This window comes from Ischnura elegans, chromosome X (assembly GCF_921293095.1).
Source record: "Ischnura elegans chromosome X, ioIscEleg1.1, whole genome shotgun sequence".
Taxonomy (NCBI): domain Eukaryota; kingdom Metazoa; phylum Arthropoda; class Insecta; order Odonata; family Coenagrionidae; genus Ischnura; species Ischnura elegans.
The window spans coordinates 54,411,723-54,700,080 of record NC_060259.1 but is presented as its reverse complement, the minus strand read 5'-3'; the positions used below and the strand labels follow the sequence as shown (position 1 = coordinate 54,700,080).

The window sequence follows — 288,358 nt, the reverse complement described above, 5'->3', positions numbered from 1 at the left end:
AAAAAAAAATCCTTGTCGGTTCAGCAAAAATTCATAACATCGAGAAATATTCAATAATTTAGTTGCCATCAAGTCATTCAGTGGGAGTTCCAATGATCATGGATTACATGTTGTATTCCACGTACGGCCGGAGTCTCCCCTATCAAATAGCCTACTCTTTTACCCTTGTTGCCCACGTAAGATAAGTACCGTCTCAGAATTATAGCTATTGATTTATCTCCTTGTATTTACCAACTCGAATCCGCTGAAACACAACGGAAACAAGCAATCTCTCGACCGAGGGAGCGTAAGACCACAGTTTTTCACCCCGAAAACTTAAAAAAAAAAAAAAAAAAGGGTACTCTTGGAGAGTGAGGGTAAGTGAGACGCGTACATACGCCGTTTACGCAGCGCACTTAGAGCACTCTTCCCGTCAGCCCCAAGGGTTTAGTTCGGCAATGCGCGCCCCTCTCCCCCCCCCCTCCCGACATCTCACCGTAGGAAAACACGGAGCCCTATTTGCCGCGCAAGGCAACCTTGCCGCTCCGCAAAGTCCCTTTCAACGTGAGCAATTTGGCCCGTCCATTATATTGGACCAGAATCTGCTCAAGTTATGTCGGCACCCCTGAGCGAAGTCCATTCCAGGCCTCTCCAAGCAACGGGAGAGAGACCCCTACCTTTCAGGCCACGGTTGCCTTGAGGACGGGCAAGTTCAGCGCGTGACGGAGGGGGGTTTCGAGGGGGGTTAAAAAATCGGGTGCAACCCGAGCGAACCCCTAGTGTTGTCGGGGAGACTCGGGCGGGTTACAAATGCACGCACGCACTAAGCTTCGAGACATAGCTGCACGGAGTAACACTCTTACCTACTGTCTGTAAAAAAAAGCAAGATACCCGAGTTTTGGGGAGGTCTATCGTCCAAACGAGGCAATCAATTTCAATGCAACAAAATGCATACGAAAGAGAATTTATTTCTACGTTGGATGCTTTATTTTAAAAAAATTTTGGCCCGATATTATTTCCTGTACTTCATTTTTTCTAAAAAGTACCCGATTTTTGCGCATCAAATCAAGTTGCCCAACTTTGAGCGCTAGGTATTTCCGTAGTTTTCGTTCCAATAACTTGGAATTTTGATATAAGAAAGCCAGATCTAATACTAACAGTTGACAGAAAAAAATTATTTATGTCACGAAAATTTATGGATTTGTTGTAAACAACACAAATCTCTGCTAACTTCGGAAGCAATGGACGAATTGAAAATTGATTGATCACCCCGAAAGGATGTAGGAAGGGACTTCCATACGGTTCATTGCAAAATCGAGCACCCACCGGGGCTCGAAGCAAGGAAATCTATCATTTCCCTCCGACATTCGATCAATTTTACAATCAAAACGGACCCAAATTGTACCTCAATGCAACGCCAAATTGGACTGATTTACTGGTACCAATTAAAACACACAGGAATCGTGGTAAGTTATTTGTGACTTGATATTGACCTGAAAAAGTCAAAAACGGTTGAGTTTTTTACAAATATTGTGTGGTAAGTATACATCAAAGTTTACTTCTTAATCAATCCATCACGTTCAACCTATTCAGACGTGATGTAATTCAAGTTTGATTTATTGACATAAAAGCTAGTTGCACTTTTTCACAATTGTTTAATGCGTGCGATGCGTTTCGGCTCACAATGTTATGGTACCAGATGATAGCTCTGTGAGCCGATTCGCGTCGTACTCATTAAATAATTGTGAAAACGTGCAACTACCTTTGTATCAATATTTCACTCGGAATTTTAATATTCTACTAAAATTCCACAAAGAACTGATTAGACACCAACCATGCATGGTCTTAAGATTAGTCAGCCCAAATAAGCACGAGGCGAAACACTCTTAGATCTTAGTTCGAGTCCAGATCAAGGTCCTCTAAGGAATTGTGTTTCTAATACTACATTGATTTCGGCAAACTTCTAATAATACATATGGCTTCTTTATATGAAAATTGCAAGTTAAAGGAACAAAAACTACGGGAATGCCAAGCGCTCAAGTTTAGGGAACTTGATTTTACGCCCAAAAAACAGGTACTTTTTTGAGACAAAATTATGTACAGGAAATACTGGATTGCGAATACTGTTGATCCGAAGATTTTTTAAAGTACATGATACAACGTAGAAATAAATTCGCTTTCCTATGCTTTTTGTTGCATTGAAATTGTTTGCTTCGTTTAGACGCTAGAGCTTCTCAAACTCGGGTACCTTGCTTTTTTACAGACAGTAAGTGCACGTGCGGTTGACATCTGGGGGTTCAACAGTAGTTAGTCCGTGGTTGCTTCTGGAATCATTCCGAGCCGGGTAAAATTAACTAAACTCATTTTTATCGTAGAGACAAGTCGAATGTTCAAGCTTCACTACATACCAACATATATGAAGGCCACTGATATAGTTCTTAATGGCAGTAAAATAGCGGCGACTATAATAGTCAATGTTAGAAAAGGTGACGGTACTCAAACAGGACATGACTCCTTGCTAAACGCAAAATAGTGCACCTTTAAATGTGCGCGAAAAACGAAAATAATAATTTTATCCAGCATTCATTGAAATTAACGATGAAACTGACTTACTGATTAATAAATTCGGACGAAAACACTGATATGTTCTAATTACCTGAAATTTCAAAATAGAAGAAGCCTTTTTCCAATTCTTTACTTACATTTTTTGAACTCTTTTCTTATCTCTTTTGGCTCGTACATAACTTTGATCCTGGATTGTGTCGAGCTAGGCCGGCATATTTTTGTTACTCTATTTTAGTCCCAACTCGCAATGAATAAAGAATTCTTTCCTTTCACAAAATTAAATTGAAATTTTCAGGGCCTATGCTGCAAGCACGTTTCATTTACTGATGAAATATTTTATCAAAACCTAAGTCAAGGAAAAAAACCTGAGGTAAAATTACGAATCATTTTCATCAAGATGAGCAATCCTAAAACTAAAATTGACTTCATTAAAACCAATTATAAACGTCATACAATAGTTATTTCGTTTAATGCAGTATTTTCTCAATATTTTAACACTCAATACTCAATTCATTAATTTACTATATTTCATGAGCTCTTATCCATGTTCAGCGTGGCTAAACAAATGTTCTGACTGCATAGAAAAAGCATCATCACCAGTCGATAAAATAATTATCCACCTTTACTCTTTCATCAAAGGAAATAATATTCACGTATATTCCAAGCTTCCTTACATAATTAAGATCAGATTTCCAGAAGATCAATAGCTCGCGGTGTATGCAAAGAACGAGCGTGATTTATAGTTTTTAAAGCCACTCTCCAAGGATATTCTGAATTAGTTATCACTATACTATAAAAATTACTTCCAACCACTAACTGATAACTACTACTTATAATTCATAATTTTCTATCTATAAAAGTGTTTCCAACTGCCTCTATGCCTCTACTTTTTGGGGACATAGGGGGGGGTCAATAATCGATGGTAATAAGGACTTCGATCATCGCGGAGAAGCTTGATAATAGCAGCAAAGCCATTGTGGCAGCCATAAGCCCACACCTTGTAACAGTCAGAATGCCAGGAAGGCAAGATCTATTTGGTATTCCAAGGATTCAATTTCTTAAACTATATCAGTAGGTTGAATATCACTGAAAAAAAATCGATCCTTATAAAGGAAAAAACGGCAGAAAAAAATTGTAAGAACAGTTATAGTTACCAGAAAATGCTACCGGCAAGTTATTACATAAAGGCGAGTGATAAGGAACAAAATCAGCCTCGTCCTCTAGTTAGTGTCCAATTCTGCAGAGAGGTTGTGCACAAAAGACGCATAGAAGCACATCACTTTACTTTTTAAAATTCTTATAAGGGGAGAGATTCTCAAAGTTATTACAAGGGAAAATTAAAATATTAGAGGTGAGGTTCTATCCATAGCTTCTATCGCAAAACACCACCCAAACAAGCATCTACTTTTCCATGGACGAGAGAGGATAAGCATTTCATTATAGATAAGAAATAAGGAAAATTATAACACAAATTAAAAAATCAACCAACTGGGGTAAATATAATTCATTTCCTACGGGCTACATAAGAAATAGAATATCACCCATTGCTTCAATTAATTAATAAGTTCGTTGTCCCATTCGACAACACGAAAAAGTTATTTTTCTAAATTGATAAAAAACAAAACACTTTTACTACAGGCGTAAAATAATATCGGGAATATATTGCAATGATAAAAACATTGTGATCCATAAATGTACATATCATAAATTCCTTACTAGTCAAAGAACTTTTACTGAGTAGTGCGATAATTTATTTCGACACTGCCGTAAATACTTGAATCAGAAACTTAATGAACTTAACGAAATGGACTTTTCAAAAAATAGTTGTTTAACGTTAAAGGTATTATTGTCTAAACTTAAATGCTCTTTTCAATGCTTAGAAATGAAAACCAAACGGACGTTATATCAATTGTGTTGGGGTGAGACTATTTTCACTATTAACTCACAAACGGCATCAATTAAGCACAAATACACACATTTGCAAACGAACGTAAATAATCAAAAATTCAATTTCCGGGGAATACTATTCCATTATTATATTTTGAAAGACCTATTATTATTAAGTTTTAAATATTTTATTAATTTCCATACTCATCCAGCAAAATAAAAGCAAACAACCAGGTCTCCGATGTTTATACTGAGTGCAATCTATTTACACATTACAAATTAAGGCTAAATAAGGAAATATAGCCTTAAATTATTCAGTTAAATTCAAATTCAAATATCAAGACCTATCTAGAGGCATATAAGTCATTATTAAACTCGCGTTTTATCCTCATACAACTATTCGCACATTATTTTAGATTCCTCATCATCCCAATTTAAACAACGAGATATTAACTTCCACGGAATAAAATCATCACCGATTTCGATCACTAAACTTCTAAATGGTCAGAATTAAAGCAACGAATAACACGAAAATTGATGATTAAAGATAACTAAATTAATCTCAGAATAAGGTAGTAAAGGAGCTATATGTCCATACTTTACTACATAACAGAATGTGCACGATATAATGGTAAATGGCTCGCAAGCTGAGGTAATCTAGTATATAAACATAATTACACTCGGCTGGTATTCTTCAAATTACCGCAAAAATAATTCAGTTCCTGGGAGCTAAATGAATAAAATATCATTCATTACTATAGGCAATAACTTTCTATCATTAGTTACTACGCCAATTTGACATCGCGTAAAAATAATTTACCTACATTTACTTAAAAACAAAACACACTACTAACGTACGTAATGTACTACTGACGAAACTTAATGTATGAATACATTGAAATGATAAAAATTCATTGTAATCCATTAATATACAATTGATACATTCCTTGCCAGTCAAAGGAATTTCACTATGTAGTTCGCTAATTTGCTTCACCATAGTTTTAAATTGATTTCGCGCCTTCGATATTTCCCAGAGAGCTTTACTAAGAGATCGTGTGTGGCCGCAGTCAGACAGATATTATCACTGAATGGGAAACTTTAAAATGGAGAACTTCTTTTTGGTCATATATAGGTTTATCTGTCTCATTACCCCGCGATATACTTCTGAAGGACAGCGAGTTTATATCCCAAGTACACTGTTTTTGCAATAAGCACATCAAATGGTACGCAAAGATATGCCACTGCCCACTTCATTTCAATTTCACAAACTCAATTACACGTGTTCCGATTTGCTTGCAATCATCATCAAGTACTGTACCACCCTGTTCCACTCTCTGGAATAAAATGACTTCAGCACATAGCATTATCTGACATTTCATCTGACTTTTAATTTTAGTTTTTGACTCTTTGGTGTAAAGTGAATCTTAGATATCGACTATTCATAGATTACTTAAGGGTCTATATTCACTAAACTGAGGAGAAATGTACTCGCGTCGGATGCCAATAACTACTAAGTTTCATGAATTCCCTTTCCTATATATGTTTTACAAGAGTACTTAGAACTACATTCCCAGCCATTAAGAAAAAAATAAATGTATCTACAATGATTAGGAGCTAAATACATATATTTTGACTTCATTTCAAGAAAATTGTACTTGTTAATAATCGTACAGCGACGCATCTAAGCCACCACGCCAAGCTGTACCGTAGGAAAATACTAGAATGATTGGGGCAGAACCGAATTATAAAAATTCGCGGAAAATTTTGAAATTTTAGCGAACTGTGGTATAAAATGCATAGCTCAGTGCATAGCGGATAAGAAATGAACTTTCAGGTAATTACAAAAACCTCTGAATTTTCAATGATTTCTAAGACAATTCTTTCTTATTTCTCACATGTTGCGGAATTCCTGTTTGACAAGTCTGTCACAAGCCTGACCCCATCAAAATACCCCCATGATCATTGATGAAATTAGCCGCATCCGTATATTATGGCGATATCAATATTATACTAAAAATCAGATTAAGAACTTTTACAATTTAAAAAATGTTAGAATAGTTATCTTGGAGTGCAAATGGACTAAAAAATGGAGGGTACAATTTGGACTATGTGATGTTGGTACCCAAGTCTTAAAAACTTTCGCTATGAGGCTCTGAGTTTATGAGGGAGAGTTTGAGAGCGATTGTTTTTAATTTACATTTTGAGTAATACATTTGCGCAGTCCTAAGGTAACAATAAACAATTTACGTATAAACACTATCTTGGGAAAATTTGTTCAATAGACTAAGTTTAAATAACGTCAGTTCGCCGTATATAACGTTAAGTACCGCATAATATTAAATAAAAATTCAGTTTCATAAAAAGATGGAGTCAAGTACTATTTAAAATTCTCAACAAGCATAGCAAACAATTGCCCCTCCAAATTACAATTCAATAACAGTTTCAAGATATTAAAACTCAAACTTCTACGGCATAAAGCAATTGTCCTTTTGAGATTGTTCCCTTAAAAAAGTTATTTATGACAGCACATCATTTCTAACATAAATTAAAATCCACTAACTGACCCCTTCATCTTTGAAACGTGAGTTAAACTGAACTGAAGAGCACCATCAGCGAATATCACTCTGGGAAACGTCTTTTTTCAGTCAAATCAATTATGTGCAAATTGAGAGACTTGATTACAACGCAGCCATTTTTCTGAATAAAATTCAGCCGGTACCATTGACTTGTCAAATCAGTTAAAAGGAATTTCGGGGTAAGCAACTTCGACAGAAAGATGACCGAGAAATTCAACTCACTTCTGTTCATTACTCAATGTAATGCGATTTTTGCATAGAAAAGCGTTTTAATCAGTTTTCATGTTACACCTTTTAAATATAAGTCAATTTTCACACGAAGCATAGTAGTGGTTAGTTTTTACGAATAAGAGAGGGATCGGAAAATTTTGATACTCCAATTTTCAATTAAATTTTATTTTAAAAAATTAAGAGAAAATAAAAACAAAATATAAGGTCGAGAAGGCAATGTCTCATGAAATAGTAGATTCCTACATTGTGGGATTAGAACTAACGAATATCGAAGATCTACCTGGACGTCATTCCAAAGTATAATGCATTAAGAATAATCAAAGCCTACGATTGGCCCCTCCATTAATTTAAGTATTCATTAAGAGCTAGGTGTGAAGATAAATTGTACTAAACGTAAGCAAATGTATTCTATGTATATTTTTAAATTAATCCTCAATGAATATCAGCACCTGACAATGCATTAACGCTTTGTGCATATAATCATTTTAAATCCCATTTGGTGAATACTTAAATGCCTTCGAGAACACATTTTTAGGAGCACACTAGTGTTACACTGTCCAAATACGATGTTCGGTATCCCTTAAGCGTTCGGTCTCCCTTACGCCAAATATTACAGTTTACATTTTCCAATAGTAAATTAAAGTTTTAATTCATGGAAGAAAAATTATAATTACTATAATTCATAAAAAGTTAGTCTAGATAAATATATTACGCTAAGATATTAGGTAGTTAAACTTCTTGTGATGAGACTTTAACCCGAAGGTAGAATCTTGTAGTATATAATAATTCGCAAAAAAGTCAAATGTACTATCTCAGTCTGAATTCCTGATTTTCACTTCGGAAATAAATAAATTCCAGAAGTCCAACTTGCTATGAGTCCTATTGTCATCGAACGAATTAATAGTTCGGCCATTATTTCTAACCTGAATCCACTACGAGAATCCCCAATCTTTCCCGCACAACTACCTCAATTGAAATATCTGCTAAAGCCTCTAATGTGGATGCTTCTTACACTACTCTCCCGAGGACATCAAGCTACCCTGGTAAAGGACAATTATCCGCGCGCAAAACGTTAGCGTATACAGCTTCTCCCTTATCGTCAAGAGAGGTCATTACGCACCGTAATCACGCCTTAACTTAAAGCGATTAAATCACTATCACCAACTCCATGCAAGGAACGGGATTCGAATCCCTTACCGTTCGGGTTATTTCTTGAGCGAACAAGCTACCATTTTAGCTCGCATGGCACTAATTATCCTGCTAATCGTTATGGTCGACGGCTATGGGAAAAGTTTGAGGCAGAGCGGAATGGGAAAGTGGAGAATAAGGTTGAAAAGGGTTTCAATGTACCTGGCTCAATGAAAAAAACCTTCGTGAGGGGGTGTTTTGGGGCTTGCATGGAGTAATCCTAGCTGACAAGCGAGTGATTGAAGACTTCTTCATTCCCATTTTCCCAGTCCCACAAGAAACTAAAATCGGAACGCGTTTTCGACTCCGGCAATATTTTTTAACATAAAACGCACGCGTAAGCACTTCGTATTTAAGTGAATTTTAAATCATTTTTTCAAAAAAATATAAGAGGCAATAACGAATCAAACATGCTTTCCATGTTGAGTAGTTTCCGATACTTGTAATTTTTCACAAACTCTGTTTTATTCCTCTTTTGATCATGATGCTTCAGTTTTTGTGGCCGCTACCACTACGGGTGACTTTAAAAAATATCATTATCGTCGTTTTTGTGCAATAAATCAATGCAAAACAACGCGCCACCCATCTGCACTGTACACTACGGCCTCACGTCACGTCGAGCGAACCTCCTCCCTTCCCCCTGCACCTTGCGCCCAGAATAAATTTCTGCACACACACATATACACACGAGTTTTAAATTTAAAAAAAAATCCATCCATTAGAATGGCGCAAAAAAATGTTTTGACTCTCAAAACTGCTATCCATCGGTATAACCTCTACCGAAAAGTGGGGACCAACATCTAAGCAACTAAATGAACGTGCCTGTAAGCCTCAGTGCCAGATAAATACTCATGTTAGACCAACAATACAATATCGTGTACTCCCACTCAAAAGAGGTTATCACACGGTAGGTACTTGGATTGTCAATAATAGTTCTCATTCATTCCACCAACCACGAGAATTTTCGACGGAAAAGTATTCAATCCATTATAATGACGCAAAAAATCTTCTGACTCACAAAACTGTCATCGATCAGAATAAGTTCAGCTGAAAAGAGGGGACGAACACCTAAACGACTAAATAAACGTGCCTTTAAGCCTCAATGCTAGCGAAATACTCATGTTTGACCAACAATACATCATAACACTGTTTACTCTCACTCAAAATAAGATTATTTATCTTTAACCCGATGTGACTTCTGATGAACATCAAATCTGAAGTCCAGTCAAAATAAATGGGTGCCTTATAAGCTCTACTAAAGATAGGGCTGAACTAAGAGTTATATTTTGTTGTAAAATTAGATGTTCAAATGTGTAGCTGCCATTACATTTATGATTGAGATGATAATGTCACATTTTAAAGAGTCAAATCTTCAAATTTGATTTTCCTAAGAAGAGGCACTGGGTAAAATAGGGATAAGTACATGGATTATTAATTATATTTCCCATTCATTCCACCAACCACGAATATTTTTCACGGACCAGCTAATCGGTTAACCAACTGCTATTGCGGCAAGAGAATTGTACGCATTCGGGAAGGCAGGAGAAACGATTTCGAGTCCAGAAAGGCTCCTTGGCGGGAGAAAACACTCCATAAAAGTCATGAAGAAAATGAGGAATTATGAATTAGTCCCATCCCTCGAGGAACGGATACCAATTAATTCCAATGTTTTTTTTGCTGGATGAGCGACCGCCAAGAGGAATTGGAGCTGAGGGAAGCGTGAAAGAATATGAAAATCTATGGAAGACACGGTGGGAATAAAAGGCAGTAAAAATCTGGAACAAAAAAAATAAGGCCGTTCATTTGGCCCCAAAGCGAAAAGAGCGAGTAACTCGAATCGACGGCACGAGCAGTTTACGGGCCCGACAAATAGTGATTACGGAATAAAGACGGGTTTCTTTGAGGCAGTTCCCCAAAATTCCACACCAAGGACCTGACATTGCAATGAACAGAGGAGCGAGTGAAAAGCTCAGTGTTATTAATTCTTTCACGTGACACGTTATTCGAGAAGGGGAGAGAATTGTGGAAAGAACTCACTTATTTCCACGGCTTTTCAAGACCCCCGCTACCCGGCTGATAAAAATAAATTGCTTTCATTGAAACAGAAATGTCCTTTTTCGCTTCAAGTTCCGAAATTTTAACTCTGTTTCGTAGCATGAAATTCTTTTCTTCTTTTGAGCCCGGGGGGCAATTGACCCCATGTGCTCACTGCGCGGCCCCCAATTGTCCCCCCAACTGAAAAGTAAGTGGGGGCAAGGGGGGGAGTTACAATGACTCTCTCTCGGAGAAATGAGGGTAAAGCGTCCATCATTGTCCCCTCCACGACCGTTCTCCTGGTTTTGGCATGTTAATTAGGATGGTGCTTCGGTACCAAGTTTCACTTTAGCGAGATTAGTCGAGCCGAACAACAAATATAAACTTCCCATTCCGTAGGAATTCACCGCTGCTAATTGAAATTTCACACTTCCGCAAAGAAGTTAGGCTTGATGAGCTCGGATGACATCATCTTTCCGAATGAACCCGTTTCCGATATCGACCAAAGGTATTGAAATACCAATAAATTCTTTTGCGACATATTTCCTTGACAGAAAAAAATATTGAAAATATCTTATCTGAATACGTCGAGATTGTTCCCGATACTGCTTAAACTTCGATTATTGAATACACTAGAAGCGAGATAATAAAAGGCTCGCATCACAAAACGATTCATTTCACCCAGAATTTCTTCGATGTTTCTTTTCAAGGTAGGTAACTTGAGCTACGGCAATTGACTACTAAATTTACTTCATTTGCGGTTGACTTGGGGTGAATTTAATAAACTATATTTATTCCATAATTTTAAACTTCCACAGTCCCTTTAATGTTCACGAGTCTTTTCCCATCAGCAAGTTGTATTTCAGTTAAACTGGAGACTGTTGAAGCAAACACAATCTCCATACTCCTTCGCTAACCATTCATCTTGACTGAAAATTTATTTGGTAATTTCACTGTTTTTAATCATTTTTTAAAGCTCTCAGGCTCTATCAAACGTTTTCCACTTGATATACAGGACCAAAGGTATTCCACATGACAAATAAATTCGTCCTCTTCATCCCTTCTACTTTTAAAAGGTGCACAGAATTGAACCGAATAATTAGGATTACAAATACGAAGAGACAGTAACCAATGACGCTTGAAGTTGAATAAAGAATGATAACTAGGCTTTATTGGTAGCGTAAATAAGGCATGTGCAAAGGGAGTCCGAGAAATGAAATGGATTGAAAAATTATAACAGAAAATCATTGGTTCATACCACGAAAACACGGAAGCTCAGCAAGCCTTAATGTTAACCAGTACCTATACTGAGACCCCAAATTTTAATTAATAGTTAATGGTGAACGAAAAACATAAGTTCGATGTTTTCTTTCAATATCAGTCCAATACGTCATGAATATTTTTTTGCCACCCTAATGAAAATTATTCTGAAATGAGATTTTTTCACAGACGCTGATTCATCAAGAAAGTATACACCTACATGAAGTGCATCAGTGCGATGGCCTGTTTTAATGGAAAATCCCCATACAAGTACATATGCATATGAAGTAAGCCACGATAAATGTTTTAAGGGGAATTAAATGAGATACATGCGCAAATATTTGGCCTATTAATTAGATCATGGAAAAGGCTGAATCTGGATAGCCAGTCACGTATCATTGCTAACGGGGTAGAAATTTTTAAAGTCACCACATAAGAGATTCGAGACATCCAGTCATCACATCATTCATTACAATGACTCGAAATCCCTTTGCAGCGTTAGACAAGAATAATACAAGCAAAAATGCGCGCCTTCCTAGGAAGGAGATACCGTCAACAGCACTTCACGTTCATAGTGCCTCGGAATCAGTCACGTCGATGTTACAAGTACATGGGTAGCATCAATTTAGGACCAGAAGTGCTACGAAATAATATAAGTATGGAGTGCCAACTGCACCAAAGAAATCACCACTGGCAGAGCAGTTCTAGCACCATGTTGCTCGACGCCTAACGACCAAAAACACTCCATGACGGACAGAGATCATGAGGGCGGTCAAAGCGTTGCCTGTGAGGTTTCATGAGAAATACGCGAACTTCTCCCTCCAAACAAGGAAACGCCACTCGATACTAGGACTTTAACCAATACTATTTCTCTTCACTCACATTTAAATACCCATCGGTATCCTTTGCAACGTGCAAATTATTTGCCTCCACTAAAGAAGCTACTATTTCACCCACATAAATCACATAGTCCTAGGCCTTGTTGTCCACGCATTTTTCACCTCTTGATAATGACCTGAAAAGGTCGAAGCCGATTAAGTTGCAATTAATACCGAGTGGAATACAGCAAAGGTTACTTTTCAATCTATCATGTCATAATTCCGCAGTGAACTCGCAAACCATTGATTCCAGGCCTACTTTTTGGACACTCAGATCCAACCACTAATCTCAAGTGTGGGCAAGGAAGGTGATTTTGGAAACGGCTACCCTCACACATCCACAAAAAGCTTGACTCGTGTTCGGGGGCACTTCATGGGTAAACGCAGACGAACGGAGGGATATGCGGGCGGCAAGAGACTGGAGTCCCAATAGAGTAAGCGAACAGGGTTGTTGGCTCGCCCGTGGATGTTTACCACCCACGAAATGGCAAAGGCAACACGGGCATCATCCACAACACAAGTCCCGCGCCCGCCGCGATCCACGCTCTCGAGAGACTCCGCTCTCACGAGTGGAGCTCCGTCGGCGAAGGAACCCGTTCTCTCCGGGGAGAAGTTTGACCCGCGGCCTCCCGAGGGAAGGCCGGGGGGAGTGGCCATATTGGATTTTCACCTGAAGTGCGAAGGGGGCACGAAGAGAGACCCTCGAGGAGCGAGGAGCCTTGCGAGGGGGCGTGTGAAGCAGACGTGTCTGCTGACGGACGCCCGACAACGCGCCCGCTTCGTCACCGAGTGACTCTCCCGCGCGTTCACACATCAAAACAATGCACTCACCGCCGTCGCACTTACTTACATTGGACTCGTGGAGTTCCAGTATATGTCCGGCAGCCGCATGCACGTGGCCTCCCGCGGAAAAGCCTCCATCACCGCGAGTAACAGCAGAAACAACATGAACCAAGGCATATTCACTGTTCAAACCGTGGGATCACTTGGGGGCGAAAATTTGGGAGTAGTAGTAGACACAATTATGCTTTTTCACGAGGCTCTAGCGCCTCGGATGACACCGTATTCGTAGCACTGATCGAGCTCACCTCCTCACAGAATGATATTCAAGACAGCACAGGGTAAATAATCCTTTATGACGGGGGGTGGGGGCTTTTTCTCCTTCACAACATACACGAAACAACACGAACTCGGGCGCACAGTTTACAGCCAGCCAGATGCTCAGCTGAGGTGTGAGAGCAGACGTCAAGGGAGAAGAGGATGGGCCGGAGACAGAGTCCTCTATTGCTCGGCAGCGGAACTCGCAAGGGGAGCGAGCGATGTGCATGCGGAGGCGGCGGCTCGTGGGGCCTGCGCGTCTGTCTGCTGCCCTCCTCACTACACCTGCCCCCCCTCTCGCCCCCTCCCGCTCCGCCCTCCCTCCAGCCCCACACCCCCCGCTCCCGATCCAGCCGACGTACCCCTCCCCTTTGCCATCCCTATTCCACGGAACAGAGCCACCCTCCACCGCCTGCCTGCTTCACTCCCGGCCCTTACCACCCCGTCCGCCGCACGCATATAAGTTTTGCGACCGATCTCCGATAGTTAGCCTCAGCTCCACGCTAAGGAGGTGCATTTGAGACCGCACACCGAAAGAAAATGGTACCGGCTCCACACATCACGCGGTCTTCCATTAAACGAGTGAATCTGCAAGCGTCGACATCATTCCGTGCCTCTTCCATGGGCTCTTTTCGAACTCGTTTTTCGAGGTTTGAATGCCATGAAGGGGCTTTGATAATGCTCGCGGGACCCATGGGCGCTGAGGCGTTGTTGTCACAAGCAAGCCGTGAGAACAAGTAATGGAATGAATTACGCGGCGCCAATGGACAGCTGTGTGAACGCCACCCCCCACAGCTGTGTGAACGAAATTAACCAATCATTGGGACTGATAACTGCCCATACGCACAGAAAACTGTCTTAAACAGTATGAAATGATTTCAGAAATTATTAATAAATATGATTGTTTATCCCCTTAAATTAAAACTGTTCTCGATAAACGATAACAATTAAGAGTTTCTAGAAATCAATAAACTCATAAAACCGTAATGAATTGAAAGTCATGGATTGCAATAATTAAGTGGACTTACGTGTGATAAAATGCAGATTCCCGGTAAAGCCCCCATGTATCTCCCCATATTGTGTCCTAGAAGCACTAATTATGGGTGTTAGATGACAAGTATAGAATTTGAACTCATAAATTATTAAGAAATATTTTTGTTCATAATTACATTTCATAATTGATAAAAACCATTAAACGGGGTTCTTAAAAAATTTACCTGTTAAACTTAGCTTTCGAACCCTTCATAAGATGTATACATGCAAACGAAAAAATACATTCACAAAAAAAACAAGAATTAAAATATCCCATTATACGCATAAAGGCTGATTTTTCACCTCGCCAATAGAATGCTCTTTTTCATCATTTTAGCAGCCAAAGACGCGGAACGCAGTGTAACAAAAACGAAGGGAAATTTTCAAAAGAACACCGTGGTTCACGGAAAAAAAGAAGTTCTCACGCAAAGAGTGGGCAGAATTACGAGCAGTTGGCTTCCTTGGATTATTTTAACGTCAATTTTCTACTCATTAACGGCGAGGCACTGTGCAAGAACATTGAATTACTTCCACCTCCTCCACGTCTGGCGAGGCAAGACTCCGAGCTAAATCCATAGCGGTCCCTTCCTATAAGCGTATAATTAGAGGCAGCTCTCGACACCGACGTAATTTGCGGTTACGCACCGAGATCACCTCGCACACATTTGCAATAATGTTGCCGGCATCACATTACGCGCTCCCCCGGAAACTTAGAGACTGGGAGCGAGGATTGTTGTCTGTTTGAACGCATCGACGGGAGAGAATTCGGAAGCTCTCATGCGATTTCAAGCGTCGAAGCGAACGAGAACTGGGGGAAGTCCTCGAATTTGTTATAAACACTGGATTTATCGACGAAAACAATCTTATGAGAGGGCAAAAGGGAAGAGAGTTGCAAGAGAGCCTTTCGTGCGACCTTTCGCGGACCAAACCGCCCGGGTCGCGGAACATCACATGAATTATTGCGTGAATCATTACGTGAACATTACGTGAATTACGTGACGATTATGAAGTGAGCGTTGGGGGGAGGGGGAAGAAGGGCGCTTTTTCGGTGGGGAAGGGGATGAAATATAAGGGGGTGCGAGCTGTGGAGGGGGGCGGAAGAGGCCTCTAACAACCTCTAAAATCGATCTGTCCAGCGGCTAGTACTCCGCTTGCTTCCCCATTCCACCCTTCCCCTTCCCTTTTCCCACCCTCTTTTAGCTTGTTCTCGCACGAAAGAATAGTCGGAGTGGCTGCTATGTGGGGCTGGAGGGAGAGGTTTACGAAGGGAGGGGAGGCATAGGTTGGCTTGCAGCGTTTTTGGAGATGGGGCCGTGCTGGTGGCCGCATGGAGTGGTGTGAGACGAAGGGGAGGTAGAGTGTGGAGATGAATTTCGGAGGGGGAGAGGGCTAGAGAGAGAGGGGGGAGGGTTTGAGAGAGTATGAGGGGGGTTCCCCCCGCCCCCCAAAGAGGAGCGGAACGTGAGGGTCGAGATAGAGCGCGAATGTGAGCATTTGCATTGGCGTGAGAAAAAGATCTCTCTCGGGTGAGGTGTGTGGGGTGTGAGTCGGATGAGATGGCGGGAAGAGCGGCCGGAGAGTCCGCGGCGGATATACACGGGAGGTACGGTGCCCACGGAGTTGAGACACCGACACGCGGTCGGGGAGGGCTTGTGTATATCCCTGAAGGGTTTTTTTTTCAGGATTCCGGGGTCGGGCAGGGACTTGGGGGAGCATGGCGACTCGGAAGTGGGATGAGCAAATGCGGAAGCGAAAATGTTGGCCACAAGAGTGAGGATGGAGACTATATTTTTTTTCCCTTCCCCTTGCGACCAAAACCTTCCCCAACCACCATATCCGATTGGACTCCATTTTATTCGACTCGCCTCTTGTTAAGACCGCTGTACACGGTGAATTATCACGCTGGATGATCATACGAATGAAATCATGCGCTCTGCCATCATTCACGGGATCATGCGAGAAAAAAAAGAACATGTTCTAACAGGGTTGTTTCCTTAATAAAAGAAAACGAAAGGCATTGATTGCGATTCCTTACCCACCAATAGTGTATTCATAATATATAAATTATTTGGTGTTAGGAATCCCAGTTTAGAGGAATGGATATGGTCAATTTTAACCGCATTTGAAAAAGGCCAATCTGGCGCTCATGCGATTCCACTCCAAGTGACGTCACAGGGACTTAGTTTCTATACGAGAAGATAGGAGTTTTACATTGTCTGAGATTATCAATGCATGCATGAGGCACAGACTTCAGGGAAACATCTCTTAATAATCACCTATTAAAACTGCCTACGGTCGGAAAGTTTCCTTCGCTTGATAAGGTATGAATAATCCTTATTTAAGCCAAGCGCTAGCTGCTAGCAGGGTACTCAGCTACCTGCTAGCATCGTGCGTCGTATCAGTGCTCAAAGCCTCGCCCCAAGGTCACCTCACCTGCGGCTGCGGGAACCAGAATGACGTCACACGGGCTTTTCCTATCATTCATACTTAGCCGTCGCGTTTTCGCGGTTAAATGAAAATTTTCACTTTTCATTTAACCGCGAAAAATAGATATCGTCATTTAAAAATCTAAAAGCGTGAAATACGTACTCCAGGAAAAATAATCTTTCGACTTAGGCAATGAAAAAAATAATAGGAAACCACCCTATTACACCTTATTTCCTCGTGGAACTCGGATCACTCTCTCCTTCAACAATGCGAGTGGCGATTTCTGTAAATCAGGCCCAATCCAGTGATATTTATTTATTTATTCAGAGCATATATTATTGCTGCAGAGATCTATTCAGAGTCTATATATTGTTAAGTTACCACCGTAATTTACCTTGGCACGTTGGTAACTAATATTTTTGAGTTTATTGTTTATAGTTTATTGAACCGTGGTAGCCTGACGGTGGTTTTACGGGTTTCCCACCTCCTTAGGACAAATGCCGAGCCAAAACCACTCCCGTACCAGTGATTCATTCCCAGTAACGCTGAAGAGGTGCAAGCCTATAGCAGCTTCACGAGTTTTTGTTATTGTTGTTGTTATTTCAAATTCTATGTATCTGTTTTTCTCGTGAATGAACGTATTTTGAACTTGAACTTGACAACACATTTAGAGGCGGTCTTGAGAATCCGATTGCGTGATATCAATAGCATCGGTTTTCAACCATGCCCGTGGCGCGGTGATGAGTATAATGTGATCAAATTTTTTCCATTAATTTGCATTTAAATGTTTGTAATTGCGCGAAATAGCACAGAAAAGTTATGAACTTCGTAGATCAAACCATCATGTATTTTATTTCGGTTAGCTACCCTAATTATACCTTATTTTCCGGTGAAACTAGGACCAATTTGCCCGGCAGCGACGCGAGCGGCGACTTCTGTAAACCCATTTGAATGCGCGGTGGTTAACAACGCATTCAGAGGCTGTCTTGAAGATCCTCTTTTGTAATATTCGTGAGTCCCACCCACGAATATTACAATAGAGGATTCTCATGTAAGCCTCTGAACGTGTTGTCGCACTCCGCGCATTGAAATGGGTTTCCAAAATCGCCACTCGCGTCGCTGACGGACAAATCGATCCGAGTTTCACGGGGAAATAAGGTATGATTAGGGGTGTTAACCGAAATTTATACACGCAATGATGTGATATGTCAAATTCATAACTTTTCAATGTTAATCCTTGCAATTTCAAACATTACACTGCAAAATTTAAGAAAAAGTGGATCGCATTGCACTCATCACCGCCCCGCGGACATTTTTGAAAGCTGATTAAAATGCTACCGAAGTGGCAACAAAAGTCAGCCTTCTTTGGGGTGGAATTGGGCCTCCTTTATGCATTCTCCTTGGTCCCACTGTAAAATGCAACGGTCGCTTCATTTTTTTTCGAATTCCCGCGCTTATAGGATGTGAGTTTCCAATTTGAAATCATCAGCGGTGGCCATCACTCCGAAGATTGGTTTGCTGCAAAATCTCCACTCTATTTTCTCATCTCCAAACCGTTTTATCCCTGCGTGAATCTTTTTTTTACATTCCGACCGCTCGGCATGGGGTTTTCCGTCCTAGATTTAATGCTCAATTGATTGATGTCCTTCTGTTTTGCCCAAAGAGGCTGTGATGTCGCAGAATGTGTCGAACGAGTTTTTTCCCTTGCCTCCAATATTGAACGAGCGTTGACCTTTCGACGCAGTTAAAATCACAAATTAAATTCGAAATAACATTTAGTGAGAGGAAAATATTATTCTTACGTCGCGTGCGAACATTGTTTTCGAGGAAAAAAACCTCCCACAAAAGTAAAATCTTTGCCATTCAAATGCCTTCCAGGAAGTTCAGTGACCACAATTAGAAAGCGCCATGGCATCTCATTTCTATGCTCATTAGTTAATTGTAATATAATTCTATGTAAACCGTGTAAAATAAACAGAAATGAGGTCACAGATATATCGCTTTTATTGATCGATAGTTTTTCTCCTACAAAATGTCTTGAGCGCGCACATATCTCACTTTTTACTGGCCCACATATATATCAAACCGACAGTTTGAGTCTGAAAAAAAATAAATAAAATGTGAATATGGACATCCGATTGACAATTCGACCTCCTTTTTCAGGAATGGGAGGAAGTGATTCTAAACTCAGAAAGAATTACGATAATTCTCACTAAGGTTCTAATAATATCATTACGCGTAATACCATTCTGATTCGTCCACGAAATATTGTACCGTTTAACAAAATTCCAGGTAAAGGATCTTGCGGTGTCCCTTGCGAGATAGTCCAGGGAAGGGAACTGGCCCCCCTACCCAGAATGTTTAAAATTCCCACGCTTATAGCTTAGTTCGGGGTGAGCTCTACCCACACCTATTCGTCCAAACCTTCGGGTTGAATCATTGAATGGGTGACTATTCCACAAGAATGACGATATATAAATATTGTTCGTGAATTTATGGCGTTTTTATGTCGTGAGAAAGAGCTGAACGGTTCCAATTCCTATTTCATGCGTGAAACACTGGGACAAATATTCCCTCCATTTTATATGTGGCTAGCACAAAAGAAGATTATCCCCACTGCGCTTACAAATGCCCTTCCAATTGCGCTCCCCAATCGTATCGCCACTCGCCAGAATACCCAAGGGAGCGGTGCAAGCAATGTGCCCATGTGTCATCATTAACCTCGCACTGCACTAACTTCACTGAGCTTCCATGGCCCACGACTTTGATCGCAATCGACTCCGTTATTTGTCATAAGTATAATATCGGCGTTCCAATTAGAAGGGCTATTACAGCGCGTAAGAATTACACCACTGTCGCATACGCCACGATTCACGGAAGCGGTAGGAAAACCACTGGGAATTCGAACCAATTTGAGCGTTTGGCATCCCAAGCCGCGAGGACGGATGGATTAAGGACAAGAGAATATCGAGGTGGATGAAACGCCTGTAGGTACAGTGAGGAGGAATAGCGTGCTACGTGAGATTTGGTATCCGATTACCTGCGCTGATGAGCAATGAAATCCTGCCAATGCGCTCAAGTTGATCAGCGAAATTATCAGACAATTCAGAAAAAGCTGAAGTACTTGGAAACCATACTCTACCCTGATATTTCATGGGCAAACATGAAACACTCTATGATCATCTTCATTGGTCAACAATCCTAAGATTGGGTTTACGCAGATCTTCACTCAATAGGGTAGTTTCCTTCATGAAAAAAAACGAAAGGCATTGATTGCGATTCGTTAACCACCATTAGTGTACTCATAATATACAAATTATTTGGTTTTAGAAATACCAGTTTAGACGAATGACAATGGTCAATTTTATACTCATTTGAAAAAAGGACAGATTGGCGCCCATGCGATTCCACCCCACGTGACGTCACAGGGACCTAGTTTCTATACGAGTAGATAGGAGTTTTACATCGTCTGAGATTACCAATGCATGCATGAGGCACAGACTCCAGGGAAACATCTCTTAATAATCACCTATTAAAACTGCCTACGGTCGGAAAGTTTCCTTCGCTTGATAAGGTATGAATAATCCTTATTTAAGCCAAGCGCTAGCTGCTAGGAGGTTACTCTGCTAGCTGCTAGCATCCTGCGTTGTATCAGTGATCAAAGCCTCGCTCCAAGGTCACCTCACTTGCGGCAGCAGGAACCAGAATGACGTCACACGGGCTTTTCCCATCATTCATACTTAGCCGTCGCGTTTTCGCGGTTAAATGAAAATTTTCACTTTTCATTTAATCGCGAAAAATAAACATCGTCATTTAAAAATCTAAAAGCGTGAAATACGTACTCCAGGAGTAATCTTTCGATTTAGGCAATAAAAAAATAATAGGAAACCTCCCTATTCTAAGATTGGGTTTACACAGATCTCCACTCAATTCTCCCATTAGCATCTTTTCACACCAATGTATTTCTTATATATCAAGTGTTCAAGCTTCACTTTGTGGAGCCACATATCTATAGGGCGAAGGACAAACGGTTAACCTGGAACGACCACATTAAATCTTCAATCAATAAGGCGAAAGGAATACACGCAGAACTGCGACCTCTTCTAAAATCTACCTCGCCGCTGAGCCTCAAAACAAAACTACTTCTATACAACAGTTGCATTAAGCCTCTCCTGTCTTACGCATCCCCGGCCCGGCTCCACGCTGCAGCGACGCACCTAAAAAGAATCCAATCTGCCGAAAATGTCACCATAAGAAGAATTTTTGGGGCGCCTTGGTTTGTTTCCAACAGAAATATCAGGAAAGACCTGAAGATAACTCCTTTTCTCACCATTCTCAAATCATACCTTCCCCGATTTGAAAAATCATTCGCGGCGACGCAAAACGAACTTTTGAAAACCCTTTGGGACTATACACCTTCCGAAACCGCATAGCACAAAGTCCCTAAAACTGCCCTTATCCCCTCCCATATTCCCTCCTCCACTTTAGCAAGTCGTAGATATGCCATGATCACAAAGAGAAATTAAACGCCAGAAACTACTAATTGCCAAGAAACTCTCAGTAGACAGCCATAACAGCTGGGAACTTGAGTTTAAATAAAAACCGCGAAAAATTAGCGTAGTGTAGCGTAACTCATTTTAAAATGTCCTATAAAACTTAATTATTACGACCCTGGGTTCCAACTGCTAGATAGAGATTAAATCTTGACATGACTATCTAGTAGTTGAAACCCAGCGTCAGAATAATAAAGTTTTGCGGAACAGTACACAATAGGGAACTTGCATATATTTCAGATATAATCAATAGCCCCAAAATTATATAAAAATATATGTTTGCATACCTCGGTGAAAGTTTTTTTATTATTTTATGACGTGGTTTGCGATATTTAATGCATCAAAGTTCACGAGAATTTTCAAATTCAAGTGAGAAGCGAAAACGCCCGATGATTGGCTGGTAGAAAAGTGACGTCATAGTTCAGTACGAGGCACGGCGGCACGGCCATAGTATAGGTTGCATACTTGAATACATGCGACGGCGTGGTTATGATTCATTTATTGAAGTGCAGACGTATCGGAGTTGTTCATTGTGACTTCAGGGCTATTATTTGATCTATTTCTCCTCCATTGAAAGCGATAGATTGCGTAAAGATGAAGGCATATGGTTATTCTTAGGCTGATCCTAGCAAGCTTCCTGTTACTGATTCCATCATGATAACAGGGTATTTTAGTGAAACTGTAGACTTCGTCGGCTCGGAAAGTCGATGCCGGGAAATGGAAAGGTAGCTGATGAGCATCTGTAATGTTTTATAGTTCATAACAAAGTGAGACTTGCGTATAATATTGGCGAAAGCGTATACTCATGTGAGATGTGTATTCTTTTGGCAGTCCGGTAGAGAGTGAATGGTGAACATATTTCCACCTCGAAGCTGTCGATGATACTTTCAACTTAAAAATACCTTGCCTGGAGGGCTACAGGAAGCTCTGAGGAAGCCAGACTATCAATGTTTCAATTTAGTAGCGATAATATAGACGAACTTCCAACACAATCTACCATCGCTTGTGACTCAAAAACCCCGAAGCCACTTCCTACTCTGCAGAAAGAATCGGTCAATCGCACTTCGATCAATATAATAAACACAACGTCTTCAGGTGTTAAGAAGTTACTTTTGTAATGAAAGCCTTCCTAAAGTAGCATTAAAATGTGAATATTTTCCAAACAGAGTCTTTAATACATTTTGGGAGCTTTTCTCACGATATATCTGAAACCTAATCTAAAGGCGAGCTCATCGTCATTGCGATCGGTTGTCACTTAAAAATTCCGTATCGGAAATCCTAGAGGGATGACCTTCGACGATGACCGTGATCACCTCCTCTCCCACTATCACTTTAACCCGTGGTGAAAATATCATCCCAATCCAATTTCTATTTGGTTTTAACTGGGGAAAGAGCAACATATAGAACTGCACATTCTTTGGGCAACTTTGAGTTTGACTTTCCCTCAAACACCCCATTTCCCCTGTGGTGCACATCAGTCCTATTTTTATACGATGGCCTGACAACCTTTAAATGGATCCTTGGTTTATCCTGACAACCAACTAAATGGAAATTGCTGATCCACACGTCTTCCTCTATCTCCACAGTTTCCAAATTAAGGGCCGCGGAACATTTCTCTTGTGACTCAACTTTTTCTGAAAAGCAAGCAACGGCGTAGAATAAAATCAAAGAATGCTGCGATTAATTTTTTTTGACCACCTCTGGATTCCATTCTTTTTCCATCTACAACTTCCTTTATCTTTCGGGATAAACTATGGGACCAGATAATGTTTAAATATTTTCATTAATTTATAACAAAATATAAGTTCTAAAAATACCCAAAAGTCATTTTATTAATCCGCACTAATGAGTGTAAATTAATGTGGAAGATGAATGCTGTAGACGTAGTAGTTTTCCCTAGGTTGACTTGCAAAGTTCATGAAGTTGACAAAACGGCTAATTTTTCGGTGCGCAGAGTCATTTATTGCACTGGCCGTGTCTACATTTTTGAAATTTTTTTTAATAAAATAAATCAGAATTTAGGATAAAATTTCTTTAAAATGACGAATAGTTCATTATTATAGCATGCAGTGAAGCCAGGATATAAATTTGCAAAGTACAGCGGCACATCATTTTGACGCCGAGAGTAGAAGAAAACGCTGTCTTCTTGGCTGGCACTCGAATGCATGAGGATCAACGTTGCTCTATATTTTCATATTTCCTCCCTTGATTTTAAACATCATGGAATTTTCTATGTCCTTCCGTAACTGAAATTGAACAAGTGCCTTAATAATCACTAAGGCACTTTAATTTGAGTCCATCGTAACGATCGTAACCATCGAGAAACACCTATCTCGATTTTTGTTCGGAAGTTGAGTTTTTATTCTACGGCGGCCGAATTATCGAAAAATCTCAGTTTCAAGTTATTCAGTCAATTAAATATGGAAATATTATTTATATTAAAGTTATCTTCGCTCACATAGCACACGGGTTTATCATTCCGTTTATTATACTCTTATTTTTCCGCAACGCTCATCCCGACAGACGGCATGCATCGAGGCTTTTCTTCTAATTTCCTCCGTGGGAATGCAGACGAAAATTTTTTCTGGGGTGTTATTGCACAGAGTAACAATGCACCACTTGTAATTTTTCCTTATTTCACCCGTGTTCTCCTTTAAACGCAACGTGGCTCTTCCAAACCTGCAGTTGCTGGGCTTGGATCTTGGACTCGTACTGAACTATGACGTCACAGCCAAAGATTAGTGGGGGCGGTATTTTTTAGCCCGCGAAACTCGGGCGACTTTTGGGAGTCATTTTCTAGGGTATAAACTGAATTTTAAGCGGAAAAAAGTATATTGCGGTACTAAGTATTTACTGTAGTACATCAGCATACTGTTTATAAAAAGTATGCAATTTCCCTATTAGTAATTTCGCACCATGAAACATTTTATAATCCTAGGAATTGTTTGACGCAGCTCTCCACTAAATTCTCCTACCATCATCTCTTTTCACATGTTCAATATCTTTCACACCTTCATCAATTCCTATCTTTCATCCTTCTTCACTTGTTCCATATATTTCATTTGAGGTCTTCCTTCTCCAGATGCCAGATGCCAGCTTTTCAAATTGTAAGCGAATCAAATAGATCAGATTATTAGCTAATGAAATATGTCAGTATTGCTGTCATTCAAGTAGGTAGCTCATTGAAAATGCCACTCTTAAAGTACGTGACGTCATTAGTGATTTTGTAAGATACGTATTTCGCTGCCATAGAAGAAGGGAGCTCTGCGTTACACCTGTTATGATCAAGCGGTAGCGGCGTGCGTCAATGTATTTCTTCAGAGAGACTAATAAATAGGAAAGCAGAGGTACTTGCAATATATACTATACCCTGATATTCCATGGGCAAACCTGAAACACTTTATCATCACCATCACTGGTGAACAATCCAACGATTGGTTTGACGCAGCTCTCCACAAAATTCTCCTATCTGCTAATCTTTTCACACCTACATATTTCTTATCTTTCACATCCTTCTTTACTTGTTCCGCATATTTCAATCGAGATCTTCCTTTACCGTTATTCCCATCTACTAGTTCATCGACGATTGTCTTCATCAGGCCACCATGTGTCAAGATATGACCTATAAGATTGTCCCGTCTGCTTTTCAAGGTTTTCATTGACTCAAAATCACAAGGCTTTCTTGAAATTTATGAGGAGAAATGTTACGATAGAGGATGCATTTGCGGTGAGGGACGTCAATTTATTTCCTCCTCCTTTGCGTGAAACGGTTAAGTAATCAGATGATTGCCTGGGACTGCTCGGATCACACTGCCCCAAAAACAAAGTGTTACGGACTGATTTTATATTTTTTAATGTATAGAGTAAACGGCCAAATTTGGGCCAACAATTCCGTTGTGGCAGTTAGCTGGTGGAATGGCGCTCTTCCTCGAAAAACTCACTTACTCAGTGATTCAAGTCGAAATTTGGATTGGATGGGTGAGGATACAGTTCACCCCAGGTGTGTAAATATCATACATGTAGGGGAATGAAGCAAGTTTCTTTCCCACCTAACACTTCGACGGTTATATTTGGGGTTTGTCCGAAGGTTTCACCCGAGATTGGAGCCCGGTACCCTTTAGTCAGACGACAAGTGCTCTACCCACTAGGTTACTACGATCCCCTTATGTTAAATTGGAAATTAAAAATTCTTGACGAGTAAGGTTCGAGTTTGTGCTTCATTTGCGTTCGTGTGGAACGAGGTTTATAAAGAGCTATAATCCTTTTCAAATGTCTTAGGTACTGGCTCAGTCGTGCAAGCTCGGAATATTTCGAGTGGCGTCGTGGCAGGTGGGATCTGCGGTACCAAGGGTGTGGGATGGGGAGGGAGAGAGGCGGACGTTGCCACGTTTTCTCAAAAGACTTCGTCAGTGCATGGAGACAGAAGACTGTTTCAAAAACCCTCTCCCCATTTTGCAACACAGCTAACTTACTCACGAAACGTACACCATGGAGGTCTGAAAGCGACTGAATTTCCCAGAGACTAGGCTCCGCCTAACGCATTTTGTTTTTTTTTCAGTAAGTCACTTGCCCTACGCTCTCATCCCCCAAAAAAACCTTGGACCTGCATCTCAGTCGCAAAGATATTTGAAATGAACTCTAGTCGAGTGTAAATTCAGGATGCGAGCGCATCGCTAAATCCGGTGACCTTTAATTGTTCAAAACGCTGCCGCTGTAAAAAAAAAAACTTGTGAGGCACATCCCGTTGCGGTGGCACATAATCAGTGAGATCGATGATAAAAAAGGGCCACTTTCACCAAAAAGTTTTTCAATCGCGACCGAGAGATCTCTCCCCCCACAAGCAGGGTGAGAATCGCAGAGTTTGGGGAGGGGGAACTGGGGGAATTCCGCTAAGGACTGGGAAAAAAATTTAAGAAAAAAATCGGGCAATAAAACGAGATTGATTAAAACGAAATGACTGTCTGCACACAACCAGATTCGTCGGGAAGCGGCAGCAACGCGCAAATGCCGATATTTCGACCCGAAAAGAGGGAAGCCCTCTCTCTCTCTTTCTCTGCCTACATTTCTTTCTCTTTCCTCAGTACGTCTAAGAGGATAAAAAAAAACTCCTTGCATCCCCGAAGTTGAAGTACGAGTCATTTGGCTGACATTTTTATGAATCTAAAAATGGGAATTTCCCTCAGTGTCGTAAAACCCTCCTTTTCTTCGCTCCAATCAGATAGCTGTGATCGAGAAATCAGTGGACGTAGAATAATTCCGCCTCCAAAATGGCATGCCCTTTTCCGCGGGAGCCGATTAATACGTGAACGCCCGAACGCTCGCATTCTCCATGTCAAGCACGTGTGACGAAGCTACTATTAACATGTGTATTCCATTCCTGTAAATAATGAGGCACGGCATCGAATCAGTTGTATTATTAGCGAAGGCACACTTCAGAATAACGAGCTACTGTAGCACAATTCCTAAGTTTCATTAGTCTGAATGTAATATGTAGCATGTATGATTCACATAATAGACCAATGATAAAGATGAAATACTGGAAAAATATTTTAACGCCCTTCCAAGGTAGGACTTCTCAACTGCGCGACCTCATCAACACAACTAACGGGAAATTTTTCAAGCAATGCAATGGACAGTATTTTGTTAGCTATGTTTCCCGGAATCGAAGGTGTGGTGCCAGAATTTTTGCCGAGCAATTTGGCTCTAATTGGTGATGAAGCAATACTTGTAAATGTATGAATTAGTGGTTCCTCATGAAATGAAAAAAAGTTGAGCGTTCTTTTGGTGGGATGACGTCGTAGGTAATTGAGGATAAATTTACTAATTGTGGCTTACTCAATTTCTGTTGATAATTGAACTTTCGGCTGATGTGTACCTTGGAGGATCTTTTGAGAGCTGGAACCGATGGAAATTTTCCAATCAATTTAATCAGTCAATTTTGTTGGTCAAATGCATATATTCATTATGACACTTCTTTGGCAAAAACCGCATGATCGACCTATTTGTTCTCAAACCCTGGTGTTGGAAACATCTCAGTCTTTACAGTACTTTTCCCCTCAATTAATAATTGTCTTCAATATACATTGTTATGCCGATTCCAAAACCTTTCTAGCACAGTATTGCAAATTATTGTGAGGAGGTAGAATGCATGAATTAAAACCATAGTCATAAACTAATATTAGGTTCTTCATTCATATTCTTATTCGAAATAACGAGAAAGTAGATAAGTTGAATTTGAAAATATTACCTCATTTTATGTTTCATTTTATAAAGTCAAAATAATTTGATTCCTAGGTGTTGTCGGAATATCTGTGAGAAAAAAAACACTATTTAGGGAAAACATGTTGTTGGACTTAAAGTTAAATAGGAAATCAGAGATGGAGATACATTGATTTAAATATTTATCAGTAAGATTTAATCATCATCCAGGTGCTTTGTCTTCAAAGTTCCCAAGTAGGCTTCCGCGGAAATTATGAAGGTAGGCAGCGATTCTTCCGGGTTGCTTCCGCGTTTATCCATTTTACTGGACAATATTTCGCAATTTTATGGAAACTTTCCTGATGACCGGCTTCCGGCGAGAAAACATCCTGAAGATGATCCACAAGATGGAACGAAAGCAGCAGCTGATGGCCCCGAAAAGGACCGACAAAGAGAGCCCTAACACAGAAAAATCGAGAGCACACGCAATCCTTCCCTGCGTCGCTGGTACCACGGAAAAGATCTCGAGAGCCCTCCAGAAACACAACACCATGACCAGGTTCAAATTCGTCACCAAAATGGCGAATATCCTCGTCAACACGAAAGACCACCACCCTAAAGACGTATGGAGGAGTATACCAGATTAAATGCAGCTGCGGTGATTCCTACATCGGCCAGACTTCAAGAGCACTGAAATGAAGAGACCAAGAACACAGAAGGGCCGAAAAAATAGACAATTCAGCCAGTCAGCGGTGGCGGAACACCAATGGAGTGGACCGACCCACAATATTGACTTCAAAAATGTATCTCTATTGAATAAAGAAGGCCGCTAGGCCCAAGGCCCAAGGAGGCATTTGAAAATCGCCGAAACACCCAAGAACTTCAACCGTGTAGACCACTACAATCTCTTCAGCGCATGGAAACGGGCCTTCAAAGATCTCGACCAATCAGAGCACACCTCCACAAAATAGGCGCCAAACAGGGTGTGTATAAAGACGACCAAATTTCTGTATCGACACTTCAGTGGACCTGAGGAAGCCAACTGAAACGTTGGCGAAATATTATCTGTAAAATGAATAAACGCGGAAGACTGAGCACTGATAATTTTACCAAAAATATAAACATTTTACACCTCAATTTTTTTTACAAAAATGTGTTTAAGTTAACAATTGGATGAGGCAAGAAAAATTATTGCTTAAAACTCTCTTGCTGATGTCGAGGGATGAGTCGCAGTCAGGAGGAAAGATCCATGAGAATAAACTAAAATGGTAACCTTCCACACAATTTTATTTACTTAAGTATCGACCCGGTTTCGACACGTACTGTCATTATCAAGGTACAAATTTGGCTTTCCTAGTTCTATATATACCGTCCAGCAAGAGAAGGGTGGGGTGGAAAGGATAGCAAGGGAGGGGGGAGACAGTTTGACTAAAAAGATGGGCAATAGGGAATGGAAAGCCAAATTTGTACCTTGATATTGACACTACAGATCGAAACCAGGTCGGTACTTTAGTAAACAAAATTGTGTGGAAGGTTACTATTTTAGTTTATTCTCATGGATATAAAATATTTCCACCAGATATCGCCGGACACTGTGAATTAAGGAGAAAAGATACTGAACGCAGCACTTTCACGGAAGGAGAGAGGTTTGGTAATCGAAGTCCACTCCACCACTGCGTCACTGCACAAGTGGAAAATTAGTAGCATACATATCTCACAAAGTCAGTGTGATTAAGGCGATTGTTTGATCTCTCGCGATTAATGTACTCTAATCATCGTCGTCAACATCATAGATCCAGTGCAAAACCTCATTATTCACGCAAGACGGCTCATCCCAAGACATCAATGGAGATGAATTCCGGGGGCTATTGGCAACCACGTTATCTTTCATCCAAAGCAGAGTTGGTAGCTCCGTGAGATGAAAATGCAGAGAGAGCTCATATTAGTTTAATTGCAAAAATAAATACACAAGACCGATAGATTCTGGACAAAGAAAGCACCACGTGCAGTTACAAATTAAATACGTGTGGCAGTATTAAAGTGTCTGTGGACAATGAAATATCTACAGATAAAGTCTCCACATCCATTGCTATCTTTTAAGTGAATACTAATTCTGCTCTTCTTCCAAAAGGAGAATAGGACACAGTGATAGCAAAGAAAGACTTGATGACCATGCATTTAATCGAGTGCAGTTCATAAGAGGATGATATGAGATTAAGTTCAGGGCATAGAGGATTTATTTATTTGAATATTCGGATTCCATATTACCTAGTAGATGACTCTTCGCCTGTGTCCGAAAATCGCCACTGTTCTTCAATCCAACGGCGGATTTGGATTTTTATTCTTTAGCCCATGAATATTACAAAAGGAGGATCCTTATTTCGACGTCTAAATGTGTTGTCACCCACCGCGCATTTCAATGCGTGTACAAAAGGCGTCACTCGTGTCGCTGATGCACAAATTGATCCGAGTTTCTCGGGGAAATAAAGCATATTTAGTGGTAATAACCGAAATGTATAGACATTGGACATGATCTATCAAATTCAATACTATTTTATGCTATTCATTCCAATGACAAACATTATTCGGCAATATATTGAAAAAAAAGTGGATCGCATTGCACTCATCACCGCGCCGCGGACATTTTTGAAAACCGATTAAAATGCGATGAAGTGGTAACAAAAATCAACCTTCTTTGGGATGGAATTGGTCCTTATCAATACATACCTCTTGCTTTAGCCTTAGGCCATCGGCTTAAAAACCCTTGAAATGAAATATTTACCTCAATTGAAAATTGAATTGGCGTTTATATTCACAGCAATTATGCACTCGTTTTTAAACGTATCTTCTCTCTACTTTTAGCATATATTACGTCTTCCATTTATATGGGCTATGGTAATAATATTTTTACTTCAATAGCTATCCCCGAAATCAGTAAACTAATATGGATTACATTTTGCTAAGATAATTTTCCTCCTATATACTGCTTGTGGCAGTCATTTGGAATGATTGCCGGAGTTGGTGATGCAACAGCTAAAAAAAGAATGGGAAAAGCCGGACTATCATGAAATAAATAAGGAAAAACGCCTCACCTGAGCCGTGTATACTTCCTACAGTTCCACGTTCTTCACGACGATGAACTTATTTCTTGATTGGCTTGGGTATGGGGAGTAATATACTCATGCACAATTCCCCTTCCTATGCATGTTTTATAATGCACAATATCATAATGAACATGAACATGCACTTTGATCAACGGGTGAGCATGCACGAATCTGGGTTGAGCTTTATCCTCACCAACCAAATCCAATTTTCAACTTGAATCACTGAGTGAGTTTCTCAAAGAAGAGGATTTGAAAAGGATTATAGCTCTTTATAAACCTTGTTCCACACGAACGTAAATGAAGAACAAACTCGAACCTTACTCCTCAAGATTTTTTTATTTCCAATTTAACATAAGGGGAGCGTAGTAACCTAGTGGGTAGAGCACTTGCCGTCTGGCTAAAGGGTACCGGGCTCCAATCTTGGGTGAAACCTTCGGACACACCCCAAATATAATCGTCGAAGTTTTAGGTGGCCCAGGGAAAGAAACTTGCCTCATTCCCCTGCATGCATGATATTTACACGCCTGGGGTGAGCTGTATCCTCACCTATCCAATCCAAATTTCAACTTGAATCACTGAGTTTTTCGAAGAAGAAAAACTACCTGCCACAATAGAATTGTTAGTCAAAATTGTGGCCGTAAACTCTATAGATTTCAAAATATAAAATCAGTCCGTAACACTTTGTTTTTGGGGGAGTTTGATCCGAGCAATCCCAGGCAATCATCTGATTACTTAACCGTTTCACGCAAAGGAGGAGGAAATAAATTGACGTCCCTCACCGCAAATGCATCCTCTATCGTAACATTTTCCCTCATAATTTTCAAGAAAACCTTGTTATTTGGAGTCAATGAAAACCTTGAAAAGAAGACGGGACAACCTTATAGGTCATATCTTGACACATGATGGCCTGATGAAGACCATCGTCGATGAACTAGTAGATGGGAATAACGGTAAAGGAAGATCTCGATTGAAATATGCGGAACAAGTAAAGGAGGATGTGAAAGATAAGAAATATGTAGGTGTGAAAAGATTAGCAGATAGGAGAATTTTGTGGAGAGCTGCGTCAAACCAATCATTGGATTGTTCACCAGTGATGGTGATGATAAAGTGTTTCAGGTTTGCCCATGGAATATCAGGGTATAGTATATATTGCAAGTACCTCTGCTTTCCTATTTATTAGTCTCTCTGAGGAAATACATTGACGCACGCCGCTACCGTTTGATCATAACAGGTGTAACGCAGAGCTCCCTTCTTCTATGGCAGCGAAATACGTATCTAACAAAATCACTAATGACGTCACGTACTTTATGATTGGCATTTTCAATGAGCTACCTACTTGAATGACAGCAATACTGACATATTTCATTAGCTAATAATCTGATCTATTTGATTCGCTTACAATTTGAAAAGCTGGCATCTGATTAACTGGATGGGATTCAAATGGATTACCGAAAACAAGTTTGAATATTAGTTAATCAAATATATCAGAACTCATCTCATTTAAGGCGAAATCGTTAAAAATTGATTTCTTAAATCCTAATCTTAAATCCTCAAAGTAAGTAAATATACATTAAATTGCCCGTTACGGTGTTTCAATCGGCTTTGATGATAGTCTACTGGGAAGATCATTGTGCGATGCTAAGACTTGCGCTCAAATTAAAGAACGGTAGGTAGCTTTTTAATTTGTACTGTTGAGCTTCAAGCCACGTTTTGCTTTACTGAAATGCGTATTTTAATGGCCTCTTTGACATGCAATAAAAATTATGATAAATTAAACTCACTTCCAGTACCACCCTCCACACTGAGATAAAGGCTACCAGATGTTTACCGCGACCGAAGACACTCTGCAAGCCGGAATCCTATTGGTCGTAGGTTAAAATGCCCAAGTGCCAACTTAAGACGGTCATAGCATATAAAATTCGAGGAATCAAGCGAGATGGAGTGGAATTGATTCATAATGAAACACTGACTTGCAATTTTCCACAAAAATAAAATTTAATTCGGCTTGAGTTTCGATGTTACTACACCATTTTTTTTACTAATCCTCACGGCAGCCTACGGGCACAGAAGACGTCTTTCCCCCCCCCCCCCCCTTCCACACCATTCACCGATGGCCCTCGGAAACAACACCCGAAGATAAGAAGACCGCCACATGTATTCAACTGCTGCTTTCATTTCTATGTTCAAAGTTTGTTAACCCTGGAAAAAACCCTTCAATTTTCAACCTTTTTACCTCCTCTGGTTTTTCCACTCTCCCCTCCCCCACCCCCCACGCCTTGCACTTCTACCCATTCCAGCCACCTCCTTGAGGACCTTCCACCCCATTTCTCCTCTCTCAGTTGTACCTTGAAAATGATGTAGTAACATCGAAACTCGAGTCGAATTAAATTTTATTTTTGTGGAAAATTGCAAGTCAGTGGTTCATACCATACCCCCCCACCAAAACCATTGAGGTGGCCCGCAGGAGATTGTATATATGTAGGTAGCTATTTCAGATATCCATCAAAGCAGAAAACTAAACACTTAGATGACGCAAGGGCTACAGAGAGAAATAAATAAAAGCTGTCAAAAGTGGTAAAGCGGCATGGTGAACGTCGCAATGAGCAGGAAATCTTACCAAATAAGCGAATTGAAATTGCTCCGTTCAAATCAAAATCTATTATTGCTGCCGCCCAACTTCAAGCCCTCCATTCAATCGCTTTCACAATCCTCTTCTACGCATTCCCAACCCGAGCTTTTCGTTCGACTCACCAAAATAAAATAAGAGGGGAATCAGGTTGGTGTGGTGGCTTGAGTGTCGGCTTCCCATCCCGTAGGCTCGAGTTTAAATCCAGGCGGTGGCAGAGAATTTTCAGAAATTTCCCTATCCCTGCTTGAAAGTTGTGTGGAGGAAATTTCCAGCGCAGCACTCCGCCCGTCGGATGGGACGTTAAAATATGGTCCCCTTGACACCGTTCGTTAAGAGCAGGCTAATGCCGACGCTGGGTTTCTCTCCACCCTTCCTTCCACACCGTTCCCTCATGGCGCAAATTATCTTAGCTGTCGGTCGCCACATCTAAATACCATGCAAAACAAGAGGACGTCTGTATAACAAAATAATGCATTAAGCAATGTTATCCTAGTTCACACGTGATACGACAATCAGAAAGGACCTATACTTATTCAGGGGCGGTTAGGGGGAATTACAGGGGTCATCAACCCCGTCCCCCAAATTTTATCAAATATTTTAAATTGTTATTCCTTTAATAGTTTTTGTATCTTTGGAAAGGAGTATAAGGTAGTGTATTTACAAATGCATGGCTACAATTCCCAAACGTGAGAGAAGTTTGAGTTTTATTTATCGTAGAGAGTAACACTCCCTTCTGTAAAAACGCCCCTCTTTCCCGGGGGGTACTCCATACTCCACGAAGCCTGGTTCGGACCCTCCCCCCAAATTTGAAACTGAATCCGCCCCAGCACTTATCAACCTTCACTGAACCTCTAATGAATTCTTTCAACACTCCACTGAACGATTCAAAGACCCCTGTCCAAAACCCGCAATCATATTCTTACACATCTATGATGAAATTCTTATTGTTCCCCCGTCCCAAAGGTTTATTACACGACCACAATGTAAAACACCCCATCTGGGTAGCGTGTACGAGACTCGTATAACTGCCCTAATGTGTCCTTATTTCAGAAAGAAACCACGTGTCAGGAACCCAGGGCCCGGAAACCGAGAAGAAAAGCTGAAGTGCAGAATGCACAATCGTTCGGTTGATTTCTTAATCAATATTCAGCTAAGATATTTACTGACAGAGCACACCGGGTGGTAAGAAAAATTAATTGGTGTTTTTTTATTCTTTATAGCTAAACCATTTCAGAAAAAATTAAATTGTAAAATATTAATCTTTGTTGCAGGACTAGAAGCTAATTTAAAGTTTGATTGAATTTACTAATATTCAAAAATATAATGCATAAAAGTTCGATGTATCATACAACAGATTAATTGTAGCCAATTAGTTAGTTGGGATTCATAATTTTTTTCTAAATTTTATTACATGCATAAAGACTAATACATCAAAATAGTATCAATAATGAGAAATTGTGTAATTATTAACGCATGCAAGGATAATTGTCTTCTAAAACTACATTACCCATTATTTATGTTTGAATACTGCCAATTATAACATCCAAATTGCGTACTAATTATGATACTACACAGCGATTTTCAAGTAATTTTAAACAATTATATTCTTCGATCGCTATTTATTACTATCCCATCATCCTTTCATAACTTCTGCCGAAAAATAATAGAGTAAACTACAGAAGGTAAGTCACGGCTTGTGATAATATCATTCAATGAGATTACTGTATTGTTGAGATTAAAAATAATGTAATAAAAATTGATAAAATAAAAATTTCAGGCAATTACCCACAACCGAACGAATATCACGACCGAATTCGAAAGAACTTGTATCATTTTCAGGGGATTGGTAGCACTGGTAGTGCACAAACAAGAGAATTGAGTTTATTTCGCAGTTGATCATTTATCATAATTAACATACTTCCACAATTTCCGCGAAGTTAAATAATGAAGACCAATAAAAATTTTAATTAACATTTACTCAAAAAAAATCACTGTGGACAGAATCATTATCGCTAATTACACCTTTTTACGGCCACTGATACCGTAAAATGTTGAAAATAAGCCAATTCGTGACAGCAACTGTCGTAAAAAAGTTAAGCATCAACAAAAAAGTTCACATTAGCTAATGCACCAGAGCCTAGCGCTCAGTGGAATGAAATAAAACAAAAATCACCAAATGTTATGAAAATTATATTATCAATTAACAAGATGAAAATCAAATGAGTGAAAGTGAAATGGAATAAGGTCATCACAATCGCAACGGCATGGAGAGAGATTTAAACTATAATAGAAAATCTATATGATACAAACTCTACGTCTATACGAAAAATTTTCTATTCTCTCGTCTGCTTTTCATAATGCCGGCCATGGTGGCGGCGCGCCGCGGCGGGATAAAGTCCTCGAATGCCAAATAAGAGGTCGCGGGTTCGAGTCCCGCCTGGGTACTTTGCTCCTATACAGGAGGTTGGTTGCTTGTGCACGTGTATTGGCTCAATATAAACTGTTTTCTGTGCATAGAAATAAACAAATAATTAATGCAATATAAAGAAATATATAATCAACGGAAACTATAACATTTGAGATATCGTGGAATAACAAATAGAACGATATAACAAGTCTTGAAAACGTATTAAATATGTTGCCACCGCAAGAGTGTAGTCAATAGGAACTAATTCTTGAGTTCATTATTATTAAGAAATAAAAATAGGTTATTCAAATCTCAAGCTCTGCTCAAACTCGTGCAAGGTCAACAGTAATGAGTCACTTCAAAAGCATGAAGATTCATCAACTAAATGTTTTCGTAATTCCGAAATGGAACTTCACAAGGTTGGGAATGTAAGAGAAGTCCAACAGAAGTTCTTAAAGTATTTCTCATTTCAACAATATAATCCTATTTAGCCACAATTTATCGAATAATAGCTCATTACTTCATAACTACACTCAGCACTTCTTTCTGTGTATTATGCGCTCACATGAATGGATCAACAATAGAACTACGTTTCAGAATACCCAGGCAAATATGCGGGCATATTCCACTATCTTCTTCATTTCTTTCACCAAGACAATTCTCTCGAGTTCCGACTGCAATTGAAAGACTGAAGAAATTAGTTTTTATTCGCATAAATGCAAATTTTCTTAGTTTAAAAAATGAAAAAAGATAAACTTCCACGGCGGATGGACCGAGTAAAAAAACATCACGGCGAGAACGCTATGGACAATTATGAGCGTAGGGCTTCTTTTATTCGAATGTACATGGACGAGTTTTCTTTACCGGAATGAAGATTAAATGAGGACAATAGTTGGCACCTAAAAAGAAAGGGATGAATTTCATCACAGGCGTAAGGCCATAATCAACACCAAAGTAACTTCTAGGCTAATCCAAAGGTGGATTCGGACTCCACTTGGGCTTTGGATGAGAGTTTAATGACGTTAATAAAATTAAGTCGTGCTATGGGTACGAAGCAACCTTCCCAGCCGAGACACGAAGAGAATTACATTATTCCGCTGGAGTGCAATATTACGCTCAAGGGCTAGGTTTAACTCTCTTGCCGGGTACAAATGTATTCTGTTTTTATCTCTTTCCGCATCTTGAGTCAAAACTAAATTATTCTAGTATCTATTCCAGAGTACCCTATTCTACTAATTTCTAGTTTCGTTGTTAACAAAAATATTGAAAAAAACATCAAAGCCACAAATAGAGAAACATTTCTTTATTATAATTAAAGTATTCCACCGATTAAAATAGGTTATCATGGAGTACTGAATAAGCATTCTGGCAGCCTCCCCTCTCTTCGTGTACATCCCTCTTCAATTCACAATAAGGCCTACTCCCTTTTATTCTATCTAAAAATCCTATTCTCTTCCTTCCTCTCCCTCGTTTGCCTAACATTTTGCCCTCTAACACTGTTTTCAACCTCCCCTCCCCGCTAAGTACTCCCTACATCCATAATTTCTGTCTCCTCCGTATCTCATCCAAAAGCTGCCTCTCCTCACCCACTATGTTCACCATTTCGTCCTTCCTCCCCCTTTCCGTCCACTTCACTTTCTCCATTCTTCTCCAGACCCACATCTGGAATGCCTCCAGTCTTCTCTCGTCCTCCCTCTGTCCACGTTACCGCACCGTTAAGCGCCTCACTCCGGCGAAAAAACAATTTGCAGAACAATAAGTACAACCGCCGCATGCGTAAACTATAATGTTTCAGACCCGAAATCCTAACCATGCCATGAGAAGCATAATGGTATTTATGCTGTTATAGGGAAACCAAATTCTTCGCTGCTGATCAGTACCTAGTCCGCCATTTATGCTGTAGGAGCTGTGGAAATTACGAGCGGCAAGGAACATTCAAACTTTTGGCGATCACTTTGTAGAGTAACGGCTGAAATCATGATCAACTTCATGAGATACGGCCAACAAAACATGTATGATACCTCAAAATATGGAGATAGGGTCGGTATGGTATTTAGAGTGCTGACTTCCCTCCCAGTCGGTCAGGGTTCATATTCCGGTGGCGGCAGATATTTATCAGAGGCTGCCCGATCCTTGCTATAATGCCTTGTGGAGGGCACTTAAAGTGCAACGCTTCGTCCATCGAATGGGGCGTTACACCATAATCCCCTTGATTCCTTTCGTTAAGAGCAGGTTAATGCCGATGCTGGGTTTCTCTCCACCCTTCCTTCCCTAACCTTCCTACATGGTGACTTCAGCTGTCGGTCGCCTCCTCCAAATACCGTACCATACATCAAAATATTAATTCTGGGGAATAATTTTAAAAATTTTGACGCGAATGCCAAGATTTTTCACAACCTTCATTTTCGTAAATTTAGTTAAGTAAATTTATCCTGTTTTTCATTTACCTTAGTTTCTATTGAACTCGCCGGAACCCTTTCATTCAATTTCACCAATTCCTAAATAAAACATTCACTTTTACTTTAAAACTTGCTGATAGAACCTTCATCATTAAATTTGAAATTAGGAAGACTTTTAATTGAAATCAAGAAGACTCTGATGAATTGTAAGCCAATTTTCATACACTGAAGTGCTAAACGGAATTATGGAATGGAGAATGAAATGTAATAAAAAAAACTCACTTTTCACTATATGGACAAATAGCAAAAGTATATAACTCAAGGTACTAAGATTGGTATGGTGGAGCTGTTCTGTCATGTACTGTTGAATAAATTGAAATATTCTACGTTTTCAAAAGTTTGATGAGACGAATAGATTAGATATACTGGAAAATTACGTAGTTTATGAAACTACTTAACCGTCACACTACATTGCTTAAAAAAATGGAAAATTGCAATGCATTCAACATAACATGGGTAGAAATATAATTTGGAGACAGAAAGAGTAAATTTCAATATAGAGTTTAGCAATATGCAATCCCCGTCGCTATGCCCTATTGGAGACCGTAAGGTAAGCGTTCACTTGAACGCATATCTCACCAAACTCTACATGGTAATTTTCAAATGACAAAAATTGCTCGAAGCAATCCGTATATTGAATGAAATTTTACTCGATGCGAGAAATTGGTGAAAAATTAACTTTCCTTACCTCTAAAGCAACTTTTTAAATAATTCTTCACAGGTATTTTCTATGAGGGGCGATTTCTATGCCGCTAAATATGAGATTGTTATTCAGAGAAATTTAAAGAACGTCCATGATTTTTCCCGAACAATGATGTTGCGTTTCTGGTAGTTGCAATTTCAACTGAGCTATTCTACTGTGCTGTTCTGACACTTCAGAAGCAATGGTATATGAAATCCCGTCAATGAATCATGAAAACTAATAAATATTTTTTCCACATGAATTTGAGACTATGACGTTGGTGGTTTGAGGCGTCACTTTGTGGAATTTACCCATGATGAATGAAAATGAACTTTGTTTTCCACATAAATATTTATTTAATCACCTATTAAATAAATATTTATGTGGAAAAACAAAGTTAATTTTCATTCATCACGACTATGACGTCTTTTTCCATCAATATCAATGTGGTTTTTCCCAATTCGAAAATAAAGCCAGATCAAAATAATGAAATAATCCAAACATAATTAGCATAAAAATATGCTGAAAAATAAAAAGATATGAGAATTTAAGTACAACAGTTATTTCTTGGATAACAAATTTTCAAGAATTCATAGCTGCGAAGAACACTACACGGAGCAGAGGAGGCCAAAATAATGAAGAGGTCAGCGCACTCGAAGGCCAAGCAAGCGATCAAGTTTCGACTCAAAGTGGGTATCGGTTCTCCGAGCCTGATCTAGAAAGGTACGTGAACACAATTGGCACCTCATCCATCGTACGGGAGGCGAAGCGGAGAGTCAGCGTTGACGTTTTCGGTTATAGCAAAGCCTCGGAGTCTTAGGTTTATAGCAAGGGTTTTTACCCTCCTCTTATCCTCGAGTTTTAGGAGTAATTACCATAGTGGACCTGATCCATCTTAGCTCTCGGGTGGCTCTCCAGAAAACATAGCTCTTATGAAAGTACAGTGTCTCCTCTAGAGGCGTAGCCAGGAATTTCGTTCAGGGGGGGATCAAAATCAGGGGGTCCGGGGGAAAATAAAAAAAAACAGTGTACTAAAGAGAGGGTTTTAAACTAATTATAACCCTTTTCATGATAGAAAAAACTTAATTTTTCCAAGAAATCTTTTTTTTTAACTATGATTTTTCAATCTTTTGTTTACTTTTATGATGAAGCGAAGTAATTGTGTTTTTATGTTTCGTGGGGGGGAGAGGACCCCCCTCAATAGGCCCTGGTCTCCTCTTCGTCTACTTCTTCCCATCCCACTACTCCAGAATCATCATCTTCTTCATCTTGCGAGCGGAAAAATATACAAATAATCAGCATTACAACTGTGTGTAAAACCATAATACTTGAGAAGATTCATGCTTTACAGCGTGTAATCAACATATTTATTGGCACATAAGGTAGTGGAATGCGGCGTACACTGACGGTATTATTCTTTCCTGTAAGACAAATTTGCAACCTTGATGACAACGTTTTCCATCTCAAGTACAATCTCTGTAATCCGGCATTGCGGCAATGAGACACCTCCAGTAATCCGGCGTGCAGAGCTGGCGACCTCCCTCCGGCAAATATAATTCCATCGGTTTTAAATAAAAAATAGTTTTCAATGCATAGTAAGTATTTATTTTATTGATATGTACGTAGGTGTTCGTCAGATCATAATTTTGATGAAGTTTTAGTTTTGTGCTCCACTAAATCGGGAAAAGAAGCGTTCTTTGCTGAGTCACAATGGCGTCCAAGGTTTATATTGTCTTTATCCACCATAATCGTTATTATAAACCGATTATAACCGCATTTTGCTTCCAAGTATTTAATTCTTACTTTAACTTTAAACTTCCATTAAAAATTCATACATTTGTACCTCTATTTAGGAAAGATTTAAACTACGTGTTCTTTTGTGCTGTGAATTTTAATGTTGAAATATGTAGCTGCCGCAATGATAAATGGGTTGGAAAGATTTAATTTGGTTATCTACCTTTACTCACACTGTAAGCAGTAGGGAGCGTTGGCGTCGCTATGCGAATTTAATTGCAAATTTATACCTTAAATAAGGTTTTTGTGCAGTGTGCTTGTTTCCTGTACGCTTCCCATAATCCGGCGTTTTCGATAATTCGGCAATGCATATGTGTCGGATCGAACGAGATCGCGCTGTATTCCGTGAATCAAAGACGGAAAAATAATGTACAATGAGCTACGGAGAGGTGAGGAAACACATTTTGAACACTTCGCGAGTCGAGAGCTCTCTCGTGGAGCTTCACCTCGTATCGGCTGTGCATCGGCTGATCTCCCCCTGAGGATATCCGCTTGCGCGAGAGAAGTGCTATGAGATGATCCCACTCCAGCCCCGCTCCTCAACCACCCCGACAACATCATAACTCTGTGACACAAGGCGCGAGCATCGTATTACTACTCAAACACTTTCGGAGACGGCACGTTATGGCTCATATGAAGTTCCCGTTTATGCGCAGGGGCCCATTTTCCTCCTCCAGGAAGGATGGCTATTACCGTGGGAAACGTGAGCCTTTCAAGTATGATTCGGCAAATAAAAACTATAAAGTTTGTAGATACGCAGAGAGGAAAAGAAAAGTACATAGCACTTCGTGGGAAACGGTCTTACGGCTTGAGTAGGAAAAAAATCAAAGATTGTTATCAAAGTCTACCGATTAAGGTCAGTGACGTCATGGCATAATTAGCTGTGCTGGAACGCACTTTCCTTAACTTTTTTAGAAAAGAGTGGGTTTTTATTACTGTTCAGCTTAGTTAAACCACTTGTCTGTTTCCACACACTTTCATTTAAACCGACCATGGATTCGGCAACTTGTGCCATTATCATGGCACAAGTTGTCTTGATAATGGCACAAGTTGCCGAAACCATGGTCGGTTTAAGTAATAGTGTGTGGAAACAGACAAGTGATTTTACTAAGCTGAATATCGAAAATTTCCACCGTATCACGCCGGACACTGTATCTTTTTTAGTTCTAGTTATTATTTACGTTTTACTACATTTTTTATGTTTTGATTACGAATGTATATATTAAAAATCTTTAGGCACCAAAACTGATAAACGGTTTACCGGCACTGGTTAAGAAAGGACATAATACTCTGGTACGCGTTCTGGCACAATGACGCCACTGATTAAGGTAGGTTCCATGGAGTATTTAAGAAGTATTCTGCCAGTCTCCACTCCCTTCAAGGACTTAGATTCAAAATTTCATGTAATTCATCTACTATCCACGCAAAGTATGAGGAGCGATGAGAGAAATAATTCCTCTTTTCCGCAGGAAGTATTCGCGACGCGACAAAACGACTGTATGCTTTTCAATTTGAAATTCAATGAAACAGACGTATTCGTCAAAGATGGAATAATTTAAAGCAAAAGAGAAATTGGTGAGAATGTAGGGGTTAGTAGCACCGAATAACCACGCTCACTATAGTTTATAACTTTTGGAAGCTTACAAAAAATGCCATAGCCATGTCTTTCTTTGGCTAAAAGTAATGGTTACCGAAATCACTCTTCAATCAAACTCTTGCGAAAATTATAAATAAGTAACTATTAACTTTGGTCCAGCCACACAATGTAGCCAACTTAACTGGCTTCAAATGATTTAGTTTTTGAAAGAGTGGTTTTAAAAACATGCGGGGTTGGTATTCACGCATACCTGCAAGCAGTGGCGCCGACTCCATCGGGCCTTAGGGGGCCCCAGCCCCATCAAAAATTCGTTATGGGTGTGAGAAAAAAATGTGTCAGGCTTGTCGATTTTCCCCGGAGTGTCTAGATATCGAGATTCGAGTTATCAGGGTTCTAATGTTGATCACATGACTCTTCCAAAATTCTTAAAAAAACTTAAAACTCACTACTTATAAAATTTCCCGGGTCAAGATCCTCGGTTTGGGCCCCCCCAATATTTTTTGTAAGTCGGCATCCCTGCCTGCAAGCAACTACTTGGAGCACTATAGCGTGCTTCTCAGAAGAGCCAAGTGAAAGATGAGAACAGGCATGCTCCAAAGAGGGATGATAATCATTGTAGCGCATATCACATAAGCTATGCAATAGCTTATTGACGAGCCAGGCGGAAAGTGTTTTTGAGGGCAACAAATATCGATTAGTAGATACAGTTTGTGAGGAATATACCTTCATTTTGAAATCACTGATAGTTTTTTAGCATTTTTATATATCTCTTTGACGTTATTATGAATGCTTTCGCGGGGCTTATAGATGAAAAAACCCTCTTAAAACTTCGATGTGAACATTTCAGAAAGAATTTTCGAGCACATTCTCTTTCTCCATCACCAAATTAATCTATTCGCTTGGTCACATCAAATATTTTTGTGGCCAACGGAGCCTATCATTCACTGCGGAAGGTCACGTAAACTAGGAGCACACGCTTGTGTTATGTTTCCTGAAACAATGCGGCATAAAATGTAAGTTGGTGACTCTAATTTCCTACTGAGTACACTAATCTCCTTTACAGCAGCCTAGATTTAAATCCTTAACGCCCTTACTGATTCAACCCAAAGGTTGGTTTGGTTAGGTGAGGATACTACTCACCCCGTAGTAGGCCACAGGCGTGTGAATTTCAGGCTAGGGAGGCCATACCTTTCCCTGGGCCACCTCACATTCTGCCGATTAAGGTAGGTTTGCATGGAGTATTTGAGAAGTATTATGGAAATTTTCCTCCATGGACTTCCCTCTTCAATTCATAATGAGGCCAACTTCCTTTCATTCTTTCTAAAAATCCTATTCTCCTCCTTACTCTCCCTCGTTCACCCAAAATTCTATCCTCCAACACTGTTTTTAACATCCACTCCCCACTAAGTACTATCTCCATCCATACCTTTTGCATAACCTTTGATAGCAGAATTAATATGCGGTAGACCACAAGCGATCGTTTTCCACTTCAGCAGGCGCCATGATTATTTTCACCGCGTTTCTTGTAAAAAGAAAGGCAAGTCGACCAACAAAAGGTCAACAAAAATCCTTAGTGAAAAGTTTAAATACCTTCGTCTCAAGTCCACCGTCATAATTAGAGAGTTTCGCGCGGTGTTATTTTTGCCACCGGCATTTTTCTCTGTGATACTCGTCGATGGGTCGATTGGAAGGATAGAAATGTTATTCCTATTAGCTTCACTTTCGCAAAATAACTCCCTTTGAAGTCAATTCGCAGGCAATGGAGGCTTCGCGGGAGACGGAAAGTCACACGTGGATTCCCCACCGCAAAGTAAAAAAAAATTCTCACCTCTTGACGAGGCGTCCACGGCGGTGATGTCGCTAACGATTTCCATTGAATATTACAACGCGTTACTCCCCATATCGCCCTTCAAGAGGAAAATCGAAACTTTTTGACGTTTGATCCGAGAGGAAGGGGTGACATATTTTCATCTCGCGATGAAATACGCCAAATGGAACGATATAAAAAATAACATCCCGCGTGACAAGCCTGACGGCGTAATTTTAACTTGACTTGTGACGCACTGGGGATTGCGTTGGCGCATCCAATCCACTCAACTTCCTCACACAATCTCATAAGTCCGCGGTTAAGGAGGAGGACGCCAGAACATGATCCTGCTATTGGTCAGTCTTCCCACCACACCCACCGTTTACCTGTCATACGCCAGTTCACATTGGTTGGGGGGACTATTTTTTTATGCGATTACGTCTAACGGTAGATTCGGCATTTTTCTTCTTCTGGGAGTTCGATATAATGGTCACATCCATCAACTCATAGCAAAGTCCTTTAAAAGTGGGTGACACACCTCATACAATCGCCCCTATCGACGATCGCTTCTGATCACGTCAAATAAAAGACCTTCCGGCAATTTGTTTTGAGGGAAAATAATGTGTCCCTTATTTTTCCCCGAGAAAATACTACACCCCACCCTGTCTTGCCTCTGAATCGATATTTATTCTCGAGGAATAAATGGCAATTGATAAAATGCTTTTCCAACAATTCGTGTAGGGTTTTTCAAGCTTATTCAGGAGAGCTAAATATAAAATTACTGCATAAACTAAATAATTTTAGGGAAAGGAAGCAACTACGTTTATTACGATAAGATTTGCAGGTATATTCAAAGCATTTTAAGAGTAATTTCTCCCGCTATAATACTCTTTCTGGGTTCATTACCGCAAATTACTACATAATACAATCTCACTCAAGTTTTCAAAGTCAATCTAAGGGTGGATTAGAAACTTAAAATTGGAAAAAAAGCACATTTATCTCTTTCTCGTAAAAAATTGATTTTCAATGAATAAGAGACTTTTCGCGCCTTTTATAGTGAAAAACTGTTTCTTTTACTTCGCCGATACATCCGTGTGTCACTGAGTTGACGGAAACAACGAGTGCAAATGATAAAATCCAATAAAACGCAATCTAAGAAATGCTTTTTCAGATAACGGTGAATGGATCTTCAAATTTCCTAATGGCGGACATTGTTATTTCTCCAAGATGAGAGACACAAAACTGAATTCAAATCCGTCTTTAACATAATTAGACGGATGAAATCATCTTTCAAGGGAACGTAAGTTCAGTAATCTTCGTGATGTTAGAGATCCTCTTATCCCATCTGAAACAACACTACAAATACTATTTATAGCGAAAATGTATGATATTAATTTAAACAGCATCCTTTTCCGTATTTTGAAACTCTGGGAGAACAAAATCAGCGTAAATTCCGAAATATGGTCACATGTCAATCTTTTAACCCGAGGGATTTGTTCGGTAGTTTAGTATACAACTAAGATCGCATCTCTTTTTATACAAGGATACTAATCAATTATGAAACAAAATACTTTCTGTCATTTTACATTGAGGAAAATTCTCCATTGTTATTCAGTAGACACATGCACGTCTACAAAGAATAAAATTTCATTCCAAGCTGTTTCGTGAACAGACGGTATTTGAGCATTTTAAACACCTAGTAGTTGATTGAATATAAAATGGCTGAAAAAGCTAATAAGTACATACCTACTTTCCCGGTGAAACACCACAGGACAAATTAATACACCCGAGATTTTTCGCTTGAGTGCAAAATTATTTTAAGAATTTATGCCACTCTCAATCGGAATATAAAAATATTTTATATTCATTCAATATTACAAGAGTTTACAACCTTAAGATTAATATATTAATGTAAAATTAGCGAAATATTTATACCACTTTATTGTTAAATATGTGGCTAAATATAAATTTAGGAAGAATCATTTATCAAAAAAGGTTATTAACATTAGTTTTAAACTTCCACACCTCATTTAACTGAGCGTCTAAAAAATATACAAAGCCAGATCAAAAGATGAATGCCAACAGGCAACAGTCCGGAAACTGGGAACAAACGGATGTTAAGATTACACGTAGTTTTCATTCTGATATGATACTCAACATGTTCAAGAAACATCGTATACTTCATTAAAAAATGTGCTTGAAAAGCGGTCGGTCTAAATATCGGTATCATAGCAATCTGTCATCCTAACGTAATATATGAGAGCAGGTTCATCGGTCGTAGAAGAAATCAGCAGCAAAAAATAGTATTTCCAATTTTGAGATAGCTTAGCTGCAGCGGAAATTCGGGCACCCGATTAAATGGCTTTTTGCTCACGGAAAAAAATTTCTCTCGAGTGTAAGCAAACTCGTCCACGGGCGCACTCAAATGAGAAATTCCTAGGCAGAAACTTGGGAATATGGCGGTTAGAGAGTAGTTCGAATGCAGCATCAAGAATTGATGCTGCACCAAGCACCACACTGTGTCCTGTATGCCGCCAGTTCGTGGTATGGTTGGCAGGAAAACTTGCAATCCGATTACGAGGCCGGTTTTTTTCTTCTCGTTCTAAGGATGACACTATGGAAGCGTAACTGTATACAGAAAACGAGGTCCTAATAAAAAATGTTCCCATCAGATCGAATTCGAAAAAGGGCCATGATGATTTATATCAAAAGAGCGCGATGGAGTGCGATATTGGTAAACCAACACATATGCAGCCGTAGCATAACTGGATAGTCGAAAATGCCGGATTATTGGAAACGTACAGGAAACGAACCAATGCACACAAAAAGTTTAAGGAATAATTTTGCATACATAATTATTTTGCATAATTCAATACATATAGTGACGTCAACTCTCCCTTCTACTTAGGGCGTGTAAGTCAAGGTAGATTAATATTTAATACCAAATTCATAATGACGATTACGGTCGATAAGGCAGAGTAAACCCTAGACACCATTGTGACTCTTCAAAGAACAGTTGCACTCCTCTCGCATCCATTACGGGGAAGTTATAAGGGATATAGGTGCATGCATAATAATAAAACGTATACTTCCTACGTGTCGGATTACCGCAAGGCCGGATCACAGAGATTGAACTGCACTTCATTCATTCAACGAGGAAATAAAAACACAATCCATACCAGTGTCATCCATAGTTTCAGCTAAATAAAAGATAACGTATTCTCTTTAAAATATTATTATTAGGTTCTAATAGCAACGCAAACCAACCTTCGGGTTAAGACAGGGAGCAAATGCATGCCAAGGCAACAATCACAAGTTATTTTTAAGGCAAGTTTAAAGAAGTAGGTACCAAGTTTAAGGAAGTAGCGAACCAAAAAATGTTATGAAGACCACGATAATCCATAGTTAGCTCTTGGCGCGAAAACAAATTGATGGGTAAAACTAGAAAATGAATTTTTCTAATGAAAGAAATATCTCTATCTACGATGAACGCTTCGTTAAAATGCGCTCATTTCAATGAAAATGAAAACAATATAATATGAACAACCCTTTCTTTACTTTATCATATGAATATCAGAAATCGCTGTTTATGGTCCTTTGGGCAACTCGAACACAAATTACGGCTTTCTACTCCCACTTGAGAGTATATACGCATTTAAGATTAGTGTGCTATATGCGTAATTAAGAATAGTCAATAGATGGCAGATAAAGTTGATTCCCCAAATGGCTATGGGGCATAGGCCATTTATAATCTTGAAAATATTACATAATATTCGGCATAGTATGAACTTACACTTGGGTGGGGGTATTCACCGAAGACGATGATTTCAGAATAACGATATGAGGTAACGCAACCCACTAACAATGGAAAATGGAGAATGAGTGCATCAAATTTAATCATTTTCATTTTTCGGTTACTTTAACCTAGAACACGAAAATCACGATAGTCTTTCTACATAAACTTGATAAGGGAAAGCAAATTTTAGAACAAGGAGTCTTTGTGTATCAGGCTAGAGAATTGCGCTGAATAGCATACGCCAAAACCCTCAAAGTCATTTATATTTTTTATACTAAAAACTAAGGATATTCCTAAAGCAAGGCGAATTTTAAGTAAGTTTCACCAAATAAAAAGGATACATGAAGATTTTATCTCCAAATATTCTCGTTTTACTTCCTAGCCTGTTAAGGGAATTTTAGACTCAGAACATAGAAAATACAGTTTTGTTTCCCAAGCCAACCCGAATGTTCAATATCTCAACTCATGCTCTTAGATGATATGACATAACCAAGTTTCATCTGTCAATGAACGGAGGCATTAAAAAGAGCGTTATTAACTTGAACAGGGAACACTTAGGGGAAGAACTCTCGATGAAAATTGTCTTGATGCAAAAAGAAGTAGGGAAACTGCTCCAGTTGTTAGGAATATTTGCGCAGAGGAGAAATGGATAGCAAATACTCTTGCGGTAAGACATCAAGGAAAGATTAATGGAGACAGCGTTAATGATCGCAGGGTGGATGATCTAAAAAATTATGACTTTCAGGAAAAGGCTGAATGAAGATAAGAATATTGCAGGAGGGATATAGGATGATTGTATTTGGGGACAAGAAGTTTGAAGTGGAGATTGAGAAACGTAACTTTAAAAATAACTTCGGAATATTATGTGATAATTTGAAAACCTGAAGACGAATGTGAGAGTGAATAGAAGATTTCTGTTGGGTTACTCTACTAATATAAAGCACTTAAAAATTGATAAATCGAGTTTTAAGGGTCCAAAAATGAGATAGCATGCAATAAATCAGCGAATAAAAGGAATGGTAAGTAAAACACTTCAAATAGTATCTAGAATAGTAAAAATATTGAGCATATCAGACGGGGTACGGAATCGAGCCGTAAAAAGAAATGGCATAAAATTAAAGGAGAAAAAACAGTTCCGTGATTTTGTTACCTGTTGACCAAATACCAACCATGTCATGGCTAGCCATAGCCATTACCATTGCGTAAAACACTGATTTTTGACGGCACCTAAGTTTTCAAGAACAATCGAAATATCTGTTTCACGTATTGATCAACATTTAATGTTCAAAAATAAATTTGAGTTTAGAAAATTGATTAAAAACTAATTCCTCATTTCCGGCGGATAAGTAAATTACAAGAGCAAAGGCCGCTTGGAGTGCACAAATAATTATATATTCAAAGGAATAAATGACGTTCACTCGTACGTCGACGTTCGAGCGTAATTAATTGGAATTTCCTAAATCCAAAATCCCGACAAATAATAACATACCGCTCCCTGATATGATTAATAGTCTCTACTACGTATTTTCCTCCGCAGTACAAAGAGATCCAAAAGGAGCACAAAAAAATCTCATTCGTGTGGTTGATTCACCGGGAAAGCCTAAAGTATTTTGGCATCTCATTATTGGATTTCGAAGGTAATTAAATACTGGAATGAAATGATTACAGCTTGCTTCCTATGACCGTCAAGGAACAATATCATTGACACTAGATGACGACGGCTTCGCCCTCCAAAACTTCAATCCACATTGTTATCAGAGCAATGAGATTCCGATCAAAATTTACTATATAAATTAATTAATTGACGTATCATTTAATCATTGCTCGTCACAATCCATGCCATCGTTCCACAAGATAACGGCCGAGGTCTTTTCAATGAGGAAAAATTAGTCGTTATGCCTAATTTTTTCCAAATATCACAGAGAACAAGCATGTCATACTACCCAACATAATAAAATGCACTTAAAATTTGATAAAATGAGTTTTTTCCTTCTCTTGATCTCGACATTTAACGTTGATTAGTGTCTTGTAGTTTGGGCCATTAAGAATTATATGCAAAAAATATTTTGGCCATTGTTTCAGTACAGAGGCGGATCTATTAAGGAGGCTATAGCCCCCCTTGGGTATCCAATTTCCACTTAATATAATGATAATTTTTTCCGACCCCCACTTAGTCCCCCAATTGTCCCTATCTCAGATCCGCCTCTGTTTCGGTATATTTTTATACCTTCATTATGGATTTTTTTAAATTAATATTATTTTTTATTAAACGATCAAATCACGTTCATTGCTAAAACGTCCTGATTAAGGTATAGAAAGGAACCGAAACAATGGCAAAATAAAATTGTATTGAATTATTAAAGACCTAGTTAAGACATTAGACATTAATGAAGACTCCAAGCCATTAACGAACGTTAAAAATTAATACCACAAACACGAACTATTTTCAATAAACTCGATTGTTTCTGGCTTTACCTTGTGAAAATACATTCTGAACGATAAAAATTTATGGTAAAGTAATGGTTGGAGATTAGGAAGCACATCAAGAATGGAATTTTAGCGAATGAAAATATTTTTATCAACTATTCCCCCCTCTTGGAAATTCCCCTGAAGCTGAGTAACGCTCCAACCCCAACGCAACCCTCCCTTACCAACGCGTAATAGCAACCAGATAAACAACAACAAATTAACTGTAAATATAACGATTTCTATACCTGATAATGTCACCTCTGCGACGAAACCGGTCGTATTGAATAAATCTTGTGAAAAGGTACCATAACTTTTTATTGTTACGAACTATTTTGAATATTTTTTTCAATTTAAGAGAATTTACAGCATTAGACACAGCTGCGTTACAAAAAAATTAGTGAGATTTCAGATCTTGCCCCCTTCAACGGAATAACTGGAGCTAGCAAAATGGTGGGAATGAGGGACAGAACTTCATCGAAGTTGTGTTACGGAGTTCGGCTTTTCCAAAAGAGGAACAAAAACGTCAAAAGGGTTTCATTATCGCTTCCCGGTGCACCATTTGTCTTCCGATGCAAAAAGCCGAACTGGATGAGCCTTGCCGCGAGTAGGATGAGTGGGTGCAAATTGATGCACTTCTGTCCCTATAGTATAAGAGCACAGCGGCCAGCACAGCAGAGACAGCAGTGCCCACCACAGACTCGGCACGGGAGGAACGAATTTCAAGCGCAAAGCATACTTGTGTGCACGGTGACACACCGACTGGAGACCCAGAGGCTGTTTTTTCACTACGTTCTTCTTTGGTCCGCTAACTCCCCTCTTGCAGTGGCATTGATTATTGCACAGGATAACTGATTTTCAACGGGACAGTACGAATTACGGCATAATTGAAAGAGATTTTCCCGGACTTACAAATAGATTTCTGACCCGTGCTAGTCACTGAGTGAGAGAAAGAGGCGTAGTGGAAGTCATTCGATATTGGCGTAGTTTTTTAACAAGCACAAATTGTAAAATATCGGAAAAATGTATTCAAAGAAACAAAAAAAAAGAATGCTCGTGAATAGAAGAAGTGGGAAATAGGCGATAGAACAAGATGCAGAACTTAAATTACGCGGGCATTATTGCTTCTATCAAATGCAATTATAATGCTGATCTTTAACCTGATCATCAGAGATATACCGCATGGCTCATTGGGAGTATAAATTATGCGAGGGACATGGTCTCCATGAGATGCCCAAGGAAGAAATTCCAAATCACGGAAGCTTATTGGGACGGAGATTATCGACAAGCTATATGCCATAGGAAACCGCATTGTAATAATATGACTAGAACGGCTGTTCCTCTCACTGGCTCCAAGAAAAAAATTACTTTTCATTTTGGTAAGTTACATACAGTACGTAAGCAGTATACAACTCTTTTAACAATGCTCTCTATTCCTCCATTCCATACGCATGGCATTCTCGATTATTCATGAAAATATTAAGTTTCGTCACATCATGCCGAGCTGCAATCAAATACAAGCACCAATTTCAACTAAGAACATGCAATACTAAGTACTGCTTATGCTTAGTACTTAGGGCCCTTGGGGCACGGGTTGCCGTTATTTTAAAGTAACCAAATTTTAACACGTGAATATGGACACCATTTGGATCATTTTGAGACCAGGAAAACATAACTTTTCGCAAATCTGAAAAATAAGGGCCGGCCTAACATGCATGCATAGACATTAGAATACACATACATTTTCGGATTTCTAAGCGCAATTACCTAATAATATTACGTGGAAAGTTCATCCATGATAAAATATAAATGTTAATTTTCACACTCTAATATAATAACTTCACTACCGACAATGGTGTCGACAGTCTTTCAGTGTGGAAATCACCATGTGGATTTTATATTAAAGTGTGGTGATTTCCTATAAAATCCATTACCATAATAAATTAATTTGCACATTATATTTTATCATGGATATAGGTATCGTACATCCACCAAGTCAAGCCTGAAACGATTTCATACGTTGGAAAGCCCGTTTACGAAAGTCGATAGAAAAAAAGCCAGAAGGGAATACTTTGAAATTTTCACGATAGTACCATATCCTTTGTTTCAAGCTGAAGCCCCTTGAACTGCATCATTCTAATATTCTCCTGGACTAAACGGTCGCCACTATCAATATATCTTATAAATGGGTTACATAATAGTACTTCTTCTAGTTTACATCCCTATTTTCCATAGTATCCCAAACTATCCCCGCGTTTACTTGGCATCTCCCCTCCCTTTCACTCCAACGCGATGGCGAGAACGGAAGCAAGGAAGTCATAAAGCTTGCCTGCGCGCCGCCATAACTCGAGTACACAAAGCTGAAACGCTCGAACGGGATCGTTTAGGGCTCCACCCCAGCACAGCATCGTCTCCAGAGGAGAGGCCCACAGCATAGAATAAACGCGTCGGAAGTGGACCAACTACAGATCCTATTTCCACTCATATCAGTGAGTTAAGACTGACACCAAGTTCACCGATCTCATTACGATCCCATCAATTTAACCGGCTCAATGTAGTGTTCACGTGTTGCTGAAACAGAGACTCGGTTGGCGGGGCGAAAAAGCGATTTATGACCCGAGATTTTCTTTTTAACATCAGGGTCGCAAGAAAGATAAATCCGGGAAGGACAAAAAAGGAACCCACGTCTGACTTGATACCGCGAGCAAAACACCAGATACTGGGATTGTAGGGTTACCGTCCACAAAAACTAATCCGGGGAAGTTTTTTTACACGGACACGAGACATTATTTAATGGATGAGATACAATTTAAGGTGGATTAAGGAGGATATCAAAGAGGATGGCAATCCTTTACCCTCAAATTCCGACCATCATTTGCTGCGACATTTGAAATCAAATCAAACTCACGGGTGTGTATAAAATGGATCGTCCAGGATTGGACTTGTAAATAATTCTTGACAGGATTATTTTAATTTCAGTCCATGAAACCGTAAATACAGAATGAAGTATTTTTTAATCTCCAGGTCTGCCTTTTCTCGATTAATATTCATGTCAATTATTTCTGAAAATTATTTTGCAACGATTTATTTTGATGCGCTGAATTGTTGAGGCCTTTACTTGAAACTTGGTACTAGTCTTGAAAATGGTACAGTGTAACCGAAACTAGTCGGCAATAAAGGGTGTGTTTTTGTAGAAAAGCTAAGAAATTTCCTTCCAAACATTAGATTTATTCTGAAAATTTTATAGTGAATGATCCTGAGGGCCTAAAAGTTTTAGTAGTTAAAACACGGCCTTGGCCGTAAGATCGATATTTTTTAGTAGAGCACCCTTCCAAATACATTATAATTTCTAAAAAAAACATGAATAGCAAATCTAGCGTTCAAAATTAATGATTGAGAGAAATTTATCCCTTAACTCACGGGTTGCCAAGAAATTTATCCCTCAGTTAGGCCTTTTCAGGACATCTTGGCGGTAATACCTTGGAGTCTGGGGTGTTTGGTGGTTTGGATTACCCCAAAGCACAGCGGGAAACATTGTCCTACGTCAGAAAACATTGGCCCAAATGGCGGCTTATGAAGCTTTCCTGATAAAATAGGTTCTTTTTCAGGCAATAAATTTACTCAAAGGTAAAAATTTAAGAACCTGAATTTTCACCTGACATTTAGCACCATAAAGTACCACAAGTACCTACATGGCTTACAGAAGATAAGCTTCGTGTCAAGATCGCAGGGCAGTAAGCCTAGGCTCTTGCACTTATTACTAGTGTTAGTGCAGGTTTGAAATATATGAGACCAATAGTCAGTAGTGTACTTACATTTAAAAGTTAGGGGTTCTAATAAATGACGGGGTGTCTGGAACCCTCCAGAGAAAATCTGGTTCTGAAAGAGATACTAAAAAATGTTAATTAGGGTAAAACCTGAGGAATTAAAATTGTTTTAAGAGTGCTTTCAGCAAAAAATAATAAAATAGATTTCCTAGCTGCCCTCAGTTGCGGTTCTAGAAACTTATCGAGGGGGGCTAAAGGGCGTTCCACGGCGTAGTATTTAGTAATACAGTACGGATACAGTAGTAAATACGCCAGGAAGAGTATTGCCTTGCCTTAACAAAGGAGGAATTTATGAATAAGAAAGTGTTGATTTGGACGATATTTACGTAAGAGTGTAAAGCAAAGGTGGGAATGGGAATTCGTTTTCCCCCCGAACCACAAAGGACTTAAATAAATGCCATTCGTAATTTCCTTATAGCACTTCCTTTTTATTTGTAAACGGCTGGTGCCCTAAAACCCCCTGCCACACGCCTTTTAGGCGGCTTGCGGGGTATTCTGTAGATATAGTTGTAGATGAAAGGCTAGTGAAGAGTCTGTTATGGAGAAACCGCTTCATGGTGCGGAAACGTGAAAGTTGAGGAAGGAGGACGAGAAGAGACTAGAAGTGTTCGAAATGTTTGTACGGAGGAGGATGGAGGAGGTGAAGTGGACGGAGAGGAAGAGGGATGACGAAGTGGGAACTAGATATAGTGGGCGAAGAGAGAAAGCAGCTAGATGAGGTAAGAAGGAGAAAGAGGCTTTGTATGGAGCGAGTACTGACCGGAGTGGGAATGTTAAAAGCCCTACAAGAGGATATAGTTATTGGTACGCGGGGTATGAGAAGGAGGAGGAAAGGATTTATGGACAGAGTGAAAGGGAATAGGTTATCTTGAGCTCCATGATGGGAGGAGAGATGGTTGAAATAATTCGCTAGTGCTCCTTGAAAATCTACCTTAGCTTTAAGAATACCTTAATCATTATGAAAATAATCGATATAATATCCTTATTTAAAACTAATTAAATTAAATGCTCATTTAACCTACCAAAGACCTCCTGAGACCATCTTGGTGAAGGAGATCGACGTCACCGACCGCGTCCCAAAAATTCACGTCACTACCCATTACTATTTGGATGAATAAGATGGAGAAATATAAAACAAACTAACACACTCAATTTTACAGTTTAAATTATTTCGAAAAGCTACAGAGACAAGTTCACCAAAACTGTGTAATTCGTCAAATAGGATTATCCTACGTTCGATTCAAACAAACTTGAGTGCAAAGTTATGGCAGCAACAGCATTCCGAATCCCATCCCATTTTCAAAATAGGCAATAGTAATCTACAATTTTTCTCAGGGTAAAGCCGCGTCACTACTAATGTGGACACTTTGGGGCACTTTCACCCAGATGACGTAACCCCACCCCTAGCCATGGGTGTGACCCAACCCAACCCTTGTGGGACTGTTTGGGGCACCCACCCCCACCCCTACCGCCCCCACCCCCTCCATACCACCCCCTCCCGCCCTAAACCACCCCCTCCCACCTTAAACCACCCCCACCCATAGGTGTGTCGTCAACCCAACCTCTTGGGACGGTTCAGGGCACCCACCCGGAATGGACACCTTGGGGCATATACCCACCCCCACCCATAGGTAAGTCATTGACCTAACCAGCGTGGGACGGTTCAGAGCAATTCGGATATGCCCCCTAATTGATTATGCCTTTGTGGAACTTGTAGCAGTCCTGCGACTGAGATGGCACCTGTGGCAAATTCATCCTTTGGAGGTTCGGCAACCCCTGCTGTTGGTTGAGTGCAAACTAGCCACTGTTGCCTACATAAGTGATATTTAATGGAGGAATAGATAATTAAGGATACTTTGGTTTTCTTTCTCACGCACAGCTTGCCTCTTCGTGGTCGGAGTTGGGGGTACATTGACTCTCGTGCAATAGTTTCTGATAGGCTCTAGCGAGGGTCGGTTATTACCAGTTCGTGCCATTAATAATAGTGAAAGGTGTTCTTTTGCGTTCACGTACGCATTGTGTTTCGCACGTGATGTGAATTTTGCAACCTCTGCCCAAGAAGAGTTGGAATTTGATTTTGAAAAGGATCGGGCATTGAAATTAAATTGGTTATGAGGTGCGAAAAGTGGAATCAATAATTTGTGGTTATTAAATGATCGATAATGAAGGGGTACGCTTGTGAGGCTAAATCCGTTGATATAAGCATGCAATATTTCTCTAATTAAGGCTCGATGACAATGATTAAATATAAAGAATGCATGTAAATTTTAAAAATTATTTTATTTACTGAGTGGATGAATAACACAGTTCAATTTGGGATAAAGTATTAAACAAGATAGCAGAGCAGCGGCTACAAAGGCAAAGCATATCTTCCAATGCGTGTGGCCACACATCGAAAGAAGGCCATTCATCAGGCAAACTTGGAGCAATGCTGGCTTCTGAAATGTCTGAATAAACTGTTTGCTCGTGGTTTAATATTACAGTCTCTGCTTGTGAATCCACGTCACTGTCTTCTTGGAAACTATTGTCCGTACTCGCAAAGTTATTTGGCACAGTAATAAGGCTAGCGTCTTCATCCATTTCCAGCTTCTTGGGCGACCAAAAGTGTTCCGGGAAATGATGCTCTTGGATAGGTGTTGAGGTTTGCAACTCCCGCGACGTATCCGTTTCTATATTGGTCTCCCACGCCAGGTAATTCTCCCAGAATGAATCTTGAGAAGAATAATCGTATCCGTAGTCGTAATTCTGTATGGAAACGAAGCACATGAACATAAAAATTTCACATTCGCATATGAGTATCATCATTGGTTATATTAGTAGTAATTACAATTTTATAACAAATATATTTGAATATTGTATGATAAAATACCAACCGAAATATCATCCTCGCAATGTGTAATTTCTTCATTTCCACGCTGCACTTGTCCTCTTGCATCGGGAGAGGGTCGTGGCGACATCGCTTCCTTGATAGTTATACTAATAATGAGGGGTGTTATTGTGGAGGTTGTGTTCCGAGTTGTCGCAAAGGGTTGAAGGCGTCACGCCCCGCTCTAGCCAATCCGGCCGGTGAAAGTGCGTTTGAAGAGGGGTGGGGGGTTTCGTGCCTCTCACGTTCTCAACAATTCCTAGCGTTGTCATTATTTGCGAAAAGAGGGATGGTAGTGGAGGCCGGGTCAATGAATTTAGAAGACGAATGAGGAAGAGTGGCTATTTCCCTAGGGGTATTTCCACGTTTGTATTTTCCGAATGCTATTTTCTGAATACCCAATATTTCATAAATTAGTGCCTACAATTCTCAGGAGAATGTATCCAAGAAGCCTCCCACGGTCATTATGCGACGTAAGAGAAATATGTTGCGGAAATTTTTAAAACTTACGAGGTGGTATATTAAGAATGCTGCAAATGATTGCTAATGTCCTCTTGGTCGAAGTAGCCCGTACCATCAGGAAAACTATTCAGAGATCAACACCCTTAATATTTCCCCCCGCCACCATCTTGAAAATTTTCGGCGTGGTTATTAGTTATAAAAGGACTCGTCCCTGTGGTTACTCTGTCATTCTCCAGACTACAATCGTTGTTCTGCAGTCCGATTCTTCACCGTGGTGGAAACTTCAAACAATATCTCTCTGGCTCTAAGTGTACGAATTTATTGTTGAGAAGAAGAGGAAGTGCGACGGAGGAGCAAATTCACCTAGAACTTCCAGAGTACCTGTCTCAGCGTTCTCTCATCTCGAGTTCTACATCATCCTTCGAGCATCTGAGCACCCGCCGAGGAGGAAGCAAGCAGTTTTGAGTCGCCCGTCCGGAAACGCATCCAGAGGTTCCGCCCGGATTCAAGTTAAGTCTGAAAATCGATTTATTCATCTTGGATTCTTGTGAACTGAGTTTAGGACGCTTCCATTGTCTTTCATCGTGATGGATTCAATTTTCAAACTTGTACCGGGTGTTGAAATTGTACGCGCTCATCGCCTGGGAGCGTATAACACATTAACGCTGTTGCAAAGCGCACTCGACGGGTTAGTCCACCGTATGACCGAGTTATCTGAAAAAGTCCCCATGTCGGATTTTATTAATTTAATTCAAGATGTGAAGAACGCTCAAAATGCTTCTGCTTTGAAATCTTCCAATATTCCGGTTGATACTGACCCCAAAGTTGTGGAGGGAGCAACTCTTTTGCCGGAAGTAGCGAGTGTCGAGCTGCCATCGTCTCAGATTCTAAACAATTTAAGTCAATCATTGTTTCCCGCTGCTAATTTCCCCTTACCTGAGCTTACAAGGGATGTACTTTCTACTCAATTTGCTGGAGTCCGCTCGCAACCAAACTCACCCGAAATTTTTTCTTCTTCGGTTATTCGACCGCCGCCTGGATTCGAGATGTTTCAACCGCTCGTTGTTTCACCGCTGTCTACGGTGGGTGAGATAGGTGATGGTGAGCGAGAAAAAAATGATTACAAGATTAGCGTGTGTGAGTCACTCACGGATGATCATGTTCTTGCCGAAATTACAAGTTTAGAAAATTTATCGGGTGAGCTTTTCACTGAATTCGGAGAGAGCTCGCAAGTCCACGAACATTGCAACTCAGGCGTTGAGGCGAGAGACTACGATTTGATTGATTTTAACGAAGATGGGAAGTGTTTACCTTTAGCGGTCAACGTAGAGGTGTTGGAAGTGCAGCCATCGTTGTTAGATGAACCTTTTGACATTAACTCTCTACCAGTTCCAATGCTACCATGTGCTGAAAACTTGCAAATCGGGGGCGGGGAGACTGATGACATGTATTTCACCATATTGTCCGAAAATAGGAGTTATTTGAAAAATTTCAAGCTATGGGGGCGCGAAATTTCCATTGTTATTCGCTCCGTTCCCGCGGGGGAGAATCCTATGCGCTGGTTTGAGCGCTGCATGTTGAAATTGTTAGATGTGCTAAAACGGGATATACCTCAGTCCAGCAAGGCTGGAATGACGATTAAGAGTGGTAGTTGTCCAGACAGACCAATCCACGTATCATACCGGAGGGTAGATCAATTTGACGTTGAAGTAATACTGCAGAGAATTGAAAAAGTCATTCAATCGAATGAGAACTTCCTCTTGGGTGGAATAATGAGCATTTCATTCACGCATGTGGAGCAGGCTGAGGGCGGCTGGAAGAGACGGGATCTGATCTCATCCTTTCACAATTTTTGCAGTGCAAAGAAAGCAATAATTGTAATAGACAATAACGACAACTTGTGCCTCGCGAGAGCTATATGTGTCGCCATTTCCAGACATACTGATTCAGCAGGGGTTTATATGGATATGCGGAAGGGGCGAAGAATTCAAACTCAGAGGGCCATCGCATTGTGTGAAGAGGCAGGTGTAAATCTGGAAAGTGGCGGGGGAATAAATGAGGTTAGAACATTCCAAAACCACGTTGATTTCTATCGTATAACAGTTTTTGGTGATCGCCAAGGGAAGGAAGTGTTATATGAAGGCCCATCGACGCCCGCTCCCGATGGTTCAATTCGGAAGGATGTGAATCTGATTTATGGTGAACATCATTTTAATGTCATTACTTCACTCACGGGGGCCTTTAACTGTAGATACTATTGTAGACCTTGTAGGCATCCATTCAAGACAATGTTTCGTCATAAGTGCCGTAGCGAGTGCTCCAGATGTATCAACTCCCCACCATGTGAACCAACCGAGCAGACGATTGCATGCCATTCATGCAACAGAAATTTTTACGGGGATGTTTGCTATCAAAGGCACTTGAAGCCGAAGGGTAAGGCAAGAGCGCCATGCGAAATTTTTAAATACTGCAAACAATGTTGTAGAGTTTACAGTACGCTCATTCAGCGGAAAAAACACGTATGCGGCGAAATCTATTGTCAGACCTGCAAGAGTCGCCACAGTGGCGAAAATAAATGCTTTATGAAGCAGATCGTCGAAAAGAAAATTCCCCATGAAAAGTTTGTGTTTGTGTTCTACGATATAGAATCACGGCAGGATGAAGCGGTGCTAGGGAAAACAGACACATTTCTACACAGGGCAAATCTCCTGGTGGCGCAAAGATGTTGTAGTGTTTGTTGCAGAGATGAATCACTTGAAGACTGCGAGAAATGTGGGGAGCGGCAGTGCATATTTGATGGTTCAGACCCAGTGTACTCGTTTGTAAAAAGTCTTGTCTCCCTGCGACGAAGAGGGTTTGATCAGATAATATGCATTGCCCACAATTCAAAGGGGTATGACTGTCACTTCATTCTAAAGGTTTTGATTGAAAAAATGAAGTGGGCCCCCAAGCTTATAGCGAACGGGGCGAAACTGATGAGCGTCGAGTTTGGCAACTTAAAATTTATTGATTCTCTAAACTTTCTGCCCATGCCCCTCGCCAAGCTACCATCGGCACTTGGACTAGATACCTCGTTGGTGAAGGGATATTTTCCCCACTTTTTCAATACAGAGGCAAATTGGAAATATGAGGGCCCCCTGCCTCCGGAGGAGACCTATGGAACCGCTGATATGTCAACCACTGAACTTTCAAAATTTAAAAAATGGCATTCGGAACTGCGGCGTGAACATTACGTTTTCCAGATGGAAAGAGAAATTAAGAAATACTGCGTGCAGGATGTGAACATTTTGAGACTTGCGTGTTTAAAATTTAGAGGGGAATTTCTCGCACTAAGTGGCGTTGACCCCTTTAGGGAGTGCCTTACCATCGCGAGTACGTGCATGCGAGTCTTTCGAAAAAAATATTTGAAGGCTGAGACGATTGCTATTATGCCCCCAGGTGGATATCGATGGGCAGACAGGCAGTCGCAGAAGGCCATCCAATGGTTGTTGGCGGAAGAGAGGAGGAGGGGTGAAAAAATCCGTCACGCTCAAAATGGCCGGGAGATTAGAATTTTGGGTAGAAAAGTAGACGGGTACGTGAGAAACGAACAGGAGGAAGTTATTTTTGAATTTTACGGGTGCTTTTTCCATGGCTGCCCCAAGTGTTTTCCCCAGAGACATGTTCCGGTTTCGAACAGTAAGAGCGAAACGATGCAAACGCGTTTCGAAAGCACCGAGAATAGGAAGAAGATGCTCACATGTGCCGGATATAAAGTGATAGAAATGTGGGAATGCCAATTTGAGAGGGAGATTGAGCGCGACTATGCATTGGCAAAGTTCTTGAAAGAACAACCAATACATAAGGAAATCCCACTGAATCCTCGCGATGCATTCTACGGAGGGAGGACAAATGCTTTGCGTCTTTACCACAAAGCTTGTGGGGCAACAGGAGAGAAAATAAAATACACAGACATTTGTTCACTATACCCATATGTCAACAAATATGGCGCATATCCAGTCGGCCATCCAACCATCTACGTCGGCGCCGAGTGTCCCCCTCTTAATGATTTGGAGGGAGTTGTAAAATGTGATGTTCTTCCTCCAACAGAGCTATATCACCCGGTGCTTCCTATGAAGGGTAACGGGAAGCTATTATTTCCACTCTGTAGGACCTGCGCGCTGGAAGAAAATCAAGGGGACTGCAGACACGAAGAGGCGGAGCGAACGTTGACGGGTACATGGGTGACCTGTGAGTTGAAGAAGGCAGTGTCTCTTGGCTACATCATCGTAAAAATGCACGAAGCTTGGAGTTATGAAGTGACCCAGTATAATCGCGAAACCGGAGAGGGTGGGTTATTCGCTGAGTATATAAATGCTTTCCTTAAGCTCAAGCAGGAGGCAAGCGGGTGGCCCAGCTGGTGTGTGACGGAGGAGAAGAAAGAGGAATACCTAAGAAAGTTTAGAGAGAGGGAAGGAGTGGATCTTGACAAGATCTCAATCAGCCACAACCCTGGAAAACGATCACTAGCGAAATTGTTGCTAAACAGTTTTTGGGGGAAACTGGGACAGCGCGATAATTTAACGCAAACCACCGTCATAAAACAGAGTGACGCATTGAATTCTCTTCTCACGGATCCAAACGTTGACGTTCAACGTCTTGTTGAAGTGAATGAAGACACCATATACGCACATTGGACGGAAAAGGAAGAATCTGTGTCACCATCCAGCTCTAGTGGTATTATCATGGCCTGTTACACAACAGCGCAAGCCAGATTGGAGCTCTATAAATACCTTGAAAATCTTCAAAGGCGGGTGTTATATCACGACACAGATAGCATTATCTTCACTGAAAAACCAGGGGAATGGTCTCCACCAATCGGTGATTACCTCGGTGATATGACCGATGAGGTTGCTCCAATGGGACCGGACTGCTACATTAGTGAATTTGTATCGGGCGGTCCTAAAAATTACGCTTATGTGGTTCGATCTTCAAGCAATTCGAAGTTTAAGAAAAGCGTCTGCAAAGTGCGAGGAATCACAATTAATTCCTCAAATGATGGAGTTGTGTGTTTTGAGACGCTGAAAGCCATGTTGCTGAATGATGAGCCTGGGAGAACGGTAGAATATAGCCACAAAATAGCACGCATGAAAAACCATGACATTGTGTCCAAGCCTGAAAGCAAGCTCTTCCGCATTGTATATACCAAAAGGAAACGTCTGGAGAACTTCGACACACTTCCGTATGGTTACAAAAAACGACGTCTCCTTTAGAAAAAGGAAAATTTATAACTACAGAGGAGAAGAAGCATAGTCCCGTCCACATTTTCCATTCCTAATTTTTCCAATCCATATTTTCCCTTTTCTTCTTTGAATTTCAATTTTATTTTATTTTCATTTAGTTTTGTTTTATTTCCATTTTATTTTATTTTTTCTTTGATTTGTTTAACTTTCATTTGTTCTACTTTAAAACCATATAACCATTCACTTTTCAAATAACTTCATTTTTTATTTTATTTATTTTTATTTTATTAACTTCCAACTCCCCACAGTTTCGTTATGTTTTATTTTATAAATTGATGTTCCAAAGTTTTTCAAATAACTTTATTATTTTATTTTATTTTATTTCAGTCCCCAAATTTTTATTATGATTTTATGATTTATGTAAATTATTATTTTTCCCTTCCGAGGACTACCGCCTTGTCGTGGCGGAAGGGCTTATGGTTTCCAACGTACCATGCACGCGGTGTACATAGTATGCAGTGTTCAATGGATGCGTAAATTATGTAAATGGGAATCCAACCGAGAGTAGTCCACGGTATTTTATATTGGTATTAATTTCTTTGTTTCTTTTGGATACAATTAAGGTATAAAACTCAGGAGTTGTCGCGTTATAGTAATGCAAAACTAGTTAAATAGCTAGAGCGGACATGAATCTGTTCAGTTGTTGGGATGGACTTTCGGCTAAAACACCCGTTTGCTGCGTTAGTGGCTGGACCTAGCGCTTGCGGTAAGACATTTTTCACAAATCGTTTGATACAATTTCAGAGGGAGATGTTTGATGTAACCTTCCTTGAAATTATTTGGTGTTATTCGGAGTGGCAGCATTTCTACGAAGGTTTAAAGACATTAGGCGTCTCTTTCCATGAAGGTTTGCCTGATTTAAAAAACACTTCCCACGTAACTGGTGCGAAACTAGTGATCCTGGACGATCTTATGGTGGAAAGTTGTGATAAAGTAGTCGTAGATCTGTTCTCTAGGGGTAGCCACCATAAGAATATCAGTGTTATTCACCTGACGCAAAACTTGTTTCATCAGGGAAAGGGTGCGCGCGATATTTCTCTTAACACCCACTACATTGTCTACTTCAAAAACCCGAGAGATAGAAGTCAGATATTGAGTTTAGCGAGGCAGATATACCCGAAAAATATCCGTTTTCTTCAGGACGCTTACGATGATGCGACAAACAAGGCGCATGGTTATTTATTTATCGATCTAAAGCAGACAACTCCCGACATCTTCCGATTTCGCACCGAAATATTTCCGGACGATGAAACTCCTTATTTTTACCAACCGAAAAAATAAATTCCGGCTGACAGAGAAATGAAATGAAAATGAGAAATCTATCGTCCGAAAAAGTGAAATACTATTTTTAAGAAATTCACGCATATATATATAATATAAGTTCAATTCTGATTTCTCACAGTTACAAAGATGCATCGAATAGCAAAACACGCCGACGTTCTACGTTATTTCGTTCGTTGCAAACCGGCTATACGCACCGCGATACTCAAAGCTGCAGACCCTGATCTCATTCGCGCCCTCTGCGAAATCGTAGATAATACTCTGGAAGGGTGTGTAAGCGTGACCCAGGCACAGAAAAAGCGTCTGTCGCGGCACAAGGGCGTTTTACGTAAAATTGCCAAAGGAAAAGGTTGTTGGAAGAAAAAGAAAAAGATAATCTTGCAATCAGGCGGGGGTTTTATACCTTTACTTATACCACTGATCGGCAGTGTACTATCTAAATTTCTCTAAAAATGGAACACGCGAGGAAAATGGTACTCGTTCCTCATGAAACAGCACAGAGAATGACGAATACGACAGTTCCGATGACGAGTACACAGCAGACACTCACGGATTTGGATCGTGAGATGGAGAAAATTCTTCGCACGCCGATGAATTCAGACCATGAAAAGTGGGCGTTGTACAAAAACTGTCTTCATCGGTTTCTACATTTCGCAGGGGAGGAAAGGAAACCCCTATCTTTTCCTATAGTATCCGCGGTGAGTAGAGAACATGCAAATAATCCGGCAGATGGCGAAGGGGCAGTGGGTGAATCACCTGATCCTCTCCGCTCTGAAGTTCTATCTTCATTGCCTCTTAAATTCCGTAAGAAAGCTGAGCTTCTGATCGACCGACTAGTGGCGTCTGGTAAAGTAAACTGGAACGTCGATGGAATTGTGTCCATTAAAGGTGCTGAGATTCCAGGATCGAATATTGTAGATCTCGTCGGAGACGCTATGAGAGCCAGGAAGAATGTCAACCCCGCAGGTGCCCAAGCTTTCATGTCCCTTCTATCGGAAATTAACGTCCCGAATGAATTTATTGGAAATCAAGAGCGTCTTAACGCCATTCAGCGGCGCGCTTCCACAGAGAGTATGTCTTCTAGCGAAGAGCGTTCAGACCGAGGAAGTAAAATAAAAGCGGTGACGAAAACCCCCGGATCGGTTAAGAGGAAAACTATAAAACGTTGGGTGCCATATCGCTTTAAAATATGAAGAGGCGCGTAAGCACTATTCTCTCAAATACTTATTACGATCCGTCACATCCCGCATCCTATTCTGGAGTAGAGAGGCTGTGGAAGGCAACTCCACCGACTGTTTCAAAAAATGACGTCCGCGAATGGCTTCGGGAGCAAGATACCTACACTCTTCATAAGCCACTGCGTAGAAAATTCCCTAGGAATAGATACTTGGTTGATAACATTGATGATCTCTGGCAGGCCGACCTAAACGATGTTAAACATATTAAGAAGCAAAACGACGGATACAATTACATCCTTACGGTAATAGACGTATTCAGTAAATTCGCCTGGGCGGTTCCACTAAGATCGAAAAAGGGCGACGACGTAACACACGCATTCTCTAGAATACTGAAAAAGTGGAAGCGAAAACCATACAAACTGATGACTGATAAAGGAACTGAGTTTATAAATAAAACGTTTCAAAATTTTTTGAAAAAGAATTCGATCGGATACTATCACTCAAATAATCCAGATACCAAGGCGGCGGTAGTGGAGCGTTTGAATCGGACATTAAAGACAAAAATGTGGCGGTACTTTACCCGTTACACCACTAATAGATACACGGACGTGCTTCAAAAAATCGTTGATTCTTACAATACGGCAATTCATAGTACTATAAAGATGGCGCCGAAAGACGTTAACGCCCACAATATTCTTCAAGTGTGGAAAAACACGTACAGAGACGTAGACGTAAAGATTAGGAAAACCAACTTAAAAGTGGGAGACCACGTAAGAATTAGCAGAGAAAAAGTTTCATTCAGAAAAGGTTACAAATCCAATTGGAGTGAAGAAATATTCTTAATTGCAAAAGTTATTCAGCGGAAGCCATTGGTCTATGAATTAAAAGATTTACAAGGCGAAATAATAGAAGGCGTATTCTACGAACAGGAATTACAGAAGATTTTAATGAGGGAATCCCGAAATTTTAAAATTGATAAAATAATCGAAACGAGAGGACGCGGGGTTAGAAAAGAAGTGTTCGTTAAGTGGAAAGGTTATCCTTCCAAGTTTAATAGTTGGATACCGGCAATATCGATAAAGAATTTATAATGGATAAGGAATTTTACCTGACACTCCCCAGTAATAGTTCCATGTCAAGTCACGGAAGTAATACTACGACTAATTTCACGACACTCTTACCGAAAAACTATACTCTGGAGGGACAGTGGGAGGTAGCCTTGGTTGAAATTCATTTTCCAATGACATTCTGTAATGCTCATGGAAAGCAACGTGAATTTGTTGTTATTGATGTTGAATCGAACGATCAAGTATACCACAGAAAGTTACCTACGGGATATTATGGGAGCGTAGGCGAATTTATCACTTCCCTGAATCACGATCTTTCAAAAATTCCTCTTCCGCACGCCGTGACACTAACTCTCGACGAGTCCAAGAAAGTTAATATTGCTACTGAAGGAAAAGTATCCATATTTACATCTGAAATCATGGCAATGCAACTAGGATTCGAACCGGGAATTGATTTAGTTTCACAGGTTCACTCAAGCCGCACACCTGAAATTAAGATCGGATTCCCGAATCAGATTTATGTGTACTGCGACGTTGTCGAACCGCAAATTATCGGTGATTCCGTGTCACCACTCTTACGAATCGTCAGCTCTGCGGCCGAAAGGAACAAATTCGGTTCCAATGTAAATCACGTTTTCACTAGACCGTTTTACTTGCCAGTGATGAGAAGAGAATTTGAAACCGTCGAGATAGATTTAAGAACGCACTCGGGGCGACCATTACCATTTCTTTATGGAACGTCGGTGGTAGTGCTTCATTTTCGCAAGCGACAAGCCCATGGTGAACCTAAATAATTCTTCCGACCCGTATACCCGTTACTATCTACAGCAGGTAGGAAACGGAGTGGGAACGGTATATCGCGGAGCTAGTTTTCAAAAGGGGCACGGGATCGGGAGTTTTCTCGGGGGTCTATTTAGAACGGTTTTACCTCTACTCAAAAGTGGCGCCAAGGCGGTAGGCCGGGAGGCGCTTCATGCAGGTATGGACGTCTTAAGCGAGCTATCAGCGAACGACCGCCGGCCAGTCAAGAAGGTCATTCGCAAGCGAGTTCTAGAAGCAGGGGAAAACCTGATGCGAAAAGCGGAAACTAAAATTCAGAAAATGACCGGCGATGGATATCCTTTCGTAACGCGAACAGGAGTCCGTCAATTGAAGGCCGGCTCTCGTAGGAGTAAGACGCTCACTTCAAAAAAGAAGAAGAAGAAGAAAAAGCCTTTGAGAGCAACTTCTAAATATAAGAAAGTAAGTGTGAAAGATATATTTGCCTAAAATGTCTTTCTTACACAATCAGTCCTGCGAATGTATGAAGTCGGAATTAGATTTGTTCGCAGTCCCGCCAACGCAGACTTCACTAGAGGAAGGACAATGGATACAGTATAAACCAATCAGCACCTTGGGCGATGAGTCCCCCATTGAATATGTCATTCCGGGGGACGGCGATCAGTATGTTGATTTATCGCATACGTTATTATACATAACAGCGAATATTGAACGTCCTGCGCAGATAGCTGGAGACGAATTACTGATCGGACCTGTAAATTTGTGGCTTCATTCCTTATTCTCGCAGGTAGATATTTTTCTGAATCAAAAACTTGTCACTCCTCCAAGTCACACATATGGGTATAGGGCATATCTTGAAACTCTTCTCAATTACGGACCTGCGGCAAAATCATCGCATCTAACGTCGGCGTTATGGTATGATGACGTGGCTGGAAAGATGGAGAATTGTGTGGAGAATACTGGAGCTGTCAAAAGACGCGCGTACACGCAAGATGGGAAGACGGTAGAAATGATGGGTCACCTACACTGCGATCTCTTCAATCAAGAAAAATATCTTTTGAACGGGGTAGAAATGCGCATCAAACTCGTAAGATCCAAAAGTGGATTCAGTTTAATGGCAAATAGGGATTACGATAATGTCAATGTGAAAATATTGGACGCTGTGCTCTTAGTGAGGAAAGTAAAAATAAATCCTGCCATTCTATTAGCTCATAGCAAAACTTTGGAAAAATCAACGGCAAAGTACCCGATCACACGCGTGGATATTAAAACCATTACCATTTCTCGCGATGTGCAGAGTAAAACAATGGAAAATATTTTCATGGGACAGCTTCCAAAACGGGTGATTGTTGGATTCGTTTCAAACGCAGCGTTTAATGGAGACTTGAAAAAGAACCCGTTTAATTTCCAAAATTTCGATTTGACGTTTCTGTCTCTGTATCTGGATGGGAAACAAATACCTTCCAGGCCATTACAACCCGATATTTCGGGAGCAGGTCTTTTCCTACAGGCCTATCACACTCTCTTTTCCGGCACTGGAATCCACTTCCAAGACGATGGCAACGGAATTCCTCGAGAAAACTATACAAACGGATATTTCCTTACGGCGTTTGATCTAACTCCTGATTTGGAAGCAAACTCCCACCACTGGAGTCTCCAGCGGCACGGAAGCCTACGGCTAGAGGTCGGGTTTAAAAATGCGCTGTTAGAAACTATAAATTGCCTCGTGTACGCTGAATTTAACAACATTCTCGAAATCGATAGATATCGTAATGTTGGGGTCGATTATAGCAGCTAAGAACGTCGGTGCAAATTTCAAACATGTGGAGAGGATGGTCATATTGGTGAAGGGAGAAGATGTAGGGTAGGGGGAGGGAGGAGAATAGGGAGGGAGGGAGGGAGAATATATTACAGCTGTTGCACTCGTACCTTTGCAGTATGGTTTGAATTCTCCAAGGCGATGGCATCAGCGGTCGTGGACATACAATACTTCGAAGGCACCGTTGGAGGTGAGCTTGTGGTGAAAGAACTCTCCATAGGCACCACAGAGTCTTCCAAAGTTAAAACGTGGCTTTTCAGACCCCCATACTCCATGAAGGAAAGATCTGAGAAGACTCGGTTCCAAGATCGCTGGCTGCGCGAAAATTATCACGGTTTATCATGGGATGATGGAGAAAGCGAATATAAGGACATGCACTACATTATTCACTCACGAACGTCAGCATGCACGTTTGTTTTCGCGAAAGGATTGGAAAAGTGTAATTTCCTGGAAAAGATTCTGAAATACAGGGAAGTGATAGATATGGCGGTTTTAGGGTGCCCATCATTAAGAAAGTTAAACTTTGCTTCGCTCGAAATTTGCCAAATAAAACCTCACAGACAGGGTAAATTTGAATGTGCCTCCAGAAATTGCTCTAATCTACTTGCCTGGTTTATAAAAGAGGGTAGGGAGAAGTTAACATCATCCGCGTTCCATCTTGATTCATACAGAGGCGCTGAGCAAAAATTTTCCTTGAGTACCGAGCGCCTGGCAAAGGGCGGGTTTTTCTACGCGGGCAGGCGTGACGTAGCGGTTTGTTGCATATGCGGTATTTCAATTGGCGCGTGGGAGCCCTTTGACAATCCGGATAGAGAACATCATCGTTGGAATCCCTACTGCCCCCTAGTCAGATCAACTCCTAACTATGATTCGCATTACATATATAGGAATCAGATAAGATGGAATTCTTATTCCGAAAAATATTGTCCATCCGACGATGAATTCTCTTCAGTTGACGCGTGCACTCAGCGGCTGCAACGAAACCCGTAATTTTTTCAGGGGTGTATTTGCGGCTGACAATCTTCCACTAAAGTGTCATCATCCATCAGCCATAATAGTTAACACCGATCCAGCGAGAAAATCTGGGTCGCATTGGGTCGGAATATTTATCGATAAAAACGGAAAGGGGGAATTTTTCGATAGCTACGGAATACCACCGTACGTCAAAGAACACATAGAGTTCCTGAATAGGGCATGCCTTTCTTGGCGGTGCAATAATAAGAAACTACAGGGCTGGACGTCAACCACGTGTGGTAACTATGCTTCCGCATTCCTAGCCTTTCGATGCAGAGGACTTCCACTAGCCACATTTTTAAAAATATTTAATGGGAAAAATTCTGAGAAAAACGACATAATTATTCTAAATCTTTACAATAAATTATTCGGGAGGTGCTGTAAATCATGCATTGGGGGAAATAACGTCTTAGGCGTTCAAACGGGCAGGGCAAATTTTATAGAACGTGAAGCAATCGCGATCTCACCAAGTAGCCATCTTGTACGCCCCTTTCACCTCTCCTCTCACCCCCCATCCACCTTTTGGGAAAGCATTTAAAAGCGCTCTTCTTCACGCCACCAGTACCATATCAACAGCCATGGAAGTGAAAGGAAAGGATTTTCGGACCTCGAGGAGAACCGACAAAAGGACCGGCGGCAAGTCAGCCGCGACACGGCCGTATTCACCCCGACCGCCGACCAGTGGGAGATATCGTCGCCCGGCATACGAACCCTCCGTCGAACGCACCGCTGAAGAAGAAGACAAACCTACGGCCCAACCATCGCATGGATCTCACCCTGGTCCCCTTGCCATCGTTGAATGCATATTCAAAGTGAACCCCAGTAACACGAAAAGAATTACAGTCGGAGTGGATGTGAGAAATAGTTGTCTCCCTTTCATCACAATTGGCAAGGTCGGTGGGTCATGTGTGAAACTGGAATACGTAGATTGGTGCGAACTAGTGAAAAGTGAAAAACTGATTTCATCATATTTTTGGAACGACGTCGTACCACATAGCATCCCCATTGGCAAGTGCATTCTTAAATTCAAAACTATATACGGCGTCAAGTCAGTGATGCTGGAGGAAGTGAATCATAAAAGTGACCCACCCTGCGTGTATCTAGCTGAATCTTCGTGGTTCGGACTTTTGAACTATGCCGAATGCATTCGTCTCCGCTGGGAAGAGCGAAGTGAGTGGTCCTCGTGTGCGCGAAAACTTTTGAATCTCTACCTGAATTCTGTGATCCTTGCATACGAACGTGAATGTGAAGCTGGTGAAATTGAATGTGTACCGTGGGAACATGTAAACAGTGCCCTAATAGACCTCAGGGAGCTTGGCAGTACGCCACCTTCCTTGAATGTGCAAGCACTCTCGGAAGAAATTAAATCTATCCTAAATAGTCGAGACGGAAAGGATATTCTTCAAGAGACAATAAGACAAAATAGTGACTCTGTAAACGAAAAATCAATGTGAAAAGTGGCAAAGACATAAATATTAAGTATATTATTTTCATTGAGTGAATCAATATTGGTTAATTACTGAAAAAGATAATGTTTAGAATAATCGTGGTGAAGAGCGATGAAGACTTGATTGTTATGTATATTAAATTCAAAGAGTGATTCATTATTTATTTCTGTATTCGTGAACAGGATATATATATATAATTGTATCGGTGATAGCTGCAATAAAATAATTTATAAAAGGAAATAAACCGCCTTCTTTATTTCCAGTGTCATACCTGTAATCCTCTGTGTGTGTGTGTGACGGCACGTTTGTATTAATTGTCGCATTGTCACAATATCCAATATCATCAACCCGCCCAACCAACGAAATCATCCCTTTTAAAGCCTTTAATAAATTAATACGGGAGACGCTGGTTAGGTCAATGACTTACCTATGGGTGGGGGTGGGTATATGCCCCAAGGTGTCCATTCCGGGTGGGTGCCCTGAACCGTCCCGCGCGGGTTGGGTTGACGACACACCTATGGGTGGGGGTGGTTTAAGGTGGGAGGGGGATGGTTTAGGGCGGGAGGGGGTGGTATGGAGGGGGTGGGGCGGAAGGGGTGGGGGTGGGTGCCCCAAACAGTCCCACGAGGGTTGGGTTGGGTCACACCCATGGCTAGGGGTGGGGTTACGTCATCTGGGTAAAAGTGCCCCAAAGTGTCCACATTAGTAGTCGCGTCTCACGCGATAGAATTCAATAATAATATGATTTCCTGCGGAAATTTTCCAGCCTGTATTTTTATCGGATTGGTGTGGCGTTTATTCGTGCGCAAAACTTGCGAAGCTGTTTTGCGCACGAATGTATAAATGAAGGGAAAAGCGGCAAAGAGGCGTTAATATGATGAATTCCTAGGCGAGTTACTAGGCCATACGTACAGGTAGGTACGCATTGATAGACCATAAGTACAGGTAGGGAAATCAATTTTTTTTTAAATATATTAGCGAGATATTTACTGAAAAAAAGCTATGAATAAATATATGAAATGAAAGTCATGAACCGTCTTGGGACTACCTGCTCCATGGTCCCACCAAACGCATCTTAACCTACAAGCTCTCTAATGGCAGACCAGACACAAGTTTGTACCTACCCAACGCCAGAACATCCGATTAAAATGCTACATTTAGAAGCTAATTTAACAATGGCCGGGAGCGTTCAATTTATTCATTGGTGCACTTCTATCACATAAAATTGAATGAAACCACCTCGTGGATTCGAAAAAAGATAATGAGTGGCCATCCACCGCGGTAAGACTGCCACACATAATGCAGGTTTAACACCTTAAACTATGTCTGAGCTAGTAAACACCAATTAAAAATATAATACCAATGACTGTGTTCGCCGGAAGTATCGATAAAAGCCATCAACTACTGAAATTTATTCCATAAACTAATATTTTTCTAGTATATATAAAATATTTTTATTACATTTCACACAACGAGTCCTTCATTAATATTCACTCACCATCTTTGACCATCGATATACGCAGACTGTCGTTCAGCTGCCAGACGAGTGATGCTTGCAATCGGCACCGTGGGCTATCGATTATTTTAAGCCACTGAATCTGCATTGCCAAATTCGCACAGCGATAAATCACAAAAGACACGAGCTCATCTTCCGGTGCAACACCAAGTGGTAGCGATCTTTGGTTGCAAGCTGCACTGTATATAGATGGTCGACTATTTTTAATCCGGCTCTGATAGTGAGTACCGCCGATTGATATTCTCCGAACAGCAGCCAAAGGAAAGAAAAACGTGGCTACGAGCAATACAAAGTCACTCGCGCTTTTTGTCGAAGTAAAAACATCATGACTGAGAAATATTGATTCTCGAAAGATCAAACGTCTTCAAGCTATGCGAAATATGAAAAATACAAAATTGAAAAAAATTTGTAAAAGTTCACTACTTGTACCAATTAAAATGACACAAGAAATAACTATTCCATCGCAGTTTGTACAATTTTTCAATTATTTTTCGAAGTGTATTAATAATAGCCAGGATCTCACGAAATTCAGTAAAGTATTGCGTTTAGTATGCAAGAAACATACACTCCGATGAGCAAACGTGACATTAGATCCGCCCTCATACACAGCACTGCCGAACTCGTGCCGTGCGCGTGAAAAATTCACTTACGCCAACGGTTACCATTCCTATTAATTATTTTCCAGGTTTTCATCTGCGCGTGCCATAAGCCGTGTGTACATAGCCGAGCACCAATATAAAAACGCATTTGTAGGCAGATAACTTATCATAAAACTCAAGCGTATCAGCAAGGTTCTAAGCTCCATATTTTTTCGTATGTTAATAGCATAAAACATGAACGTGGTCTCATTCTAACTAATATCCTCCGAGAAGTGCATTCTGAAATCACGTAATATAAAAGCAACGTATTCATCACCACTGTAGGCGAATATCCTTAAAAATTTCGCGTAAAATTTTACAAAATATATAGGTACCTAGATATATGCCCCATTTATGTTTTCAGCCAGATAACGCATTGAATGGATGATTTTTTCCTATAAATATATTTTTTATTTATGCAGCGTCACATACATTATTGTGAACTCTCTTTATTTTCCCGCGGAATACGTTTTTCCAAGAAAGATAAATGTCACATACACTCATCCATTAACTTTTCGCGGCTTATAGAAGTAGCTATTAGAATTAAATATGTTCTAAGGTGAAAGAATACTTAAAGCATGATAGTAACTAACTTGGACTTCAAACCGCTATTTAATCGAAATATATAATCTATCTCACTCAGACTTGACCAAAAAATCCGTCCCCACGCAGTCTCGAACCCAGGTTTCCTTCACTGTACGTACATATCATACCGACATGGCGTGCAGCAGACACATTCTCCACATTCACCAACCACCAGGCATCATAACATTGAGGTAAAACGTATAGATTCAAAGAGGACGCGAGAAATTTTAACTCGCGCTAAAGCATATTATTACTCAACTTGAATTCCAGACGAGACATATTTTCCTTGGACACAATGCGTTTCGATCCTGGGCTCGAGCCAAAAAGGAGAGAAACAAGCGAGTGTCGCAGTTTCGAGCATGGTATTTTTTGTATGCACCGGCACGCACGGGAGAAAAAGTGTGATGGGGAGGAGGTAAGAGGAAACTGACTGGGTGAAGTTATCCAACCTGGTCAGAAAGGAAAAGCAGCAGCATGAGGGATTTTTAAGCATTTTTATGCGCCGCCGTAATGGCTTGCGGGAGTGGGAGCGGCTCGTCGGAAGCGCCGTGGAGGGTGCGGCGGCGAGACGACGACAAATTCACTCGACGAATTTGTATTCCTTCAACATACACACGCCCTTCAACAAAATTAATTTTCGCCCTCTTTTTACTAGGGAGGAAATGACAGCGCCTCCCCCACACACCTCATCTCGAGCGGTGGTACATGCATTGCCGCACGCCAGACCGTGTGAACCATTTCTACGCGAAATAAAGGAGGAGCCCCAGCCAGTGGGGTTAGGCACGGAAGTTTTTGCACCTCTCGCATGCCATTTCCAACGTTGCCATGACGCGTTGCGTTGACTACTTATTAAAAATGTGCTCGTTTATTCTAAGGAGTTGCACTTTGAAGAAAGGGAATAATAGTTAGACAAAATACAAGGATATGACGGAGATACACCCTCACAGTAAAAATCAAATACCAGGAAGCAGAGTTAAGCGACGAGATATAGAAATCAAATGAAGGATTTAATTTCCTACGGTAACTACTGGAGAAAACACGAATTTGATTACGCTCTGCAAGGCACAAATTTAACATGAGTGAAAATAAAAGACAAGTTATCAGACTCGACAGTTTACCTCAATTAACAGAAAAATAACTTTCAAGAACATAAAAATGAGTAGATATAGCTTCTATTGGTCTCCACAGCCTCGTCGAGAAAAAATTCATTCTCGTCGGTCCCATGAGAGTGTGCACCTTATTTATTGGATAAAGCAGAAATCGCAAATGTGATACCGCGATTACGCGGGCGAATTATTTTTATTCTTTTTACATAAATTGTTACAATTCGACCATAAAGTCGAGTGGTAACATAAAATCAGGAAGTATATAAATACAAAAATATAAAATCCATAGTACCAGCTTGGTTGATAGGTTTTATCACACACAAAAATATTTAAAAAAAAACAAAACATTAATTACTAAGTACAAAAAAATTCGAAAAGGCCCTCAAAAACCATTTTTTACGCAATCCATACCCCCATGTACATAGCACCAAATCGGCACAAAAGCAATACATGCCTACATTTACATAGCCCTCAAAATCCATTTCACACAATAATATATGAAAACCAAAGGAAAAAAAATGAAACACCAAATTCACAAAATAAACGTTTAGCAAAGCCCTCAGTATTCAATTTTATTTAACCTAGTCATAAATATCTTAGCGTTAGTTGGGAAGGGCTCAAAAAAATTTCCTCCGGTAAACCATTCCAATCCTCTGTCCCCCGATGTAGGAAGGAACATTTTAGTCTATTTGACAGCTGCCTCGGAGCCTTAATCTTATAATTATGATCCTTCTTCGCCAGATAACTTGGTCCATTTAACCGCATTTTTAGGTCCCTCCACGCGGGATCACCACTGTTAGCTTTAAATATACACTTCAAACGTGATTTCTTCCTCCTTGACTCTAAAGATTTCCAGCCCAGCGTTTCTAACATCTCCGTGACGATTGCCTTCCTTATAAAATTTCACAAAACAAATCTAGCTGCTAATCGCTGAACTTTTGATAGTTGCTTGATCTCCTCATTCAGATGAGGATCCCAAACTGACAAACTGTATTCTAGATTTAGGCCTAAAAAACGTTTTATACGTGAATTCTTTTGATTTTTTACAGCTTTGTACCAACGGTCCTCATCAAAAAATGTAATGCCCTGAAAGCTTTGGTCGCAGTTCTTTCGATAAGTGGTCCCAATTGCAAATCCCAGCTTAATTTATGTGATTTCGCATGTAAATTATAACTCCCGCAGCACTTTAAAGGATGCCAACTTGTAATATGTTTATTCAATTCACGATTTTGCTGGCTTTGTAATATTTCCAACCCTGCCGCGTGAACGGCGGTGAAATATACAAGAATTGCCATGAGAAAAAATTCCCCTGGACCGGGAATCGAACCACGGACCTTTGACTTTCCGAGCCAATGCGCAGACTACTACGCTATCCAGGTTCTTTAATTTCCATGGTAATTATACCGAGGCTGATGGTACTAGGTGTTAGGCCCTCGCGGTCCATCAAGGATGGCAACGCGAGAGAGAAAGGACTTCCAAGAAGCCACAACCGGTTCACACCTAGTACCATGAGCCTCGGTATAATTGCCATGGGAATTAAAGAACCTGTATCGCGTAGCGGTCTGCGCATTGGCCTGGAAATCCAAAGGTCCGTGGTTCGATTCCCGGTCCAGGGGAATTTTTTCTCATGGCAATTCTGGTATATTTGCTTGCTATATTTGGCATGTGCTGACGCGGTCAGTTCTCTCGGATGCGTGTATGTTGTAAGCGTTGAACTAAGTCGATATATCATGGCAGTACGTATACTTCTGACGACACCACACCCAGGCAAAGCCTCATCATCAATACGGATTTACTTTTCTATACCGTACGATATTTTCCATCATCCCACTCTTCGAAGAGCCCTTCTATCTCCCTCCTTTATCCACACTGTCGTGGACTGTGGCAGTCCTTGCTTCAGATTCCTACCTATCCGTAGCCCCGAGGCCTATCTGCACCCGCTTCTTCTGTCTCCCGCCTCTCTTTTAAAATCCGATATTTCATGGCAATAGCGAGAGTTCTCATTTTCTTGCAAACCTCTCTTCCTGATACTTTTACCACAACCAGTCCTCCACCTACAATTCAACGTGTTTTAATTGATAATGGGAACCGTCTGAGTTCGTCTTCTACATAGTATGACTGAGAGTGGGAATTGAAAAACAATATACAGGTTGGGTTAGGACATTCAGTATAACCATGACAGTTTTCAAATATCTTAGCGACTGGTCCAGTCGTGCAAGCTCGGAATGTTTCGGGAGACGTCGCGGCAGGAGGTGGGAGCTACGGCACTAGGGATGTGGGATGGGGAGAGAGAGGCGGGCGTTGCCATGTTTTCTCAAAAGACTAAAACCCTCTTCCCACTTGGCAACACAGCTAACTTACTCATGAAGCGTACACCATGGGATTTGAAAGTGAGTGAATTTCCAGGAGGCTAGGCACTGCCTATCGCACTTTGGTTGGTTTTCCGGAAGTCACGTGCCCTTTGCCCTCACCGCCCAAAAAACTTGGGCCTCCCTCTCAGTCGTAAAGGTATTTGAAATGAACTCTTAACGGTATTTGAAAAAAAAATAAATACCAATATTAACATCATGTTTACAAAAATTAGGATACCAAAAAGGCCTTTAAAATTATGATAAAAAATGTGGAATTCCTCCATAGCATTCGAACTATTAAAGATCGCCGATGAGTACTTTGCTCGGAAGGTCAGGGGCCGTATTCTGTAACTCCAAACCGATCGGTGCGGCACCGATTCGTCGGGTGCGACGTCACACCGACTCCCGGTAAGAAGTCGTGCGATTCTGTACGAACCCGGTCGGTGCGGCACCGACGAGAGGACGGGAGATCGTCGGTAGCCGTACCGACAGCAAAAAGGTGTCGGTACGGCCACCGACTAGTGGGTTTCATGAACTCCCCGGTGCGCATTGTACGTTTTATTTTGTTTTTACCTCATCACCGAGTAAATAATGAGGTTTTCTGCAATGTTATCTTTTTCTGCCCCTTCGAATACGCCTCTATAATTCACTGTGTCATCATCTATATTAATTACCTTGACAGAAATATAAGATAATGGTTAATAAAAATGAGGTTTGCTAACATATAATGACTTTCTCTCATTCATGTTACCACTTTCACTCGCTTGTAATAGGCTTTATTTCTCTCTATCATCATTTATTTGCTCCTTTGACATAAAAAAGATATTTTTGATTAAATATGAGTTTTGCCGCAATGTTATCACTTTATATCACTCTGAATAGGCGACTGTTATTTCACTCAATCATCAGTTTGGCGTTTCTCTCGGCATAGAAATAAGATCTTTTTATTTAAGTATGAAGTTTGCCACAACGGTATCAGTTTCTTTCATTTGTAACGGGCAACTATATTTCATTTCATCGTCAGCCATTGATTCCCTTGACGATAAAAGAAGATATTTGTTAATAAGTATGAGGTTTACCGCAATATTATCATTTTCTCTCACTTGGAATGCGCAACTTATACATATGTATTTCACCCAATCACAATTTATTTACTTCCTCGTCATTACACTTCTTTTAATTACACCCAGCTCCATATTTTTATCACAATTTCCTAACTTGTTCCTCTAATATGACATTTGCATTTGAATCCTACGTTCACGTTCCATGGTATGCTATTTTCGTCTGCTACGGTGCCAATGGCATAACCTTCCGTTGATAACATTTATACGGAACTTACTTAATGACAACTATATTACCAAATCATGAATAAATAGCATTATACGGAACCAATATTTAAAAAAAGAAACTACGATCTCAAGGATAGTTTCAATAATTCATTCCAGCAACAACAATCTCCATCACATACAAACTTTATTGTGATGTTGTAATATTGTTTCCTTCGATTCTGTAGGTACAGCATTACTACCACACATTATATAAGCATTGTTAACAACTTATCCAATATCGTTTATCTTAATCTAGCAATAAGTCGTAATTTCCGCAAATAAAAAGATTGAGAATGACGACAACAAACTGTGCCAATGAGTCTTCTCTTGTTTTTACCCTTCTTTCATTGGTGGAGACACGTGAGACTTCGGATATAGTCGGATTTTCCCTGTTTGGGAAGGAGAGGGAATCTTACCGACTGGTTTGAAACCGACGACCTTACAGAATCGCTGAAAGTGTCGTCGTCGGTGCGGAATCCGTTGTCGGTACGGTTTGATGTCCAGTCGGTGGGCTTGAAAGGGAAACCGACCGGTGCGGCACCGACGAAATACAGAATACGGCCCCAGTTTGGAATGGGATCATTGACGGAGAAAATTGTCCCATTATAACATTTAGTTATTTTGGAATTAAATGGAAATGAATCGTGACTTTTCAGATAAAACTACGAAAGAGTCAAAGATATCGCAGAGACTTACTTCTTAACTTGTGAAATCAAGTACTAAAAATACTTAAAAAGTAGATACATAAGGTTCGACTACAACTCAAAGTAAGGCTTAAAGCACGTAAGACGTAAGGTGCGTATAAGCTGTTTTTTTTTCATTTTAACGAGATAAAAATTCACTTGAACCATTTTTAGCGATTGAGAAAAAATCCAATTTTATAATATGAACAAAGCTATGCGCGAGTAGATTCCTAGTGAAGGGCATAGCTCATTTGTTACCTAAGTACATTTTCTCCGTTGCATAGTAAGACAAAAATCAGGACTGGAAATTTAATATACACCCTAACAAAGGATTAAAATTCGAGGATAGGAAAAAATTCTAAAAACGACCATGACATGATACGAAAATTGAATAACTGTGCTTACATATGATTTTCAAGATATTCCCCTCCTTTATTAATCCATTATCAAGTTATAATATTATGTCAAAAGTGCCATACCAAAGCAAAAATTCAACATAAGTAAGTGAGGGAGTACGTTTATGGAAGCTTAAAAAATTCTATGAAATATTTTTCACCTCGCTTCACAATATTTCCCATGGGTTTGTCACCGGAATATATTGCCATCTAACTTATGTGTTCTCTTCCAAGACACCATGGCAACTTAAAGTCAAAGTATTCTAACTGTTAAAATGTATTTCACTCAAAGAATTAGGTATTCATATTATTATACAACATACACCCCAATGAACCAGGACCAGGAAGACCAGAACGCTCGTTGTTCTTCGAGTTAATTCAACGTCGCACTGCTAACGAGAGCTTGATTAACCCTACTAAAAATAGCCTGGAATCGTCAGGGAAATCAAGGGATATTATATAACGTTCACCTTCGACCGGTTAGCTTATGGCACACACCCTATGGAATATATGGAAATACCTAAATTGGCCTGAACGTATCGCCAAAAGAGTTCACTAGGCAAAACGCATTGATTCCTACCTACCCAAGAAAATCTATATCAACAGATAATAGTGAGAGGTATAGTATACGCGCAAAGCGTCATTTACAACAGTCCTCAAACTATTAGCATGGTCCACGATTGAACATAGGATTCAGTACACGAAAATTTTATTCCAAATGCTGGTAGATTATGTATACCCTGCAAATATTAAATTCCGCGGTCAAAATGATCGACTCCATTATTACATGTACGTGAGTGGTAATAGTATTCCATTGACATGCGTTGAAGTGCTGCATATATATGTCCAACTACCAAATCTGCAAGTGATACTGACTCCTATACGCGCGTGGCTTAAAATTATACTTCATGGAAATGAGTCGATTCCCCGATTATAGGCTTCAATCCTCGCTTCTTCGTGTATCCATGGCAACCTACTGAGACACGTGTACCTATCGGAAGATCAAAATCATTTCGAAGGAAATTCCCCATCCCTGCGCCTCCCATAATACCTCACCAACATAATCTCAAAAATGAGAATGAACCCAAATCTAAGGTGGAGTGAGATGAGAGCAAAAGCGATCCATAAAACCTGGGAGGCACGTTTCGACATTATCAAGTCCTTAAAAAATGACTCACAAAGAGAACTGGGTCGAGAGCAAAGCAACCACATTCATTTCCTCGTAAGTACATAAAAATACTGAAAAAACTTATTTACTATTTTTCGCATATTTTACTATTTTAATTCTTAAATTACATTCAAATTCTGGAGCCCTCACGAGGAGGAAATCCCGAAGGGATAGTCACGAAGATTAAGCAGTGGATATCACACCTCATTATACTACGTGAATACGACGTAGATGAAAATCATACTGATGTACCATGCGAAATATTTTTAACAACGTTTGATGCGAAAACACAATTTTTTACGCCAACTACCCATGGTTAAGTAAACCGTGTTATCTACACTACTTTCACGAAGGCTGAAAAAGATACCAATTTCTAGAGCAGTTTTCAAACTCAAATCACTTCTTATTTCGAAACTCCCCATCAAGGGGACTGCATAGAGAAGGCCCAATCCCACCCCACAGAAGACTGATTTCTGTTGCCGCTTCGGTCGCATTTTAATCGGTTTTCAAAAATGGCCGCGGCGCGGTGATGAGTGCGATGCGATCCACTTTGCTCCAATATTTTGCAGTAAAATGTTTGTAATTGCGAGGAATAGCATAAAATATTATTTAATTTGATAGATCACTTCCATTTGTGAATACATTTTGGTTAATACCCCTAATTATTCCTTATTTCCCCGTGAAACTCGGATCAATTTGTCCGTCAGCGATCGGAAAGGCGACTTTTGTGAACCCATTTAAATGCGCGGTGAGTGACGGACCGGCCGACTTGAGGATCCTCTTTTATAATATTCGTGCTCCCCAGGTTGCTCCTTTTCACGATTAATGTGAATCACATAGCTGTGGGTGAAGATATAATGGGGATGATGAGGAAAATTTTTGGCGCTCGAGGTCTACCGCCCGCCGCTGTGAGCTACTGAAGAAGTTTGTATCAATCTACTAGTACTATCGAGATTTTAAATTTCATTTTAATAATTCGCACTTATTTCTTCCATAAATCGCGATGTCATTATTCACTGATTCATCCACTGATCAACGCAGAGCCCAAACCACGGGCGGATACGTGAGGGGGAGGAGGATAGCAAAAAAAGGTTTTTGGATCTAATACGCAGGATCTATGAGGAGGGATGTTGACCGGAAGATTTCGTGAAGACGGTTTTAATTCCGCTACCGAAAAAGAAGAAAGTTGTGGAATGCGGAGATTACAGGACTATTAGTCTAATATCGCACGCGACGAAAGTGGAACTGAGGATATTGAACAGACGAATGGAGGCGAGGGCGAACGAGTATTTGGGCGAAGATCAGTTGGGTTTTAGAAAAGGGAAGTCAACTCGTGATGCAAATGCAATAATGAGGTCCCTCGTGGAGAGGAACCTAGAATATGAGCAGGGCGTATATGCCTGTTTCGTGGATTTTGAAAATGCGTTTGATAGGTTGAACTGGGTAAAGTTAATGGATATCTTCAAGAGAGTAGGTGTATATTGGAGGGATAAACGACTGATCCGTAATCTGTATATGGCCCAGACTGCGCAAGTGAGGGTAGCGGAAGGAGAATCTGGGTGGGCAAGCATTGGCCGAGGTGTGAGGCAAGGCTGTCCTCTATTGCCGCTGCTTTTTAACGTATACGCTGAGGAGATGGTAAGAGAAGCGTGGGACGAGTTGGAACTTGGAGTGAAAGTGGGAGGAATGATGTTTAAATCGGTAAGGTTCGCGGATGATCAGGCGCTGATTAGCTAGTCAGCGAGGAGACTGCAGGCTATAGTGGATGCGTTAAACGAGCGGTGCAAGGAGTATGGGATGAGGATTAATCACAAGAAGACTAAGGTAATGCGGTTTTGTAAAGCATCGCGAGCGAGGAATGTGAGACTCAAGATTAAAGTGGGTGGGGAAAAACTTGAGCAGGTAGAGCAATTCAACTATTTAGGCAGCGCATTAGAGGAAAACGGACACAATAGCAAGGGCATCAGGAAGCGAATTGCACTAGCAAAGGAGGCGTTCATGAACAGGAAGGAGCTTCTGAGAGGATCGCTATGTAAGAGTTTAAAGAAAAGGTTAGTGAAGAGTTTGATCTGGAGTGTAGCTCTCAACGGTGCGGAAACGTGGACACTGAGGAAAGAAGACGAGAGAGGATTGGAGGCATTCGAGATGTGGGTATGAAGAAGAATGGAGAAGGTGAAATGGACGGAGAGAAAAAGGAACGACGAAGTGCTGGATGTGGTTGGCGAGGAGAGGCAGCTTTTAGATGAGATACGGAGGAAACAGAAGGTATGGATGGAAGGATTATTTAGTGGGGAGGGAATGTCGAAAATGGTGTTAGAGGGTAGAGTGTTAAGGAAACGAGGGAGGGGAAGGAAAAGAATAGGAATTCTAGACAGATTGAAAAGGAGTACAAAGTTTATCTACTCCCTTTACAGTGAATTGAAGAAGGCAGTGCTGGATGGAAAGGCAGGCTCCCAGATTACTCCTTTAGTACTCCATGGAAGCCTACCTTAATCGGTAGAATATAATCATAATAATAATAATAATCTATTAGCCACTTGGTATCAAAGCCGACTTATTGTCGCTGAGGAGTATTGCCTACGACCATGGAGCTAAGGAAAGGTAAGTAGTAAGCTCCGCCTAAAAACAGCGACCTTTCTAACCCACTTAAAATTTACTTTTATTTGATGCAAGAAATGGAATAAAATTCTCCAGAACGAACTCGTACTAGTTTTCTCGAAAATGTAACAACAGACTGAGATGATAAAATTCAACGGCAGAGAAGGGTAAATGTTGAGCTGTTTCCAGACTTTTCTCTTTTTCCACAATTTTTCGGTGACATTAAGCTAATAATTTTTTAACTGTGAAAACGTCAAAGCAAGAGAGATGATTGATGATTGATTGATCATGATATGATTTTACACGATTGATGATATTGATGATATTTTGTAAAATTATTATTATTTCTAGCTGAGCGTTTTTGACGAAATTCTAAAAAATAACTCATTATTACTCTCTTGCTAGTAGTTTATCTACTCTTCAACTGGTAGTTTAAAGTTAATATTGATAATGAATCTAAAAACCATGCATTAAACCAAAAAACACTTTTCAAGGAATTTATTTAAGTGCCTTGAATTAGCTTTTGCGCGTATTCCATGCCGTAATTGCAAAATCATTTGACATATTCACAAGTATTTCATCCAAGGCATTGCGTCTTGCCGGTCGGCCACGAAGGAACACTGAGAGTACACAAATGAAACGAAGAGTATTTGTCGGGTATTTAAATGCTGTGTTGTTTTTGATAATATTATTATTCTCTGGTTAACAGTGATTACTATATTTGGTGTGCCTTATGAATAACAATGTGTAGTTGTGTTCATAATGACGTCGTATATTATTGAAGGAAGAATAGCTACTCATTAACTCTACATCTACCTAATACCCTGCGAGCCACCTCTAGGGTGTTTGGCAGGGGGTGATCAAATACCAGCATGCAGCATGCAATTGGACTCCCACACGCACACCACACAGTCCAAAATACGTCACGCTAACGAATTATACTAGCGAATACTAACGAATTATACTAGCATATGCTATTAGAAATAATAATAAAATTAAGAAACATGCATAAAGTTTTACAAAGGTTAGTGGGCTACACTACAAGTCATTTAATATATTTATGAGTTTTATCGCTGCCGTTATAATCTCTTATTGATCGTGGAAAAAAAGACATTCTGAATCTGTCTGTTCAACAGTCTATCTCTCTTATTTTATTTATATGATCTGATCTTCCGAAGTATGTTGGCGTCCGTAAGACATTGCTAACTTCGTTAGAAAAGACACTGCTCTTGAATTTATCTAAAAGGTTTAGTCCATTTATCAATCTACGGTCTGACAGAGATTCCCATCCAAGTTTATCTAAGAGGTCAGTTACACTGACTAGACTATCGTAACGACCTTCCACATACCTGGCAGCTCTTCTTTGCACGCGTTCTCTGTTATCAAGCCTTTTTCATGAGGGTCCCAAACACTGGCAGCGTATTCTAAATGGGGTCTAACGAGGGAGAAGTAACTAATTTCTCTCACTTTGTCGTCGCACTTTCCTAATATTCTTTTAACAAAACCCATTTTACGATTAGCTTGACCGGTTATTTCTCGAATATGTTTATTCCACGATAGATCATTATTGAAATATTGAGTCTAACTCCTAGCTATTTCACGGATTCAACTGCCTTTAATTGGGTGCCCCAAATGATATAACTAGTAGGGAGTTATTCTTCTTCCATAAATTCATTACTACGCATTTTTCAAATTTAATTCTAATTACCATGCATCGCACCACGCTTGGATAGCAGCAAGGTCATTCGTTAGTTCATCTCTATCTTTGCTGGAACGGATTTCTCTGTAAACTACAGCGTCGTCTGCAAATAATCGTAACTTACTGTGTACTACTTCGCCAATATCGTTTATATAAAGAAGGAATGGGAGTGGGCATATGACACTACCCTGAGGGACGCCAGAAGTGACTCTAACGTCGTTGGAGACTGCACCGTCTAATACTACTCTGGACGCGGTCGCTCAAAAGTACTCTTATCCAGGAAATGACATCTTCATCTAGACGATAAGATTTCAGTTTTATTATTATCCTTCCGTAGGATACTTTATCAAATGCCTTTTTGAAATCAAGAAAAATCGCGTTTACTGGAACGTTGTCTTCTCCGGAGACTAAAATATCATGGGCGAAAAGCGCTAACTGGGTTTCGCATGATCTACTTTTCCTGAATCCATGTTGAGTTCTCATTAACAAGTTTTGCACGTCTAGATGTTTTATTACCGAGCTGACTACGATGTGTTCAAGGACTTTGCATGAGATGGACGTTAAAGATATCGGTCTGTAATTAGACGGCTGTTCCTTGTCTCCATTTTTTAATATTGGCGTTACATTAGTAATTTTCCAGTCATTAGGTACTTCGTGTTGCATGATTGATTTACTGAATATTATTTTCAAGTAGGGGGCAATTTCTGAGGCAGGTTCTCTATATACTCGAGAAGGGATGTCGCCTGAACCAGGTGATTTATTTGGACTGAGCGATTTCAATATCTTTTCTATTCCGTGCGCACTAATGCCAATAGGCGGCATCTTTCTTACGCAGAGATTGTCAACTGTCTCGGATGAGTTCTCAGAAGGCTCGGTGAACACGCTCTTGAAGTAGGAATTTAATAAATTGGCTTTATCGGAACTGTATGTCAACAAATCTCCATTATCGTTTCTCAGCGAACATACGGTAGATCGTTTACCTTGAGCTTCCCTAACATAAGACCAAAATGCTTTTGGGTTATCCCGTAACTGCTCTACTAGTGTTTTTCTTTAAAATTTGTGAATGCATTCCTGAACGCTTTCTTCGTGGCGGCTTTAGACAACCTATATTTTTTAAATATTAACTCGCGTTCATTAGCGGATAACTCCGTGCTGACATTTCTCATTTTACATTACACGCTCTCTGTCGCCTCAATGATTTTCTCTATTCATCTATTAATGTTTCTTAATACTGATGTTATTCATATTTTCCAAACAAATCTTTAATGCACAACTTTTTTCTGTGATCAGCGAAACTATTTTTATTCATGCAACTTTCCATTGTTTTCATTTAAGGTGCCCAAGCGTTGTTGTGTGCCATATTGCAGAAGCAACTACCTATCCACCAAGAACAAGGGGTATGTGACCGTGTTCCAGGTCACCAAAGATGAACGCAGTAAACAGAAGTGGCTGAAGAATATCCCTCGGAAGGATTGGAATCCTTCTTAAAGCGCAGTAGTTTGCGTCAAGCATTTTGTTGAGCGGGATATTTTACGCCGTGTAACTTACACAGATAAGATCGGCGAAGTGAGAATTTACGAGTTAGATCGCCCAAAGTTGTCCCTTGGTGCTACTTCCACAGTGTTTCAGCCCCTCCCTTCTTCTTAAAACTTCTTATTGTGGTCAGTGAACCATGAAAATCTGTGTACATAAGTAGATGAGTTATACTTCTAAGAAATGAGGTCAAAAAATGTTGTATGTATTGTAGTGGAACATGAAAGGACTGCTGATGAAATGACAATATATGTCCTTATTTCCGAAAAACATGCTAATTTGACATCTGGCCGCCTTCCAATACTGAAGGCACATTGGAAAATCCATTGCTACTAAGTGATATGGAATATATAAGTGGTATTTTGAACTAATTCATCTTTCCCTTGCAGGTAAAACTTCTTATTATGATCCGTGAGCTATGAAAATCTGTGAACATAAGCAGATATGTTATAATTCTAACAAATGAGATCAACTAATATGGTATGCATCGGTGGAAAATCAAAGAACTGCTGATGAAAATAAAAGTCCTTATTTGCGAAAGACATCCAAAATTGACATCAAGCCGCCTTCCAATACTGTAGGTACATTGGAAAATCCAGGGGTGTTGAGTGATCATATCTGTGTTTGGTGTTTCGAACTAATTCATCTTTCTCTTGCAGGTACAACTTCTTATTGTGATCAGTGAACTATGAAAACCTGTGAACATAAGTAGATATGATGTACATCTTGGAAATAAGATCAACAAATATTGTATGACTCAGTGGAACATGAAAGAACATCTGATGAAATATCAATATTTGTTCTCATATCGATAAGGCTACCTAAATAGAAATTTATCCGCCTTACAATACTGTAGGTATATCGAAAATCCAAGGGTATTGAGTGATGTAGTATCTGTACGTGGTATTTTTGAACTAATCCATCTCTCTCTTGCAGGTAAAACTTCTTATTGTGATCAGTGAAGCATGAAAATCTGTGGAAATAATTAAAGATGAAGTATTTCTTGGAAATGAAATGAACTGATATTGTATGAATTAGTAGAACATGAAAGAACTGCTAAGGAAATAGCGATATAAGTTCTCATAGTAAATTGACGTCTAGCCGCCTTCCAATACAGTAGGTATATTGGAAAATCCACGAGTACTGAGTGAAATCATATCTATGTTTGGGACAATATAATAATTTTCTATGCAGCTAAAACTTCTTTTTGAGATTAGTGAACCTTGAAAATTTGTTCATATAATTAATTATGAAATATCTGCTTTGGCCACCATTATCGAGATTAATTCAATAATTTCCTCTCGTTTGTAAAATTTGGTTTTCTTTTTTACAGTCTTGAGTGATTGTATAATGTTATTTGTTGAGACATTCATCCAATTCGGAAGTCATTATTATTTCATTACACTGATCTTGTTGTTTAAAAATATAATATTGATAATGTATTTATCTTCCTTATGGCTTCATATTTTTTAAACGCTGTTGTCTAATTTATAGAATGTTAAGACTATTTTTTGTAACATCTCATAATTTTTTCTTATTAGCCCTTGCATTTGTACTGATCATGTTTTTTTTCAATTAACTTTTCCATCAGATAATGTGTTGCCTGTGAAACTCTGAAAGCTGTTGCTGGTGACGGTTCGTCAGTGAACTTCAAATGGCAAGATCTATGGAGGTTGTTTCCGGCTGTAATTGAAATGAAGAACCTATAGCAGCTTTTATTTATTCCACTTTCTGGAGCAATATTTACACTTTGATGGCATTTTATTGTGGCATTGTGAAGTTATTTGATAAATTTTGTGGAATTTGAGCTCTTCAATATGGAACATTTGCCGGAACATATTTTTATCTGATTTTAAATAAATTTTGTTAAACTTCGAAAAATGTTTCTCTCCTGAAATGCCGCGGCGAAATTTACTAGTAAATAACGCAATAATTTTTAATAAGTTAATTTTTTATGTTTTTCACGGAAGTGCATTCAGGGAGTTGAAATGATGTTTATTTTAAAGCCGCTCTTTATTTCTAATTGTAAGTCAATGAATTTTATAGGGTGCTCTTCTGTATAAACAACCAATAGCTTAAGTAGTAAACTATACGGTATTTCCTTCTTGGTCTGAACTTCTGGATCGTCGATCTATATACTTATATAATATATTTCCGTGCATAACCTCTCGTATCCCTTGCCTTGTTATTAGTTCTCACAATTACTTCCAATAAATAGCTATTATAATAGGAAATATATCCACTCGAATAACTCAACCCTACCGTAGTTTTTTAGCTTAACTTTAGGGTATGGAGATCCATCCGTCTTAACATCACGCAACTTTAACAGCTGAGAGGCCGATCCACTGGATCCCAGGCTGCCAAAGCGATGTGTAGTAGGACCACTGACGTCACGTAAAGCGCTATCGCCAAATTGTATATTCCGGCCTGTATTACAGGCGGCCATGTTTCGACCCATTACGTTTGACATACGTGTAGAGGGGTTAAAATATTGAGCTTAAAAATCGAAATGTCCAGTTTGCGTTCACCGTTCTCCTGTTAGTGGTAAAAAAAAGAGTGCCCAATGCATCTAATGACAGTAGGCCGAACCTCTACTTCATTCAACCATACTTCGTACTCGGGGTGTGGGTCTAAACTAAACCGTTCGAAGGTGAAGCACGTGGTCCCTCCGGTGCGAAACATTGGGTACTTTCCAATCGCGTATCTGCGCTGATCTGTTTTGAATTGTTTAGCTTAGAGCGAGTTCCAATAGGGTAGTTTCCTTCATCAAAGAAAACGAAAGGTATTGTTTGCGATTCGTTACCCACCATTAGTGTATTCATAATATACAAATTATTTTGTTTTAGAAATCCCAGTTCAGACGAATGGCTATGGTCAATTTTAACCGCATTTGAAAAAGGCCAGTTTGGCTCGCATGCCATGCCACTCCACGTGACGTCACAGGGACCTAGTTTCTATACGAGTAGATAGGAGTTTTACATCGTCTGAGATTACCAATGCATGCATGAGGCACAGAGCTCAGGGAAACATGTGTTAATAATCACCTATTAAAACTGGCTAAGGTCGGAAAGTTTTCTTCGTTTGATAAGGTATTAATAATCCTTATTTAAGCCAAGCGCTACCTGCTAGCTGGGTACTCAGCTACCTGCTAGCAGGCAGCATCGCAGCGGCGCACAATATCCTCGCCCTAAGGTCACCTCACACGGCGAAAGTGGGATCCAGAATGACATCAGATGGGCTTTTCCCAGCATTCATACTAAGCCGTCGCGTTTTCGCGCTCTTTAAAATTTTCACTTTTCAATTAATCGCGAAAAATAGATATCGTCATTTAAATATCTGAAAGCGTGAAATGCGTACTCCAGGAGTAATAATCTTTCGATTTAGGCAATGAAAAAATAATAGGAAACCACCACCAAAAATAATAGGAAAATGTGACGTCATCTACGCTAAACGGATGGAAACACGTCCTGCACAGTTGTTCGTCTGCGCTAGCAGACAAAACTTGTGATGGCGGGAAAATATATTGCTGACGGAAAATGAATTCCGCTATCTGAAAGATAAATATGATGATCATTTGAGAATAATAAAAAATAATTTGGTCGTCGATAAGTTTAATTAACGTTTTGACTCCGATATCGTTTCGACCCTGAATTTAGCTCCCCGGGTTTAAATCCATTTCGTTTCATTTACTCCTTTCATTTACTACATTTCGCTCCCGGGAACGAAACTATTGAAAGTTTTTTGGTTTTGACTTTCGTTTAGTTTCTATTGCCATCCCTGGTTTTAAATGATATTCGTAATGATACCCTTCGAAATTAATAAATGCGTTCAGAGCAAGAGAATTTTTATAAAACATACATCTGAATCACCCATTTGAACACGATACTCATGACGGTCTGTTTAAAATTTCCTAATGTCACAAATTAAACAGTCATGCAATAAGAATAAAATAATTCAGACAGATGGACCAATAGATATCATTGCAACATTTTTCGTTATTCATCCAGATTCCTTGAGTGACTGTAAAAAAATGCCGATGCTCTTTTGAAGGGAAAAAATTTGGATGTTCCCAGAAATAAGCCAACAGCATAAGTTGAATTTCATATCAAAAAAGTGTGGTAGAGAGCTCTCGTTTTCTTGTAATTTCTTTCCTATTTAAGCACATAAAATATTAACCTTTTTTTCTGTTTTCGATTTATTTTAAACTCTTTGCTCTCTGCATTCCGCCTATTACACAAGTTCCACTCCAAACACTGCTTCTAACGTGAGCCCACTCGTAATTAAGATTCTGACACATGAAATAAGGAGTGAGTTCAAATTTTAATTCTCCGATAATCTCTAACTTGCACCTCAAACAAAAAGCGGTTGGTATCAACTATGATCTCATTAAAAACTCATGCTCCCTCTCTTAACGCCCCAGACTGCTCATTACACTGGCCACCGTTACGATGTTTTTTTCCAGTTTCACCACGCGTCTGATAAAATTCTCCGTGACGCCCAAGGCCATGCAGCCTGTTTTGATAATTAAACGGATTTTGTCCCGCACCATTCCGTTTATTTTAGTCATTTCTCCGCACTTTCCACCGTAGACTAAAAAGTACATAAATATTTGCGATTTAATATTGAAAATCTGGGTTTTCTAGAAAAAATGTCTTACATAAGGCAAGTATTTAATCACTATCGGTTCTTTAATTTCTTTTTAGCACCCTAAAAGCCATTTGTGGGCAAATCAAATCTAAGAAAACCCGAATCCTAAAATTTAATTTTTCTTTCTTGACTTTCATGCCCACTTAACATTTTCAAATGAGTCATTCATTTTTTTCAAAAAGTGCTTTCGGCATAACATTATTTAACATCGTAGGATAAATTTGATCGTACTTATCTATAACACGTGCTAAAAATCATTTAAAAATTCACAGAGAATAAACAAGAAAATAAATAAAGAGAAATATTTAGTTTACTCATATGTTGTCATAAATATGTAGTTCTTGCTTACACTCAAATGTTAACTTTAAGTGTCTGCTAACACAAACAAAACACAACATACGTAACACAGAAAAATGTGCCCAATAATTATTGTATTGTTAACTTGCTGGTTGTGGTGAACATGGTTAGAAACGCATATAATATCGGTCACATGAAGTCCGCAAGTCCGCGGTCCCTCGCCATTTAACTAGGGTAAATCGGGGAGATACAGCACATACGGGATAGACTGCGCACTCCCCTTAGTTTCAGCGTTTCCTGACAGATTTCGGGAAGATGCGCAATGCAGAGTAGATGCCAGAGGGTAAGTGAGTATGTCCCGTTTGTTTTTAATTGGTTTTACAGATTTTAAAGCGCAAATACTGAGATAAGTCTGGCATTTTATCTTACAAAATTGTTCTCGCCATGCACTAAATGTACGTATCAGACGTTGAACTACTGCTATATACGATTGTTTGAGGTTTGCAGCAACAGTAAGTTCTGCAAGGAATGTTTTCAGTCTGGTTACGCCATATTGGCCTTAAAGGCCATAGAGCCACCAAGTGCGGCGTCTCACCCGTAGAGAAAGGGAGGGACGCCGCACTGAACTTCGGTACATATGAGCCGCACCGAATGAAAAATGATTTCAAATTAATTATAACACGTTTTTAGCAACGTTATACTGTTTTAGAGTGCATACTTAAACCAAAAATTGTCCTCGTTTTGCGCAGTATTTAATTATTTGTACGCGTATTTTGAACATTAGTATGTTAATTTTGTAGGCTACAGCGAGTTTCGACTTAGCATGGTATCTTTATAAATTAATTGCCTTAATTTATTTTTTAACTCGAATTTTGAAATTCTAACAAAACTCCTAAATTAAGGCTCCGTTAACTGAACTTCTTCGGTCCAATTTATATTTTTCAATAAAAATTGTATAAATATAGCTCATGTTAGTTAATTTCTTGTTTTTACATGTATATGTTTATAATAGAGTGACATAAACATAGCTCTGGTTTTACAACCCACATTTTAGTTGCATTAAAATCGTACAAATATACTGTTAATTAGAAAAATAGTAAAAATATACCAAAAGTATTTGCAAATTTTATTTTCCTCAGCATTTCAATAATGCGACAATTTTTCTTTTTTAATTGGGCTGCAGAATACAGAAATCAGTTTTACTCGGTTTAAATAACATGCGGCGTATCACCCTTATGGGTGCGGTGTGTCACTCGCAACATACGGGATAGACGTCGCGAGGTAATGTTTTACAAAAATAAATCTTACAGCTAAGAGAAGAATTATATAAGTATAAATTTTGTACGTACGTCAGGAACAAGTCTATTCACCATATTTATTACTTGGTTTAATCGAAAAAGCAAGCTAGGGTAAAATATAATTATTTTACAAAATATGCGACATCTCTCCCTGATTTACCCCCCAAAAAAAGGGAAGCACAATGCGAGTGAGAGCCCATGAGCTGCAACCATTCCTTCCTATGATGGCTCCTTCCACTAGTTCCTCCCAGAAGATGAAAATGCGAGAAAGAGAAGTCTAGGTATCAGGCGGCACTGAGGTGCGAGAGATCTTTCTGCCCAACATTTTCATTTGGAATACCCACGATACTTCCCACTCTAACCACAGACACTTTCACGAAACCAATATTTTGCTGACTCCGACGTGAATGTCACGAAGACTTAATTGTAAGATTGTTATCAAATTTTCGCTCGATCCGGGGATTGGGCAACGAATTTCTCACTAACGAAATCGTTAACAAGACACGACGATGGCACCCAAACGAATTTCCAACGCCCGAAAACAGACCCATCGCAGTGACTAGTAATGAAGGCGACTCCACATCACTCAATTCCCTTTGATCAACAAACGTTTACCATGAAATATTAATTGTGAAACTGCATTTTTTTAAATCTTTCATTCATTGTTACCCTAACAAGAATGGTTGATGCTGAATGTGAGTACATGTTTACACGAACGAATGCTTAGACCGTGTGAGTCATATTAACCCGTAACTGCATGAATTTCTAAATACGTGAAGAAAAAAATTTCCTTATAAAGTACATCCAGAAAGGCTTCAATAGCAACATTTAATTAAAATTTACGGCAATTTTTTATTTTTAAGGAAAATTTGAATACCTATGTATCACATATTATACATATAATTTTTACGCGTAACGCTAATACATATGCATCAATAAATACGATATTTTTTCTCAGGTTATTATTTAAGGTTTATGTTACAATAAAATATTATTCTTCCCTTGTTTTTGGAATCAATTCACTAATATCGCTCGGGTAAGTACTCTCACTTGTTTGTGATGCGGAGAGCTGGCCTCCTTCTACATAATGAGAAGATGATCACCTATAACATTTACCTACTATTTCGAGAACCACATAGTATAGCGACGGGGTGCATCATATCTGATACACCATGGGTTAGAGAGGAAGAATTGTGCCCTACAGAGATAACCGGCACTGTGTGTAATGTATCATATATGGTACAAAATGCAGTGAAGAGGTAAAAGCCCAAACAGTTGAAATAACTAGGTACGCGGCTCAGCTCAAATCTGCCGTCATATCAAAACATTTTTCCTTTCTAACTTATTTGTTTCATACCAAGATATTGAATATGACCCCCCCCCCCCTCCCGAACTGAAAACGCATTTCAACAACTCACCCATAGGCTGCTCTTAATCCTCCTCACTCTTTCTCTCACTACAGCAAACTTCGGAACTTAACAAAACGGTACTTTTCTGAAATTATCCAGACAAGCTGGCATTACTTTTACGGCAGCGTGTCCTACAATGATAACTCGACAGAACATGTATTGCCGAAGGCATCTCTAATCCTACTTTACGGGGTTCAACCAATGCTCTTCCTCTTCACCGCGTGGGTACTTGCATTCCTCAATAGATGCAGGCCACAGCCGTATACACTGTATTATACCATGCTATAACTTCATTTTCTTGAGATGCCTTAAAGCTGTGAAGTTTCAGACCGATCCACCACAAAGCATTTTTTGAGCTATTCAAGACGTGAGCAGGCGATGAAGCTGTAGTTGAACTAATGCGTGGATGCGAGACGGCAAAATAGCCCGTTCTAATTTCGTTCATGCATTCGCGCAATTCCGCGCCATTTTAGAAATTAATGCAGCTCTAACCTGCGCAATTCCGTGCCCCGTGTAAAACGGCCTTTAAGTTGAGCGGTGCACCGCTCCGCTGAGGGCGGCTGACCGGCGCGGCGGCCGGCGAAAGACCGAATGGCATTATCTCTCCAATATTCCTGTATCGGTGGTCGAACTTGCATGGTGTATACTTAGCATAATTCTACATCCTGTGAGATTACATACATAAAGTGTTTCACGTCTATCGTATGCACACTTTTCGTTTGTGCACTCACCTTCAAATATTCATGAAACCAATGAAGGACGGTTGTCATGCTCTTAATGAGAAAAATTATGAGTGATCAAGAGCGACTACATAAGTCACTATGCGAGAAACTTACAGTAACCACTAGATGCTTTTCTCTGCAAAACTTTCCTCATATTTTTATTGATAAAATATCCCTTGCATGCTGTACAGCATTGTCAGCACGTTACTCCGCAATAAGGTCTTGGCGCTAAGAGAAATAAATGCTCCCTAACCCCTTTGCCGCCAAGAATTGTTCACAGGATCACTTCAACAGCCCGTAGACGTGTAGGCCGTGTCCCAACCCAGAAGGGTGCACCCTGCGCCCTGTGCCCTACCCGCCCTTGGGGTATCTTGCGCCCTTCATGCTCTTCGAACCGACGGCAGCGCCAAAGATGGAATTGGTCATTTTGCGAATCATAAACAAATGAGCTACGGTTTCCGAAAATTCTGATTTTATGCTAACACAACCATAATAAATTGTTTTTATTGTAATAATTGTTACAAAATGGTTCTTATCAATGTAAGAAGATAGTGATTAAATAAAAAATAGCAAGAAGCCTGCATATGCTGCTTCAGTAGTTTTTAGAATAAGTCGTATATATAAAATATTTACCAATGTTTATCACGTGAAAAGAATTCCTCAGTGTAATAAAAAGATTGTTTATGTGTCGTTAAGGTCATATACATATGATTTTTAGGACCATGGTGAGGTTAAAGGGTACTGGTACTACCACTTAATTACGGCTAGACGGGAATTCTGTGATATAATAACTTTTCATGAACCAGTATCTACCACAGTCGTTGTACCACTACCTCCAGAAACCACTCCACTTGATTGAAGTAGTTTTAATATAATGATCAGCTGATTACAAAAAGTAATCTTGATCGTTAGCTAGGCATACTCAAGTACCTACTAATACCATGCCAATGCCTTGTGCCACAAACCCCGCATCGACACAAGCTGATGTGTTATGGAACAAAATGAGAATTCACGCAACGGAGGGATTAGGTGAATGCATGCTTCATCCACATTCACGAAAAACTTGTTTAAACATATCCACACACACTTACGATTACAATATTAGCTTACGATTCTTTTTATTACGATAAATAGTTTAATCTAGGTCGACTTGAATGAAGAGAGAACACGTTTCGGAGGTACTGAAAGATAACCTACAGAAATATCGAATTTGTGGAATTAATTCCTTCTGGTAACAATTTCTTTGAGCTGCAATTGCCAACAGACTAAAAATAAAAATCTTTATAACCTTCCCGTTCACAAAATGGATGCATATGATACGGAAGAACTAATATTACCTGCACCTACGTAGGTAACCTAAGCAACATTATGCAAAAAATCCTAATGTCAATACCGAGGTTGATGCTAAATTGAGTCGGACAAACAATTACAATGTGATAGCAAATGGTGATGGATATAAGTAACGGGAAATAATATGATGTTGAGGTTGCACTTCACATCATGCCGATAAATATTGCTTATTTTTGCCAAATACGTACCTTATATACAGCGGCGGGTAACCTATGCTTTGAAGTAATAAAACAGCAACCTAACCTTCAATAGCACGAAAGCGAGAGCACATGGGACGTAAGACACATTTAAGGATTGTAGCTTCATTTATTATTTGTGCAGCTCATGCTACGAATTACAATTATCCCTTTAAATTATGCAACAGCATTATTTAGTTAAGATGACATGAATGAACAAACCATTCCCTTGACGCCAACCTTTATGGAACTGACACTTGTCCACATATTTCGCTTTCATCCACATAATTATCACGAAAACTTCCGTTCATTTGTTTAAACAACATTCACTTAAACAGTCATGAACAATCTTAAGTGGTTAATCCATTCAGCCGGCGTGGTTATCTCCGATCCTTCCGTCGCGTCGACCGCTGAAGGGCACGTAGGTACCTTTCTCGTACCCTTCGTGCCCTTCACTCCATACGCCCTTCAAACCCTTGCACTGCGCGTATTGGGACGACCCTTACCTGACGTCACTTCCTGAACGTGACGTCAGCAAGGGCACGAAGGGCGCATAACGGTGGATTGGGACACGGCCGTAGATAGGATGGAATGCGGAGGGAAATATTCGTCTAAACCCACCAAGGGTGCGTGCGTCTTGCAAGTGCATTTTTTAATAATAACGGAATGAGGATGACGGCCTCCCTCACTATGACCACTGCATGGATGTGGTGAATATTTCCCACTCAGTTTTATTTTATGATTTTCTTAGTGAACAAGTGCTTTGCTCCTGTGTTAACACTGCTAACTCGAGAAACTTCTCCTGTCCAGATAATTAAAGCTATTGGTTTGCCTGTGTTTGGCAAATTTCAGGATACGCCAGACTCAGAGGCAAGTTTGTGTAGGCTTTTATATCTATTATTTAATGTCAACCTAAAATTTCCGATTTTTGATTGGTTAAAAATAGTCAACATTTTGAAATCACATTCATCGTTTCAGCCGTATATACTCCTGTTAAATTTGAATTATGGATACCGCAAATTTATCGTACCTTGCGGTGCACAATGAAATATAGAGAGAAATGAGTATTCATAAGCGAAGAAGGAATATGTCGTGGAATATTTGGAAACAAGATTTCGACTGAATGAAATCAAGCATGCCAAAAATATTCTGACGCGCTTTATGTGAAGAATTTTTTTCCCGAAATACCTGAGAAAGTGGAATCAAAGCTCGAGGACAGATGAGCATTTCAAAAGGACGTTCAAAAGCTGGTTGGAGAAGGAATTGAAATTCCCTCCATAAGTATATCAATCTCCCTCTCACATCTACTGAGTGCAAATGATTACCGTGCATGCATGCGAATATAAGCAGTATGTAAAAATGATCATTCATTAGTCTCAATCATCATGCATTTAACGGTGGCGTTTTAATTCAGTATTTCATTCCAGACTAGATGAAATTACGTAAGTTTAAAATTATAATAAATTAGTAAGAAATATCAGGCGTTTTTTCGGACCATAATTTTCAAAAATCTACGAACAGATGCTTTAGATGCATGAAATGCAATTATTAATGTGATTTGCAATTTTCATTACAGGTATCGATGAAAGACTTATCCTTTGACTTTCTGTGATATTTAAATCCCTTTCCTGCGGCTACGAGATGTATAATGAAGCCTTCAGCCAATATAGCATGGAAATAGCTGAGCTGTACATCGAGCTTCATGGTTGTATTATAAGCTTCCCATGGTACATAAAGTGCTGATACATGGAACAGCAATAGGGTGGTTTCCTATTACTTTTTTATTGCCTCAATCGAAAGATAATTACTCCTGGAGTACGCATATCACGCTTTTAGATTTTTAAATGACGATATCTATTTTTCGCGATTAAATGAAAAGTGAAAATTTTCTAGCGCGCGAAAACGCGACGCGTAAGTATGAATGTCGGGAAATTTCTCCGTGTGACGTATTTCTGGTTTCCGATGCCGCAAGTGAGGTGACCTTGGGGCGAGGCTTTGAGCGCTGATACGACGCAAGATGCTAGCAGGTAGCAGAGTACCATGCTAGCAGCTAGCGCTTGGCTTAAATAAGGATTATTCATACCTTATCAAACGAGGAAAACTTTCCGACCTTAGCCAGTTTTAATAGGTGATTATTAAACCATGTTTCCCTGAGCTCTGTACCTCATGCATGCATTGGTAACCTCAGGCGATGTAAAACTCCTATCCTCTCGTGTAGAAACTAGGTCCCTGTGACGTCACGTGGAGTGGCATTACATGGGCGCCAATCTGGACTTTTTCAAATGCGGTTAAAATTGACCATTGCCATTCGTCTAAACTGGGATTTCTAAAACTAAATAATTTGTGTATTATGAATACAATAATGGTGGATAACGAATCGCAATCGATACCTTTCGATTTCTTTGATGAAGAAAACTACCCTATGGAAGTGATACCAGTCATTACCACACATCTTTTTTGGCAGATTGTGAAAAAGGATTATATTTCGCTCTCATCCTACGTAGCAACTAAATTTTAAAAAATTGTATATAGATAGATAGATGACTAGTTCTTTTGTAAACTTTTGACTGTTCTTTATCCATTTGGCTAACTTGAACCTTTGCTCTCTTGCAGTCTTAATCGCTGAATTGAGTTCAATAATTTAAGGAAAACATTAATGGAGGGTGATCACATGTTAATAGGAATGAGTTACTCTTGGGTAAGAGCTCGTTATGATTACTCTTAATAATTTTCCATTAGACTTATCACTGCGAAGTTTAAGGGAACACAATATCAATCAAAAATAAGCAGGCAAGACGGTGCAACAGAGACTATGTCTGGGGAGTTCAATAAATCCAAGGAATTGTTTCTGGGAAGGTTGAAGGCATCAAAGATCATATTGTACAGGCACTTGTAAATGTTGGGAGATTAAAAGGACATCGTCTTTTTAACAAATCAGGCAAGTCTGACACAACCTTGATGGGAAGGGTCATACCACGTGAGGGCCTTCCCAGTTAATATGCCACAATATAAGTAAAGGTATAACTCAACCAATACCCCTGATTACCTGTACCATCTCCTCATCAACAGCCAGGGACCAAGCCTCAGTGCAGTATAAAATAATTACACTTGAGTCACGTAGATGCCTTTAGTTAGTTTCTACAATTATGGATTCTAACTTAGGTCCTATAACTTTATAAGGTTTCAGGCCGTGAAATTTGCATTTCCATTCAATTGCATCCAGTTCTTTAAAGCTTAAAACCAGCTTTTTAAGTTCACCGATAATTTTGGTAACTCATGTTTAAAGATAACCTATTTAAGAACTACTCATGTCAGCTTCGCAGTCACTTTTAACTTTAGTTGATAATTTGACAACTTTGAAATCTTTTCATGAATATCAGTAGTGTGGAAGCGGCAAGTTAAATAATCTCTCACCTTCATATTTCTAAGGGCTAACATCATTGTCCGCAATCTTTCACAGAACTACCCAAACAGTATTTCATATCAAGTGTTTAGTGTTTACGGCTCCTATTTCCAATATTAATCAAATGAAATCATTATACTTTAAACCTTTATTAAAAGATCCAATTCAAATACTTCCAATGACTTAAGCAGCATGTGTATCTCCTTTACTTCTCTTTCCATCAAAATTCAGCCATTTCCATCTTAGGAGAGGTTATTCACAAGCTTAATTGCCCATGGGAAAATTCATTCAGCAACCAAAATAATGGGACATGGCAATCTGTAATTAAATCCAAGTAGATTTAATGCAGCCATTCACAAAACTAGTTAAATCAAATATTAAGAAATGATATGGCCTGAATTTTATCAAGTTGCAACATATACCTACAAGAGTAATCAAGTATCAAATGAAGACATAGAAAAGGAATAGAATATATTTCAAGTGACAGATGAATTTTCATCCAATGTTTAACCATAAGCACAATTGTAAATTCTTAGATCAAAAAAATAATGTATTAAAAAATACCTATACATAATATTATCATCCTCCACAGCAGTACATGAAATCCTTTGACAACTCTCCTCAATGACTTACCTCGGGAACACCAGCAAAGAGTGACTGCAGAAGAAGCTTGGATAGAAAGAGGAAGGTCACTGAAGATGCCTACGAAGTCCCCAAATCCATCGATTCATGCTCAATAGAAAACCTCAAAAACGAAGGACAATAATCCCCAAAACAATCCACACTGAAAATATCTGCACCAATTGCCCTTGTACCTGAATACTTATCAGCTATAAAAAACTAATAGAAACTATTGAGACACACGACCTAATGAAATAAAAAGCTTGCTCGCTCAAAAACCAATGCCACCAAAACCACCCGTCAGTTGTGCTTCAGATACACACTTAGTTTACAGAGGACAAAACTGATTTTGTAACTTTCAACTACAGGTGTAAATGTGTTCAAAAACTATTTTACCATCCACTATAGATAACCAATCAGTCTTTTCATAAAAGCCAATCAATGTCCCTAGCAAATACAGAGTCGGGAGATTCCATTTAAAAAAAGTGAATTGAAAAAAAAATTCTCTGCAATTATCTAAATAAAAGCTTCTAAAACCATTCATATGTAATACAAGACAACTTATGAGTCATCCTAGTGGTTATAATAACCACTTACGAAGCTTTATTGAATTACCAGTCGCAAGAGAAGAACTTCGAAATCAGTGAGAGATCTACCACCAGTCATAACTGACAGCTATTAGTCCATATAAGTGAGACATGTGATCATCTACACACAACAAAATTAAAAGAAAAGTACACCATATTTAGTGAGAAAACAATGGAAACCACAAAAGCGAAAAATTTGAAGAATCATTGAGAACTACCTAACTCACATCTGTGTCATCCCTTTTAGATGAGGGCTGACGACAAAAGAAAATAACAGCCACTTCAGTGTTTTAAGCCAGCTCTTGTATTCAACTCCCTTCTCCTTAGGATAAAGTCAACACAAAATTCATGTTATAACACAGAATGGCAAGGAGAGTTCTTGTCAGTGCAGGATGATCAAATATGACGCACACAAGAGGATTAAGGTTATGAGGAACAAGGTAATCATACCACATTACATTAGAAATTTTTTCTGGAAAGGCACAAAAGGGATTCAACACTTTTCAAGGTAGTGCACCACCAGGAGAGGCAAGAAAAGGGACTTCAAGGTTCTGGAAGATCCAGGGAGGGAATAGCATTGGTTAACTAGGAGAGATAAGGGGAGGAAAAAGTTAAGGAAATAGCAATAAAACTAATTATTCCTTTCAAATAATTTATTCAGAAAATATGATGAAAAATGATAAGATGCACAACCATTCATTTAAACTTACTCGGAACATGAAATGTGATACATGTGAAACAAACGTATCAGTGGCTTAAAATCATGACTTGTGGAGGCTGCCAGGTAGGAGATAAATTTGAACTATATTGACCCAGGTACAAGGGTTTTCCATAATGAAACATCACATGATAATTATTTTACCTACCAAAGAACCAGTTCAATGTGTTAACGTCAAAATATAAAATAAGTTGGAACTTTACAAACCCCCCACTGGAAAGTCAAGAAATGAGTATACAACATCGAAACACATCATTCAAATGTTACTAGGAAGCTGCTTGTTTCACCCAACCTTGAAAAAAGCAGCCCTTTATTTTAAATGCTTGCACGTCTGCTCAATTTTCCCAGTACAGTACCACTTGTTGGACTTCCAGTCATTTAGGTTCATCCAAGAAGGAACAACAATCACGCTTACACTCATTCTAAAGCACTAACATTTGTGCCCATGTTTCAGGCATCTCCTTAAATCATGATTCTGATTCTCAATCATATGTTACTACATTTCCAATGTGAGATATCAAAGAACGTGATTCAGTAATGTATAATCAAGAGGGCAACAAGGTAGAAGATTGGAAATATTCACGCCCTGAGACAGGACCCCATCATTCACCTATGATGGTCCCTGTAATCGGGTAACAGATAATACATTCTGTTAAAATTCATTAGGGTCCATCAAAATGACACATAAAATAAAAAAGGGTGGGATAAATTCCTGCACTGCAGGATTTGATCTAAAATAATCATTTACAAACACAAACCATTCACTTAAAAAAGACCCTAAGCTCAAGGAACTAACTGAATCATTTACTCCCAATCCCTCCCTGTTGATGTTGATCCTCTGATTAAAATGTCATTTCTCTCCCACAGCACACTATAAATGAAGTCGTAGACAAGTAGTACTGCAGAGGAGAGGGAGAGAAATACTCAGTGGAAAAGTTCTATGTGGCAAGCACATTACACCACTGACACCTGGGTCCTCATCAAAAATCACACGCTGACGCTTCACTCATCACCACCTTCTTCGTCGCCCTCACCCTCACCATCACCATCTCCTTCCCCCTCTGCTTCACCCTCACCATCCGCCTCACACTCACCATCACCCTCTGCGTCCCCTTCCTCGCCTTCATCGGCTTGAAACAGACAAATAACTGTAGATATAAAAGCCACACACCAAAGGTTCGATCATTATGGTTAGGACTCTCTTAAAACTAGAACACACACACGGGACGAACAACATACACACACCACCAAAAAATCAATTTTATATCTCACCCTAACACTTAGCTTTTAAATCAATCCACAATTCATAAGGCTATGGACACACAAAATCTTGAAAATTTCCAGATTACAGAATGGCATTAAGGAGAAAGACATTGGTGGAAAACCTCGAGGACTAGAGGTACATCTGCCCCTTATGTAAGATCTCTATTCACACATTTTTCACATTTCTGAACTTAAAAATCCAAAGTTAAGTCCCTAAGGCCCCCCATGGTACACAAAAAATTATGTATGTACTCATTTATTCAGAGAATATGGCATCTATCTTTCAGACACAGAAAAGATGAATGGCCAAGATAAAACAACTTCTATCAAGCATATTGCCAATCCAGTGTCAACTTAGGAATCCAGTGATTCCAGGCTATAGCAAAGGGATATCATGAAATAACTAGCAACTCAAAATAAATACCTTCAAACACCACGATCAATAAGCAAGGCCAGTATGACCACAAGTAGAGCATCCCATAAGATGGGAGAATCATTAAACCAAGTCTCCACTACTGATTTGTATTTCAAATTTGTGGATTTTATATGGATTTCTTTGATATGAAAATAATTTTTTCTCCTTAAGGGCATAGACGATGACTAGAATGGTATAACGCTGATGCAACTCCAAAATAGGTCTGGCATTCTGAGGGCTCTCAAGTCACCCTCACATCAGGTAAAGTAAAAAAAGTCAATTTGTTATCCTCCATGTTCAAATATCATGAAGAAGAGGTGTTGCTGCTAACATGAACGACCTCCCATGACAGTGAAAAAAATAACTTCCCAACATATGGTGATGACAAACTACAGAGATTTATTCTTATTATGCTCCCTGAGTGAGCAATGTTGGCAATAGAATTCCAGAAGGTTAGCTATTTCATTCATTGCATCTGAAGTCATTGAATTAAATGAGACGTACAGGATGCATAAGACATGAACTGTATTATAAACAAAATAACAGATAATGATGAACTTGTTCCAAATTGAGAATTGGCTCCTTGACATCTTAAGTAGGACCCCATATTATCTGCCTATTTAACTTAATAATTAATAATCAGAATATGTTGTGACTCAGAAGTGAAGATTTACACAATAGAATTCAATACAAAAGAATAGGTAGAAACCTAGTTAAGAACTGACACACTCAACTACAGAAAAAGCTTTGATAAAAATTTCGGCCAACAATCCAAATGAGGCCTCATAAACAAAAAGTAAACAAAATCAAGAAAAAGCAGAAATTTTTATTTAAGACCACGATTGTATCCAATACCAAATCTACTAACAGCTCTTTCCTTATGGACGCAATTAAATTTACAGAAGTACAGCCCAAAAAGGCCTACTGCTGAGAACTGCTTATCATCAAAATCTACAAAGAATTCTTCTAGATACACAGCATGCTATTTTATGAGCGAATTAACAAAATGGCTCACATGAGTAACCAATCCGGGCTAAAATTAAAACGTTAACATTACTCATCAATTTTTTTAGTAACTTAAAGCATGGCTCACAAGAAATCCCAACCTTTCTGAGAGAGAAATACTTCAGTTTGATTCGAGAAAAGGCCTTTTAAATGCTTCTACATTCAAGTATCCTACAATGGAAATTATATGGGGATTCTATTTCTCTTAGGAGCTGCAAAAAATTTAATTGAGCATAAAACTAAGGCTCCTTGATTTTCATGAACACTAATACTTACGATATTAAGCATTATTTCTGTTGATGGGGCCTTTGGCAGCTACAATAACTTTTTCCACTATTTTGAAGGTTTTTCGAACATGTTGCCACTCTATAAATTTCTAAAAAATAAGCATCGTTTATACCAATTCCAGGATGTACATTTGACAACTGATTAAAACACTTAATTCTTGATGTTGCCATACTACATCACCCAAAAATTCCCCATCAAATGATGCACCAGAAGCTATCGCACGCCACCAACAATAGATTCGGCACTCACTCGGAATACTTAGGAGCAGACACATTCAGGGCGTAACTAAGCAGCTACTACTGCAGCTCATTCATTCAAGCAAGGTGGCATGTTAGAACAGATAAGGTGAACATGAAATAAACGACCTTGAAGACCGGGTATTTGCTTTGGTCCATGTCTTTATTATATGTTTTTGAAATATTATCCACCATAATTAAGCCAGTCCATCTACCCCTCAGGGTACAACCCTACACCCCCAAGATATAACTTAATCATCCTACTTGTGCTTCTAGCAACTTCTCTGCAATTGGAATTGCATATGGATCATTTAAAATTTCATTTTGTTCTCGGAAAATGTTTTCTTTACAGATTTTATCTTCTGCTTTTATAGCAAATTGGATCTTTACAAAAACTTTTGATTCTGCTTCTTGGCTATTTTTATACTGCTGTGTGAAGTTTTCAATTACCATAATCTAGAAACCCTACACATAATTCACAATGATCAAATATCCTTCAGGAGATTACAAGCAGTACGAACAGTGCAGTGAATTGTAGCCCCTACAGAATCTACTAATGAAAATATATTTTTAGTCACAACTACTTTCCAGAAATAGGATTTTTATACAAAAAGAGTTCATCATTCTTTAATGCAAGAGAAAAACTAAATAGGCCATTACAGTACGGTAAATTCCATATCCGAACCAAAATATGCTTCTTAGCCAAATTTTATTTTTGGCATTGTGATTCCTCTAATCAGATACGTAACATTTAAATCTGAATAACTGCCATGATTTGCTCATAATTATAATACTTAGCGTGTACCAGCGAAAAGAGGAATGTGATGCTAGTCTTTTTAATATAATTTAACATATTTTAACATTAATTAGATATGCCAAAAATCACCAAATAAGTTCACCTAAAAAAAGTTCTCCCCCCCCTTTCATGAATCCCTTCTGATATTATTTGTGGGATGGGTATGCTGTTTACCAAACTTTTTCCAGGAGTAAACATCTAATTTCATTTTTGAAGAATTAATATAATGCTGCTACTTCATTGTTATAAAATTCAACCTCTGACAAAACTATAACACATTGCTCAGATATTTCTCAATTTAGTAACTGACAACAGAAAAATCAGCTCATCATTCCTCAAACACATTTCAACAGAGTAAAAATGTAGTTAAATAAAATTCCTGTACCATGTTAAGTTGTTACTAATAATTTTAATGCATTCCCCTTAATCCGAGACTTGGATGAGAGTAAGAACCTAAATCTATGCTCACACTTGTCTTGTACAACACCCAAATGATTTCTTGAGACAAACCGACAAAAAATGGGTCTCTCATTACTCGTCACACTCACAGGGTGTCCAGCCAACCAAAGCAGAAAAATTCATACAATTCCATTCCCAGTTTTCCAGGGAAGTTTAACACATTTCCAGGTTAACATTATGTGACTATAGCGATAGATAAGGATTTTAAAAGACACAAAATTACTTCCATACTTTCAAATAATATTATATATTTGTATTTACAAGGAGAAAGAATAGGTCAGTTAGCACACATTGTATTTAAAATTTAAATTTATTCAATTCAAGCCAGAACCCTGCTTCGACCTCATAAGTAGATATCGCCTTCACCTGGAATTCTATTCTTAGTTTTTTGAATCTTACCTGGGAGTGCTATAAATTTCGATTCTTACTTCTTGTCCGACATTCCACATTTCGATGCTCGATGAAAAATTCTACTAAGTTACTGCACTTATAATTACAACAAACATATTTTAGACCAGATAATGGATGTCGAAAATTTTATGTGAAATGAATTTGAAATAAAAGATTTTGATATTCCCGGTTGGAGCTAAACTTCATGAAAAATACATGCGTAACACCATGGATTAAAAATTCACGCACAATTCCAGATTTTCCTGGTCACTGGACACCCGGACTCACCATTGCCGATGAATTCCTCTATTTAAGGACAACCTTTTATTTAACCTATAACAACTCCAATACTGTAGACTGCCCCTAAGTATGACCATTAAAAATATGTTGGGAGAGCTAATTCCACCTCCATTTATAAAAAGACATTATTTAACCATCTCCTAAGTTATTTGCAACAGTGTCAGACCTCCACTTCATTCCTCCCAAAGACTTCTGCTGCAGCAGGTAATGTGAAATTTAAGTGATTAAGTGAACGACTTGCATCACTAGAGACATCTTTTACTATTGATATAATGCATAACCACTGTAAGATGTACTGTACATTAGCCATACCAGATAAACAACAACACGTCCACCTAAATTTAAAGAATATAATGCAGGTATTTTTTTCATGGCCAACTTCATCCTTCGTGTATGTAATGCTGGTAATGCTCAAGCAAACTAGAATTTTTCCCCATAGCAACCATCCATACTATCCTGAGGCTGTCCATATTTTTTCAGCTAACAGGATGCAGAGATTAAAATCCATGCTTACCCCTTAAAATCTCTCAATATATATCCACAAAAAAGGCAATGAATACTTCCTGGCAATATGAAAATTGACAATACTAGGAGATACACAATGATACTGTTTCACATTCCCACCTTAACGGTACTGCGCTTCCAATCAATATGCCTAATAAGACTGGAGTACCTCAAGTTCCTCAACTAGGCTAGGCTAGCAACTATGCTAGGGCCTAATTTGTGATGAAAGAATTTTTTTGCTGTAAATTCAAGAACAATTTTTGTTTTACTCAGCAGATCAAATAAGAAAGCTTATCATGAGAATCCTAGTGAATTTATTTAAGGAATTCCCTATGAGACGGCGTCTGCTAAATTGATTGTAGCAATTCCTAAAAGTGACACCATATAGCATACACCCAAATGTCACAGCAACACAATCATACACAAGATTTGAAACACAATCCATCAGATGAACAACACTTCAACAGACCCTCACTCCTGCAGAAGAATGGATTGGCAGCATTTAAGCAAGATGAACTTGGAATATGCATAAAACCACAATATAATGGCAATAGTGAAAACAAATATACATAAACCACTCCTTCAGATGTCTATCTAATTTTAGCACACTAATTTAAGTCTTTTGAACTGTTAAGGTGAGCTTAACTAGTTCTTTATCAGTGTAATAATCAGTCTTCAATCCGTAACTCAGCATGAGTAACTTGAACACAGCTCACCAGAGACTACGCCAAATCCACTCATCCACAGCGGGACAGTAATTTCCCAAGGGCTGCACAAGATTCCAATACACCTCACAAACAACCAAAATGGTTCATGCGAAACAGTTCTTTAAACTTTCCTGTCACTTTCCTATTAATGAAAACTGGCCACTTATATTTGCTCTTACTACCACCAATCAAGGGTTTCAATTGATCAGGGTAGATCCTCCATAGCTATGATTTTTGGTGATGTGTGACATCCACTGACATTCAGGGAGTGAGGGTAATTGGAGAGTGAATAAGATGCTTATAGCTCACCATCATCATCGCCTTCACCCTCCTCCATTCCATCTTCACCCTCTTCCTCATCATCTTCACCAATCACCTCTTCATCTTCCGCATCTTCCCCTTCAACCTCTTCCTCTTCATCTACTTCGTCCTCACCAACTGCTCCAGAATCATCAGCTTCTTCTTCTTCCGAGCTGAAAAATAAATAAATAATCATCAATACAGATATAAAATCATGGGAAAGCATAACACAGTAAGTCCTCGACGTAACAACAAGATGCGTTCCGAGACCTTGATAAGTTGAATGTTTGTAAGTTTGTAAGGCAGAAGGCAACACTGCATTACAATTTCGTATTAGCTCACGATATGAAGAACTGATCTTGCTGTCCGTGTGATACAGATGGAGCCGAAAAAATTTCACTGCCCACGGGAAGGAAAAGCACAGTTTCTGACTTCACTACGGCTCAATTGATATTATGTTTAGACTGTGTCCAAAGTGCAAGTTCCTCCACACCACACTACAAAAACCTCAAAGGCTGCGAATTTAAAATTTTGGGCACGCTTCAATTTTTGGAATTTTGTACCTCTAGAAGTTTGGAAGTCAAATATACCCATGCCTTGCTTAGCGCAAGGGATGCGTTTCATCGGGTCTTTGCAATAACCAAATTTTCGTTATTCGAGACCATTTTAACATGCGGGAGAGAGTGATGCGTTCCCAATAGCTTAGTTGTAGGGTATCAAATTACCTATACACCATATACATTCCTATTATTAACCTTAGAAAACCTAATGCAAACATTTTTAGTTTAAAATATCTTAAAGATTGTAGATACGGATTCAAAGGCACTTTTTTCCCATTAAAAACATTCATACGTGCTTTTGAAATTCCCTCCTTGTGTGCGGCTGGGCTAACATCTAGGAAAAAAAAATGCTAGCTCAGGGGTTTGCAATGCATTGCACTACACGAAGTATGGCAAGTAGATGATTTAATGTACTCAGAGGATTATGATTCACGGCATGTAATCAAGATACTAATTTGCAATTAAGGTAGCAGAATGTGGCGCACACTGACGGCATTATTTCTGCCTGTACAACAAATGTATAGCCTAGGATGACAAGCTAACAAAATTGTGACAATAAAGTTTATTAGCAACTTTACTCAAACCCCATCAAAGGATGAATAAAAATTGTTGAAAATAGACCCCACAAAAGTATGATAAAGAAATCAAAATATTGGTGCAGACTAGTAATAAAAAGTAGCGACTCCATAGAATTACAGTTTTTAATTCTAACCTATGACGATCAATTTAAAAAACTCAAAGAAGCAATAGCTTACTTCATGAAGAAGACCCTAATAAATGAAATTTCAGCAGACGAACTAATGTTTCACAGAAAATACAGAATTTATCTGAATGTGGCTACTATACCACTTTGGGCCTTCATCATTAGAAAATTTTCTAATCTTACAGCAGGCCTCAAAGCATTGGTGCTGTATTTAATTAATAAAATTTATCCTCATGTTAACTACTTCAGTGCCTTACTGGTGAAAAATTACAGAACATACATTTACACTATTGAACTAGTAGCTTTCAAAATTAGGCATTCTATTTTTTATTAGGTTTAATTAAGAAGTGAGATGAAAAGAGCACCAACTATTTTTCGATTGCATCATGCTATCTCCTTTGACAGCCTTCTAAACTGAAGACAAATTGCTACAACAACAACAATAATGCACAGTAGAAGATCGATAATCCGGTAATATAAATAACGGAATGATCTAAACAACCAGGAAGTTTTACCAGTTTTTCAAAATTTCTATTTTTTAAAGTCTATTGATGTAATTGGTTTAATTGTTGTCTCAGAGCATGTCTTCACACTAATCCTGCAAGAGCTAGTTGATTAATTTGCAGTTTTGTTCAGTAAAATAATTCATTGCATGACTTAGGACAACCAGATGTGGTGATTTCACACAGCAGAATTGACGGCACCAATGCATGATGCATATCCCTCGACCTGTCCGGACTTACTTGTGAGAGGAATGGAACTGGGCTGAAGGTTACATTGAGCACACAGCACACCCAAATTTTTTACAATTAATCCAAGGAGATTTGCAGTTCTGTGAAAAATGTTTGGTTCAGGAACAATGTTTATTTTACTCCTTGAAATGCGATTGCTTTATCTTTCATTCATTGAGCTACAACCGTCACGAAGATAAATTCTATCAAGGTCTAAATTTACTTATTTGCAGCTGTGAGAAAAACATTGTTAAAAAAAGTTTCTTTAAATGCTGTTTTCCCAGGAAAACAACTCTTTTTCAGATCAGAAGTTTCTTTTTGAAAATCTACTACTGTAATATGTTGCTTAAGTACAAGAGCCTTACAGTAGTTTTTGGTATCAGTTATTTTGATTCCTTACCAAAAGTAGATGTTCTCAAAATAACAGTAACTGGGTATTTGAAACCTGGGATTGAGAAAAGCAGTTCTATGACAGGAGTGAAATGCCACCTTCCATTATGCTCTCAAGTTGGCCAATGGGCAGGCAACCCCCGGCACAAAGCCTGCAGCCTGAAAGGCCTCTCTCCACATTAATCATGCAGACACTTCAAAGACTGCTTATGAAGTTAATGCCAAGTAGTTTAAAAAATGCCCACTTTCTCCGCAGATTAGCTAAGACTACAAATATTAAATTTAATAATAAAAAGTCACTATCTTTTATCAATTATGGAAGCATATTCAAGACAGGATTACCTTCAATGAGAAGATTTCATAATTACAGGTAAGATGCTGGTAATCTTGTACATAAGAATTTGCTGCTCATTGAAAAACAGAGGCAAAATATTGATGTTCGAGTCGGATTACAAAAAAATTTTGTGCCATTTTTTCTACTTACAGAGAGTCTCATCAAGATTAATAACTTCCTGATTTACAAAGGAAGAACTTTTTCAAATGTTATGAATCTTTAATAATCATGTATTTTATGAATTTGTTTAGTTTTTTCTCTTCACTTCACCCTTTACTCATCAATGCATCATTACTGCTGATGGCAAGGCATGTTCCAAAGAAATTTTTTTTTTATAGCCCCTGTTGCAGTGTTGCCTACATACAGATAACTGATCTATTAACCAGAGATATACCGTATATGTCTGAATATAGTGCCCCTTTTCTTTTCAAAAATGCCCGTGATAAAAGTTAAGGGGGGGACTATATTCAAACGCATTTTTTAAATTTTTTCCCGAAACTCAAGCCTCAAAATAAGGGGGGCGGGACTATATTCAGAGGGGGACTATATTCGGAGGAATACGGTAGTTAATGCAGAATGCACCAGGTCCCAAGCATTCTGGATAATCAATCTTCGATTGCATATCCCTAACTAGATTGAGCTCCCATCCCAAGAGATTGTGATGACAAATTCCAAAGCTTGAATTCAACATGAGCAAGTATGGGAGCAACTCCTTAAATAAATAAAATACCTTGATAGAATGTTGACTGAAGACACATCTTGACATAACCTGACATACTTAATGAACATCAGTCAACACCATGAGGTAATTTTGTCTCATCAAGGCAAGATTACAGAAATGTGCTCCTCATTTGTATCCTCACTATGCTCAATTTGTAACAAGCATTAAGACAACAGTGTTTGTCAGTTTTTAAATTAGCATTTTTCAGGGAAACAAAGAGGAACTATCAATATTTGTGGTAGAGTCATTTTGATCAAAGAGGTGTCTCAAAAGAAGAACTATATCAGTGAGACTAAAATTGTAAGTGTACAATTGAGATATTTGCTCAGGCAATTATTACAGTGCACTTGTTAATACGGACAACATTATTACAAAGTTCTCATTTTTATGGAGTACATCGTTGGTGCTGATGAAAAAGCTAATCCAATCTATGGCAAAAAAATGTAATCACGAAATTTCTGTTATCACAAAATTACGAACCTCAGCCCCAGTGGATTATAAAATGAACTTTATTGCTAAATTTCACAGATAAGCAACCGCATTTAGGAGGATATACACCAACCTAGGTCTTAACAATAGCGCTATGTTTAAGTTCTCCTCGAGCTCTGTGCAAGCTTCAATTATGATTCTTTCTTCCGTAGGAAATTCTTCCACATCCATCATATGATAAGCTTCTTCCCTGTGGAATCATGGTGTAGCACTCATAAAATATCGTAAATTGAAGGTATGATAAGTCCTCTTTTGTCAAACACTTGACTTTCAGAGATACGAACATTTGAAAAATTCAAGCGATCCCGAAATTACGAATTTGGCACCTATGGAGTTGGTCGATGTGACGCAGTGTGGCATAGAGAAACTCACACTTTGGGGAGAGACTAAACAAAGTATCAATAAATCCATCGTAAAGTCAGAAACAGTTCAACGTTTCTCCCGTTCTTTCTTCCCACAGACAGCTATTTTTTTCGGCTCCAGCTGCATTGCACGCACAGCTAGATCAGTTCGTCACAAACTTGAGTTGTGCCCAATTGTAATGCAGTATTGCAATCCGCAGGATAACATCACTTTTTGATGCATTGCATAGGTTTATCGACTTCTGAACTAAGTCTCCGAATGCATCTCTTTTGTGTATCGAGTATTTACTGTATTTGATCCTACTTTAATCATGCATATCACACACATGACTCTGAAGCTACTCCGCAGAGCAACTTTAACTACGGGAGATTGATAAAACAAGGAAATTTGGCAAGGGATGTTTTTCTGCAATGATTCCTAAAAGAAACAATCTTACAAAGTTCAGTATTATGAACTTCCGGTTTTTCAGTCCCGTGAACTTAGTATTAATGAGAGTTTACTGCTGCTATCTTGTGAATCAATAGCCTGAATGTATGAACAATCAGCATCAACTTTGTAACAAATTATATTTCAACCATAGTTTGTTCACTCCACAAAGCTGACAAGAAATGTCTTTGCTATGGCCACAAGCTTCGATTGTTTAACATTAACTATGCTTTACTTGACCAAATACAAATAATGCTTAAATTTAAGTCACTTCAATGCCTATGAACTCAAACTGAAATCGAGGCTAATGACACCCAGCAAGACTCTCTATAAAACCTCAACCCAAACCCCAATTTATAATGGTCATAGTACAATAACAATGTAAAAAATTCTGATATTAAATAATATGATACAAATGACAAAAAATCCACATCACATCAGTGCCATATTCATAGCTTGAAGTAACATTTTTTTCGTCCAAGAAGCTTCAGCATCCAATAAGAGCAAAATTGGACCCCAAAAATGACTGATTTGGAATTAAGGATTTCCACTCAAAGGCTAGATCCTCTCTCGGAATTAAAATTCCAGCAGATCATTTGGTCCTCAATAACAGAGGACTCTTCAAAAATATTTTGAACAGCAAAAACAAGTCACCTGGCTTTTCTCCTTTCCAGCTTCCAGTGCTCCTTTGAGCACGACGAAGTCAAATGACCTATTCCATCGTTTCACCCCCACATTTTCAATTCTCTTATAGGTACTTTCATAGTCAGACTACCTACAACCATTTACTCCTAATCAAAGTGAGTTCCAAATTGTGTTCATTTTTTCATCCCCACCTTTCTTTGGTTTTCATTCGATAATACTGATGAATATTTTGTTCGTTGCTGTTTACGTTTTATTAACTATTTCCTCAATGTTTTCTTTGTTATTGCGAGTTATATGTAATTGGCCATACGCTATTTTTGGACTGCATTTAATAAATAAATAATTAATTAGGGATGGTCGGATACCTACAATCCAAATATCCGTGGATATTGCCATTCATCGGATACATCAAAACCAAAGTCGCGAAAGACATCGGATCTGGATCAGAAATTTTAAATAATAGCTTCAGTGAATGCAACGCGAAAATTTGAATTCAGTCGATGGCATTGGGGTATCCAGGAATTTTGTTGGGGGGTCCAATACCGGGGGAAAATTTTTAAACAACAGGGTACAAAATAGGAGGTTTCAAACTAATTTTAACACCCTTCATAATAAAAAAAACTTCATTTTTCAAAGTAATCTAATGTAAATTCATGATTTTTCAATATTTTGTTTCCTTTTATGAGGAAAAGTAATTGGGGTTTTATATTTCCGGGCTCCGGATTCCCCGGACTTCCCCCTCTCGCTACGCCACTGGTCAGTGGTTTATCCGAAGATTTGTCCTATTTTCATTTCCAAACCCATGCGTAACAGTTTAGGTCCTGAGCATGTAAAGATGTATTTAAAAAAAACTTGAGAGCCTATAAAAATGATTTTTAATTCATAAAAATATTAAAATGATTGTGAAAATCTAAAAAGCATTCCTTTGATTGTAAGTACCCAGAAACTTATATGTATAAACTTCGTTTAATAGCAGGAATTCAAAAATGCATTTGGATACAATAATATCCGATCCGAAAGATCCAGCTCCAAAAATCAAGGATCCAATCCGAATCCGGATCCGAAAAAATCCTGGATCCGTCCATCCCTATAATTAACGATTAAACATTTCTCATGGGACATAAATAGGTGTCCAATTGTTTTGATTTCAAAACCATTTTTCAGCTAATTAACATATTCCATTCATGAAATAAATTATAACCGCTTCTACAGAGGAAATCGCTAATCAGAAATGTGCCATTTCCAAATTTAACCTGTGTCCTTCACGTATAAGATACAGGAAACTCTTACGAGACCAAATTTAGGAAAAAAAGTGCATCTTATATGCCGTCAAACACAGTAAATAAATAATGTATACCTTTGGTCATCATCATCACCACCTTCGGCCCCATCTCCTCCTTGAACACCATTTTCCACCTCAATATCTGGTACCAGGTAGTATTGAAGAGGATTTGGCCACATATCATCTTTAATCACCTGAAAACAAGTGAAAACTTGAGAAGTCTGCTAATGAAAACAATTAAGAGCACACAGATCAATTAAACCTACAATTTTGGCAGAAATAATGGCATTCGCACTATTCAAGCAGAAGTCGGTAGGAAAATGCAATAAATTCCTCACCACAAGAGCACAAGTTGCATGCATATGAACCAGGGCATAAGCAAGCACATGACCCCACCATCAATTAACAACGAAATTATACATGACAGCCTAACAAGAAATAATAAAAAGAAGACAGTCAAGTGGGCTTGATAACCATCTGAACTAAATTCAGAACAATTCAATTCAGGCAATATTTCATTCTAAGATTTAGTAATACACTTTTATCCATATGCCCAAAATTGTTTTATAACTATTTGTCTCCTTAAATCACTTTCAAAAGTTTGAAATTACATTTCACTATCCAGCATACAATGGACAAAGTACACCACATTGGCCTCACAACCACCAAATCCATCCAGTAGAGTAACTTCACTAAATTTAAATTTTGGTCTTAAATCCACGTTCTTAGGAAATACACAAAATCATCGACCCATAATATTTTTCTGAGATCTTTCTCAAATATCTTTATTCACAATGATAATTGACTTCAATGGATGTGGCTAAAACTGCATTATAACAAAAACATTGCAGGATGTCCAACTGTAAAAAAAACACATGAGAACACAAGCAAAGGAAGAAATGTTTGTGATGATATTAGAACCAAAAACAATTTTAGGAAGACGGTCAAGGAAGAAGAAGAACAATCTGAATCAACCAATGAGCATTAACGGTATTCTCATAAGAGATTTCAGGATGCACACAATTTCAAGGAAACTATATTCTTGTCCATATCAAGGAATGCTTCCAAAAATCCAGCTAAATGAAATTATAATTATAACCCATCAAGTGGCAAACCAAATGACTGATAATCAAGGTTCTACTGTATCTCATATCACTTGAAACCATATCAAAGATCAGAAAATCATACGCTATAAACTCAGGAACATCATCACATGACCCATATGGTAGTTACTCACGGTCAGCTGTCCTAAGCAATAGCTCACAATTGAAAATTCTGCTCATCCCTACCATACGAATACAAAAATTTGCTTACAAACATCAGATTCCATCAATACACCTCCAAACTATTCTCCACAACCATACACATTCACCATAAATACAACTTACATCTACATGCACAAGGAAGTAGAATGTTCAATAGTTGTTACCTCACCGAGTAGTAAGATAAAAAATAAAATATACCTCCACAATGCAGGAAATATAAATCAAACTAGACAAATTGACACCCATGGGTAACAGACAAAAAATGACTGACAACAATAAAAATTACACAGTAAACTGCAACTTTCACAACAATTTGACTCGCAAAAAAATAATATTGAAGGTCTACATTACTGCATTCAGTGGCTCCTCCATCCAAACCCAACTGGTAGGGGAACTAAAGAGCACAGTAACAAACCTTCAAATTGCACTGCAGAAAAACTGGCAGGAGGTATTTTCTCGAACAATTATTAAAGCTAACACCAGTTACATATGTAAGCTAACATGTACAACATAAAGCCATAATAATAGGCAGTTAATAATCGAAGTTCACAATTTCGTCCAAAGGGAATTGAATAAACTTACAAAGTGTTCATAAAAAATCAAATTAAAATAAATATCCCCTGTAAGCCATAACATCATCAATACACCTGGGTGAACCAGTACGCCACCTCACAGAAGAAAGCACTCCAAATATACAAATGAGCTTTTCCAACCGAAACATCCAGGAACAAGGCCACTCCCACTCTTTAATTTTGATTGATAAAAACTAACTAGAAGGACCAATTCTGAGTTAATATGCTGCCCTGGAAGACGAGAAATCAAAGAATGCTCTTCAGTTACAACTTTCCATTCATACAAATCTACTTCCCTGTCTTCTTAAATGCAAGATCTATTTCCTCTCCTTTAATTCAACACAAAAGTCATCGCACACAGAAAATATGGGATAGCAATTTGCTTCTAGACATCCCTAATATTAGGAACGGCTTACCATTTTCAATAAGCAACAATATTTTAATTCCATAAGCCAGAATTGTGGATATATATGTCTGCCATCATTTCCCAACTTTCATCTTCCTTCATCAGATGAAAACCTTTTCAAGTATCATTGCACAAATTGATAAACGTGATTGAAACAAGAATTAAAGGCAATGCAGGATGACATTCAAAGAAGACATGATCACTTTGATAAATATAACACATTGTGACAAAGCACAGGAGCATGATACAATAATACAGAAATTCACAAAAATATTCTGACATTGAACAATGTATTTTAGTAAATTAATCAGGGGGTCCCTGACTTTCGCACACATTGCGTTCCTGAAAACATGAATGAAAGTCAATCCATTGAGTACCATACTAATTATGGGTTATGTTCCAAAAGAGGTATCAAAACCTTATTTTTATACAGATATTTTTACTAACTAATTTATAATAATAAATTAATAAAATTCCTCCCATTACATAATTTCTTTTGAAAATATGCAGAAAATGTAAATAAGTTAAACGAGAATTTCATACCGTACCGAGTGAAACTTCCTTTCGGTGTATAAGTTGACATTCTACTTATAATGTTCACTATCAATAAAAAGACATCAAGAAGCATAACAAAACGCAACATTTGAAGCCTCATTCTTGAAACCTAAAAATTTTTACGTTAAATTCCTAGGCAGGTGACATCTTGTCACAGCATCTCTCGTGATCACGTATCTTTTGCATGCTATTAAAAAAAACATAATACATACAGAATTTGGATGATATTATGTGCAATTACGATGCTGCTGGTGAAAATGTCTAACATGAATTAAACAGCACTAAATCAGGGAAACACAGAAAGAAGCAAATTTATTTATTAATTAAATTGAAACTATTTGATAGTCTAGTCAACATTTTTGAAAAATCTCTACATTGAAGGCTGAACTACAGCTTTCTTTTTCTCTTGATACAGGAGGCTATAATAAGCAGTCTCTCTCAAAAAATCACCTTGATATCAGTCATCACTGCACTCAATCATACATGTTCGTATTGTCAGCATGTACTGCCAAATGAAACGGACAAATGTTTGTATGTACAGTAAATATTGCGGGAATTTCAAAAAATTACTTAGAGAAACTTTCGAACGTCCGCATTTAGTGTACTGAAGTAAAAGGTGTCAATTTCGAATGTACGAAAGTGTGAATTGTACTTAAGTCGAGTGTACGAAAGTCAAGGTCTGCCTGTACTTAAATAAGAAACATTTAATGAAAATATTTCATATATGCATGCACATAGAACATATAAAATACCCTCTTCAACAAGGTACAATAAGCTGAGCTTACAAATACAGTCACAATGCATTACCTAGTATTTAAAAAGCAAAATTGATTTCCTGTAAAAATTTGCAATCATAATTATAAAAATATCAAAGAAAACTCTCCATTGCTACCTTCCCGAATATCAAAGTATTCAACAATTTAAAGCACAGGAACTGAGTGTCAGTAGTCTAAATGAAGATAATGTACAAGTATTGGAATCGAAACAAATATTTCAACAAAAATTAAGGCATACATCAGCAAATATTTAGATAATAAAGGAAAGTACAAAGAAGTGAAAGAAGGGAGGACTTTCATCATTCAAGCTTCACAAATAAAACCAGTAGATATTACCTATAACTTAAAAAAACTGCTGGAATAATACCAAAAGTAATTAATGACTACAAAAAAAAAACAAAAAGGAAAAATGGCATAGCTTTATGAAAAACCAAAGACGGCAGTTACATTAAGAGAGCTTTACGTAATGATTGGTCACACAAGTAGAGAACTGCATCAAACCTATCTCAGGATAGCAGATGATACTGATACATACACAACTGACAGATCACTTGGATACATGCAAATGTACATACCAAACAAAGCAAAATTAAACAATGGTAACGAAGGCAACTAAATGCATGTTCATCATCAATACAGCATAATAACCATAACAATTACCTGCAGCATAAATTCATACAAAACTGTCATGACCATGTAGTTCCCTGTTCTATGCTTGCTACATGGCATGCTTTAGTACAATTAATACAGGCCCATAAAAAAAAGAGGCCTCAGGAAAGTAACATGATACTTCTGTAAGTCAAATGAAACATCTCATAGCTTAAATAAAACAGAAGAAACCATTCTTTGCACAATGATAAAAACCATACAAACTCTTAGGTTTAATTTGCACAAGATTTACCTGGATATGCTAAGTCTTCGGACAATGAAATGGGATTTTTTTTAAACTTGCTCATAAATAGCCCACAATGAAGCAGTCACTTTAATTCTTTTAAAAATTCAATAGATGATTCACCCACAAGAACAACACCTACGAATCTCATTGATCCATTGATCTAAAGAGATTAGTTTCCTCATTCATCTTACTGCATATTCCATAAGTTTCAACCATTGCATACTAATTTTTAACTAGTAAAATATACATATGGTCCTTAATTAAAGTTTTAGGTCACAAAAATGGGAAAGAATGAATAAGAATAGGACATCCTTGCCAACAATCAGGAGAGCACAGAAGGACAAAGAGCCAAAAACTGAACATCTCTAATTTATGGCCAGGGTTGAAAAAAATGAAAGCAGGTACTTGAACATGTTTAGTACTAAAAACTGACCACAAAACATTACAGTACAAAAAAAACAAAATATAGTTAGAGGGAATTGGCAAAATCTGCTGAAAAATATGATAAACCAGTACACTAGACATAACCTGTAACACTACACCACAAACCCATCAATCAAATAAGTAGAATTACTAAAAAAAAATAGCTATGCATGGAATGCTGAAATAAGAAATTCATTCTTAACAACTGGGTGGCAAGATTTCCCAACCCGATCTGTGGTACTGGCTTCTCTTCTGCTACAAGGAACAATGAACACCATACTAAGAAACTACACACATTTAGAGTAAAAGCACTGGAAAACAGCTAACCTGAGTACCAATTCGCTACATCAAATACTGCATAACAGTTGATCACAGGAATGAAAACCATTATTACATATCACAGTAACCTCTGAAGTTAAAAAAATGTCTACCAAGTACCAGAAAAATGAATAGGCCTTAATTAATTGACACTGATGTAGCAACACAGCTGAGCCCTGCCCACATGCAGGGCACCCGCTGTTAAGCAAAGACATTGCAAGCCTTAGGCAAGTAAGAGAAGGACCCAATAGAAAACTTCGGCAGCATGGGGATTATTTCCAAAAGAAAGTGACAACATTTCTGGATTTTGACACCTAGAACTATTCCTTTTTCATGTAACACATATACCATGCTTGCTGTAACATCAGCGAAGTTATTAATACATACATGACTTTATATAATTATTTCCCATCATCAATTCCTGTAAGAGTTCCTATTATTGCCATAAATCACTAAAATATTAGGACTTCAACAAATCTAAAATTAGTTTATATTTGTATAGAGAAAAATGGACTAATCAAACTCACTACTAATTACTTAGGGAAGCCATTATCACCTTGAACGGAAGTGAATCACATGAAGTTACAATGAGATTAAGGGGTATGGAGATTTTTTTTCCACATCTCATCTTAAAAATGTACACCAAGGTTTTCCTCTAAGTATTGCATGATATACTTTCACTTGCGAAAATTCTTCTGCCTCTCCCAGACGGTAAATGAAGGTATCCACTCCACCAATCCTATGAGTGAGAGCCCCAAAATATACCTTTCTACACTCTCATTTACAGAAATGAGCCCCTCGACACATTCTGTCATCCACTTGCTTAACTCTTGAGTGTCATCCCCTTTGGAAAATCCTGAAGTCTTTGCAGAATATGGTGAGAGAAGTTTTCCTCGACTCATCTTCAACCAACAATGGCCACTCTTAGACAATAATGACTTGGAACATTCAAATTCTGTGGATAAAACAGGAAGGACCAATTCTCCTTGGGTCTACCTCTGATGTAAAGGTTTCATTTCTAAGGAGTATTTCAGCTCTACTATGGTGTTTTATAAGGCAATGACAAAAATGACTAATCAATAAGTGGAAAACCTCAATTAATTAAATAGACAAAATCTTCAAAATTAATTCTGAAACACACATGACAACAGACAAGGGCCGATGCAGGATTTGTTTTCATTGGGGGGATTCGAGGGGGCCACAAGGGTCTGACAGGCAAACGATCTTCTCATATTTGAGATTAAAAGCAACACTCCCACTACTATTTCTGTAAAAAATATTCTCTTTATTTTAATATGGAAAGTTATTAATATGAAAATAAATGATTGAAGCTCCATAATACATTAAACCAAACGAACGTAATGATAACAGTCTTAAAAATTTTGCGTATTTTTTTCATTTACAATGCCCCCCCCTCCCTCTTAATGACAACACAAGTCCCTTTCAGCTTTTTATGAAGTTAGAAGAGACTATTAACTGCTGCATTTTGTAAATGTTTAGAACTCTGTCTTAAACTATCATACCCTGCCACAATAATTAGCAAAAAAATATTTTAGTCTACATCCCTACAATGAGAACAGCTAGTGATGATCATACCCTACAGAAATTTGCAGAACTGAAGCAGAAACCAGCAGTACTTTCATGACGGCAGTGATATTAACTGCCTTTATAAGTAGAGATACTACCTAGGAAACAGCATAAGTAAACCTAAATCACAGAAGTGCTTTTCCAACAGTATATTATAGCATTCTCACACAATGAGAAATTTCAATCCTGGTGAATGAAATCAATCATTTGTGTGATAAGCCATGAATTGGTGTAATTTTACCTAAACAGTTTTAACTAATGCAGCATTCTTGGCAGTAATTTAATCAGAAAAAGCCTCCTGAAACACACCCAGTAAAGATCTTGAGAGCTATGTTGTGTGACAAAATTTATTAACCCAATATGGCTTCAGAACTTGAGAAACACTCCACCCTTCCCTTGTAAATAATCCCTTCATGTTCCTAAAACTTTCAACCTCTCCCACATTTGTCTATAGCTCGCAAAGCCCATGCCACTATTTACAATGAGCCCTGGAAGGGGACAGGGCTCACCTGCATAGTGGCATTAACACCAACACTTAGAAACATTTCAGCAAAAGGCTGTCAACCATTATGAGAACATGTAATTAGAAATGTAACACAAGAACATGCAAATGCAAAGCCTAGTAATCCTAGCTCAGCTCAAAGCATTCCAAAAAGCATTTTCCAATCACAATACAACAAACTTACTACACTTAATGGTACAACGTACATTTTATGACCAAAATCATATTTGCTCTGGTACTCATAAATGTCCCCGAAAGAATTAAAAAAAAGTAGCATGAATAGCCAGCCATTTCCAACTGCCAAAACTTTCAGTCAAAGAAATTACGACACTATTTAAAAAAAGCAATAGAAACTCAATGGAAGAACTAAATCACATAAATGATAGAATGAAAGAACTGATTTAAGCTTACTATATTACAACACAATAAGGATTAAGAAATAATTTATCCATGTACACGTAGGTGAATAAAACTGCCCATATGTCGCCACCAGTTCGAACAGCAAAAAATAGCACATATTTGCTGTAAAGTGGTCACATGAGTTTCCATTTTTCTTCAATTTGTAGCAGTCTCCATTTTACGAATTGAGAAGTCAGAAAAAAATATTTTTTGTGTCAACACCATACATTGTAACTGTTGTGGTGCAGCCAGAAGGTAAGTGTGACCCACCGATGGGTCACACACAATAGATGTAGAACTCATTCATTCAGTGCATTACTTGACACCACTCCATGATTCCACTTCAAATTGGAGTAACAAAATTGAAGATGGAAAAAATGAAATTAGCATCATCTGGGAGGAGGCACCACCTAAAATTGACCGCAGTTTCACACCCGGGTGGTGCTTAAAGGCCACCAAAGCAGTTCCTAGGTTTAGTATTCCAAAACAGCTGCCCCATGTTCCTCCAATTTCCCTGTACCCAAAACCCATAGCGGAATGCCAGATTGTGGCACAAACTGATCAGGGGCTAGATCCTATGTGTGACCCACCGGTGGGCTTCACCAGTTTCCACTCAGGGAGCAAAATTCAGCTATACAACAAACATGTAAAGTACACAAACATTAAAAAAATAATCATTAAAAATAGTAACCTCTGCAATATCATCGGCAGATGGATCCCCATGGTCTGTGAACCAACTGAAAAATGTCTTTTGTTCAACTGCACGCTTCCTTCCTTTGTTGGCATTCCTTTCTTTGGGCTTTTTCGTAAGATCATTTCCTTCTTTCCATCTAATTGGGGTGCTTTGAGAGGCTGGGTTTCCTGCAACAATTACACTTGTTAGATTAGCTCATTGATATCAAATAATAAATGTTAAGATACATAGAGAAAAAAGTTAATACCAGTCGATCCCAGGTGGAACTCTTTAGTTAGGACGTCATTCTCAAAGTATGGGTTGTCTTCAAAGTGGAAATTAATCCTAAAAAAAAAAAAAATAAATAAAAATCAAAATTAAGAATTTCATTCGGCAAGTAAATGAGGTAAGGAATATACTTAACAACTAATCAATAATTCAATTACTGGGATGAGTTTAACAGGTACACGGGTATTAATCAGGTGTTTAATAGCATATGACCATATTCTACAAGATAGAAGTTTGTAACAAATGCACACAATAACTAAACAACTTGCCATTACAGCCACATAGTATATATACTGAGCTTAAGCAATTACTCAGTTACTTAAAACAAAAAAACGGAAATTTGAACAATAGCACACCATAAAACTGCTCTCCAGGATGCAATAACAGAAAAAAATTACAACAAACCTGTATCCAGACTTAATATCATCAAATTCTTCAACTTCCAGTTTACTGAGGAAATGAAGACAATCTTCTTCGTCATCCTCCAGGATAGCCATTATTTGTGGATGATTGACGAACTAAACCATTGTTAAGGAACCTTAAGAATGTTTTGCCATTTTTAATTGTGCTCTCCAATAACCCATAAAAAATAAAACAATTAATGGTAAGGGGAAGGTACAGAAGTGGGAATCATTCACAGAAGGAGCTACAGAAATTGATGTGATGTGTAATAGCCAGGTTACAATTCCTGAAGCTCCTTACATAGTAAAAATATGCTGATGACAATAATATTACAGCCTAAAATTCAAATATACTAACATAATTTATCCCATTATAAGAAATTCTACCTAAATTATCAAATACATTTCACAATATCTCAGCTTTTTTTGCAGAAAAAAGTCATTCTTAGATGACTACCTAAAAAGAATGGAATTTAACTGTGCATACTGATTAAGAAGCTTTTAAGATATGGCCTCAGAAGTTATGAATGCCAAAAAGTATGATACACCTTTAGTTTTGGTATTTTATACGGATCCTTCAAGGATATTTGTACCTACAAAAATGACATTTGAACATAACAAATTGAAAAATACCCTGTATTACCAGATATAAATTAGTTATTCATTGGATGAAAGATATAATGCCATAACTTTGAGGCTCTGCTAAGTCAAATCCATAAGATAGTCACAGCTTTCTTTTGCAAACAAAAGCTTGAAAAGCAGGCTGTTAAGTGAAAAAATTTTCAGTATCCCTTTCAAGGTCATAATTAATACATATGAAAATGTTTCTGAATAAACTACACAGTTTAGGTAGGCTAAAGGGTGTGATCATATGTTTAAGTGTTCGATGAAAGTGTGCAAAGAAACCCTCAAATACATACTTTCCTGTTTATGTGGCACAATATTAAGTATATTATACACGAGTATGATCTACAAATATCAAAAACAACAAAAAATAGCCCATACTATGGAAAATTAGAGGAAAAATGCCCTACTCCGAAATGCTGTGGTTGGCTTGCCCAGTCCAGACATGCATCATAAAAAATCATATTACCTTTCACATTAGCTTAAGTTGGAAATGTACACTAAAGGCTGTTTTACACAGGGCACAGAATTGCGCAGGTTAGAGCTGCATTAATTTCTAAAATGGCGTGGAATTGCGCGAATGCATTGCACAAAATTAGAACAGGGGCTATTTTGCAGTCTCACACCCACACATTCTCGTATGTGTTCTAGCAATTCACTGCTTTTCATGACGCAATTTTGATTGTGCCTTCGCACATACCTCAGATTGTGCAATCCGTGTACCGTGTAACACGGCCTTAATAACAAAATTATCATAATTTGTACTCATTTTAAAGATATAAAGTTGAGATTAAATCCATTATGCAACACAATTACTGTACACCATTGTGAAATCTGCAAATTTAGACAAATGGAATAAAATTTTGGCACTGAAAAATGGTATAAAACCCAATCAAAATTACTTCTTTCAACGTTAAACACATTCAGTGCCGAGCATACCAATTGATGTGGTCCCGTCGAAGCAGAGATACGGAGCTCTGCCAGTCAGGCTCGGAGCCCTTTCACCGCCAGTATTTGACTGATATCCACTTCAGTGTCTTCCGATCACGTGTATGGCCTTCAGCAAGCTTCCCTCTTTCAAACCGTGTGCGCCATTTGTAAAAAGCAGTATTTGGACGGAAGTTATGGTACGGGAACCGCTCTATATTTTTCTTTCCTATCTTAACGGTCGATTTTGAAGACTTTCATGAAAATCGGGTCCGCACCGAATGTGTTAATATCCTTGAATACATAGTATGTATAAGTAATTTTTTAAGGGAAAATAGATAAAAACTCAAAACCGTTCTACTGGCATTGCTCTCACACGCTTTGATGCAGTTAATGACACATGCGCTGACGCTAATAAACAAGGCAGCAAACTAATTTGTAAGGACATCTAAATCCACACCACAAGAAGGAGAGCAAAGTTAAAGACACTCTGTTATGGAGAGAGGTATCTTGAGCATGTCTACAATTGTCAGCCCAGACAACAATCTAGATAGGGATTTTGATCATGGACATCATGTAACCAAATGTTACAGTGAATAAACAGTCTAATATAATAATATTTATACTACTCTTTAGTATTTATAACTAATATTAAGTATTTGCCGGCCTGGAATTGGTCTACAGTCATACGTATAAAATTCTGAGCATCCATTGTCAGCAGGCTTTATGCCAGCGGCAAAATTGTGATGTATTCCTGATTATACATCTAGAACGAGATTTCTTGATATTGTGAGGCATGACATCATGAAAATGAAACAAAAATGGAGGAAAACTTGTATTGATTAACTAAGTCTCCCAATAAGGCCAAGCCTGGAAATCATCAAGTACTACAGAGATCTCAAACCACCTCAACCTTGTCTCAAGAGACTTTTCAAGTATATTGATCTCAGAATTTCTGAAATCGAGACTCCCACAGCCCTTAATCCCCAAGTTAACCAAAGTTAAGTTAAATTAAGTTAATCCCTTAGTAAACCAAAACAATTTTTGGGTTACGGCATTGAATGCTACAGCACTCATGTCCCCAAAAAGCGTGCAGCACGGATCCAAGATTTACGTGACAAATTAGGGGAAGCATTGAAAGAAAAATTACAGGTAATGCAATTAATGCAGGCAGCTGTGTCCTATCATCCTCATGAAAATCTATCCCATAATAAGCACACCTCAGTAACACAATGGGAAAAGACGTTGCACTTAAGATACCCAGGTGGAGTTACGAAGTTATGAAAAGTTGAGGGATAGCATATGAAGCTTTGAATAAAAAAGGGGCAAGGACATCCACTAAGCCATAATTGTATCAAATTTGAAGACTGTACCTCATTTAGAAGTAGTATAAAGATACTTCACAATCACGCATGTCCGGTTGCATACCCACAGGAGCCTAAAGATCACCACAATCGCGCATGTCCGGTTGCATACCCACAGGAGCATAAAGATCACCCATTGAAGTCTCCAGCACAACACTTGGGGCAAAGTTTTAAATTAAACTGAATTTTGAAGTCACAATTTGGAATCCATAGAAATTAAAACCACAAGGTATTCATAATACATACTTAGCACTTTTAACATAACAAATACAATAACCCCAAATATTGCATCTATTTGTGTATTTTCCCCCAGGCTGCAAAGGTGTAACACTTTAGAGAGAAAAGATAGCTCAGAAAACAAGACATTTCGGTTGCATGCCACCAGCATACTTTGGTCACCCACATCTCTTTTCTCTAGTAAAAAAATTGACACATCTTAAAAGGTTTCTTCAGGAGGCATCACGGGATGCACAAAAATGAATGCCTAAACATATTCAAAGGCTTTTCAAGTAAAGAATAACATTACCAGATTCTTCAACATTCTACGACCAACAGATAACCAACAAGTGATGGCATGTAAAAAACAGCACAATGATAGGATACAAAGTTGGTAATTTCATTTCACTTATATCATATGAATCAATGTGATGATAAGAACTTGAACCAAGGATTATGTAACAAAACAACAGCAAAATCTCATTTAAATCGCCCAATTGGGCAAGTCATTATAAAGGTGTCACAGGTTGCAAAGACTATAAAAGCACATCTAACCCACAGTATACCCATTGGATGCCTTCATCCAGGCTGGTGATGTCGAAGCTAACACAGCTACTAGGGATTGACCACTCCACTACCAAGTTCCCTACCACCAGCGGATGCCATTTCCAACAGCAAAACTTTCCCATGCTTGCCAACATAGATGCCTGATTGGCTATGGTGTGCACATCATATTCTGCATCTAAACCTTACACAATTTTCAAACATGCAGAGTATTACGTCGTTCCGTTAGTAACAGCATTCACCCAAACCTAGCATGAATATATCAGCACTGCTCACTTTGCTAGCTCAGCTTTCGCTAGGAGGAATGCACTAATTACCCATTCCTTTATTAATCAAATTTTCTTTTCTTAAGAGCCCACCAAGTGCCAGCATGGAAGGGAAAAAAGGTAAATACCCAAATTTTCAATGCAGCTGGGGGGAAGGGTTAAGCAGGTGGGGTTGGGGTATGAAGATTTTTAACTTGAATTGGGTTGCAGAGCCACAGGAGAATCCAGGTCACCCATTTAAGTCTCCGAAAAACACTTGTGGCAAAGTTTCAAATTTAACTGAATTTTGGAATGCATTTAAAACCACATAGAATTAATAATGCCTCCATAGCTATGTAAACATAATAAAAATCACAATCCCAAACACTAAGTCCATTTACCCAATTTCTTCCAGATATCAAAGCCCTATATACAGTAGATCCTCAGATATATGACCCTCAGTTATACGATTACCTCACTTATACACAGATCTTTTTGGTCCCGTGCTGATTTTTTTCTTCACACGAGCAGGCATGCTGCACACACATTACACAGAGATGCAAATAAAGAATAATAAATTTTCAATAATTAGCAATGCTATTTGTTAGATATTATGTATTAGTAATTAAAGTAGATGAATGTTCATACAGAATATCTATCTCAAACGGAAGATTTTCTAGAAATTTCCCAACTTTATACTTTCTGTCACCCCCGCGACAACGCCCAGATGAACCGTTAAAAATTTCCTGCTCCAAAATGTTCGCATCCAAGGATATAAAAAATGATAATCGTACTTCTAATAAGCACATACTTCAATGGTGAATCAACACGATGGTAATAGCAGCTTGCCTTATCTCATTCCGCAGGCTAATCCCTCCTCCGGAGATGAATGGAGCTGGGGGGAAAGCTGCTTACGCAGCACGCTGATCAAAACTGTCTCAACTTATACTTCAGTGGGTTTAAATGAAACATGGTTGGACCTTGAATAGCTACTAGCTTAACTCAGCAAGATGGAAAGATTTTATTTTTAACAGAGCGGGAACATCCTCGGAGAACAACTAGCGTTGTCAGTTGTCACGTAATCATTGAAGGCAAATTCAAGATGTGAAAGATAAGTTCCTTTTGACTCACTGAATGTCTTAGCACCATAAGATCAAATTTCATACAAAAAATTCCGGTTTTGTTGTCAGAAACGGGAAAGTAAAACATTATGCCTAAAGGTCCCAGCATGGTATACGCAGAAGGATGCCGAGAGAGAGCCACTACCCATTTGATTCCATCAACTCTTGCTAAAATTTTATCTGCAAATTCCTTTTTTAACAAGAAGACATACAAAGAAGGGAGGCTACAAGGAGCATATTTTCATATCCTCCATCATCATATCCCATCCAGCAAAATGAAGCATTTGAAATATGAAAATTCATACAGTGAGTTCTCGTTCTACGTCACCCCGTTTAACGCCATTTCGCGATAACGTCACGAAAATTTTGAGACCGTCATTCGTTTATCGCACTTAGGCTTTGCAATAACGTCAAGTATTTTAAATTTCGCTTGAAAAAAAGGCGAAGCGGCAGGCGTTGCATGTTGTTCGTTTTGTGGGCGGTAATACAGTCAGTCTATACAAAGTGTAAAACGGTGTTTTTTATTGATAATAGGGTAGTTTCCTTCATCAAAGAAACCAAAAGGCATTGATTGCGATTTGTTACCCACAATTACTGTATTCATAATATACAAATTATTTCGTTTTAGAAATACCGGTTTAGACAAATGGCAATGGTCCATTATTATCCTCATTTGAAAAGGGCCAGATTGGCGCCCATGCAATGCCACTCCACGTGACGTCACAGGGACCTAGTTTCTATAGGAGAAGATAGGAGTTATACATCGTCTGAGATTACCAATGCATGCATGAGGCGCAGAGCTCAGGGAAACATGTCTTAATAATCACCTATTAAAACTGGCTAAGGTTGGAAAGTTTTCTTCGTTTGATAAGGTATTAATAAACCTTTTTTAAGCCAAGCACTACCAGACAGCAAGGTACTCAGCTACCCTCTAGCATCCTGCGTCCTATCAGCGCTCAGAGCCTCGATCAAGGTCACCTCACAAGGCGGGAGGGGGAACCAGAAATACGTCACACGGAGAGATTTCCTTACCCGTCGCGCGTTCGCGCGCTTGAAAATTTTCACTCTTCATTTAATCGCGAAAAATAGATATCGTCATTTAAAAATCTAAAAGCGTGAAATACGTACTCCAGGAGTAATAATCTTCCAATGTAGGCAATAAAAAAATAATAGGAAACCACCCAATTGCGATTATGGTTTTACCAAAAATTTCTGCAAAATGAATTCTTGCATAGGTGCGCAAGGTTTTACTTGACATAATGGTTTTCAGGAACCTTAACAGTGATTTCAAGGCATTTTTCCGTGTAGATCTCGGAGCTTTTGTCGCCACTTTTTTCGCAGAGTTCCCAATAATTTTGGTTCCTGTAACTGCGACGATGTTACAGTGATGATGATGCCCAGGCGGCCACCATAGCGAAGCCAAAAAGCAAATGCTGGAAGATGCAAAAATGGAGAAGGATTTATGTCACTACTGCTATTGTTGTCGACGTAGACAGGAACTCGTATTTCTGCGATAGTTGGCATTCCCATCGTAAAAAATGCCCCAGATATGATACGCTAACATTTTTTTCGTGTAGGAATTGTGAGGTCTAGGAGCCGATATTCACTTTTTACATTGTTTCTTATGGGATATTATGCTTCGATTAACGTCATTTCGTTTAGCGTCACATTTTTCAGGAACGGTAACTGACGTTAAACGAGGACTCACTGTATTACGTGATTAAAATGAACTATTTCTAACAAATGTGATAACTTTTCAGAAGAAAGCAAAATGGCGGATTAGATGTCAGTAAATATAATACAGCGTGCTGGTTGAGGCATTAACAATAGTTTCATGCAATTAATACATTAAGTGAATACATCAGTCATTTATATTTGCCGGCCTCGGTGGCGGCGGGGTAAGTCCTAATCCCAGCCAATCAGTAAGTTGCAGGTTCCAGTCCCACCAGGGTAAGTTACCCCTATCCAGGGCATGGTTGTTTGTGTACGTTAAAATGTAAACATTTTATAACCCCAGTGTAAAAGGTCGTATAGAGCTGTTTTTGGTGGTATGGAATTAAATAAATTATATGCAGAGCCCACATCCACAGAAAGCAATGCATATTGTTTGTGCATCGAAAGCAAACACGTTACCTTACTTCATCTCCAAGATACACACAGACTGTATACTAGCATAGGCACTATCATAGATCAAATTCAAAAATAACAAAGAAAACAAAAAGTAAACAGTCATCATATCATGGGTTTCTAGTAGTACTTATGCGAAATAATAATGAAATCTAATTCACATAAAGCAAACAGACTTTTTCCAACCACAGAACATTAATCTCTGACCACACTTCATGTACCCAGCAACATACAAACTCAAAAGAAGTTCAGCAGGATGAGAAGCCTGCACAGATAATCTGAGTGACGATAACATTAGATGACTGGACAATCCCTCAGGTCTCTCACCCTTAACTCAAGCACAATTGTTAATGGCGGTTCATTTAGGCACTGAGCCTTACTCTTTGAACACTCAATTACATTGGCGGGCAATGACTAAGCTGGACAATCTTAACCAACGGCTTCTCCTTCATAATTGTTTAAAGAACGAAAAGTAGTCTTTACCAAAAATACATTAAATTACATGCACCTATGCATGCTAACTTTTAGTCAAATGCTATAACTTCAAAATAGCACGACTGGTAAACCCACCACCACCCCTAAGTACCGGCATTGACTCATATGAGAGTACTGCCATTGCTTAGGGCAATGAATCCCAACTATTGTATAAAGAATAATATTTATGGCAAATAGGTGAGTCAGAGAGGAAAATTGTCATCTCATTTCGCAAAATAGCACGACTGGTAAACCCACCACCACCCCTAAGTACCGGCATTGACTCATATGAGAGTACTGCCATTGCTTAGGGCAATGAATCCCAACTATTGTATAAAGAATAATATTTATGGCAAATAGGTGAGTCAGAGAGGAAAATTGTCATCTCATTTCGCAAAAGATTTAAGCATGAGAAGATGCCAAAATAGCTGTGTTGTGCCATGAAGCAATACAACGTGGTTTCCCAAAACATCAATCAAATAGCTACATGCAGGAATACAAATTACAGCTTATAAATTGAGTCAATACACATTGGCAAAATACATACACAGCAGTTAACTTTTAGATACAATGACATACAACAATATCATGAGGCGGGAGTGATGGCGCCTCAACAGTCTTTTGTTAAATGTACTAAGACTTCACGTGCATGATCTACGTATATATACTACACAATTCCATGCCATGTGCGAGCAAAATTATGATTCTGAATGAGGATCCTGGGCCACTAACATCGACCACGAATACTTAAGTACGGACAACAACATTAATTCATAACATACTAAAAGACCCGCGTGTAAACCAAAATGGCGGCGAAAGCAAAACACGTTCCCGCACAAATGCAAATTACTGATTCATTTTAAAGTAAAAGTACTAAAGGATACAGTTGTCACCCAAAAGTTTGGAATCCGCTTGATTATGTCGTTCCGTTTCTCGAAGAAGGGTTTCCGCAGTTTGTTGTACTTCTGCTCAACTTTGAGGATCTCTTCGCTGGCCCTTTCATTCAACGCATCGATCTCGTTTTGGCATGCGTCAATTTCCTCTAAGGCATTTTGCGTTTCGGCATCGTAGTCTCTGCCCTCCTCCCCATCGCCGGATCCTTCGAGCTTCTTCAGTTTTCGCGGTGTCGCACCCGACGCAGACATTTTTGGTATATTATATCGAAACGTAGTTCACACGTCTATGTCGCCTCAACAACTCTACCTTTTCAAACCGGCCTGATGAGGGACACTCTGCCTCTCGGAATTTCACTTGAATTCATTTTTCTGATTCGTCTCTGGTGAGAGGCATCGACCAATTGTAGAGAAACGCGGCTGACTGCAGCCAATGAAATGCCTGGACACAACAAAGTTAAGCAGGAGACATCCGGGCTTCTTACAAAGTAATTCAACATGGAATCCGAGAGCATGAGAAGTTCCATACAAAGTAATCCTCACGATGTACGTGATGTGCTTAATGTAAATTTGGAAGTTTCCAATGGCGGAAGCAATGGTTCTAAATATGCAACGTTTATTGGTATCTCGCAAAAAATATTGGAAAAACGCGAGATGAACAGTTATCGCAATCTTTCTGGATTATTGTCAACGGCGTCATCCGATGCTGCGTTAGGTCTGCGGAAGATAGATATTAATGACGAAGTTGTTATGGACTGTGGCAGTATTTTGAGAGTCGATGATGTTGGAAACTCAGACCCTGGGAAGAGGAAAAGACTTCAGCACGACTACAGGAAACTGTCTAATTCTGGCTATGTTGATGACACCATTGGAAGGTTGTATACATCTAATACTTCCAGTGAAAGTGATAACACGTCTCCCAAAACATGTCATGTGAAACCGAGTTCAGTTCATCCCGTCAGTGGCTCGTGTGATGTTTTACCCTCAAAAGTTGCGCTGATAAATGGTGGTGCCAGTGTCGACGGAAAATATTTTAGTAAGTACATACGCATTTTTTAAAGATAATAATACGTGGAAGTTGTAAATTCACCGTATGTATGGCCCCATCAAAAGTGTACCATACTCCTCCATACTTCGATGTCTATTACTTGGCATTTCAATGTAAAGCATTCATATAGCGACGTATGTGTTGTATTCATCTGATGTATTAGTCATTGCTGAAGATGACCAAATGGTGCGTAACTGTGAGTTTAATGTTTTCCTTGTGTATACGTTTTTGTTGATTTTTATTTTCCTCGCATCATATCATGTTCACTTATTTTGGTGTGAGACTTATTCTTACCTAGCCTATTGTCGTGATAATTAAATAATGTTTTAGGTAAAGTTGTTTTTACAAGTTATGTGGATGTCTATTTCAATTGCTTCCTCACTGCATAAATTATATCACTATGTTTTGTTATAACTGATTAAATAAACGTGTTGTTAGTTCACTTGTCATAACGCCATCTAGTAGCAGCTGATATATCTTGCGGATTTACCATGTGTTTTGATTACTTTGTATCCACACGATTCTACCTTTTACCCGAGTGACTGATCCGTTACAGTTATTTCATGTAGCTGCTACGTCTTTAAAACTAATCGTGTGGCTTTGTGTGATATCATTTGCATTTTCTTAATTTAGAATTACTAGTCAACAATATATTTACTGCAAATAAGCCCGATGTTATGCAGGAGATCAGATTAAATGTTGTTCATTATACCTAGGAGCTCCCTGGACCTCTACTATCGTATTGCATAAGGGGGGAGATGTGCTGCCCGTATGGTATGTTATGCTTTGATGTTCAGTGTCCTATTTGGTACTCCCTATAATGATCACATGGCTTCACTCTTCTGCTGTAAAATGGAAATATATATTGGCCGATTAGTGTAAGAGAAACTTGCCTCATCTACATACCCTGCTAGCCACCTCTAGGTTGTTTGGCACGGGGCCTTCAGGTTCTGTTGACGACGCACAGATTTGTTTGAGGCAATGTGAAACATACATGATTTTCGGATTACAACCACAGTACAAATTATTCGACGATTAACATGGAAGGTTAGAAAGAAGACCTTAGGCGATTTTTTGGCGAATTGTTAGTCTTACATTTTGGCTGACTATTGGTTCATTGTAAGCCTTTGTTTTCCGTTCCTTCACATTATTCTCTTCGCTGCAATCGATTCCCTTATCAATTCTAGTGGCGTTATGAGTACTGCAGTATTTTACTGCCCCTTCCAGTAATATTCAGCTTGGTTCTACTTTATCAAATTGCCAATTTGTCCGCTTTCTAAAATTTCCGTGTAGTTACCCTGCAGATACTTTAATATGCTATTTCGGCGCAATGAAATTTTGTGTAGTAAAGCCTTACCGTGGGCTTGCCAATGTTTATATTTTAACTCAACTCGTTTAATATTCCACGCAAATTGGCATCATGCTGTAATCGCTGAACTCTTTGCTACCTTTCATAATAAATAATTGTCAATCCTTAGTACTTCTTTTGCTCTGTTTTTTTGTTCATTTTCGGATTCCTTATTCTCACAGCCTTTTGTTGGCATTTTAATTTCTTATAGCCTCGATCATTGCCTTTGAACATTCAAAATATTCATCAAATATCTTCTTTGGCATGAGCAATAAATATTTCCCATATTATATTTTAGGTACTTCTTTTTTAATCGTATGCCACTGCCATAGAGTTTTATATTACTTTACAATATTATAGCCACTGCTTTACTTTCTCGAAAAGATGCCGTAAGGGAATGTTTCTTAGGGAACCTTCACTTTTTTGCTTTGGGATTTGATGAGTATCAATTGTCGGCCCGGTTTGGATTTGTTGCCGGTTAAGAAAACTATTTTGCTACATTGTATAATATCGTCGTGCTTACCTCGTCGAGACGTGTTTACGCTCCACGTGAACTTGTGCGAATGTAGGAGGAAACGGAGTAGATCTTTAATGGACATGTAATCATTCACTGTTTCAATCTGCAGTATTTGCATAAATAGTAGGTAAACATTGTAGTATATTCACTCTAGCCCATGTATCTACGCCCGGTTTATCATCGTGGTATAGAGATAGGAGCGGCCATCGCTCTCTTTGTTTTGCTATGTGCTAATGGCCCTGATCGTGTGAAGCAACTGGACCTCACTGCTGGCTCTATACCACCGACTATAACCTTTTCGAAAGTATCGTCGAAAATTTTTCTGTTACATGTTTTCGTAGTTCAAATTTATACTTCATTTATGAAAGTAATTTATGAAGCTCATACGCAATTCATTCGTTCGCAAAGTGCTTCGCGGACGTGTAATGACTTTACTCAGAGATTTCCGTTGCAGTTCGGGGGCTTCCATAAAAATAGATTGTGCCCGTCTTGTTTGTATTTCCTTTTTCCATTTATATATTACTGTTACGAAGTGGAATCTATTCCATTCTCGACAGTTATGCAGGCAATGTTTAGTGATTGTTTGCAATTCTAACTAGTGCGTTCCTCATTGTTGATAGAGTAGTATAGCTGGATCATGGCTTCGAAGACTATTTATCTTGCTTAACTATTCAATCTCCATAGGAAAGGATTATGTTGTGTCATCGGCCATTCTGTGATGGAGAATATAAGACTGGTTTTGCGTTTGTTTTCAAAATTCAGCCCTTAACACTCTCGCGATGCTGTGCACCACTTTGTAAAACAACTTGCGTGTGCCGTGAGTCGCGTGGAAATTATAGCTGTATGTATACATGCGTCGTCTTTATCCGACGTATTTTGAATGTTTTAATTTTGGGATTGCACACGCTGTGGCATATCCGAGAAGGTAGCTGAATACAAGGTAGTCAGGGGTATTACCGATAGAGCTCCTTATGTACAATGCACACCAATATTTCATTATCCATTGTTTTATTGGATATACTGAGATACTTTGTTTTCGTTATTCCATGTTGCGTATAATACCCATCACTTTTGCCCCCACCCAACTGATAGTTACGAAGATCTTTCAGCATTGAAAACAATTAGGTGGGTCTAAAATATGGCTTATGTGTTTCACACTGGGACGATGGCTCCTTATTCGCCTACTTTTATGTTGGTCTCCGCTTTCGGCACCGAAACTGCGGCGAAATGGCGCCATTAACCCGGTGTGAAACCCGAGAAAAGTTTATGCTCTCAGTATATTAGGCTTAAAATTTGATAACAGTTTGATTTTCTGAGAAAAATGTAATTGTTACAGATACATTAATGCGCACTGGATGGTCTGAACTCCGCAGTTTTGGCCTCTTGTTAGTTCCATGCACGTTGTGGCGTTAATAGCAACTTGCCAAGTAATGTCCATTTGGTAATCCAGAAAGAAAAGTAAAAAGTGAAGACATACCGCCTGTGGCTGCGGAAGGCTTCACCCGCTTTTCGAAATTGCGTGCTGTTTAGTACTGATCATTGGATTCAACTTTACATAAGTAGGACGTTCAAGCAAACTTACGCATTCTTTTCTAATGTTGTCTTACGGGGCGACCCTTTTCGTCCCCTGTGGTTATTTTCTTCGTGAACGGGTCATGAAACTTTATGATAATATATCCTTCAATTATCATCAGGTAATGCAGGCGTCCACCCAACAATAATCGTAGTAATTATTTCAATCAACTCTTCAGAAATCATAATTTCAGTTGCGAACTTCATTTAGAAATCTGTCCGACACCTTCGCCACCGAAGGTGTCGGACTGGGTTTATTTACGTTGACTAATATACCATTTATTTACTCGATTTGAGGTTTTTGTTTTTCCGCTTCCACGTCATCTCTGCTGTTTGTTATAGGATGTCATATTCTTACCTAGGCTCATTAGATTATATATAATCCTCAGCCTTCAAATTTATTTTGCCTACCCTGCATATGCCATGTCTATGGCGGGCCTTACAAGACTGAAAGTTATGAAATAGAGTTTATTTATGGTAATTGTAGTTTATTTACGCGTCAGAGTATTTGTTTATTTTTTGTATTAGTAGTTCATTTCCACTAGTTCGTCGTACAGTTGTGCGATATATTTCACATCGAAGAAGTACTTCTCTAGCTCTCCACCTAGGCAAATGAGTTGTGCCCGACGTTTCGATGCTCGGCTAAGCCAATGCATTCGGGTAAGTTAGTGAAACGTTTCATTAATCGGTTGATCAGGTGGGGAACCCAAGAGGAATTTCTTCTGCCAGTTTGCATAGATAGCCTACAATTTCATTTTTATTTTGAAAAGTATAAGAATTTCTATTATGAGCATCAGTGTTTGGATAGAGAACCGTTTTTATCGTATTGGAACTCATTCTGCGTTATAATATCGAGTGCAATTTCAATTAGGTCTAGTAAAAGCTGTTGCAGTATTTGCTGGGCAATGTTGCCTCTGCCAGATGAAATTATGATTTTTCACACTCAATTTTCAGTTATCTGGGTTGCCCTCACCTATGCCAATTCAACTCCTAGGACATCTTCAGTATCAACGTCTGTACTAAAGTTATTACCGCTGATTTTATTTTTGCCCGTGCCGTCCATATTAACCTGCGGTTATCTTTGTTGATGTGATTTTGATGCAAACCAGAGCACGTATGTAATGGTAGTGACATCTTTGGCATTTGGCAAGAAATGATCTATGTCTTAGATATGTTAGTATCATACATAATGAGGCTGGTTACTTTACCTGAGCCACTTTGCACATTAAGGATTTTTGATGTGGATATTCAAAGGTTTTACCAAGGTTGATCCCTAATATTTGGTGTTCGCCTACCTCCTTTGGAGTTGTAATGGAATTTTATTTTTCTAAACTGGAAGTGGTGGGTATGAATTGTATCTTTCATACCTTCCTATTAATTATATTTTGCAATTTCTATTTTGTCTTATTGTTTTCTGTGTAAATTTATACTAGTATATGAGCTTAATTCCCTGATGTTTATTTTTATGTTTTTTTTTTGACACAGATTCTTCTAGAAATGGAGAAGACGAGTCATTCCAAAAGCAACACAAGAAGAAAAAATATAAAGATCGTCCAAAGGATGAAAAAGGAGAGTCTTGGTGTAGTGCAGAAAGCAAGAGGCGTGGGAAGTTCTGGATAACCCAGGTAATATTGGGTTTCCTTATGTTTGTAATTTAGATGTTAAGTGTATGCATAGGCCTCCTTGCATACCCCAGATGTTATATTGCAGCAAAGTTAATAGGTTGCTTGCATCTTACTAATTTGTATGCACATCCCCATTTTTTATTGGTGCATTCAAAAAAGTTCCTTCTACTTATCCGAATTAATAAAGTTAAATTTTATGGTGTTCAATGGCTATTTGAATAATAGTATTAGTTATATCAAAGGACTTCCTTGAACTATTTGCGAACTTCAGTGTATGTCTTCTTTTATGAAATAGATAACAGGGTGGTTTCCTATTATTTTTTATTGCCTAAATCGAAAGATTATTAAGTACACATTTTACGCTTTTAGATTTTTAAATGACGATATCTATTTTTCACGATTAAATAGAAAGTAAAAATTTTCAACCGCACGAAAATGCTACGGCTCAGAATGAATGCTGGGAAAAGCCCATGTGACATCATTCTGGTTCCCGCTGTCGCCGTGTGAGGTGACCTTGGGGCGAGGGTATGTGCGCCGCTGAGGTAGCAGAGTATCCTGCTAGCAGGTAGCACTTGGCTTAAATAAGGATTATTAATGCCTTATCAAACGAAGGAAACTTTCCGACTATAGATATTTTTAATAGGTGATTATTAAGAAATGTTTCCCTGAGCTCTGTGCCTCATGCATGCATTGGTAATGTCAGACGATGTAAAACTCCTATCTACTCGTATAGAAACTAGGTCCCTTAGACATCACGTGGAGTGGCATCGCATGGGCGCCAATCTGGCCTTTTTCAAATGTGGTTAAAATTCACCATTGCCATTCATCTATGCTGGGATTTTTAAAACCAAATAATTTGTAGATTATGAATACACTAATGATTGATAACGAATCGCAATGAAGGCCCATGCTGTCATTTAGGAAGTCAGGTGTATGGTATAAATGAACTAAGGCAGAGGTTAGCTTCCTTCTCATGTCTGTGGGCCTCATATTATAACTTGTGTGTTCCTGTAGGCCTGCACTTTTAAGTTGGTGGGGCTAACTTGGTTGCTTTAATTAATATTACAGTCTCGGTGGCAGTGGGGGAAAGCCTCTGCCTGCCATGCAGGAGATCATAGGTTTGAGTCCTGCCTGTGTAGGTTTCTCCTATCCAGGATATGGACGTTTGTGCATGTTTGATTGTTTAGCTAAAAACCGCCAATGTAGAGGTCAATGGAGCTGTTGTTAGTGGTATAAGAATAAATAAATTAAATCATAGTTGCTGAACTTCAGTTACATATACAGTGAACGTGTTATATCCGTCTTTAAATGCATTAAAAACGTATGATTTCCATGTTGTTTTTTGTTTATAGCCGAGGTCAGCCAGTTTATGTTAGATCCACGCAATGGTCTAATGCAGATAATGTAGCACAGTTACATAATAATTCTGGTTAATAGGTATGGTTATTCATGATGGACTATCATGGCCCCTGGCATTATATATTTCAGCACCCCTGCAAATTTTTAATGAAATGGTTAAAAAATGTATGAGCTGTTGATTGTTGCTTGTTTTGCTGTAATGGCTTTTCTATATGCAGCCATGGAGTTAGAGCACTAGCTACTGATTTATCCCACTGTGTAGGAAGACATTCTCTGATAACAATGTAGAAACAACACCACAGAAAAGGATATCTGGTAACCTGTTTGAAACTGGCCACAGTGCATGACAGCAATTAGGTACATTGTTGATGAATTCCCCTCGGGTTCTCCACCAGGTAAACTCAGTCGTATAGGCCGTCTTTTCGGAAGATGACTTAACTTTTATTTTTTGATTTTCGGAGTTAACCTGGTTGAGAATCCGAGAATAATTCATCAATATAATTCACCAGGAGAAGTGAAAATCGTGTAGGTACAAAGTTGTTATACAACAAACTCCCAATTATCCGGGGTAATGGTGGGGATGAGCAGGAAACACGAATAATCCAAATTTTTACTTTAATTTCTTGTAATTTTCATAATTTACCTAAATCAAACAATTGATAATTATTTACGAACATTTTCTGTTATTTTAGATTGCTTTCCGGAATCATTAGGAGCTTTCTTTACCCGACCTCGATCGTTTCAGGGTCGACAACGTTATTGTACTCTTATTCCTACAGCTCTGTGTAATACCTGGTTTCCAAAAGCCATGTATCCGTGGCTGCAAGGTCACGGATTCAGAAAAGTGGTTCATGCGAATGCTTCGAAACCACTGCGCGGCGCCCGGGATGCTGCGAGTCGCGGATCCGTGGTCACTGAGCACGATCACACACAGCAATGCTTCTAAAAAAGGAGCCCGGAAATCCCGTAAAGGCAACAAGTGATCACGCAGCAGCAGTTATGAATTCTAATAGATATAATTATCTCAGTCTTTGCATTTAAAAGCAAATATCCTGATGCTTTTGTGCCCAATTTTATTTTTTATAAAAATCGTGGAAATCGTCGAAGGCACATGAACTCATGCACGGATAATCTACAAACCAGATAAACTGCAGCCGGATAATTAGAAGTGGCTGTATTTTATTGATCTGTATTATTTCAACGAAGTAATGAGAAAAATTTAATGAAATACATGTTTTAAATGAGAGTCCCTAAGCAATGTTTTCCCAAATTATTTTTAGCTCTACATATCCATCAAAAAGATATCAATGCTCCCAATGAGACCATGGAAAATGAATCAGGGGTAATGTTTCCTTGGGAAAAGTGGACCTATGAAAGTGAAAGTTCTTTATTAAAGTATGTAAAGTAAAGTTATGGCAGTGAAAAAATGGCTTTGCACTGCCAGGGTTTTCTGTCATGTTTGGTTTACTTCAGTTTATGGCTGAAGAAAATTGTCTTTCAGCAAAATAACTCCTTGATTGGTCTCCAATTGATCTTATCCTCTATTGTGTTATTCTGATTGTATATGTTTTATTACGGTTTATGGGAGTTGTAAATGTAATGTTCTCTTCGTTATCCCAAGAAATATTTTCATTCCTGAAATTATTACAGATCGGTCTTTGCTTTTTAACGTAACGGAAGTACGCATTGATATCGTAGGTGACGATAGGCATCATTATAGTCTTCTCTAATGGAGCATTTTTGACTACTTGAAATCGCCGCTTTAGCAGTCATATACATTCATCATATGTTCAACGGAAGTGAATGCAAAGATTATGCGGATACAGGAGTAATGTTTCGAAATCCTCGGATAACCGCCTTCTCTCCTTGAAGGGTGGTTGACTATTGTTGTGGCAAGGCTGTTGACAAAATGCAGAGGTAAGGTAGCCGAGCGCCAGAATGAAGATGCGTCCCCTTGTTGATACGTGCCGTCGCTCACGTTGACGAAGAGCCAGGCGGTAAAAACGCTGAGATCTTTATATCCTTGCCGTCTTTGAAGCTTTAATCGTGAATTTATTTTAATGTTATGTCGCTAGTGTATCACTGTTTCAATTTCGACGCAAATTTTATTTCATTGTCCGAGTTATTGCGTCCATAGTAACTGTGTCGGAGAAAATCATTGCGATCCGTTTAAGTTTCTCTATAGAATTCTCAGCTCAGTGGAATTTGTTACCGTGAGATTTTGGTAGACTGATTAGAACCATTCGTTTAATCTTGGTTCTTTAGAAAATATTTTTCTCCTTTACGAATGGTATTAGTATATATTGAGAAGTACTAGAGAGTAAGTCCGTTATACGTACCTATGTTTGCAACTCGTACTAACTAGTCTTATGGCTTATTTAACCTGAAAATTTTCGTAGGATCGTACTTTATAACGGTGTTTTAATACCTTATTTCCTTATGGACAGGGTTATTTGTGTGCCAATTAATTCTCCTATATGGCATTTAGTCAGCATCGTATTCATAAATGAAATCTTCGGTGAAAAAATTTACCCTTGTATTTCGGACGCCGAGCGTATTTAAGACCTTAAACACCTGTACAAGGCCACAATTCAACACTCAAAGAGAGTTGAGATGTAAACGATGTGAAGATATGAGGACTTGTTACATGGAGCAATATTTTATTGACGTTATCATGCCGAAGTTCGTCGTGGCACTCACGCGCGATTTTGAATGGACGAAATAAGTAGCCTTGAAAATCCAAACGATCTTGTAATGTAAAAAATATTAATTCTAATGCTGAAAATCTAATATTAGAAAGACGCAAAGCTATACCTTCTTATCTAAAATTTGGAACTCAACTCCCTAATGATAATTTAACCCCCTCGTTATTCGCCGAGGTTTTTTGGGTAACTACTTATTGATGCGCGACCTCCGTTTTCCTCTGCCGGGTGTGGATTTATTATTCATCTTGCTTCATCGTCCTATCCGTCGCTGATAAGAATTTAGTCGCATAGTGGCATATTTCGTAGTGATATCGGACTCAAATTGTTAACTGTGTGCAGCTCGTGGAGACTTTAATAGCAAGTATCACGTAATTTGTTTCCCGCAATAAACAGTGTAAACTTGCGATCTTAGTTATAATAAATAAAAATAACGGAAAACAAATTGTTTTTTTTTAATTATCCAACGCGATGAAGCATTGGTTAACGTATTCACGCTGAAAATATTCATTTTGAAGTATCACGCGTGGGATTAGAGGGAGGAAGTCGACCCATACCTCACGATATTTCACTTAGCTGGGGGAAGTAAAAATATCCATAATCACCTCACGTAATTAATGGACAACCCTTCCCGCTCCATCTACATGATACCCTGCGAGCCACCTCTAGGGTGTTTGGCAGGGGGTGACAAATCACCTACATGCAGCATGCAAGAGGACCGCCACATGCACACCGCACGGTCATAGAAATATTACGCATACTAGCAAAGTACATATGCTTATTCACAGTGGCACCGACTCTAATGTTAATCATATGACACTTCTAAAATGCTCGAAAGACTTAAAACTCACTACTTATAAAATTTCCCGGGGCAAAATTCCCGGTTTGGGCCCCCTCAATATTTTTTTTAAGTCGGCATCCCTGCTTATTCATGAAAAAAACTTATTAATTTTTAGTAATTCCTAAAGCAAATGCAACAAAGGTTTTTTCATAGTTCTAACTTTGCAATACATGTAAAGTTAGAACTATGAAAAAAGAAAACATGCAATGAGTGATCCTAGCGAGCGACACCATTAATCGTATCCATTGAGACAACTTTGCTATCCTTAATAGTACAAGGGAAGAATGACACTTTAAATGTCTCTGTTTTGCAGTCTATTTATTTTATTTCATTCTCATGATCGCGTCTACTATAGTACGATGGTAAACGAAGGATGTGATTCACGTCGTCTGAGAAAATATCTTCTTCGAATTTCCTAAGTAAGTTAGGCGTATACTTCGATCTACGTTCCTGTAAAGATTCCCATCCTAACTCGTGTAACATACAGGAAACGCTGCACTTTTTGTCGTAACAACTCATCACAAATCTGGCCGCCCTGCGCTGTACTCAATTGATTTCAGCTATTAGTCCTACTTCGTATACGCAAGCAGCATATTCTAAGTGAGGCCTCACTAGAGTCAGGTAGCTTATTTCTTTCACCTTTTTTTTGGCATTTACCGAGAATTCTTTTTACAAATCCCAGTTTACGGTAAGCTTTCCCGCATACTTGACGTATGTGTTTATCCCACGAAAGATCCCGGGCAATAGTGACCCCCAAGTATTTAACGAATTCGGCATTTGATAGTGGAATCCCGTTAGTGGTGTAGCCTTCTTGAAGATATATCCTTTTCCCAAAACTTCATCACCATACACTTTTCAAGATTTAATTCTAACTCCCAAGTACTGCACCAGTCATTTATGGCAACGAGGTCCTTTTCTAATGCTAATTTATCGCTATGGTCGTAACCTTCTCTGTATACAACTACATGATTTGCGAAGAGGCGGATTTTGCTCGTGAACACTGTGGTAATATCATTAATGTAAAGAAGGAACAAAAGAGGGCCGATAACACTTCCTTGGAGTACTCCTGAGGTAACTTGAATTTTATCCGAGCTCACTCCATCCAAAACAACCCTCTGTTCGCGATCAGTTTGGGAATCTTTGATCAAACCAATTACGTGTGTATTTATGCCGTATGCTTCCAACTTTGGAATCAACTTTAAATGCGGAACCTTATCAAATGCCTTTCTGGAGTCTAAAAATATGGCGTCGACTTTAACATGTCTGTCACCCGCGGATAAGATATCGTGAACGAAGAGAGCAAGTTGAGTTTCACAAGACCTCCCTTTTCTAAACCCGTGCTGTTCTTTTGCTAACAGATTTTGGCTATCTAGATGACCCATTATCGAACTGAAAATAATATGTTCCAATATTTTGCAAGAAATGGAAGTAAGTGAAATCGGACGGTAATTACTATGCTTTTCCCTATCCACATCTTTAAATATAGGCGTGACGTTCGCTGTTTTCCAATCTTTAGGGACTGTGTGTTCTGCTAGAGATTTTTCAAACACTATCTTCAAGTAAGGCGCTATCCCTCTACCATGTAGCGACATTGTAGCGTTTATGTATTCATTCACTTTCGAACATCGTTTGACCCTTCCCAAGTTCTCCAATGCAGCTCCTGGCGACAAGTCCCCCCCCCCCCCCCTCCATGAAATAATGACCCGAAACACGAACGCGCCAATCGTTCGCAGAAAATGCAGGGACGGTTTAGCTAGGCCGGCTGGTCGTCGATCGCCGAGGGCCCCATAACGCTCGCGTTTGTCCTTTAGCGGCCAACAAGCGCTGGGGCCCTGGTCGCGTCTCTGCACTCTCTCCCTCTCCTGTCCTACGCTTAGGCAAAATACGACGAGTTGGTGTGAATCTCCCTCGTGAGGTGAGACCATTGTGGAAACCGCAAGTGTGACCGTGTATATATCACAACATACATTTGAGTCAGTGATCAGTATATATTGGGGACTCCGAATCATGTGACATGCCATTTTTTCCCTCGTCCACTTTTCCCTAAGAGTCCAGTTCCCTAACGAAACCCGATATACCCGCAGGTGTTTCTGGATAGTTGATACCCCAATTCATTCATCGAGCAAAAATATCAAATGACAGTGTATGGGTATAGTTACGCATCTCACTTGTTTGTCTTTGACAAAGGGTTATCATTTACCATGGTACTCTTTAGAGTGTTGATATGAAACGTGTTTAAAAAAGCGGTGCGCAGAAAAGAAATGAGAAGAAGATAAAACTGTGTTAATATCATCTCAAATAACTCGAGTGCCTGGCTGAACAATATCAGTGGTACCTTTACCGGTACCTTTAGTGGTACCGATTCACTACACAACGAGAGTTAAGATGCAGATTCAGGTACGTTGGAATATTCGTATTTTCAATATATTGCGCCAAACGCAAACGCATAAAAGAAACGATCTAATATTGCAAAAGCTGCAGTGATACGCCTGATACCAGAGGTGGGTCTAGGTTTGACCAAAGGGGAGAGGGCAATCCGGGGGTCTGGTGAGAGAGAGAGCGAGGTTTCCCTCGAACGACTTATTGAACATGAACGGTTTGATATGGGCGTAATTTCAATTAAAAGAAAAAGTTGTGGCATTAAATATGCTGGGTTAGTAGGAGTAGCGCTGTTTGATAAGTCAGCAAGAGACGCTCTACATCCCCGAACAGGGAAAAATAAAATGACTGTGCGAACTCTAACTCAATATCGAATGATATGACTCACGTTTTGACAGTTTATCTAATCCAAATGTGACCAAACAGTTTACATATGATTCCAGTCACGAATTCAATACAAATGCAAAGGGAATAGCCCTAGGGTAATAGGGTAGTTTCCTTCATCAAAGAAAACGAAAGGCATTCATTGCGATTCGTTACGCACCATTAGTGTATTCATAATATACAAATTATTTCGTTTTAGAAATACCGGTTTAGACGAATGGCAATGGTCAATTTTTATCCTCATTTGAAAAAGACCAGATTGTCGCCCACGCGATGCCACTCCACGTGGCGTCACAGGGACCTAGTTTCTATACGAGTGGATATATAGCAGTATACATATACTATTGGAGTTTTACATCGTCTGAGATTACCAATGCATGCATGAGGCACAGAGCTTCGGGAAACATTTCTTAATAACCACGTATTAAAATTGCCTATAGTCGTAAAGTTTTCATTCGTTTGATAGGCTATTAATAATCCTTATTTAAGCCAAGCGCTACCTGATAGCAGGGTACTCTACGCTACCGCCATGCTCGGCAGCAAGCAGCCTGCAGCCTGTTTCGTTGCGGCGTTCATAGCATCGCACCCAGGTGGCCTCACAAAGCGGATGCGAGACGTCACACGGGCTTTTCCCGGCATTCATTTATCCGTTGCGTTTTCGCGCTTGAAATTTTTCACTTAACATTTACTCGCGAAAAATAGATATCGTCATTTAAAAGTCTGTAGGCATGAAATATGCACTCCAGGATTAATAATCTTTCGATTTAGGCAATAAAAAATAATAGGAGACCACCCTATTCTCCCTGCTGAAAGGGTTAGGGGATACTGAAAATTTGGGATTTTCAAGACTCAATAACGGCGGTTTTTGGCTAATTGTTTGATTAATAAAGACACTGCTGTGAACATGTTCTAGGTCGTGGTTTATGGTGATCATCTACTTCTACATACTACCCCGCAAGCCCCCTCCCCCCCTCACTTTTCACAGCATTTTTTCCTGCGAAATTTTATTTTTTAAAGTTTTTCCGGTTTATAAGAGCCAGAATAGCGTAAAAATTCATTTCTGGGCCTGCAATTTCCTATAATTTTCTGCGAGAGGCGAAGCCGGTGAGGGAGGGGGGCCTCTTCATGAGCCCCAGCCGAGGCCCCCAAACACCCCAGACCGCCCCTGAGAAAATGTATGTTGCATTAAGTGCCTGCAAGTCAACGTCATGGCACGAGCTGTTTCATATGCATAAACTGCTTTATTTCTCGTCGAAATCGTGCAATTTTGTGCTGTTTATGTTCCGCTGAACACAGCTTAACGTGTAGCATATTTAGAAAGTATCCCGATAATTATGTCTTTCCGCTCATACCCAGAGAATCACTTTTTAAGTGTGAAAATACAGCGATAGCGTATATTTACTGTTTTTACAAGCTCGTCGAAGTAAAGTAATTGAGACTGCATCTGATCTTTGATTTAATTTTTAATTTACTTTGCTGGAATTACGATGAGTGTCACGTTTCAGGTAATCGAGTGTAATTTATTTTCACGATAATTTTGTTGAGTAAAATAATTCTGAAAGGTCCTCCAAACTCTATATATCTTGTGCGAATAATTTTTTGGCTGTGAATTCTACTTTCGTGTGTATTGCATTTCCTTGCGCTTACGGAATTAAGTACGGGAATCTGTTTCCGCCGTACTTATGATTCTTAAAACTTTTTGCTGTGTATTGTTATCCAGAATATCGTAGTAAATGTATTTACCGTAAACATATTTATCGTCACTCATCTTTTTGGTTCACTAATTTTATTCCTACTTCACTGTTAGAGTTCTTGTTGATTCGCCGGCCGGAAGTGTTGTGCGATACCTTTTCCAAATCACCTTAAAAAAAAAACATTGATCTGAAAACGGAGCGCCATGACCTGTTATTCACTATAAAAGACACGGGCTCGAGAATGCTTTGTCAACTATAATTGAAGCATGATTTAGCAAGAGCACGTATCCATAGTTTTGGTATTAATACTACGCGTTTCAACCAATTAAGACGCCCTTTAGCTACTGAAACCGTGGACCATTTATGGAAGACGAATACGAAGTAGGGACATTACGCGGATTGGCTAATATTCTATGGGTGTATCGCCAAAAAATCCTTCGGTGCATAATATGCAGTAGAACTGTGGTAACTTCCGTTAACTTTTCCTCTTAAATTCTGTACCAAATCCTGACATTTTTAGTATGGAAGCTAAAGTTTTTAATAAAAGTAATTAGTTAGAAAATAGACAGACCAGAAATTATTTGTCCTATAATATGTTATTTCTTCGGAAATGATTAGCGTAGGGAGGAAAACTGCCTTTCAATTTGGTGTTTACGTCAGGTGTCACGTATTTCCATTGTGGAAAAAACCCCTCGAAAGCGGAAAGTATAATATGTTGAAATCAAAATCATACATTTTATCTGTTATAGTGTACTTCACTGATGCATTAATATACAGTTAGTTACAGCTATTATTCGATCGCATTTTCATTTGTGACTTTGTGGAATGTGGCAAGTATCAACAAGGATTTGAAGAACTGTTTTATTTTTGTGTTTGCTTTGATCCTGTTTGAATTACGGGATTTTTTACGTGATCTATAACCAAGAAATTTATACATTTATATCACGGGCGCCGGAAAGGTGGCGTAAGGGAGTGCACTTGCATCTCAGAGAGCTCATGAATAATTTTGAGAGGTGTATTTGGAAAATAAAAACGTTTCAAATAAGAACTGAAAAAGTCTTTTATCTCAGCCATGCACTCACTTCTATTGTTTTACTGCTTAAACTAAAGCTTCATCGCCGGAGTTGGCGTCATAACGTCCCATGGTGGAGTGGATGAACCCCTTCTCACTTTTTCTAAACGCGCCCACCAATTATATGTAATTGTCAGTTTATTCAAACGGTTGTTTAAACAGGTTTATGTTTGTTTCCCTTTATTGACGTTGGGGTGCTTTTTTATCTATGACTTAAATGCCTGGAAAATTCACAATGTATATATAAGTTTTAAAGATCGGTTTTGTGTTGTATTTCAATCGCATTTTTTATCAAAGACCCACTGCTTGCAACTTAATACTTTAACCATAATATGGTATTCTACAAATAATATGCAGAAAGAAAATATATTTTGTCGTATTACAAGAGCGAAAGAGGGCTTGGTTGTTTTCTACCAGTCGGTTTAGCTGTGGAATCATTGGATTGAGAATGGGCTAACTTTTATGGAATATCTCGTAAAATCTACGATCTGGTAAAAATAAGAGTACGTAGTAAATTAAATAAACATAAGCCTCTATGGATCAAGGACGAACCCAGAGATGCCGAAGCGCTATTATTCTGAACTTATCCCATTAAATTGTTCGCCGTAATTAAGTTGAGTAAAATGTATGAAGAAGAATTATTTTAGAGGTTCTCTCGTGAATTAACGTTTAACATAACACACATGTTCCAGCGAAGATAAAATGCTTGAAATTCACCGCGCGGAAGATGTATTCAAGGTGTTCATTTTCACAGCTCAAGGAAATGGTTGTCGTATGTTCGTTCGGTGGCGTTCAGGCGTTTCCGACCGGGTATGGCCCACTGGTCTCATGAAAATCGCAGACACCATTTTATCTGCGCCGATAACATGAGAAGCCTTTCTCCGGTGAAGGCCTTGGCCGTTGTCTGACGGAAGTGCTCGTTCAGTTGATAGTTACGTTTGAATCCAATGCTGAATGGGTTTTCACTTTCTGGTCGTGTTGTACCTGCTCCCTAAGGAAAAAAAACATCGTGATTTGTGATGAGTCCGAGGTTGATAACGCATTTAGATGCTTGGTTTTAAGATTGATATTATAGAGACAGCAATTTGTCTCCCCGAGGTAAGAGACATTCTTATAGGATAATAATATAGTTATCATTAGCTACTATATCGTCTGCCGAACTCCGTTACGAAGTAGAATCTCGGTCGATTTCATTCATATTACAGTTACGACTGTTACGCGACTGTGACAGTATTTCAATTTTTGGCGTCAAAGATTTTTCTACTAGCTCTTAGTTATCTACCGAAGCGTAATTTGTCAAGAGCTTAGGCTCTGTAATCAAGGGAGTTTTCAATCAACGCGTGGGAGACGGTCTTGATAGTGTTTCAGTGAGTCAGTTCCGATAGCATCGAGTTAAGAAAAAGAAAAAAAAACGACTGTAAGAAGCGGTAGGCCGTAACAAAGTAGGCGGGGATAGATAGCAACCGGGAAATGGATTGTAGCTAAAGAAATGGATGGTTATAACATTTCTTCTCACGATTATAACACATAGTGATATCAGTGTCATATGTCCTGCAAATTTATTTCTTTATTATGCAGATTATTATTCACGATAGAATACCATGTTAGGACAATTATTTTGGAGAAAGAGTATTATTCGGCACTCCCGTCTTCACGGGAGATTAGCGCTCTCATATTTCCTTACGAGACTTTTTTGGTTACTCGCTCGCCATGTTTATGTTATTGATTATTTACCAATGAGAATTAGTTAAAACCGAAGTTACTGAGAATTCGCAGCTTTTGCATATTCACTCTGTTTAGGCTTCCGGATTTTTTTATCCTTATTTACGCGATGCTTGATTGCGCGCGTGTTTAGGCGTGAACGGCAGCTCTGAATGAGACCGGATTTATGTATTTGTACTTGTTTATGTACATGCGCGCTAGTCGTGGTGTTTATGCGATGATATTTGAGAATAATTATTTTCACGCTTATGCTCGTGTAATGGCCCCGTGTAGTTCTTGAAACCTGGTTTTGTTTGACAGCTACGGGAATGCGATCCTGTGCGATTTTATGGTTCTACTTATCTGTTGATCTAATTTATTGTCAATAACCCCATTATAAATTCCATGTAATCATAAATGGTCTTGTTATTCATTGATATTTGCCATGTTAAATAAATCCTCAACCTCTTTCCATTTATGTAAATTTTGTTTGGACTAAGTGAAGATTACTTAAATTAGATTTTACCCCAATAATTCAATGTTAAAATACAGATGGAAGTTTCAATTGCAAATACATTACCTGATGATTATTTGGTCTCATGTAAGTTAATTTTTTCAGTTGCCATTGGGTCCAGATATTTTAAAGGATGCATCGAACGAAGCTACCACTTCTTGTGATTTTATGGAAGAAGCAGATCGTGTTGAAGAATTAAAAATGCCGGTTCTTAATACTTCTGGACAAGTGATACGTTCATCATTAGAGGGCTCCCACGAAATTTTGTCTGAGTCCAGTTCCTTCTTAGAGCAAAGGACAATGCTCAGAGAACAGCTTGTAAGCCCAGAATTGTCTAAGTGCAGTGGTATGGAAATATTATGTGATACCGTCATGAAGAGTGATAATGGAAAAGGGCCTCTGTTATCGAGTAGCAGTGGTGTGTTACATTCAAGTGTTGTTGGTGACACAAACTCAAATATTAGTATGTGTGAGGACAACTCAACCTTTGAAGAAGTGTGTGAGGTGGAGGAAAAAAATGGCTCATCTGAGAACAATCAATCCACTTCTTTAAATGAAGTAGGATGCACTTATCCTGTGACTCTATTTGAACAAATTGAAGTCGTTATTGGTAATGATTCAGATAGCGAAAAGCCTTCAGATTTGGATGCTAATACTAAGAACAGTTTGTCAAATTCGCCTGTTGGAATCAACAGCTGTGAACTTTTTTCCGCAAATGATAAAGTTGTTAAAGTCAGTGATCCTTTTCCTGTAACGTGCGTTTCAAAGTGTTCTTCAGTGAGAGAAGTACAAAAGAACTGCCATAAAACTTATGAAAAGGAGAACTCATCACTTGCAAAACTTGCATGTAAAATGTCAAGTGTTCAAGGTAGTCGTCCATCTGGGAAGGTTGTGTCTCAGGAGAAGTCATACCCCTTGGAGCCGGAAGTCAAGGCTGAAGAGCAGTTCATTGAAAGCCCAGGCACTCCTTTAATGGATGAATCTCCTTATTCGCCCTCTGTTGTGATTGATTCGAAAGCTGAATCAAGTAACTGTGACTCTGTTTCCAATAAATCAAAGGTATCTGCAAGCCTTGGCAAGCCATCCAAATCAGAAGATACCTTTAAAACAGATAATAATGCTCCATCTCATGGTCTTCATGATGAAGCATCCAATTCTGTAACTAAGCCACCACTGCACTTAGAGAGTTGTAGACTGCTCAAGGTTGCTGGAAGTGTAAGTAAAGACCTCCCTAATGATTTGTGTGACTGTACCAAAAGTGTTATTATTGTTAAAGGGGAAAGTTTAATCAAGGAGGAGATAACTGAAGATACATCAGAATTGAATGACAATAAACAGTTAGTGAGTGAAGTTGTTGGTTTGAATGATGAAATTACTGGTGTGAATGGAAAAACATTGGAGGATTCAAGCCGCGTCTTAGTTCAGACTTTATCAGTACCTGAAGAAGGCATTGTGCCAGAAAAACAAAAAAATAATTCTGGGAGTGAGAGTTTCAGAAACTCATCAAAAGAAGTTGTGAAAGAAAGAACTTATTTATCGGGGGAGAAATTGTCATCTTCTCAAGTGGTTTCTTTGGAACCATTAGAGAAGAAGGCAGTGAGTTGTGCTGCTCATTCCTCCAGTACTAATACTGGTCTGCCGAAGAATAACTATATGAAAGCAATACCTGTGGATGCTGAAATGATAGATCCATCAAAAGTTGCCTTGTCTACCGAAATTAATGTTAATTTATCAACAAATGATGAAACATCTGTGCGTGAAAATCCTAAAATTCCTCACATTTCTGAAAATTGTGTAAAGAAAAAATCACCTTGGTTAAGTAATATTGATAGACCATTAGTGGTATCTCCTGCACCAGTGGCAATGTCGAATGAAAAATTTGACCTCTCAAAGCAGTCTTTTGGCAAGGAGCCAATGGATGGAAGAACAGCTCCACCTATTTCTTCTATTGGGATTACTGCTCCGAAAGAATTTGCTGAAAGTAAAGTTTTAGCACGTTCTTCTGCGGAGATAACAGCCTTGCCTATGGAACTAAATAATTGTGTTGTGATAAAGAATGAAGTCCCTATGGAGGGAGTTGAGCTGACTCAATTGGAAGAAACTGATCACAAAGGGCTCGCAATCAAACACCATAAGGCTGATTCACATGCTTGTGAATTAGATGTTGCAAAAGTGGAGGGGTCTGGAAATGCATCTGATACCAGTGCTACATTGAGAAGAAATAGTGATACACTTTCTAATACAATCTCGGATAGAATGAAACATGATTGCCTTGGAAGTGGGAAAAAGTGTGTGGACTCGAGTGAAGTTCGTAAGGAGAGTCATTCGTCAGGTTATAAATCGAAGGACAAAAAAAGTGGGGCGGATAGGAAGGAGTCATCGGACAGAAAAGAAAGGTGTAGAAGCTCATCAACATCCGAGAAGAAGTATTTCTGTTCAAAATGTTATGCACGCTCCAAGATCAAGCGTGCAAGTATAGGTGTTCAGTGCCGTCGAGACAAAACATTGGAAAAGTATGTTTCCTTACCTTCAAATTCCTCGGGAACAAAAACACACTCCGAGACAAAACATTTGCCTCTGCCAAAACCTCTGTGCTTTTCATCCAGTGGCCTGGAGCACTTGAAGTATGGCCGTTTCATTCATATTGAAACCTACCCTAATGGAGGTGCCAGTGTTGTTCATATGTACCAGGAAGAAATCGATTTTTTAAATAAGGAGCAGATGGCAGAGTTGGCTGAGGAATACTTTAAGGTTAGTATTATTTGCTTATTTTATCTAACCTTGTGCCATTTTGTTCTTGGTGGGCAAATGGCTACTTTCCTCTAGATTAAGATAAAAATATAAGGTATCCAGAACCTACATATTTGTGATTTAGGGAACTCTGTTGGAAGGCCACTAGTGAAGGACCTTGTTTGAGAGGAGAATTTTTAATGAATATTTTTTTTTTAGTTATCAGCATGTTCTTTTATAATGCATCAATTTTTTTTACAATTTGAACCCAAACAAAGAGCTGTAAATTGAGGTTGTCTTTAATTTGTAATCTTATGCTCATTTTAATTCGGCTTTAAATTGGCTGTTATTAGTAAAAGTTTCCCCCCTCATAATTTTTGTCCCTACCTTTTAACAAAATATCAGTGTTTTTAGTTGGATAAGAATAATTATTTGTGATGTTAGCAATTTTTTTCAGTTTCCATATTACTTACTGCTTTTTGTTAGATACTGGGTTAGGATCAATTCTTGGATTTGCAATGAGGTTCTCATTTTTCACAATAGTGTATTTTATTGAAAAATCTTATTTGATGCTAAAAGTAAGCCATTAGTGAAAACAGATTAAGCCAAGATTGAATTATCCTTGTTAATAAGGAGTATGGCATAAGTGAATGGCAATAATTATGGTTGGGATGCTGATCCTAGGATTTTAAGCAGTGCTACCAGTTCCATCTTACACATTAAGAATTTTTATCTGTCTACATTTCCGTTTTGTGTTGGTTTCCAGTCTTCATATTGGTGGCCACTCAACATGATAATGTGATTACTTCTCTTTTTGACTGAGTATCCTGTTGTTTTGAGTGTTGATCTGGGTGTTTTCATTATTTATGATTAATGGCAATCATAATTTGGAGGTAATTGATACATAAGAAATCCTTTCAAGGATAAAGCTAAGAGTTATGAATAGGTATTCGCATGTACAAATATTTTTTTCTGCTGCAAGTGCCTCAAGATAGCCACTTTGAAATCTTCAAAATTGTACTGATATCAATTATTTACTCTAATACAAGCATTGGAAATAAGTAAGTCCTTTGATTTTATCAGGATATTCATAATCGCTGGCTTTAAAGTTTGTGTCATTATTGTCACTCTTCCAATTATGAATCAGAGTTGATAATCCAGTATTGTGAGTCAGTTTTGTGAAATTTCAGGGGAAGTCATGTTCGTTATGGTGGATGGCTTGGTCAAATTTTTATATGAAGTCGTGGGGAGAATTGAATTTTACCTTTTGGATCTTATTTATGATGGCCAGCGAGTCGTTGCACGGGTATGAAAATAATGATGTTTGGAAAGAAAATGATGATGATGAAAGTCTGATGGTCTACCTACCATAGTAAAACTTCACTTTGAGTGTGTGGTGGCCCATTATTCATGATCCAATTTAGCAATTTTTTTAATGCCATAATTTCCTTTTTATTCTAGCCCCTGAAGTTTTTTTTTCATTTGCATTCTTCATGGTAATTTTTAATCCCACTGCAACATGCAGCGTTCATGTTAACACACACTTGATGTTCAATAGAGTGAACTGGATGATTTATTTCTGATTTTCTTAATGGTACAGGTTGTCCATCAACTCTGTGTGAATTTATTTCCTTACTGATGTCTATCCTCTTAAATGGTGGTGGGTCTTTTCCTTCATGCTTTGCATCAAATTAGTATTATGCAACATCATGGCACATGAAGATTAATCTTCTAACATCAATGGCATTTATCTTCATGGTACCTCTTGAGCATTTGTGTTAGAAGTGTTGTTTGAGTTCATCATTTTCAGGGGCTGACTGGTAATCATTCTGTATATAACAGCATTAAAGTAGACCATGATCTCTGAGTTCCAGTTGAAGCTTGATGAAAAATTGATGATGATGATTGTGTGTGTAATGTGAAAGTATAGTTATGGTCTAAGATATGGTTAAATATCTTCCTGCTGGAAGAAATGTCTTTTTCTTCTGTTGGTTTAGTCTTTCTTATTTAGCTATGTGTGCATTCATTGGATGTGATTAAGTTTTGATTCATCACATTATTTTTTTGAGGTCAATTCAGTAATTGTTTATAGGACTCTATCCCCTTGTTATTTGGGTATTCTTTCAAAGGATAAGGTTTCTTTGCCAATTGTTGTTAGTTTGATTTCCTAGAAGATCTTGGTGGTCACTATTTCCTCTGTATTATCTTCACTGTCACAAGTGGTGTCAACTAAGGTGTGATCCTCCTGCTTGCATTCCATCATCTTTCAGCTCATCTAATTTCAACTTGAGCTAAGAGGTCACTTTTTAATGCCCTATCTGCAGTAATAGATCAGTTGGTTTTAGAGCCCAAAGCTAGCAAGTTTATTTCATTATTAGATATTCTATCAAGTGGTAGAAAATGAAAACTTTTTTTCTGAACAAGTTTGTGCTAGCTGATGGTATACTGGCATTAAATGTTAAGCTTCAACTGCACTATTACCATGGATAGTGAGTAGTAGGAGTGGAATTAGAGTCAGTAAGATTCATGCTGTGTTATGAAAAAGTATTTTTACTTGGAAAAAACTCATTTATTGTTCTTGTCTAACGAAATCTTGTCTTTTTGGAGGTTTAACCATACTGCTGAGACTGAAAAGCTTTTCAGAAGGTGTTGGTGATGCAGTTTACTGATGTCCTTCACATATTATTTCTTCACTGCGGGATGAAATAGAAGGCACTCCAAATGATGTTGCTTCATCTTCCAAGAATAGAAGATGTCGTGAATGGTTTTAATTGCATTTTTGTTAGTCTTTTGGACTGAAGAAAGTATATCATCATTCACTTTCTCAGAAATTATATGATTTTTCATCAGCCTTGATTCATTCTCATGGTTTTAAAAGTATAATTTTGATATACATATTTTATTTCTGACTCTATTCCATGAGTCCTTTGGAGAAACACTGGTTCTTGTCATATGCTCTATTTAAGTTATTTATCTCAGGTGGCAGCTGATGGTACACGCTTATTGAAGCTTTTTCCAACAACTATGCAGGTATCCAAATAAAGTCAGTATTTGAAAGTGGATTCCATAAGACCTGGACCAGCTTGTCATCTGGGATCCAAGGGCAAAGTCATTGGGATCTAATTTATTTAATCAAATTGAAATTCATTGCATGATATTAGATGTATTAATAGGGACTGGCACTTTATTTTCTATTCCATTTTAATTGTTGCATGATTATTTTTTGTGTATACTGGTTGGTTTCAGAATAATACTGTGTTCTGTCAAGGAGCGAGAGGGATCCCTAAGTTTTGGTTCCTGACTTTATTGGTTTCCCCTAGGTTAGGGATGGTAAACGTATTTTCTGAAGTACTACTCTTGTCAATAGATTTTGACCCTAAATGAGGTGATGCCTTTTTTGCATGCCTAAGTGATGAATGCTATTCAACCAAACTGCTCAAAATTATCTCAGACTGAAACGGGGTAAATGTTGCAAGCATAAATGCCTTTACCTCCAAGTTCCAGGAAAGTTAGTGATTCCAGTGAAAATGTAGTACTTATATCTTTTGGAAAATTTGAAAGAATGTACTATTTTCATCCTATTTTCCATTAGAATAATGTATTGTGGTTTTCATAATTCACATCCTTTTATTGTCTAATTATTCATGGGATGGGGAAGTAATCGTTTCTATAGTGTCTTTATTCTCAGACAGTAGCATTTTTAGTGTCCGCATGTTGCAGCTTAAGTGTTCTATTTTGCATTCAAAATACTTTTTGTTCTATGTGGTGAGTCTGTAACTTATGAATATGAATTCTAGCTTTCATTTTTATAATATTACAAAGGCATTGAGAATAATGTTCTCACAAGTCCCCTTTTGTTAGCACTGCTGAACCTTCATGATGAATCTTTTCAAGAGTATGGCTAAAGTACATTCAGGTATTTTTGTAGGGTATTTTTCTGATACGTGTACCACATGTATTTATCTTAATTTGGTATCTTAGTATGGAATGTAATTTGAAGACTTGTCAAGGGAGGAGGGGAAGGGGAACAACTCTTGGAAGAAGGGATGTGCTAGTAGTACTTTTTGATCTCAAGTTGAGTATCAAGTCGAGTTGAAAACTACTCGAGAGTATTGAGTCGAGTCGAGTATGGCAATTCCTAAACTAGGCAGTACATCAATGCATGCTCCAACATATTCTCATTTTTTAAATTCCCTTGTGAATTTTCTCTGAATGCTTAGCGTGATCTAAAATGGAAAAATAATGAGGAACTTTGATGGTAATTGTGTCAGAATTAGGAGATGAATGAAAACTTATGTGTGTTAAATAGTTAAAAATGAATTTACCTCTAGTAATGTGACGGAAATTTAATTAATGTGTGTATCCAAACTGCTAAAAGAGCCCTCAGTTATGGCATTTGTACAATTGCAATAAAGATTATATACATGAAGGAATCATGTAATATTTGATCCTTTCAAAGTCTCATGCAGAAAAACTAATTGTTCTACACGCTATGGCAGCAGGTTTTGATGTCTCAATGTTACAGTATTATTTCCTGCTGAAAATTGTCTTGCGCAAAGAACCTGTGTGGCTGGACAAGTAAAATTTTTTCCTAAGTAGCAAGATTTGGGAACCTTAGGTACTTAAATAAAATTTATATAAACGATTTTTATGGATCTTGAATCTTCATGGAATTTAACTGGGCGAAGCGGATGTACAATAGAACTTAGCTTTAGCTTTACAGACCAAAATATTTTTTCTTTTTATCTTAATTTGTTTAATCAACCATATGAGGTTTTCTGCATAGTAAACCTTTTTTTTTTGTTCAAGAAGGAAACTTAACGCAACAAGGAATAAACTAAAATCGTCGTTGGACATGCGTAGAACTCAAAAAGGCTGAAAGACAGCATTGTCCTCTAGAACATAAAAGTTACATTTTCTCCGTAGAAATAGAAGCAATTTTTACGTCTTCTCTCGGAGTTTGAGTAAAGAAAGTATGGTAGGGTATAAAAGTAACACATAATTAAACCATGCTATGGTCCACTGCGATTACACCGCCAGGGTTGGAAGACGGTCTGCCGCCGCATTTGACAAATAGGTATTTGGCGCCCACGTTGACTACTATAGTGGTTAACTGCTGCATGTATAGAGCAAGCTGAAACTCCCAGGACAAGGAAAAAAGCAATATATTTACTTTACAAGCGATATTCCCACATGATTTTCATGATAGCGCCTCCTGTCGGCATATTTCTGAACTCACTGGCCTTGACAGCTCCGTAACGGAAACGACTCAACTCAACTTGACATTCGTATTCGATACCTCCGCTGCAAAAATGCTCAACAATGGCCCACTGAGTCAAATCCGCTCAGAGCAACACAACAAAACGAATCTGCTCAGCTAGCAGTGTCCGGAGCATAAACGCTCATCTCCTATTCTCCAAGCTTGGAGGTGAGCGTTTATGCTCCGGACACTGCCAGCTGAGCAGGTTCACATTGCTGTGCTACTAGATGAGTGGATTTGATTTGGTGGGCGATTGTTGAGTGGTTTTGCACTGGAGGTATCATATTGCTACTCGAATCACTCGAGTTGAGTACCAACTACTCGACTCAATTTTTCGAGTACTCGCACATCCCTACTTAGAAGAGAACATTTTCAATTCATTCTTGCTTATGTCAATTCTTGGAAAATGGGGCATGTGGTGTTCTTACATGAAACCTGAGAAATAGTTATTGCGGAGGTGAAAATATTTTCTATCCTGATTCATTCTCTGATTTCCTGTCTTGGACGGTCTCAAAATGGGAAATACTCATCTCATGCTCACGCTCATCTCTTGTCATTATTTATCCCAATTTTTTTTCTGAGCTGCACTTTGTCATGTTTGTTAACTGTTTGTCTGTCGTACCATTATCCTCTTAACTGGCCTCATGTTTATGGTGATTGTGCTTTGATGTCTGTGTAATGGGTGTGATTTTGTAATTAGTATGGCTACTCCCTTATATTTATTTCTTCCTCCTTTCACAAGTTTACTGTCATAAATTTCCTCTTCCTTACTACTTCTATAGTGGCCTAATTAAATTTATGCTGCTATAATTCCTGCAATTGTTCATCATTTATGTCTTCCCTTTAATTCCATTTGTGGCTGTTGAGTTTTTTTTTTTTTTGTGACATTTTAAGTTACTGTATCTGGTGGAGTACAGTTTTCAATTGGTTCCCTTTACTTTTTAGATAAATTTCTTATCAATCTTGTTTATGCTAAGATGCTTATGCTGAACTTCAGGTGACCTGAAATTTTGTAATATTTTTTGTTTTAACTGCGGTGATTTTGTTTACTTGGCAATCTTGTGGAACTTATTAGGCCGGCTAATTTCACTCTGAGTCATGGTTCTTATGTGTCTCAGAAGTTGGGATTGAAAGATACTAATTATGATAATTTGGTGATTTGTGGTTTGAATTTGAAACTGTCATAAATTGATAACACTTCAAAAATAATAAGAGAGTGGTAATATATGTGTCAGCTGTGAAAATGGGAAATCCATAGAATGCTAAGTGTAAGAAAGAATAGGATAGAGATCAGACTTGTGGTAGTGATTGTTGTGGTTGTGTGTGCATCCATCAGCAAAGTTAATTATGAAGGGGTGGACAAGTTTCTGTCTGGAGTGTCTTTTCTTTCTATCAATTCCATATTTTTTATTTTGACTTTCATCCCTTAGACCCCAAATTGTTGAATTTCATTTTTCATGATTTAACAGAACTCGTGCTGTTTATTAGTGAAAATGTGGTAGAGTACTATCAGACAGTTCTGAAATAAGACATGAAGGGTTAAACTTTTTTGTGTTGTTTTTTCACCCCCTCACCATTCCCATTAGTGTTATCTTCTGTAGATCTCTCTCCTCTGCTGGTATGTATTATGAACCATTCTCAACCAAAATTTGAGTTAAACCCCAGCTTTATGGTCATGCATTGTCGGAATGCCAATCATAGTTATAAATTGAGGCGATTGGCCTCTAGTGATATTATATTAAGTCTGAATAAATCTGTTCCACAATATTGTAAACTATACCAAAGAAGACTTTGAAAGGATTTTCCTCGATTTAGTTTTGTTCTGATATCAATTGAGAGAATACATTTATGAGCAATTATTTTGTCAATGACAGTAATCAAATTTTTATTTCGCTTGGATCTGAGTTTTGAGCACTTTCATCAAAACACTGGTCTTGGGAATGATTTCTATGTTGACTTATATGGCACTGCTTTTGCACTATTTCCATTTTTATTTTATAATTTGGGACTACCATTAGTAATATTTTCATGCATTAGTGCAATTTTTAATTGAATGAGTTTTTAGCTCATTATATGCTGTATAATTTCCTAGATATGTAAAAAAATTAATATTATTCTTGTACAACTCAGTAACAAGAACTTGCAGAATGTAGTGGTAGCAAAATGAGTATTATCACCATTAGTGTGAATTTATTACATCACAATTTCTTGTTTATCATCTAGCTGATTTAAGAGGTGCTCTCATATACCCTGCCCGCTCCACATTTTGGATGGCCTCTAAGAGGGTTTTAAAAAAATTGGTTTTTATACCGTGTAGCATCTCACTCTCTTCATAATCCAAAAATATGTAGTCTTATTAAAAATTTCGGATTTGACACTTTGCCTTCCCACATGATTGAGATTTGAAGGCCTTTCTTTTTCTCCTTATTCGTTCAAAATTTTTTATTGGTTTCCTAATTTTAATTTCACAAATTATTTGTTCATTGGTATTTTAATTTGGACTTAAGTTGTAGCTCCTATGCTGCTGAATATATCTATATTTATCAAAATTACAGTGATAGGGCTTTAATGATTAACATTCAGCAATAATGTTAGGTCAAGTACGTATGTTCATTCTCTTGTTTATTGTTATAAAATGAATCTTGCTCAGCCAGTGTGTCGTAAGAAGTGAGGCAGTGTTTATAATATTTTGAAGTTGCTTGAATGATTTAGGAATGAAATAATTGCTCAAATTTCATCGTCCTATCTCATGTTATATTCTTCATACTGAAAGTGTAACAGTTCTTTGCATTGGCTGGAAATTGTTAATGGACTCTCCTCTAGGAACCATAAATTCTGGGTGTAAATTATTCTATCAGTACTCTTGTTTTCTAAAACAATTCTGTGATTTAATGATGAATGAAATTTTGCATGCTATCCCTATGGATACTTTTTATTTATGCCTAAATTTGCAGGTTGTGTTTGGGGAGGATGAGAATGGAGATGCTCACCATGTGATGGGAATTGTGCATAATTCGGCTTCGTATTTGCCAGATTTGTTAGATTACATGGCTGAAAATTATCCCTCACTTACCGTGAAGAATGGAGTTCTTGGGAGGAGTTCTGACATAGAAACCACGACCATGACAAAGTATCGGGAACAGGTAAGTTCATCTTACGAGGTATGTTTGGAAAGTAAGTTCCGCTTTGAAAGTAGAAAAGAGCAAGTACAGATACTTCAAAGAAATTCATTGCACACATCTCTACCACTCTTGCACTATTTTTGACATAGATCCCGGTATTTTCAAGGTGGTTGTCATAGCATGGCACAAGTTTTTGTACACCCTCTTTGTAGAATGTTCCCGCCAGTGTAGTCATCTATGAGGTAACATGTTTTTTCAGCTCTTCTTTACTGTTTGTTGATGGTTTTGACCGTCCTCCGTACAGCCCTGACCTCGCTCCAAGCAAAATTCACTTGTTTCTGCATCTGAAGTCTTTTCTTGGTGGTCAGCAACACAACCGACAAAGAGCTGAAAGAACATGTTACCTCATGCACGACTACACTGGCAGCAGTAATCTATGGAGAGGGTGTACAAAAGTTTGTGACATGCTATGACAAATACTTGTAAAATCATAGGATCTACGTCGAAAAATAGTGTAAGAGTGGTATAGGTGTGCTATACATTTCTTCTGTACTTGTTCTTAATTTTATTTCAAAATGCAACTTACTTTCCGAACGTACCTCGTATTTCCAATCATCTTATTGTTTCACTTAGAAATGATTCTCAAAAGTTCTTTTTGATACTAATACATATGTGTCCTAGAATATGAAAACATGATCTCCTGAAAAAATTGTATCTATCAACTTGAGATAACTTATTTCTCACGTGCTTATATGTGAACATACAGAGTAATAATTTAATTCACATGTAACATTAATCTTTTTGAATGGGGAATGGGACATGCAAGCTTTTTATCGTTCCTACTTTTTAAGTAGCAAGATTTTCTTATATCTTTGATCCCAAGTTCTTCTCACATATATATATAATATATATATACATATAAATTCAGAGGCAAGGAAAGAAAGGGATAGGAACATGGAATAGAAAAAGGACGAGGACAACGGTGCTGTAGTAGGTGGAAAAAAGCCAGAAATCAGAGGGTAAAAAATGCGGCCTGACTGGGACTCGAACCCAGAACCTCCTGGTTGCCGGCCAGGTGCTCTACCAGTTGCGCTACCAGGACGCTTAGATTTACCATGATTTCGGCGGGGGTTTATACACAGAAAACTCCCTTTGCTGTGGCCCACGAGAGTAACCAATACATGGCACTGGGGCAACTCACCAAGAGAAGGAATGGACGAGGACACAAGGATGAAAGGAAAGGTACACACTCACACGATAGTAGGAAAGAGACAGGAACATGCGTTTCGGGGCACGCAGAGCCCAAGTGAAATAAGCCAATATGTGTTCCTATCCCTTTCTTTCCTTACCTCTGAATTTATATGTATGTTTGCGCTTAAGGCGCCGTGTGAATGAATGAAGTATTATATATATATATTTATACAAAGTCTTGTGGAAAGCGCACTAAGCGATAGTATAAGTATGTGGCCGATCGAAGAGAGCGGACAAAAATAACACTAATAAAAACATAGAAAGACATAAAAAAGGACACTCACAAAGAATCAACCAGATGTTTCAGCGGGTTGACCCGCTATCCTCAGTGCTGAAGGCGAACTGCTGCCTGAGGCGGATTCCTCCAGTAGCCCTCATTGGTGAAGTAGTGGGGGTGGAAGAAGGGGAAGGGGAGAGGGGGGAACATACACACACGTGTGTGTGTGCTTGTTTTCATGGTAATATTTGGTGTTCTCTGGTTTTGATGTTTTAAACAAACTTACTCATAGCTATAAATGTATGTAGCCTGGAGAATATATATGAAGGTCTTGAAGGTCTTATTTTTTTGTCATTTCAGGTGTACAAACATTATGCCCATGGCACCGTTAGGTATGGTCCACTCCATCAAATAAGTTTAGTTGGAACTGTGCACGAAGAAGTTGGTGGATATTTTCCTGAGATTCTCAACAGGTTGGAGGAAAACATATTTCTTAAAATGGTAAGTTTATTTTTATTTTATTTTATTCTCAAACCACCGGATACAGCTCATATTGGCCATTTTACACCGGGGTGTTCAACAAATTTAACAAGTAAACGTACACAAACAACCATGCCCTGGACCAGGGAAACCTACCCAGGCGGGACTCGAACCCGCGACCTCTTGTTTGGCAGGCGAGAACGTTACCCCGCCGCCACCGAGGCCGGCAAAAGTTAACCCCATATGCGAGGAACGGGGATGTTTCCAAAGTTAAATGTCACTTTGTAAAGGAGTAGGCCAAATATAGCAGTCTTAGAATACAAATTATGATTATTTGCTTTTGGATTGACAGAGTCAATGGCCTATTGCATCCACAATGTCATTGGCTGTTTGGACTTTAAATGTTTGCTGCAGAGCTGAATCTCCCTTCATAGGTTCAAACTCTTGTGGGATCCACCGGGTATGCATAGGGTCATCTTTTACCCCCTGCCTTGAGTTGGTGAGGCACACGGGAGCTTCCACCAAGCCAGTTTAGGGAAAGTGGAGGAACATGGAGCAGCCACCATTTGGGCCCAATGCACGTAGGGCCTCAAGAATGTGGCGTGGGCCCACTGGCAGGAATTGTGGCTGCTAATTTCATGGTTTTTGTAACCTGGGCGTTTGATTTAGGTCAATGTCAGACGAAGCCACCTGGGAGTGCCACCAAGGTGGCACCAATCCTTTTTTTCCAAGTTCAGTTGTCAAACTCGATTCTGAAGTGACATCTGAGAGTTTGGTCAGCTAACATACAAAATGTGTTTGTGTTACACAAAATTGCTCTGTGAAAGGTTTCTCGGATCGAAAATGGTAGGCCAAGTTGCCTGAGGTCCACTGTGTTTGATGCTTCCCAGTCCAGTAAGAGAGTGACCAATCATTGGATCACACTTAACTACAGGTCACAGCACGTAAGTGTGTTGACTGGGAGAGGGTTTGGATGGAGGGAGTAGTAAGCAAAGAGGGAATTCTGAAAACTTGAGCTAGAGGGATGATTCTTGGAAAACCAGGGAAGAAAATAAGGTTTATGGAGAGAATGAAAAGGAATGTTGGGTAACATGGTTGCATAGTGCATAGAGCACGTCATTATGCTGTCCCAAAAAGAAAAACATCTTTTTTTATTTCAAAATCGTCAACCGGATATCGATGACCCTCGGGTATACAAGGATAGGCCAAAAAAATGTTCAAAAATTTTGAAAAAATTAGTCAGTGAGAGGCGCCTAAATACCAACACCCGTATTTGTCGTATGAATTCGCGAAAACTGCCTATATAGGGGTAATCAGGGTAAGTTATGTTACATAGGACAAAATTTTCGTCAGTTTTTGCGTACCATTTAGGCTTTGGGGCCGGCTCAGCCTGGCGCCTAGAGTGGCACTAAGCTATGCGACATGGTGCAATAGACGGCTGAGGCCGTCCCACTCCCCTTCTCTCCCTCTCTTCCTCACCTGCGGTCACCCGCCACAGAATTTAATAGCAGTATTACTAATGACAAAGAACAAGACAGGTTAACAAGAGGGAGGGGGACGGCCTTAACCGTCTGTTGTGCAGCACTGCTCGAGTCTTATCACTTAGCGCCACTCTTGGCACCAGGCTGCGTGGGCCGCAAAGCCTAAATGGTGAAAGATACGCAAAAACCGACGAAAATTTTGCCCTATGGGTCATAACTTACCCCGATTACCCCTATATAGGCAGTTTTCGCGAAATCGTATGACAAATTGCGGGTGTTGGTATTTAGGCGCCTCTCGCTAAGTAATTATTTGAAATTTTTCGAACATCTTATTTGCTTATCCTTGTATACCCGAGGGCCATTGAAATCTGGTTGAAGATTTTGAAATTTAAAAAAATGTTTTTTTTGGGACAGCCTTGCACGTCGTTGCTGACTGATGGGCAGCGTTGGCAAGTGAAATGAAACATTTTCGTTTCGATCGGGAAGGAAACAAAAATAAGAGGCCTACGTTTAGTTTCATTCCCGTACAAAATTAAAATTACCAAGGATTTTAGTTTCGACCCGGGATGAAACTATACTCCTGGGAACTAAACTAAATTAATTGAAACTGCTGCTCATGGTTAAGTTTCGATCCCAGAAGTTGAGTGTAGGGGGATAAGGGGAAATAGTTTGGACCCATTATGTTTGGCGTATGTGTAGAGATGTTAAAACATTGACCTTAAAAATCGAATGGCCAGTTTGCGTTCACGGTTCTCCTGTTAGTGGTAAAAATATGAGTGCCCCGTGCATCTAATATCGGTAGGCCGACCTCTGCTTCATTCAACCATACTTCATACTCGGCGTGTGGGTTGAAGCTAAAATGTTCAAAAGTGAAGGATGTGGTCCCTCCGATGAGAAACATTATCTGCGTTTTGTTTTGTCCCAGAGTTTTAAGTTTAGTTTCAACCCAAAGTAGTTTTGACTCCGATTTCTTTTCGACCCCGAGTTTAGCACCCCATGTTTAAATCTATTTTGTTTTGTTTCTGCATTCCACTCCCTGGAAAGAAACTATTGAAATTTTACTGGTTTTGATTTTTGTTTTGTTTCACTTGCCAACCCTGCTGAGGGGTCCCCATTTCAAATCCTGGGTGAAGCTCTCAGGCACTCCATTTCAGTATGTTCCAAGTGTTAGGTGTCTCAGGGAAAGTAATTGGCCCCCTAATCCTGAATGTGATATCAGCATGCTTGTGGCTTAGTGTGGGATTAGTTCTACCCTCATATGTCCAAAATTACCCATGGGTTGAATCAAATGATTGAGTGGAAAGGAATAGCATTTTTGTGAACTTAAAAAGGAAGTTTAATGTGGGAAGGGAAATGGTCCTGTTAGATTCTCAATATGCTACATTAAGAGTTGTTTTATATTTTATATGGGTAATTATTTCAAGCGCCTGTATAAGCAATATGGATACGAATATCTGTGAATTTTATTTGTATCACTTAAATCATGCTCCAGCTTTGAAAGTATGTCTATCCAATGGAGATTATTATGTATCGTTTCTCTGTAACGGTTATCACGTTTGTCAGAATAAATTAATCTACAAATATTTAATTTTATAAACAGACAATGCCTTGGGGTCCGCTATCGGCTGTAAAAATGGAAACTGCACAGGAGTCTAATGATGGACCAATTCTTTGGATAAGACCTGGAGAGCAGTTGATTCCTACCGCAGAAATGTCAAAATCTCCACACAAAAGAAGAAGGTATGGCATTTATTTCTTTAAATTTGTTTTTAGGTAGTGGATGGAATTATTCTTATTTATTTTGATGTGTCCTAAACTTAGCCAAATCCAAACTAGAGGATATCCTGAATTTCAAGATTGGTAAGGTCTTACTTGGATTGTTACATTGGGAAGTATTTATTGTGATTTCAATTTTCAATGGTGAAATGTATTACAATAATGATTCATTTAACGCTTCTTTGATTAGTGCTATTTAGCTGAAGCCCTTAAAATATTTCTCCGAATAGCATTGCCAAAATGTGGCTAGGCTGATTGCCTGAGCCTCCTAGCACAAAGAAAAATTCACCTTATGTTTACTAATATAGTGAACTAATTTTATTATCTTTGATAATTTAAACTAACCCTGCTATTATTGGTTTTTCCATCAGAATTAAGACATTTGTTTTCTGTGAAATGAGGTGCTGTATTTCTATATCACTGTAATCTACTCTTGCCATAAGGTGAAAGTTTTTTTTATGCTCTTGTTGGGTATTTCCCCCCTCCCCCGCAGCGAGTGTCGTCGCCCTCGGGATTTTCCAAGGCCCGGCGAAGTCCCTTTCGGCCCCCTTTCTCTTGGTCTCCGCCAAGGGGACTCGGCTCACACCCTTTTGGAGTGAGGGAGTGCCGTTACTGAGGGTCAGTAACCCTGAGACCCTAGCATCCATGCCCTCGCCGACGGCGTGGGTTTCAAGTCAGCGTTCACTGAAAATCGGGAGCGTGTGGACGCGGAGTTTTGTTGTGTGATTATTCGCGAGTTACGCGCGAAATAAACCTAATTCGATTGAAGGTGTCCTCGCCTTTCATTTCATCATAACCTGGGGCACACGTCCCCGCGCGCACTTCTTCTGAGCCACCTTCGGGCCGATTGCGCGAACAGCTCTGATAAAATGTACTTACTGGTTTTCTCTAGGGTCAAAGTTCTCTTTTGCTCAACCCTTTATAGCATACTGGTTGCTTGAACTAGCAATCCTGACTGTCTCCATGTTTTTTATGAGTGTTATCCTTTTCATTGATTATCGCTTGATGTCAGTTTTCCCTTCTACACATTTGAGGCACTCATTCTCATAAAATGGGAGCTCATTCATCACCTGAGTATGAGAGACCTGAATATCGGGGTGGGATATTTTATAGCTTTACTCTTACAACTATTTTCTTCTTAATTATATCTTCAATCCTATTTTGTGAATTATTTGTGCTATTTTATTGTGGGTAACTTCTTGTAGGTGTTTCCTTTAATAGGTAAATGTTCAGTTAGCCCTTGAGTGCATAGTGTGCTGTGTAATTCTACAGGGTGAAAGCTAATTTTGCATTATTTTATGTTCATGAAAATGCAGCCATTTTCATTGCCTACTCAGTAGCTTCTAGCACTTATTCAAACGAACTCTTTTCATGCTTCAAATTATCCTTAAGATATAAGTTGTGATGCATTGATTTTACAGTGGTTGATTAGGCAACCACCTATTTAAATTATAAACAAGTATAGTCATTGTAATTTATTTGCATAAATAATATTGATTGCGTATCTTAGTGACATCTGCATTAAAAAGGCTTAAGAGATTATGTAGTTTACTTAATGTTGGAATCTCCTATTGTTTTTCTGATATTTGGAATCCTGTGGTAGAACTACCTCGTAGTAATACGAATAATTTCATTGTCTATCATAAGCTGTTCACTAACTTTGGTAGGTTAAACGTTTTCCACAAATAGCCATACATTTGGTAATGCTGATGTCTATGACATGACCTTATCAAAATTTCAATTTATGCTGGCATTTAGGATTATTTATTCAATAAGACCTAAAACTACAATTTGAAGTAAGGAAATCCATTTAAGTAATAGGGGATGACAGGTTAAGTTTTCCACTCAACTTCCCCTCTTCAGCCCCCCTACCACTTTTACCATCTACCTATATGCAGTCAGCTGCCGTTACCCCTCTATTACCAGCAGGGGGCAGAATTAGCATGAAATTTGGGGGGGTGTCATTACCTGGGTCCAGGGAGTCTGGAATACTCTGTGGGAGAGAGAGGGGCATTCTGTCATGTTAATTTTTTAATGCCTATTTTTTTACCTATTTTGGTGCTTAAAACTTAAGTTTTATTTTTATCAACAGATGAAATTGAACAATTGTAGACATTTAAGGGTACAACAACTATTTAAGATTTTAAAAATTTGAAAAATATTCGGGGAGGGTGGGGAGTTGTGACCCCCTACTAATCCACCCCTGATTCCCACCCATATACTTCTTCCCCTTCCCCTATTAGTATTACTTAAACCTTGTGTTTAAATGATGTTTTAACTCACCTGACATTCAAAGGGGTTGCATAGTAATGCACAGTTGCATAGTAATGCACCTTAATATCCAATGTTTACGTCATAAATTGAATGTTTTAGAACTATTTTTATTTGACCATCAGCCTGATGTTGTTTGTATTTCCGAACATTGGCTAAACATGGATGAAATTCAATTTATTAGCATCGAGGGCTATAAACTAGCCTCATACTTTTGTAGATCGCAACACAGAAGTGGTGGTGTACTGATTTTTGTTAAAGCTGTTCTCTATTTTCGTAACTTTAATTTAAATAATCGTACTTTGGAGATGGACTTTGAAGGTTGTGTGACGTTGCTGACATATGGAGATATGGTCATATCAATAATGTGCATCTACAGGTCGCCGGGAGGTGATTTTTCTGTCTTCATGGATCGCCTTCTTCAAGTCTTGCCTGCTCTAATTAAAATTGCAACTTATGCCATTGTTTGTGGTGATTTTAATATTGATATGAACTGTGATTCTACAAACAAGAAATATCTGGTAGATAGCTTACTGACTTTTAACCTAACACCCACAATAAGTGAACCCACTAGAGTTACTAGTTCCTCTTCAACAATCATTGATAACATTTTTTCCACTATACCTCCTTCCAGATGTTCTAATGTGGACGTAGACTTCTCAGATCACAGAGCTCAGTTTTCCATGTACCATGTCCGTGGCGACCCCAATTGTAATCACAATGTGATTCAATATAAAAGGTGCTATTCACATCAAGCTCAAATTGAATTTCAAAATTTACTCAAGGAGCAATCCTGGGACTGTGTTTTTACTGATGTCGCTTTTGATGTAAAATTTAGTAATTTTCTTGACACATTTTTGTACTGTTTTAATGTCTGCTTCCCTAAGAAAGCTATGAAATCCCCTGGGCCTCAAAAAACAAAGTGCAAGTGGGTTACTCATGAAATCAGGACTTCATCTGAAAAATTGAAACGAGTATTCCATGAGCTAAAAGCAAACAACTCGGAGTCCCAAAGGAAATACTATAAATCCATTAAGAAGATGCATATTGACCTAATTAGTGAGACCAAAAGAAAGTATAATATATCCATTATCAATTCGTCTAATCAGAAAAGTAGATCTGCTTGGGCACTAATTAAGAATGCCACCTCTTGCACAGACAGTGATAGGTCTAAAATCAAGGCCATTCATCATGACGACGCCATGGTCTCTGATTATAATGATATTGCAAATCTATTTAATCATAACTTCCTGACTTCCATCTGTGAACTTTTTAAGAATGTTAGCCAACAACAGACCAACAAGTCTTCGTCATTGCATCGGTCACATTATGACCATACAATCTTTCTTCAGCCCACTGATGTAAAAGAAATTGATACCATAATAGAAAAGATAAATAAAAAACACTCCGCAGGTTATGATGATATTCCATGCTCCTTATTAAAAGGCAATGCCAAATTGTCTGTGATCCATCCACTTGTGCATCTAATTAATGAATCTCTGTCACTTGGAATATTTCCCAATAGATTGAAAGTTGCTAAAGTCATCCCAGTATTGAAGGGTGGTGACCCACACAACATGAACAATTATAGACCTATATCTGTTCCCTCCCTGTTTTCTAAAATATTTGAACAAGTGATGTACAATAGATTACTCTCTTTCTTTAATAAATTTAAGATTCTAACGGATTCCCAGTTTGGTTTTATAAAAAATAGATCTACTGAAACAGCAATATATAAACTCCTGCATGATATCATCTTAGAACTTGATAAGCAGAATCATATAACAGGGGTGTTCTTTGACTTAAGGAAAGCATTTGATTCTGTTGATCATGAAATACTGCTGAGGAAACTTCAGATGTATGGAGTCTCTGGAATTGCCAATCAGTGGTTAAAATCCTTTTTAAGTGAAAGATCACAAGTGGTACAGATTTACTCTACTGAGTCATATACTAATATAACTTCTACTCCCTTAGCAATTTTCAGAGGTGTTCCCCAAGGATCTATTTTGGGCCCCCTCCTTTTTCTAGTCTACATAAATGACCTTCCAAAGTACTTCGACTGTGGTTCAGTGTACATATATGCTGATGACACAACCCACCTTACCTCTAATAAGCACTTAGACTCTACGGTAGTCCAAAGAAACATAAATTCTATGAGTGACTGGTGCAATGATAATAGGGTATTTATAAATAATGATAAATCAACTTTCATTCAATTTCATACCTATCAAAGAAAGATCACTTCTTCTCCTCTCCTAAGGTTAAATGGATCCTCCCTTATTTCCTCTTCTGTGACTAAATTTTTAGGTTTATATATTCATGAGTCACTATCTTGGGAATTTCATGTTGATAAACTGTCTACAAAGGTGTCCAGTGGCTGTTACCTACTTAGAAGAATTGTCCCTCTGGTTGATACTGCTACTGCACTCTCAGTCTATTATGCATATATCCATAGTCGATTGATGTATGGGATTGCAGTATGGGGCCATTCCCACCATTCTACTCGTCTTTTTAGGCTCCAGAAATGGGCCATTAGAATAATAAAAAACATTCCTAGGCGAAGCAGCTGCAAGCCCTATTTCAAATCCTTAAGGATTCTTACGCTACCTTGCCTATACATTTTTTCTGCAATTACCTTTGTTCAACAAAATAAGCAGTTTTACAGTCTCAAAACCAATGCTGATATCCACAACTATAACACAAGGGGTTGTAGTGATTTAAGAGTTACTGTACATAAATCAACCATGTTCAGCAAAAACCCCATATATGCTGGGTCAAAATATTTCAAATGTTTACCTCTAAAGATTAAACAGCTAGATTCATTCTCCAAATTCAAAGGTCAACTTTATCAGTATTTATGTGACAATCCCTGTTATTCAGTGGATGAATTTATGTCTTTATAACCTGTCTTTTGAAAATGTTACTTTTATGTTTATGTCTGTACCTATCCTTCTCGCCTTAAATATTATTTTTTAATGCCTCATGTATGTACTATTCTTGTGACTTGTTCCATACGTGGCTCAGACACGTCTCTGGGAACCAATAAAAATATTATTATTATTATTATTATTATATTCTGTAATTGGTACCCTGACAACTCTAGATTTAAACAAGGTTCTCCCAGAGTTGAGCCCACTGACCTTTGTCACATTCTTTCTTCCTAATAGTGCATTTTTTGATGAATATATTTTGAGGTTAATAAATCTAAATTGTAAGATACTTTGTAAACTGATGTATTGTTTGTGGATGATTTTTTAAAATTAATTATAAACTTTTTCTCGTTATAGAACTGGCATAAATGAATTGCGAAACTTGCAGTATCTGCCTAGATTATCAGAAGCAAGAGAGATCATGTTTGAGGACAGGACAAAAGCCCATGCTGATCATGTGGGCCATGGTCTTGATAGATTGACCACAGCTGCTGTCGGTATGTTGAAGGAGTTCTTTCTTTTCATTGTATATTTTATTGGTATGATGATGGTACTTGTAGATTTTCTTTCCAATTTTGAGGACATGTTTGATGTATGGTGCTATAAAAAAATCTTGAAATCCTACTGAAAGTGATAGATTTTTGTAAAAAATTTGGCGAAATGTTTGAAGTTGTATTTGATGGCATTTTCTGGGGTTGTCAGCTGGGTGAGAAGGTCCATTTTAGCTGAATTTTCCAAGTCTGACATTTTCGTTAGTACCAAGGGCAGTGGGTGACACTGGCTCTGATGGACGATCTAATCCCATTGGCAGACTGAGAAAATTTCACTGTGAGAGAGCATCTGGTCTGTGAAATTGGGTTGTACAGATATAGTTTTGTGAATAAAGTCATGGTTCGTTAATTTTATTGTGCAGTAACACTTATTGATAATTAATTAGCTTGGCTCAGAAAATTGATATACAGACAACTGACATGGTCTGAAGTACTGAGTTAGTGTGTGGGTGTCATTATCGCAAGAGCCAAGGGCATACCAAGGATCAAAAATAGGGGGACAAGCTATGGTTGTTAAAGTTGCAACATTTTAACACAGAAAAGGTGAATGAAACTAACATTTTAAGAAAATAATAACAGCGCTTTATTAGTTTTTGAAAATATTTGCTCGAAAAAAATTAATTTAGTTACCGTATAAGCGCGTGTAAGGGGCGCACCTTTTTTCCCAGAAAATGCAGCCGAAAATGGGGGTGTGCCTCTTGCACAAACTTCTTATCTTCCCCCCTCCCCTTCACCGGTCGCAAGTCCAAGGAGAACTGAGTGGCCTTGGTTTTCAGCGTGAGTCAGTCGTCTGAAACCCTGGGTCAAAATCAAGCGGCAGGCAGGGGAGCTTCTCCCTTGGTGACGTACTTATAAAATGCTCCTGTTTGAATTTCTTGTAAGCATTGCACCGTCACGTTGGTACCCTAGAGGTGAACATGGAAAAGATCGCGTGGGGTGATTGGCACCAGAGCGCACGCTAAATTTACTGGCACGAGTGGGCATCCCACGGCATTTATACTGCATATAGTAATTGCTTATCAAACGTAGAGAAACACTTAGTTTTGAAGGACGTACCAGGTTAATAGTCAACATCTGTCTTGCCGAGCAATTTCCATTACGCTGAGCACCTGATTTTTCAAAAATCATCTTCAGGTGCTAATATGAGGATTTTTGCAGCTAAAACTTGTATTGGTATCAAAACCAGCAGTTTAAAAAATTCAAACGAGTGTGTTCATTGTTGGACTAAATGGTGGATAGAAGAAATCGGAAATGCTTATAAGTGAAGAGCGCTGAAGGGGAGGTCGAGGGGAAGGAACGCGCTCCCACCCCTCTGTATTTCAAGCTACGAGGCTACGAGCAAGGGAAGAACACGTCCGATCTTACATGTGATGTCGTTGCCTTTAAAGGGAAGGGGTGAAGGTGCAGCAATGTGATATACGCAGTTTGCGTTGCCTGAAGTTTCCAGTCCATCTCGTCTTGCTTGAATGCGCTTATGTTATGCTTTTTTCTTCCGAAATTGTGCTGTTTGGACTATGTTGAATGTTAGTAGCCTTGTTTTCACTATAAATCTTTGTGTCAATAAATTAGAGCTCAAAAAACTTAGATGCTGTCAGATGTACGTCGCGTTAGGTCTCATTCTTTTTAAAACCTCGAGCGTGTCATATAATTGCTGAAAGATATCGAGATATCTTTGAGCTCAGTAGGTGACTCACCTAGCATTTGACCTCCAGAAACTCTGAGAATTGAACCTGGTAGACTGAAAAGGTCAGTTGGTGAGATGGGGTAGGGATGAAACATGTTTCCACTGTTCCCCTGCTTATTAATTTTATTGAAAGTTTTTTAACATTACCCAGTCAACTTTTTTGAAAGATCTGTCTCAGGGGTTAGTAATGCATTGCCGGCAGTTGATGATTTTTCAAATCTGTCTAAAAACAATTGTTGTGTCACTCAGGCCCTTTTGTTGCTCATTCAAATGACAGGCAAATGCTACTTTGAATATCATTTCATTATCCTATCTTTTGTCATTGTTCACTTGGTTTTTACTCCATATGGGTCTATCAAAATCACCTCCTACTGCTGAACAACTGCCGCAATGTATTCCTGAGACGCAGAGGGCCTACGACTGCTTGGAAGGAATAACGTCAATGTGCTTGAGACTCTCCTCAGACCCTTTTACGTGTTAATGGTATTCATACGCAACTCGGCCACTGCTCCCCCGTGATATCCAATGGCCTTGAAGGCTTTAGGGTGGACCGTGTATGCAGAAGTCAATTTGTCCGATAACCTATGTTAGCAAATATGACATCTCAAACCATATTGCTTTAAAAAAACAAATTACCTCTAGCCCAAACTCAATTGTGTAAATTAACTAATGCTAATTTATCTCGTATCCTAAACATTCAGTTAAGGAGACGAAATAAATTGCTTCAGTAGGTCGGCTATCCAGACGCATGACTAGTAAGGTATTTGGCCATTGTGCTGAAATGGATTTCGACGAATATGCAAACAAAGAATAAGATTGAGCATTTTAATATGCGTATACCAATTAATAATACTATTATTATGCTTAAAATGAGAGTAATTTCGTGTGTAGTTGTCACAATTTCATGTTTTATCATGAAAATTTCAAGGTAATTTGATCAGGCTATGTAGCATTGGGATGTTTTCCCGAGGAGCGAATTTGTGATGTATCGAAATTGCGCTAAGCAAGGTGTGGATGTATTCTGTTTATTTGTCTTTGTGGGCGATCTGGTGTGGCTTAAGCAAGTGGGGTTGAGGGGAGGGAAAGTTTCTTGACACGTGACTTTCCCTTGGCTAATCGGCAGACAGTAGGCGTCGCCTCAGTCCCTCTCAGACCTCTGTCAAGTTTACATCATGAATCCTTCCTTAATGGGAGAGCGAAATTTTTTCGGCTCCAGCCAGGTGGCACTCTCAGCAAGACCATCATGAGGTGACACAACATTGTAATGCAGTGTTGCATTCTCAAGGATAACTACACTTTTCATTGTGATGCTTAGGTTTTACAACATACGAACAAATTCAACTTACTAACTAGGTCTTGGAAAACATCTTGTCTGTTTGCAGGGACGCCGACTTACAAAAAATATTGGGGGGGCCCAAACCGGGGATCTTGCCCCGGGAAATTTTATAAGTAGTGAGTTTTAAGTTTTTTAAGCATTTTAGAAGAGTCATACGATCAACATTAGATCCCTGATAACTCTAATCTCGATATCTGGACACTCAAGGGAAAATCGACGAGCCTGACAGTTTTCCTCACACCCATAACGAATATCTGAGGGGGCTCGGGCCCCCTCAGGCCCCATGGAGTCGGCGCCACTGTCTGTTTGTCAAGGGCTTACTGTAATGCCATTCTCTCCTCGTGCCATACTCAGTGTAACAGCTTTCTACTGTATTTTGCTCATTTTTTGACTATGATATTAGATGCACAACTATTTGATGAACTCAGGGACTCATGAAGTGTCATGGTTACGTCTTAACTACACAATATTTCTGTTGTCCAGTTTTCTTAAGCCATGTTTTTGTCATTTCAATGCTTAACTAATTGTGCAAATTCAATATTTCAGGTATACTGAAGTCCGTGCATGGTGGTCAGCCATCTGAATACAACAGGATTGCCAAAGATGTCGTGGCATTTAATGCTGGAGATTTCCAGGAATTGGTAGAAAAGCTTCAACTTGACCTACATGAGCCACCAATCTCCCAAGTATGCAGTTGTTTTTCTTTCTCCTGACACATTTTACATTTTGTAAGAAGCATTTATAATTATATGCATTCTCTTTTTGCATTCTTTCAGTGTGTGCAATGGATTGAAGATGCCAAGCTGAATCAACTTCGACGGGAAGGAATTCGATATGCAAGAATTCAGCTTCTGGACAATGACATCTACTTCTTACCACGAAACATCATTCATCAATTCCGAACAATAACTGCAGTTACCAGTATTGGTGAGTTTGCGTGGCCCCATCTAGTACTAAATTTGTGAGAAAATTTCAATATTGTCCATGGCATACTACCGTATAAGCGCGTGTAAGGGGTGCACCTTTTTTCCCAGAAATTGCAGCCAAAAATGGGGGTGCGCCTCTTACACAAACTTTTTATCTTCCCCTCCTCCCTTTCCCCGATCGCTAGCGCAGGAGGAACTGAGTGGCCTTGGTTTTGTGCGTGAGTCAGTCATCTAAAAACCAAAGTCAAAAACAAGCGGGAGACGGGAGTTTCTCCTTTGGTAACGTATTTTTAAAATGCTCCTGTTTGCGTTTCTTACTCGTAAGAATAGTGCCGTCACATTGCGTACCTCAGATGTGAACATTGAAAAGATCACGCAGGGTATTTCGCTCCGGAGGGCACGCTAAATTTACTGCTACGAGTGGGCATACTGTGGCATTTATACTGCATACAGTACTCGCTTATCAAACGTAGAGAAAAGCGCCGTTTTGAAGGGCAAATCCTGTTCATTAGTCAACATCTGCCTTGCCGAGTAATTTCCACTATGCTAAGGGCCTGCTTTTTCAAAAAATCATCTTCAGACGCTATTATAAGGGTTATTGCGATTGAAAATTATATTGGTGTCAAAAATGCTGTTAAAAAAATTCAAACGAGTGCGTACATAGTTTGATTGAATGGCGGATAGAAGAAATCGGAATTGCTTACAAGAGAAGAGCACTGAAGGAGAGCTAGAGGGGAAGGAGCTCGCTCCCTCTGTCTATCCTCCGCAACGAGGCTGAGGGCGAAGGAGAATGGGAAGAACATATCCGATCTTGCATGTGATGTCGTTGTCTTCAAAGCGAAGGGGCGTAGGCGCAGTAATGTGATGTACGCAGTTTGAGTTGCCTGAAGTTTCCAGTCCATCTTGTCTTGTTTGAATGCGCTCATGCTAAGCTTGTTTCTTCCGAAATTGTGCTGTTTGGACTATTTTGAATATTAGTAGCCTAATTGTAACTATAAATCTTTGTGTCAATCAATTAGAGCTTAAAAAACTTTCAATTCTGTCAGATATGCGTTGTGCTAGATCTTTCTTTTTCTGAACCTCGTGCGTATCATACAATTATTGAAAGCTATCGAGATATCTTCGGGCTCAGTAGGTGACTCACCTAGTATTTGGCCTCCAGAAACTGGGAGATCGACCAAGGTCAGTTGGTGATACAGGGTAGGTATGAAACAAGTTTCGATTGTTCCCGTGTAACTTGATATTTTCCTTTGAGGCAAGTGATTTATGATCCGTGGGGTCCCGGAAAGGAAAAAAAAAACGTCATAGGCATAGGCCGGGGGTATTTTGTGAAATCTACGCCGTGGTTTTTCTCTAACGGCGCTAAGATTCCCCCGATTGTTGTCCAATCTCTTGGGAAGATTCACTCTATGTGCCTGTCGTGTTTTGCTTTAAAATTTTCCACGGCTGAAATTCTATTGCAATACTCCTACGAGAGCTTTTAAAAAAAATTGCACGTGAGTAGGACAAACATCGTAGTGCAACGGCACATGTGAAGAGAGGATTGGAACTCTTTCTATTCCCTCTTATGGGTCATTGCATTCACGAAAACAATGATTGAAAATTTTGGATACAGATTCAATTTCTTCGACGAATTTGGATCCGAAGTACATTAAGGTAAAGGGCATTATTCGTGGATATTTGGATCTGAGGTATCCGATCCGACCGTCCCTAGTAAGCATCATAAGGTTAAGGCTACAAGTGAATACCTACTAATCTCCGAGTGCCATACATATCGTGTAAATTTAGCTGAAAAATGCCACATGAATTATAAGTATTGAAAATGGAAAATTTGATAACTGTCGAAAGTCCAGGCTTCAGTCTGCAACGCCGCGATAGGATAAAAAATGCCGAAAGGTTTTTTTTTTTTCTTTGCCTCCGATGCTCGAAATAGGGGTGCGCCTCTTACACACGCTTATACGGTATTTCAAGTAATCTTTAGCTCCATTATAACATTTTAAGCATTTGTTTCTGGGATTTTGAAAAGAGGTTTCAAGTAGGCGAGAGAAGGTATAAAAGTGAGAATGAATGACTTCCTTTGCAAATTAGCCTTATTCTAAACTAAAATGCTTACATACTTTCGAAAAAGTACAGTTTTACATTACAGTGATGGTTACTAGTGGTCAGTTTACATCTATATTCGAGATGATGAAGTACATGATGTACGTATAATCCATGAATGTAAGAATTCTCCCAGCATTTGTTTTGTATGTATACACACTGTGTCATATTTTGCTGTAATTGTCTGCCAGTGTTTGTAAATATATGTGCCATATACATTATAACTATGGTTCCATGAGTTTGGAAAACGTGAATTAATGCATAATTTCAGTGTTTACTTGGTTTGAGAGTTTTTTTATTTTTTACTTTTCTGTGCTTTGGGAAGTTTTTTTTTATGAATTTGTTACTTTACATTGAAAACCGGTAATAAGCTTTGATTTTACCTATTCCATACTCAAAGTTCTAACCACAAATTAAAACACTGAATGCTGATGTTGCCACATCATGTCATCCTGAAATTTCCCCATCTCTATCACTATGCCACCAATAATAACAGTTTAACAGTTCTTGTCTGTCTCAACCAACTTAACCAATGCAAGAAGTACTTCAAGAAATGACTGCACTCACTGTTGCTACTTTGGAGTGGATGCCGTCAGGGCATAGCCCCACTGCTACTTCTGTGGTGCTCCAGGAGCACACTCCCCTTAAGTGTGGAGGAACCAGGTGACATGTTTTGAATCAAATTTAAAGATGTTGCACCCTTTTTAGATGGTTTTACAGTTTCTAAATCATTATTCTTTATGAAGTTAGCTCTAAGGTTTTGCCTGAGCATCAAATCGTGAAGTTTGAGTTTTTGCCAAACAGAAACCCAAAAATCGTTAACATTTTAACTTGAGTTGGCAAGCATGCTGGCAGTGGGTTGTAAGTGTTTGACTGGTAAGACCTAGATAGTTATGTGTAAATTCTGCGATACTAGGGTTGACCAAATTGGTAAAATTTTCTACCTGAATCACTTAGCCACAGCTCTACACAAGGAAGAAAGATACTTAAGGAGCTACACTTTTCATTCACGGGGGCAGATTAAGGTCATTGCTCTGGGGGGTGTTATTCATTACTTACATGGTTCCTTGTAAGTATGAAATACCTCACAGTGATTATGCATCAGAGGTCTGATATGTATTAAATTATTCATCAATATTTGATTTAGATATTCATTAATTATTTTTAAATGTTTTTCATTATGCTTGCTTGCTTTGGAGATCCACCTTAAACATTATCACCTCTACAATTTTTCGAGAAATTACAGGGTGGGGTGATGGGTTGGTACCCCCTCTATTAGTGATCCACTGCCCACGCAACATTTTGCTGCTGGTTCCTTTGTATAAGTAAAAAATCAAACTGGATAAGGAGCAGTTTAACTACAACATAACATAAGCATTTACCATGGCCCATTGACCTTTTGAAAAAAAATATAAACCTTACTTTGATAGGCTTTTTCAAGAAATATCGTTCAGGAGGCCAGCATTTAATATTCATATTGAATTACATTACAAAGGGGGTGCATAGTAGCACAGTGGGTTGAGTGCATGGTTGCTGATCAAGGAATTGTGGATTAAAAGCCCAAGTGAATCATTGGGATATCCCGAATAAAAATCCTTCAAGTATCTGAGATGGCCAAATTGCCCCTCCCCTTTCAAACCTGATTAAGTGAAATTCACTGGGAAGCTCTGAAATTCAGTCTGAGAAGCTCCACTCTCATCTATCCAAACCAAGCTTTGCATTGATGATGGAGTGATGTTTTCTTTGTCCAAAATGAAGTTAATATTCACTTACTAAAATTTGGTCATTTTAATACACTGGGAGCCCTTGTCCTATGGGTGGAAGTCAAAAGGCAAAAGGTGGGGTTATTTATGATCAAAAGTGGTGTTATTTAACCCTGAAATCTGTGTTATTTTCATGACAATGTTTTTGATACAATTGAGTGCCATATTACCTCTGCATTCCACAAACTATTGAATAGGGTAAATTTAAGTAAAAAAGCCTGCATTGAAGACAGAATGTGTGCCATATAATTGTCAAGGAAAAAACATGAATGTTAGTCAGCCACTGAGTTTAATTGATGTAAACATTTTGATGGGAAATTAATCCTACTATGTCATGCAAAGAAATTGCTGCATTCAAAAATTGATCACCGTTCATGGAAACCAATTTTGGTTTCTTGTATAATGGAATTGCTCTGTAAACAAATACAGCAGACTCCCGATTATCCGGCTGCGGTTTATCCGGGATGCGGATTCTCCGTGCATGATTTTTTACTCTCGCTCGATTTTTTCCACGATCTTTATTTTTAAAGAATAAAATCGGACGCAAAATCATCGGAATTACTACATTGATGCTAGGATAAACCGGGCTTATTATTTCCGTTAGAATCCCCTTCGTAAAAGAGACAGACTGTAGAACAGACAGATTCAGAATTTCGTTTTTCCGCTGCATTCAATGTTCCTATTTTTCCAAGCCTCGCAGTGCGCGACCACGCTCCGCTAAAAAGATCGCAAACTGGCGAAGAAAGCTCTCTTTGAGTCCGGGAAGCGCTCTAAAATAACGGAATAACTGCATTAATAATAATATATTGTTTGTTTTATGTAAATTATGAACATTGCAAGACATTTAAGTGAACGTTTGGGTTATCCGTGTTTTCCGATTATTCGTGCCGTCTCTCCCCATCATTAGCCCGGATAATCGGGAGTGTACTGTAATATAAAAATTGCTTAATCCAAGGAAATAACAATGAACAAACAAAAGTGGCCTATCCTTATGGAGTCACGCACAAGTATAAGTTAAGTGTGAAAATTCGACTGTGGCGAAATCATTTGTCCTGACTGGGATTGGAACCCTGATCTCCTGAATTGAATGCCAGGTGTTCCATCACTTGAGCTACCAAGGCATCCACTACTTTGGCAGAGTTTTGATTTAAATAATATGATAAAAATTAATAAACTTTTTCTCATTATTGGGCTTTTGTAGATGTGGAATTTCATAATTTCAAAAAACCTTCAACATATTTATGTAACCAAAGTTTGATGTTTGGATTTTTCATCTCCTTTTCCAGCAGCTTTTAAATAACTTTTGAGGCAAAATCATGAGCATTAGAATGAATTATGTTGAAAATCGCAATAAAAATGAAATTTCCAATTTTGCTGGAAAAACTCTGAATCAGCATTTATAGCCGCATTATTGCATTTGCAAATTTTTTATGTTCCCCATGTAATCACTGTGACCCATGGGTCCCAAGAACTTACGGCCCGGAATGGTTTTTTTTTCTGGTAGAAACGGTTGTGTGCCTTCAAATAGCATGTAATTGATGGTTTGGGGACTTGAATTTTTTAATTGTTTTCACCTATCTCTATATGATTATGAGATATGATCAATCACTATCTTTTTCACCCCCCCCCCCCCCCCCCCCAACTATCAGGAAATGGTCAAATGTATTTACTCCTGCTGCTACAGACTTTTCTCTCGTCCATTAAGAGTGCATTTGCTTCCTTATCGTTTAGATTTTAAATGGAAAAGGTATCATTTTAACGATTTTTCATATCACCTTTATCACATATGGGATCTTTATATGGACTATTTGTACCAAAAATTTGGCTTTACCTTTTTTATGTATCTTTGAGCCAAGTTTCATCGGAGTGAGAAGCCCATTTTCCACGATTCTCCCATAGCTGTGCGCTTGACACATTTGATGGCTTTTTGCAGCATGGCATGTTCGACTGAGGCAGTACTACCCGGATCCCACGCCAGAGCAGGAGGCAGGAAGCCGGAGGCAGGTACCCAAGGACAGCACTGCCGAGACAAAGGAGCGGGAGATGGGGAGCAGTGAGAAAGTAAACTGTGTGAGTGGGGAGAAGGAGAGGCGGAATGAGGCGGACAAGGTGCGGCGCAGTAAGGACGAGAGGAGGAGAAAGGAGGAGAGGAGGGGAGGTGAGGAGGAGGAGGGCCACAGCAGGAAGGAGCACAAGGACAGTGGGCGAGGTCGGGTCAAGGGGGAGGGCAAAGAGCATAAGACGAAGAGGGCGGACCGAGAGGCGCCCAGTGGCGAGCGGGAGTGCAAGAGGCCCAAGCTGAGCAGTGACTGTAAGAGCCACAAAGACTCGTGTGCCGAGGGGAGAAAGGGTGACGAAGGGAGTGGAAGGCATAAAGACAGGGATGACAGCCTAAAGAGGAAAGAGGACGACGCAAAGAGGAAGGAGAGTAGGAAGGAGTCGAGTCAGGCGACGGATTCTAAACAGCAACGATCGAGCGAAAGTGCTAGATACGATAGCAAGAGGGAGAAGAAGAGCACCAAAGAAAGGAGGGATGATAAAGGAATAAGAAAGGAAAGTAGTTCTTGTACAAAGTCTTTACATAGCACGGTGAAAGTTGGTGGTGGGTGTAGTGTAGATTCCAAATCAGTATCTCCTGTGAAGGTGGAAGGTGGACAGGTTGAAAGTGCATTGAAATCGCCGGCAAAGGTAGAAATTCCTCACAAATGTCATATTTATCAATCAAAGAAAGATTCTCATAGTAGTGAAGTGAGCTCTGTAAGGTCAGTTTCGGTGACAAATATCAAGAAGGAGACTTCACTTGTTTCGCCGGTGAAGAAAGAAAGCAAAAGTATTGACAGCACGAAACAACCCATACCTGTGCTTAAAAAAGAAACTCTGAGCAAATTAGAAACACCAAAACTGCACGTAAGTCCAAAGTTGCCACAAAGCAAACCATCTGTTGACTTGGTTAGTCAAATATTGTCCAGTATGAACAATCCTTCAAAAGTACGAGAGGAAACAGATGATTTCATGTGAACACACCCGCCTTCAGGAAAATGTATGTATTAAAATTGTCTCTGCATATTGATTCACTATGCTGCAGCTAAGAAAATGCCTTTGTATTTTTTAAAAATGTTATGAATTCAGGGATAAGATTTTCTATTTAAATGAAACCATTAAAGTTATTTTAGGTGATTTTGCATTGCTGACACTTTCCTCTCATTAGCTGCCATCTAAAGAAAATATATATGTATAGAATTATATGTATATCAATGCATATAAATCTATATGTATAATAGATATATGTACACGTATGTATATATATAGTACAAAGAAAGAGGTATTCCCAAACTGGTCAGAAAAAACTGTTAAAGGTTTGGTGCTACATAATACTTAATTTTTGGAAAGCTAAAAAGTGTCCCATCAAATGTCTTTGGCAGAGAACAAATTGGAAGGCTGTGTTGCCTCAACCATTCTATTTCTGTTTTTTTTAAATCATGTTTCCTTTTTTTGGGATTTTTAAATACTACATTGTATTCGAAAAATGTTTTTGTTGAAAGATGATTGACACAATCTTATTTTGCCAACAATAGTTCATGGTGAAGATTAAGAATGTTAAACTTAAGAATAATTTCCTTAGTTCGTCATAATCATATTATCATAATATTAATTTAAAATTCCTAATTTTTGTTAGTTTATATAAAGATTCTTTATAGCCCTGTTCTGTGTTAGGTGGTAAAATTTGTTCTTGTACTGTTGTTGACTCTAAAATTCAAGGATTTTTACTTCCAAAATCCCTATACCCAAAGATCTCTCCCATTCTTCATTATGACCTTTGACTATTTACTCTGTTGACTGTCTATGGTCTACACCTTCTCTTCTTGTACTCTTCCTGTGAATTTTAATTAGAATTATGGCTTAATTCAGTACATAATGTTGGAATAGTTAATGCCAGTGGTCCTAGTCATCTGCTCTCTCTTTTACCGATAGATATTGAAGTGTTTATGGTTGTGCTTGGATCACTGTCCTACTATTAATGAAATGTTCTATTTATTGTATTTTATTTTGACATTTACGGCTCTATGCATACTTAGGTATTCATTTCATGCATATTCTATGAATTTAGAAGCTTTTATTTATAATGGTTACTGGGTCAATTAATTTCCATACTAAACCATATCATTACACTCCAATGTAAACTTTTTGGTATTGATTTTTTTTAGAAGCCCATAATTTCTGTTGTTGGCTTTTGATTGCTTATTTAACAGTTCAAGATTGAACTGATTTTGTCATGAGCCTTTTGACGGTTCTTTTGGTTTATTACTAGTCATTAAAGAGAGATGTATATTTTGTTTCTGAAAAACCAACATCAAGCAATATTTAGGTTAAACACAAATATTCAATTATGCTCTTTCAAAAGGTCTAAATTTTTATTTGGCTGCTTCATGTTGTTTTCCTTCAAATGTTTTAACGTGTGTTTTCACAGTAGTTACTCATGTTTGTTTCTACAAAATATTCTTTAGTTGAAGTTGAGACATAGAAATAGAGTGAGATTTAAGCTTGTAAACACCAAATATTAATTTAATCATGGTTCAAACTGACATTTATCAACTGTAAAGTGTTTTATAATGTATGCCTGGTAATGGTACTTTGTCTAAAATGCAAATGTTTAAATTTATATTAAAAGTCTTTGAAAGCATTTGGACATACTTTGTCTTTAGTGCTTATATTAGTTTTATCATGTGTATTATTTATTTTAGATTTGATTAATACCTGTAGCATCTCCTAATCATGAAACATGTGTCATAGTTTTGATAATCATGTCCTCGAACTTCCTGGATTTACATTAATTCAGCACTCCTAGCTTCTTCTACTCAATTGCTTGCTCCAATGCGCTCCAAGTAGTTACAAAATTTTCTATCGCATTTGTTCAAATGCTGCAAAATTTTTGTTATTGCTTGTTGTCTTACTCAGTTTTCTACAGGGGTTTCAGTGTTCGGAAATTGCTTTTCGTTGTGAATGTGTGGTCAGATATGCTTGTTTTCCTGGGTGTATTTATAGATATCTAAAATGAAGTGACTATAAATTTTACGATATGTCTTGTCATCGTGATCCAGAGTTTGCTGTTATTGAATTTTTTTAAGACCCATACAAATGTTCCATCTGTTCATTTTGTTAAAATGAGTAAGCTGCCAGGAGTTTTACAAAAACAGTCAGGTAAATAGCTTCTAATATTGAGTTATTCTGAAAACTGCGAGAAGCGTTGATAAGTTACGAGCAAATTAATTTCACTTGTATCCTTCATATTTTCATCATTTTTTCCGTAAATAACCCTACATCCTCAACAGTGGGTTAGTCACCAGTGCATTCAAAATAGCATTTCTTTAGTCTTTATCTTAATGTCCAGGATTTTTTCTCTCTTTGCTTGCATAATGTCCTGTGATGGATAATTTGGGATGGTTTTGAATGGATTATAAAATTAATTGAAGTGTGATGGTATGTGTAAGTGAAAGTTTTATTCATTTACCTTGTGATGTTTACAAAAAATAGTTGATTTTGCCCCTTACTAAGGACAAGTCAATCTCAGGGATTTTATGGCAATAACATCAATCATGGCAAGTAGTAGCTTGATCTCCATTGAGTATTATTTCATGCATAATTTATCCTCACTTGCAGACAGAATTTAGGTCATTCTTGAGAATTTGGATTATTTTGTAGCCTGCTGAAACTCGTATCTATGTCCCTCTGTTCCTCCCTCCACAAGTTTGAATTTCCTGGTAGATGAGTCTACACATGTGATCTTTGGTCATGATTTTTGTTACCAGGGATGAATGATTCCAAAATATTTGCCTTATCCCATTCATATTTCAACACCAGGCTGATAGCACCAATTCTGATACTATGTAAATAAATTTATTAGTATCTATCTTGTTTAAAACAGTGCAATTGGTCTTCTTGGTGCTATGCTATTTAAGTTGTTGAGAATGTCACAGAATGAAGAATCATGTGCCATCATTGATTATGTTGTTCATAAAATTATAGCATAGGTTAGACGTTGTTTACCATCTCCTTAATATTACTCTGTGAATTGATGGATTGTTCCTTAGCATCATGAGCATCTTATATTCTCTTCAGTTCCATTATTTAATTTATAGTGTAACGTAATGCTTGTTCTTTGTGGCTTTTATTCTTCAGCATGGTGTGTGTTTATGTCAGTGTCAGTGCTCCCTAAATATTATTTCAACCTAAAGTTTTCATGGGAAGTACTCTTGGGAAGGGCATTACAATATGGAGAAATATTTATGTTATATAACCTCTGAGACTGCATAGATTCTGTTTTCATATTTCACCATTTTCCAATGCCATATTGTGCATAAACAATATGTTGAAATATCACATAGAAAGCATATTAAATGAGATACTATCAGAGTGCAAGTTTACAAAACTCCCATTACCTGCATATTTTATGGCACTTAAGAAATATTTGCAGTGCAATAAAAATGTTAAAATATCGCCAGTAAAGTATATGAAAGAGATACTATCAGGGTGCATGGTTAAGAAGTGGTCTTCACATGCATATTTTCTTGCATGTTGGTAATATTTGCAGGGCAATTTTGTTAATTACGCACCTATTTAAGGACGCCAAATTTAGGCAATGCATGAAAGAACATTGAATGAACTATTTCTAGGGTAAGAAACCTATATAATGGTGAAAGATGTATGTCGTAACTATTATTATCTTGAAGGAAACAAATCATTGTTTAAATCTTGTGTGGGACCAACCACAGAAATACAGGGAAGTATATGATGCTTATAATTGTATCCCTCGTATAATTCAGCTTGACGATTCACTTGCTATATTTCATATCTCCTCTTGATATACTCATGAGAATCCTCATATTCATCTGTTTATCCTCAATTTAAAGCCTATTTGTTGCTGGCACCATGATTAATATAGTGCTAGAATTAAATGTTTTCAATTTTGTCTTTAATTCAGTTCTTTCCATGTCTCATATTCTGTTTTAAAACCACTGCAAAATTTTCCATGATGAATTAAATATCTTCATCTTATCCTAAATTATTTTAGGTTAGGAATTTCAATGTGATCTTCTATTGTTTAACTGACTGTTTCTCATTCGGGAAGCCCAGTTATTTTGGGTTCATTTTAAATTCATCATTATGTTAAGATCTGTTAAAACTCGTATTCTTCAGAATCTTTGTGAAAGTATGGAAATGCGTTAAGATGAGAATAAAATTCAGTTTTGGATAAGTATGTATTTGAAATTTTTTTAGTGAGAAGTAAGTTAATGAAACTTATCTTTGGAAAAATATGAAGGCAACATGAATCTTAGAGATGTGCTGTGTGGCAATAAATAAGTCTAATTCAGGAAATTTGCAGTGCTGGGGAAGCAGAAAAGATTTTTTTGTCAAAAATTCTTGAGGTATTGATTGGAATGTTGGTAAAAAAAATCAGCCACCTGAGAGTTTTTTTAGTGATAACTCACTCAGCAATCATTGTGGATTTCACTTAGGCACACAAAAAACATTGCAGATTTTTTGTTATTTATTCTAGGAAAACTTTCCTAGGTTATTGAATCAAGTGGACCTATTCTCTGTGACACCAAGTAATAAATGGAAAACTTAGCTTTTAGAAATTGGGCATCGAAAAATTTTCCCTGTAATTCTGGGTGGTTGTTATTTACAAATCGTGATTCTGAAAAAAGTGTTAGTAGTGATACTCATTATTTCACAATACAACTGTTTCACTACATCTACATACTACCACACGAGCAACCTTAAAGGCGTGTGGAAGGGGGTGTTAGGACACCAGCTGTATAATGTGTTGACTTTAGGAAAACCAATCATGGTATGGAGGGTTCTACTGTGCTTTAAAAATTGAGATGCTTCCTTAAAAGGGTTTCCTCTGTTTTAGTATCAATTTGAATAAGCTTGTGGTGGAAATTATCAGATGATTCTTAATTTTGGGATTAATGCGCCTCTTTTTTGAACCTTCAGATTTCCAAAGTTTCAATAGTGTATATCCTCCTTTCAATCCAAATTATTTTGCACTTTTTGGCATTGTTGTGTTTCTGTTTAGCATGCATTTACAAGCTGTTTTTATGGCAATAAATTCCCCTTGAAGTTATCCTGTTTTTGTCGTATAAACTGTGTTGATGACTGTTACAGTCCTTATTAGTAAATTCTTGTCATTGATTTACCGCACCAGCATATCCAAATATGTTCATGCGTCATATTTGGATGAAGAACACCTTTTATTTAAAATGATTGTGACAATAAATGTCTAAGTACGATTGATATGGTTCTTAATTATGGATTATTTTTCATTCATTGCATTGAATAACACTGAAAGCTTAACAAATGTAATACTTTCATGCTCCAGCTTACTTGTATGGAAGGAAACTGCATAAAATTTTAATGTACACGCATGTTATTCTTTAAATTCTTGCTTAATTTAGGCTTTATTATTTTGGGAAGTTTTTGTATCTAACGATGTGGTGTTAAATTTTTATGGATAATTCCTTCAGTTGAGTCTGAAAATATTGTGTATGCAAATATCATCTTCATATTTTTGACCTTTCTTAATTGTTAAAGGTTTTAATTAGAAATTTCGTTGGCACCAGAAGGTGTCCTGAACAGTATGTAGTGTATCTTGAATACATAATGAGGATAATATATGTGGATATATTATCATAATTATGTATTCAATATTTCTGAATCCCACAGCTAAGCCTAGCTAGGTAGTTATCAAGACAGGAAGCTTGTAAGTTGCACATAGTAAGCCTGACTAAAAAGGGACCTCAATAAGATGTCATATGGATTTTACTCACCATTAAGTTGATAAGGGATAGATTTAACCCCACCAATGAAATAAATCTGTAATCTATTATTGTGTCTCATATGCTTTAGTGCCACTGCATTTTCCCGTTCACAACGAGGAATCTTGTTCCTATGTGGTCATACATTTTAATTTTTTCTCTTTTTGCGTATTTTTTGAGTCCTGTTATAATTGAATTCTCCTACATTTTACACCCACCCCATTTGGGGTCTGTAGAGAAAGTCTGCAGTTCATGTCTGGTCAACTGAAGCTTTTCCAGTCACCCTACTGCCTTCTTCATGCATCAAGTGCCGTATTTCAGGCAAGAAGAAGTTACTTGGATGGCTTTAGAAGCTGTTGTACCAGACATAAACAAAACCTAAGGAAATGCTGTGGCTGAATTTTCCATTGTCTTGACTAGATGTGAATGAGAAAGATGCCCAGCAGAGGCTATCCCCCAGTCTACATTTTCACATGAGGGTTCACCTATCAGAACATTTTCATCAATTAGATCAATAATAATGTGCATGCAGTTAATGCATAATTTGCGAGCTCTTAAGTAGTTTTTTTCCATTTTATAGTGTTAAATTCTGATTGGTTTGCCAGCCAGTACATTAATGGAGCATCCTTTCTAAAATAATTCCGAAAAGTAAAAAAGATGAAAAAGTGTCTTTTAAAGATGATGCTGAAGAATAAAACATTTCATGGACAAGGATTGACTCACGTTTGCATACTTCTGTGAAGAGCAGCCATAATGACTAAGATCCCACTGAAAATATACTTCTAAAGCTAATTTTTATGATAATTTTATTTACAGCAATAATGTATTAGTTAGTTGAAATGGGTGTATTGTAAGGCCCTAAATTTTAAGCTGTAACCCTTCCCCAAGCTAGTTTTAATTTGAGACTTCTCCTCCATTGGAGTCATCTTGGGACTGATAAAATTTTTGCCTTCAAATTTAGTGCAATGCCATGTGGTAGTCATTACCTCAATTATGTTTTTTGGCATGTGCTGATGTTATTTGGACAATATTTTGTATAAATAATAGCTAAAGCTGTAATTGTGATATAATTCTGTACCAAATCAATATGGTCATCTGTAAGTAAAACCATATGGGTATTGATTTGCTCAGCTATCTGTTAGACTTTCGACGGAGTCTTTCAGTCAGATCTGTCATTATTTGCTCAGAGGCTCTGGTTTCCTTCATCTTTTAGTGTATTTACATTTTATTTTACCCTCAGTGATGCAAAGTTGAAATCTGGACATTCATAGAAAGGTTAAAGTTCTATTCTTATTGTTCATTAACACAGTTTGGCATTCTCTGTCTCATAGTAGGAATTTATTATTTATTCATTGTGGGGAAATTTTTATTATAACTTCCTGTAGTTAATATCTATTTAGGTGTATTAAAGCTTATTTGTACGTACCCAATGTCTAATTGGCAGTGATATTCTGCTGAGGAGTAGTGTTATGTCAGTTTTATCTCTCAGAATGCCCCAGGAGTATTACATCTTGAAGTTGGAATGGCAACTCCACTGAAAGTGCAGTCTTTGATAGTTGGATGTTTCCCTATTCTTATTCATTCATTCATTCATTGTCTTTAAATCATTGGTTGAAGTTTGAAACTCAAAGTAAGTGGTTAATTTTCTGGCATTCACCATCCTTTTAGCATTGAGCTTATTAACCAAGTTTTTTTATTGTTTATTCCAATAGTTTTAGAGATTTAGACAATTTTCATCCCTGCTTGCTTGTCTCAGTCGACGTTCCAGTGTACAAAATGCCCCTAGTCACAGCCATGTACATCAATTGGTAAAAATAGTCCTGATGGGTGCTAGATGACATTCCTTTTCTCGTGCTTTCCCTGTGAGGAAATTGGGCACTAAGCTACATTTCTGATGATATCAATTTCTTTTCCTGTGGGTAACAATGTTCAGAAATTTCTGTTTAACCTAATTTACTCATAAGTAGTCCATAAGAGGAAAAAAACACTGCTCAAAATATCGTTTCCTATTTTTTTATTGAACTCCTTGAGGAAATTGCAGTTCTGCATCGACGTAAAGACCCTTCTATTTTTTATTGGATAGGCAAAATCTTATAAAGTTGCAAGTTCTATCTATAAGGTTCCCATGTAATTATTAGCCACCATTGTTTAGCAATATCTTATTATGTTAGTTTAAACTGTTGCTTCAATTTGTGGGAGCGTGATAAAGTTGATTGTTAAATAAGCTATTTCCACCAATTTTTCATTATGATGGGCAACTTCGTATTTAAATTGTTTTGCTTAAAAAAATGCTTCATACTGAACTTGTTAATATATGACACTCTTCATTTTTTTGTATTGTCATCCGTGCAATTTTCCTTCTCGTATTTCATCTTTGTGTCATCTTTTGTGTATCAGATACCTATCATCCATCCTAATTTGTGGGCTTGTTTTCAAATCAGTGGGCATTAATCTACCTCATCTGTGCCTTTTGCGGCCTAAGACACCACAGACAAAGAGGCAAGTTTTGAGCTTTGGATTGATGTATGATTATTGTGTGCTTGAATCATCATGCCTATGCTCTCGGTTCAGTAATGGTAAAACAAATGTTTTTGAGCTCTTGGTGCTTCTCTCAGTACTCATCAGGAATGAGAATGAGCTCTGTTTCCCATAGATATGCTAAAAACGCATATCCTGTTAGTGCAATAAACTTTATTTCATAAGGTTATATGTTATGTTAGACATATTAATTACCTCAAATGATTTTTAATAACTTCTCAAGACTAAAGTTTGCCTTCTATCTCATATTATCCACATAAGCTCCTGCTGATTCACTTTTTATTTTTTCGTGTGGGTTTTTATTCATTATCTCTCCAAAGTGTGGCAACCGTGCCTTCCATATAGTGTTTCATTAGTACATCTGTTAATGTGTTTTAATGTTGAAGTTAGTTACATGTATTGGTATAATTCGTGGCTTCATTCTTCTTATTATTGTTTTCTACCTCATCTCCTTGTTGCTATTTAGTAATACACACACACTATACATTTGTGTTCAAGTTCTAAAGTAATTGGCATATTTACTGTCATCCATCCTCTCCAATAATCCATTTTGAGTCCTTAAGTTTCATTGGTAGAGAGTCCTTAGCAAATTGAAATAACCCTCACTAATTTTTTTATGGATTTCAATTATTTGATTTGGCATGTGAAGCTGTAAGTTTCAAAAAGAATAGTTCAGTGATATACTTTGTGTTTGTTAAATTCTAATTTTACCTTGTCTTTAATTTAGGAATTTTTCCTTTAGCATTATGCAACTTAATTTTTTTATTTCTTGCTCTTCATTCTTGCTCATTAAAATGCTATTGCTAGTTGGCAGTTTTAACCCATGACGAAGTTTTTTCTGAAAAGAAATTCAAATTAAATTGATACTTCATTATGTTGAAACCGCACATTATATTCCCTGAATTTTCAAACTTACCCAAAATATTTCGTTTTTCCTAGCCCTCTCTGCTTAGGAGCATATTATATCCTCCAATGTACTGTGTTTTTGGAATGTCCATCACAGTATTCATTAATTTTCTCCAGAAAAAATGAGCATTAACAAATGATTCTTTTGATATCATGTACACTACTCAAATTTGTTTTTCAATATTGATATGTCTATGGATTAGATTCATTGGGATTGCCAAAAGTAAATTCAGACGGTACAACTCTCTTTCTCCCTGAAGTGTAGTATTCTGACTCATTACAACATTCTTATTCCGAATGTGAAGTTACAATTCCATTTTTTACTAAAGGCCACTATACACGGTGAATGATCATGCCTTGCCATGGTTATGCGAGCAGAATAGAACATGTTCTAATTTTCACTGAATGATCATGCACATGACGGTTCATTCGCAAATTTTTCCGTTATACATGGCCAATGATTTCATTCGCATGATCATTCACCTTTTATAGTGGCCTTAAGTTTCTATTGTTCAAAAAGTTGGCAATTTTTTCAATCCTGTTCTAACAAGTAATGTGCTTTTTTTATCCCGTTTTCATATTATCACCTTATTACTGTATTACTCACATATTTATATATATTATTTACGCAATATTTTATTTTATCCCAGTGATGAAATTTTTTTTCACTCCCTGTGTTGATGCCTAGCTGGCTTAATCTTTGTAGAAAGTTATGATATAATTTAATCAAAGCCAAAATGTGAACCAGTACAATTGTTGTTCCAGAGTGTGAATTAAAAAAAGAAACTGCTTGCTACTCACGGGGTTCGATTTTTGTTAGCTTAAAAATTTAAAGACTTGTATGTCATGATGGCTCATGCTCTCAACAGATGTGTGGTTGAACTCAAAGAAACTAAGTAAAACAGAAGGACTAAGAATTGATATAGGTGAAATCAGTGTGAGGCATGTAAAATATCTGTACATAGTCATGATAATGGCTTATTTATTCGTCATTGCATTGGCGTGCTCAATGGTTTTACATCAATTTAGGCGATGAAAATTTCTAATGACATACCTATTTAAGATTTCAGTTACTTCATTCCATCCATCATTCAAATGGTGGATTTTTGAGGAGGACTTGTATTTCCTGCATGGTAGCAATGTACATCTTATTATTCATTGTGCATGTGTGCACTTTGCATGTATTTAAATAGAAATACACCATTTGGACTCTTCTACTGCTTGCAGTATAAAAATAGTCCCCAATTTCGGCATTGCTTTTGTTCGCAGTCGGTGTAGTACTGAGAATTTTATGTGGGAATAGTGTCTTATTCAGTATGTGCATTTGATAACCATTAAGGTTAAACACAATAAAGGAGGTGTCACAATTTTAATTGTGTTGTTTGCACGAGGTGAAATGGTTCCATTTACTATGATCATCCATGTTGATACATGTTTCATGATGAGCATATCAATGTACAGTGTACAGAGAGTTAAGTACAAAACTGGGGAATGTTTCCCATCTTTGTGTTTTCAACTTTTGTGTGGCAGCTAAAAATAACTTTGATGAGAATGATTTGTCTTCTAATGACAAAGAGTGCTAGATAAGTTATAGATTGCTACAATAGAGTAATATGTGAGTGGGAATCTGTTTAAATTCTTACCAATTGAAGAGTGTAGGATCAAAATGTAGTTTTTTTCCAAAAATTCAAAGTCTCTTGCTTTGTGATGCTCATTCAAAGTTCCAGAGATAATGGCTTGAATCAGAATAGATTATTTCCAAGCTATTTCATTATTTGATAAATGTAGCCTGCATTCACATCAATATCTATTAGTTTTTGTCTGTTGCTCAAAAGTTAATATTAGGACTACAATTAATACAGCAAAACTGCATTTTGATCCTACATCCATATAATGTTTCCTCAAACAGCTTATGACAGTGGTTTCTTAGCTTTGGCAGCCTACAGACCACTCTGCTTGAAATTAAATCATTTGCTTGAGTACCCTTCTACTACATACACATATATCAGTTACAACTCCTCATAACTACTTTGACCATAGCCAAATTGAAAGAGAGATTGTGTAAAACAGTTTTGTAGAACTGTTTAAGAGTGTATGAAGACACAATTGCGTAATCTCATAAAAATGTACATCACTTTCATCATCCCCATTTATTGGCCAAGTATATATTTGCTTTGCCCTTGTGTTTTTCCTGAAGACGACTCCGGAGACACTCATGGAGCATGGTCGGGAACCATTAGCTTGTAGGAACATAAGAATTATAATTTATTGGAAATTTTGGAAGACATAGTTGTTTGTAAATGATATAAATATAACTCGCGATTTTTCCATGAAGCTGAAAGTGATGACATTCTGGCAAATATTTATGGTACAAAGGTAATACCTCTGAGAGAGCATTTTTAATACTGCTATGGTTCCTTTCCTTGGTTTCCCCTTTGGAATGCATTTTTTCCTCTTGGAGGTTTGTAAGTGAAATTTTCCTTTTGAGACCACCCTGTTCAGTAACTTTCTGGGAATAATCTTTAACCACCAAAAATTCTTTGATGGCTATCAATCCATTTATGTTTTTTCATGGAGCTGCAATTTGAAGCTATTATACTGCTTTTGTCCTGGTTTTAGTAAACTAATGATCCATGATTTCATGCTTGGGTAATTAAATAGGAGTGCAATATTTAGTCGAATTGTGGTTGGCACCACTGCTATTTGTTTTGATTTTCTGTGTCCTATTTCTATATTATAGTAATTTTAAGTGGCTAAGTATGTAGTTGAAGTGTTTATTGTGGTCAGATAGCAGTGCTTGTCTCCTCCCTTTGCTGTACTTGTGAAACGAAATAATAATTCAATGTTAAAATTCAGCCAAAATATTGAGTACAAAAATAACTATTTTGATGAGGTGATATCACTGTTTGAATAATACTTGCTGAGTGAAAGTACAAAGAGTTGAAGTATTTTATGGTATTCAATTTAGAGGATGTGAATCTACTGCAGATAGTGCTGTTATTTTTTTTACAGATTTCTATGACCATTCCATGGAAATTAAATGTAATAAAAAATGAGTAAAACAAAAAAATAATGATGGTAAATGAAGAATAAATATGAAAAAAAAATCTTAGGTACCTATATGATAAATTCCTACAAGGGACATGACATGCACTCTATAGAATACACATGAAGTTTTAACATGTGTGGGCTCTTCAACCTTCCATATCCTAACTAGATGAGTGACTTAAGTATTTTATCAATGAAAGTAATGAACTTGGAAAGGGTTATGATGACTCTTTTTGATGTGTTGGAATTAATACCCTTCATTTTTTCCTAACCAAAATCCAAAAAGTTTTGTTTTTAATTTTTACATTGTGGTTTAAGTTATTACCTCAAGTTCCAATATAATTGTTCATGATATGCATGCATTTTATAAATAAACCTGGATCACTTCAGATTTAATGCTTTTTGGGAATCTTTAAATTTGCATTCTGTTAAAATAATTGACTGCTATTTCTAAAGAAATAGATGGCTATATGATATTTTTTACTAAGAGTGAGTGATTTTGATTCTGAGGCAAAAGTTAAGGGCACACTCGTTAATTGAATATCTAAGTTTATTATATCCATGTGTATATATGAAATCCGTTGCATTACACTTACGGTCTTTTTATCGAAATACTTAAAATAGTATTGACTTGGCCAGCGACAGATTAAGGTTGTAGTTCTTAGGGGGTTGCTCACCCTTTTCCAGGTTGCCTGGATAATTAGTAATAAGTACCTCTCTACCAAATGGAGAATCTCATTATAAAAATTAATAGAAATTTAAAGCACGCATAAAACATTTAAAGAACATGTATTGAACTAGTAAAATGACAGTTTGCATTGGGAAACTAAATCTTTGTTAATTATTTTTCTTTTTTTCTGGAAATATACTGAGGTATTTACTCCCCCACAACCCCCTTAATCTGCCGCTGTGCCAAAGACGTTCTTTTGAGTGCATGCATGAAACAAAATGTTAATTTTTACATGATGAAAAATTCCATGAAACTGATTTGATGAGGATGTTCAAATATTACTAGAGCTATGAAACACCAATTGAGAAGTTGAGTTTTAGTTGCACTTTTTTATGTAAGTATTCTTAAATTATGAAAAGTTATGCCTGGTAGGGGGACAGTGAACATTATTTTTGTATATCTGCCTAGAATGATAATTTAATTTCAGCATAGTGTGATTCACGATGTAAAACATCTTCAGAGGTTATTTTATCATTACCTGTAGTATATATTTGATGCTCCCAATAAATCTCGGGTGATTTAATTTATCAAAATTGCCTAATAATCAATGAAATGTTTTCCAAGAAATCATGAGAACTATGTAGGGAATGTGTATGACCTCGATACCTAGGTCTCAATTCTTATGATATTTCTTAATATAAATGTGCTTGTGTTATGATGAATTGAAAAATTCACCAAAGATGAGACTAAACTTATTGGCATGATTCAGCATTTAAATGCTGCCACATAATAATTGCCTTCTCACTCACCTCTCAAGATAGGTACCTCAGCAACACACCACTGTAAATCCTGGGGAGAGAGAAAGATGGCTCCCCAAAAATCACTGTTAAGTGTGAAATTCCAAAACTGTAGGAGTCAGAAAGATTTCACTTTTTAGTTTTGGGATCTTTTTCATGTTCATAATTTTGATACTTTGGTCACCAGTAAAATGTGGATATTTATTTGTCATTGCCGATGGAAAGGAAAGTGAAGGTTCATCATTTATTTTTTATTTCAATCAATCAGCTGAAGAATAAATGCCCCATTATTGAAGTACATTTGAGTTTTTCTTAATTATTATTTGTTTCTTACTTTATTTATAAAATATAATTTCTAATGTAGTTACTTTTATGTACTTTATCCACGGTTGTTGAAAAATATATAACTTTAAAAGTTCCAGCTGTACATTGTTATAGCCAAAAGAATAATGTATTTTTGTTAGGAAGTGTGATTTTACATGAAATGTAGTTGGGTGGAGCCTGTCAGAACTGTGCCTCTCATGGTGTATCTTCTTATAATACATTTAATAATTGTATTTATAATAAAAGAGGGTTGTAGTGAAGGTTTGCATTTTTGCTAAGTACTAGTGCTCCAAAGTTTTGCTAAGTAATAGTGCAAAAGATTTCGGACTGTTGAATGTATTAATGTAAATTTGAATATTATATTTCTTATACTTTCTTAATCATATGTGTATTTAAAGTATGGGATTACATATTTGATGCAGCTATCTGTATTTACAAAGCTTTATCATAAAGTAATATTTATACCCATTTATTTTGTGGCCCATGCTGTTTTTCTGCACTGTTGATCAAAATTGTTAATCAATGGATGGCAATTTATTCGAAGAGCAACTCTACCCTTCCTTGGAAGTAGGGTGCATTGTAGTTGTTAATATGAGAAGCTTGTTGTGCTCCAGAAGATGAAAGCGATTGATATGTATTTTCATTAAAACAACTGCGCCAACATGGAAATATTTCTTAGTATTGTACAACTGGAAATATCAGCCCATTGATTTCTCAAAGTGATCAATGTCAGCACATGTTAAATATGCATAGTGAGCGATGTGCTACTGAGGTTATTAATGCTTTATTCATTTGAAATAATACTTAAGTTTCAATTGCATAAACAGCAGCCTGCTGAGTATCAGGTTCTAAGAATCATAGCTTCTGTAGGCAATATTGAAAATTTCCATTAATAGTGCTCTGTATGCATGTAATAAACTGAATTGTACAAATAGTTGTAAAACCATGGGAAAAATTAGCCTTGAAATGATGCGAATAAAGCAGTACTGTTTATATTAAGTGTATCTTTATTTTTCTCAAGAGGATGGAGATATCTACCCTGCTATGAGTGTAACTCTCCATTTGTAGTGCTCAGCTTCATGTGTTTGAAGCCACTCTCCATGTGACTGCTATTTGACCGATAACTGTAGCTGATATAACTCGGAGCACCATACCCCTTTCGTGGAAAAAAGGTTATTAAATTTTTAGTTTCCCCATAGGTGACCACTTTCATTTTCAGTGTTACGATTTCTACACCACCTTGATTTTCAATGATTCCTGTCTTCTTTAAATAGATTCCCTATCAAAAAGAGACTTGTTCTTGGAGCATATAGTATTGTCTAGCCAAAAGGAAACAAAGGGGTCACCCTTAGGCAGTGGTGGATCAAAGGGTGTGTGGGAAAGATGGCTCCTGATAGTTCCTAGAAAAATTGAAAAGATATTAAGTTTTAAGTTGGCTCTCCAATGAAAGTTTTTATTTTGCCGGCTGAGCAGTAAAATATGTTTGAAAATAATTTATGAATGTCTAAAAACCTCAAAATTTCATGCAAATCAGATCTTGGATGCAATATTGCTTGCAAAATTTCATGGATTGTCATCTTTTGCATCTTCCACGGATTTGGATGGATTTGCATCTTTTGCCTTGGACTGTACTCAAGTGAAGGTTCCCAAAGTCCTTCCAAGAGCTTGAAACAATTTAATCACCAAGGCCTTCAATCAATAGTCTCAATAGAAGAATTGATGATGTTCATGGTGGAAATTCAGACGCTCATAGTTCAGGTCCAGTGTAGTTGAGTCAGGTCAAGAACAAGGTTAGTGATAGAGTAATATAGAACTTCTAAGGATAAGGAATGGGTGAAGCAGAAGCAATAAATTCATATTTAGGTTTCCACAGTGATGTTCATGATGACTGCCAAATTCCGGGTTCTCCAACCGTGTTGGTCGTTTTTGATTGACAGCTACCAAATTCTTAGTTCTCCAGCAGCATATGTCGTTTTTGATCAACAAGTTTCAAAAGCCATCCTGCTATCGTCTTCAGGTCGAAGGTGATAAGTCTTGGTTTTTTGCTGCCTTATATCCTCTTTCTCTTCTACATATTGCTGATTGGGTTGCCGTTGTCCTTGTAATCCCAATCAGCAACTTAAGGAGGAGAGTACTGACCAATCAGCACTCAGGGGAAGGATGGCCAGTGCTATATAAGGTAGCAAAAAACCAAGACTTCTCACCTTCGTCCTGAAAATGAAAGCAGGATGGCTTTTGAAACTTGTCAAACAAAAATGACAAATGCTGCTGGAGGACCTGGAATTTGGCAGTCGTCAGGATCATTTTTGCGAATGGAGGATAGCCCTCTTACCCATAAAAGTGTATTATTTCCTCTTCACTATGGAGAGTAGGTCATTCACAGAGGGTGGTAATGTGTCATCAGCAGCATTTTGTGACAGTTTCAGTAAGTGGAGCAGAGGCCCAATGGTGTGCATATTGGGAGAGTAATGAGGAGGGAGGGGAAGGGGCAACTGACGAGTGGAGACTACCGAGCAAAACCCAGTTGGGAATGGCATTGGTTTCCCTTGATACATGTCATTTTCACATTGTTCTCAACGCACTCCCTCTCTCTCTACCTTTATGGAATGGGATGCAGCAACCTTGGGTGCAACTGAGTTCTTGGGAAGGATAAAAAACAACAAAATAATGGTAAATTGGTAGAACAAAATGGTTGAGTCATCTGAGTGATATTGGGGGAAATGTTAACACATCTCTTAAAGTGGCCGCTGGACTGGAATTGTCATTCCTTTTAGATTACTCTCTAGAAGCAGAGTCTAAGTAAATGACAATGGATATTAGTGCCCTGCAGTTCTAAAGGGGTTTGAATGATGGGATAGTTTAGGGGTCTCAAAATGATAAGCACAACCCTCCCCTCCCTTTCCAGACTTCCGTAAAAGGATTGACATCAGCAGTTAGCGAACTCTCTACAGTTGGAGCGCCAAATGTAGTGGCTATTTGGGTTATATGTGAGCACCATGAACATCAAAAAATGAGTCCCTATCGTGGGGTTGCCGCAGACTCAGCTAAAAATAAGATTGTTACTCCCAGAATATACTCTCAGGGATCTTGGAATTTTTTTCAAAATGTGGAAATTAATAATACATAATTAATTAGATTCATACACTGTGTAGCATAGTGGGGCATGGTTCTTTCCTCCTATATTTCTACATTCTCTTTTCCCAGTATGACAAAGAAGAGTTTTATATCAGCCATCTCTGCAAGATCGAATGAAGGTTAAACTGATGCCATGAGGAATCATATCCTAAGTGGAGCACTTAATGCACCCAAATGCCATACCTCTGCTAAGTATGCAAACTGAAATAATTTGTTGTTCGCTGTTAAATCTTCGTCTCGCGCACTCTCCCTCATTGGAATAAGACACAATGGTTTTCTTATCATAGCAGAAACACTGTAGAATAATCTCACAGTTGGGCATTTCACCCGACTAAGTGCCATGCCCTTGCAAATTAAGCAAACTTTTTATTTGTTTTGGAAAGTACGCGCCTATTTGTTTTGGAAAGTACGCGCCTTCTAAACTTTGTCCAGTTGAGCCCTCCTTGAGAGCTTCTTCTGGTGAAACTTCATTTCTTTGCTATAATAGTGTCATCTTTAGAGCCATTCCCCAAAGCTGATCAGATGCTGAGTCTTCTCATTTCTTCTTGGTGACATTGAGGATCATTTCCAAGATTTGCTGGGCTAATTTGTGAAGCTAAAACAGACTTCCTGCAGGACAATATTGATGTTGATGATTTTTTGAATGGTTTTAAACTATCCCAAATCAATAGTCATGTGGGGGCAACCATTGGTATCTGTGATGCAAGAGTAAAGAACATCAAAGAGTATACATATATAGGTTGGAATGCAAGGAGTGTTTGTTATCTATTGTAAAGAAAATGGTCAAGAGAAGCCTAACAAGTCTAAATTTACCAAAAAAAGCATCATATCTGGATCCCAATAAAATTCTTAAAAATCTGAGCTGTGTAAAATGGGCATGAATTCATATCTGCAAACCTAATGACTATACGCCGGCAGCCTTGCTGTGCATTGCATATGGTGAGGAAATTTTAAGGGAGACATAGAAGACAAGACGTATGGACTGACATAAAGACTGAGGATATTTGACTCCTTAGTGGTATTCAGAGCCGGAGATCAGATAATATTTTCAAATGTCAAGAAATTTCATGACTTTCCAGTTAAATGTCAAGGTAATGACTTACATATATACGGTTGCTCACCTAAGGTGCAATCTTTATTTCATCCTTAAAAGTTGGAGGGGTCATATTGACCCATTCTATGAAACAATTATGAGCAATATCTAATGCAGAGGAGGGTTAACGGGGAGGGGGGGAAGGTGGTAACCCCCATTATATTTGGAAAAATAGAAAAGATAGCGATCATTAAGGTGGCTCTCCAATTTAAGTTTTTAATCTTTATTTTATTTATTTATTTGCCCAGAGATTGATAACTGCATTGTGCATCAATATATAAGGCACGTCAATGAATTACACAAAGTGCATGTACAAGATAATAAAAAATGCGTGGTAAAGTACATCTTAAAAAATGGTATATATAACTGAAATTAATCACTCATTCCACTCCTTTAAAAATTTGAATCAAAGAATTCTTTTAAAGAGTAAAACATTCTCTCCAGCTTAATGAAAAGAAATGAAGAATATCTAATATCTGATTGTCTAAGCAGATGAATTTTTGCCAAGAGGCATTGCAGAGTGCCAGAGAGGCATTGCAGAGTGCTTCTATAGAGTGCCAAGGAAAGTAACAAAAAATAACCTTAATTTTATCCCTATTCATTCCACTGATAATATTCAGAATTTGTCCATTATCCTCACTTTAAATCACTCTCCTCAAAACTCAATGCATGGTCGCAAATATATATGTTCTGGTCTTTTCTTTTGAAGAAGCTTGCCCACAGCTGTCTTCTATCATCTATTTCATCATTTTCTATCCCTGACACAATACAAACCTTTATGTGCTGTATCTTCTCACTCACTCTTTAGTTAAAAGAAATGCTTATTTTTATTTGCTTTATTCAAAAATGTTAATAAAATGGATTGATTCATTCACTTGATGCAGAGTCATTCATCAAAATATTGTGCTCTTCCAATAGAAAGAAAGTCTTCGCCAAGCAACTTTTTTCATGAGCAGAAAGCTACAGTGTGTAATTAAATATTTCAGTAGTAAAATGATGCAGAATTTGACAGCCCATTGTAATTCTCTTTCTGTCATGAATCAGACTAATGAGCAGTGAATGAAGGGATATTTGTTTTTAAACTGACAAACAGCTCAAATTTAAGTGTGATCGGAGATATGAATAATTTTTATAGAGGGAAAGGTGATAAATTACTCTTTTGTCACATCAATGCACTATCGTGAGAGAATTAGGTAGTCTGGCTCACTCATCTATAGAGTCAAGGGGATTTTCCTGGAGGATGTAAGAACTGGGGCTTTGGGTGCTGGATAAAGGCACACAATGCTTTAATGCCTATCATTGGATGATGTTTCCATAAAAGGATAATATATAATTACTACTATGCAGAGAGAAATAAACGGTGATGAGTGCACTTCATCTTTCTTTATATCAGAAGGAATGACAACTCAAATCAGGCTTTCTACCTTCGCATCAGTGTACATCACCTTAAGGCCGAAGCTATCTATAGGAAGGGGGGGAGTTGTTAAAAATCCTTCATAATTATTTGGAGGACATGGTCTCTTTCCAAATCAGCCTCTCTTAAAAATACCTCTGTCAATGGACTGGAATCTGCCTCCAATCTTTACACCCAAGAATGGACTGGAAAACTATAATCATGAAAGAATCAATGGGCATACTAGTGGATGGTGCTAGCCATACAGAGAGCACTCAAAAGAGCTTAGTAAACCAGTCATGTGGGTAGATGCAGACTATAGCAATTTATGGCATGAGGGCTGAAGCTAGGAAAAATATTTGGAGATCTTTTCAAGAGATGTTACCTTTTGTGGGAGGTAGGTAATTTAAAGGAGGTGGACTCACAACCACATCCAACCATTTCCACCGAACATTTTGAGGGAAAATTTGAACCCCCTTCTCCTCCCACTCACTTTGGCCTTGAGCGACACCATGTTTAGATGCACAAAAAATATGCCGGGCTAGTTACTAATGCCAACTAGACCTTAACAGAACAGTTGGCCATCATATCGGCCATGACAGATGACCTCCAATAAATTTAAATGCAACTACCCTATATGCAGGAATTCGACAGGGTCAGTTGGGTAGAAAGCCATTAAAAACTTGTAAGTAGAGCGATTGAAAAAATTCTAAAAACTAATTGTTCCATTCATCTCCAGAAATCCATTCAAAGAAACCTTATTTATGCCCAATGCGAGTCTCCCGAAACCGATGTTCAAACCAAACATATAATATAAAAATAACCAATTTCTTCAACCATAATATAAACATAAAAAAATACTTTCACCATTCACTAATATGTACATTTTGAGTAATCTAGGGCGATATTAACAGTGATATGGAAAACACGTATCGAGATTATTTGCGTGGAAATCCTTCAAGAGAGGGTTTTCTATGTAGCTACGCATGACATTTAAATACAGTTATTCGACACCATTAAGACTTGACAAAAACTGCTAACTCCTCGCGGAGCGTTTGAGATATCATCCAATGTTCGCGTAAATGTGTGATGATTTCTTAAATGGCTCAAGTCACAGCCATCAACCTACTGTATATGCTTTCTATTATCTAAATTTCCCAAGGTCCCTTCCCATCAACAATAGCCAAGGCAACCTCAAGGAACGCAAGGAATTGCGCTGCTCGTTGCGCTGCACATGTGAAGTTTGGTTTGGCAGCTGTGTTAGTAACCAATTTGATTATGGTGTATCGCATAGCCATTCCTATGGTATGTTTTTCTGTAGTAAGGTAATTAAAAGAGGTGTTAACTTCGCTTATCGAGTGATTATGTCTCGACGAACCTCGGAATGGCTTCTGTCAGTGTTGTGAGTGGTGGTGATAAAGGTGAAGATAGCGGAAGTACTGAAAACATACGTTCATCTGCTGTCCTGCCTTGGGACAGGTTTTCAACATGGGCTCATTGCATATGTATTGTAACATTTGATTTAGAATTAGGCCAAGCAATAGAGGTAAGCAATGGACTACAGTTGTTAAACGCAGTGTTTTTGTTATAAATCAGTGGCTTGCATTTAAACATAGGTTGTCATTTTTCACTCGGCAGACGATGGAGTTAATATAGGAATTATGCTATCCCTATGAAGTGCATTATTTTCATGTGATACGTCTACGTTTTAGGTAATATATCCCGGCCATGTGAAGCTCTCGGAACAAGAGAAGTCTAACATTTGTTACCTAGCTTTCCCAGATTCGAACTCGGGATGTATGGGAGACACTCAGTTCCATGTCCGTATCAGACAAGCACCAGGACATAGAGGTCTTTTATTAGAGCATAGGCTATACAATCAAAAATGCCCCATATACCTTCAAGCGGACCCTGGTCACTATTGTGGCTACGTTTATTTTCGTCAAGTGAAGGACAAGACTTTACCACGGGGATATTTTCAAAAGGTTGGGTTTCTAAAATATATATAGACATATGTCTTAGAAGCAGTTATTGCCGTGCATTCTTCTTGGTTTACTTATATTTATTCATGTAATGGGATCTGAGGTAATTAATGATAGTGCTTTTTTTCAGAGCGTTGTCCTAATATCGAGATTTCCCTTCGTTAATTTATTCACGGAAGTCTGTGCTCTAATTGCCCCGGAATACTTCGATAATGGGGAACCGAGCATAGAAGCTGCATGCCATGACATAGATCAGTGGCCAGCACCAGTGCCTGGGGAACTGGTGAATCTACCTTTGCTTGGGACTGTGATACAGGTGAGTGTCATGCGTTTGATGCGAGAAAATGTTTTGGAAAGTAAAAATATATAGAATCCACAACTCAAAGAATTTTATTGATTATTCTTTTTTCCCTTTCTGTTTTTGCCAGGCGTACATTCCAAGTCAAAATAATAAAGTTGGGTTGTCCTCTCCAACTTCTCCTTTGAAAGTTAACTCATCTTTGACACCAACAGTCATACCTTCAGTCCATGAAATTAACATTTTTAGGTGCTTTTATCCTATTCTATCTCACATTCATATGCTATGGGAGTTAGTATTGACAGCTGAACCAATAGTTGTAATGGCATCTTCGCCTTCAACATGCTCTGAAATGGTTCAGGCTCTTGTTAGGTAAGTTTGAATTGTGTGTTGTATACGCCACTGTGTTTAGAATAAAATAGAGCGCTTAGCAGTATTGGATGTTGATGTGTGTGGGCTTTGAATCAGAATCAATAGTTCCTCAAAATATATGCTCTCATGACTAAGCGAAGGTTGTATGAAAAATTGGACCAATCCTTTAGTCATGAGGACAATGTATATATTCAATGATCGTTGTTGGTTTTTCAGTTTTTCAAGTAAATTATTTGTCATTAGCAATCTAAATGTATTCTATTCGCATCAATTTGTGTCCGTTGCTCACAATTTTTGCTGATTGTTCTCTTCAGGTCTGATTTGGATTGTGGTTGAAATAATTTTTTTCTTTTCATTCATTAGCATGATTGCCCCCCTGATGTTTTGTGCCGATTATAGGCCATTTTTTACAATACATGACAGTGAGTTTAAGGAGTACACTACTAAATCGCATGCACCGCCACCAGTTATACTTGGAGTTACCAACCCATTCTTTGCCAAAACACTTCAGCATTGGCCTCATATAATAAGAGTATGCGAATCACCAAATTTAGGTGAGTATGTATGAGTATATTGAAATAAATTTAAATGTATTTCCATGGTAATAATTGGGAAGCCCACCAAGAAGTTGGTATTTTGTGAAAAATAGAAAATGACAAATCATTTGCATGGATCAAAATTCACTCGGGGATCTAATAATTTCTTTACATTCTTGACCTCTTACTTAAGGGGAGATGAACTCTTGTCAGTCCAGGTCATGATTTTTTACTGATAATGCTCCATACATGAACTGTGTGGATCAACCTACTTTAATCTGACCCTACAATTTTGAGACAGTAAAATTCGTCATCTCAGTGGTTGGCTCAGCCAGCCTCAAATTTCTTCTACTCTTTGAGCTAAACTTGAAGTGGTATCATATACATTAATTTTTTGACTGATTAGTTGGTTATGCCACCATTTTAGCAGAGAATTCTGTATTGCATTATTAATGGTTAAAGCCATGGAGCATTACTACTGTCTGGTTGCCAAGAGTTGTCTGATGACAGGTAAAAGGGTGTAGTTCAGGGTAGGGGGTGAGGTTACCAGGTCAGGCAGGGAAACGCCCACGTCAACTGTAAACAAAAGGCTTCCGTGAAGAAAGAAGTCAGAAGGGACAATGAGTGTGAAGGTCCAATAGAAGAATACAGTCGGATCCGGATTTAAGGTTTTCACATTCAATGTTCTTCTGTATTTAGTGTTTATTTTTTGGGGTCCTTATTTATTCCCTATGTGAGCTTGTAAAAATTTTGTGTTTCCGCATTCTGCATTTTTCTGCATTTAAGGTCGTAAAAAATTTTCCCGTACAAGATATTTTTGCCCGATTTAATGTTTCTTCATTAGGGCTGATTCAAATGATTATCGAAATCTTTGAATTTCTGCTCAGCAACTATAAAATTATCATGAAATTTTAGCAAGAGTTGATTGAATATACCTGGGAATGCTTCTTCATCAGCCTTCTCTCGTGAATGTGGCACTGGGACCTTCAACTTGCAAGCCGGGTTATTTGTCTTCACGTGATGTTTCACTCCCCTTCTCATCCAAACACTTTTTGTTTCAAATTCAATGTAATGGAGTTAATTCATCCCTTAAAAACCTGTAAGGACCTTATCTTTCACTTCTTGAACTTGACTTCGATGATTAGGTGATGACTGATGACACTAGTTATTCTCCGAGGGCTGCTACTATGATGGTTTTCTGGGAATTTTTTTCATTGATGGCTTACGTGCCTTTCAACTATCATCTCTAATCTCTACAGGAAGTGCATTGTTAGGTCAATATTTATCCAGTCCACTGTTTTCCCTTCAAAAGAGGAGGCCCAATATTATTACCGCAGTTGACCCGAAGATTCTTTCTATAATCCATTCCAAGGTCAGTTTCTATGATTGAACCATAAAATAACCGAGGAAGTGTTTCCCCTGACATGGTGGTGGGTGAGAGCATTCTTTCTCTGTGGAAAAACATCATATTACATCGTATTTAGATATCCCAGAGCCCATTCATGACATGCGGATGGCTATCATCGATGTGGATTCAAAGATCTGCTGCTATTCATATGTCAAAAGAGAATGGCAATCCGAGTTTTGACTACTGTATCACAGTCCATGACTCTACATAAATCACTCACACTGGAAAAAACACTGCATAATTATGGTAAAATTGATGAGCACGGAAAAATACAAAAATCCAGCAGGAATTCCTTGGTGGTTGACTTCGACATCGTAACTCTGACGAAATTGCCAAACTCCAGAGGCAGTGAGAATTTTTCATATTAGCTCAAGTTCTGTTGAAGATTAAATCTTTTCACTGTGCAGAGTTAGCTAATTGTTACTCAAGGTCCAACCATGTTTTATTAATAACTGGCGATGAACAAGGTGATCAGTGTGCTGCATAAGCAACTTCTCCTGGCTTCATTCAACCTACATGAGGCTGTGGATATAGGAAAATAAATCTGGCGTTACCATCGAGTTCAATCTCCTTTGACTTGTATGCATACTCGAAATAATATAAGAAGAAGAAGAAAATCCGGTGGAGAAGCGCGTGTATTTTGCATTATGCCTCGGATTGTCTGCTATGCACTTGACAGTAGGAGTGAGGGTAAAGAAGGCTACCTGTTGAAAATAAGAAGTTGGATGAAGCAGAGGATCAGATGGGCGTGCTGCTGAAATGGCATTTGGTAGATATGAATGTATACATCAGACAGAAATACATCGTAGCAGTGTAAATGGTGTGTCCCGTTGTGATGTTTGAAAGAGATGTTAGTTGAATCAGCTATATGCCCAAATTGTTTCCATAAAAATAAATATTCCATTAATCAGCTAAATTCCTGTTTGAATCCTTTCAAGGAAATCACAATTATTCGCAAAAATATTGGGTTTCCTGCTGCTTTGGCAACCTAGTCAAACATTCCCGCATTCATCGTTTTTTTCGTCCCCCCTGAAAAACGATAGATCGAGGTTCCACTGTATACCTTTTTATTTATACATTCATCAAGGGAAATAGAAGAAGAAACGAACGTTTAATAGGCTTTGCACAATTCTAGTATTCAAGGTATTCGAATATTCGAGCAATGATTTAACATTCGAATTCGATATTCGAGTTCGAGAAATCTGCTATTCGACCCATCTCTAATAATTAGAGTATCATATTTGATATAACTTATAAAGTTCGTCTCATTTCTTCCAGCATATCAAAAACATAAGTTAAAAAAAGGAGGAAACCTAAAGATGCTGGACTCCAAACCTGGGGTGTACACATATTACAGGCCATTTTTACATAAAGATAAAACTATATTAAAGAAGTTATTGAAAGGTGTACAAACTAAAAGACCATCTGAGGTTCAAACTGCTTTGCTCCGAAGACATTTACTTGAACTCACACAGAGTTTTATGATACCTCTTGAGAGATATATGGCAAGTCTAATGCCGTTACAAAAAAACATATCCCCTTATAAAGTAAGTATTGTTGATGTAAATGCTGAGGTCTGAGGAGAGAGAACTTTTGATCGACCTTTATCATTTTGCATTTCAGGCTGCTCCAACCCCTAGACCTTTTAATCCTGATGATTTTATTGCCACATTAGGAACATCAGGTCCTCAGCTGACGTCAGGGACAAAAGGTGACTGGGTTGGATTGTACAGGCGGTTTTTCCGCTCGGCAAATTTCAGTGGTTGGTTTAATACTAGGTACCGTGAAGTCAGTCAAAAACTCCAAGTTCTTCAGCTAGAAGCTTTATCTGATGCTGTGAGTATGTCTTGTACTCTGCACAGTACTATGGTTAAGATATCAATAGTTTCTGTTTTTTTTTTCACTTTAATTTGTGGTTTTTTAAGGAATCTTTGGAAGCCATAAAAAACAGCTTTGAAATGTTGGTACATATCTTACTATTTTGAGGCCAATGTTTCTTCTCCTTTCCTGGGCACCTCATGAGTGGTAATTCATAATACATATTCACATCATAAATATTTATGCATTTGCAGGGGGGGGGGGAAACCATTCAAAAAGCAATCAAAAGTGCCTTTATTATGTTTATAATTATTTAAAAGTCTCAAATCACTTCTCTTCTGCCTTATGTCGCTTTGGATATCATTATTTTCTTGAATGTGAGGTCTCCTTAAGTTTTCTTATTTAAATTTGTGTCTTTATTAGTATTTTAGCATTATCAATGTCGAGTACAGAGTCTATGCAGGTATATTTTGGATTTCTTGGTGACTAAATTTTAGCTTGACAATTCCCATTCTTTACTTGTTGACAATTTTTAAAAGCAGTCATTCCCAAAACTGGGGATAAAACTCAAACGTTCGTTTTCCCAAATTATAATGGTGGGTGGATGCCCCTGAGGAAGTAGCCAAAGAGTGGTTTAACCTTTTCCTACTTAATTCTAGGAGACATTTGTGTTTTTGGCTGCATAGCATTGTCAGTTGCAAAGTAAACTAGGCATTTTGGATGTCTAGTGGGCATATGGAACTTTATTGAACAGTTAAAGAGATTCTTAAATCCCCCTCTAATTTATTCCATACCAATGTCCTGGTAATGCCTAGAAATGTGAATGATATACCATTTAATTTGAGGTCAGCTGCCATATGGTGGGAAATGGGTATAAAAGGACAATGAAAATTTCATTAATTTGATGAAGCACTAATTACCATAAATGATTCCCAGTGAATTAAATTAAAATAATGGTGGTGGAGAAGTAGGTAGGCAAATTTTTGTTGAAGGAACCAGGCTTCAACTTAAGTACTGTGGGATGCAACTCATGGGATTGTTGTAATTTAGACAGAGCATCTCTGTGATTTATCTTCTAGTGATGGGTTCTCGATTTTTGTGCTATCCCATGATTCTGTAGTTCTTTTCATGACTATAGCTCTTTAGACCTGCATGCAAACATGAGGCATGGTTGTACTCTGTCCAGGTAGAAATATGCAGAAGAGAGCGAGAGAGACTCAGTTCCCATCATTATTTAGAGAACTTTGGCCTTCAATTTGTGGGGTTCTGGTTGTTGTGGTGGCTAGTGTGTTGGCTTTCCACCCAGTGGGCCAGGGTTCAAATACCATGATGGTTGGTCGTGGTCAAATTTCATGATGGTTGATTGTGGATCGTCAACGGGTGGTCGTGGTTGAGTATCCTCCTCATGTGGATGGATGCGGTCATGGGCAAGAAACAGAGATGGAAGGGTAAGGTTTGGTTCTTTGACTGCCTGTAGTTTAGGGATGTGGGGCCTGGATTTGAAACTTGGCTGCTGATGTATGGTCAGGGTGTCAGCACATTTTAGGGAAGCTAAGTGCGGGTATAGAATCTGGGTGCAGGAATGTGAAAATAATGTTAGTTTGTTATGTATATATGGAGCTTAAGTCTGGAACTTGAGCTCAGGTGGATATTGAGTTTGAGAGTACAGTTTGGTTATGTGACTGATATTTGTTTTTTGTGTATTTTTTCCAAAAATTCTTTATTCTTCCAAGTTTGATGGGGTTTGTTTCTATAATGTAACTATAAAGATTCTTCATACTGAGTAGTTGTTTTGTTCTAATGTGTATCTCATATTTGCTTAATTTTCAGAATTTGAAGCTCTGGGTTAGAGGCAAACAAGAAGTTGAAGTAGTAGACATGATTTTGAGAATTAGGCATAAATTAGAGCAGTCCGAGTCTGAAGATGTTCCTTTAAATAAAAGCACCCGGCAGCAGTTGAAATTAAGAATGGATGACATAATATGCACTCTTCCTGAGGACCTCAAAACTGTGTTGAAGTCTAGCTGATGATTTGACGTATATTAAGCTATTGGTCTTCTTTTGTAAGTATCACAAATTTCACGTTCTGTAAAATTTTTCCTATTATGCTCATGCAATCATTCTTGACCATTTTGAGTTCATACTGGGCATTTTAGGAGGAATTGTTCTTATTTCAAGAGTCCATAGTTAGGGAATACAATTTTTGGCATTTTTTCACCTTGATGGATAGGGTTGAAACTCCATTGTTTCCAAGCTGTGGAAATTTAAACATTTATTGAGATACATGATGCAGTTGCCTTGGAAATGCCATGGCATATATGAAATTCAGTAAGAAATGAAATTAAACATTTCTATTCTAAAAATTTGATAATTCTCTGGTCAAGTGTCAACCATTTGGTGCATTCAAGTGGTATTTGCTCCATGATCAGTCGATCAAATGTGATCTCTTGTCTTTGCCCATTTTGTTAGTTTTTTCAAGAATATTCAGCTTATCAGTAGAATGGGTATTGCATCTTAACTGTTCTACGTATGCCCCATTCCCATTAATGTCATGCTTACGATCCTCCATAATAATAATAATAGTTAGGGAAGGGTTGATTTAATTCTTCAGTTCTCAGTTCCTCCAGTTCTTGAGGTCAGAAAGAATCAGTACTGAAATAATTGGCGCAAAAACAAATTTTAACCATGATAATTTTTTTAAATCTAGGAATCTCTACAAAGCCATTATATAAAAAACCTTGGCACCTCAAAGTTTTGTCTAATAAGTCAAAATGAGTCCTTGAATATGGCTAATTAATGATTGCTAAGGACAAATCTTTTGCCTGAATGCTCATCTTGTCTACAATAACATCAATTTCAATCTGTGAAAAGTGTTCAGGCTTCACTTGGTGGAAAAACATATCTGTAGTGTGAAGTAACTCACTTTGTAATGTTCCTCAAAACTTTGATGCAAGAGCTAAGTTTGTAGATTTTGACATGAATGTCTTTCATTCTTCTGGTCTCCTATGCATGGAAGGCTCTATTCCAAGTGAAATTCTCCTAAGGTTTTTTGAGTAATATAAGTATCAACTTCATGTGTTTGTATTCCTCTCTCTTTATTTCACCTTCTATTTTTATTTATGTTTGTATAATGTTAGCGAATATTATTCGCTTGGTGGACTGTGTTAATGTGAGTATTCTGGCTGGAAAATAACTCAGTGGTCTGGACAGTACCTTGCAGAGAGCAATTTTATTTACTTTTGTCATTATTTATAGTTAAGTGATTATTGTCACACTGCATCTGCATGCCTTGTATTAGAGATGGGAAATTATCAATTAATGTGTCTAAATTGTTATTTTTAGCTAGAATATTTACATCATCTGCATTCAGTACACATGTCATGTTACGCGTTACAATACTAGTTAGTACAAAATTTAGATGAGCTAGAGGCTCAACCCTAACCCCTCAGGCACTCATTTTCCAGTGGCATGTGGTGATAATGAGCCTTGGGTAAGCTCTAACTTTGTGTAGTTATGCATCCCACTGATCAAAATTAACATTTTTTTTTAATACTCAATAAAACAGCAGAAAATATTTTCCAGAATTGGCCTACAAATTTTCAGATAAATGGTCAATATTTAATTCCCTGTTCTTGACCAGTTTTATTAAGCCATTTTACTTTTACATGGAATTAGGAATTCAGGCTTGAATCAATGTGCATGCTGCAAATATGAGCTATTTGCGTGAAAAAATGGATGTGTTAATCTGGTCTTCCATGCTTGGCTATGGTATTAAAAGGATTATTAAATGTTTCATAACCACCTTTATTTCACATGTTTATATTAGTAAAAAAGGAGGGGGCATAGCCAATGAAACTATTTTCCAAAAGAAGACCTACCAGCCAGCCAAGTACTTTTGCCATAATGAGGGATGCAAAAATGAAGTGCTCATGTTTAGATTCTTTGTATTTGCACACTAAGATGGGAATTTCTGGTTGAGGTTGGCTTCCATTGACAATCTTCTTTCTGATCCTCGTACCTTCATGCCCCAAATTGAACCTCGGATAGCTCAACTGTATTTTGCTGCCATCATGCACTATCCAGCCACGTTATTAAACTTAGGCAGTCTCACTGAATTTTATCCTCCTTGAGAGAGAGTAAAAATGTTCCTTTGGAAGCTGTTGAGCAATGTACTAAACTCAAACAAAGGCTTGGGATTATGTCTGACAGTAAAAACGGCACATTTCTGCGAGGCAGCAATATATGGCAATGCAGGTTGCATAACTGCCTATAGAATACCTAATTCTGTCAAAGTTGCAAAAATGCAACATTATGTTCCCAATCCGATTTTCCCTTAATACTGACTTCCAGGCGAAATATAAGCTGTAATTTCTATTAAATTAAATGTTGATGTAGATATGGACGAATAAAACACTTAATAAAGTGAATAGTTTCTCTTATGAAAACATATTTATCTTGCGTATCAGGTGACTTGATAATTTATTCCCCGTTCACACTACCATCATTGTCAACCAGCGTAAAGATGATGTCAGAACCAGCGTGCGTTCACACATACCATGGTTGGACACTGGTGACATCTGATGAGTGTTAAAGTAGGTCCAAGTGAAAAATGAATTGACGAGAGCGAATAACCTGTTGGAAGGAAAGAACCTTTCAGTATAAGTTAACAACCAGCCAGTGTCATTTTGACTATTGTACTTGTTATTCAGCAGTTTTTCCTATAGAAACACTGCTTACTATTGCCCCATGGATTTTTTACAAGTATGGAACCAGATTTATTTCAATTAAGATTAGTTAGTGCTTAGTTTCATAGCATACTGCTACGTAACGGATAATCACACACTCTCAGCACCAACCTTTTTCGACCCTTCCTTGTGGGGACTCCCCATTATCTCGGACTCTGAGGATAGCTGGGCTCCCTCCTTTCGGGGTTTATAACCTTACCAGTGGCATTAGTTTGCAGTCCATCATGCTTTGTTTATATGAATTAGCTATGTGGATAATTGTTGCTTGAACGTAAATTGCAGACTTCGAATTGAATTCCTTGTTTTATTCTGAGAATTGTCAAATTTTGAACGAAGCTCTACCATCAATTTTAGCGCATTAAATGCAGTAACAATTTCCATGTGGATGTTTATACTGAAATCGAGATATAAGTTAATATTTATCGTAGAATTTAGTTTCAAAATTGTAAACGCTGCTCAAAAGACAAATAATTCAATTCTTAGTTTATATTTTTTGAGAAAGGAACATATATTTATTTTGCAAAATGACTGGATAAACAATTGTATGACCTCAGTCCCTTACTGCTAAGAGGGGTAATATAAGACGAGGGGTCGGGGTACCTGCTTCCGGATTTTGAGGGTTAAGCCTAAGCACCACAGTGTTTGTTCCCGAAACAAAAACATCGCACACCCGCAACCGTCATAAGAGGGGGAGAGCTAGGAAACTTATATATTCGGCATTTGTTCAGCTGCGTTGGAAAATCTACGACGAAAATTTGCTGCTTTCGTCTCTTGGGTCAAGAAACGTCTAGACGTATATTTTCATCTTAAGTAGGGAAAAGGTTGATACCCAATGATTCCCATTTGCCTAGTAAAATATTATGGTCCACATTGTCAAGGCTTGGCTCTGCTGCATATGATTGTAAGAGGAAATATTTGTGTATATGTATATCTGAACAGTCATAATGCGTAGTTCATAATGCTGCCTCTTTAGGATTATATGGTGCTGTGGCATTGTGTATAACTCAAAAGAAAAATTGTGCAGAAGCAATTATGAGAGAGAAAGTGCCACTGTAGAATTATTTTTCCAGTGAATTCCACAAATAAAAGTACAATTAAATTATTACAGGGTTACTAATACCATTATGAAACATGCTGCCTTCCATTACCCACAGCAGCACTCTAGAGTAAAGCTGTTGGGTGCTTGGGGGTGTCACAGTTTTTACCATCATATTGTCGTGACCTCGAAAGAGCACGATACTATTTGGGGATTCGTAGCTAGAGGTAGAGAAGGATCTTAATTAACAGAGGCAGTCATTATAAAGGAATACACACCCATTTCTTAAGTAAAGTCCATTTAATAACATTCAGTGAGAATACATGTGAGACTTTGGCTTTAACTTACTCGTCAAAAGAGCTCATGGCGAAGCAGAGTTGGAGAGTCGGATGGATAGTTCGAGGAGGATCGAACGATCGGCTTAACTGGCGATGTGGTGGAGAGAAGACGCTGGTTTGTCGGCTGACAAGGCGAGAATCAGAGTGGCAGAGGTTCCACGTCCAGAAGAGCGAATGATGCTTGGCGTCTCCGAGTTTACCTATTTATAATGGGTCCCCTCTCTGGAATATTCCACGGGTCGCTCGACACGTGCAAACAGAATAAATGCGTAGTTTCTCACGACCTTTAGGAAAGACCCGTATTCTATATGAATTTATTAACCAAGGTGGGATGAGTTAATCTTACGTCAGAAGCGAGAGTTGAGTGTTTTCCCGGATGTATCCCGGATGCGGTCACTGCGATATGAGCGGTGATTTCAAAGGGATGGCGAAAATTAATGAGCGTATGTCTCAAGAAAATACGCGAGGCGAAAAGTTTGGAAATAGCCTTTGACCTCATGAGGGCTCTCCTTCGTGAGAACCTGGCCAAGAAGGGTTGGCAAGCCTAATATGGAATCGTGAGAACTTGTATTGAAAGCCAAAGAGAGATAGGTCATAGGTCGCGAAGAACGTAAAAGGAGGAAAGGTGAAGGCTATCTGATATTGGCCGGAGGAGGGGGGAGAACCTTGCAAACGTGCGAAAGTCGGAACACGACATCACTTCCCCCCTTGGAAAAGCGTTTTTCGTCCCCGAAAAATGACCCTAGATAACACTAATGGACGAGCAAGTAAAAACCATAAGCCAAAGCCATAGATACAAAAATACAAAACACCAGAAAATAATCAAAACACCAAATAACCTCAAAAATGACAACGAAATGCACGCCGTACAGAGAAGCGACATGCAACTTGAATTACACAAAATAAAATGGCAACATACGAAAACGAAAAAACCCAATACCAGCAATAAAACTAGGGCTGATGAAGTCAGCCGTACCTTAGCACAAAAATATCAACCAACACTCATGAAAAGTGGGAAAAACACACAAAAAAGACAGCAACGGGCGAAAAGGATCACCCAACACAGAAAAAAAACACTAAATATTTATCCCATTACCAAAACACTAGCAAATACAAGCCTGCACAACTACAGGGTGCAGAGCAAAATCTAGGAAAAACGAAAATGTTCGTACCCACATAAACCAAAACGACAAACCATAATAGCAAATACGCAAAAATATACACAAAAAAATCAAAAAAATAATAAAAGGAATTCGATGCAGTAAATAAATGAAGCATCGTAGCATTGGCAACGCTCTATGCGCCCAAAAGTCCAACAGCATAGGCAAGTGAACGAGTCCATTAAAATGCCAATGAAGACCAGCAAGAGGCCGAAGGCACAACATAGCTGATAAAAAACTCAAAACAGATTGTAATCAGAACACAGAACAAAGAAAATATACACTAATCGACTCCAAGAGTCCAAAAAAATTAAGCTTGAAGAGCAGTCCCAAGACAAAGAATAAAACACCAATAACCCAAAAACACAAAAAACACCAACAACCAAAAAAGCACTAAACGGAAAAAGCTAGTCACAATAGCACACGCAAAAAACACTAAACACAAAACAAGTTCTACGGCCGACGTCTCATGGGCAAGTAGACTGTCTCCAGTATTTCCTCATAAACAGGACCGGTTACGGCGGGGGTGGGTAACGGACGGCGGAAGCTAGCAGCTGCGGTTGGAATGGGCGGAGGGGGAATTAACGGAGGGCCAAGTCTCGTAGGTGACGTTGGGGGAGGGCGATCCGATGGCGATGTGTCGTTCGTACTCAGGTAAAAAGGTACAGGAGGACGATTACAGGTAACATAAGGTAAAAGGCTGAGGAACAAGGAGGGGAGGCAGAGGAAAAGGATTATGGCGATATTCAAATATAACATCCACGGCCGAAGTTCAAGCGAGGAATGGCTCTCCGGATCCCATGATGATTTGGTACATTCGTCCAGATCCGTGCAGGATAAGGAGTGCGCTTTTGAGAAAGGGGGAAGGGAAACGGATAGGAGCAACGACCATTCCGCAGGAATGAGGCGTCGGACGGATAAGGTAGGGTTGGCTGAGGGTAAACAGGGAAAAGTAGGAGCGACTATACTGCCATTGTAAGACAGTTGGCAGTCGCAGGGAAGGGTAATGCGAAAGGAACCCTTTCTCCTAGCGCCCCAATCACTCCACCTGACTGCGTCGCAACGGATCACAGCATCGGCCGGAGGATGAGTAATCAGAAAGGTGGCCGGGCCAAGCGATATGACCCGGGTCTCCGATGATCGTTGACAATGTAGTGGGCAGACCTTGGCTGCTTCTTCTGCCGTCCCCCCAAGGGCGACTAATTTCGCACACTTGGCCGGAACGGACTCGTCTTCTCGTACCGACTCGAGAGAGCACAACTCATCTCGATAAGGGTTACACTGCAGACTTCCCAACTTTACTCCTTCAGCGGTACGTACTAGAGCCAATTCCGCCGCAGGGGCCGTGATTTGACAAGTGAAATCGCCGTAGGCAAAGGGAATGGGGATAAAGGAGTGGAGTGAGACTGACGTGGTGTTAGCCTTTGTCAGAGGTATCACTAGGAATAGGTATAAGGACGAAGGGGATAGTAAACAATCAAGGAGTGGTAGAACGTAATATCTGGAGAAGTGTTGGATCGCCAGCTCCCAACCTCGGCTGTGGACAGAGCGCTGCAGTGATAATAACTCAGCGCGAAGTCTATCCACATTCACGACCGAGGGGCTCAGCCTACGCGTCTGACACATGGCTAGGACATCTCTTTGGGCTGCTATGGTGGAAGTGATGAGGGTCAGTAGGCCAAAATCAGGCCTATCTCCCGAGGCCGGTGCGTACGTAGGTATGCAAGGCGCTGAGAGATTTTTGACACCTCCCATCTCAGCCAAATCGTTCTCCAGCTCCCTCGCTTCTTCCGCGGAAATTATCATTCGTTTGGAATGTCTGCGCGTGGGAAGCGTGAAGGTGTTCACCATTGCGCCCCCATCCGTGGCCAGGGGTGCCTCCGACAAGGATTCGAACCAATTCCGTCTGTCCCAATCGCGAAGAGCAGAGTCGACCGCGAGCCGTGGGAGACTGCATACTGGCCGATTATCAGCTGTTTTGCAGGCCCTTCCAACCATCTCTCTCAGTAGCTGAAGCTAGCCTGGGTTGAAGTCCCACCGAAACGCCAGGGCTAACGCCGTCTCATAAATGGTTATATTTGGAAGGTTCCTGAGGTATGCGCCAGCGGTCAGGTCAACGTGGGGTGATTGGCTGCCAGCTCTTGGCGCGCCTTGAGTGGGCGTGGTCAGCAGGACCGCTGCCACTAGGAGGCGCAGGCCCCTCCCATTTTCACAGGCTAGAATCCTCTGAGGCGTCATGGTCACAGAGGACGTGACAAGCGGCCTGTTAAGAGTACAAGCAAATCCAAGGAGACTTTTAGTCTGAATTCAAACGCTTAAGAATTGAGTAAAAAAAAAAAGATTCATAAAAGTATACAAAAGAAATATCACAGCATCTTAAAAATTGCCAGGCACCATGAAATGCCAGAAGCCAGTAGAGAGTCGACTGTGTTTTAAAAATGGCTGCCTCCCATCCGGAGACACGCCCACAGGAGATAATGACACACACTCTTTCAAAACACGCCATGAGCCATCCTCGCGTGAAGCAAGAGCGCTTGCCACGCGATAACAGGAAGTGGCGTGGTTAGCCGTTGGCGCAAAGAGAGTTCCGTTGAGGAAATAAACAAAATGCACCTACAGTGAACAATAATAATAGGAAGTCAGTAAGAGTGATCAAGTCTTTTCGCTTCCGCTAGTTATTTCACAAGTGGCATTAAAGGTCGTGTAATCAGAAAACCTTATGGGTTTTTTAACAAGTCGTTTAAAACTCTCAGCTGGACAATTAAAATATATCAGGTTAATTATGACGGATAAACGTTTGTTTCTAAAAGTACTTGAAATTACTGAATAGTGGAAGTATGTAAGTAATTAAATTCCTCCAATTAATTAACATGCTGCGCTTCACAGGCGACTAGGTCATGTAAAATTGCGTGAGGAAAAGTCTAGCTGAATAACAATCCACGTTCTCATAAGTAATACATAACTTCTTTTCCACCGACCCACAGTCAGGTGGATACAAAAATATTTCAGTACCCCTAAGAAAAAAATCTTAGCTTAATATTTCTGCGATCAGTTCGTTGCATAACAGCAAACCGAACTTTCCTCATAAAAGTGCTTAAGAATTGCACCATTTTTAATCTTGTTGAGCCTCTTTCAGTGTAATCTAAAACCGGGGTAATTCCTCATTACCCAAACGAACAAAAAGCACCAACTTGTGCTAACTTGGCTTATCTAGCCACTGCGCCCATACGTTCTCTGACGTATTACCGGCAAATTACTTAATAAAACTTGGCTTACCTAGCCTCCATGCCCATACGTTCCCTGACGTATTACCGGCAAAAGTATTTCATAAAATACATTCAAGCCCATGTACTAACACTTGTACATTACTGGCAATTAACAACATGATGCATCATAAACTTATTAATTCAACACGGGCCTCTAGGCGTCCCCAGATACTGACCCTAGGAGAGGTCCTCATCTCCCAAAATAATTACGTAAGTGGTACCACTGAAAACTTTTACTTCTTAAAACAACAAAACACTTTAAAAGGAGGAGGGGTGTCTCTCATCCCTTGCTCTCCTCTGGCCCCAAGCGCATCTCACGCCGGCCAAAAATTATTACACTGATTGGCTTCAACATCCCACCCATAATACTTCGAGGATTTCACTCCAATCGAAGCCTTTAAAAAATCAACCAAAATTATGCATTTTGGCGTCACCGCTCTTACGGCTGTTCACAGCTCGGGCGGTAATTGCTGAAAAATAAACACATGTTAATTACATCGAAATTACTCTCATACTCAAGCATTATTCTCACAGGCAAGCTAACAAAATCTACTCGCGAGTACGTTACATTGTGACTCCCATTCATGCCCGCAAGGAGACAACGCCCTAAATGCGTAATCGCTGCTTCAAGGAAGGAAGTGGTGTATGGCGGGTTGCCTCCCACTTCTCTCAGTCAGGCGACTATGAAAAAAAGAGAAAAAATATCTACCTTTATCCGCTCACCGGTTAGCTGAAAGCTCCTTGTCCTGCCTCTTTGGAGTGGCGCCTGGGCGCCGAGCCGTTGAGTGACTTAAGGATGTGATTTCTCACGGTTTTAACTTGCTTACCTCTCCTTCAGTCTTTTCCCACTGGTTTGCTGATACATCTCCTCGGCCGCCCTTTCGGCCAATTTTTCATCGCATGCCACATACAACAATTCCACACACAATTGCATCACTTATAACTAATGGGGGTCAACAAATTGTTCTACATTTAACTGTAAATAGTATTTAAATGTAAGAGTGTCAATTTACTCATGAAAGCGGGGCAAGTTTGAGAACGCATTCTCCAAGACAGAAAAAAAATACTAAGAACAATTTGTTGACAGAAAAAGATTCAAAAATAGATCAAGAAACATGGAAAAATTGGCTGTAATAGGTTGCTTTCATTTTAAATTAACAGCCTTGTCGATTCAAATCCGGATTAATGTCTAACGGCTCTGGAAAATTTTCAATGAAATCAACCTCTTCCACTTCGCCAAAATCTATATCTCCCCCTCCGGTATTTTCGTGTCTAAGCCTCCTCCCTAGGGTAGTCCCCTTGAATAGTTTTTGAGGAACGAATCGGTGGTTACAAACCATAGCTACTATATTGTCGCCGCTCTGGGGAACTTCGACACTCAACCCCCGTTGAGTGAGCATTGCTGTCGTCACTAAAATATCCCTAGGTGCGTTCGTCCTTCGTGGACCCTCATATTTAATTTGAGATCTAGGGGGAACAGTTAAGTCGTATCCGAGTCGCAATTTGTCCAACTCACCCTGCTCATCATCATCCTCATCCGAGGATGAGTCAGAAAAGTCGGGATTAAAGAAATTCGTCGCCAGAAAGATTTCTTCGTCTCCCCATTTTAGCCCAACTATGCCTGAGTGAAGATCTATCCTCGCTCGAGTACGGCGTAAGAAATCATTTCCCAACACCAAGGAGACGTAGGCATTTTTAATGACTATTGCTTCTAAATGGAACTCAGCTTTCCCCTTAAGCCTAATTTTTACGGCAGCCATTCCCAATACCTTCACTGGAGTTCCGTCTGCCCCTTTTATACCCAGCGAGGTTTTGCGAATTGGAGATCTTACTAGATCGTCTCTTAGAACGCAAATCCCAGCTCCCGTATCAACTAAAACTGTCTGATCTAGGTGGTCCTCTACGTCGGCTTTGATGAGAAGGAGGTCTTTAACGTCCGGTCTATCCGCGAATGCTGCCTCTATTACATCCGCGCATTTGAGTTTCCCACGATCTTTTTTTCACGTGGGGCGGGCCGAGGCCCCTGATCTGGTTTATTCGGGCATACGGAAGCGTAATGCCCGGTTTTCCCGCAACTGTAGCAAACTATGCGCCCATCAGGAGTCCTCGGTTTTTGATCATAAGGTTGGCGCCTCGGCGGCGTCGCCTGATTTGGTCCGCCTTGACCTCTGTTCTGGGGGTTAAATCTCTCTTGATTGATCCTAGGACTCGGAGGGGGCCTTTCCTGATAATAACGAGGGGTTCCTTGCCTCATTGGTGGGCCTGAATAACGTCTACTCCTTTCCAATTCGCCGCGAAGACGAGAGATTTCTTTTTCTAATCGTCCTATCGAGGCGTTCGATTGCTCAACTGCTTTCTGAGGGGTAGTTTTTTCTTTCACGGTTTCCGAGACCAAAATGGCTGCCTCATGCAGCTTAATAAATTCTAATAATTCTTCACAGGTCCTAGCCTTCATAGGCAACACGACCCTTACAATATCTGGCCTCAGCCCCTTGAGGATGTTACGGATTTTTTCCGATTCACGCATTTGGGGATCAACCTCTTTGCATAAGGCGGTCACGTCATAGAAATATGATTCGGAGGTTTCGAACGCTTGCTGAGTGCGCTCGTTCAATCTATGGGCCTTCATCTCATCCGACATCGTCCCCTTGAAGGCAGCCTTGAAGGCCGCCACCAGTTCTTCCCAGGTGCCACGAAGGGCACCTGATTCTACGTCATAGGCCGGAAGTGCTTGCAACCATCTTTGGGCAGTACTTTCTAGAAAACATGGGAAAAGTCTTAATCGTGCGTCGGTTGACCATGAGTTGGCAGTGCTAATCTTATTGAAGGTAGATAAAAATTGCAAGGGGCATTCGTTTGCATTCCCGCTAAACTTCGGTGGCGTCAGATGGACTCCACCTATACGAGGAAATGTCGAAGTATTATTTTCGCCTGAAGGGCCAGCCTCCGTGGTCGGCGCTGCTGTCCCACCATCTGCCATCTCCGCTGTGTTTATTTGCAACGTTCTTAAGTCCGTGACAAGGACCTTATCTTCCCTCAACTCACCCTCTGAGTCACTCGTTTCGGAGTCCGCAGCCGGACGCCTAGTAGGATTTACGGGAATACGATACGCAGGAGATTTTCCTGCCAAACGGTCACTTCTTTTTGGGGGCGGCGTTCTTGACGTCGACATGAATTTACCCTCAAAACTCAGAAGAAACTAAATACAGGTTGAACGGAGAGACTCTTACGCGAAGCACAGGTAGGAAGCGAAAATAAAAACCCTATACTTAAGTACTACACACGCACTTAAATATTACACACGCAAACACAAAATCAAGAACATTTCCTGGAAAGCAAAACCCTGCCTAACACATAATCAAAACTCGACACAGATCATAAAAAAGAGCAAACATGCAACATAAAAAACACTTCCTGTAAGAGAGAAATGAATTCATACATCTTACAACATAGGGCGTTTCCCACACGCCTTGCTCAAAAAAGAAAAAAACATAACTAATATCTAATTTATGCACAAAGTGCGATGTGAATTCTTTTATAAGACTGCTTGTAATTTACCCGGTGCATATACACCATTTGTCGTGACCTCGAAAGAGCACGATACTATTTGGGGATTCGTAGCTAGAGGTAGAGAAGGATCTTAATTAACAGAGGCAGTCATTATAAAGGAATACACACCCATTTCTTAAGTAAAGTCCATTTAATAACATTCAGTGAGAATACATGTGAGACTTTGGCTTTAACTTACTCGTCAAAAGAGCTCATGGCGAAGCAGAGTTGGAGAGTCGGATGGATAGTTCGAGGAGGATCGAACGATCGGCTTAACTGGCGATGTGGTGGAGAGAAGACGCTGGTTTGTCGGCTGACAAGGCGAGAATCAGAGTGGCAGAGGTTCCACGTCCAGAAGAGCGAATGATGCTTGGCGTCTCCGAGTTTACCTATTTATAATGGGTCCCCTCTCTGGAATATTCCACGGGTCGCTCGACACGTGCAAACAGAATAAATGCGTAGTTTCTCACGACCTTTAGGAAAGACCCGTATTCTATATGAATTTATTAACCAAGGTGGGATGAGTTAATCTTACGTCAGAAGCGAGAGTTGAGTGTTTTCCCGGATGTATCCCGGATGCGGTCACTGCGATATGAGCGGTGATTTCAAAGGGATGGCGAAAATTAATGAGCGTATGTCTCAAGAAAATACGCGAGGCGAAAAGTTTGGAAATAGCCTTTGACCTCATGAGGGCTCTCCTTCGTGAGAACCTGGCCAAGAAGGGTTGGCAAGCCTAATATGGAATCGTGAGAACTTGTATTGAAAGCCAAAGAGAGATAGGTCATAGGTCGCGAAGAACGTAAAAGGAGGAAAGGTGAAGGCTATCTGATATTGGCCGGAGGAGGGGGGAGAACCTTGCAAACGTGCGAAAGTCGGAACACGACAATATTGTGTATGCATACATTATTTCTATGATCATGCCTATGATAATAATTGGAATGTGGTATTGTATTTTCTACATCAACAATCTGAGTAGTGATTTAGTTTATCACCCATGCTCTGATCTCCACTAGGATCACTGTAGGTGATCATGCACTTCTGATAATAATGCCCTGTTACATAAATGCATGATTGGTGCTAACCTTGTTGCATTTACACATGGTAGTTGTGCTTATGTAACTCATGATGATAACATTAATGGATAATTTTTTTATGTTGCAGGTATTTTCAGATGTTTCTTAACCCTAATTTTGGACTGTTTCTCCTTGAGTGCTGCCTGTTGAACTGATTGCCATATCATGGTAAGGGGTGCTGGACTGGACTTCTGAAGTGATTGACATTTAACAATCACTGTTTTACTCAGATGTGAAGCAAAAATTAAAAAATTAATAGTTGATAATTACTTAGGAACAGCTGATTTGCATCACTTTACAAAGCCCAACTAATTGACTTAAGTTGTATAACAACTGACTATTGGCTTGAAAAGCTAACATTTTTTAAACTCTCTCAAGAGAGTTATGCTGTTGTGTTGAATACCTCAGTTTAGGGGATACTAATCAGCCTGTTGGATGTCTTTTGTAAGATTGATCTGAGGCAATGGCAGATCTTTGTATCTCTACTACGCATCTTTAAGTTACCCTTGTAACATTTGTGATGTAGTCACTCAATTGAATGGGATTTATGGTCAAAAGAAAACAAGAGTTTTTTAATGTGTGTGTGAATAGAGCTGTGAAGTGCTGGGGGAGTGTGATAAAATGAACAATGTGGATAGAAACAGTTTTCTATGCTACAGATGTGTGATTTGTCTTGAAACTTTCATGTTATTAATCATTACCATTCTGTTTCATTTTATGAAAAGGTATAATTTATTACAATATAGGTATATTTGTTCGTACTGGATTGCTTAATTTTTTAAGGCCAGCCTGATAGTTCAAAATCTTTATTGATAAATATTTTAAGTAATATTTGAGTAATTTTCCATGTAGGGTGATGGTTTATTGAGAATCCATCAAGAAATCTTCAAATAGCTACCTTGATGTAATGATGTCAGAGTCATATAAACATGGTAAATTGAGAATCCTATTCTTTTTTGGTACTCCTTGAAGCCATAAAAACAAAACTTGTCATTGTTTCTCTGGCTAGGAAAAGGTTGTCATATCTTTCATGGTTAATTCTTTATTGTTCATATTATTTATTAAAAATGAGTAGCTCTCATGAGTCACAGAGCAAAGAACAAATTTGGTTAGATGTTTATGCCATTACTTTTTTGTACCATGATCTTTCTTAACTCATGCACTTGCAGTATTATGTTTGGCATAATTGTGTGTTCGTGCCTGACTGTGAATTTAAGTAAGTCAGTGGGCACTCATTGTGAGCAATAATTCTCTGGATGGTAGATATACTTTCTTTCTAGCATTGGATGAGTTGTTCTTTTATACTTTTGCAATTGCTTGTCGTAACTTAAGAGTGGACACAATTCTTTTCACACAGCCTCTTCCGTGGTTCATTTTCCTGGAATTTACAGAATTGATGATGGTATCACCCATCTTAGTTTGCACTGCACATAATTACTTTAACATGTATTCTTTCTATTGATTACAATTCCCATTCTCCTTTGCCTGCACTGCACTTAAATTCTTTTGTGTGTACCCTCATATAGATTAATTGTACCTTAAACTTTAAAATTGATGCTAATCACTCTTAGTTTGCACTGCTTGTAGTTCAAAGTGAGGCCTATTCATTGATTAATTTAAAGTGACCCAATTGCATGTCCTCATCTCTGTTGATTTTGATTGGCTCTGAAAATGTATTCCTTTATTGAACTACCACCACCACTGCTGGTCCTCTAATTGTCAATTTCTCTTAAATAGGAATTTCCCACAGGGCTTGGTATGGGGGTTTTCTACTCAATTTCTATAAAAAATTTGGGTTTAAAATCCAATGAGAATTGAAACCCTAAATAAGCCAAGCGAAGTAATTTTGTTGGCAGGTAATTTTGTTGTCCAGTTTTGTGCGGTTGGCACTCAATCCTCCTTAAAAATCATTGATAGTGTTATGGAAAAAGTCCCCATACCTTGATGTGTACCTTTTCTCATCCATTTGGGCTTTGTTTGGTGGGGCTCTTCCCTTTTGAAACGAAATTTTGGTTCAAGAAGTGTATTTTTGCATATTTCCCAAAATATGTATGGTTTTTATCATCCTAGTAGAATTAGAAGACTAATATTTTAACGAAAATTAAAGGAGAGGTAGTCTTTGTCCAAAAATAGGGTAATCTGGAAGTATGAAATGATTTGATGGTAGGAAGGAGAAAAACTTCTTTCTTAAAAAAGTCTCCAAAGACCAATGCTCAAGAATCTCACACATAATGTATGCCATATCTGGTAATATTACTTTGGAAACCGCCTGTTTGTTATTACTCTTGTAATAAAAGGTGATTAACCATGTTATTCTGAGAAAGTTATTTTATGATTTAGGTGCAAAATTGTTGGCAATATTCTTATTGTATATGCAAATTCCAGCCAGTTGCTCTTGATTTGTCATAAATAAGTTCAGTATCTGAAAGAGATTCAAATTTTTGTGTATGTCACCGATTGTGAACATGAATTTAAGAAAAACTGACCGGTGAAGTTATTTGCCTGGACCTTGATAAAATTTGTTTTCTCTGACTTTGTGAGCAGTACTTCAAAATATGGTGTCAATAATTGCTTTTAGATTTTTCAGCAATTAGATGCAATAGTGATTGTTCCTAATAATCATCAAGCATGAAACTTTCATTCCTGGACTCATAGATTCAGTCCAAATCAAGGCAGATTATTTTTATGTGGAATTTTTCACTGTTCCTTGAATACCATGCAAGCACGTGTAAGAGGCCTTTTTTTCCCAGAAATTGCAGCCGAAAATGGGGGTGCGTCTCTTACACAAACTACTTATCTTCCTCCCTCCCCTTCGCCGGTCGCAAGTGCAAGGGGAATTGAGTGGCCTTGGTTTTCAGCGTGAGTCATCTGAAACCCTAGGTCAAAAACAAGTGGCAGGTAGGGGAGTTTCTCCCCTAGTGACATATTTTTAAAAAGCTCCTGTTTGCATTTCTTTCTTCTAAGCATCGCGCCATCACGTCGGTACCTCAGAGATGAACATGGAAAAGATTGCGTGGGGTTTTTCACTCCAGCGGGCCCGCTAAATTTACTGCCACGAGTGGGTATCCTGCAACATTTATACTGCAAATAGTAATCGCACATCAAACGTAGAGAAATTGTAGTTTTGAAGGACAATGCCTGGTTAATAGTCAAAATCTGTCTTGCCGAGTAATTTCCATTACGCTAAAGACCTGATTTTTCAAAATTATCTTCAGAGGCTATTATGAGGATTATTGCAATTGAAAATTATGTTGGTGTCCAAACCTGCGGTATAAAAAATTCGAACGAGTGTGTATATTGTTGGACTAAATGGTGGATAGAAGAAATCGGGAATGCTTATAAGTGAAGAGCGTTGAAGGGGAGGTCGAGGGGAAGGAGTGCGCTCCCTCTGTCTTTCAAGGAACGAGGCTATGAGTGAAGGAGCAAGGGAAGAACACGTCCAATCTTGCATGTGACATCGTGACCTTGCATGTGACGATGCGTCATTGCCTTCAAAGTGAAGGGGCGAAGGCGCAGCAATGTGATATACGCAGTTTGCGTCGCCTGAAATTTCCAGTCCGTCTCGTCTTGTTTGAATGCGCTCATGCTATGCTCGTTTCTTCCGAAATGGTCTGTTTGGACTAAGTTGAATATTAGTGGCCTTGTTGTGACTATAAATCTTTGGGTCAATAAACTAGAGCTTAAAAAACTTAAATACTGTCAGATATGCGTCCCGTTAGGTCTTATCCTTTTTTGAACCTCAATCAAACCTGATCAGTTTTCAATTGATTCATTGGTTTTGAAGTTAGCAAATATTTGCATTGTTTACAACAAATACATCAATTTTCTTAGTATAAATAATTTTTTTTCTGCTAACTGTTAATAATGGATCTGGGTTTCTACATCAAAATTCCAAGTTATTGGAACGAAAACTGCGGGAATACCAAGCGCTCAAAGTTTGGCAACTTGATATTACACTCATGAAACAGGTAGTTTTTTCAGAAAAAAAATTGAGAACAGGAAATAATATGGGGCTGAAAGTGTTTTAAGTAAATGATTCTGCAGAGGAATAAATTCTCTATAGTTTGCTTTTTGTTGCATTGAAATTGATTGCTTCATTTAGACCATGGAGCTCCTCAAACTCAGGTGTCTTGCTTTTTTTACCGACAGTATGTTATTTGATAAGATATAATTGCAGTGATGGCTATTTTTTACCTCCAGATTTATGTTGAAGCATTCCAAAGTGTATTCCATGAAAGTTTTGGGGAAGTTATGATTTGGAATAGAACTGAAGTTCTCAAGGTTGGCTCAAAAACTTTGAAATTCTATATATTGGGATACTTATCCAAAGAAATCTGTTTTAAATATGCTGAAGGATAGAGATATTACTTTGTTACCACTCATTAGTTCAACCCAATTGTTGCTTTGATACATATTTAAGGGCAGAGGGATCATGGAAAGTGGGCAAAGTTTTTTGTGCTCAAAATTCTCTCATTTTGTGGGGGCATCCTCAAGAAGAATTTTTTGTGCATGTTGTGGGACATTGAAGGCATTTTGGTGGAATGCACTGTCATCAATAAATAATGAAACCTGCATGTTGGGATTTTGGAGCTTGTTCTCCTCCCTTGCTATTTTTCCATATAGATTTGACAAACTCTTCCTGAAGAATTGCAATTGTGTGAGTGTCCTGAAGTAATACATGGATTTTAACCCAGAATCTCTGCTCTGCTCTTAGAGCCTAGTGTGTAAGTTTCATGGGTATTGATCTTACCAGCCTCGGAGGCAACAGCTGTGTATTTTCAGTTGGAGAAAATCTTTAACTCGGGTAAATAGAGGGAATTTGGGAGTGTGTTACTAGGGGTACCTACGTGGGGGATGGCAAGCCTTGGTTCATTATTGGTTCATTTCCGTGGGAGATGCTGGAATAAAAATAATATATGTAATAACTTTCTAAAAGTGCGGTAAAAAGTATGAAGAGTGGCATTTGCTAAATATTATGGGGAGAGAAATACTCTGTGGAAGAATTTTGAAATGGGGTATTGGGGTGAACCCTATGTTTTTGGGGATTGAGTCATCAGGTTAGGCGAAGAGTTGATGTATACTATACTTTTCATGCATTCAGAGGCAATTGGTCTTAACAGATTTTATCCTAAAGGGTACATATTTAAATCGACCCATGTGGCTTTTTTAGTCCATCATATACTATACTGTCATGGATGATGGCAGGTACTAATTATTTGGATGAACTTGTTAATAACCAGTTCATGTCACTTGGAAATTTTGGTTCTCTTGGAATCACGGAATGATTTTTACGGTTTAAGTGCAAATCCACAAGATCCCTTGCACATATCTTGGCTTTCTCTCACATTTGGGCACCATCTAGAATAAGGTGGCTATCAGAGTCAATTGAAGGTGGGTAAGTATTGCACATTTTTTCGTGTGCCCTAACTTCTAGTTTTTTATCCTGCTATCTTAATGCATTGGGGAAGAATGGGGATTGTATGAATTGTGCTTGCTTGTGATTAGCTATTACTTCTTCAGCACCTTGCCTTCCTTTGAATGGTGTTTTTCTTTTTTTGGTGCTGGGTTATTGACCTTGATAATGGACATTCTTCCCTGAGCTGCTTTTTATAGATGTGCAAGTCCAAGAAAATTATTTTGCTCCTCTTCTTATCCTAATTGATGGCTCATCTATATTATTTTCTTTTTTTTCATGTCAGTGTAGTTCATTTCAAATTATCTGTGTATTAGGAAAGCAGCCATTAAGCTCTCACTAATTCCTTTTTATTTTTGATTTTGATAGAGTTTTAAAAATAAAGAGACATGTATTTTTCCGTTTTTGTCTCATCACCTACTTCTAGAGCTATTATTCACAGTGAAATATTTACCAGTCTTACTCTTTTGCAGATAAGTTAATTATGTCTCTTGGTCATGTGAATTAAGTTACTGCTTCCCAGGTATCCACCTCCTATCAGTCTCACATGGTTTTTTGCTACTTGCACAATTGTGAGCTGTTCTTTCCCTCAATGAAAGATATTCTCTGAATGAGTTAATAAACCTGAACTCTAATGATATCATGAAAAGTGGGTGGCAACTTGAGAATTTTGTTTTGCCATAACTTATATTTCCCTCGATCAACCAATTTTTTTTTTTATTTATAGTGATTTTGAGTGGGAGTGAATGAGCCATTTGGTCAAAAAGTGACTAGTGAAAATGTGGATGGAATATTTGCTTCTCCTTGAAATTCAAAATATTTTAGCCATTTCGCTGTGACTGCTTTGAAATGAATGTGCTTTATTTGAAAGAATCTTTTTTTCCATATTATCAAAAATCATCATAGATTTACCCGTGCCATGCTAGTGTTTGTTCAGGACTCTGCCCTGCCCATTTCTCAAAATTTCCCCTGGTGCTGGGTTTCTGAATTCGCACATGATAACTCATTTTAAATGTACTTAAGTGTGAATAGCTGCTGTTTCAATTACATAATAGAAACATGTTAGTTGCTTTCGTTGTTGCCACTGCAGTGGTGAAAACTGGAATTGCTTTCCATAAATTTTCTAAACCCTTTATTATCTGGAAGTGAATGACAACCTTTGGCTGCCGAGAATAATGAATAATAGTTTATTAATAATACTTGCAATATAGTTTATTACGATATCTGGCATTAGAAGCCATGACAATCTAACATCATTTTCAATTTTCATTATGTTCCCATATTTGGCTTTGAGAGAAGTGAAGTATATTTTCCATGTAAGCTATCAAATTATGCATTTTGTATACAATTATATGTTCTGAGGTTCTTACACTTGCTTATTAGATGATGTAAATTCCTGGAAAACAGATGCTGGCATACTTGACACACCAGCTTTGGGCAGTGTGGCCATAGGAAAGGAGAGGTGTGTTCATGAATATGTCTCAAGTTATTTAGAGTATATGTACTGAGCTGTCAAAAGAACCTCTTTTTGTTCGTTTTCTATTTTTGCTCTCTAACCTGAGCTTTTTGGAACAGGTGCCAGATACTCCCTTTTTAATGAGTACATTGACCGTGAATATGACAGCGTTTTCTCGTAAAATCTCATAAATTGCCTTTTGTAACTATGAAAGACAAGGAGAGAACCTCATTTATCTTATGGTTTTGGCTGCCATTGCTTCCATTCCTTTGATATTCCATCACAATCATTGGTCTCGTAGAACATTTTAGAATCCAAAGAATAGTTGTTAATTATAAAGGCCTTTATTTTTGTATCTTTGTTCTTGTTCTTGGCCCATTTTAGTTTCAAATATTGGTTACTCTATTGGATTACTCCATTATTCGGAATATAATGTGGTGTTGGGTGAATTTGTTACCACTTGGAGAAGTTTTTCTCCTTTTTTTAGCCTTTTATCGTGAAATTTTTATTGAGGAAATAAGTGCCTTTGTATTTATTTTCCTGTGTGTTATTGTTAATATTTTTTAATGTGCGAGGATGGATTTTCAACTTGTAAGTTCTAAAGTACATGCATTGCATGTGTAATGATGAAGGGAAATCACTTCATCATTTATGTATAAGAATAACACAATCTTGGTTTAAACTTAAAAATATCTGCAAATACACTTATTGGTGAGTGACTGATTTGAATGGTGCTTTAAAAGAAAAATCTCGTGTGGTTTTTTAACAGCCATATGTATTTTTCAAGATGGTTGATAATGGAAGAAATTACTTTTCCTGTCCTTGGCAATTGAGCGTAAAGAATTATTTGCCAGTTAATCAGCTGTTCATCTCACCTACTTAGTGGACCCTTGGAATCAGGGTTAATATTGGGCCTCAACTTTACCATTGATATGGCGTAGTTGAGTCTTAATATCAACATACTGTAGGCATTGTTTCATTCTTTTCATTGGCATATTTTAAGAATGGTGGGAGCATATTTGCCTAATAGGTGCAATTGTGAAAGTCATCAAAAATTGTTATTTATTGGATGAATTATGTAAAGTTTATTGATATTCCCCTAGAAATTATTATGTTTGGTGTAAAGGTTTTATTCTGAATAATTGCTGCGGTTGGGGCAGATGTGCATACTTCACTGAGGCTGATTAGTGATCATGTCACTGAATTATTAGCTTTGGTTTATTTGGTGTAGAAAGCATGTCAGTGTATCATTATTTTTGTTACCTATCTGTTTTAACTTAGTCAAAATTTATGATTTATATGATAATTATGAATGGCTCACGATGCAATATAAAAATGATGATTGAATATGTCACTGTGGAGCTCTCTACTTTCAATGATTTGTCTCTAGAAACAAGTATGCTATCATCTCAGTTTGGTCGCAAGAAGGTAGATTCTTAGAATCCTGACAATCTTGTAAACTGAGGGTTTGTGTGGAAAGTATCTAGAATGCATAATCCAGTGAGGCATACGGTACATATTGCTGAGAGCTACATACATATTTCTTTTAACGTCCTCAGAATTGTTCCCTGCGGTGAACAGTATCTCTGATATATTTGTATGCATATGTGCCGCATTTGATTGGTTTCCAAGAAGGCAGAATCTGAAGTATCATTTTATATTTATTTATTCATCAAAGTGTTCTAAAACACTCTCCAGGGGTTTAACTCTGGAGTTAGTTACATTCAGAAATCAATGACCCCATGCACTGGATGCAGCTCAGCTGGGATGGATGCAAGAAATTTTTGACTGGATAGGCAGGTTTTCACTCCCTTAGACCAAAGGTCAGCCAGAATGATACAAGGACACAACGGCAACTAACCAGTAGAATTACTTTATGGAGTCTCCTGGAAGTGCTCATAATGTGCAAAAATTTCACAGAGGAAAAAATCATTTTTCTAGACAGGTACTCATGAGGATCTCCCAGATTCGCGCTACATATTCTGCCTCTTCTACCACCAAGGCAAGATGTAGAACAGTAGTTCAGGTGTTGGAACCCCTAGCACATATTCAGGAGATATGGGTTCAAATCCTGGTGAGGGAAATGATATGTATTTCGTGTGGAATTTTCGCAGCCAGAATGATGTTAAAGTTCTTGGTTATGTCAGTCTTGACTTTTCACCAGTTCAAATCAGTTTCCTCTAATCCTGGGTTTTACTTTCAGGAACAGAAAGATGTGTAGCCTGTTCATGTTTATGCTTCAGGATTATTTAGGTCACTTTGCCTCTTGTGCTGCTGTTGTATAATCTCTAATGAGAGGAAGTGCATAGCTGACCAACATGGGGACATGCGCAGTGTGATCCCTTTGTGTTCATGTGTTAGCTTTCTCAACATTTTATCTTTTACAAAACTTTGAACTATTTCATCCCCTTATTTTATGTTGAATGTGTTATCAATCTAATTCATAAAGTTTATATCATCGCAGTAAAATTTCCATCTTTGTGTCACATGAATCCATCTTTGATTCAGCAAAACAGAGGCTTTCAGTTGTCTAGTCACTTCTCAAAGTGCGAGCCTTACCCTCTCAAGGCACTCAGGTGACTGTGCGGTTTGCGTCCCTAGCTGAAGACTCCCATCCAAATTTATTCCCTTTCTGATTACTTCTCTAACAAACTCTGCATGTTTTTTTTTGGCATATTGTATGCTTGGGGAGGTTGACAAAAGGCTGCAAAGAGTGAGAAAAATAGCTGCTGGAGCTGTTAAAGGCATTGAGGTTAGGTTAATGACTCAGCGAAATTGCATGTTAAGGATGAGTTCTGAGAATTTGCTTGTCTTGTGGGAATGCATAGTATCGTTCATTCCAAAAATGTTTTTGGCATTTTATCACTCATCACATTTTACATATTTTCGTAAAATAGATGTATCTAACTCTGGCTATGGGGATAAAGAATGATTGGCATCATTAATTATTTAGAGTGCCTCCTCCAATACACTTCACTTAAAGACTGAGGTGGAATGGTCACTGAGAATGTAGACTCTGTTTTTATTAATCCTTGTGAATTATTTGTCAAGTCACTTGTAATTAGATGGAAGTTGATTCATTCAGCTTTAAGGCAGGTTTTCTGATTTTCCTGATTGCTGGGAATATATTGGCGCAAAAAAACTGGAAATGCTGTGAGTGTAAACAATTCGTATTCTTGTCGTTAATACAGGTCTCCCTATCATGAAAAAAGTTTGTTTTGAGGAGCTCTCTTCTTATTTTCGTCACAGTGTATTTTTTTATTTTTGTTGCATGCACAATTTTTCGGAAAATATTGGTGTCATCCAATTATTTCATACATTCTTTTTATATTTTAAATCTCATTCTTTATATTATTGACTGTTATGGGATCATCATAATTGTTGAATGTTGAGCCTAAATGTTACTCAGACAGTGCAACTGTCATATAACCAGCATATTGTGAAAGTTGAGGAATCTTCTCTGGCTCTCTCATTTTTTTCTCTCTTTAATGCTTCATTTTTTCCAGGAGTGTGTTTTGTGTGTTTTTAAAGCGATAGTTTCATCATCCTTCAATTTTCAGAAAAATAGTTTCAGAAAATTTTGTTGGTAACTATTATGAAGATGAGCACATTTATGTGTTGATTCTTCATTAAAATATGCTTTAAAATCCTTCATGATGATAATATCTTATGTTTTCAAATATATGTGCTACTCATGAAATTATAATTTTTTGATAAATGTGTGGATGAGTCAACATTCTCATGCAGGTACAAATGAAAAATCATGATTTCAGGATCGTGAACTCTTGTAAACCACCAGTCATGTGATGCGTTCACATGGGGTATTTGGCTACTGAAGCTAAATGATACAGTTAAAAAGCAAGTACATACATGCATAAATTTAAGATGTCAAGGGTTTTCATGTTGACCAAAATTTATTTGTAGCGGTCAATTTTCAAGGTGGTTGCTTGACAATTCACTGAGAAACTTGACCTCATGATCTGGAATGTTGTTTTTATTGACAAATAAATTTTTTATATGTATAAATTGTGTTTGTACATCTGAACTTGCTATTTGTAGATAATCATGCATAACTTTATTTTATTAATGGTTAATACTAGAATGAGGGAGGAGGGTATTGAAGATGTGACATTGAGGTTGTTATATTAGCCATTTTACTTGGGGGAGTGGGTATCAACTAAAAACTGTAAGTGCTAACAAGAATTGGGGGGGGGGTAATTCTTCCTCAGTAAGGTAAATAGCTGCTACAATCTCCTGTCCATAGTTCTTACTGTTAGCCTCAACCTAGATTTGACCTACCAATGAGTCACACCTTGCAGAGTGAAGTCTGCTTGTGATCCGGCAATGTATCATAGGAGAGAATGATTCATCCCATCCAGAGGCTGACTTTGACTCCGATAGGAAAGCAAAACAGAGGCGAAGAAGTTTGTCCACATGATTCAAAGTGGGGTGGGTTTGCTATAGGAACAATTGGTTAAGGAGTAAAGGTGGTGAGATGGAGGTGCAACCATGCAGTGGTGATACTTCATTGGCTTTGTCAGGCAATGTCTAGAACTGTCTTCCAGCAAGGTAAGGGTAAAATTCTACATTTCAGTTTACACAAATAATACTTATTGCAACAAAATATCACTGCACACCATGGCTATGTCTATGCACATGAACTAAATAATCCAGACATATTTTTTATCTATTTTTTCCACATTTCTAGGCCTGATCCCCTAAGACCTCCCACTTCACATGACCATGCAAAGATCCATTGGTGTTATAGGTACTGAAATTTACCATCGTGGAAATTACGAAAGGATATTCTAGGATTTAGCTGGAATCCCACTGGGTTCTCCAGGAACTTGTCAAGACCAACTAGATTTAGCTCGAGACAAACAAAGAATTTGCTTAAACTAAATATATGGTTGGGAATTAGAAGGTTCGCAAACAAATATACATATGTTTATAGGGCTCCTAGATTGTGGTAAATGAAAAATACACAGAGGGGTATGAAAGGCTAAAAATCAGTATGAACATTTAGTGTAAGGATCCAATTAAAAATAAAATCGTTAAATGCAACCTTTTCTGCAAACAAAATGAAAATGTTAATGATCCAAATGCACCTCCAATAGGGTGGTTTCCTATTATTTTTTATGGCCTAAATAGAAAGATTTTTTACTCCTGGGGTACATATTTCATATTTTTAAATGATGAAATATATTTTCAGTGATTAAATGAAAAGTGAAAATTTTCAAGCGTGCGAAAACGTGATGGCTATAGCTGGGAAAAACAAAAAAGAATGGTGGGAACAGCCCTTTCATCGTCATTATGGTTCCGGCCACTGCTGTGTGAAGCCACCTTGGAGCCAAGCTATGAGTGCCAGTGGCACTGCGAGGGGGGGTTTTGGGGGATAAAACCCCCCCCAGAGCTCAGAGAAATCTTTAAGGTTAATCCATTTTACTTATTTGGATCAGTATTACTTATAGTGTTGGGATTTATTAATGTCCCTCAGAAAGCCTTAAAACTCGCCATTTTTAACCATTATTCTTCAAAATTTTCTGGAGGAGGACCCCCACAACTCCTGCTTACCCTAGTTGGTATGCAATACCTCCACACCCGTAAGTATTAGTTGCACCTTAAACCCCCTCTAGCCTTAATTCCTAGCTGCACCCCTGATGAGTGCTGCTACGATGCAGGCTGCTAGCAGATAGCACTCGGCTTAAATAAGGATTATTAATACCCTATCAAACAAAGGAAAATTTCCTACTGTAGGCAATTTGAAAATGTGATTATTCAGGGATGTTTCCCTAAGCTCTGTGCCTCATACATGATTTGGTAATCTCAAGACTGGGCTGAATATACGGTTTGAGAGAGACTGTAAACTCAAGGAGGGGCACAAAAGATGTTTTGAGCTAGGTACCTATGCTTTTGTCATAATGACATGCAAAGTTTAAGAAAGTTTTACTAAAACTAAAAATATGCATACACAAGAACATGCTATCTTATGATATAAAAAAGTTACAACAGTGGCTCTGCAATGTTGGGCAGTGCGGGCGGCCTCGCAAGGGGGGGGGGTGCACGCCCCCATATGTATTCGCCACCGATCTCAGACGATGTAAAACTTCTGACCACTCGCATCAGTGGTGCAGCAAGTATTGGGGGATAAAACCCCCCAGATCTCTGAGCTCGCGCGAGCTCAGAGAAATTTTAAAGTTTAATCCATTTTACTTTATTAGATTGATGTTACTAATAGAATAGTGCACGGATTAATAAAATATCCCTCAGAAAGCCATAAAACTCACCATTTTGAACCATTTATCTTAAAATTCCGCAATTTGTTAATTTCGCACCTGCCACTTATCCTGGTGGGTATTCCATACCCCACACACCCCGGTATTAGTTGCACCTAAACCCCCTCCAGCCTAAATTCCTAGCTGCGCCCCTGACTTGTGTAGCATCTAGGTCCCTGTGATGTCACGTGGAGTGGCATTGCATGGATGCCAATCTGGCCTTTTTCAAATGCGGTTAACATTTGTCTAAACTGGGATTTCTAAAACCAAATAATTTGTATATTATGAATGCACTAATGTTTGATAATGAATCACAATCAATGCTTTTCGTTTTCTTTGATGAAGGAAACTACCCTATTGCAGAGAAGATAGTCTGTGAGATACGTGGATCATATCTTGGTGATCTGCAAGATTGTTATACCCTGATGGACTGCATAGATGAACTGGGCTAATTATGGTGGATAATATTTCACAAATGTAGTGACAGAGATCAAAACAATATCTTCAGTCTCCAAGATCATTCATTTTGTGTTCACCTTACCTGTTCTAACATATGCGACCATGCTCGGCCGCAAGTGGTCATGTGGAGTTGCTCTCCGAATTCTAGAGCAGTAGCTGGGGAGTTGCCCCCTGAGTGCGTCTAATTCAAAGTGAACGCCGAGTCATTTCTTGGAGTATTCTTTTTTGCTTAGAGTAGTTTGTGGCATAGGCGAATTAAGGGGGGGCACAGGGGTATGTGCCCCCCCAAACCCCTAAAATATAAACGGGATTTTTAATACGGTTATCATTATCTTCATTTTGTTCTGAGTATTAACTGAGCCTCAATCATTAAATTGCATGTTACTAAATTTCATATTAAAATTGAGAGAATATTTCATACTATAATTGTTGTATGTTGTTTTTAATCTCAAATATGAGAAGCCTGTCAGACCGTTGTGGTGCCCCCAGAAAAAAATCTTGGATCTGCCCTTGGTTTGTGAGGAGAAACTGGAACCTATTGTTGGTGGTTCACCTTCTATCTGTTTTTACCTTATTTAATGGGGAATTTTAGAATGATGTAATACAGCAACGTTGAGAATTCAGCACATTAATCCGTGGTTTAAACGTATATCGGGCATTGGTAAAAACAATGCTTATATTTATTTGGTTTGAAATTTAAAAATTAGCTAAATGTTCGAAAAACCTTCCCAAATCAAGGGAAGAGTCTATGCATGTCTATGCCAATCGTGAAAGTTAAGGAGCCGTCCGCATTTGGGTTAAGGGCTTCAAATAGCCCTTTTCATATGTATTTTTTGTTATGTTCCAAATGCAGTTTTTACAAAGTGTCACGTCCGCGCCTAATTTACTCCAAACATATTCATACTCTACATATGCGTAATTTGGCGATACCAAGACTGATTTTTGAACAAAATACCGAATTATGAAATAGTTTTACTTAATGCTAGTATTATTAATTTTATCCTTTCAAATTTCGCGCCTGATGGAGTCAAGTATGGCACCTCTATCTTAACATAAAAACTTATAATGATATAAAATGAGAAATGTTTAAAAATTACTATTTGTCTTAAAAATGATACAAATTGCCACTCCTTAAATAAAACCAGCAAATTGTATTTAAATGTCACGTGATGAATAGCCAATAGAATCACAGGAAGAACAAAACCAACGGCCAACAGTGGTCCAGGCTCGAGAGGAACAGAATGTACGAATTTCAATTTGCTTATTTTGCGTATGGTTGCATGGTTGCATCTTTATGCCATCATGACTCGCACAGTTGTGATGGTTGTGGATACTTCGTGCTAAAAATCATCGAAAATATCGTTGGAATGTATTATCGACTCTATATTGCATCGGTCGGTGCCTCTATACGCTATCCACGGTGAGTGATCATGCCATCATTCACGGGTTCAGCAAAAATAGAACATGTTCTAATTTTCATTGAATGGTCATGCTCAAGACGGTTCATTCGCGAAATTTCCAGTTATACACAGCGAATGATTTCATTCGCATGATCATTCCCTGTGTATAGCGGCCTAATATGTGGTTAACTTAATACTGAGCCTTAGTTCGGCGGTGAACACTTACAAGGTATATATCGACGTATTTATCACTTGTGTGCATTTGCTTTACTCCCGACCTTAATGTGTAAAAAAACTGTAGTTATGTTATAATTACACGCGTGTATTATAATGGATACCGTGAGATTATGTCGTTTAAAATTTCGTAGGACTAATCATACTTTGGTGGACCTGATATCTGCTACATTTTGTTTTTCGAGATTTCCGTTTTTATGATTATATATTTCCTTGTTCACAGTGGACATTTTTTCGGATGGAGGAATACTAGCGGTAATCAAGCTGTCAGGGGAGGTGGAAAGGGTATGAAATCGATATTCAAGAAAATAAGGATGCAAATGTTTCGAAACTGCATGATTTCAAAACCATGCAGTGAGTTGATACGGAATGACAACACCTACCACGAGTATCTCGAATGCTTTAAAATCCCGGAGAAGGTGTATAACTTAGGTAAAGTATTGAGAGTATATGAAGTGACCTTTTGTGGCAGTCAGTGGGTGGCTCGAGAATCTGTTCATGATGCTATGATGTATAGAGTACCAGTTCTTTGCACAGTTTGCTTTTGTTTAGTTTTTCATTAATGCAATTTCAATTAATCATTCTGAGAAGGATAATAACAAATTCAGTAAATCAAGTTATGAATAATAAGAAAATATCCCTGCCAATAGGTACTAAATGTGCGATTGAGGGTTGTCTTTTATTTCATATTATATTGAAGTGACATGTGCATGGATTAGTTTCATGTGGAAAGATAGTTATTTTTAGTGAATAATTTTTCAAAACGCTGCTTACCCAATCAGTAAATGTGTAATACCTCACCAGAGAAAAACATGATATCTGTTGGATAGGTATTCATCATTTTAACTTAGTTAAAACACTGTAATATATCACATTTTTTATTTTAAACTGGTTGTGGGTATCAAGGATATTAATGATAGTGCTTTTAGCTAGGTAAGGTCCCTATCTGATCCTTCTGACATTTGGATGTGCAACTTGCCCATCATCCTCAGAAATTCAGGAATCCAATCAGTTTCTTGAATCCATGTTGGTTGATTTAATTTTGATTAGTTGTGGATACCAAGGGTAATAATGATAGTGCCTTTACCCAGGTAACTTCCTCTATATCTCCTTCCGACGTTTTAATGTATAAATCGCCTATTGTCCTCAACCGGACAATGTCCATAGGGATGTATGGAGGAACTTACATGGTGTGAGACCTGAGAAATCTTCACTGCCATTGTTTGCCAGGAAAAACCAAGACAGCATTGCTTTTACCCAATTAAAAAAATTAATACTAATCCAATCGATATCATTTTTTTCTGGTGAGGCATTATAACATTTTGCTATTGTTGAAGTGTTTGTTTCCTTGTGACTGTAGTTTTTAATGCTCTCCTTCAGCTTCTTATAGGATATCCATCAGTGTATTAGTGCATGCCACAGATGCAAAATGTATCTCTTTTTTAGCAAATATTGTATGTCTTTACCTAGGAATTTGCAGTTTGATTACCGTAATTCTATTATCACCTTGTGCAATGGCTATGTTTGCTACCCTTAGTTGTTTTCTTATTCTTCTGGTGTAGGTACTTTGAGCTGGGATTTGCACAAGTCACCCACTAAATTCAGTTAGTAGGGAAGCACTCTACCCACCATGTTCCCGTAGTTTGGATAGTTGAGAGTATATTGCTCATCCCATGCAAAGTCATAGGTGTGCACCAGCATTACCAGTATATAGTCTTACATCTTATGATATAAAAAAGTTACAATTTTGGTTTTGCAATGTTCGGCAATGAAGGCAGACCTGCAAGGGGGGGCATGCCCCCCATATGTATCCGCCACTGGTTAAACTGGTACCTACCCCTTTTATCCTTAAGAGGTTCTGCAGTGTAATGGTTAGCATGCATAGCAGGTGATGTAAGCTGCTTATCATGTTTTTCCATAAGAAAACCTTAAGAAACAGGTAACTCTCTTATTTTGTGCTATCTGGGGTAAAAATACCTCCCTCCATTAATTTTTTGCTTTGGCACTACCAACATCACCCTTTCTTTGGACAGTATTGTTGCCTCTAGAAACACATAATACACCCATGCCTCATAGAGTGCAAGGGATGCATTCCTAGGGGTCTTTGCATTATATGAGAGCGTTTTAACATTGGGAAGATAGGGATGTGTTCCTGGTAGCATAGGTGCTGGGTATCGAATTTCCTCGAAACCATATATATTCTCATAAATAGCCTTAGAAAACCTTATTTTGTATAAATGTTTATAGTTTAAAATATCTTTAAAGATAGAAGGCACGCATTCAAGGACTTTTATTCGCGTTAAAAAACATTCATACGTGCTTTTGAAATTCCCTCCTGTCGTGCAGGTGGGCTGTCATCTGCTATCTCAGGGGTTCGTGATGCATTGCCGGCAGTTGAAGATTTTTCAAACCAGTCTAAAAACAATTATTGTGTCACCCAGGCCCTTTTGTCGCTCGTCGAAATGACAGGCAAATGCTACTTTGAATGCCATTTCATAGCTAGCGGAGTTTATGAATGATAAATCATTTTAATTTGAAGTCCTTCGAGGCATTAGTAGCTACGTGAAACGGTCTTTGAATGCCTTGAAGGGCATTCAAAGACCGTTTCACGTAGACCGAAGGGCACAAAACCTGACCCAGGTTTTCCTTCCCTGAAAATGAATGAACGAGATTGCATTCATTTCCAAAACAATATTGTCTAGTCAACACTAAAAACTACACATGTAATTAATTCATCCAAATGGTGTGAAAACTGGGTTAGAATGTGCAGTAAAAGTCCAGACAACCCATTAGTTACATTGTATGTAATTATTCGTTGACACAGGTTTTTTGCATTTACGTATGAGAGAATTGGATTTGTAGGAATTAGTCCTACGACGCTCAAGGTGCTGATATATATCAACTCTAGTTTTATATTTTTTTCTTAATTGCTATTGAAAGCAATTTTTTTATCGAACTCTGTAAAACTGATTATGGTCTATGTATTTGTTTTTCATTCTTTTTAAATGGGAGATATATATTAGCAAAACTGTTGATATCTTTCCCCATCTGTTGAATGCATATAATCATGGAGTCATCATCCAAACTTCTTTTTCTCTTCTCAGCAGATTTAACTGTATTGATTACGCTCTTTCTTTTGTTATTCTTTGACGTTTTTGTATGGACTGTTTGCCGTGCACGTCTACCACAATGTTATCATTTGCATCCTGTTATTGAGATTAAATGCAAGCTGAATTATGATGTTTTTTTTTTTCGTATATCCTATTTCATTCTCTGGTAATGCTTGTGGCTAATATTTGGCAACAGACTATCGAGTATCATTCTATGGTATGTCATGTTGCAACTTTGTTGGTTGTGATAATGTTGTATAATATTTTCTTTATTGAATAGCCTTTTGGTACATCGTCACAATCAATTTTCTTTTTGCTTGAGACACTTTTCTCTCAGTCGGCAGCACAGACATTTCAGGGAGGATGTGTTGTACTACTTGGGCGCCTTTATTGAAGTGAATCTGCAATTATTTTTGAGTGCTTCGGAAATTTTTGTTTGCGTGAAAACTTTGATACCTGAATTGGATAGTTTCTGATACTGATAATGGCAGGCTCTTTCGAAGAAGTAATGAAAACTGATAAAGAAACTGGATTATATGGTTGATGTGTCGAATGAAAGTGAATCACTTGTTTCATCAGAAAGTGATTTAGAATCTGGAAGTGAGTGTGAACTTGCGCCAGAAACAACAGGCAGCAAGAATGAATCAGACTCAGTGAACAATGGATGGCAAGTGATTCAAGAGCCTGAAAAACCCTGTCCTGTGATTCATCTCTTCCAGGAAATGGTTGGTCCAAAACGCGTGCCTCCGTCAGGCTCTCCTCCTATTGCACATTTTTACCTGTTCTTTACGGAATCCCTTCCCTAGTTCTTTTTGCTGCAGAAACAAAAAGCTATGCTCACCAGTAATTTTCAAAAAACATTGAATAGTAATCCCTTCTACTGAAGAAATAGAAAGATGTTACATTGACTGAGATGAAAGCATTCTTGGCATGTGTACTGATTATGGAACCTAACGGAAAGTCAACTACCTATATATTCTTACTAGTTATCAGTTAAGTCTCAGTCAGTTCCGCGATTTTGCGAAATGTTTTCCAAGCATCGCTTTGCTATGATTTTGAGATTTTCCCATTTAGTGGTCAATAGAAAATGTACCAACCCTGATTATGATCCTTGTTTGAAGTTCCAGCCCTATGTTGATCATGCCCACTGTGTTTTTTGACATCATTACATGCCACATGAACAAATAAGTGTCAGTGAAAGTCTTGTGGAGAGGAAAAATAACAACCTCATTGCAATATTTACCCAACAAAAAACATCATTGCTGGGGGGTCAAATTCTGGATGCTGTGCGATTCTGTTACAAATTATTGTCTTGAATTTTATACTTGCAAAGGAGCCAGGAGTGAAACAGAAAGCAATACAAGAACATGGTTTGGTATTCACGGTGGTCATGAAATTCTTTCAAAGAGGAAATTTTATTCTAAGGGTTAACATGTGTTTGTTGACAATATCTCTATGTGTTCCACATGCTCGAAAACTTTTCTCTTTTGGAACTCAAATAACTGGTGCAGCAAGAAAAAATAGTGAATTTTTACCCGAAAATTTCAAAATGAAATTTATAACGGGGGAAAAGTTTTACTGCGGGTCAGGACCTATTCTTGCGTGTGGTTTCCAGGAAAAACGATCTCAAAAAGGACCTGTTCTTCTTCTTTCAAGTCATGCGCAAGCAAAAGAATAGGAAAAGTGTAATATAATTGTTGTGTTTGTCGCACTAAAAATAAAAGAAAAGATCCCAAACTGTCTGCTTATGGCATAAAAAAGGTTTGCATGGGGTGTGTTTGACCAAACTCAAATGCTATTGGTAGTAAATGTAACTATTTCATTTATGCGTTATATCTCAGGAACAAACTGGAATATTATCGTAAAATCTGGATATCGTAAAGTAAAATATATACAGAATTATAATGTACGATCAATTTTTAGTTAAAATTACAAGTTGTGATAGTAATGACATTTTTTACAAAAAATTGCTGTTTCATAAAAGATATATTTGTAATAAATATTTAAATAATAAAAATTAAATGTGAGACATAAAATAAACAACTTTAAACATTTGGAAACATAATTTGGTAAAATATCAACACCCTACAGCAGAAAATAGAGCAAAGAAAAGAAACTTAAAATTGCAGAAATGCGGCTTGATCCTTCTGGCCACTTGTAGGGTTCTTGCTTCTGGCCTTGAAAACCGGAAATAGCGTGAGTGCGCAAGGGTTAAGAATACTGAATGTATTTGATTTTATGGTAGAAATAAAACTTAACGAACTAGCGCATTAGGCGACAAATTTTCATGATAATGATTTTCCTTATGTAAATTAATGCTCAACGGCTCACCGTTGACCTTCGGCGGGTGGTGTTTATTATATTTTCCGATATTATATTCTCAATATTTTACGAATGAATGACGTCGATCATCATTATTAAACTGTAACGGGATAATTCAAACCTTTGGTTGGGTAGCCCGATCCATCATGCTTCCTAAATAAGTCCCTCAAAATCAGAGAGCTTACATTCGAAGACGAGAACAGTCGTTTGTCGTGAAAATGTATTGGAATGAGAACATAAGAACTTTCAAATGAGCGAGACTGAAGAACGTAATAAGTTACGCGCGCAATTATTGGCGAGGAGCATAAATACTCTAATAAACTCTATGGCAAGGAGGTTAGAATATTCCAATCGCCTGGTAAATTGGGAATGCCATAAATAGTTCGAGAATCCTACCGCATGTTGAAATTACGATGCTGAAGGTCACGTCTTGTAAAATCAAAATTTCCAGGGCTCTCGCTGGGGATGCTGCACGCTCCCTTTCCCTAGATTACATGAGAGACAGGAGGTTGCGTGTGAGGCATTTCAACTGACACGTGTGGCTTGAGTAGCGCACGTATTTGTACAGAACAACGTGTTTACCCTATTCACACGTAGATAAATTTTTCGTTTTTCACTTCGGTGGTAAATTATTTTCCCCAATGTGGCTACGGGCATTCGTCCAGGAGAACGTATTTCTTTAGGAATGGAATCTCTATTGTGACCCTGTGATAAACCGCTTAATTTATCTTTAACGCACAAGATAGAAGGTTTTATCCCAACGCACTCAGGCTCAAGGTAAATATATACATACTATTTAACTTTGAGTAGATTTTGTACCATAAGTGCATAATTTCGATGTCTGAAAATATTTTTACGAGTATGCGTGAAAGTTTTTTAAAATCTTAAAATTCCAAAAGTTACGTATTGGTGATCATTTGTGCCCTTTTGTTTAACATGATATGTAGTTGGTTCTTAATTGCTTATTTTGCTTCTCCGCTATTAAAAATTGCGATGCTGGGATGAATATTCCGTACAAAAATATTTGATTGGTGAAGGTCAGCCGGTCGATCTAATAACCGATGGACTTCAACCCTGTTCATGTTCATTTCCGATCGCGATTTAGATTGCGATAAGACAAAGCCTCTTGTACCATTGATTTTTTATTTCCAGGGTTCATTTTATTTGATATTTAATTAAAAGATACTATAATAAAAGGTGCGACTAAGTACAAACTCACTTTGAATGCGCGTCACATTTTGTCCTCGAGCGAGTGTAAAATTGTGTAATCTCATGTGTGCGTGAAAATATTCTGTGATTGCCCTCTGTTGACCTACGCAATGAGTCTTCAATGACGCAGAGTGTGTAGATATTGTTTGGGAAGGATATTTAGAGTAAATCAATCATACTTATCTGGTTGCTGTGATAGTTGGGTTTATTGGACTGATATCACTAATATTCATCTTTTTGTCCTTTTTATTTAGGATACAGAGGCATATAATGGCTGCAATGCGGACTGTTTTATCCAGAAGACCACTGAGGCTATCATATGACTCCACTCTGGTATGTGATTAAGATTGTTATTATATTCATCAACATATATTGAAGTTTTAATTGGGTACGATAACCAGGCCTTAACAATGGGGGTCTTGTGTATCCTGCCGGCTCAAAGCTATCTGCTTTCTGTTAGGAAGTGAGTTATGTAACATTCGTCATTAATACTCTCATTGATACTAACTGCCCAAAATAGAAAAGAGGTGACATTAGAAAATTTTGAACATGGTTTATCATTGTTTAAAATCATTCCTGAAATGGTATTAAGTGTGAAATCATCTTATCAGGTTTTTAGCTCATGATGCTGATAGGTTACAATTTATAATTAAGTTCGTGAAATTTAGCTTTGAGTAGAAAATTAATATTAGTAGTCATAATATATTGCTCGTAAAATTCTGTGTGTGGGAGTTATTATAATTTGTACAATGTATAAGACAGATGTTTTATTTTCCCTCAGCCTATTTTTTTAATATCTATATTTCTGAGTATATGTTTGTGACATCAATTGGCATGATCATAATTTATTAATCAATTATTTTCATTTTTTGCAATTTTTTGATATGATATTTTTTCAAGTTATTAATTTTAAAAACATAGTGTGCTTTGATTTACTTTCATGCATTATCTTTTAATACGTTCCGTACGGATAGCAAGAATTCTCGTCATTTTTTTCCCGAACGTTCCGGACGGATGACGAAGATTCTCGTCATTTAGACGCGTCAACCTAAACAATTTTAAAGCGTACAATACGTATTTGTTAGTACGTTTTCAGTTGTTGTTCGTTATTCATAATGAATTGATGCATCATAAAGTTTGATTGGATAAAGTTATATTCTAAACATTAGCTTTTTAACCATGTTTAAACCAAAGGCATATTTCCAATCTCAACACCTCTACCCAGAATTGGCGTTCCTAGGAATTCCTAAATACCCCAGTACGCAAGGTGTTAAAAATACCTCTCAGCTTACTTTGAACGTGCATCACATTTTTTCCCCAAGCAATTGTAAAGTATTGTTATTTCCTGTGTGTGTGTGTGAAGGTATTCTACATGAAAGATAATATGCTAGTTTGTATTAGTTATCTCACTAATATAAAATGTAATAGCTTAAATTTCATAGGACTCGGTTTGAACTGGATTTTGAAGTGATACTGTTATTTGGATACCCAAACCAAATAATTGAGCTGAAGAGCATAGGATTCCAGGCTTTTCCGAAACAAAATTTTTTGTGACTGGCAGCTGAGGTCATTTACCCCATGTGGGAAGGGTTGGAAGGGTGGAGAGAAACTCGGTGTCATTATAGGCTTTTGTAGCAAAAGGCACCAAGGGGACCATGATTCTAAGTCCCTCCTATTGGACAAAATGCTGCACTTGAAGAGCCTTTCACGAAGCACTCAAGAAGGGATCAGGGTATCTAAAAAAGCTCATCTACTTCCAGGATTTTAACCCAGGCCCACGAGTTGTGAAGCTAACACACTAATCACCACACCAACCTGATCCTCAAGTCACTCAAGTCCGTACCGTGCCACTCTATTAGAGGCAGACCACATTTATCGTCTTCCATCATCACCTTTGCTGGCTGCCTCATCCTCCATCCGGACAAGTTATTGTCAGTTGTTAGAACCTTGCCGTAGAAGATCTACTGAGTCATTTTTCAGAGATTTTGTGGTTGCAGCTAGACTTAGGAGTAGAAGGTGGTGGGCTCCTTAAATGAGAGAGTTGGGATTTTTATGAGGTCACTTGGATGGGGATGGAGGGGTTATTATTGGACCACATTGGACATAATGTTTAAGGGGGTAAGAGTTAGTCACGATTATAGACTTACGAAAGGCCATTCCCTAGCCATACTTACAGTTGTGTTGCAGTCGGATGTGAACGGTTTTCTCTGAATGTCCTTGACTATCCAATAATCAAAATCTACAGATGGTTGCATGTAAATCATTCAACAATGTCCATCATTGTCCTTTTTTATTCCCATCCAATAGTATTCATATGGTACATCAAGTTCCTTGTCTGTCAAGTCTGTCTGTCTATGTTTTGGAAAATAATTGGATTGACGAGCGTGCTGCGCCCATTCCCAACGGGCTTCCCCCACTTTTCAATGCAGGTCCACAGAGGGATAGGCGCGTTTCTAATTTTAAAATGTAGAAAAAAAGGCAGGGTCTTATGTACAAATTTAATTGGAATGTTCATGTACAAAGTGAGGTCAGAGGACCTCTTTAAACATAACATTGGAAGTAATTACACTATCCTCTGTTAAACGCACATGATGACTCATACTTACATATCAACAGGAGATTTGAATGTGGAATCAGCCGCATTTTGATAAAAGTTATTTAAAGAATGCGAGATATTGTTGCAAATGAACAAATATATCAGTTTGTGCGCCGTTAACGTCAGGAATATTTACCGGATTTTTTTTTTTTTAATTATTTAAAAACCAATTTTAAGAAACAATAGCAATATTTAGGAAGTAAGATATGCCGTCGCATGTTCTCTGATAAATTCTGTACATTTTGGTACCTCATTTGTAGAGTTTGGTTGCGTATAAGTTGAGAAAAAGGTATCTATGCAGTAGAAATAATATAGAAGATTGATTTTTGTCTGTGAGCATAGTACATTCGATAGTTTTCTGTTGATTTTAATTTATTGGCTTTCCTCTCATTCCAGGGACAAGTATTCCAAGTGAGGCATTTAAATCTCTTTGAATACCAGAGTAAAGTGCTTCTGAGTAACAATGGAGTTAATGTCCAAAAGTTTAAAATCTTGGACAGTCCCAGTGATGCAAATAGTCTTCAGTCTTCTTTCAGTAAGTATAAATAATCTGAATATATTGCTGATCTGATTTCACAGAATCATTCAAGAAATAGAAATAATGATAATTTAGGAAAGGAAAAGTTGATGTAGTAGCACTTGAACTAAACTTCTAAAATTTACTTTAAAACTCAAGTTATAACTCAAGTGGCCACTGAAGTTGTAGCTGTGATGCATGAAATATCCTGGGGTTTAGTGGTCAATCCCAATTTCCATTGATGAGCAATTGAGCTCTCCATATGATTTACAATTTCACTGATTTTATGTGTGCACTCCTGACAGAATTGGTGGGAAATTCCATATTCATGCTGCTGAGGGTGGTTGGTTAAGAGGGTGTGTCAGATCAAGGTGACAAGATCATTGCTTGGAAAATACTTTTATGTTCTTTTTCTATAAAATGTTTAGAAAATAGTGTCATGACCTTTTTTCATGTTATATATTCATTATTGGTTTCCTTAATTTTTGTTTGGTTTTTCTGTTATAGCCCATTTCACTTTTACAATAGGGCTGTCCACTACTATTGACAACATAGTAGAAAATGGTTGTACATTAGAGTAGGGAGTCTCAGTTCATCATATTTCCAAGTTTAAAGTCTTAACTGCTTGTTGTCTCACTCGCTAGAAAGCACCCTGCATATGTTTGCTTAGATAATCGGGTACGTGGTTACTAATTACAGCAGACTCCTAATTATCCGGCTGCGGTATATCCGTGTTTCGGATTATCTGTGCATGATTTTCACTCTCGCTCAATATTTTCTGCGAACTTTATAAAAAATAAAATCGGACGCAAAATCATCGGAATTACTGCATTAATGCTAGCATATACTGGGATTTTTATTTCTGTTAGATTCCCCTTCATAAAATGGAAGCAATCGCATGGTAGCTGCATTCTCGGAAACATCGTATTCCCGTTTTAGAAGCCTCGCAGTGCTCGACCACGCTCCATGATCACGGATACACGTCTCGCAGCAGTTGCAACCCTGGCAACTTGTGCGAGACGCGACTACGTGGCGTGGTGCCTGACAGTGTAGTTTCCGATGTCGAGCAGTGGTTCTGAAGCATTTGTGCAAACCAGTTTTCTGTAACTGTGATCACACAGCCATGGAAGTGTGGTTTTCGAAACCAGGCCTTACATGAAGAATTATTAATGCAAGTACAACCATGTTATCGCTGCTAAAAAGATTATGAACTGGCGAAGAAAGCTCTCAATGAGTCCGGGAAGCACTCTAAAATAACAGAATAACTGCATAAATAAAAATATATTGTTTGTTTTACGTAAACAATGAACATTACAAGACATTTAAGTGAAAGTTTGGGTTATCCGTGTTTTCTGATTATTCATGCCGTCTCTCCCCATCATTAGCTCGGATAATCGGGAGTGTACTGTACATGTTATTAATCGAAAACTAAACAATTGATAATCTTTAGAAATGTGATAAATGGAATGTAAGGTATATCATCTCAGTTTTAATGTCATCTTCAAATGATTTATATTGTCTCAAGCTTAATGATTTCTCTTCGTCAACCATTTTCTGCAGATTTAGTTATAATATTAAAAGTATTTGCCAACAATACCAAGCCTATCGTGCGAATGGTTATGACCAGCAAAACTCTAAATATTTCACATCCTGCTTTATCACATTAGTAACTGTTGGTATGAAATAAAAAAACATGGATGAAAGTTAAATTATTTGTGCATTATCAACACAAATGGAGCCAAGCTAAGAACATGTTTTTACAATTCATTGCACTTAACACATCATCCTGTGGCACTCACCTAAAACTTAAGCAGTGGGAATAAGGGATCACATAAGTTAGGTTTTAATGCATAAAAAAATACTGTAGAACAGTGAAAGTGAACTTGACATGAAAATGTAATTGTTACGAAACCACTTCACTGAATTCACCAAGTAGCCCTGAAATAATAGACTTGAATTTCCCTCTACCATTCATAGTAGGTGGTGTAATGGTTAGCATCACAGCAAGTGGGCAGGGGTTTCTAGGTTTCATACTATGTAATGGCTTTTTTTATTTTTTGGAATGATTTTTCATTTACTTACTGAGTGCAGAAAAGAAAATAAATACTACTATAATTTATCTTTTAGCTTAAACTTTCTAATGCAGCAATTGAAACTAATTGGACGATCCAAATTCTATCACTCCACTTTCCTCTAGTGAAGGAATTTTGTATTTGGTATGTGATAGCACATTTTTTGGCCACTTACCATTATAGAAGTCCGTTTTCAATGTACGGTATGGTATAGTATTTGAAGGAAGCGACCAACAGCTTAGGTCACTTGTGCCATACGGAAGGATAGAGAGTGAAGGGTGGAGAGAAACCTGGCATTGGTATTACCCCTCCCTGAACGAAAGGTGCCAAGGCTACCATAGCTTAATGTCCTATCTGATGGAGTGACTGTTGCACTTGAAGTGTTCTCCACAAAGCACTCTAGTAGGGATTTGACAGTCTCAGAAATCTCTGCATCCAATGGGACTTGAACATGGGCTCACTGGGAGTGAAGCATTGCCTAAGAAGTTTAAAGAACTGTTTTCATCCTTCTCGTTGTGAATGTAATTTTTGGCTGTGGATGAATGCCTCGCTGGATTCCCGCAGGGTGAGCTGTTCTGTTAGAGCCGACGTTTCAATGGCTAACTCTGCCATCATCCTCAGGGTGTTGAGTGCTCAGCCAGCCAGTACTCAATGCCCTGGGGATGATGGCAGGGTGAGCCATTGAACCGTCGGCTCTAATAGAACTGCTCACCTGATGGGACTCCCACAAAGTATTCATCCACGTCGTACACCAGGAAAGCACAAAGTCTTATAATTTTTGGTCTTAAAGAATAAATGTTGAAGGAATTTTCCAGCTGCCTTCCTGTCCCTGACTTGACACAGAACAAATAGTTTGCATAGCTGTGCAAACTAACCACAATTTTTACAAGAGTATACATAGGTAGAGGAAAACGTGATTTTTTTTCAAAAGTCCTTATAAATTTCTTAGAGTAGAAACAGTAGTGAACCCCTATGCCATTCAGTTGTTCATGTCATTGGGTAAAAATATTTCTGGGAGAAACAACTTACGATGTATCACTGATTAACTAACTTAAAAACTGCCTCTAGTTCACCTAGTTGAAAAAAATAGTGCTTTGAAACATATTACATACATAAAAGGCATTGCTGGTTATCTCACTTAAGGGTGGAGGAATAGAATTCGGAACGGGATAAGGTCACAAATACATTCCAAGCATTCTGAAGGGCCCAAAACTTCTTGAGTAAGGCATATAATTAAGAAACTGTTGTAAGATGAACACACTTATTTTTGACAATAATATCTGATAAAAAAGGCTCACAAATTCTATAATTATATTGATATGAATGGATTGAGCACTGTGATCAGAATTTGTCATTTCCTACTGATACTCGTCTTAAATATTTTGGATTATTTCTGTTTGCAGATTATTATAGTGTTTGTATACTAAATTTACTGCATGCTTTGTATGTGCTGACTTTTACTATTGATGTTTTAAGATAAGTGGATGAGCTCTAAATCATTATAAATTCTTATCACAGAAGCAGACGAGTATGTAATCAAAGCACAAATTCTTGCTGGTGGCCGTGGATTAGGACATTTTGATAATGGATTTAAAGGTGGCGTTCACATCACAAAAGAGTAAGTGTTTTCAGAGTTGTGGTTGCTGCATGGTTCTCCACTGGGTGATTCAAATTTTTATTTTTGGCTTGTTTATGATTATCAAGTCATTAGTGTGGTTAAAAATACTTTCAACCGAGTTGAATGCCATTGAGTGCAACTTTTGGGTTGTGGATAGTGGGTTGGCTTCTTGATGTGTAGGGTATCTGTGACGTATGCATTCTCACTCATCAAATTCCATTGTTATATATGTGGACTTAATTTTCAAGAGCTATACTTTCAAATTGATAGAATTTAAGCAGAAATGAACTACAGTATTTTTTCCCATTTAACAGCTTCACATTTAATGCATATTAAATTCATATTTAGTCCCTAAAGGATTCTTGTTCATGCTGCTCTAATGAGCTCTATTGTTGGTTTAACCTTCTGTCGGGCGCAATGGATCTGACAGGCACAGCACGAGCTTTTTTCATTTCTCCATTACACTAGTGGCATAGACTCTTGGCACTTTCAGTAGCTGTTTGTTTTGACACGCTTTATGCAACACTTCATTTTTCGCATTTATGCCGACAGATCAGTGGTGGATTATTCTGCATAATTCAGAAAAATTATGTCACAATATAGCAAAATAAAAGAATTATTAGATAAATAAGATAGCCAAATGAAAACTTTGATCTTGAGTTCAGATACTAAAACACATTACATATAATAATATTTAGTAGCCTAAAGAGCACTTTATATCGCACCCTGCTGGATCAGGGTGGGTCAGTATGACAGTATGTAAAGGGGTATATGCATTGTAAAAAGGACATCATTTAAGTGTTCATTTGCACTAATAATGGTGCTTTAAAATTTAGAATAAAAGGTTTAATAATGTTTTTTCACATCTGTACCTGTCAGACACATTGTGCCTGAACTCAGCAGTTCAAATATTGCGACTGCACTGTTTTCTTCCACACAACCTTGTTTCAAGAGATATTTGCATGTAAAGATTTCGCGGTCCATAACTTCCTGTGAGTAATCGCTCCCTCTTAACTACTGTGGTGGGTGAGTTTTCAGGCACTACTTCAGTGTCTTATGCCACGTGTGTCCCGGGTTTTAGTCCCAGTGTAGGCAAGTTTTGATTCTCTCATTTAATTTTAGAAATCACTGTTAAACCTCATCCCCATTTCTTTAATTTAGTTACTTGGTGATTATTTTATTTTCATATTATTTTATGGATTTTAAATGGAACTCTGAATTGTGCCTTACCACGTGAATTTGAGGACGTATATGTATAATTACACATGAATTTCCGGGTAATGTGCGCTCTTCACCCCAGCAATTGCTCCCACAGCCTCTTCATTTATTTGTAATCTCAACTCTTTCTTTTCACCAAATAATCACCATTGGCTATCCTCGTAAACAGTTACTGACCCTCGCCAGTTTCCCCTCCTACCCATCTAGTGCAATGACCCTGTGTTCCAGCAGCCTGCTCATGCCGTTCTTGAAGTCTTTGTCTATCTTTCATACCCATTTTCACACAGTTGGGCCTCAGTGCCTCATTCAGGGATTAGTGAGGTTCAGCTGTGGAGGGAGGGTTGTTGGGGTGGAACTTTTTGAAGGATGCTAAGGACCAAAAAGAGGAGAGTAGTGCTGTTAAGAGGTTCAATTATTTTCCCACACTATAAAAATGCCAAAACCTCAAATCATGTTACTAACTAGCAAATATTAAGTGATTCTAATTAAGGATATCTGTGTGCTATATCTTTTTGATTACTGATTCGAACTTCAGTGATATAATTATTTTTCTTGCCATCTATGTCTTGTATTTTATTAGGTGATATGTCCATATCATATTCTTTGCTTGGTATTATGAAGTTACAAAATTCTCATGTTCTCTGAAATTGTTTTAAGATGAGAGGTATATGAACTACTGTGTTATTTTTTTGTTAAAATGTACATAAACTTGTATTTGTTGTTTCTACAAGAGTGTTATTTTTACTCATAATTTAGTAGAAATTTGGGGAAATAAGTTATGTTTGTATCTGAGACCATTTTATGTTGATATTTCAGCCCCACTGCTGTTGGACCTATTGTGAGCAAAATGATAGGGCACAACTTGATAACTAAGCAGACACCTAAGGAAGGAATACCAGTAAAGAAAGTAATGGTTGCTGAGTCTGTCACCATTATGAAGGAGAAATACTTATGTTACCTGATGGATAGGTATTGTAATATTTCTTAACACATTTAATAGAATATATGCATGCCAGTGGGTAATATAATTATTGGGAAACTACTACTGTGGAACTTTGTTAAAGCGAGTAGGGGCTATTGCGAGACCCCCGCCATTACTATAGATAGCCGAGGCACCGTCAATTGACCCTATGATAAGCATGTAAAAAAATTGTTTTTACGAGGCTCATTTGGTGTTGGCACTTGCCACATTGAGGGTTTCCATCGCTATAAAAACTTCACCATGAGTCCCTAATCTCTGTAACTGCTGGCGATCTGTTAGAAATGAAGTTAACATGGGGTGCTCAGTCTTAAATTCATGTAGTAAACTGTTGTTTGATAAATAAGTACCGTGTATGTCTGAATATAGTCTCCTCTTTTTTTCCAAAAATGCCTGTGGTAAAAGTAAAGTGGGGGACTATATTCAAACGCATTTTTTTAACTTTTCCCGAAACCGAAGCCTCAAAATTAGGGGGGGGACTATATTTGGAGAAATATGGTAGTTATTTTGGTTAAAAATATTGTGGCATTAACATTCACAAATGCGCGATCTTCTTTTGTTCCTTGGACGGCAGAAAGCAGTAGGCAGTCATTACCCCCATGTCCGTGAGTTGCGTGAATAGAGAGCATTTGAAGGTAGACACCATGGCCAAAAAATGCAAAACATATCTAAGCAAGAAAATAAAGATAATATACGAGTTATACGAGAGTGGCGTAATTAATTTATACTCCTACTCACTCTTCACAATAAAAAAATGAAAGAAATCTCTGGAGGTCTTTGGAGGTACAAGTGCCTCTGGAGTAGAGTGCGGAGGGTGTGAGGAGTTAGGACTGGAGGGGGAAGATGATAAAATGTTGTGGATGACTGGGTTCCATGTACTGCTGATTCTCAATCTGGTATCTCTGTTATAATTTTTCTTGTTCCTCTTTATTTCTATGGCTTTGCGGATGAGTAGGGCTTTGAAATAATATACCCTCGCAATGACTCTTGATTTTTCTAAATCGATCGCGTGTCCGTTGGCTTCGTGCTCCGCTATGGCTGACTTTGAAGGGTAACGCAGTCAAATGGCCAGCTTATGCTCTTCTAGTCGAGTTTTGGCCGTTCATCCCGTTTCCCCGATGTATTTCTTATCATCGCAAGTTCCGCAGGGTATTTTGTACACTCCTTCAGTTTGAAGTGGTATCCTATCCTTGGCATTTCCTAGGAGGTGTCGTATGTACTTGGGTGTGTGGTTTAAAAATGGCCTTTATGTCAAACTTCAGGAGGATATTGCCGATCTTACCTGTCGTTTCTTTCACGTAGGGGAGGAAAGCTTTCTTTGGCTAATGATGTCTTGTGTGTTAGAAAACAGTTAAAACAAGCATTTCATCACACTTGAAGGAAGACCCAACACCGACTACCAGAGTCGTGAAAAGGGATTTTTTTTGCATAAAAAATTTCTTAACAACAAAGCAAGCAAAAGGCCATGAATTTTTACAGTTGGTGGGTCATACCTCAAGAAATATTAGTAAAAATAATTTAGCTTGATTCACGTATTGCCTAATGTCAAAATTTGATGTTTTATAGAACCATATTTTTGACGCAAAATTTTCTAAAATCTTATGAAACATCTGAGTTTAGAGAATTTTTAATATCCCCAAGGATATTTTTCAATTAGTATTTGGAATCCTCATGACTTCTATAGTAAACCTGCAAATTTTCATAAGAATTGGATGAAAAGTATGGGTGTAGCAAATTATTTCCCTCTGGAGGTACAAGTGCCTCTGGAGTAGAGTGCTGGCTTTCCACCCAGTGGGCTCGGGTTCAAATCTTGACTGGCAGAGAAGTTTCAGAGATTTCTTGATCCCAGGTTGAATGTTATGTGGAGAACATTTCAAGCACAACCCTCGTCCATCAGATGGGATGTTAAACTGTGGTCCCCTTGGTGTATTTCGTTAAGAGCAGGCTGATGCCGACACTGGGTTTCTCTCTACTATACCCCTCCTTCTATACCCCTATACTTCCTTCTATACTTCCTTCTATACCCCTCCCTCATAGGGCACCTCAGCTGTCGGTCACCTCATCCAAATGCCTTGCTATACCCTTAGTGGAGGATCATGAAGGGCACTTGGAATCCCTCTCCTACATTTTTGCACTCCTCCTACCAACACAGTTTGGATACCTTCCAATTCCATGGTAAACATGGGGCTTGTATAGTACCTGTCAGAATATAGCGTGCACCCTTTTTCTGGCTGAATTTCCAAGAAGCTTTCTAACAACATTTTACTGACTGAAAAATATAGCTAAGTTTCAAGTATACCAAGAATCAGATTCTGAGAATATACCAGACAAATTGATACCAGAATGGTTAGGTTTCTTGAGACATGTATTGTTTGAAACTTCCTCAGAATTCATAGATGTCTTCATCGATGGTCACATCCAATTGGTATGGAATTTGATATCTACTACGAGTTACTAGAACATTGTTAACATTCAAATGATAAAATGGATAGAAATCTGTCCCTATTAATACGTTGCGTACGGATGGCTAGAATTCTCCTCATTTTTTTCCCGAACGTTCCGGACAGATGACGAAGATTCTCGTCACTAAGGCACGTCAACCTAAACAATTTTAAAGTGTACAATATGTATTCGTTAGTACGTTTTCAGTTGTTGTTTGTTATTCATTATGAATTGATGCATCATTACGTTTGATTGGGTAAAATTATATTCTAAACATTAGCTTTTTAACCATGTTTAAACCAAAGGCATTGCGCCCTAATAGGCACATATTTCCAAATCGGCGTTCCTAGGAATTTTAATACCCCGGTACGCAACTTGTTAATGACATTAGGGCAGAAATAACATGATATCATCTTCACTCCGAAGATTGGACAATGATGATGCTCATGTTCAAAATAAGTGCTTGGAATTTTCGCACATCTCCAAGCACAACAGTTCTCTGCTTCAGCTCCCAATATTGAGTTCAGTATCTTCTTTCTTTGTAGATATTGCCTAGCATAAAGGTTTGATCATTCCTTGTTGATTTTTAAATTATCGTCATAAAAAATAAGAAAAGGAATTGGTAAGAGGAGTGATTGTGGTGAGACCAGTGTCCTCAATCATACCAGATATTCTGGTGAAAACATTCATACTGGAACGTGATCTATCTCACTCGAACCCCCATTTTGTGCATCTGCCATGATCCCCAGTCCACCTCTTTCTCATGGCTGCCCATCTTCCTCTGAAACCAGAATGATTCAGGGTTGCTGCTTTGGTCACTAATAGTCACTGGAGCTACTGCAGTCTCTTGACTCTAAAGAAAAAAATTGAATTATCCTAAACAGGCATTTGAAAATTTAAATTGCAAATAATTGAGAAAACTTGAGGAATTGGCAACAGTATAGTTAACAATAAAAACACCCTTACACAATACTTCACAAGTAATGTTATTGGTCTATGGAAAGACAGCAGTAATTATGCAGATTAAAAAAATTAAAAAATATGTTAGCTTATTTGAAGCGGATATAACTTCTTTTGAAATGAAATGTGGGTCATCTTCACTAAGTTCTGCATCATCTAAAGTGCCATTGTCATCCCATTTCTGACTTAGTTCTCTGAGAATATGGCTTTAGAGGTCAGTGTTGGCGATTATGAATGCTTTTTCCATGATTGACAGGCTAATGTAATAGGTACCTATATTCTTTTGGTGATTGCTCTAGTGAGTTACCATCTAGTGTATTTGTTATGCACTAACTCATCTAAAGAACTATTCTAGGTAGATTTCACACCATAATATTAAGGCAGCTATGTAAAAGATGATCCAATTCCAACCAGCGCAATAGTACCTTGCCAACAGTTTGATGTTTTGTGAGAACATAATATTACGATAATATTACATAATATCATTAATATTACAGCATCTAAAAAAGATTATAAATGAAGCAGTTTGAAATTTATGAACTATCATCATCATGGGGCATGGTGTTGTAGTTTTAATTTTCTATTTCACTAGGCAAAGCAGTGGCCCTGTGCTGATAGCTTCACCTGCTGGGGGTACAGATATAGAGGAAGTGGCTAAAAAAACTCCTCACCTGATCAGAACAATTCCCATTGATATTATTGAAGGAGTAACAGATAAAATGGCAGAAAGTGTTGCTGAATTTTTAGAATTTGCTGGTGATACGAAAACTAAGGTTGGTATCTTATTTCTGGATTTGGCCCCTTGAATATTAAGAGTATAAAGTATGGAAGAATATTAGATATTGATTATTGTTATTTAATACATAGTTTTGCATGAAAAATAAATTGAAATCTAATTATTCTTCCAATATAATTAAGAATTGTTATTTTTTCAATTATGTACATGTTTTGGTATTTAGAAAGTTCAACTTGTTTTAGTATTTTTCAACTTGAAAGAATGGAAACAAATTGAAATAATGCTTTCGTAAGGAGATTTTAAGTGGCATTGGGGATTAAAATATTCTTCAAGGGTAAAGCTCAATTCATCTCAATGAAAAATCGGTACCTGTGGCTGAGCTTTGTAACAACTTCTGCGTGAAAATATAAAAACCAATCTTCTTTGGTGGCTTGGCCACCCTGGGCCTGGGGAAGAGAGATACATAGTCTGGGTAGAATTGAAGGAGTGATGGATGTTTTTAAGCTCAAAATAAGAGCAGTGGATGTATTCATCCTTATTCTCAAGTCTTTTGAGCAGAAGATTCATGATTGAAGATGAAATGGTGATGCTGCTTGTTTCTTCCCTACTCTTTGATCACTGTGTGGCATAATAAATATCATGCTTTCAATAATCATGTAGGTGTGAGACATTCATGTCTGTATTAATGGAGGGTTAAACATGGCTACAGCAAGGCTCATGACATATTTCAATGCTCAAGCTCTTTTGCTCTATAGTTACATTTTTCTTTTCTTTGCTTCACCCACTTGTTTCAAAATTGCCTTCATTGTACAATGTAACTTCCGCAGTTTTGCTTAAATTATTAATCATTTAATTAATTTCATTGTATACCATATCACCAATCCCCTATAAAGAAATTTGCTTTGAAAAATTGTACTTGTAGTTTTTTTTTGGGAAACCAATAGCTATAGTGGAACTTTAATATTGTGAACATGGACAAAACAAAATTTCACTCTTATTTGCAGTCAGAACAGTTATGAAATTTCACCAGTATGGGGGCCAAGTTTGCAGAAAATTCATCAAACTTTAGCACACATATTTTTCTTGGCTTTCTTCCCAAATTCAACTGAGCTTTGCAATGCCATGAGCTAGAAAATGTACTAGCTATGCACTGATGGTAGTTATTGAATTACCATTAGAAGTGCCGACTGTGAAAATGCCATGGTGATGGTGGTTGGGCATTTTTTTGCAGCTTTCATGGCGATAGTCTCAATGTTGTAAATGAATCAGTAATGATTAAAAATTAAGCTTCAAGAATTCAGGAGTTAAGAACTTAGATTAAATGTCAAGTATGCATTCTAGTACAATGTTAAGCTTAAATGTAAGAAGATCAGGAAAGCTTTTTTTCATCAAATGTCAATTTTAAAATATCTTTCCCCAAAAAAATTGTTCCTCTTTAATTCAATTATTTACTGTCAATTATGTTCCACGTGATAGAACCATCATCTGGCTCCAATATTGGTTATCTTATACCTCTTCTTTTTCAGCTTTTTCACTTTCTGCATTGCAATTAATCTTAATTTCAATTAATTTAACTATGATTATGTCCACTGTCTAAAAATTTCCTCTCAAAAAGGCCTTCGTATTAAGTCTTATTATTTTTGCTTAAAAATAGCCTGTGCAAAAATGGATTTCAAACCATCATCTTTATTACACTACTTCTTTCCTTTAAGGATACTCTACTGCTTTTACTGATACTCTTCCTCAGTATCTTGCCTTCAAATGCCTTATATAGGCATGTAATGCATTAAAACAATAACTAAATAATTTTTACTATTCACTAATGTGGAAGAATACACCACTCATTACTGAGTAAAACTTACACATTCATTTGCTTCATTCTCTTCCATCGGTTGCAGGCAGCTCATGAGATAAAGAAACTCTGGGGATTCTTTAAAAAGGTTGACTCCATCCAGCTAGAGATCAATCCATTGGCTGAAACATCTACGGGTGATGTTGTATCTATTGATGCCAAAATACAGTTTGATGACAATGCTCGTTATCGTCAGAAGGACATATTTGATTTGGAAGATAAGGCTGAAAGTGATCCAAGAGAAGTTATAGCTGAGAAGTATAACCTGAATTATATTGGCATGTCTGGAAATATAGGATGTATGGGTTAGTAATATTTTCATTTGATGGAAAAAAAATTTCTGCCTTGAGTATATTTTAATCCCTTATTTCTTAAAGTGGATGCATCGTTATTATGAGGCGATTCAACTTATTTCTTTACATACTTCTGAAGAGAAAATTTATTGAATTCGATTACTGTTTGCTATGACTGTGAGGCCTATGTAGAGTTAAGCTCTGGTATAGTCGGAATGTATGTTTGCATTAATGAAATGCTAGGTTTCATCGCATTTCTAGTTCAATCTTTGTCGATTCCTTTGTTTTTCTTGGGTGCATGTTACCACAGTATTCTGGTTACCACAATCCACTAGTTGGATTTATTTCTTCCTTACGAATTTTGAGGAACTGCATATTCACCATATCGAATGCTCAGAAACTGGTGCTCCAATGCAGTAGACTCGTTATTACGAAGCAAACAGTTGGTCTCGATGAAAAGGCCTATCCAATCTATAGTTAAAGAAACGTTATTACGAAATTTTTATTTTTACGAAATTACGAACTTCAGTCCCGGTACTGGCAGTTACAAAATGAACTTCATTATGAAGTTCCGCAAAAAAGCAAATACATTTAGGGGGATATTAACTATGCTACATTATAATTATTGATCTACCTTTAAGTTATCTTCTTTCAGGCCCGTTTCACATGGACTCTGACAGTCCGCACAACGCGTGCCGATTAGGTTCCATTGATGTTAATGGAAGCTTACACTTGTGCGGACTGTCCACACGCGAAGGAGCCATCCGCGTGGCCCCTCCGAGCAATTTGCTTCGTAATAACGAGAAATTCGTAATAACGTTGTTCGTAGTAACGAGAGTCTACTGTATTGGAAAACGGGGGCCACGCGTACGGGCCACAGAGACGGGTTGGTGCTTGCACATGAACGCAGATGGCTGATGCGGACCAAGCAAATTTGTCAGTAGAATTAGAGCGAGCTAGGACTTAACAGTGCGAGTGCGTCTATTCGTCATGGATAGTGAAATTGACACTGAGAAAATGATTGAAAAAATTATATTCATCAGCTCGTATTTCAGTAAATATGGTCTCTAAAGTGGCTTTTAATTTTCTTCGTGCACCCAATAGGGTGCACCCAAAACCTCCTTAGACAGGCAATTTTCTTGTTTTTCCTAACCTGTTATACAGCAATTGCTTGAATTTCACTTGGCAGTATGACGCTATTCTACCTTAACTTGGATGTACAGTTAGTCCTCTTCCAACACACACTAGATTTACGATCTCTCAGAGGTACGAGCATTCGAAAAATTCAAGCACGCCCGGAATTTCAAATTTGGCACCTTTGGAGTTTGCCGATGTGACATGACGTGGCATAGAAGAACTCGCACTTTGGGCATAATCTGAGCAAAGAATCATTTAATACGGTGTGAAGTCAGGAACTGTTCAGGGTTTTGCCCATTCTTTCCTTCCATCGATGTTTTTCGGCTCCGGCTACGTTGCTATCTAGATCGGCTCCGGCTACGTTGCTAGCTAGATCAGTTTGTCACAATCGTGAGTTAACGTAGGAAAGTGTTGCAGTGTTGCATTCTGCAGGATAAATACTCTCCTCGATGCCTCGTATGGGTTTATCAACTTATGAGTAAGGTCTCGGGATGCATGCTTTTCGTATATCAAGGACTTGCACGTAATTTAATCGCGTATATTATACACTTGACTCTGAAGATAATAAATACGGGAGATTGAAGAGATACGAAATTTTGACAACGTATGTTTTTTTTCGATGATCCTGAAAGAAATGTTCATACAAACTTCGTTATTACAAACCTCCGGTTTTTTTCTGTCTCGTAAACTTCGTAATAACGAGAGTCTACTGCAGCTGAGCCATCTAAGCTCCGTTATCTGAATTCCTGGCTTGGCTTTTTGCTGCTGAATTGCATATGTATGGTTCGCTGTATATATATTATGAAGAAAGCATTTTTATTTCCTCATATTGAGTAACACTTCAGCTGAGAAAATAATTATGCCACTGCCGGGTGCTGTGAGCTCCGTATTATCTATGGTATGGTATTTAAAGGGAGGTAACCGACAGCTGGGGTCATTTTTGCCATGAGGTGAGGGAGGGAGGATAGAGAAACCCTTGGTTGGAATTAGCCAGGTTGTATTGATAGGCTTAACCAGGGCTTAACATCCTATATACCGGACAGTGTGTTGCACTGGAATTTCCCTCCACACTACTCTCAAGCAGGGATACAGCCATCTCAGAAAAGTTTCTGCCTCTGCCAGGACTTGAACCTGGGCCCATAGGGTGTAAATCCTTCAGGATGCACTGGTGAAATTTTGCTCCCTAATTATGGGGATAATTTGGATGACTTTCCTCGGGCATCTCATTTCTTCAATCTCCAATCTTGGGTTTGCCTCTATGTGGTAAAAAAAAAATTTCCTGAAAACTGCTGTTAATGAGCCAACTTTTTCGAAAATTGGCTTCTCTGTGAACATTTTGTATCACCATTCCGAAATTTCTCCTGTATGATAGCCTTGCAGCTTGGTGCCAGAAATGCTAGCAATTCGACCAGGACATTTAACCGTGGGTAATTTGTTGTTCAGGAATGCAAAGTTATGTTTCTATTAAAGTAACACATCTGTGGTGTTGCTTGTGAGTAAATAAGATTATTAGGCTTCAATTTCTTGCCTCCAAATTAGTAATTACATCCTGGAAACAAACCGGCCCCTGTTGAAAAGGATTTCATGCTAAATACCGAAAAACCTCATGAATGAAACTTCCTCACTTATGACACTTTTTTTGGTTCTCTGCTGAAAGTTTCATAAGTGAGGCTCTACTGTAATACATATATCCACGTATTTTAATTCAACCGAGCCACAGGTAATAATTAGTGTAACAAAATGTGGTCATGGCTTAAAACACCTAATTCTAAGCAACTGTCATTGATAGTTATAGGAGCAAGGGATGTAATGCATGTGTGAGATTATGATTCACCGATTCATATTGTGGGAATTTGAGTCTGGTTAATGCATATTTGATTGGCAGACATTATTATAATAATTCTAGCCTCTATTTTAAATTAAGTCAAAGTACAATTGGCCAATATGTATTGAAATTTTATGGAAATAAGGGAGTGTTTCGTAGGATATAATAAAGCATGGACCTTGAACAATGATCAAAACTGTTTGAAAAATGATAATGTATAAGAACCCATATGTTCTATTTATTGTCTTTTCTATTATTCAATTGGGATTCTTCCTCCATTACCACAGAAATACAGAGCTCTTCTGTGGTATAAAATATGTAATATGGATCACTGACTTTACTTTTTTATTTTCTTTTCAAAGTAAATGGAGCTGGTCTGGCAATGGCAACAATGGACATAATCAATCTCTATGGGGGTTCTCCTGCAAACTTTTTGGATGTTGGTGGAGGAGTGAAAGAGGAGCAGGTGTATCAAGCATTTAGTTTATTGAATTCTGGTAATGATAATTTTGTTTACTCTGAAATCATCTTTTGCTACTGCATATACTTATTGAGTTATTATTTCTTGCACTGTGCTCCTATGTTTCATGCAATGATGTATTTTTTCTAGACAAAAATGTCAAAGCCATACTTGTAAATGTATTTGGAGGAATTGTGAACTGTGCAACTATTGCAAATGGAATTGTAGCTGCATGCAAAGATATGAAGCTCGAAATTCCTTTGGTTGTGCGTTTGGAAGGTGAGTGTATTTTTGTCTAAAATTTTTTGGTGTCATTTTTACAATATGGACTCTAATGGTTTTACAGAAAAGTTCATAGGGGTCACAAGTGCCAGTTAATCAAGTTTTGGTGCCAAAATTGAAATTTGTGCCCATGTAAGGTCACAACAGAAAAAATAGTGTATATATTAGCACATTCCATTGGGGCTTTTCAGGCAGCACAGTTTTTGGTATACCATCAGTTTATGGATGTACTCCTTAAAAAAAAAAGGACAACATCCCGCCGACAAAAATTTTGTTAGTTCGGAGTTGAGGTGGAGAGGACAATGCAACTGAGCCCCGTCCCTAGGCCATAAACGTTGGCATGCCCACTGCCTTATTTTTGCCTTCAGTAAGAAAGGACCCAGAAGTGGTGTTAAGTTTTTTGCTGCTTAGGAATTATTGTGGATCCCACGTATAACAAACCTGCTTATAATGCAGTCCTGCTTTTAATATAGTGAAAGCTGTTCCCCATCATGAAAGGCCTTTTTGCCTTGTAGAAAATCCGACTTTTCTTGAAGGCATTCTAAATGAGTCTTATATGTAACTAAGTTGTCTCATGGCTAGATATATTTTATATGTATTTTCAACCTCTTCTAAAGTGTTATAAAAATATTATGCCAATTTCATATTTTTCAAGACCCTGCGATGGAAGGCAATAAAAGATATTTGAAATAAGAAAAGTGTCAGGTATAAAATAGGAAATTTTCATGATTATAGACTACACCCATGCCTCGTATAGCGTAAGGGATGCGTTCCTTGGGGTCTTTGCACGATACGAATTTGTGTTATACGAGAGGGTTTTAACATTGGGCATGCGTTAGGCATGCATTCCTGGTAGCGTAGGTGTTGGGTATCGAAATTCCTCTAAACCATATATATTCCCATAAGTAGCCTTAGAAAACCATATTTATTTAAATATTTATTGTTTAAAATATCTATCAAGATAGAAGGCACGCATTCAAGGACTTTTATTCGCGTTAAAAAAACATTCATACGTGCTTTTGAAATTCCCTCCTGTCGTGCAGGTGGGCTAACATCTGCTATCTCAAGGGTTCGTAATGCATTGCCGGCAGTTGACGATTTTTCAAACCAGTCTAAAAACAATTATTGTGTCACCCAGGCCCTTTAGTCGCTCATCAAAATGACAGGCAAATGCTACTTTGAATGCCATTTCATAGGTAGCGGAGTTTATGAATGATAAATCATTTTAATTTGAAGTTCCCTGAGGTACTAGCAGCTACGTGAAACAGTCTTTAAATGCCTTGAAACATGAACTAGGTTTTCCTTCCCTGAAAATGAATGAACGAGAATGCATTCTTTTCCAATTCAATATCATCTTGTCAACACTAAAAACTACAGTGGAACCTCGTTAAAGCGAGTACGGGCTATTGCGAGACCCCCGCTATTACGAGGGATAGCCGATGCACCGTCAATTGACCCTATAATAAGCATGTTAAAAAAATTCGTTTTTACAAGGCCCTTCAGGTGCTGGCACTCGCCATAGCGAGAGTTTCCATCGCCGGAGAACCTTCACCAAGAGTCCCTAATCTATGTAATTTCTTGCGATCTGTTAGAAATGAAGTTAACATGGAGTGCACAGTCTCAAATTCATGGAGTAAACTGACGTTCGATAAATAAGTAGTTCATTATAGTGAAAATATTGTGGATTTAACATTCGCGAATGCTTGGTCTTCTTTCGTTCCTCGGGCGGCAGAAAGCAGTGGGCAGATACTCGCACGTCCGTGTGTTGCGTGAATAGAAAGGATTTGATGGCAGACACCATGGCCAAAAAACACCTAACACGTCTAAGCAAGAAAATAATAGAGTAATATGAGGGTGGCGTAATTAATTTATCTTCCTATTCGCTCTTCGCAGTAAAAAAGCATAAACGCCCAAGGAATGCAGACCATGAAGAGTTAGAAGAAGCTTTGTTCAGGTGGTTTTGCCCACTTCAATCTGTGAGAACTTCAGAGAAAGTGGCTATGCCTAAGCCTAACGCAGAGTATTTCAGGGATAAATTGCGAATCGAGAACGTCAAGAGTTAGGAATGTTGCTTAAACTGATTCAAAGCACCATAGCGTTATCTCCCGTCATAATTGCTGGTGATGCCTGCGGTGTTGACCCGAAGTCATGGAAGAAAACACTCCGATCCTAAGTATCTTAAGAAGTATTCCCTGCGTGGTATAACATTGACGAAACTGAAATCTTTTACAACCTACTCCCTGACAAAACCCTTGCAGTACGAGGTATTTCTTGCAATGATGCTTCTAGAGGTAGGTAGTGCGCTTTAGCGATAGTGTAGGGTGTACGATACAATGATACTCAGCGTGAATTGTCCGGATGGACGTATTTATTCTCTTTTGCGGTTACAAGTAATAGTCACGATCACAATGTACTATTCACAATGGTGAACTATTCGCGTCAGTGGTTGGAGTCGTACTGGCCATGCTTAGGCACAAGGCGGGCGAACTGTTGACAGCGTGCGACACAACAGCTTGACGGGCGTTTTCTTGAACTAACGCTATCGTTTAACAAGATAGTTTTGATTAATAAATATTATTGCGTAAAAAATTATTTCATAACTTGTGTAATGTAACTCAGTTGGTATCTTTAATAATAAATAGGAAATATGAAATATGTGTGCTTCCTCTGTCTCACCCATCGACCAATCATGAATCGGCCTATGAAATTTCGTCTCCTCATTTCGAAAGTTTTGATCGTTAGGAAAACATCTACTTACTGTGGACCGGTTAGATCTTGTGTTATCGCGATGTACGGTTTTAGGCGTTGTTTGTATGTAGTTGTTGATTCTATTTTAACTTAATTCTCTCTACATCAAGTTTTCAAGCCTGCGTGTGGTGTGTGAAGTGGTTGACAACGTTATATTTTCGAAAAGTCACGTATATTCAGCCCATTAACGCTTGTATAGTGATCTTGATTTTGCTTACCAATTTCTGTTTTTCAACAATCTCATATTCAGTGCAGTGAAGTGGCCACTGGTAAAGGAATTTTCTTTGTGGTGTTCTTATCCCGTAATTTGTGATGACACTGAGGAATTATAGTTCGCTGTGTGTGTGTGGGTACGAGGACTTATGCGTACACAAGTGAGGCATGGAGAGATTCTTGTCAGGCTTTCGCCATCCTGTGTATAGTGTTTATTTATTTACTAATTCAAATCATTGTATTTGGCAGGTGAGTGACTTTTTATGTGAACTTTTATAAAATAAATGGGCATTTGCTTTGCACATGTTGTGATTTTATTTAAATGATATCCCGCATAGTATCCCTACCGTATGCAACACGCAAAGCAAGAATAAAAGTGGAATGGGGACTGGAGGGGAGGGGGCACGGTAGGGGAGGGGGCACGGTAGGGGAGGGTGCTAGTTTACGGAAAACGCCCGCAGAATGCGCTGTAGTGGCTCCAGCCGCGTCGTCCGCTACGCTGTCTACACTTTTTAACATTGTGTGTCACGACTGTGTATAATACTAGTGTATTATAGGTGGCCATGGCCTAAGCCCTGCTCGGGCGGCCGAGCCTGGTGGCTCAGAACAACTGACTCTCGTTTGGTGCCATGTCGCATGCATTCGATGCCGCCACAGATGGCATATGTGAAGAGCTGATGCTGCGCTTTCAGTTTATTTAATTTAAAAAATTCTGCATTCCTTTTTCATGTTTCTCAGTCATTATTGAGAATTTTAAATCAATAAATTCAAACTCGTTGGATTTTATGGTCTTAGGGTCCATCAGATGCGTATGCCTTTCCGTTTCTTTGCTGAAAATATTACCCATGTGGGTTATATTTGTCGCAGTTTCTTGCATATTGCTATTGTTTTATTTAAGTGACATCAGCATAATACCAGCGTGATATTTTTTCGTGAAATAATATCACGTTAATATCTTTTCTTACATTACCAATTTTAATTCAGTCCGTTTTTATTAGAGATGTGCGAATAGTATCCGCGAATACTCGAATACCTCGAATACTAGAAAGTATTCGATATTCGAGATTTCGAATAGTTATGCGAAAAGTACCGCCTCGAATACCTCGAATACTTTGAATTTCGCGTCATACACTGTCGCACGCACGTCGTTGGTAGTGACTCGGAAAAATGTAGAGAACTGTAGTCATTTAGTGCTCGCAGCGCCGTTTTACGCAAGTTGACGAATTGCATCAAATTCGTGGATTTTAGCGGTGAAAAGTGTTCGACGAGGGGAACCGAAATTAGTCGGGTGAAAAAATCCGAAAATCCCCGATTCCCCCCACCAGGAGAAACTCAGTGCCGTGGGATAGCAACCTTAGGGCATTTCCCACGATCCTCTATCCCCCTCCATTCAGCACTCGCCTCAACCACTCTGACGCTTTCCTCTTCTCCAAAATCAAACAAAAGGTCCCAGCTCGCGCAGGGATCGCATTACGAAGACCCCTGCTTCGAAAAAAATATGGAGTTACGAGAACAATAAAAACGTGTTTCACGCCCTCCCCCCTTTTCTCACCCACTGACCTTTTTCTGGCTACCTGCTTCGAAGTTCCCCATTTCTGGAGGTCAACTGCCGAATGAGTACCGTGGGATACTTACATTAGCGCATTTCCCAAGGTCCGGTATCACTCTCCATTCAGCACTAGCCCCCCCTCTGAGGCTTTCCTCTTCTTCAAAATAAAAAAAAGGTCACAGCTCCCGCAGGGATCATATTACGAAGACCTTAGCTTCGAAAAAAAATCAAGTTACACGAGAACAAAATAAATGTGTTTGGCCCCCCCTTTTTCTCACCCACTGACCTTTTTCAGTCTACCTGCTTCTAAGTTTCCAGTTTCTGGAGGTCAACTGCTGCATGAATCACCTATTAGCCCAAAAGGTGTCTAACAATGACTTTCGGCAATTGATATTACACCTTTGTTGGATTGAAATATTAGTAATGTGCGCGTAATTTAAAAAAGAACAAGACCAAACGCGATGCATTTCTGACTTTATTTAAGCATTTTATGCGAGTAAATAAATGTCAAAATAGGACGGAGACTTGGCATTCTGGCGAGACTTGATATGAGCAGCAGAGCTTCTCCAAAGTTGATGCATGATTTTTTTCGGAAAACATATATCAAGTTACAATTTATGAGTGGTGTTATAAATCTTTATTGTTACAGTTGCAGACAAAGGGATATTTTCTCAGGATATTTGGTATCTCCCTGATAGCAATTCCAATTCATCTTCTTATCTCGTGAGAACTCCCAAAGATGGACTGAAAATAATTGAAGAAAATCCGGTGGAAAAGAGCTTGTATTTTGCAAAATGCCTCAGATTGTCAGCTAGCACTTGGCAGCAGGAGTGGGGGTAAAGCGATGTTAGTTGAATTAATTATATGCCCAATTGTTTCCATAAAATTAAATTATTCATTAATCAGCTAAATTCCTGTTCGAATCATTTTAAGGAAATCAAAATTACTCCCCAAAATCTTGTGTTGCCTGCTGCATAGGCAACCGAGTCAAACATTCCAGCATTCATCATTTAGTATTCGAGGTATTCGAAATTCGAGGTATTCGAATATTCGAGCTATGATTTAATATTCGAATTCGATATTCGAATTCGAGAAATCTGCTATTCGACCCATCTCTAGTTTTTATTGCAGTGCCGTGGTAAACTCATTGTCGGTGTATTATTTCAAATACGTCGCGAGCGTAACACTCGAAGAGGGACTTTTTTAAACAACTGCAATTTTAATCACATCATTTTGAATGCTTAGCAAACTTTTTGCCGTAGATAATGAAGAAATTACATTATATGATAGAAAAAGTCTTCAAAGGCAGGATCGTTTTACAACCTTCCACCATTTTCGTCTGCAGAAAGAAATGCAATACGTCATTTCACTTGACTGCCGCTTAACGTGCTGGAACAATTAACATGCACCAATGGAACTATTTGAGGCATTAAATAACCGCAATACAGTTATATCAGTTATTTTTTGAATTTTCAGTGGAAAATACCAAAATAATAGAATGATCAAGTAAATGCACTAATTAAGTACATGGAGAAATGGCTTCGTCAGTTGTACATTGGCATAATGATTGATCAAGGAATGCTTTGCATGATTTTTATTCAGTACGGCGCTTATAAATTGTTTAAATAGTTATTTGTTTTTTAAGTAAGGAAATTTAGTGATGCAAAAAACATCGCCCTTCGTCTGGATTTATGCTTATGTTTATCGGATATAAATTTCTCTGTCGCCGCACCACTCCTGTTCCTGTATAACTGTTTGCAATAGGTATATTGACTATTATTTGCTCCACCTCTGGTAAAGCGACAATTCGCTATAGCGAGTGTTTATTTGAGCCCCGTGGGGTCTCGTTTTACCGAGGTTGCACTGTACATAGTTGCGGGGAAAGGATCCACTTTCAACAATAGCTTGGAGTTCATCAGAAACTGTTGCGGTGACTGCGCTATCAACACTTGCAGAATCACCTGATATTGCCGCACTGAAAATACCTGCTTGCCATTTAAAATTCTGGAACCAATCGGAGCTTTCACTAAATGTCTCGGAGCGATTACCACCCTCGTCTTTTTGTACAGATTCACAATGAACTTTACGTATGTCTTGACCGCTTGGTTGAAGTTGGTGCGGCTGAGGTCACTGATGTTTTCACTTCGCCTTTATTCAGAATATGGCATTGTGAGTTAAAACTTCTGCGCAATATCGCTTTGACGCTCTCCATTTTCAAAGCAATTGACCTCTTTCCATTTCTCTTCTAGACCAGTTATATTGTAGACTCGTTAATACAAACAACCTTTCTGCAAACTTCTCGTTTTTCCTAAGCAAATTTTCTGGTCCCGACAAAGATTAATCCAATCTAAAGTTTAAGAATCATTATTATGAAATTTTCATTACCATGAAATTATGAATCTCAGTCCCGGTCTTGGCGGTTACAAAAAGAACTCGTAAAGTTCCACAGATAAGCAATAGCATTTCGGTGGATGTAAACAATGCCACTCATAATCATTGGGCTACGTTTAAGCTCTCATACTCTGCCCAAGAGTGCCAATTATGATTCTTTCTTCATCATATAATAAGCGTAATTTATGTGGAATAATGGTGACCCACTCATTACTGCTCGTAAATTGGCTGTACAGTAAGTTCTCTGCTGACGAGCATTCGATTTATGACCTTCTAGTTGTAGGAAAATTTGAAAAATTCAAGCGTGTCCAAAATTTCAAATTTGGTGCCTTTTGAGTTGGCTGATGTGAGGTGGTGTGTAGAGGAACACGCACTTTGGGTGCAGTCTGAATCAAATATAAATCAATCTGTTGTGAAGTGAGGAAATGTTTAAGGTTTGCCTGTTTTCCCTTCCTGCAGACAGCAATAATTTTTTGGCCCCAGCCATGCATGCCCAGTTTGATGAGTTCATCAGAATTGTGAGTTAACCCGGTAACGCCTGAATTAAAAAGTTTCTGCGATTTTTGTGGTGATCATGTATCTAAATATCAATGAAATTCGGAGTCATTAAGTGCAGCATTTATTCTTTTACCACTAATAATTACGCCTTATGGTAAGTTACCACTTATAGTGGTACCATGTGGTAGCGTTAAATTTTTTTGCGTCATTACATCCCAAATATTAGGCTCACATCAAATAACCATACTTTACATGAGATGTACATGTTATAACAACCATAATTTCATAATAAAACCTCTTTATTAACAGTATATAAGGCGTAAGTTAAGAAAATCGAAATGCTTGGTTTAAAAATTCCGTTTTTTTGGGCTAGTTGATAATTCACAAATTTCAAACGGCTCTAAATGCGTTAATTACGGCTTTAAAATACCAAACTTTTCGGAAAAATGTTATTTAAAATATTCTATTCAACTCAAAACTCTCAAAAACCCTAATAAATTACGATGAATGACAAAAAAAGTTACATTTAGCACTGCTCTACCAGCCGGTACCATTTGGTACCGCTAGGCGTTAACGGGTTAACATAAAATTGTAATGCAGTGTTGCATTCTGCAGGATAGCCTCACTTTTTGACGACTTGCATGGGTTTATCAACTTACGAGCGAGTTCTCAAAACATATTGTATTTGTATGTCGAGGACTTATAAGATTCTGTGGAATGAATTTGAGGGCAAGAGCTAGGCTGTTGAAAATTGTTTTCCCTAGGATCAGTTTTCAATCAGATGACTTCAAAGCTGAACGAGAATATTTTAAAACATTATTTTGTAATGAATTCACCTCTTTAGTTGCAAAAAATTCTGGAGTGCGCCATTAATGCTTAATTTTGTTTAAATGATAAGAAATTATTTTTATTTCTGATCCATCTTTCATCAATTTAATTTACATCTTGAGCTATCCCTGGTAGATACAATTGTTCTACCTTTCACTAACAGTTACATATTATTTGATATTTTCTTTGAATTGAGGAACTGCTGGGATTAATGACATTCGCCCACTTTCAGCCTCATTCTTCTTTTGATAGAATCAAATTACTGTTTATGTCTGAATATAGTCGCCCCTTTTTTTTCCAAAAATGCCCGTGATAAAAGTTAAGGGGGGGGACTATATTCAAACCCATTTTTTAAATTTTTTCCCGAAACTCAAGCCTCAAAATTAGGGGGGGGACTATATTCAGAGGAATACGGTAATTTACTTATTTTTTTATGTACTTGATCATAATTTAATTACATACATCATACATTTGACTGTGAAGCTATTCTGCAGCACGTCTATAGGTATGGGAGATAGAATTGACGAGAAATTTTGGCAAAGTGGGTTTTTTTTGCAATGATTCCTAAAAGAAATGCTCTTATTTTGAATCTCTGGTTTTTGGTCTCATGAACTTTGTATTATTGAGAGTCTACTGTATTATGTACCAATTTGCTTTGCCAGTTGAAGTAAAATGTTATTCTCTCTTGTAGGTACTAATGTTACTGAAGCGAAAAAGATTCTGAATTCATCTGGCCTCCCAATACAGTCTGCATCTAATCTTGATGAGGCTGCTAAGAAAGCTGTGGGAGCTTTGAGCTGACCTACTTTATATCTAAGACATTTATTTTTTTCTTGCATTTAAAACCATCAATTTTATTCCCCTAAATACTGCCAAATGAATTAACTCTGTGAATTGGGGGAAATAATTATGTTAACTCAATAGACATTTTGTGGTAAATAAACATTATCGTTATGAGTCAATGTATTTATTTTAAGTTTTAGTTTGATATTATTACCAGTTACTTTCACTATTTTCTGGGAAAAATTTTTTGAAGATGGGCTGGCAAAGATGCACAGAAAGCACATTATGAAAAGAATATCCGGTGTGCTCGCAGCATGGCATGGGAATATTTCGTGAGGAAGGAATAAGATTAGAGTAAGACAATATTGATGTGGTGAAGTCACGTGCATTATTTTGCTACCTAACATCACTGTTTGGACTGCACCTATATTTGGTACCTGTACATTGTTAATTTCTACCACTTTTCCCTTATTTACTGTTGTTAATCTATTGGTGCTCTTTCGAAGGGGTTGATGTAGTTTAACCACTATTAATACGAAGGAGACCTATTGACTATAGCAATTTGTTTTGAACGTAGGTTTTCGCAGCGAGAGGCATCGTTACTAACGATAGCAATTTGTGTTGAGTTTTTTGTGGTTTCAATTCCCTCTCAATTTTGACAGCTAAGTCAAAAAATCTGCCTGAATTGCTTAATATTTTAACTGCATTGATTGCAAACTATTAGGTATTTCATCGCCATTTTGGCTATATAGTGTGGAGAATCATGATTGCGACTGGTGGAAATATAGTGTAGGGGGTGTCAATGAAGATCCCGTTGGAGAGTGAACGAAGACTTCTTTAACTTGCAAAGGAGGCAACTGGAGTGTTGAAGTAGCACAAAGAGGAACATCTAGGATTGAATGAAGCACCCACTTATAGAGCTAATGGAACTTAGTTGGATGCTAAGACAAAAAATTCTGCTCAGAAAAATTAAACTTTCAGTGCAAATCATAAGAAGAATGGCACACTACAGTCTCCCGTAAAAGATGTACAAAAATATAAAGGAAAAAATTAGAACTTATGAAAACTTCGAATCCAGTTCTTCTGCTCATGGTTGACTGTCGTAGTAACTGGGCTTTGGCAGTTGTTAAGAAGGTGGAATTCATTGGGGAATTCAATATATGTGCAACTGTCTGGAAGTGTCTGATGGACTACTGATCTACAAACATGAATATTGGAAATTAATCTATAAAGTTAGATTGAATTTGGAATAGCTTAGACCTGGATTTGGCACACTCCCCATGTTAGTTGTGAAGCAAGTAAGGTGCCTTAGATGATAGTTACATTTTAAAATTTGAGCATCTGTACTGCATTAGGGAAATACCATATTGCTGTGAAAAAATTCTCAGCTATCATTTTTGTATATACTAGTTGAAGGTCTCTCCGAAACTCTCACGTTTGGTACTTGACGCCATGTATTTGGATACACTCCATTTGCTCATTTACAAGGATACAAAAAATTTAAAATTTTTGATAAAAATTTAAAATTTTTGATACAATTTTTTTGGGGGGGTCATGAACCCTGTGACCCCCTACCTAAATCTGCTACTGCGCCAATTTCTGAAAACCAACGCAGCAAAATCCTGTAGGTTGGAGAGATCCACGGAGGAGCGGCCTGGCCAGGTCGGATGATCGGCAGTCACTGAGGGCCCCAGCAGTGCTCGCATTATTGAAAAGCGTGTATGAAATGTGTGATAAAAAAGGCCCAGATTACTTGAACAAATATTTTTTGCTGCAATAAAATTCGTCGCTTTAATCAGTTGCTTCAATAATAAAAAAACTCAGTGTAAAAAGATTTTATAAAAATAAAATAGAGGTATGAGAAGATAAAAGAGAACCTGATGCTTTTTTCAAAGGTCTATTCCAAAAGGTTATTTTAGAGTTTTTATTTTGATTTCTGTGCAATTATGGCAGGCGCGACCACGACAGATCTCTGTCGTACACCTTCCGACCTGACCACGACCATACCCACGATAGCAAAACACATTCACCGTCCACTTGCTCAGTTCGTATGGTCGGGTCGGTGTGAAGTCGGAGTCAGTGCGCGGCGCGCCATAAGAATGTGTGTAATTTCTGGCCGCAACGACCGCGGAGTCGGGGATGACCAAATTCAAAAATTTGAGTCGGACGACTCGGGTCCGACCGACGTTGATGAATGTAAAGACAGAGATCCGTTGATGTAGACACTGTTGCACTATAAATGTGGAAGAGTTTGCTATGACATAAGATAATGAGTCAGTCTGATGAGAGTTAACAACAGGGATGCCGACTAACAAAAAATATTGGGGGGGCCCAAACCGGGGATCTTGCCCCGGTAAATTTTATAAGTAGTGAGTTTTAAGTTTTTTTAAGCATTTTAGAAGAGTCATATGATCAAAATTAGAACCCTGATAACTCGAATCTCGATATCTGGACACTCCGCGGAAAATCGACAGGCCTTGCAAATTTTTTCCTCAGACCCATAACGAATTTTTGAGGGGGCTCGGGCACCTCAGGCCCCATGGAGTCGGCGCCACTGGCTAACAAGACCGTGAAGCTTGGGTGTGGGAGAAAATACCCTTTCACCACGAAAATTTGGAAGTGGGGAGGACAAGCAATGGAATCAAGTGAATCGTTGAATAGAGCATCGGCATCGTAGGTAAGTCAAAAGCGCCCAGATCGTGGAACCAACGGACAATAGGCGAGATGACAGGAAAATAAATGAAAATCGGCGCTCATAAATTTTAATCAACAAAGCTCATTGGAAAAATACATGATTTTTATCAATTTATATGAAGTATTACAGTGTACAATTAATTTCAAAGAAATCCAATATAACAATTTAACGCTGAAATCTTAATTGTTGCAACGAAAATCTAGTTATTAAACAATTTTTTTCGTGGCGTCTTAGGCGTTATCGCGACTTACGTGACTATTCAATGTCAAGAGCTTCAATCCCCCTCAGTTTGGTAGTAGCCGCCATCGAGTTAAGAGGTAAATAAGAAAGCCGCGTTTAAATTATCGGTTTCCCGTTTCGTGTGTATGCCATTACTGTTTAGATATCGGTGTTTTAGATGTGATTTTATTGTTTTAGATATCAGTGAATACAGTGGCGGCTCGTGAGTCAAATGCTGGGGGGGGCGCACTCCACCGGGGGTCATAGTTTTTTAATATTTCGTGTATTTTATTAAGTTTTTACGGCAATCTAGGAATAAAATTTTGTGATGCCATATGCTCCGTTTATTTCAACAAAAATACCTTGTTTTCATAATAAAGCTTGATTAATAAATACTAAATGCAGTAGACTCTCGGTCATACGGATCGGCTTAGTCCGGACTCTGGATTATACTAATCAATGATCTTGAAGAATAAAAATATATTTGCTGCGATATTTTGCAAATACAAACGAAAATACGTAACTTTAGGTTTTAGCGCCTAAATTCTTCGTGCGGATATGCCCTCAATACACTTATGTTGTTCATTTTGCAATCATAATGCGTTATTTGTCAAATCTATTCAACATTTGCAAAGATTTAGGTAGCAATGACACTTGTAACACCTGAGGAGGGAGGGGAGTGTCATTGACTTCCACTAGGTAACAAACACTACTAGAATGCGCGCACTTTGCTATTGCAGATGTAAAATTTGATTGCGGTGTACCTACGCGTTGCTTCTTGAATACAGTATGATTGAAAATCAATAATTAAACATTTCTCACACATTTTTAACAAAATCTGAAATACTCACATGCCTTTAGTTACATTGCAGAAGTCCATCCTTCTTTCCTTTTGTCCAGCGAAGTGATCAATTACACGTTCGTTGAAATCAGCGCCGGACAACAATTTCTTTCCGATTGAACACATGGTAAGGGCACTAGTCTATAAATAAACAAGGGACTTAATAAACAAGGGACGACACAAAATGAGCCGACGAAAAATACGACCAAAAAGAACAAGGTGCCTGGACACAGATTTGGGGACAATTTTTCCCTATATTTCCCTATAACAAAAACGAGCACTGTTGCTTAATTCAAAATTGTCTTCTTGAATGTACACACAGCACTAAGAAACTTCTTAATCGGCAATTAAGCACAGTTAACTCCTCAAAAATGATGTCTGAACTCATTTCACTCCGTTCTTTCCGAGAGTCTTGCCGTTACTATAAGGAAGACTCAAGGGAGATAGAAGTCGTGGTCCACTAATGCTGATTCAGCTGAGGGACGAATTTAAGGTCAGCAAAGGCATTCAAGCAGACGTCACGGACCATCTCCTTGAGTCTAAGATTCATATGTGGTAGACACACGAAACGCCAACGGTTCGCACTTGGAATAACCATGTCTTCGAAATCATTGCCATGATATAATAGAATATAAATTCTAGATCGTAAAAGAAGACGACTCTGAACCACAGATAGGAGCTGTAAGGATATCCGCACTGATATGAACTCTTCGAAGCCACTTAAATCAGACCCAAAGGGACATTTTCCGTCAGACAGCTACCGCTCTGCCGCTGAGGAATTAGGTGAACATGAACTAATAGAACAAGGATGGCTAGAAAAATGATGACCCTACACACAAAAGGTGCATTGTACGCGGAACTTCTTGACATTCATTGAATAACTCCATTTAAAGTCACGTTTTACGGGTTAAATCATGTTTAATCCTTCCCTATCACGCACGCACCTATTTTTTAAATTATAAATCAGTGGGGAATGTTAACTGATTTTCCTAATACTGCAGGTATTTTGATAAATTTATCTGAAAAATAGGTACCGTATATCTAAACATCGGGAAGATATGAATACATTGTTCAGGCCTAAACATTATAATATTAGTTTCCCCAAGGTTCTTGAAATTCGTAATCATAATAGAACTGTGGCAAATACTCGGGAATAGTTTCCCTACATCAATACGGCCTTAAACTGGTTGATTTTATGTGTTCCGGAATCCAAACACCAAAAAAACGCAAGCATAATGGGATAATTTATTTTCTGTAGCAATACCTACCAGCAATTAAAAATTAAAATCGTATAACTACACCCAGTACAGTGACCATTCTGATTCCGTACGTCCCTTTTCTGTGGCAGCACCAAGTAGACGCCAGATTGTACGCCCGCCGGCCTGCGCAGCGATGTCAGCTCACACGTCGCTCTGCGCATTTTCGGACGACGTCCCAAGAGTTCCATAAGACACAACGTTAGACGCGTCATAGCACCAGCGGCCCCCACCACTACCACTCTCCATATAACTGCATGGGGATGGATTGGGACGTTCTGGCCAGCGCCCCACGGCTACAAATACGAACTTCTCGCGCTATTTCTTTTCGTGTTTTTCCAACACTTTCGATGTATGTGACTGAAAAAACACTTTGATTAATTAGATATGTAATTATAAATTCATGGATATTTATTTTTTTTTACTTTTTCAAATATTTGGGAGGGGCGGCGTCCGAGAGTCCTTATGGGCAAGCCGCCACTGAGTGAATATGCTGTGATTGTTTTTTATAATTATTCGTGATTTCATTGCTTTATTAAGGTTTATTCCGCCTAAGATCGTATTTTACCCTTCGCAAAGAATCTCAGCGTTTGGAGGAAGTGATTTTGTGATATCTTCGCAAGTGATTGGAATACTTTTATTGTTCCTGCGGAAGGTACGAGGATATTGGGGATATTTTTCCAACCCGTCATATATTGCTTACGCTTATTCAATTTACCGGGTCCGATTACTATATTGGATAGAGATACGCGAAAATAGTTCATCATTGAGTGCGATGCCTAGTAATCTAGTTTCAGTAATGTTTCCTGTATGTCTCACGTATCAGAGGATATCAATTGCAGCGGTCCATTCGCCATATTGTGATTATTTCATTACTTAGTTGGATTCTGTTTAATATTACCTGATTCAAGTATTAGTGTTGACGAAGTGCTTTGCCTAAGGTCATTCGTTCGGGCCAATTGGGTGATTTCTTAAGGAATTTGAGAACTGCTAAAAAGTAATTATTTTTATTCTATAGTTGCTTAAAAACCATCTTAATCGAGGTTTTACGTCGTCCTACATCTTGCCGCTAGAAATTTTTGAAAGTGTTTTCGGGGGCTTGTCATAAAGATGATCGAATTTTTTGTAACACCTTGCTATTTGACCGCGGATTGGTTTACCTTGATCTTATCAGTCATTTGGTATTATGCGTAGTGCTTCCGAGCCTCGTCCTTAATATTTCGTTCTGAGAGCTGAAGTAAACGCATATCCTATGTGTAGTCGGCAAGTAGTTGTAATTGCTTGTATGTATTACGCAATTATTGGGGAATTTCCTCTGAATTTGATCTTTATTCAACGAACCAAAACCTTTCGGCTTTCTTCATTAATATTCTCTTCTTGGCCGTTGACTTTCATGGTCTTCGATGATTTAATAATTTAGTTGAATAACTCGCATTTTTTAGTAATGTCATTTCCTGACTTGACTTTTCCGTCATCGTAGTAGCCGGATGTTGCTGCGATAATATTTCATAATTCAGCTCTTATGTATCACCATATATTAAGTATATATACTTACTCTATGATATTACATACTCTCTGTTAGTGCATGATGACAGTATGTCAATGTGTCTGTTCTCCAATTTTTTTTCCAGTAAATCAAGTCCGTGTGGAAGCAGTGGAATGTCATGTATTAGATTGATAATTCTAGGAATACTTATGCATTAGAGAGATCCTTCGGACTGAATAGTAAGCAAATTTAATTTCTTATTATGTGACATGCCAATAAGTTCCAATTAGTTAGATAATCCTCAATATTTACTTGAAATAAAAACAATTTTATTAAATGCGTGGTGTTACACATTTTGGTCCACGAACGCAAAAATTCTTAATTTTGATTGCCCCGGTAATCCGCTAATGGAATAGGGTGGTTTCCTATTATTTTTTTATTGCCTAAATCGAAAGATTATTACTCTTGGAGTATGCATTTCACGCACTTTGATTTTCGAATGACGATATCTATTTTTCGCGATTAAATGAAAATTGAAAATTATCAAGAGCGCGAAAACGCGACGGTTAAGTATGAATGCTGAGAAAAGCCCGTGTGACGTATTTCTTGTTCCCGCTGTCGCCGATTGACGTGACCTTGGGGCGAGGATATGTGCGCCGCTGCGATGCAGGCTGCTAGCAGTTAGCAGAGTACCCTGCTGGCAGGTAGCGCTAGGCTTAAATAAGGATTATTAATACCTTATCAAACGAAGGAAACTTTCCGACCATGGGCAATTCTAATAGGTGATTATTAAGAGATGTCTCCCTGAGCTCTGTGCCTCATGCATGAATTGGTAATCTCAGACGATGTAAAACTCCTATCTACTCGGTCCCTGTGTCGTCACGTGGAGTGGAATCGCATGGGCGCCAATCTGGCATTTTTCAAATGAGGTTAAAATTGACCATTGCCATTCGTCTGAACTGGGATTTCTAAAACCAAATAATTAGTATATTATGAATGCACTAATGGTGGGTAAGGAATCGCAATCAATGCATTTCGTTGTCTTTGATTAAGGAAACTACTCTATTTTTGAAAGATTTCAAATACCAGCGAAAATACCAGATAGAATGGATGGAATTTTGTGCGAACAGGTTTTTTGGTGTAGATCTCAAGATGGAGGCGACGAAAATTATTCAAAATTTGCCCTTACATATTTCACTTGTTTCAAAATTTGCTAAAAAAAGAAATTCTTACTAAATCGTCTGAAAGTGGCTTCTAAAATTTTTCCTGCATTTGAGGATTCCCTATGAATATTAGCGTCTTTTGAACACTCTTGACGGGAGATCTGCTGGCGATATTGGTAATTAGGGGCTGGTTGACCTTATCCATTTTGCCGCTGATACTTTTTGGTGCAATGGGCAAGTTCCTTTGTAACATTAACTCGTTTTCGTCTCAGTGTTACTTTTGATTCTCTTGCTATTATTGGGCAATGTTTTAATGTGATTAATGATGGTAATGTTATTTTCTTGTAGATATTTTAAAAATATCTAAAAATCTATTAACCTTGAATGAGCTCCTTTCTTCGCAATGCCAACAGCTTGTGATATATTCTTGCATTGGTATCTACGGTATGGTTGACCGTCTGGCAAAGGCCTATAACTTAATTGTTCAAATATTCCGAGTGCATTTAGTAAAAACTTCAATACAGGATTCCTTGTAATTAGGAGATCCTTGATGAAGATATTTGCATGTAACGCCTACATAACCTATCCGGCTTTTTTTTAACCTAAAAGACACCTTTCGTCTCCTTATTATTTTCCAAAGTTAATCAAATGGAAAGTCTTGTGTCGCATATTTCCAGAATTGGAGGCTAGAGGCATTGCCTCCGTAATAATGAAAGAAATCTTAATAGGGTTGTTTCCTTCATCAAAGAAAACGAAATGCAATGATTGCGATTCGTTACCCACCATTACTGTATTCATAATATACAAATTATTTGGTTTTAGAAATCCCAGTTTAAACGAATGGCAATGGTCAATTTTAACCTCATTTGAAAAAGGCCAGATTGGCGCCCATACGATTCCGCTCCACGTGACGTCACAGGGACCTAGTTTCTATACGAGTAGATAGGAGTTTTACATCGTCTGAGATTACCAATGCATGCATGAGGCACAGAGCTCAGGGAAACATCTCTTAATAATCACCTATTAAAACTGCCTATGGTCGGAAAGTTTCCTTCGTTTGATAGGGGAATAATAATCCTTATTTAAGCCAAGCGCTACTAGTTAGCAGGGTACTCAGCTATCTGCTAGCAGCCTGCGTCGTATCAGCGCTCAAGCCTCGCCCCAAGATCACCTCACTTGTGGCAGGGGGAACCAGAAATACGTCACACGGACTTTTTCCCATCATTCCTACTTAGCCGTCGCGTTTTCGCGCGCTTGAAATTTTTCACTTTTCGTTTAATCGCAAAAAATAGATATCGTCATTTAAAAATCTAAAAGTGTGAAATTCGTACTCCAGGAGTAATAATCTTTCGATTTAGGCAATAAAAAAATTATAGGAAACCACCCTATTATCTAAAAATATTGGCAGAAAATACATTTATACTATTACATACATACATACATACTATTTTTGACACCAAAGGAAAATTTGATATTGTTTATTTGTTTGCTACCCGAGTAATAGAAATCATCTACTTCTTCCGTCACACGTTCCCCATACGCATACATTCGTAATTTTTTCACTTCTCCGTCTTTGTATCGCCATATATATTCTATTAATTTACTTCTCTACGTGTGTCGGAGGCTATCGGGAGCAGGTGCGTAAAACGTTTTGTCGAGCGAGCTTTCGCGGCCAATGCGGGGTGCATCATCAAGCGATGAATGCCTCTCATTCATCTCCCTGTGTGCCCTTCAATGTGCCCTGCCATGGTCACGAACGCTCGCTTGACAAAGTGTTACACGCAGCTGCCCCAGAAAGTCTCCGATTGACATGAATCTCGCCATGAAAGCCTACGCTTTAATTTATTTACACTCAACGGTCAAGAAATATTTGTGTCGCTTCTTCTCGCGTAGACATTTATCTGTTTTCATATGAAATGATGAATTGCACCTGAGTTCATTGGTTAAGTTTCGTGAAAATCGTATTTAAAAGGAAGATATGAAAGGTAGGCGCGCTAAAATACTCGGTGGTATATGAGCGCATGTACCCCGAAGCGAAGGCGTGACGCGGGACGGCAGTGAATGAAGATCGGATCGAGTCGTGGAGTATGTTCCGCGTCCCACTAGTGAACCGAAGTCTCCTCATGACGGCGGAGGAGTTGATTGAATCACTGAGGAGATATTCCTTGCTCTATGAACAAGAGCATCCGCCGTGCGAAAAGAACAAGAAAATGTACGGGGTATGAGAGGAGATATCGTTTGGTTTTGGTGAGTCTTCAAACTCAATGTATACCTATATTTACATTGTATATAACTATATAGAAACAAAAAACGCAAGATTTTGCTTTACTTTAATTACATAGTGGAGCAACTATCGAAAGGAAATTGAGACCTTGAGTCAAAAGCGCTCACCTAGTCTACAGTGCATTAGTTAAATGCAAATATTCAAATCACGTACCGGCATGTAGTGGAATACCAATCAACAGTATAGTTTCTATAGTAAAAAACCGTTATCTAATTAAAACCTTGTGAAGGTGATTGTATATTGCATTTTCACGAATAAAACAGTACTATGGAAGACCTTATGACTGCAAGACAAAAATCATTAGAGATGTATATACGTTTTTAGGCTCTCCATATGTAAACTGGGCCCTAAATACACATGAGGGGGATGATATTTATCTTTTAGGTTTAATTTAATTCCATCAGGATGGTAGAATGAAGTTTATGTGTAGGTTATGTGGAAATAATGTATGGGGTCAAATGCTAATTTTTATTACTTCAAGATCGAGTTGTAATTGAGAAATGTATATTTGGTACACTTCAACGGAAGCCAAATGTTTAGTCTTGACAGGTGTTTCTGCGCTAGTAGAATTTGTTGAGCTAACTTCTATTTTCTGTACGAAAGGCTGGCCTGTCTACTTAGTTGCTCTCGGCTTGGCATTCACTTTTACAATTTCATGCATGCGTGGCTGAATATTTGTTGATGAACGTTATCAAATATTGAAGGATGATCGCAGGCTTTCCCGGCGTATAGAATCGTGGAAGATTACTCGGGTATTCCACCGGGTCAGGTTCTCCAACTCCATCTCGGCCGACGTTTCAATGCACGAGTTGTCCATTGCCCTGATGACGTCATCATGGCATGCGATCATCGTCATCAGGGCATGCGATCGTCATCATCAGGGCGATGGACAACTCGTTCATCGAAACGTCGCCCGAGATGGAAGGGGAGAACCTGACCCGGTGGAATTCCCGAGTAATCTTCCACGGTTATCAAATATTGCATTGAAAACGCCTGGCGGGCTCCCCCTACAAACGTTTTTGCCAAATTGCGCTAATAGTTGGCGGAAATCTTAAGATCTCTCTATTGCATTAATATTTCCCTTTTTTCTTAATCTTAATTTTTCCTCAACCGCGCATAATATTAAGAGTCGGGATCATAAAAGGGCTGGTGGTGGAAGTTCAAAAATGCTAATGATTACCTATTTAAATGTGTCTTTTTTAGGTGAAACCATAAAGAAGAAGTTGAGAAATCTGGGGGTTACGTATTATAAATATCTACGCTGCATAGACTGCATAGAAACGACTACTGACCAAATTTGTAAAAAATATGCAGTGGTAGAGGACACATGAATGAATGAAGACGTTTAAGCTTTATACCTATATCGTGAAGGATTTGGCGCTTTCCCGGCGAATCTAGCTGATTTCCCGAGAAGACTTCATCAGCTTTATGTATCATTTGGTAAATCGAATCGGATATTAATAATTCGGTTTCCGCACAGGAAATCGAAAGAATGAATATTTTTAGGCCGATGAAGTAGTTGGTGTTCATCTGAAAACTTCCCACTTCATTTCATGCAGTATCCCCGCTTACGGCAGAGGTTCCTTCTATTAAAAGGAAGGCTCCGTGGTGGTAAATCATCATTGTATACATTTTTGGATTTTATCCTATGTAAATGATTAAGTAATGATATAGAAGAACTAGATCATTCATTCATAAGCTATGCGCTTACCATTGGTAAATTTTCTTCCTGTAGACTAGCCATCACAAAAATCAAAATTCCTCATCTGAGAATGGAAGAAGAGCTCCACAATTTAGAAGAAACTTCCAGCACAAAGGTTGTTCCTTCAGAGCAAATGCTCCGAGTCCCAAGGTCAGGGAAAAGAAAATAATACTCAAGAAAGAAATGTTTTAATCAGTAATGCTATTTCCTATGCTGCCGGAGGATTCTTTTTGTGGGCCCATGGATAAGGTATTTTGATTTTTATAGCTTCACAAAGGCATGATAAGGTGGCGATAAGGATACATGGATTTGAGGATATGCCTTTAACCTTTGTTGTAGTCAATCACTCACATATCTGTCACTCTCTAATATAAATTAAGATGTTTTTGCTTCCCCAACTGTAGCTGTACATACCTTATTGAGACAAAACTTATTTCAAAAGCTATAAAAATATTATAATTGCTTTAGAATAGTTAAT

General features: G+C 38.3%; 6 protein-coding genes across 10 annotated transcripts; 4 read left to right on the top strand and 2 right to left on the bottom strand.

Moving 5' to 3' along the window:
* Positions 1-56,757: 56,757 nt before the first annotated feature.
* On the bottom strand, positions 56,758-58,262 carry LOC124171160. Its single transcript, XM_046550299.1, has 2 exons — positions 57,348-58,262; positions 56,758-57,219 (listed from the first exon to the last, which is right to left on the bottom strand). Exons 1-2 carry the CDS (start codon positions 57,429-57,431, stop codon positions 56,758-56,760), a joined length of 546 nt encoding a protein of 181 aa, XP_046406255.1. The 5' UTR covers positions 57,432-58,262.
* A 3,232-nt stretch (positions 58,263-61,494) lies between these two features.
* Positions 61,495-63,054, top strand: LOC124171159 (probable DNA polymerase). The gene has a single exon (XM_046550298.1). The coding sequence runs from the start codon at positions 61,495-61,497 to the stop codon at positions 63,052-63,054; it is 1,560 nt and encodes a 519-aa protein (XP_046406254.1).
* Positions 63,055-102,419: 39,365 nt separating this feature from the next.
* Positions 102,420-133,755, bottom strand: LOC124171801 (protein SET-like). Of its 2 annotated transcripts, none has more exons than XM_046551120.1 (7): positions 133,413-133,755; positions 124,871-124,983; positions 124,446-124,522; positions 124,196-124,365; positions 115,882-116,000; positions 109,172-109,335; positions 102,420-103,647 (listed from the first exon to the last, which is right to left on the bottom strand). In XM_046551120.1, exons 1-7 carry the CDS (start codon positions 133,671-133,673, stop codon positions 103,502-103,504), a joined length of 1,050 nt encoding a protein of 349 aa, XP_046407076.1. In that variant the 5' UTR covers positions 133,674-133,755; the 3' UTR covers positions 102,420-103,501. The 2 variants fall into 2 exon arrangements, with proteins under 2 accessions (XP_046407076.1, XP_046407077.1); XM_046551121.1 differs by having other exon boundaries at positions 102,420-103,629.
* An 83-nt stretch (positions 133,756-133,838) lies between these two features.
* On the top strand, positions 133,839-200,150 carry LOC124171800. Its single transcript, XM_046551118.1, has 10 exons — positions 133,839-134,457; positions 139,392-139,531; positions 152,283-154,928; positions 163,122-163,310; positions 165,118-165,258; positions 168,319-168,458; positions 174,053-174,192; positions 177,813-177,952; positions 178,043-178,193; positions 183,989-200,150. The coding sequence occupies exons 1-10, from the start codon at positions 133,920-133,922 to the stop codon at positions 185,071-185,073; spliced, it is 5,310 nt and encodes a 1,769-aa protein (XP_046407074.1). The 5' UTR covers positions 133,839-133,919; the 3' UTR covers positions 185,074-200,150.
* Positions 200,151-205,860: 5,710 nt separating this feature from the next.
* Positions 205,861-228,672, top strand: LOC124170541 (protein DENND6B). The gene is made up of 9 exons (XM_046549336.1): positions 205,861-206,324; positions 206,491-206,763; positions 206,891-207,076; positions 207,189-207,430; positions 207,794-207,984; positions 210,653-210,921; positions 210,998-211,210; positions 213,023-213,255; positions 226,448-228,672. Exons 1-8 carry the CDS (start codon positions 206,163-206,165, stop codon positions 213,218-213,220), a joined length of 1,734 nt encoding a protein of 577 aa, XP_046405292.1. The 5' UTR covers positions 205,861-206,162; the 3' UTR covers positions 213,221-213,255; positions 226,448-228,672.
* A 13,204-nt stretch (positions 228,673-241,876) lies between these two features.
* LOC124170673 (succinate--CoA ligase [GDP-forming] subunit beta, mitochondrial) lies at positions 241,877-276,408 on the top strand. Of its 4 annotated transcripts, none has more exons than XM_046549563.1 (10): positions 241,877-242,028; positions 248,492-248,570; positions 251,230-251,368; positions 254,941-255,040; positions 257,075-257,227; positions 261,232-261,412; positions 263,274-263,532; positions 266,845-266,979; positions 267,093-267,221; positions 276,143-276,408. In XM_046549563.1, exons 2-10 carry the CDS (start codon positions 248,508-248,510, stop codon positions 276,250-276,252), a joined length of 1,269 nt encoding a protein of 422 aa, XP_046405519.1. In that variant the 5' UTR covers positions 241,877-242,028; positions 248,492-248,507; the 3' UTR covers positions 276,253-276,408. The 4 variants fall into 4 exon arrangements, with proteins under 4 accessions (XP_046405519.1, XP_046405516.1, XP_046405520.1 ...); XM_046549560.1 differs by lacking the exon at positions 241,877-242,028 and adding an exon at positions 247,334-247,805; XM_046549564.1 differs by lacking the exon at positions 241,877-242,028 and adding an exon at positions 248,149-248,368.
* Positions 276,409-288,358: the final 11,950 nt, after the last annotated feature.

Coding starts and splice junctions, on each gene's coding strand:
- LOC124171160 (XM_046550299.1), bottom strand. CDS start 57,431: ATGTCGCCACGACCCTCTCCCGATGCAAGAGGACAAGTGCAGCGTGGA. Junction 57,220..57,347: donor ATTGCGAGGATGATATTTCG/GTTGGTATTTTA, acceptor GTTTCCATACAG/AATTACGACTACGGATACGA.
- LOC124171159 (XM_046550298.1), top strand. CDS start 61,495: ATGCAAACGCGTTTCGAAAGCACCGAGAATAGGAAGAAGATGCTCACA.
- LOC124171801 (XM_046551120.1), bottom strand. CDS start 133,673: ATGTCTGCGTCGGGTGCGACACCGCGAAAACTGAAGAAGCTCGAAGGA. Junction 124,984..133,412: donor CAAACTTTTGGGTGACAACT/GTATCCTTTAGT, acceptor ACAATGGTTTAG/TTCGTCAATCATCCACAAAT. Junction 103,648..109,171: donor GGGTGAAGGCGATGATGATG/GTGAGCTATAAG, acceptor TTATATCTACAG/TTATTTGTCTGTTTCAAGCC.
- LOC124171800 (XM_046551118.1), top strand. CDS start 133,920: ATGGAATCCGAGAGCATGAGAAGTTCCATACAAAGTAATCCTCACGAT. Junction 139,532..152,282: donor GGAAGTTCTGGATAACCCAG/GTAATATTGGGT, acceptor TAATTTTTTCAG/TTGCCATTGGGTCCAGATAT. Junction 174,193..177,812: donor ATTGACCACAGCTGCTGTCG/GTATGTTGAAGG, acceptor TCAATATTTCAG/GTATACTGAAGTCCGTGCAT.
- LOC124170541 (XM_046549336.1), top strand. CDS start 206,163: ATGGCTTCTGTCAGTGTTGTGAGTGGTGGTGATAAAGGTGAAGATAGC. Junction 206,764..206,890: donor CACGGGGATATTTTCAAAAG/GTTGGGTTTCTA, acceptor GCTTTTTTTCAG/AGCGTTGTCCTAATATCGAG. Junction 207,077..207,188: donor TGCTTGGGACTGTGATACAG/GTGAGTGTCATG, acceptor TGTTTTTGCCAG/GCGTACATTCCAAGTCAAAA.
- LOC124170673 (XM_046549563.1), top strand. CDS start 248,508: ATGGCTGCAATGCGGACTGTTTTATCCAGAAGACCACTGAGGCTATCA. Junction 251,369..254,940: donor TAGTCTTCAGTCTTCTTTCA/GTAAGTATAAAT, acceptor TTCTTATCACAG/AAGCAGACGAGTATGTAATC. Junction 257,228..261,231: donor TTATGTTACCTGATGGATAG/GTATTGTAATAT, acceptor CTATTTCACTAG/GCAAAGCAGTGGCCCTGTGC.